General features: G+C 45.1%; 1 protein-coding gene across 1 annotated transcript; it reads left to right on the plus strand.

Moving 5' to 3' along the window:
- Positions 1 to 2988: 2988 nt before the first annotated feature.
- TXLNB (taxilin beta) lies at positions 2989 to 241277 on the plus strand. Its single transcript, XM_069725932.1, has 10 exons — positions 2989 to 3067; positions 73515 to 73933; positions 137973 to 138064; positions 178605 to 178775; positions 197795 to 197989; positions 199385 to 199504; positions 215919 to 215993; positions 220621 to 220713; positions 233655 to 233750; positions 239192 to 241277. The coding sequence occupies exons 2-10, from the start codon at positions 73522 to 73524 to the stop codon at positions 239654 to 239656; spliced, it is 1719 nt and encodes a 572-aa protein (XP_069582033.1). The 5' UTR covers positions 2989 to 3067; positions 73515 to 73521; the 3' UTR covers positions 239657 to 241277.
- The last annotated feature ends 47081 nt before the right edge of the window (positions 241278 to 288358 follow it).

Here is a 288358-nt window from a genome sequence, read left to right on the forward strand (position 1 = left end):
GTGGTTAGGGTTATGGTTGGGATTAGGCTTAGGGGTGCATTGGGGTTAGGGTTGGAGTTAGAATTGTGGGGTTTACACTTTTTAGGCACATCAGGGCTCTCCAAACGCGACATGGCGTCCGATCTAAATTCCAGCCAATTCTACGTTGAAAAAGTAAAATGGTGCTCCTTCCCTTCCGAGCTCTGCCATGCGCCCAAACAGTGGTTTACCCCTACATATGGGGTATCGCCATACTCAGGACAAATTGTACGACTTTTGTGGTCCAATTTCTCCTGTTACCCTTGGTAAAATAAAACAAATTGGATCTGAAGTAAAAATTTTGTGAAAAAAAGTTAAATGTTCAATTTTTTTTAAAATATTCCCCAAATTCCTGTGAAGTACCTGAAGGGTTAATATACTTCTTGAATGCAGTTTTGAGTATCTAGAGGGGTGCAGTTTTTAGAATGGTGTCATTTTGGGGCATTTTCTGTCATATAGGCTCCTCAAAGTCACTTCAAGTGTGAGGTAGTCCCTAAAAAAAATGGGTTTGCAAATTTTGTTGTAAAAATGAGAAATCGCTGGTCAAATTTTAACCCTTATAACTTCCTAACAAAAAAAAATTATGTTTCCAAAATTGTTCTAATGTAAAGCAGACATGTGGGTAATGTTATTTATTAACTATTTTGTATGAAATGACTCTCTAATTTAAGGGCATAAAAACAAAAAGTTTAAAAATTGCAAAATTTTCAAAATTTCTGCAAAATTTCTGTTTTTTTCACAAATAAACGCAAGTCATATCTAAGAAATGTTACCACTATCATAAAGTACAATATGTCTCGAGAAAACATTCTCAGAATCACCAGGATCCGTTGAAGCATTTCAAAGTTATGACCTCATAAAGTGACAGTAGTCAGAATTGAAGAAAATGGCCTGGTCAGGAAGTTGAAAACAGGCTTTGGGGTGAAGGGGTTAAACACAAACAATTTAATGTAAAAAAAAAAAATCAATAATGCTGAAAAATAGAATATTTGTGTAAGGCAAGAAAATAGTAAGGAAATTAAAGAAAATGTAAAGACATTCAGAACCCCAATCTTCCAGGTTAGTAAATGTGCCATGCAGTAGATTAGTGATCCCCAATCCATGGCTCGCGATCAATACGTGGCTCACAAACTCCTGGCATGTGGCTCACAGCTATCTCCTGTGAACAAGTGAAAGTTTGACTTATTTGTAAAACACAGTGAAAAAAAGAGGAGGAACCATCAAAAGGCTCTAGCAGACTGCTGATTCCGCTTCCACCTCGCTGGTGACACAGCTCTCCTCTGCGGCTGGCTCCCTTTCCTACATTGTTCCATTGCCGATGGTTCCTTCACTGTTGAATCCTGTGCCACTTCTTCTTACAATCCTGTTCTACAGTCATCACATCTTGTCAGCCTACTCCCAGCCTGGTCCAGTTAATTATAATATACATCAACCCACAATGCTCCCTGTCTCACACTTTGGTGAGCATTAAAAATGAAGTAGAACATTGTAATAGCGTACATGACATGCACATGCTGTTGTATCAGTACACAGTTCTAAAATAACAGTGTGTGCATGTCATGATTATTTTGTTGATATAATGATTGCTAATGTAACAGGTTTCCAAGATTAGGAAAAAAAAAATATTTTTCCTAGAAACAATGCCACTTTGCCACAATAACACAGGTCCACGGGTGTGTCTAGAATCGTGGCCAAAACTTTTGAGACTGACACACAGTTTGCTGCTTTGGTATTTTTAGGTCTTTTAGTCAGATATTTCTATGGCTACTGAAGTATAATTAAAGCATTTCACACAGTTTTATCGTTGAATTGACAGATCAAGTTTATGCAAAGACTCAATATTTACAGTGTTGTCCCTTATTTTCAAGACTTCTTCAATTCACCCTGGCAGCTGTATGTAGCTTCTGGACTAAATCTTGACTGATGACAGTCCATTCATTCCTAATCAGTATTTGGAATTTATCACAATTTCTGTGTTTTTGTTCACCCACTTTTTAGGATTGACCACAGGTTCTCGGTGAATTTGAAATCTGGGTAGTTTTATGGCCATGGGATGAAAAATTTCAATGTTATGGTTCACCGAGCCACTTTGTTATCACATTTGCCTTGTGACATGGCGCTTCATAAATTTTTCCTGGATCGTTGGGATAAGTTGCTCTTGGGGGATGTTTGGATGCTATTATGGCAATGATCTTTGGCAAAATTATGAGTGAGCCCATTCCATGGATGAAAAGCCACCCCACACATGAATGACCTCAAGATGTGTACTGTTGGCATGACACAGGACTCATGGTAGTGCCCACATTTTATTTTATGGTCATTCTTTCGGATGTCTCAGTCTGAAGTGGGCTGTAGCATGCACAGAGACATCCTGGGTCTAGTGGTTGATGGAATTCCCGGCCTAGAGTACATGTCATATGATTGCAGTGCACATCATAAAGTCCTGGTATATCATGAAGAGGCCAGAGGTTTCAGTGTGTGGTGGCGTAAAAAGAAGCAAAGTGAGGACCATACTTGGGTGAGTGTGCAGTGGAGGTTGCTGGTAGGTGAGTGGTGAAATTACTATTTTTTTTTACCTTTTGCCGGCCCTCTGAAATTTTTTAAAATTGTATCCAGCTATCTGCCTTGTTGTTTAACTTGCACAGAGCAATTTACAACAAATCAGAGCATGCACTTGAGAATACAGACTTTTGTAAAATGGAGTTGATTTCAATTCCACTAGAATGATTTTACAAAGATCTACTTTTGATGATTCCTAATATGCAAAAAGAGTCAATGCAGGATAACTGTTCACTGTCAAGGCCTATAGTCATGATGGGCATTCCTTCTCGCAGTTCATCCCCTCAGCTATCAGCTGTTAAATGGACCCTTCTAAATTTGGCATCTAGTGTGCTTCTGACACAGTGTCATCTGTTTTACTCGCCCCTTCCCCCTCCATAACTTTACTCCTAATGTCCAGCCTCCAGCTCCAGTTGTCTCTTGACCTCTCTCTTGTTTGGCTTTGGTCTTAACAAGTTCCATCTTTCTGTTCTCCTTGAATACTGATCTGGTAAGTCATTTTCAATTATTTTTAATAAATAATCTTTACATTTTTATTGTATTTTTGTAAATTATGTGGCATAAAATATCCTTCCTGAATAATCATTTCACTATCAGTATAAGATGATATGCAGTAATTCATTTGTGATATCTACACGTAAAGTTCAATATATCTGGTCTTTTAGGGACTGAGTACACGCAATCTAATATATGTGAACTAAATAAGATTAAAACATTGTGGCTTTCTAGAGATCATCAATGTATAAAATTATATTGAAGTTCATGTATATAAGGGTGCTTTCATGTTTCTATGGTTTCATATTTCTGGTTTAGTGTTTGTACCGTGGCTGTAACACTCAGACCTCCTGGGGTTTAACTTTACCAAATTATGATCATTCTAGGCTCTATTGGGATGCAAGTTCGGTTCAGTTGAGCTATTGAATGCAAGTGATAAGATGTATCTTTATACAACCTTAATAAACTTGTCTATGATAAAGTAATTAATATATTAGATTAGTTTTCATCCTTTTCTGTTAGAATTACTTGCTTTAGCTATTTATGCATTATTTTCTATACTACGTGCTGTATTGTAGATTGTTTTGGTGTATGATTTGCATTGTCTTGATGTTACATTTTATATCATAGAGAATATTTTATGCCTCATATTTTCTTTACTCTCTTTGAAACCTATTTTCAGTTATAATTTTAACAAATCGTGGGCACAATTTAAGTGCTGCCGAAAATAACTCCTGCCTGCACAGGTGTCATGTGTCTAAAAGGCTGCAGAGGAGAGAACATAGGAGCACACTTGCTAACATTAGCAAAGCACACAATCGCTTATGAGCCGACTATGAACACTGTTTATATTCGTGCCTGTGATATTTGCATACGGAAAAATTACACTTGTCACTTCCTAATTAGAACTCTTTACCCATCCAGCTGGCAAAATATTACAGTCTGTGGTGATAGATGTGATTGCTGGCATATGAATATATGGTTTATTTACTTCTATGAAAGGCATAATACAAAATTATTTGCTTCACTTCCCTAGTTCAAATTTTTTGTCTATTGTTGAAACCCTTGTTTATATGTAAGGTCATCGCTGATAGAGTTGGCCAGCAAACTTTGACGAGTACATGATGCAATATATCGACCATTTAAGTATTAAGGCAGCATCTGAAGGTACATGAGCAGAGAGGTCTCAGTGGCTGAAACCTACAAGGATCACTGCCCTGAAGTTAAGATTCAGGGTAAGCAAGAAAAAAAGTAAAAGAAATTGATAATTTGAAAGTGGAAATGGGCAGATCAATTTGTGTCACTTTGCTCTATCAGCCAGTTCAGTAGTCTACGGCTGCTGGATGGGAAACTTGCAAATTTTTTACCTTTTGGAATCCCAGGCGCGGATTTTGATTAGCCATGGCTAGGGCAACATCATCAATGCGGCAGGTGCCCAGATGACATTACGCCAGCTCAGCTAATCAAATGCCGTGTCAGGGATCCCTGAAGATAAGAGCATAGGCAGCATGGTGGCGCAGTGGTTAGCACTGGAGCCTTGCAGCACTGGGGTCCTGGGTTCAAATCCCACCAAGGATAACATCTGCAAGGCGTTTGTATGTTCTCCCCGTGTTTGCGTGGGTTTCCTCTGGGTTCTCCGGTTTCCTCCCACATTCCAAAGACATACTGGTAGGGAATTTAGATTGTGAGTCCCATTGAGGACAGCGATGATAATGTATCTTATTCCAGATTGCGCTATATAAGCAAAAGCATAATAAATAAGAGATACGCGGACCTTCCATCCAGCGGCCAGAGACTACTGAACTTACCAATGATCTTGAGTCTCATGAATTGATCTGCCCATCACTAGTTATAAAGTAATCTTTTTCTTTTAGACTGGAGTATAAATTGCCAATCTCAATAAATCTGCTTACTGTGTCTCAATATCCATATGCACCATTTTCAAGTTATGTTTGTTATGGGAACTTTGTTATTTGCAACCAAGGATTGAAAACCTATATAACACGCTACCACAATTAGTTCTGTACCCTGTTGCTGGTAGCAAGTAACAATTTTGAATTGGTGAAGAATTTGGGGATTTATTTCTATGTCTAAATATATCGTAATATGTAAATATAATATACGTGTAAAATTGTGGATGGTTGGCTTTAGATCTCACATTTAGAGGCGCTCGTAGGTTCAGCTATAAATATCTTTCTTTAGCAGATATGATTCCTAGCCACATGGAAAAACAACCTCACCCTTGTTTGCTTACAGTAGACGTGAAGAGGCAGGCAAGTGTTCACATAATGATGTATTCCGCCTAATTAAATATCTGACGGCTCAAAAACAAAGTCATATGTAAACATATAATAAAGTTAACTAGGTAACAGAATATATTGTGATATTTTAAGTGAGGAGTCTGCTCTAATAGGTGTCATTTACAAGATGTGAACTAAATAACATGAAAACATGAAAAAAGAGCAAACACCACTCCTTAAATTATAAAAATATTATACCTTACATGTATAATAAGCATATGAGTCAAACAATAAACAGCACAATGTATATCTAGAGTTCTAAGGACTTACCATATATGCACTATGGATTTGTAATAACTCCCAACATATTAAAAAAAAGCTATTTTCGGATTATAAAATTTGGGGGGGGAAATGGGGGTGCGTCTTACAATGCTGATATACCTTACCGGCCATGGTGGAGCAGGAGCAAGGTTGCTGCTGGAGGAGGCAAGAGTGGAGCGTTGCTGCAGTCCGCAGGCTGGGATAATGGGGTGCCCAGATGTGTGCCACTGCCGGTGTTCAGTGCTGCGGGGGGCTCTGCTGACATTTTGTGAAAACCCAGCCCCTCGCACTTACATGGTTTACTATGCGGTGGACTCTGGGAAAATGGCTGCCGGGGGCGGCACATGCACAGATGCAGCCATTTTCCTGGAGTCCACCGCACAGTAAACAATATAAGTGCGGGGGCTCTGGGATTTCACAAAATGTTGACAGAGCCCCCGCACCACCGAACACCTGCAGCGGGGCACATCCGAACACCTACTCATCCCAGCCTGTGGCTTGCAGCAACGTTCCACTCTTGCCTCCTCCGGCAGGGACCCTAGGACCCCGCTTCACCGCAGCCACCACTCCCGGTAAGCAATAAGACACATGGATTATAAGAGGCACCGCCATTTTATTAAAAAAGTTTTTTTCTCTATTTTTCTCCTCAAAATTTGGAGCGTCTTATAATCCACAAAATACAGTATAAGTATAAAATTACAAGCAAGACCTCACTAGAAGAGAAAAGACTGAAATTAACCCCACTGGAGAGACAGCATAAAAAGGTATACTAAGCCACCTGAATGGTGATTATCCACCCAAACATGTGGTTCGCTGTTGCTTCCTCAGGGGGCGGCACCTTCCTTCACCATAATGTTTTGTCATATAATAAAAATGTTGCATTCTTTTGTGGCAGACCACTACAGAATTTGAATTAGCAATGCTTATTTATATGAGCATTGATACGTAATGAAATTGTGGCTACTTTAGTAATCCAGTAATAGATTGTGACTTACACGTGTTACATTGTATACCATCATACTAGCATATGTACACAAAATCATCCAAACTGCATATTGCAATGTGTAAATGAGAGGGTTTTTTTATTATTTAATTTACATTTTAATTTAAATAGAGAGATGATCAAACCATTAGAAATTAAAACTTGCCAACTTAGCCGAATTTTCCCAAATAATTTGATTTGTGGCTAAAAAAGATACTACGAAGCCAATACTTGCCCCCAAAATAAAAGACTAATAATTACAGGTTTCCTAGGGTTATATTGAACCCCATTTGAGCTGGGGGGTTTTCAAAGCCTCATTAATGTTAAATGTCCAAGTGACCTCAACTTTTCTGGCTAGGTGAAAACAAATGAAACCTGGTGGCAAGTAAATAGTTATTTAATGACACACTACACTGTCAGGCATATTAGGCTACTTAAATTGTAGAAATGGTCCAAAAATTATCCCTTTTTGTGGGAAAACTGCATTACTGATGTTTAAAGCAGTGCAACGGAGGAAGCCATAGCTTTTTCCCACAGTGTAGTACAAAAAGTATCCATGTTTGGGGAATTCCAAGAGCTTTTTTCGTTGTTAAATAAAGAAGGGAAAGCTTTTTCACAAGGTGTTCAAAAGCTTTTCCTACATTTACAGAGGAAAAACAGATGTGATAAGCAATTTTGAAAGTCAAGAAGTATCGTATATACTCGAATATAAGCCGACCCGAGTATAAGCTGACCCCCCCAATTTTGCAACAAAAAACTGGGAAAATTTATTTATTCAAGTACAAGCCTAGGGTGGAAAATGCAGCAGTAAAAAATATAAATAGATACCAAGAAAAGTAAAATTAATTGAGACATCAGTAGGTTAAGTGTTTTTGAATATCCATATTGAATCAGGAGCCCCATATAATGCTCCATACAGTTAATTATGGCCCCATAAGATGCTCCATACAAAATACGCCCCATATAATGCTCCATGCAGTTCTTTATGGCCCCATAGATGCTCCATATAACATTGTGTCACATGTAATGCTGCTGCTGCTGCACTAAGAAAAAAATGACATTCTCACCTCTCATCGCTGCTCCTCAGTGTCCTGTCTCTCCGCACTGACTGTTCAGGCAGAGGGTGGCGCGCACACTAATACATCAATGCGCCCTCTGACCTGCACAGTCACTGCAGAGGACGGGAAGACGAGGCGGCGGTGGAACGTGAAAAGGTGAATATGAAATACTCACCTGCTCCCGGCGCTCCTGACGTGGTCCCTGCATGTCCCACGGTCTCTGGGCACGGCAGCTTTTTCCTGTAGTGAACGGTCACATGGTACCGCTCACTGCAGTAATGAATATGCGGCTCCACCCCTATGGAAGTGGAGTCCATATTCATTACTTTAATGAGCGGTACCAGTGACCGCTGAACAGGGGAAGAAGCTGCTGCGCCGAAGACCGTGGGACATGCAGGAACCGTGCCAGGAGCAGGTGAGTATTTGACAGTCGTCGCTCCCCCTCACCCGCCGACCATGACCTGAGTATTAGCTGAGAGGGGCATTTTCAGCCAATTTTTTTGGGCTGAAAATCTCGGCTTATACTCGAGTATATACGGTAATTGCTTCTCAACATGTATAGAAAAAGTCTTTTTTGGGGATCTGAAACTAGTTTGCTATTCTCAAAGCCAGTAAACAATTAAAAATACTTTTTATCAAGCCATCCAAATGCTATTCCTTTTTTTTAAGGAACAGGAATAGTCTAGCTGTTTTAAAAGAGTAGAAACAGTAGTTTTTGTCAAGAAGCCCAAGCCTTTAAAAAAATTACAAGGCTTTGTGAGCTGTTTGTGTACTTTCTAGAGAGCACATCAACAGTACAATCTATCACTAAAAACACACTGTTCAGCCAGAAGTTGTATGGCTAGTTTAGTTGTACAGCAGCAGTGGCAGCAGTAGCAGAAGTTGCACAGTGAAGCATTTTCACAGGCAGGCAATAAGATGTCTGGCAGCCAGCAATGTGAGAGCCAACAAGGGCAGTCCTGGAAGCAGCAGTACAGTCTAGCACTCTAAAACAGGTGGCAGGCAGCCAGGAGATGTGTGGCTGCCATGGCTGTGCACTGGCAGTGGCAGCATCAGAAGTCATACAGAAGAGAATTAGGACAGGCAGGCAAGGAGATGTCTGGCAGCGTAGGGCCTGCAATGACAGCCCCAGAAACAGTATTACTACAGCAAAATGACGTGATGGACAGTAGATACCCAGGTGAGCATGGGACATCAGCACTTGTGGTAGCAGAAGTTGTGTTGAAGACACAAAAAGGGCAAAGGTAGGCAGATGGTATGGTTGAATTAATTAAATTATTGGTATCGGCCATAGCTGAATGAAAATTGGTACTGATACATGCCTGATTCATTTTGAGAAATGTAAAATTTTCCACGCTTGTGGTGGATAATCTGGTCTGCTTTGGATGACAAAGCCAAGTCATGCTGAATACCATTTCTGACATTATCATGGAGGCTGTACATGACAATACGCCAATAGCAAACTGGGTAGGTTCTTTCCACTGGTCCAAACTGCAGACCCAGAAGATTATGGGATCCTGGCTCAAGGTATCTGTCTGACCCTGACCAAGGACACAGTCTGGGCACAACTGAACCTGGATATTCAGCTGGTTTTTCAGGGTGGCACAATGGTAATGAGGTCTGGTCTATCATGTCAAAGATACTGTAACTGTTGTTGCTGCTGGTGCCTCGACTACTTGTAAGTCTAAGACTGGAACAGGTGGGTGAACATTGGGTCTGTGAGGATCGAATAGAGTAGTCGTGCGGTCAGTAGAAATCCGGTCTGCTAAATTTTTGCAGAGCACATAAAACAGCTTATCCTGGTGATAAGCCAATTTGAAGTACCTGTCTGAAGCTAGAAAAATTCCCTTATTTTGCATTTATAGTTAGCGTCTAAAAGCAAATAGTCATTCCTTTGCCTGATGGTATTAATACACCTGTAATCCCACAAGCATTCCAGTTTGTCATACTGGCCAGTAGAGTTGAGCGACCTTGACCTTTTTAGAGTCGAGCCGGGTTTCGCGAAACCCGACTATCTCAAAAGTCGGGTCGAGTGAAATCGGCCGATTATGACGTAAAGTCGGGATCGACCGAAACACGAAACCCAATGCAAGTCAATGGGGCAGCATAGTCGGCAGTGAGTGGGGGCCAGGAAAACACCTAGAATGCCCATTTTAATGTCAAAACCATCCATTCTTCTTAATGAAGCTTGTCAAGCGTAATTTACCTTATAATAATTGGAAGGCATTTGAAATTGGGGGTCATTTGGCTAAAGTTGTGGTGGGTAGGGCTGGTTCAAGTAATTAGTGGGCCCAGGAAATCTGGACCACGTCACGGCAGTGGAGCAGGGAGAGGTAAGTATTTCAACTTTGCAAGTGCTGTGAACCTGAGCAAGCAGGGGGGGCCCACTCGTTGGCATTGGCACTGGCACAGGGCCCCTCAAAGTACAGCGGTGTGTTTGCACGGCGGGGGCGCCTCCCACCGGCAGCAACACTTTTGCGTACCATGAGAGGCCCTGTGCCAGTGACGTCGCCAACTAGTATTCCTCCCCCCACCTGATGAAGGAACCTGCACTTTCATCTGCACCTTCCTGTTTGTCCCCGTGTAAGGTGGTATGGTATGCGGGAAGGGGGACCTGACTTTCAGCAGGGTCACAATCTTGCAGTGTAGCGTGCACGGGAAATGTTGCGTTATGGGTCAATGTACCAGCAGACTCATCTATCACTGGCTGGGCAATGGGCAGGATGAGGAGGAAACACAGATATAGGCCCAAAGAATAAAGTGGGCTAAATGCAGTTCAAAATTGGTAACACAGGACTAATCAGGGGGCATTGCAGTGGAGGACAACTGGAATGAGAGGCTGACACAGAGAGTAGGCCCAAATCAGTAAGTAGTCGAAATGCAGTTCAAAATTGGCAACAGTAGTAAACAGGCGGCACAGCTTTGTTCAGTGGAGGAGAACAGCAAGGAGTGGCAGACACCGATAGTAGGCCCCAACCCAATTAGTAGGCCAAATGCAGTCTAACATTAACAACTACTTAACGAGCGCCTGAAAACGGAATTTCAGGACAGGAAACCAGGAGAACAGCAAGGAGCGGCAGACACCGATAGTAGGCCCCAAACCAACTAGTACGCCAAATGCAGTTGTTCCGTTTAGCCACAATTTAATGAGAGCCTGAAGATAGAAGTTCAGGAAAGGCAACCTGGAGAACACCTTGGAGTGGAACACACCATCTCTCTACACCCCATACCCAATTTGTAGGTCTAATGCAGCGTAGTTTCCAACAACTACTAAACGAGAGCATGATGATCGAAGCATTGGCGAGGAAACCTGGGGAACACCTTGGAGTGGAACACACCATCTCTCTACAGTGGAACACACCATCTCTCTACACCCCATACCCAATTTGTAGGCCTAATGCAGCGTAGTTTCCAACAACTACTAAACGAGAGCCGGAAGATCGAAGCAATGGAGAGGAAACCTGGGGAACACCTTGGAGTGTAACACACCATCTCTCTACACCCCATACCCAATTTGTAGGCCTAATGCAGCGTAGTTTCCAACAACTACTAAACGAGAGCCGGAAGATCGAAGCAATGGAGAGGAAACCTGGGGAACACCTTGGAGTGTAACACACCATCTCTCTACACCCCATACCCAATTTGTAGGCCTAATGCAGCGTAGTTTCCAACAACTACTAAACGAGAGCCGGAAGATCGAAGCAATGGAGAGGAAACCTGGGGAACACCTTGGAGTGTAACACACCATCTCTCTACACCCCATACCCAATTTGTAGGCCTAATGCAGCGTAGTTTCCAACAACTACTAAACGAGAGCCGGAAGATCGAAGCAATGGAGAGGAAACCTGGGGAACACCTTGGAGTGTAACACACCATCTCTCTACACCCCATACCCAATTTGTAGGCCTAATGCAGCGTAGTTTCCAACAACTACTAAACGAGAGCCGGAAGATCGAAGCAATGGAGAGGAAACCTGGGGAACACCTTGGAGTGTAACACCATCTCTCTACACCCCATACCCAATTTGTAGGCCTAATGCAGCGTAGTTTCCAACAACTACTAAACGAGAGCCGGAAGATCGAAGCAATGGAGAGGAAACCTGGGGAACACCTTGGAGTGTAACACACCATCTCTCTACACCCCATACCCAATTTGTAGGCCTAATGCAGCGTAGTTTCCAACAACTACTAAACGAGAGCCGGAAGATCGAAGCAATGGAGAGGAAACCTGGGGAACACCTTGGAGTGTAACACACCATCTCTCTACACCCCATACCCAATTTGTAGGCCTAATGCAGCGTAGTTTCCAACAACTACTAAACGAGAGTATGATGATCGAAGCATTGGCGAGGAAACCTGGGGAACACCTTGGAGTGGAACACACCATCTCTCTACAGTGGAACACACCATCTCTCTACACCCCATACCCAATTTGTAGGCCTAATGCAGCGTAGTTTCCAACAACTACTAAACGAGAGCCGGAAGATCGAAGCTCAGGAAAGGCAACCTGGAGAACACCTTGGAGTGGAACACACCATCTCTCTACACCCCATACCCAATTTGTAGGCCCAATGCAGCGTAGTTTCCAACAACTACTAAACGAGAGCCGGAAGATCGAAGCAATGGAGAGGAAACCTGGGGAACACCTTGGAGTGTAACACACCATCTCTCTACACCCCATACCCAATTTGTAGGCCTAATGCAGCGTAGTTTCCAACAACTACTAAACGAGAGCCGGAAGATCGAAGCAATGGAGAGGAAACCTGGGGAACACCTTGGAGTGTAACACACCATCTCTCTACACCCCATACCCAATTTGTAGGCCTAATGCAGCGTAGTTTCCAACAACTACTAAACGAGAGCCGGAAGATCGAAGCAATGGAGAGGAAACCTGGGGAACACCTTGGAGTGTAACACACCATCTCTCTACACCCCATACCCAATTTGTAGGCCTAATGCAGCGTAGTTTCCAACAACTACTAAACGAGAGCCGGAAGATCGAAGCAATGGAGAGGAAACCTGGGGAACACCTTGGAGTGTAACACACCATCTCTCTACACCCCATACCCAATTTGTAGGCCTAATGCAGCGTAGTTTCCAACAACTACTAAACGAGAGCCGGAAGATCGAAGCTCAGGAAAGGCAACCTGGGGAACACCTTGGAGTGTAACAAACCCTCTCTCTACACCACGGAAGGGCTGATTCTTAGGAAGGAAGGCTGTCGGAAAGAAGCAGGGCGCGTCCGAGGGTCATTATATTCTTATTAGGTATATACTCACCCTCGGACGCGCCCTGCTTCTTTATTTGTAATGAATGTTTATTTGTAATGTGGTTTTGACTTACTCTATTTTTTTGGTAAATAATGATTTTATTATTTTCATTGTTTTGCATCTTCTTGGCAATAATATAAAGAAGACGCGACAGGACAACACTCGGTGGATGCCATATCTGTGTTTAAAATTGAAAAAACCTTTCAGTTAACTACTTGCAGGAGAAAGTTATTGTAGCTGGTGGCCATTTTTAGTACTGTACCAGATTTTTGTTGTATGTGTTTGTTTTTAATGTTAAAATGTCTGCATTTGATATCTCTCCGGTATTTTCTTTTTTATAAGCAAAATACTTATTTTTATATTTTCTGATGTTGGTTCCAGGGGTACACGGGCAGCAGTGGTGTGGTCAGTGGAGGCCTAGTGGAAGGAGTGACCGCAGACAGGCATCGAAGGCCTAAAATAATAACACATGGCTGTAGGCAATTTTAAATTGGTTCCAGGGGTACACGGGCAGCAGTGGTGTGGTCAGTGGAGGCCTAGTGGAAGGAGTGACCGCAGACAGGCATCGAAGGCCTAAAATAATAACACATGGCTGTAGGCAATTTTAAATTGGTTCCAGGGGTACACGGGCAGCAGTGGTGTGGTCAGTGGAGGCCTAGTGGAAGGAGTGACCGCAGACAGGCATCGAAGGCCTAAAATAATAACACATGGCTGTAGGCAATTTTAAATTGGTTACAGGGGTACACGGGCAGCAGTGGTGTGGTCAGTGGAGGCCTAGTGGAAGGAGTGACCGCAGACAGGCATCGAAGGCCTAAAATAATAACACATGGCTGTAGGCAATTTTAAATTGGTTCCAGGGGTACACGGGCAGCAGTGGTGTGGTCAGTGGAGGCCTAGTGGAAGGAGTGACCGCAGACAGGCATCGAAGGCCTAAAATAATAACACATGGCTGTAGGCAATTTTAAATTGGTTACAGGGGTACACGGGCAGCAGTGGTGTGGTCAGTGGAGGCCTAGTGGAAGGAGTGACTGCAGACAGGCATCGAAGGCCTAAAATAATAACACATGGCTGTAGGCAATTTTAAATTGGTTCCAGGGGTACACGGGCAGCAGTGGTGTGGTCAGTGGAGGCCTAGTGGAAGGAGTGACCGCAGACAGGCATCGAAGGCCTAAAATAATAACACATGGCTGTAGGCAATTTTAAATTGGTTACAGGGGTACACGGGCAGCAGTGGTGTGGTCAGTGGAGGCCTAGTGGAAGGAGTGACCACAGACAGGCATCGAAGGCCTAACATAACAAAAATGTCAATACAATGGTATTGTCAGTGGCAGGCATTGAAGGATGTCAGCGCATAGACTAAACATTGGTGGAGCTGTGAGATAATTTTGCAAGTGGTAGAGCACTGTTTGAGCTGGGGTGGGGGGAAACTGTCTTGTGGCCGGCGGTACAGGCCCAGGGCCCCTCATATTACAACGGTGTGTCTGACGTTGGGTGCGCATCACCACCGCCAGAGACACTTTATTGTACTAGGAGCGACCCAGTGGCAGTGCCGTCGACCAAAAGCGGGCTCACCCACCTCTTCAGACAAACTGCACTCTCACGGGTGCTGTCGCCAAGTGTCCATACCACGGCCCCGTGTGGGGAGTTTGGCCATTTAGTGAGGTGTAAACATGTCACCTGGACAATCAGGTGCAGAAAATTACGAGATTGGAAAAGGCATTCAGAATAGTCCACAGGCAAGACCTTTTCATAGGAAAGCTAGGTGTCAGCCGGGCAAGGTGGGGCAAAAGATTTCGAAATCCAGTTGTGGTTCATTTTAATGAAGGTTAGATCATCTACATTTTGGGTAGCCAGACGAGTCCTTTTTTCTGTTAGTATTGAACCTGCAGCACTGAATACTCTTTCTGATAGGACACTAGCTGCCGGGCAAGCAAGCTCCTGCAATGCATATTCTGCCAATTCTGGCCAGGTGTCTAATTTTGATGCCCAGTAATCAAATGGGAATGACGGTTGAGGGAGAACATCGATAAGGGATGAAAAATAGTTTGTAACCATACTGGACAAATGTTGTCTCCTGTCACTTTGAATTGATGCTGCAGTACCTGTCCTGTCTGCGGTCATAGCAAAATCACTCCACAACCTGGTCAGAAAACCCCTCTGGCCAACGCCACTTCTGATTTCTGCCCCTCTAACTCCTCTGGTCTGCTGGCCCCTGCAGCTCGTGTGAGAACGATCACGGGCGCTGTGTGCAGGGAATGCCAGAAGCAAACGGTCAACAAGAGTTGATTGTTTGGTTGCTAATATTAGTTCCAAGTTCTCATGTGGCATTATATTTTGCAATTTGCCTTTATAGCGAGGATCAAGGAGGCAGGCCAACCAGTAATCGTCATCATTCATCATTTTAGTTATGCGTGTGTCCCTTTTGAGGATACGTAAGGCATAATCCGCCATGTGGGCCAAAGTTCCAGTTCTCAAATCTGCGGTTGTGCTTGGTTGAGGGGCAGTTTCAGGCAAATCCACGTCACTTGTGTCCCTCAAAAAACCAGAACCCGGCCTTGCCGCGCCACCAATTTCCAGTGGCCCCGGAAAAGCTTCCTCATTAAAAATATAATCATCCCCTTCATCCTCCTCGTCCTCCTCCTCCTCTTCGCCCGCTACCTCGTCCTGTACACTGCCCTGGCCAGACAATGGCTGACTGTCATCAAGGCTTTCCTCTTCTTCAGCTGCAGACGCCTGATCCTTTATGTGCGTCAAACTTTGCATCAGCAGACGCATTAGGGGGATGCTCATGCTTATTATGGCGTTGTCTGCACTAACCAGCCGTGTGCATTCCTCAAAACACTGAAGGACTTGGCACATGTCTTGAATCTTCGACCACTGCACACCTGTCAACTCCATGTCTGCCATCCTACTGCCTGCCCGTGTATGTGTATCCTCCCACAAAAACATAACAGCCCGCCTCTGTTCACACAGTCTCTGAAGCATGTGCAGTGTTGAGTTCCACCTTGTTGCAACGTCTATGATTAGGCGATGCTGGGGAAGGTTCAAAGAACGCTGATAGGTCTGCATACGGCTGGAGTGTACGGGCGAACGGCGGATATGTGAGCAAAGTCCACGCACTTTGAGGAGCAGGTCGGATAACCCCGGATAACTTTTCAGGAAGCACTGCACCACCAGGTTTAAGGTGTGAGCCAGGCAAGGAATGTGTTTCAGTTGGGAAAGGGAGATGGCAGCCATGAAATTCCTTCCGTTATCACTCACTACCTTGCCTGCCTCAAGATCTACAGTGCCCAGCCACGACTGCGTTTCTTTCTGCAAGAACTCGGACAGAACTTCCGCGGTGTGTCTGTTGTCGCCCAAACACTTCATAGCCAATACAGCCTGCTGACGTTTGCCAGTAGCTGCCCCATAATGGGAGACCTGGTGTGCAACAGTGGCAGCTGCGGATGGAGTGGTTGTGCGACTGCGGTCTGTGGACGAGCTCTCGCTTCTGCAGGAGGACGAAGAGGTGGAGGAGGGGGTGCGAACGGCTACAGCCAATTGTTTCCTAGACCGTGGGCTAGGCAGAACTGTCCCAAACTTGCTGTCCCCTGTGGACCCTGCATCCACCACATTTACCCAGTGTGCCGTGATGGACACGTAACGTCCCTGGCCATGCCTACTGGTCCATGCATCTGTTGTCAGGTGCACCTTTGTGCTCACAGATTGCCTGAGTGCATGGACGATGCGCTCTTTAACATGCTGGTGGAGGGCTGGGATGGCTTTTCTGGAAAAAAAGTGTCGACTGGGTAGCTCGTAGCGTGGTACAGCGTAGTCCATCAGGGCTTTGAAAGCTTCGCTTTCAACTAACCGGTAGGGCATCATCTCTAACGAGATTAGTCTAGCTATGTGTGCGTTCAAACCCTGTGTACGCGGATGCGAGGCTAAGTACTTCCTTTTTCTAACCATAGTCTCATGTAGGGTGAGCTGGACTGGAGAGCTGGAGATCGTGGAACTAGCAGGGGTGCCGGTGGACATGGCAGACTGAGAGACGGTGGGAGATGGTATTGTTGCCACCGGTGCCCTAGATGCAGTGTTTCCTACTACGAAACTGGTGATTCCCTGACCCTGACTGCTTTGGCCTGGCAAAGAAACCTGCACAGATACTGCAGGTGGTGCGGAAAATGGTGGCCCTACACTGCCGGAAGGGATGTTGCGTTGCTGACTAGCTTCATTGGCCGAGGGTGCTACAACCTTAAGGGACGTTTGGTAGTTAGTCCAGGCTTGCAAATGCATGGTGGTTAAATGTCTATGCATGCAACTTGTATTGAGACTTTTCAGATTCTGTCCTCTGCTTAAGGTAGTTGAACATTTTTGACAGATGACTTTGCGCTGATCAATTGGATGTTGTTTAAAAAAATGCCAGACTGCACTCTTTCTAGCATCGGATACCTTTTCAGGCATTGCAGATTGAGCTTTAACCGGATGGCCACGCTGTCCTCCAACAGGTTTTGGCTTTGCCACGCGTTTTGGGCAAGATACGGGCCCGGCAGATGGAACCTGTTGCGATGTTGATGCCTGCAGCGGCCCCTCCTCCTCCGCTTCAGAACTGCTGCCGCCTGCACCCTGTTCCCCCAATGGCTGCCAATCGGGGTCAAGAACTGGGTCATCTATTACCTCTTCTTGTAGCTCGTGTGCAACTTCGTCTGTGTCACCGTGTCGGTCGGTGGTATAGCGTTCGTGATGGGGCAACATAGTCTCATCAGGGTCTGATTCTTGATCAGCACCCTGCGAGGGCAATGTTGTGGTCTGAGTCAAAGGACCAGCATAGTAGTCTGGCTGTGGCTGTGCATCAGTGCACTCCATGTCAGATTCAACTTGTAATGGGCATGGACTGTTAACTGCTTCACTTTCTAAGCCAGGGACGGTATGTGTAAAGAGCTCCATGGAGTAACCCGTTGTGTCGCCTGCTGCATTCTTCTCTGTTGTTGTTTTTGCTGAAGAGGACAAGGAAGCGACTTGTCCCTGACCGTGAACATCCACTAACGACGCGCTGCTTTGACATTTACCAGTTTCACGAGAGGAGGCAAAAGAGCTAGAGGCTGAGTCAGCAAGATAAGCCAAAACTTGCTCTTGCTGCTCCGGCTTTAAAAGCGGTTTTCCTACTCCCAGAAAAGGGAGCGTTCGAGGCCTTGTGTAGCCAGACGACGAACCTGGCTCCACAGCTCCAGACTTAGGTGCAATATTTTTTTTTCCCACGACCAGCTGATGCTCCACCACTACCACTACCCTCATTACCAGCTGACAATGAACGCCCCCGGCCACGACCTCTTCCACCATACTTCCTCATTGTTTTAAAAACGTAAACAAACTAACGGTATTTGTTGCTGTCACACAAATTACACGGTGAGCTATAACTTCAGTATGATTTAGCTACCCCTTTACAGGTGAGTGAGACCACAACGAAAATCAGGCACAATGTTACACACTCTGTTGTTGGTGGCAACAAATGAGAGAGATGCCACACACGCAGCACTGTCACTGAAGCACAAATGTAAATATTAATCTCCCACTGATTTGATTTTTTTTTTTTTTTAAGGGAGACTTTAGGAAAAAAAAATAATAGAATAAAATGATTTTTTCAGGAAGAATTTAGAAACCAAATAAAATAAAATGATTTTTTCAGGGAGAATTTAGAAAACAAATAAAACAAAAAAAGGCTTTCTATGGCCCACTGAGTGAGAGATGACGCACACAGGAGTCAGGAGTGGCACACAAGCCCAGAGGCCAATATTTATCTCCCACTGATTGATGTAGTGATTTTTTCAGGTAGATTTTGGAACCCAAATCAAGCTAAAAAAAATAATAGGCTTTCTATGGCCCACAATTGGAGAGAGAGAGAGAGAGAGAGATGGCACACCCAGGAGTCAAGACTGGCACACAAGCAGAAAGGGCAATATTAATCTCCCACTGATTTGTTTTTTTTTTTTTTTTTTCAGGGAGACTTTTGAAAAAAAAAAATAGAATAAAATGATTTTTTCAGGAAGAATTTAGAAACCAAATAAAATAAAATGATTTTTTCAGGGAGAATTTAGAAAACAAATAAAACAAAAAAAGGCTTTTTATGGCCCACTGAGTGAGAGATGACGCACACAGGAGTCAGGAGTGGCACACAAGCCCAGAGGCCAATATTTATCTCCCACTGATTGATGTAGTGATTTTTTCAGGTAGATTTTGGAACCCAAATCAAGCTAAAAAAAATAATAGGCTTTCTATGGCCCACAATTGGAGAGAGAGAGAGAGAGATGGCACACCCAGGAGTTAAGACTGGCACACAAGCAGAAAGGGCCATATTAATCTCCCACTGATTTGTTTTTTTTTGTTTTTTTCAGGGAGACTTTAGGAAAGAAAAAAATTAAATAAAATGATTTTTTCAGGAAGAATTTAGAAGCCAAAGAAAATCAAATGATTTTTTCAGGGAGAATTTAGAAAAGAAATAAAACAAAAAAAGGCTTTCTATGGCCCACTGAGTGAGAGATGACGCACACAGGAGTCAGGAGTGGCACACAAGCCCAGAGGCCAATATTTATCTCCCACTGATTGATGTAGTGATTTTTTCAGGTAGATTTTGGAACCCAAATCAAGCTAAAAAAATAATAGGCTTTCTATGGCCCACAATTGGAGAGAGAGAGAGATGGCACACCCAGGAGTCAAGACTGGCACACAAGCAGAAAGGGCAATATTAATCTCCCACTGATTTTTTTTTTTTTTTTTCAGGGAGACTTTAGGAAAAAAAAAATAGAATAAAATGATTTTTTCAGGAAGAATTTAGAAACCAAATAAAATAAAATGATTTTTTCAGGGAGAATTTAGAAAACAAATAAAACAAAAAAAGGCTTTCTATGGCCCACTGAGTGAGAGATGACGCACACATGAGTCAGGAGTGGCACACAAGCCCAGAGGCCAATATTTATCTCCCACTGATTGATGTAGTGATTTTTTCAGGTAGATTTTGGAACCCAAATCAAGCTAAAAAAATAATAGGCTTTCTATGGCCCACAATTGGAGAGAGAGAGAGAGATGGCACACCCAGGAGTCAAGACTGGCACACAAGCAGAAAGGGCAATATTAATCTCCCACTGATTTGTTTTTTTTTGTTTTTTTTTCAGGGAGACTTTAGGAAAAAAAAAATAGAATAAAATGATTTTTTCAGGAAGAATTTAGAAACCAAAGAAAATAAAATGATTTTTTCAGGGAGAATTTAGAAAAGAAATAAAACAAAAAAAGGCTTTCTATGGCCCACTGAGTGAGAGATGACGCACACAGGAGTCAGGAGTGGCACACAAGCCCAGAGGCCAATATTTATCTCCCACTGATTGATGTAGTGATTTTTTCAGGTAGATTTTGGAACCCAAATCAAGCTAAAAAAATAATAGGCTTTCTATGGCCCACAATTGGAGAGAGAGAGAGAGAGAGAGAGATGGCACACCCAGGAGTCAAGACTGGCACACAAGCAGAAAGGGCAATATTAATCTCCCACTGATTTGTTTGTTTGTTTGTTTTTTTTCAGGGAGACTTTAGGAAAAAAAAAATAGAATAAAATGATTTTTTCAGGAAGAATTTAGAAACCAAAGAAAATAAAATGATTTTTTCAGGGAGAATTTAGAAAACAAATAAAACAAAAAAAGGCTTTCTATGGCCCACTGAGTGAGAGATGACGCACACAGGAGTCAGGAGTGGCACACAAGCCCAGAGGCCAATATTTATCTCCCACTTTTTTTTTTTGTTCCAGGGAAAATTTATAAACCCAATAAAAAAAATAATAAATAGGCTTTCTATGGCCCACTATCTGAGAGACAGAGAGAGATGGCACGCTTAGGACTGGCACACAAGCCCAAAGGCCAATATTAATCTCCCTTTTTTTTTAAGGGAGAATTTATAAAACCAAAAAAAAAATAAATAAATAGGCTTTCTATGGCCCACTATTTGTGAGAGAGATGGCACGCTCAGGACTGGCACACAAGCCCAGAGGCCAATATTAATCTCCCACTTTTTTTTTTTTTTTCCAGGGAAAATTTATAAACCCATTAAAAAAAAAAATAAATAAATAGGCTTTCTATGGCCCACTGAGTGAGTGATGATGCACACAGGAGTCAAGAGTGGCACACAAGCCCTGAGGCCAATATTTTTCTCCCACTGATTGATGTAGTGATTTTTTCAGGTAGATTTTATAACCCAAATCAAGCAAAAAAATAAATAGGCTTTCTATAGCCCACTGAGTGAGAGATGACACAGACAGGGATGGCACTCTAGCAGAAATGTCAATCTTAATCTCCCACAAAAAAAAAAAAAAACAGGGAGTGTCCTTCAATTACTATCTCCCTGCAGTAATCTCAGCCAGGTATGGCAGGCAGCAATAAGGAGTGGACTGATGCACAAATTAAATAAAAAGTGTGTACAAACCAAAAAGATAGCTGTGCAGAAAGGAAGGAACAAGAGGATTTGTGCTTTGAAAAAAGCAGTTGGTTTGCACAGCGGCGTACATACAGCAATGCAGCTATCAGGGAGCCTTCTAGGGCAGCCCAATGAGCTACAGCGCTGAGGGAAAAAAAAAAATAAAATGTAGCTTCCACTGTCCCTGCACACCGAAGGTGGTGTTGGGCAGTGGAAATCGCTACAGCACAAGCGGTTTGGTGGTTAATGGACCCTGCCTAACGCTTTCCCTGCTTCTGACGAAGCGGCAGCAACCTCTCCCTAAGCTCAGATCAGCAGCAGTAACATGGCGGTCGGCGGGAACGCCCCTTTATAGCCCCTGTGACGCCGCAGACAGCAAGCCAATCACTGCAATGCCCTTCTCTAAGATGGTGGGGACCAGGACCTATGTCATCACGCTGCCCACACTCTGCGTTTACCTTCATTGGCTGAGAAATGGCGCTTTTCGCGTCATTGAAACGCGACTTTGGCGCGAAAGTCACGTACCGCATGGCCGACCCCGCACAGGGGCCGGATCGGGTTTCATGAAACCCGACTTTGCCAAAAGTCGGCGACTTTTGAAAATGAACGACCCGTTTCGCTCAACCCTACTGGCCAGCACAACCGATGGGGCTCATTGATTCATTTTCAACACCAGGCAGCAACTGTTGGTCAGAATGACCAGAATGGTCATTGTCATGTTTACTCTGACTATTAACCTTGTACCATGCCTGTGTCAACTCTATTTCCCTTTCCACTGATATCTGTTGCTCATCTTCATCCTCCCAGCTCAACTCCCTCTTCTCCTCCAAATCCTACATGTAGAATGGATGTTGAGGGTCCACAACTGATACATGAACTTGTAAATGGCTGTTCTTCTTCTACGCCCTCTTGCAATCTGGTAAAATATGAAGGAGGTGACAGCGTTGATTCTATGCTTGTCCCTACTGAAAAATGTAGTCTCCTCTTTGAAGGGCTTCAGAAGAGTACATGCTTTCTTCATCAACTGTTTTGGTGGATCTCAAAATAACCTATGCTTCAGTTTTACTGCTGCTTCATGTAGTTTATCACTGCTTTATGCTGCTCATACAGACTTTCCAACATATGCAGCCTTGAATTCCAGTGGGCTGTGATGCCATCATAAGATGGTAAGAATGTTCCTGGCATTGCCATGGAACTTACATTAACGATCTTTTCCTCTGTAATTCCCTTAACCTTCTGGCTATTACAGAAACCTGGATCCAGCACTCAGACACCACCGCTGCTGCCGCTCTCTCGTTTGGTGGGCTGAAATTTTCACATACCACCAGACCTGAGAACAGACAGGGTGGAGGTGTTGGTTTGCTCCTTTCATCACAATGTGCTTTCCAGGTCATCCCCCTGGTTCCCTCACTTACATTTCCTTCCTTTGAAGTCCACGCCGTCAGACTCTTTAAGCCCTTTTACTTGCGAGTGGTGGTTGTTTATCGCCCTCCAGGCTCCTCCCGCCTGTTTCTATACCACTTTGCCACCTGGCTTACTCACTTTCTATCCTGTGACATCCCCACCCTCATCATGGGAGACTTTATCCCCATCAATGATCCCCTCTCCAAATCTGCCTCTCATCTTCTTTCTCTAACTTCTTCATTCGGCCTCTCACAGTTTACTAATTCTCCTATGCATGAGGATGGGAATACTCTGGACCTGGTTTTCTCCCGACCCAGATCGCTGCACGACTTTACTAACTCCCCTCTCCTGCTCTCGGACCACAACCTTCTTTCCTTCTCTGTCAAGAATTGTCTCCTCACCCAGGACACCCCCACTTACCACACTTATCGGAATACATGTACCATTAATACCCAGCAGCTTATGGACAATCTCCACACATCTTTAGCCCCCATCTCCCACCTCTCCTGTCCAGACTTAGCATTGTCACACTTCAATAATACACTGAAGAATGCCCTAGATGAAGCAGCACCTTCTACACGCAGAAAGACCCGACACAGACAATGGCAGCCCTGGCACACTATGCAAACACGCTTTCTTCAGCATTGCTCAAGGTGTGCAGAGCGGCAGAGGAGAAAATCTCTCTTAGCAGAAGACTTCATCCACTATAAGTTCATGCTCAAAACCTATAACTCTGCCCTTTATCTGGCCAAACAATCCTACTTCACCACCCTCATCACCTCACTATCCAACAACCCAAATCGACTTTTTGAAACCTTAAACTCTCTCCTGAAACCTAAAGTACAGGCCCCATCACCAATCTCAGTGGTGAGGATCTGGTCACTTATTTCCTAGAAAAAAATCAACCACATCCATCAGGATATCTCATCCCAATCTCCTCAGTGCCTGGATCCCCTTCCCTGTCGCACCTCAAGCTCACTAGACATCTTTGAGCCTGTTTCAGAAGAAGAAGTTTCCAAGCTCCTCACTTCTGCTCATCCTACAACCTGCAACAGTGACCCCATTCCTTCACATCTCCTGCAGTCTCTCTCACCAGTGGTCACCACTCACCTGACTAAAATATTTAACCTCTCTCTTTCTTCAGGTATCTTTCCCTCCTCATTTAAACATGCCATCATAACCCCTATACTTAAAAAGCCATCCCTGGACCAGAACTGCACTGCTAACTACAGACTTGTCTCTAACCTTTCCTTCATCTCTAAACTCCTGGAACGCTTGGTCCACTCCCGTCTAACCCGCTATCTCTCGGATCTCTTCTCAACCCCTTACAATCTGGTTTTCGCTGTTTACACTCCACTGAAACTGCCCTCACTAAAGTCTCTAATGATCTAATAACAGCTAAATCCAAAGGTCATTGCTCTCTACTGATTCTCCTGGATCTCTCTGCTGCATTTGACACAGTGGATCACCAGCTCCTTCTCATTATGCTCCGCTCCATAGGCCTCAAGGACACAGCCCTCTCCTGGTTCTCCTTCTACCTCTCTGACCGCTCCTTCACTGTATCTTTTGCCGGCTCGTCTTCTTCTCCTCGTCCCCTTACTATCGGGGTTCCGCAGGGCTCAGTCCTAGGCCCCCTCCTCTTCTCTCTATACATGGTCCCTATTGGACAAACAATCAGAAGATTTGGGTTCCAGTATCATCTCTATGCTGATGACACCCAATTATACACTTCTTCCCCTGACATCACCCCTACCCTAAGTCAAAATACCAAGGATTGTCTGTCTGCTGTCTCTAACATCATGTCCTCCCTCTATCTGAAACTAAATCTCTCCAAAGCTGAACTTCTTGTGTTTCTCCCTTCTACTAACCTCACTCTACCCAACATCGAAATTACCCTGGAGGGTTCAACCATAACTCCCAAGCAGCATGCCCGCTGTCTTGGGGTCATATTCGACCCCGAACTTTTCTTTACTCCCTATATCCGATCACTCACTCGCTCTTGTCACCTGCATCTTAAAAACATCTCCAGAATCCGACCTTTTCTCACCTTTGAAACTGCTAAGACTCTTACTGTCGCTCTTATTCATTCTCGTCTGGACTACTGCAACTCCCTTCTGATTCGTCTCCCTCTTACCAAACTTTCCCCTCTCCAATCCATCTTGAATGCAGCAGCCAGAGTCATATTTCTGTCCAGCCGCTTCACCGATGCCTTCATCTTGTGCCAGTCATTACACTGGCTACCCATTTGCTACAGGGTCCAGTATAAACTCATCTCTCTCACCCACAAAGCTCTCCACAGTTCTGCACCGCCTTATATCTCTTCTCTCATCTCTGTCTATCGCCCTACACGTGCCCTCCGTTCTACAAATGACCTAAGACTAACATCCCCCGTAATCCGAACCTCGCACCTCCGTCTCCAAGACTTCTCTCGTGCTGCACCAGCTCTCTGGAATGCACTTCCCCAGATGATCAGACTGATACCTAGCCCTGACCTATTCAAGCGCGCTTTGAAAACCCATCTCTTCAAACAAGCCTACTACATCAACTACTCAGTAAACTAACTTTGCCCTGTTCCCTCCTTCCAAATATTATTCTGAATCTGCACCCTACTATTCACCTGTCTCCACACCCTCCATGCACATGATAACTGCACTTGATGCTTGTCTATTGCACTTAAACAAACAGGCTGATGACTGGATCAAGCAGCTTTATATGAAAATCCCTATTTATTATAATTGCCAGACCTGAAATAACAAGCACTTTTCACCTATTGTGTCCCCCCATTTCCTTGTAGATTGTAAGCTTGCGAGCAGGGACCTCACCCCTAATGTCACTGTTTAAATTGTCTTAACATGTACTGAATTTATTGTCTGTACATGTCCCCGCTTAATTGTAAAGTGCTGCAGATTATGTTGGTGCTATATAAATAAAAAATTATTATTACTATTATTATTTTTAATTCCAAGCTGCAGGTGATGGAATTCCGATCAGCATGAGCGTTGCCACTTGATGTACAGAAGCAAATGTGCCACTGTACAACTTCCCTCAGCCTTTCAAGCTGTAAAACCTTTTTGACTGTGATTTACCTTGCATGAGCAAAAGAGAGGAGGTCAGTGTGATGTTAACTCTTTACCCCCTGGCTGTTGGGGATGGGGTTATGTCTTTTGAGTGGGATGGGAAGGAATTGTATGAGGAGAACGATCACCACTGCCTGGTGTTGGAAATGGTTCAAGTTCCCATTTGCGGAGGCTTCACCACCTGTCCCTTTGCAATGGTGCTTTGCTGCCACTACAAATATTCACCCAGCGGGCCATGAAACTCATGCATTGTCCCTGCCAATTTTTATTGCACCAGGTGTCAGTGTAATTTGGAGGTCAGAGACAAGTCGAGAGAACGGCTTACATTTTCTTGCATGTAAGAGCTTTCTGTGGGTATTAATGAATGATGGCTTGGTATCTGCCAGTGAGTCTGAGCACACGCCATCATTTCTCAAAAGGCAGAAACTTGACCAGGTAAGAGTGTAACTGGCAAACCACCTGACCACTGCGGGCAAATGTCTGTTTCCTAGACACACAATCAGGGATGGATATTTTCCGACGCTATGGGGAAGGAGGAGGTTGTGTACTTGGAGTATAACAAGCAGTAGTGGTGGATAAAAATGATGATGGTGATGATGACACTGACCAGACACTACATGAGGATGCAGCCTGGTTGACAAATATATGGGAGTGACAAAAAAAGGGAAGCAGGTAAACTTGAGGTTTGCTCTGCTTGCTGACTGCCTTACTTTTCTCAAATGAGCAGGGGTTGTCACTTCATGCGCTGATAGAAAGCCACGGTTCATAGTTTATATAAATCAGGATGTTCATGGCTTAGTCTCCTCTTGCAGAGTCTGCAAACTGACAAAGAATGTTCTTGTTCAGCACAGAATTGTCAACATCATCCCAGACAGTTGCCTCTCTGGGGGTAATGGAATGGGCACCTTGACACCCTTCTCCCATTTCCTGATTCCCACCTTGAGATTTGCCATGGCTTAGAGAGCTACTAAAACTTCTAGTGCACCTACCACCATTGCTCACAAACCAGCAATGTAGCTTGGCTTGGGTCCTCCATCTCCTCCATCACATTGTCTTTTGAGCACAAAGGCTAACTGTTCATGTCTTCCAATAAATCAACTGGAAGAACACGTTCTGGTGTAGTATCTTACTTAGCCCCCAAAGTGCTGTAGGTTAGGGGACTAAGGGGCAGGACAGAAACAAGTTTCATTGCCGGAATAGAAATTCCACTCCATACAACATTTCGTGTTATGATGGCAAAGGAGATGGACGAAGCAGATCACTGGCTCAAGCTGATGGTGCCGCTGTCAGAGCCTACATCATGGTGCTGTGACTGAGGTGAGCAATGTGACATATTGTCCATTACGCCCTCCACTTTCTTCCCACTGATATGCTTGCCAGAAGTAAAGTAAGCTAATTGTTACCTTCATTTTGTGACAATACTGCCAGGACTATTGCTGCCAAATCTCTGTGGTGCGACTGCTAGCAGCTCTCACATTTTTTTGTGTTATGGTTTTTTTTTTATTTCTCATGGTACCATGTCCGTTGCGAGTACCATGTTTAACTTCTTTGCCAAAATTTGTTACCAGCCACACCTAACTATCACTGGAAAATGATGGAATCAATCACAAATGCAAAAGGCAGGGTTCACATGACAGCCAAAAAGGCTAATGCAAAATCAGTCTGCCAGTAATATTGGTGCGGCCTGTAGTTCTGTAACCCAAACTTGAGAACCTGCAAAAGACAGTGTGTATGGATCTAATATTGGACTACTAAAACAAAGAAACATGCAAGGTAAACAGTTGATTTTAAATTTCTGGATTCTTAAGATTTATCATTTGTATTCAAAAATATAAATTAATTACCGGCAATTTATCTAAGTATATCCTAAATACTATATGTAGATCTGGTGTATTTAAAGGGCCACTGTCACCCCCTCCAGCCGTTATAAACTAAAAGAGCCACCTTGTGCAGCAGTAATGCTGCATTCTAACAAGGTGGCTCTTTTAGTTTTTGGTGCATGTATTCCCAAAATAAAGCATTTTATAACTTCTCCAAAATACCTGTCTTTCGCCAGGGAGGCAGGTCCTCACCCCCCTGCTTGAACCGGTACTCTGCCGTCACTGAAATCTTCAGGGGCTCCGGGCGCCGCCCCCACCGCGCTGTTTTCGCATGAAATCCGGCACCTGCTCTGGCCATCTGACGTCACAGCCAGGCTTGCAGACTGCGCCTGTGCGGCCAGTGCGGCCACCCACCTTGGTAATCCCAGCCCCGCAGTGTGTTATGCATTATGCACAGTGCGGGGCTGGGATTCCTGGGCATGCGCACTGCGTGTGTCAGCCACTCACCCAGGTCCCCCACTGACACACACAGTGCGCATACCCAGGAATCCCAGCCCCGCACTGTGCATAATGCATAACACACTGCGGGACACTGGGGTTACCAAGGTGGGTGGTCGCACAGGCGCAGTCTGCAAGCCTGGCTGGGACGTCAGATGGCCAGAGCTTACTGCGCCTGCATGAGACAGTACTACACAGCGCAGGCGCCGGATTTCATGTGAAAACAGCGTGGAGGGGGCGGTGTCCCCGGAGCCCCTGAAGATTTGAGTGATGGCAGTGTGGCGGTTCAAGCAGGGGGGTGAGGACTTGCCTACCTGGCGAAAGACATGTATTTTGGAGAAATTATAAAACGATTTATTTTGGGAATACATGCACCAAAAACTAAAAGAGCCACCTTGTTAGAATGCAGCATTACTGCTGCACAAGGTGGCTCTTTTAGTTTATAAGGGGAGGGGGTGACAGTGGCCCTTTAACCATTGCCTGTTGCTTCACTTTTGCATAGCAATCATACAAAAACCCCAAAATACTCATTAGAGTATCTTAGGACTCCCTGCTAAATAAATATAATGCTAATTTTCCTCTTAATAATCACTTTCATTTGCATATGGTATAAGAAAAGTCTATGACTATAATTATGTGGCTGCTACCTGTGCAACAAGATGACGAGAATCTGTGTAGAACATTTCTTTCCAAAGGAAATGTAATTAGCAATCAAAAAGCTGCAAATTTATCCTAAGGCTGCGCTCACACAATGCGGTGTGTTTTACATATGACAACAGCTGAAAGCATTTTCATTGATATTGGCCATGCAGTTATCCAGAGAAACAGATGTGTTAGAGCCTTAAATTATATGAGTGTTTTTTTTAGTTGCAGCAGTCCAACGTGATTTCAGACATTTTTAATTATTGATAGTTGGGTGCACATTATTCCCAGCCACAATCAAGAATAATCAAGCAAAAGTATATAGCAACCCATCGGATATCATATAGTAGTTAAACACAGTCCTCAAATAGACTTATGCAGTTCTATATCACTTTTGATGAAGGCCATAATATAAAAGCAGTGTGGGGCGGAATATACACCAAGTATCAGCCATAATTCCCCTAATATTCCACTTGCAGAAACAGAAACACATAAGCAATGAGAATGGCCATTGTTTCAAGCCACGACCAACCTCAAGAAGAATGTCCTGTAAGTGTCAGTCATAATGCTGTCTAGTTGTCAAGAATTTAGTAGTCAGCAACTACATTGAGTACTCCCTTCTTCCTGATCCCATGTACTTCTCCTTTTCTCTGAAGCTATATATTCAAAATGCTTCTGCTGGTAAAGAGATTAATGCAGGGGTGGATTAAGGGTAGCCAGGGCCCCGGGCTGTTCAGGTTCTGTGGGCCCCCCGGTAAAGTGACGGTGTCATGCGACAGGGTCATCATATACCTGAACCAGATTATTCCAGAAAAATAGTTGCTGAGTGAAATTCCACTTCTCACCTATCACACATTAACAGTTCCCATCACCAGATCACACATACAGTTAGGGCCAGAAATATTTGGACAGTGACACAATTTTCGCGAGTTGGGCTCTGCATGCCACCACATTGGATTTGAAATGAAACCTCTACAACAGAATTCAAGTGCAGATTGTAACGTTTAATTTGAAGGGTTGAACAAAAATATCTGATAGAAAATGTAGGAATTGTACACATTTCTTTACAAATACTCCACATTTTAGGAGGTCAAAAGTAATTGGACAAATAAACATAACCCAAACAAAATATTTTTATTTTCAATATTTTGTTGCAAATCCTTTGGAGGCAATCACTGCCTTAAGTCTGGAACCCATGGACATCACCAAACGCTGGGTTTCCTCCTTCTTAATGCTTTGCCAGGCCTTTACAGCCGCAGCCTTCAGGTCTTGCTTGTTTGTGGGTCTTTCCGTCTTAAGTCTGGATTTGAGCAAGTGAAATGCATGCTCAATTGGGTTTAGATCTGGAGATTGACTTGGCCATTGCAGAATGTTCCACTTTTTGGCACTCAGGAACTCCTGGGTAGCTTTGGATGTATGCTTGGGGTCATTGTCCATCTGTACTATGAAGCGCCGTCCAATCAACTTTGCAGCATTTGGCTGAATCTGGGCTGAAAGTATATCCCGGTACACTTCAGAATTCATCCGGCTACTCTTGTCTGCTCTTATGTCATCAATAAACACAAGTGACCCAGTGCCATTGAAAGCCATGCATGCCCATGCCATCACGTTGCCTCCACCATGTTTTACAGAGGATGTGGTGTGCCTTGGATCATGTGCCGTTCCCTTTCTTCTCCAAACTTTTTTCTTCCCATCATTCTGGTACAGGTTGATCTTTGTCTATAGAATACTTTTCCAGAACTGAGCTGGCTTCTTGAGGTGTTTTTCTGCAAATTTAACTCTGGCCTGTCTATTTTTGGTATTGATGAATGGTTTGCATCTAGATGTGAACCCTTTGTATTTACTGTCATGGAGTCTTCTCTTTACTGTTGACTTAGAGACAGATACACCTACTTCACTGAGAGTGTTCTGGACTTCAGTTGATGTTGTGAACGGGTTCTTCTTCACCAAATTAAGTATGCGGCGATCATCCACCACTGTTGTCATCCGTGGACGCCCAGGCCTTTTTGAGTTCCCAAGCTCACCAGTCAATTCCTTTTTTCTCAGAATGTACCCAACTGTTGATTTTGCTACTCCAAGCATGTCTGCTATCTCTCTGATGGATTTTATCTTTTTTTTCAGCCTCAGGATGTTCTGCTTTACCTCAATTGAGAGTTCCTTTGACCGCATGTTGTCTGCTCACAGCAACAGCTTCCAAATGCAAAACCACACACCTGGAATCCACCCCTGACCTTTTAACTACTTCATTGATTACAGGTTAACGAGGGAGACGCCTTCAGAGTTAATTGCAGCCCTTAGAGTCCATTGTCCAATTACTTTTGGTCCCTTGAAAAAGAGGACGCTATGCATTACAGAGCTATGATTCCTAAACCCTTTCTCCGATTTGGATGTGGAAACTATCATATTGCAGCTGGGAGTGTGCACTTTCAGCCCATATTATATATATAATTGTATTTCTGAACATGTTTTTGTAAACAGCTAAAATAACAAAACTTGTGTCACTGTCCAAATATTTCTGGCCCTAACTGTATAACCGGCAGCTTTTGTTTTGGCCAAAAGATTTTTCAAGCCGCCACCATAACACGGTGGACACTTTCGGCCGAGCCCTACTCTGCTGTAACCTATTAAATATTTGTTAAAATATGCAATACAATTTAGGTATATTTTTATTCATTTTTCAATTTTTAAAATGACCAATAATGTCACATACAAGGAACAAATACAACACCATGACCTGACCACATATTACCACCAGTGACAGAATAATATCACATACAAGGAACAAATACCCCCGCACCATGACCTGACCACATATTACCACCACATAGTGACTGAATACTACAATACTGATCAGTAATAAAAAAAGACAAAAACACAATACTATCACCATAAGTGCCATTATATACAGGAGATCTGTACTTAGTAAGCAGTGTCTGTGTAGAGGTAATACAGTGATCACAAGTGACAATATACACAAGACCTCTGTATATAGTATACAGTGCATAGTGTCAGTGTATAGGTAACACACTGACTCACCAGTGACGTCTCTAGGTGAAGTCCTTCATCTTTCATCCAGCACAGACCGCCATCACTTCTTCCAGCCAGGACTCGTCTCTGCAGGAAATAACACAGTTATCTCGAGCTCCGCTTGCAGAACATGTTACTTAATTTTCCCAACTTCTACATTACACCACATGAAGAAAAAAAGGCGACATAGTGTCACTCTGCACAGTAACAGGACCGCGCCCCCATTTAAAACAATGTCCTCAAAAAATGAAACAAATACATCACTGCAGTAATAATATCCCTTAATTAGCCCCTATGGTAATAATATCCCCCATCCTGGCCCGTGTATCCCATTCCTGGCTCCAGCCATATGTTCTCGCATATTGCCCTCATGAGTATCCATCCTTGCCCATATGATCTCCCCATCCTGCCCCATTGGTCTCCATTGTATCCATCCTGCCCCATGATCCTGCACGATCTGTCTCCAATGCTGCCCCATGTCTTTCATTCTGCCCCACGTCTCCAATCATGCCCCGCATCTACATTTTTCCCATGTCTCCAATCCTGCCCCATTTGTCTCCAGTCCTGCCCCAGTGTGTCCAGCATCTCTGCCCCCAGTGTCCAGCATCTCTGCCCCCAGTGTCCAGCATCTCTGCCCCCAGTGTCCAGCATCTCTGGCCCCAATGTGTCCAGCATCTCTGCCCCCAATGTGTCCAGCATCTCTGCCCCCAATGTGTCCAGCATCTCTGCCCCAATGTGTCCAGCATCTCTGCCCCCAGTGTCCAGCATCTCTGCCCTCAGTGTCCAGCATCTCTGCCCCCAATATCTCCAGCATCTCTGCCCCTAGTGTCCAGCATCTCTGCCCCAATGTGTCCAGCATCTCTGCCCCCAATGTGTCCAGCACCTCTGCCCCCAATGTGTCCAGCATCTCTGCCCCCAATGTGTCCAGCATCTCTGCCCCAATGTGACCAGCATCTCTGCCCCCAGTGTCCAGCATCTCTGCCCCCAGTGTCCAGCATCTCTGCCCCCAGTGTCCGGCATCTCTGCCCCCTGTGTCCGGCATCTCTGCCCCCAATGTACCTAGCATTTCTGCCCCAATGTGTCCAGAATCTCTGCCCCCAGTGTCGAGCATCCCTGCCCCAGTGTCCGGCATCTCTGCCCCCTGTGTCCAACATCTCTGCCCCCAATGTGTCCAGCATCTCTGCCCCCAGTGTCCAGTGTCCAGCATCTCTGCCCCCAGTGTCCAGCATCTCTGCCCCCAATGTGTCCAGCATCTCTGCCTCCAGTGTACAGCATCTCTGCCCCCAATGTGTCCAGCATCTCGGCCCCAATGTGTCCAGCATCTCTTCCCCCAATGTGTCCAGCATCTCTGCCCCCAATGTGTCCAGCATCTCTGTCCCAGTGTCCAGCATCTCTGCCCCTAGTGTCCAGCATCTCTGCCCCCAGTGTCCGGCATCTCAGCCCCCAATGTATCCAGCATCTCTGCCCCCAATGTGTCCAGCATCTCTGCCCCAATGTGTCCAGCATATCTGCCCCCAATGTGTCCAGCATCTCTGCCCCCAGTGTCCAGCATCTCTGCCCCCAATGTGTCCAGCATCTCTGCCCCTAGTGTCCAGCATCTCTGCCCCAGTGTCCATCATCTCTGCCCCCAGTTTCCAGCATTCTGGCCCGGGTCCCCCGGATTGCCACTCTCAATAAAAAAAAAAGAAAAGAGTTCTTCTCACCTGACCGCGCTCCTTCGGCGAAGCTCCCTTCTCGCAACTGAAGTTCGCACTCGCTGGCGACTGACAATGACATCAGATGCCGGTGACATGCACGCTGTGGCTGACGTCAGCTGCCAGCCTCCGATTGGCTGGCGGCTGTTAACTATTGACGTGCGGGCGCGGGCCTGCACGTCAATAACATTAAACTGCTGCAGCGCAGGCAGGGGCCTGGTGAGCAGATGAGACGGGGCCCGATGTGGGCCCCCTCTACCCACTGGGCCCATACGCCAGTCAGGGTAGTAATGCCCTGATGGCAGTGGTCAATCTGAGCGGTAGCCCAGGGCCCCCCCTCACCACTGGGCCCTGGGCTACCGCCCAGATTGACCTCATTATAATCCACCCCTGGATTAGTGGCATATTTTTAAAATATTCTTCTTTATTTGTCATGCTTGCTTATATAGTACCATCATACAGTATCACTGTCCCATCACTGTCCCCACTGGGGCTAACCATCCAAATTTCCTATCAGTATGTCTTTGGAATGTGGGAGGGAACCGGAGCACCTGGAGGAAATCTATGAAAATCCAGGGAGAACATACATACATACATAGTTACATAAAAATAGTAATAAATATATGAGACATTCTATTTAAATAGGACCTTTCACCAGTATGAACTGGGATATAATCTGGAGTGCATGCAGCGTGTAAACATTGATGTTGATATCAGTGTTGTTCCTAAGGTTATCAATTTAGGACTGTATCTATGAATGCTGTTCCTAGTTCCTGTAGGATTATAGCAGTAGGAAACACAATTCCTTAAAAAAAAAACCAATTAGTGGTTAATGTACTAACTACCTCTGCTATCTTAGTATGGTTCAGGACCTTTTTACTAGAGTTATAGTTGTTACTAGTGATGAGCAAGCATACTCAGTAATGCTCGGTACATGCCCGAGCATCGCTGTACCCACAGTGATCGGCGAGTGCTGAGCTTTTCCAGGATTATTTGGCAGGAGTTTGGGTCCCCAGACTGCATGTTTGGTGCTCTTTAGAGCGCTAATCAACATGCAGGGATTGTCTGCCACGCACTGTAATGCCGCAGCCATGTTGGTTGTGGCATTACAGTGATTGGCTGGCCGCACAGTGTCATCAGGTCTATATCAGACCTGGCACCGCCCTGTTCACCAGTGTACGGAGATTTGCTGCAGCAATATGGACAAAATAGGTCGTGTATCAATTACTGTGGGTATACCATAATTGAATATACAAATCCAGCTAAACCAACAGTCCTTCTAAGGACTAATTACGGGCAGGGCCGGCGTTAGGGGCAGGCAGACCAGGCAGCTGCCTGGGGCCCCCACTCCCCCAGGGGTCCCCAGCTAGCGCCAAGTCACGCAGCCGCTATGGGGCCCCTGTGAGGCAGCGCCGACTCCCCCGCCACATTGAATTATACCGGCGTCTGCTGGTACAGTTCAAAGCAATGATGGAGGAGAGAGCATCACCTGACGCTCCCTCTCCCATCATTTCCCGCTCTGCCTCTGACACAGTGGGTGCGCGCGCACTCACTGGGACCCAGGCAGTGCGGCGGCAGCCACCGACACAGGAGCAGGGAGCAGCGTGGGCTCGGGGAGAGGTAAGGAGCTTTTGTTTTTTTTTTTTGTTTTTTTTTTTACTGGACTGTGCGGCCTTTCTCGGGAGGAGAGAGGCGGGGAGGGAAGGGGGGATGTGAGCTGTGCTATATACTCCTGTATGCTCTGCTGTATATTACTGTGGGCTCTGCTGTATACTACTGTGGGCTGTGCTATATACTACTGTGGGTTCTGCTGTATACTACTGTGGGCTCTGCTGTATACTACTGTGGGCTCTGCTGTATACTACTGTGGGCAGTGGTGTATACTACTGTGTTCAGTGCTGTATACTACTGTGGGCTCTGCTGTATGCTACTGGGGGCTCTGCTGTATACTACTGTGGGCAATGCTGTATACTACTGTGGGCTGTGTTTTATACTACTGTGGGCAGTGCTGTATACTACTGTGGGCTCTGCTGTATACTACTGTGAGGGGCTGCATTATATTGTATAGGGAGGTTACATTATACTCTGTGGGGGGGCTGCATTATACTCTGTGGGGTGGCTGCATTATACTCTGTGGGGTGGTGGCTGCATTATACTATATGTGGGCTGCATTATACTGTATCGAGGACTATGGGGAATGCGTTATACTATATGAAGAACTATGTGGTGCATTATACTATGGGAAGTGAATTGTACTACATGGATGACTATGGCGGTGCATTATACTTTATGGAGCACTGTGAGGAGTGTATTATGCTATATGGAGGACTGAGGAGTATATTTTAATATATGGAGGACTATGAGGAGTGTATTGTACTATATGGAGGACTATGGGAAGTGTATAATACTATATGGAGGATTTTGAGGAGTGTATTATACATTTTACAATATGGAGGACTGTGGTGCACATTATAATATATGGAGGAGTATGGGGTGTATTATACTAAACAAGCAAAATGCTGCATATTCATTCGGTGATTGGATTGTTTATGCTGGAATAAAAATCCTTGTTCTCAGCAGCACATCGCCGGTGTAAACAGTAGATGTGCTGCTGATAACATGATCCTGTATGGTGATCTGTTAGTGATCTATTAGTGATGGTTCTGTGCCCATCATTCTTTCCCAGACGGTGGAAAGAGGCTGGGAAACAAGCGTCCAATGACTTCAGTATTGTCGATCACACTCGTTTAGCAGCCTGAGATCAGTGCATGTAAGTACAACCGAAATGCTTCTGTGTGATGTGCAATATGTCAGCATTTGGGGCCCCATTTTAAACTTTGCCTAGGGCCCCACTTTGCCTAAAATCAGCCCTGATTACGGGGTATATAGATTGCAGTGCTAGTTAGGCAGGGAGTGTACATGGGTACACAGATAACAGTAGCAGGCAGGTATTGTATGTGGCATACTTCATTGCATACATCAAGATGGTCCATTCCATTACTGTCTACTTCTTATGCCTATTATATATATATCTAGGTCCAGGTATCATTGGCCAGGAATAATTTTTTTTTGCATCTTAATCCTGTTTATTTAAATCCAGAGCTCACATTTTTTTCTCCATTTGCATGTTGGGACTGCAGAATACAGCCAGATCCTTTTCATAGTACAGCGTGAAAACCCAGCTATTTTAAACGGGTTTGTCCATCCCAGCGGTCACATCGGAGTGCGCATAAAATTCTGCCATTTCTGTTGTACTGTAACATTTTGTGGGAGTGTCTTATACAATTTCTTGACAAAATTTTTCTGCCCAAAAATATTTAGCTGCCCCCAAAAATATTTAGCTAGGGCACATATTTTACATTGGATTTGGTCCAACACACAGATTGCATATCATTGCGGTCAAAATTGTGCCATTTCAGGCCTCCATAGAATTGTTTTTGTTGTCTCTTAGCCTATTTATTGACGCAATTTTGCTGGCCAAAAAAAATACAGGCCAGATATTTTTTATTGTGTGGTATCACCGTCACATGCCTCATCTATCTGTGGGCTAAAAATTGTGGCATTTCAGGCATATATTGAACTGTTTTTGCTGTGTGCAACCCTAGTTAGTGACACCATTTTGCTGTAAAAAAAAATACAGGCCACATATTTTACAGTGTGGTATCTCCATTACATGCCTCATCTATCTGAGAGATAAAAAAAATTGTGGCATTTCAGGCCTATATTGAACTGTTTTGCTGTGTGTTACCCTAGTTCTTGAAACTATTTTCCTGTAAGAAAATAAAAATGTAGTTCACATATTTTACAGCGTAGTATCTCTGTCACAGGCCTCTGTTGGCTACAAATTGTGGCATTTGAGGCGTTCATTCAACTGTTTTTCCGGTGTCTTAGCCTAGTTACTGACACCAGTTTGCTGGGGAAAACAAAAATTGTTAGCTATAGGCCAGATATTTTAAACTGTGGTTTTCCCGCACACGAATAAAATATAAGTTTGCTCCAATTTCAGCCATTTGTAGTGAACGTGGAAAATATTATAGTGCATTTAAAATAGGCAAGGCGCGTAACAAGGGACGGGGAAGTGGACATGATGGTGATGGTGCATGCAGAGGCCAAGGCCGTGGGCAAGCTGAAATTGTGCCACAATAAACACCCACATCTTCTCGCCAATCTACCTGTCCGAGTTACTAGGGGACCGAAGAACAACACTTTTGAACCCATAACAGTGTCAAAAGGTTGTTGGTTGGATAGCGGATAATGCTTTCAGTTCATTTGCCACCACTACCAGCACCCTGTCATCCACACGGTCAAGTTTGAGTAGCCGTGAGTGTGGACCGCATATTCCTCACCCTGATTGTCCTTCCTGCCACCTTGCTATGTTCCCGAAGACAACTGATCCTACACTTGGACACTCCGAAGAGCTGTTCACTTTTCATTTATAGATTCGGGCCTCTAGCCTGGTAAACTTGAAGTGGGGCCAGATTAAATCGTATGTCGCTACAAATATTTGAGCAGCCACAGTCGGCGATGGTGGGAACGTGTCACAAGAGGTGGACGATGATGAGACACAATTTCCAGAAAGTCAGCAGGAGGACCAGGGTGTGGAAGTGGAAGACAAGGTGGTGGATGATATCGTAACTGACCCAACCTGGCAGGAGGACATGCAGAGCGAGGACAGCAGCACACAGTTGGAGGGAGGTGTAGCACCCCAATAGGCAGGATGAAGCAGTGTAGTGGCCGCAGACAGGAGGCAGGCAACCATTCCTCATAACACCAACATGACGAAAGTTGTCAGTACAACAGTTAGGTCTTCCCAAGTCTGGTTGTTTTTTAAAGACTCTGCCGATAACTCCAAACCGGCCATTTGCACCATCTGCCATGCCTGCATCAGCAGGGGTAGCAAAACTGCCAGCCTGACCACCACCAGCATGATCAGGCACATGGCAGCAAAGCACCTGACTTTGTGGGCCGAACTCCAGGGTCCAGGAATACTGTCTGTGGGTGACACCACTGCTTCTTCCTCTACTGTGCATGGAAGCCAATCCCTGTCCATGGTGCCTGTGAAGATCCCTCCTGCCCTGCACCTGTCATTGCACACACTCAACTAGCACCATCATCAAGCATGTTCCACGTCCTTGTCCCAGCGCAGAGTTCAGTTGAACATACTCCAGTCCTTGGAACGCAAGCGTAAATACGCAGCTAATGACCCACAGGCAACAGTGCTAAATTCACACATTTCTCATCTGCTTGTGCTCGAAAGGTTTCCGCAATCTGATGGTGGCGGTGGTCCCAAGGTACTCAGTCCCCAGCCGGTACTATTTCTCCTAGTGTGTGCACAAGCACGTGTCCCACAACATTAGCCGTGCCCTCAACAATGATGTTACTGGGAAAGTCCACCTAACCATGAACACGTGGTCCTTGTGGGCAGGGACGGTACATCTCGCTGATGGCACACTGGGTTAACATAGTGGATGCCAGGACCCAGTCGGAACTTGGAATGGAACACGTCCTCCCGACGCCCAGGATTGCGGGCCCTATGCCATTCAGGGTTGCCCCCACAGTCTACAGCTCCTGCACCTCCTCCTCCTCTTCAGCCTCCATCTCCAAAATGACCACATCAGTCACAAGCTAGAAGCACAGCAGCACTGCCTCAGCCAAGCAGCAACAGGCTGTGCTGAAGCTAATATGCTTAGGTGACAAATCGCACAATGCTGAAGAGTTGTGGACAGCTCTGAAAGAGCATGCAGATCTGTGGCTGACACCGTTAAACCTACAGCCAAGCATGGTCATGTGTAACAATGGCTGGAACCTGGTGGCGGCTCTGAGGTGAGCTCACACACATACCATGCCTGACCCATGTACTTAACCTCATTGTTCAACAGTTTCTTAAAAGCTACCTGGAGTTGCTTGATCTGCTTGTGAAAGTATGCCTCCTGTGTACCCATTTTAGAAAGCTACAGCTTCCACTGCCCTTTCCATGCTTCTGCAGTGTTTGCAGCTTCCGGCTCACGGACTGGTGTGTGATGTCCCCACCCATTGGAACTCTACACTGCATATGTTGGAAAGGATTTGTGAGCAAAAGAGGGCAGTTGTTGACCACCAACATCAGCAAGGCCATCGGTATTCAGTTCAGACTCAACACTTAAGACCTCAAGAGTGGACATTGATGTCAGACATATGTACCCCATCTTACAAAACTTTGAGGAGTCCACCAAGATGGTGAGCGGTGATGATGCCATAATTTGTGTCACCATCTCGCTTCTCTGTATACTGAAAAGCTCTCTGCTCCCAATGAAAGAGGATGCATTGCAGGCAGAGCATGATGAGATGGAGCAAGGAACCATACAGGGTGATTACACACAGCCCAGCCTCATGTCATCCCAACGTGGATTGGTTGATATTGAGGAAGAGGAGGAGGAAGAAGAACAGGAGCTACTTTCATGTGCTATAGACGGTACTACAAGCACAACTGTCATACTGACTGTTCAGCGTGGATGGCCTGAGGACAGGGAGGAGAAGGAGAGAATGGTCAGTCATCCTCTTGGTGAGGACACTGAAGTCTTGCCTGTTAGCAGTCTGGCACGCATGGCTGACTTTATGTTGTGCTGCCTTTCTCGTGACCCTCATATTCTCAAAATTTTGGGTGACAGTCATTACTGGTTGGTGACACTTCTAGACCCATGCTACAAGGAGAACTTTCAATCTCTTCTTCCAGAGGCAGACAGGTCTACTAAAATGGTGCAATACCAGAAGGCCATTGTTGCGGAGTTATTTAAAAAATTTCCTTCTGAAAACACTGGTGGCAGAGGTCACAGTTCATTGGACAACCAAGGAGTACAGGCGAGAGAGACTCATCTCCAGTCCAGCAGAGGCAGGGGAACACTGGCAAAGTTCTGGGAGAGTTTTCTCAGACCCTCCCATCGCACTGGCCCTGAGGCATGGTGTACTCTCACAAGGATTGCAAAGTTTTGGAAGATGAAAACAATTGAATCCGCGCTGAAAGGGCAAGACAGATGGAACAAACAGACCTATGAAACGTAAATGTGACACAATAACACGCAAATCACACCATACAAGCCCACACACCCCCACCTATAACAGAACAATCCCACCTTGAATAAACCTAAACCTAAACAAATAGCCGTACCAGCGCTACCGAACACGTGGAGGGACTCACCAGCAGGGGATGTGCCGACGTGTGTCACAGTGGGTGCAGTCCAGTCAGGAGAAAGGGATCCGGCGTGTAGAAACGCTTGCGGGAAGGTGGGCAGGCAGAGGTGATGAGCCGCAATGAAATAGGGTAGTACGGAAGCTACGTAGAGCCAGGGAAAGCCCCGGCCGGTGGCGTCCCTGGATACGAGCGGGGAGGGGAAAATAGCTGGCACGAAGCTCAGCGTGTGACGTCACAAAGTAAGTACGGGGCAGCGCAGAGACCAAAACCGACGCGTTTCGAAGGAGAGGCGTCCTTCTTCATCAGGGTTACCGGTCTCTCGATGCGCCCGGACATATAAGCCCCAAAGATGTCAATCAAAATAGCAAGCCTGCCCATTTAACCCATTGTGTTGGTGACCACTATAGTAATGACGATTGCAGAGCCACAAAAAACCGCAACACTATAAGTAGAGATGAAAGTAAGAATACTGATGTATGAAATATGTTGCACGGGCAAGTGTAAGAATATTAATAAAAAAGACTTATAAATATGTATAAAAGTATAGATGTACTATACCAATTTAAATATACCAGATTTATTAAAGTGGAAACAATACAACTAACACTATCTAAATTGACACAAACAATAAAAGCAAACCTTTAATAAATAGCGATAAAAAACAGTAAATCTGGGGTTAAAGTGCTAAAAACGTGCTAAAACGGTACTACGGGGGTACTAGAAAAAAAGGGAGGGGGGGGAAGAGATACGGGAAAAAAACCCGCCATACCATTAAAAAATGCTAAAATAAAACTAGGCCTAAATATATATGGCCTAAACTACCTGACCTGGTTCCAACTGGAATAAACATAAAAAAGAGAGAGTAGGGACCAGAAACAGGAGTAGTAACAATAGAATTAAAAAGCATATATTTCTAGCCCATGGTTGAGGCCTTTGGGGGCAAGGCTATCCAGGGTGAAAATCCACTGGGATTCAGACCTGGACATAGCTTTAATTAAGTTGCCACCTCTTGAGCTCTGTCTGATCCTTTGGATTCCCAAAAAGGTAACACACTTAATAGATTTGTTGTGCCTTTCGCTAAAGTGACGCGAAAGTGGATGACCCATGAAGCCTTTCTTAATATTCATCAAATGTTCTTTGACCCGGACCATAAGGGGCCTCTTAGTTCGGCCTACATACAGTTTGTTACACGGACATTCGATGAGATAGATAACCTTAGTGGTGGAACAGGTAATAGTATCTCTGATGCTGAATTCATTCATGGCGTCGGAATCAGTGAAGGTGGAACGGTATCTCTTCTCGAAAGATGTGTGCCGGCACCCAAAACAAATCCCACAGGGTGTAAAACCTGCCCTACTGGTACCAGAGGCACCAGCCAAAGATTTATCATAGGAGGCATGTTTGGTAGTGGGAGCTATAATATTACCCAAAGATTGGGCCTTCCTGAACACAAATCTGGGTATATCCGGCAGAAGCTCCCCTATAATCTTGTCCCTTTGGAGTGCGGACCAGTGTTTCTTAATGATAGATCTAAATTTGGTATGCCCCACATGAAATTGGGTGACAAACGGTAACTGCCGGATTTGATCATGGATTGTGTTGGATTGATTAGTAGGTTTTATTCTATGTATCAGAGAATCTCTGGGTATCTCCATCACATCCCTCTTTGCTCGTTCCAACAGGGAACTAGGGTAACCTTTGTCCAGAAACTGTTGAGTCAAAATGGACGAGTCCCTATTGTAGTCCTCCAAGGTGGTACAATTACGTCTGATTCTTGTGTACTGGCCCTTGGGAATGTTTGTCAACCAGACCGGTAGGTGACAACTGGAAATGTCAATAAAACTATTAGAATCCACCCCTTTCCTGAAGCACTTAGTTAGTAGCCGGCCATCCTTTATGTATATGCGGAGGTCCAAGAAGTTAATCTCAGACATACTTATTGTAGGTGTGAATTCAAGTCCGAAACTGTTAGTGTTAAGATTTGATATAAATAATTCCAAATCTTGTTTGGGGCCATTCCAGATGAACACCACGTCGTCAATAAAACGGCGCCACAGGACCAGACCCGTACGGAGATTACCTGAGGAAAAAATACAAGACTCCTCCCATTTGGCCACAAACAGGTTGGCATAGCTAGGGGCAAACCGTGTGCCCATAGCCGTGCCACAGGTCTGTAAAAAGAAATCTCCTTCATACCAAAAGTAGTTGTGCTGCAAGATAAATTGAATACATTCTTCAATGAATGTGACCTGGGTATCTGGATAGGTCCCCAAAGTACGTAGGTATTGGCCCGCAATCTGGCAACCCATTTTTTGGTCAATCACTGTATACAGTGATTTTATGTCCAGAGTGCCTAAAAAATAGGTGGGTTCCCATTTGACACTCTCTAGAATTTGAAGGATGTGTCCCGTATCTTTGAGGTAAGCCGGTATGAGTTGCATGTACTTCTGTAGGTGCATGTCAACATACCGGGACAAATTTGCTGTCAGGCTATAGATACCAGAAATAATAGGCCTGCCTGGAGGACAGGTGGTACTCTTGTGAATCTTGGGGATATGGTAAAAGATAGCTAGACTCGGATCTCTATTGTATACAAATTGAAACTCTTTTTTGTTCAATATACCCAGTGATTGGCCTTTGAGACACAAGATCTTCAATTTGGTAGAAAAATGGGATGTGGTGTCACTTTTCAGCTTTCTATATGTAATGGCATCACTAAGTAGGCGAACAGATTCTTCATGATACATAACTTGATCGAGAACGACAATACTACCTCCCTTGTCCGCTGGATGAATAATGATTTTGTTATTGTTCTGTATATCTTTAATTGCTTTTTTATCTGAATTATTTGAATTACAGGGTGCAAAACTGGATTTGTTGTTTTTCATTTTCCTGATGTCGTTTGTAACCAATCGGTCAAAGGTTAAAAATGCCTCCGACTGTTCATGGATGGGGTTAAAAGTGGAGGGGTTAGCTAGTGTAGTATGAATATAGGTATCAGGATTGGAATTGGTCACCCCTGTAGATGATTGGGCCTTTTTAAGGAAAAATTTCTTTAAAGATAAATTTCTCAGGTATTTTTTCATACTTATATAGAGGTTGAATGGTTTGCCCCTAGAAGTGGGTGCATACTTCAACCCTTTTTGGAGAAGTGAGATTTCGTTATTTGTAAGTTTATGCGAGCTTAAATTAAATATTTTTTGTGGATACCGAACTAATGACCTTATTTTAATTTTGGAGAGTTTCCTCCCCCTACTGCCCCTTTTGGTTTTGAGGATCTTACCCGAAAAAAATCCTGGCTCGCCGGTAAACGGGCCTTAGATTTGGTTACATGCTTAGATAATGTACTAGAACCTTTGTTACTTCTCAATACAGTGCTTTTATATCCATTTTTAAGAGTGGAACTTCTGCCAGGTCCCAAAGGTGGATTACCAATGATATTGCTACTAGGTACTATGTGTGTGCCCCTTGAATTTTTATTTTTATCTGTAGGCCTCAAATGTGTGGATGTGACCCGTTGTGAACTCTGATGAGTAGTATGTTGGTGCCTATTGACTTGCGTGTTAACGGGGTCTATATCCACTCCATCCAGGGATAGCGGAGTAAATCTGTTAGAAGTTTCAAGGGCAATGAGGCGTGGATGGTTCTCCTCCTGCGTACTGGGGTCCATATATATAGGGGTACTAGGATATATTGACACCTCTAAGGTATTGTCCTGATTACAGGTAGTGACCTCAGGTGATTTTGGTGGAACCTTGTTCCTAATTGACATTGGTGTGTACTGAGTTGAGTTAGACTCAGCATATGTGGAAAATACCAGTGAGAGGTCTTCCTCATTTTGCTCAGTTAAATTGTACTCATCTATTGTTAGTAACTCATCAGGTTTCTGTTGCATGTCAGTATTATGTATATCGCCCGAACTTATAATTGAATGTTAGTTGTTATACATTTCCTCCGGTAATTTGTCTCTTTGGAACTTTCTGATTTTCTTGTCTATAATATCTTTTTCTTTTTCCTTTAATCTATATAGGATATTAAAAGCCAAATCTTGTATGTCCTTAGTGAGGGTACAAGTATGTAGCTGTTCAAAAGTGTGTTCAATAAGCCGGCTTGTTTTATTAATATTAGACAGCCGCTTGTCAATGACAAACTGAAGTGTTTTGAGGGAAAAGCAATGGAACATATCGTCCCATTCTTGTATTATGGTGGGGTCCCCAAAATCCCCCGCTAGTGCCTTATAAATAGTAAGGCCTCTTGGGACTATGTGGGCTTGGGCATATTTCTCCAAGGAAGCCACCTCCCACATATCCCTCATTTCTGTAAAGAGTAACTTTTCCAAGGACCTAAGGAGGTCCCTGGCTCTAAAGGAGTCAGATACTGGTGGACTATTAAAAGCAAATCTCTCCTTAATGTAGACTAAACGATGGTCCCTATCCATACGTAAAGTATGGATTGCCATGGAGGAGCTGCTGAAATGTAGAGGCACCTACAATGTAATAACTGTATGTAGGCCGAACTAAGAGGCCCCTTATGGTCCGGGTCAAAGAACATTTGATGAATATTAAGAAAGGCTTCATGGGTCATCCACTTTCGCGTCACTTTAGCGAAAGGCACAACAAATCTATTAAGTGTGTTACCTTTTTGGGAATCCAAAGGATCAGACAGAGCTCAAGAGGTGGCAACTTAATTAAAGCTATGTCCAGGTCTGAATCCCAGTGGATTTTCACCCTGGATAGCCTTGCCCCCAAAGGCCTCAACCATGGGCTAGAAATATATGCTTTTTAATTCTATTGTTACTACTCCTGTTTCTGGTCCCTACTCTCTCTTTTTTATGTTTATTCCAGTTGGAACCAGGTCAGGTAGTTTAGGCCATATATATTTAGGCATAGTTTTATTTTAGCATTTTTTAATGGTACGGCGGGTTTTTTTCCCGTATCTCTTTCCCCCCCCCTTTTTTTCTAGTACCCCCGTAGTACCGTTTTAGCACGTTTTTAGCACTTTAACCCCGGATTTACTGTTTTCGTCATTACTATAGTGGTCACCAACACAATGGGTTAAATGGGCAGGCTTGCTATTTTGATTGACATCTTTGGGGCTTATATGTCCGGGCGCATCGAGAGACCGGTAACCCTGATGAAGAAGGACGCCTCTCCTTCGAAACGCGTCGGTTTTGGTCTCTGCGCTGCCCCGTACTTACTTTGTGACGTCACACGCTGAGCCTCGTGCCAGCTATTTTCCCCTCCCCGCTCGTATCCAGGGACGCCACCGGCCGGGGCTTTCCCTGGCTCTACGTAGCTTCCGTACTACCCTATTTCATTGCGGCTCATCACCTCTGCCTGCCCACCTTCCCGCAAGCGTTTCTACACGCCGGATCCCTTTCTCCTGACTGGACTGCACCCACCGTGACACACGTCGGCACATCCCCTGCTGGTGAGTCCCTCCACGCGCTGGTACGGCTATTTGTTTAGGCTCCGGTCTAGGTTTATTCAAGGTGGGATTGTTCTGTTATAGGTGGGGGTGTGTGGGCTTGTATGGTGTGATTTGCATGTTATTGTGTCACATTTACTTTTCATAGGTCTGTTTGTTCCATCTGTCTTGCCCTTTCAGCGCGGATTCAATTGTTTTCATTATTCTTGGTAGTTCTTTGACAGGGGTGGCACCTCCCTGCCTTGTTTCCTTGCAGCTGAGGGTTTTTTCTTGTTGCCTGAGGTAGCGCGTGTGTAATATCTATTTCAAGTTTTGGAAGATGCTGAGGGAGTACATTGCTGACCGTACCAACATCCTCTGTGATTCCTCTGTGCCTTTTAATTATTGGGTATCCAAGCTGGACACATGGCATGAACTGACTCTCTATGCCTCGAAGGTCCTGGCCTGCCCTGTCGCTAGTGTTTTATCAGAGTGGGTTTTTATTGCCACTGGAGGAATTATAACTGATAAGCACATCCGCCTGTCAACTGAAAATGTTGACAGGCTGACTCTTATAAAAATGAACAATGGTTTGATTGAGCTAGACTTCTCTACACCACCGAATGTTAACAGCGATGCATAACCTCAAATCCATTGTCATTTTTTGGGAGGTCTATTCCCATGCACCTCTTCATACCCACACATGTGTACACGCTTCCTGATTTTGTCAATTTGCTGTTATCCGCCTCCTTCTCCTCATTCTCATCAGCTACCACCAATAGATCACCAAGGTGACCATGGTCCATGATGCAACAGCCACGTTATTGTGTTAAAGGGTGTTTTTGATGCCCATAAAAAAAATGTTTAAACATTATGTTGAGGTGTACTCCCCAAGAGGAAATGTTTGTCAGCCCATACATTAGTGTATGGGCATTACAAGTATAGGAGACCTGCTCCTTTAAATTGGAAACATAATTTTTAGGAGGCCATCCTCCACGTCTCTTCAGACACCACCACTAGATCACCATGGTGAATGTGTTCCATGATGCAACAACCAAGTTATTGTGTTAAAGGGTGTTTTTGATGCCCATAAAAAATGTGTACACACTATGTTGAGGTGTACACCCCAGGGGGAAATGTTGGTCAGCACTAGTGTTGAGCGATACCGTCCGATACTTGAAAGTATCGGTATCGGATAGTATCGGCCGATACCCGAAAAATGTCGGATATCGCCGATACCGATATCCGATACCAATACAAGTCAATGGGACACCAAGTATCGGAAGGTATTCTGATGGTTCCCAGGGTCTGAAGGAGAGGAAACTCACCTTCAGGCCCTGGGATCCATATTAAGGTGTAAAATAAAGAATTAAAATAAAAAATATTGATATATTCACCTCTCCGGCGGCCCCTGGACATCACGCTGGTAACCGGCAGGCTTCTTTGTTTAAAATGAGCGCCTTTAGGACCTGCGAATGACGTCGCGGCTTCTGATTGGTCGCGTGCCGCTCATGTGACCGCCATGCGACCAATCAGAAGCCGCGACGTCATTCGCAGGTCCTTAATTCCTAGAATTAGGAGTTTAGTGAATGAGAATGACGTCGCGGCTTCTGATTGGTCGCGTGGCGGTCACATGAGCGGCACGCGACCAATCAGAAGCCGCGACGTCATTCGCAGGTCCTAAAGGCGCTCATTTTAAACAAAGAAGCCAGCCGGTTACCAGCGTGATGTCCAGGGGCCGCCAGAGAGGTGAATATATCAATATTTTTTATTTTAATTCTTTATTTTACACATCCCTATGGATCCGATACCGATACCCGATACCACAAAAGTATCGGATCTCGGTATCGGAATTCCGATACCGCAAGTATCGGCCGATACCCGATACTTGCGGTATCGGAATGCTCAACACTAGTCAGCACATACACATAAGTATAAGGAGCCCACTGTTTAATAATGGAAACAACAAAGCATTGCCCACTGATGGCTCTCTAAGAATAGTGAGGGCCGACTGCTAGCCCTATAAAAATAGACTTTGTGACTTTCAGAGTCCCTCCTTCATAAATGAAACAGGATGTGTCTGATGATGTGTTACACACCACATGGCCAAATAACATTTGTTTGTAAAATGTTACAATGACATTTCCCAGTAAATGCATTTGTCTTGGTTGAAAGCAATGCTAAAGTTGAAAAACACATCAAAAACACTACTTGTGAACATGGCCCAAGAGGTGGAGAAACATTTTTTCTTTTGGGATATTTATTTTGCCTTACATACATATCATTACAATGGAAAGGATGTTCCTTAACATATTTCCCAGGAAAATCCATTTTGGTCTCGTTTTTGTATGTTTTATTGTGCGCCTGTAAAAGTGGCGTAAGACTCTGACAACATTGTTCACAGCTGTGACCTGGGAGTCAGAAATATTTCCAGGGGTCTTCCCCATGATGTTCCCATGTCATTTGAGCACAGTTCCCATCGATTTCAGACATTTTTAGACCCTAAAAGGACCCCCGGGGGGAAGTCTCGGCCAAAATGCTTGGTTTTCCCATAGACTTACATTGGGCTCATTGCTCGGGTCAAGCACCCAAGCATTCCAATTTGCTCGACACGAGCAACGAGCACCCGAGCATTTTAGTGCTCACCAATCAGTCGTTGTTGCCAATGATATTAATGACAACTGACACTTAGGTTCCAGAAGAATTTAACCAGCAGGAAATCATGTTCCTCAGTAGAGTGGATGATTGTGTCATCTTTTGTCTTAGTGTGGTATAGGTTATTTAATACTGACTCTCACAATTTTGACATAAGTATCAATTCAAAATATAACAATACTCACATTAGTAATATGAATTGATTGATCAGTTTGCAGGACAGTAATAAAAAGTGGTCAATATCCTGGGTACTGAGAGATGATTTGTGACTTATGTTGTAAATAGTCTATTTTAAATTAAATATGAAAGATTATGTTTTAAATGACTTCTATTACTCCAATTGGATTAGACAGTGAATTATTAGTTATATATTTGGAGATATGATTTGATAACTAGTCCGTGAATTTTTGCATCACTTTTGCTACAGTATTCTGACTGATAAGTAAAGCTCTGCTGATCTTCATGTAGCTTTAACCTTTCTTGTGTAAAGCAATTATTTGCTTTCTCAAATCTTGTCATTTCTCTTCCATATGGTGCCATTGCTGACATTATGAAATGGGAAGAGGTTTTCTATGTTAAGTAATATCCTTTTATGGGCGACTGTCTGCTGGACACCTGTTTAATGAACAATTAGACTTACTTGTGGTTGAATTCTTGTTAATTAGGATTATTTAGTCTAAACTTTAGCTTTGCTCATAAGATATTCATTGGGTTATCCTTATTTTTGCACCATGGTTTAAATGAGTTTGTTAGGAAAAAATATAATTACTTACCGATAACTGTATTTGTCTGAGCCCATGATGGCACCACGGAGAGAGGGGATCTGCCCATCAAGGACAGGAAACCTACAGATAAAAAGGCAGTACCTCTCTCCTGCATCAGTTGTATACAGAGCATGAAGGGAGTGTTAGGTTAATAAATAAAAAAAAAAAATTAAACATTACTAAGGTTTTTAGTAGAGATACCGCATGGTTATTTCTTACATAGTAGCGTAATTTCAAACTAGTGTGCACACCCACATGTGAAGGGAGGGAATGTACGGGTGCCGTCATGGGCTCAGAGAAATACCGTTATCGGTAAGTAACTATATTTTTCTCTGTCCCCCAAGACAGTACCACAGAGAGAATTGCAGAGACTGTACATTTAGGGAGGGACCACCTCTTCCAGAACCCTTTTCCCAAAGGTAAGGTCCAAAGAAGAGACTTGGTCCAACTGATGCTTGAAGAATGTAGAGGGAGAGGACCAAGTAGCGCTCTACATATCTGATCAATTGAAGCACGAGCTCTTTCCACCCAGGAGGGTGCCACTGCTCTTGTTGAGTGAGCTATTGATGTATATGACAGGTTGATGGCGTCTCTGATCCATCTTGCTAATCTTGCTAATGTGCTTTTGGAGGCGTTTTTCCCTTTCCGGGAACCCTGAAAACATACAAAAAGAGATCTCTCCTCCCTATACTCTCTAGTGGCCTCTAGGTAATGAATCAGGCATCTTCTAATGTCTAACGTGTGTAAGATTTTTTCCTCCTCATTTTTGGGGTCAGGGCAAAAGGAGGGAATGGAAATCTCATGTGATCTATGGAAACGAGAAGCTACTTTTGTAAGGTAGGCTGGGTGTTGTGAATTCTGTTGTCGGGTTCCCTCCTGTGGTCATGAATGGTACTTTGGCTGGTTCTGTCCATGGACTTCCTCTAGTGGGTGTTTCTGAGTTTCCTTCCACAGGTGACGAGGTTAATTCGTTAGCTGCTGCTCTATTTAACTCCACTTAGATCTTTGCTCCATGCCACCTGTCAATGTTCCAGTATTGGTTTAGTTCACTCCTGGATCGTTCTTGTGACCTGTCTTCCCAGCAGAAGCTAAGTTCCAGCTTGTATTTCTTTGGTTTGCTATTTTTCTGTCCAGCTTGCAATTTTTATTGTTGTCTTGCTTGCTGGAAGCTCTGGGACGCAGAGGGAGCGCCTCCGCACCGTGAGTCGGTGCGGAGGGTTTTTTGCGCCCTGTGCGTGGTCTTTTTGTAGGTTTTTGTGCTGATCGCAAAGTAACCTTTCCTATCCTCGGTCTGTTTAGTAAGTCGGGCCTCACTTCGCTAAATCTATTTCATCTCTGTGTTTGTATTTTCATCTTACTCACAGTCATTATATGTGGGGGGCTGCCTTTTCCTTTGGGGAATTTTTCTGAGGCAAGGTAGGCTTTATTTTTCTATCTTCAGGGCTAGCTAGTTTCTTAGGCTGTGCCGAGTTGCATAGGGAGCATTAGGCGCAATCAACGGCTATTTCTAGTGTGTTTGATAGGATTAGGGATTGCGGTCAGCAGAGTTCCCACGTCCCAGAGCTCGTCCTTTATTATCAGTAACTATCAGGTCATTCCGTGTGCTCTTAACCACCAGGTCCATTATAGTCCTGACCACCAGGTCATAACAGTACAGGTGGCCCAAAGTACTAATGCATCTCAATAGAGGGATAAGAGAAGTTCTGAGACCATTTTTTTTTCTTTGTAGTGTCTTTTGTCTCTTTTTTCCCCTTTACCTCTGGGTGGTTCAGGACACTGGTGTAAACATGGACATTCAAGGTCTGTCCTCTTGGATGGATAATCTCACTACAAGGGTACAAAACATTCAAGATTTTGTGGTTCAGAATCCGATGTCTGAGCCTAGGATTCCAATTCCTGATTTGTTTTTTGGTGATAGATCTAAGTTCTTGAATTTCAAAAATAATTGTAAATTATTTCTTGCCTTGAAACCTCGCTCCTCTGGTGACCCTGTTCAACAAGTAAAGATCATTATTTCTTTGTTACGTGGTGACCCTCAAGACTGGGCATTTTCCCTTGCGCCAGGAGATCCGGCATTGCGTGATGTTGATGTCTTTTTCCTGGCGCTTGGATTGCTTTATGACGAACCTAATTCAGTGGATCAGGCAGAGAAAATCTTGCTGGCTCTGTGTCAGGGTCAGGATGAAGCGGAGATATATTGTCAGAAGTTTAGAAAGTGGTCTGTGCTCACTCAGTGGAATGAATGTGCCCTGGCAGCAATCTTCAGAAAGGGTCTCTCTGAAGCCCTTAAGGATGTCATGGTGGGGTTTCCCATGCCTGCTGGTCTGAATGAGTCTATGTCCTTGGCCATTCAGATCGATCGACGCTTGCGTGAGCGTAAAGCTGTGCACCATTTGGCGGTACTATCTGAGCATGGGCCTGAGCCTATGCAATGTGATAGGACTTTGACCAGAGCTGAACGGCAAGAACACAGACGTCGGAATGGGCTATGTTTTTACTGTGGTGATTCCACTCATGCTATCTCCGTTTGTCCTAAGCGCACTAAGCGGTTCGCTAGGTCTGCCACCATTGGTCCGGTACAGTCTAAATTTCTATTGTCTGTTACTCTGATTTGCTCTTTGTCATCCTATTCTGTTATGGCATTTGTGGATTCAGGCGCTGCCCTGAATTTGATGGACTTAGAGTATGCTAGGCGCTGTGGTTTTTTCTTGGAGCCCTTGCAGTATCCTATTCCTTTGAGAGGAATTGATGCTACGCCTTTGGCCAAGAATAAGCCTCAGTACTGGACCCAATTGACCATGTGCATGGCTCCTGCACATCAGGAGGATATCCGCTTTCTGGTGTTGCATAATCTGCATGATGTGGTCGTTTTGGGGTTGCCATGGCTACAGGTTCATAATCAAGTATTGGACTGGAAAACTATGTCTGTGTCCAGCTGGGGTTGCCAGGGGGTACATGGTGATGTTCCATTTTTGTCTATTTCGTCATCCACCCCTTCTGAAGTTCCAGAGTTTTTGTCGGATTATCGGGATGTATTTGATGAGCCCAAAGCCAGTGCCCTACCTCCTCATAGGTATTGCGATTGTGCAATTAATTTGATTCCTGGTAGTAAGTTTCCTAAGGGCCGATTGTTCAATTTCCAGAACACGCCGCTATGCGGAGTTATATAAAGGAATCCTTGGAGAAAGGCCATATTCGCCCGTCGTCATCACCGTTAGGAGCAGGGTTCTTTTTTGTGGCCAAGAAGGATGGTTTTTTGAGACCTTGTATTGATTACCGCCTTCTTAATAAAATTACAGTCAAATTTCAGTATCCTTTGCCGTTGCTATCTGATTTGTTTGCTCGTATTAAAGGGGCTAGTTGGTTCACCAAGATAGATCTTCGAGGGGCGTATAATCTTGTGCGTATTAAACAAGGCGATGAATGGAAAACAGCATTTAATACGCCCGAGGGCCATTTTGAGTACCTGGTTATGCCATTCGGGCTTTCCAATGCTCTATCAGTATTTCAGTCCTTTATGCATGACATCTTCCGAGAGTACCTGGATAGATTCATGATTGTATATTTGGATGATATTTTGGTCTTTTCAGATGATTGGGAGTCTCATGTGAAGCAGGTCAGAATGGTGTTCCAGGTCCTTCGTGCGAATTCCTTGTTTGTGAAGGGGTCAAAGTGTCTCTTTGGAGTTCAGAAGGTTTCATTTTTGGGGTTCATTTTTTCCCCTTCTACTATCGAGATGGACCCTGTTAAAGTCCTGGCCATTTACGATTGGACTCAGCCGACATCTGTGAAGAGCCTGCAGAAGTTCCTGGGCTTTGCTAATTTTTATCGGCGCTTCATCGCTAATTTTTCTACTGTTGCTAAACCGTTGACTGATTTGACCAAGAAGGGTGCTGATGTGGTCAATTGGTCTTCTGCAGCTGTAGAGGCTTTTCAGGAATTGAAGCGTCATTTTTCTTCTGCCCCTGTGTTGTGCCAGCCAGATGTTTCGCTCCCGTTTCAGGTTGAGGTTGATGCTTCTGAGATTGGAGCAGGGGCTATTTTGTCGCAAAGAAGTTCTGATGGCTCGGTGATGAAGCCATGTGCTTTCTTTTCTAGAAAGTTTTCGCCTGCTGAGCGTAACTATGATGTTGGTAATCGTGAGTTGTTGGCCATGAAGTGGGCATTCGAGGAGTGGCGTCATTGGCTGGAAGGAGCCAAGCATCGCGTGGTGGTCTTGACAGATCACAAGAATTTGACTTATCTTGAGTCTGCCAAACGGTTGAATCCGAGACAGGCTCGATGGTCGTTATTTTTCTCCCGTTTTGATTTTGTGGTTTCGTACCTTCCAGGCTCTAAGAATGTGAAGGCTGATGCCCTGTCAAGGAGTTTTGTGCCTGACTCTCCGGGTGTTCCTGAGCCGGCGGGTATTCTCAAAGAGGGGGTAATTTTGTCTGCCATCTCCCCTGATTTGCGACGGGTGCTGCAAAAATTTCAGGCTGATAGACCTGACCGTTGCCCAGCGGAGAAACTGTTTGTCCCTGATAGATGGACTAGTAGAGTTATCTCTGAGATTCATTGTTCAGTGTTGGCTGGGCATCCTAGAATCTTTGGTACCAGAGATTTGGTGGCTAGATCCTTCTGGTGGCCGTCTTTGTCACGGGATGTGCGTTCTTTTGTGCAGACCTGTGGGACTTGTGCTCGGGCTAAGCCCTGCTGTTCTCGTGCCAGTGGGTTGCTTTTGCCCTTGCCGGTCCCAAAGAGGCCCTGGACGCATATTTCTATGGATTTTATTTCGGATCTCCCCGTCTCTCAAAAGATGTCGGTCATTTGGGTGGTTTGTGATCACTTTTCTAAGATGGTCCATTTGGTACCTTTGTCTAAATTGCCTTCCTCCTCTGATTTGGTGCCATTATTTTTCCAGCATGTGGTTCGTTTACATGGTATCCCGGAGAACATCGTTTCTGACAGAGGTTCCCAGTTTGTTTCGACGTTTTGGCGATCCTTTTGTGCTAGGATGGGCATTGATTTGTCTTTTTCCTCGGCTTTCCATCCTCAGACAAATGGCCAAACCGAACGAACTAATCAAACTTTGGAAACATATCTGAGATGCTTTGTTTCTGCTGATCAGGATGATTGGGTGTCCTTTTTGCCGTTGGCTGAGTTCGCCCTTAATAATCGGGCCAGCTCGGCTACTTTGGTTTCGACGTTTTTCTGCAATTCTGGTTTCCATCCTCTTTTCTCTTCAGGGCAGGTTGAGTCTTCGGACTGTGCTGGTGTAGATACTGTGGTGGATAGGTTGCAGCAGATTTGGACTCATGTGGTGGACAATTTGACATTGTCCCAGGAGAAGGCTCAACGTTTCGCTAACCGCCGGCGCTGTGTGGGTCCCCGACTTCGTGTTGGGGATTTGGTTTGGATGTCGTCTCGTTATGTTCCTATGAAGGTTTCCTCTCCTAAGTTTAAGCCTCGTTTCATTGGTCCGTATAAGATTTCTGAGGTTATCAATCCTGTGTCATTTCGTTTGGCCCGTCCTGCTTCTTTTGCCATCCATAATGTGTTCCATAGGTCGTTATTGCGGAGATACGTGGCGCCTGTGGTTCCATCCATTGATCCTCCTGCCCCGGTGTGGGTTGAGGGGAAGTTGGAGTATGTGGTGGAGAAGATTTTGGATTCTCGTGTTTCGAGACGGAAACTCCAGTACCTGGTCAAGTGGAAGGGTTATGGTCAGGAAGATAATTCCTGGGTTTTTGCCTCTGATGTTCATGCTGCCGATCTGGTTCGTGCCTTTCATTTGGCTCATCCTGGTCGGCCTGGGGGCTCTGGTGAGGATTCGGTGACCCCTCCTCAAGGGGGGGGTACTGTTGTGAATTCTGTTGTCGGGCTCCCTCCTGTGGTCATGAATGGTACTTCGGCTGGTTCTGCCCATGGACTTCCTCTGGTGGGTGTTTCTGAGTTTCCTTCCACAGGTGACGAGGTTAATTCGCTAGCTGCTGCTCTATTTAACTCCACTTAGATCTTTGCTCCATGCCACCTGTCAATGTTCCAGTATTGGTTTAGTTCAATCCTGGATCGTTCTTGTGACCTGTCTTCCCAGCAGAAGCTAAGTTCCAGCTTGTATTTCTTTGGTTTGCTATTTTTCTGTCCAACTTGCAATTTTTATTGTTGTCTTGCTTGCTGGAAGCTCTGGGACGCAGAGGGAGCGCCTCCGCACCGTGAGTCGGTGCGGAGGGTTTTTTGCGCCCTCTGCATGGTCTTTTTGTAGGTTTTTGTGCTGATCGCAAAGTAACCTATCCTATCCTCGGTCTGTTCAGTAAGTCGGGCCTCACTTCGCTAAATCTATTTCATCTCTGTGTTTGTATTTTCATCTTACTCACAGTCATTATATGTGGGGGGCTGCCTTTTCCTTTGGGGAATTTCTCTGAGGCAAGGTAGGCTTTATTTTTCTATCTTCAGGGCTAGCTAGTTTCTTAGGCTGTGCCGAGTTGCATAGGGAGCGTTAGGCGCAATCCACGCCTATTTCTAGTGTGTTTGATAGGATTAGGGATTACGGTCAGCAGAGTTCCCACGTCCCAGAGCTCGTCCTTTATTATCAGTAACTATCAGGTCATTCCGTGTGCTCTTAACCATTATTAACCAGGTCCATTATTGTCCTGACCACCAGGTAATAACAGCTGGGTCTGTTTTGAGAATAACCCTATCATCTAAGATCTGCGTGAAAGGGGGGCTAGCTGATAAAGCCTGGATGTCACTGACCTTGGGCCCTGAAGAAAGAGCAACCAATAGGGATGTTTTGAGGGATAGGATTCTCAACGGAGCATGCGCCAAGTTTTTGAAGGGAGATTTAGTTAGGGCTGTAAAGACTAAATTTAGATCCCATTGTTTGGCATTCCGCAAGGGTAGGGGTCTAGACCTCTCTGCGGCTTTAATGAACCTGGAAACCCACCGATTCTTTGCCAGATCGTAATTGAATAAAGCCCCCAAGGCCGCGACCTGGACCTTTAGGGTATTTGTGGCCAGACCCTGTTCCAACCCCTTCTGCAGGAACTCTAATATGGCTCTAACAGGAACTCACTCATTCACCCTAGATCCTGAAGATGAAAGGATTTTTTTCCAGATTTTACCATACTGTTTGGTGGTTATTGGTTTCCTGCTTTGTAGAAGAGTTGATACCAGACCTGGCGATAACCCTTTATCCCTTAGTAGCCCCCTTTCAAATTCCAGGCTGTCATGTGTAAACTTGATATCTGTGGGTGTGCTACTGGTCCCTGGGAGAGGAGATTTGGAAGATACGGAAGTACCCAAGGGTCAGAGATGGACATCCTCCTCACCCATGAAAACCAAATCCTTTTTGGCCAGAAGGGGGCTATCAAGACTACTCAAGCTCTGTCTTCCCGTATTTTCGTCAGGACTGCTGGTATTAGCGCGATTGGGGGAAATGCATACGCTAGCCGATAGTTCCATGGAATCATGAATGCATCTAATGGGACAGGGTTCCCTAATGGAGTTATGGAGCAGAAGGTGTCCACCTTCCGGTTCAGATTGTTTGCGAACAGATCTATGTCTGGTGTCCCCCATCTTTCTGAGATTTGATTGTCTACTGACTGGTTTAATTCCCATTCTCCCTGTCTCAGGCGAGACCAGCTCAGGAAGTCTGCCCCTGTAATTGTCTAACCCTTTTATGTGAAGGGCCGTCAAGGACCCCCGATTGTCCTTGGCTAGTTGGCAGATTGATTATGCTACTTCCATTATTGACTGGGATTGGGTACCACCTTGGTGATTTAAATAGGCTACCACTACACGGTTGTCTGAGAATACCCTGACATGATGTGAGTGAAGGGAGTTCAGGAATCTTAAGAGTGCAAATTTCACTGCCAGTAGCTCTTTCATATCGGAAGATGCTGCTCTCAGGTTGTCTGACCAGACCCCCTGAGGTATAAGATCGTTCAGATGGGCTCACCAACCCCTGGGGCTTGCGTCCGTGGTCACCACCTTTGAGACCAGAACTACCCATGGGACACCTCAGGTCAAATTGCTCATCTTCACCCACCACTCGAGTGAGAGTGCTGTGTTTGATGATAAACTGAACCGACCTTCAAAATTTCCTTCTAGTGAAATTTTATCTGACAAAATCTGCCATTGAAGTTCCCTCTTGTGTAACTGAGCCCATTGAACAGCGGGGATGCATGCTATCATGGATCCCAGAAGGGACATTGCGTCTGGTAAAGATATGGAGGGGAGATCTCTTGCCCAAGACACCAACCCCACAATCTTTTGGATTTTTTCTAAGGGTAGACGACATTCCTGATGAACAGAATCTAGTGTGATGCCCAGATATTCCTGTACCTGGCTTGGTACTAATTTGGATTTTGGCAGGTTAAGAAGCCAGTTCAAGTTTTTTAAGGAACGCATGACCTTTTCTCTAACTGAGTTTTGCAATGTTGGGGGGAGTTGCCAATTACCAGGAAGTTGTCTAGCTATGGAACGATTAGGGTGTCTTGCTCTCTTAGGTGAGCCATTACCTCCGCTACCAGTTTGGTGAACACTCGAGGTGCTATTGCCACTCCAAAGGGAAGGTGTCATGATCCCAATGGCAGGGGATCACCAAAGGACAAGCACAGATACAAACAAGCTCTAGGGCGATGGAACCTGAGCTGACCGCGACCCTGAACCTAACACACAAATAAAAGTAGCCGGGGAACGTGCCTACGATGATCCTAGACATCTCGCTCCAGCCGAAGATCTAACTTCCCCTATTAGTAGAAACACAGACCTCTCTTGCCTCCAGAGAAATCCCCCACAGAAATAGCAGCCCCCCACATATAATGACGGTGAAATGAGAGGAAAGCACATACGCAGTATGAAAACAGTTTCAGCAAAATGAGGCCCGCTAAAGCTAGATAGCAGAGGATACAAAAGTGAACTGCGCGGTCAGTGAAAAACCCTTCAAAAAACCATCCTGAAATTATTTGAACTCATGTGCCAACTCATGGTACATGAGGAGCAATTTCAGCCCACTAGAGCAACCAGCAGCAAGAATCACATATCTGCAGGCTGGACTAAAAACCAAATAAAGCAAAACACCAAAACAGGAAAATCCAAACTTAGCTTGACCAGAAGGTTCTAGGAGCAGGGAGCAGAGGTAACAAGACACACTGGATACATTGATAACCGGCGAGGAAATGCCAGCAAAGCCAGGTTAAATAGGAAACTCCCATATGCTGATGGATCAGGTGGAACCCAGAAACCCAGGAAAGACAAGTCACCCAGTACCATCAGTAACCACCAGAGGGAGCCCAAAAACAGAACTCACAACAGTACCCCCCCCTTGAGGAGGGGTCACCGAACCCTCACGAGAACCACCAGGGCGACCAGGATGAGCCCTATGAAAAGCGCGAACCAAATCATCAGCATGAACATCCGAGGCAACCACCCAAGAATTATCCTCCTGACCATAACCCTTCCACTTGACCAAATACTGGAGTTTCCGTCTGGAAACACGAGAATCCAAGATCTTCTCCACAACATACTCCAATTCTCCCTCCACCAGCACTGGAGCAGGAGGCTCAAGCGAAGGAACAACAGGTACCTCATACTTCCGCAACAACGACCGATGGAACACATTATGAATAGCAAACGATGCCGGGAGATCCAAACAAAACGACACAGGGTTAAGAATTTCCAAGATCCTATAGGGACCGATGAACCGAGGCTTGAACTTAGGAGAAGAGACCTTCATAGGAACAAAACGAGAAGACAACCACACCAAGTCACCAACAAGAAGTCGAGGACCCACGCGGCGACGGCGATTAGCAAACTGCTGAGCCTTCTCCTGGGACAACTTCAAATTGTCCACCACATGACTCCAAATCCGGTGCAACCTATCCACCACCATGTCCACTCCAGGACACTCAGAAGGTTCCACTTGACCAGAGGAAAAACGAGGATGAAACCCCGAATTACAAAAGAAAGGAGAAACCAAGGTAGCAGAACTAGCCCGATTATTAAGGGCAAACTCGGCCAGCGGCAAAAAGGTAACCCAGTCATCCTGATCAGCAGAAACAAAACACCTTAAATAAGTTTCCAAGGTCTGATTAGTTCGTTCAGTCTGGCCATTCGTCTGAGGATGGAATGCAGACGAAAAGGACAAATCAATGCCCATCTTAGCACAGAACGTCCGCCAAAATCTAGACACAAACTGGGATCCCCTGTCAGAAACGATGTTCTCAGGAATCCCATGCAAACGAACCACATTCTGAAAAAACAGAGGGACCAACTCAGAGGAGGAAGGCAACTTAGGCAAGGGTACCAGTTGAACCATTTTAGAAAAGCGATCACACACAACCCAGATGACGGACATTTTTTGAGAGACAGGGAGATCCGAAATAAAGTCCATGGAAATGTGCGTCCAAGGCCTCTTCGGGATAGGCAAAGGTGACAACAATCCACTGGCCCGAGAACAGCAAGGCTTAGCCCGAGCACAAACCTCACAAGACTGCACAAAAGAACGCACATCCCTCGACAAGGAAGGCCACCAAAAAGACCTGGCCACCAAGTCTCTAGTACCAAATATTCCAGGATGACCTGCCAACGCAGAAGAATGGACCTCGGAGATGACTCTACTGGTCCAATTATCCGGAACAAACAGTCTCTCAGGCGGACAACGATCAGGTTTACCCGCCTGAAACTCCTGCAAAGCACGTCGCAAGTCTGGGGAGACAGCAGACATAATCACCCCATCCCTAAGGATACCAGAGGGCTCAGAATTTCCAAGGGAGTCAGGCACAAAACTCCTAGAAAGAGCATCCGCCTTCACATTCTTTGAACCTGGCAGGTATGAAACCACAAAATTGAAACGAGAGAAAAACAGTGACCAACGAGCCTGTCTAGGATTCAGACGCCTGGCAGACTCAAGGTAAATCAAATTTTTGTGATCAGTCAAGACCACCACACGATGTCTAGCACCCTCTAGCCAATGACGCCACTCCTCAAATGCCCACTTCATGGCCAAAAGTTCCCGATTACCAACATCATAATTCCGCTCAGCCGGCGAAAACTTTCTAGAAAAAAACGCGCATGGCTTCATCACTGAGCCATCGGAGCTTCTCTGTGACAAAACCGCCCCCGCTCCAATCTCGGAAGCATCAACCTCAACCTGAAAAGGGAGCGAAACATCTGGCTGACGCAACACAGGAGCAGAAGAAAACCGGCGCTTAAGTTCCTGAAAGGCCTCCACAGCCGCAGGAGACCAATTAGCAACATCAGCACCCTTCTTAGTCAAATCCGTCAAAGGCTTAACAACACTAGAAAAATTAGTTATAAAACGACGATAGAAATTAGCAAAGCCCAAGAACTTCTGTAGACTCTTAAGAGATGTAGGCTGCGTCCAGTCACAAATAGCCTGAACCTTGACGGGATCCATCTCAATAGTAGAAGGGGAAAAAATATACCCCAAGAAAGAAATCTTCTGGACTCCAAAGAGACACTTTGAGCCTTTTACAAACAAGGAATTGGCCCGCAGGACCTGAAACACCTTCCTGACCTGCTGAACATGAGACTCCCAGTCATCAGAAAAAACCAAAATATCATCCAAATACACAATCATAAATTTATCCAGATATTCACGGAAAATATCGTGCATAAAGGACTGGAAGACTGAAGGAGCATTAGAAAGTCCGAAAGGCATTACCAAATACTCAAAATGGCCCTCAGGCGTATTAAATGCGGTTTTCCACTCATCACCTTGCTTTATTCGTATAAGATTATACGCACCCCGAAGATCAATCTTAGTGAACCATTTAGCCCCCTTAATGCGAGCAAACAAATCAGTCAACAATGGCAAAGGATACTGATATTTTACGGTAATCTTATTCAAAAGACGATAATCTATACAAGGCCTCAAGGAACCATCTTTTTTGGCCACGAAAAAAAAACCTGCTCCCAAAGGGGACAAAGATGGACGAATATGTCCCTTTTCCAAGGACTCCTTAACATAATCCCGCATAGCAGTATGCTCTGGCACTGACAGATTGAACAAACGACCTTTAGGAAATTTACTGCCTGGAATTAAATTTATAGCACAATCGCAATCCCTGTGAGGAGGAAGCGAACTGAGCTTAGGCTCCTCAAAAACATCCCGATAGTCAGACAAAAACACAGGAATCTCAGAAGGAGTAGATGAAGCGATAGAAATCGGAGGTGCATCATCATGAACCCCCTGACAACCCCAGCTTAACACAGACATTTTTTTCCAGTCAAGGACTGGATTATGAGTTTGTAACCATGGCAGACCAAGTACTAGAACATCATGCAAATTATACAGTACCAGGAAGCGAATCACCTCCTGATGAACGGGAGTCATACGCATGGTCACTTGTGTCCAGTACTGAGGTTTATTCATAGCCAAAGGTGTAGAGTCAATTCCCTTCAAAGGAATAGGGACTTCCAGAGGCTCCAGACTAAACCCACAGCGATTGGCAAATGACCAATCCATAAGACTCAGGGCAGCGCCTGAATCCACATAGGCATCGACGGAAATGGATGATAATGAACAAATCAGAGTCACAGACAGAATGAACTTAGACTGTAAAGTACTAATGGCAACAGACTTATCAACCTTTTTTGTGCGTTTAGAGCATGCTGATATAACATGAGCTGAATCACCACAATAAAAGCACAACCCTTTTTTCCGCCTATACTTTTGCCGTTCACTTCTGGACTGAATTCTATCACATTGCATTATCTCAGGTGACGGTTCAGACGACACCGCCAAATGATGCACAGGTTTGCGCTCCCGTAAACGCCGATCAATCTGAACAGCCATAGTCATAGACTCATTCAGACCAGCAGGCGCAGGGAACCCCACCATAACATCTTTAATGGCCTCAGAAAGGCCATCTCTGAACTTTGCAGCCAGAGCGCACTCATTCCACTGAGTAAGCACCGACCACTTCCGAAATTTTTGACAATAAATTTCTGCTTCATCTTGCCCCTGAGAGAGGGCCAACAAAGCTTTTTCAGCCTAAATCTCTTGGTTAGGTTACTCATAGAGCAAACCCAATGCCAGAAAAAACGCATCCGCATTAAGCAACGCAGGGTCCCCTGGTGCCAATGCAAATGCCCAATCCTGAGGGTCACCCCGCAGGAAAGATATAATTATCTTGACTTGCTGAGCAGGGTCTCCAGAGGAGCGAGATTTCAGAGAAAGAAACAACTTGCAATTGTTCCTAAAATTCAGAAAACGAGATCTATCTCCAGAAAAAAACTCTGGGACAGGAATTCTAGGTTCAGACATAGGAGCATGTACAACAAAATCCTGTATATTTTGAACCTTAGTGGCAAGATTATTCAGGCTGGAAGCCAAACTCTGGACGTCCATGATAAACAGCTGGGATCAGAGCCATTCAAAGATTAAGAGGAGGAGGAAGTAGCCAGGCTGCAATAAGGCTAGGCAGCAAACTCTGAGGGAAAGAGAAGGAAAAAAAAAAAAAAACTTCCTCAGACTACTTATCCTCCTACTTCAGCCAATACAATTAACACTTTGTGGTCCGGTTATACTGTCATGATCCCAATGGCAGGGGATCACCAAAGGACAAGCACAGATACAAACAAGCTCTAGGGCGATGGAACCTGAGCTGACCGCGACCCTGAACCTAACACACAAATAAAAGTAGCCGGGGAACGTGCCTACGATGATCCTAGACATCTCGCTCCAGCTGAAGATCTAACTTCCCCTATTAGTAGAAACACAGACCTCTCTTGCCTCCAGAGAAATCCCCCACAGAAATAGCAGCCCCCCACATATAATGACGGTGAAATGAGAGGAAAGCACATACGCAGTATGAAAACAGTTTCAGCAAAATGAGGCCCGCTAAAGCTAGATAGCAGAGGATACAAAAGTGAACTGCGCGGTCAGCGAAAAACCCTTCAAAAAACCATCCTGAAATTACTTGAACTCATGTGCCAACTCATGGTACATGAGGAGCAATTTCAGCCCACTAGAGCAACCAGCAGCAAGAATCACATATCTGCAGGCTGGACTAAAAACCAAATAAAGCAAAAAACCAAAACAGGAAAATCCAAACTTAGCTTGACCAGAAGGTTCTAGGAGCAGGGAGCAGAGGTAACAAGACACACTGGATACATTGATAACCGGCGAGGAAATGCCAGCAAAGCCAGGTTAAATAGGAAACTCCCATATGCTGATGGATCAGGTGGAACCCAGAAACCCAGGAAAGACAAGTCACCCAGTACCATCAGTAACCACCAGAGGGAGCCCAAAAACAGAACTCACAACAGGAAGGGCTGCAAATTCGTAATGTCTTATTACACCCTTGATTGGACTGCTACCCTGAGAAATTTTTGATAGTCTCTGTGGATGGCGACGTGATAATATGCGTCCTCTAGATCTAGCACAGCCATAAAACAGAGTGGAAACAACATTTTTACTGATGTTTTTATTGTTTCCATTTTTAATGTCTGCACTTTAAGGTGTTTGTTCAGACTCTTTAAGTTTATAATTGTCCTGTAGGACCCATCTGGTTTCTTTCTGAGCAAATGGGGAGAGTAAAACCCTTTCCCTCTTTCTTGGCGTGGAACCTCCAGAAGAACTCTCTTGCCCAACAGTCCCGTAACTCCTTGTTCCAAAGCTAGTTGTTCGTCCATTGAGGATCTCCGAGATGTTATCAGGAAGGATGGTTGAGGGAGGGTGTGGAATTTGAGCTTTAGTCTCAATTTTATTATGTCCAGTATCCAGGTTATTTTCACCCAGGCTGAGAAAAAGAGGCACAACATTCCCCCCACCTGGGGCAAGAGTTCATTGGGAGGGTTTTTTATTATCAGTGGGACTTTTGCTGAACATGAACCCTTTATTCTTATTCTTTTTGTCTTCCCATCTATCTTGTGTTCTTGGTGGCTTTCTATGGATAAGCCTCTTACTCCGAAAGGGCTGCTTGTAGGATGGGTAAGAGAGGATAGGGAAGGACTTTTTCTTATCCCTTGCCTTATCCAGGATGTCATCCTGGATGGAACGAAATAGGAAGTCTCCCTCACAGGGAATAGTACATAGCTTTGACTTGGTCTGGAGATCCCGCGGCCAACATTTAAGCCAAAGAGCGCATCTAGCTGCATTAGAAAAGACTGCTGATCTGGCAGCAAGTCTGATAGAGTCTGTGGATGCATCCGCCAGGAAAGCGGCTGCCCCCCTCATTACTGGCAAAGTGTTCAACATAATGCCTTGAGATGTTTTCCACTTAAGCTGGGACTCTAATTGATGCAGCCAGAACGTTAGGGAATGGGATGTACAGGTGGTGGCTACTGCTGGTTTTAGCCCTCCCCCGGCTGCTTCCCATGAACCTTTCAGGAATGCATCTGCCTTTTTGTCCATGGGGTCTTTTAAGACTCCCATATCCGCAAAAGGGAGCGCAAATTTTTTAGATGCCTTGGCGATGGTCACGTCTAGTTTGGGAGCTTTTTCCCAAAAAGAGCATGTCGGGTCCTCAAAGGGTGTAAGTAGGGCCTTTCTTACGGGTTTTTTCCATTCCTTTTTAATGAAGGCCTGGATTTTTTCATTAAGCGGGAAGGCTCTCCTTTTCTTTTGTTCAAGACCCCGGAACATAATATCTTTAACTGATTTTTTGGGGTGAGGATCAGTTAATCCCATGGTGTTCCTAACTGCCTTAACAAGGCTATCTGTCTCCTCTAGTGGAAAACAACTGTGACCCCCAGTGGAAGATGATGTTGATGATGAATTAGAGGTATCTGAATCCCCTTCTTCACTATCCGTGTCACTACACCTGGGTTAAGGGGACATGTGTCTGGTTTTCCTTCTCTTTTTACCATCCTGAAGGGACCTAATGGTGTTCTCCACCTGGATTTTAATTAGTGATCTAAGTTCTGTTGCAAACCCCGGCAGCCCTTCACAGACTGTCTGTTCTATACATCAGCTGCAGTCTTTTTTCCCACGTGGAGGGCAAATCTTCCCTACAGAGCACACAGATCCTGTGTTTGGATTTCCCTGAACTTTTCCTCCCCTGAAGAAAACACAAAACAGAAAAAATAGGGCCCTGTTGGACGTGAACTTTCAGGAAGATCACTCACCACCTGGCGGAACAATTAGTACCGGTTGGGGATGATCCATCTCTGCTGTAGGATTTTCCCTTATGCCGGACGCTATGCTGGAGCCTTTGTTGTGCTGGGATCCTGAGCGCCCTTTCCCGGTGGTGTCATGTTGTTGGTGGTGGAAGCCTGTTTCCCTTTCACCTGGGGCTGCCGTTTATGCTGCTGCTGCTGAGGTGGTGATCTGGACTGTGGAGATTTCAACTTTGGCAGGTCCAGATTGCTCATGGTTCCTGGGTAACAGTGGCCGAGCTCCATTAGAAGCACCAGGCCAGAGCACTGTCCCCCTTAAATAGTGCTGTGACTGGATTACCCAGTCCTGCCCCATGCCAGCGTGCCATTATCCCTGCACCTGCACGCTGACCAGCGGCTATCGCGTCAGCGCGGTTGTGCTTGCGCACTGACCGGCTTCACAGAGAGGCTTTATGGTGGCGCCAACCCCAACAAAGAGACACGCCTATCTGCGCATAGTTCCCGGATCCCCAAGAGACCCAGTGACGGCAGCCTGCGGTCTGGGGGAGGCAGCTATCTGAACCTACTTCCCACCCCCCTGGAGGGACCCCCGTGGTGGCATGCTGCTGGTGACCTGTCACCATGAAGAGGATTTTTCAGGAGAGGCGGTCTCGCGGTCCTCTTCCCTGTGCCTCTCCCTGCACACCCTAGAGGCTCGCTAACCGCAGCGGTGGTGCTTCGGGTAACCACGCCAGCCGAGGCAGGGAACCCCCGCTGCTTGGATCGGTCTGACTAGTTCCGGCATCCCACGATAATTCTAGGTAAACTTGCTGCAGGTTCCCTATCAAGGACTGGAAACCAAACTGATGCGGGAGAGAGGTACTGCCTTTTTATCTGTAGGTTTCCTGTCCTTGTCTGTCTCTTTCCATGGTGCCATCATGGGGGACAGAGAAACTACCTTTTTGAGTGTGCAAAATAAATCTTGTTTAAAAATCAATGGCCCACATTTGTAGGAGTATTTTGTAGTTTGGCAACATCTATCTAGCTATAAAAATCAAAAACCTAACCGGCACCTCCATATAATGTGAACAGGTGAAACCTGCAATGACCGCATAACATGTAAAAAAAAGAATACAGAAGCAGTCTCTAAGGGCCAAGATAAAAGCAAACACGGAATACATGAGATCTGAACTGCATTTTTGCTTAATAAAATGTAATTACAAAAAATGAAGTTCCTTAGTGCATACATTGACCAATTCATGTTTTCCCATCAACCATGGCAAGGTGACCTCCCTCTGATGGGTAACTATCCCACAAAATTTGCCTCTGTTAAGCTATAAGCCTACAATTTATATGACCAGGAAGGAACCAGCACTAATGAAAAGCACCCTTGGGTTGATGGGAGAAGAAAAGAGTCAGTCACAACCTCCAATAGTAAACTGTAAAAAACAAAAAACCTTACCAGAACTTCCATATAAATGAACAGGTGCAAGCGCAATAGCTGCATAACATATAAAAATAAGAACATAGCAGCTGTTACGCCCACAGGGAGTCATGATGTATAGTGGACTCACTAGACCACTGATCGTGCAGTGGTAGCTGTATACCCGATATTCAAGAGACAGGGGAATGAACTTCATAAAACCAAAGATATTTATTAAAGGAAGTTTAACAAAAGGGAAAAGGTGCCTGAGTGGATGACCCTCTGGATCACGACACTGTACCACGTACTGGAGCACTGGTCAAGGTATACCGCTATACAGGGATTCCCCCCATCATAACACCAGGAGGCCTTAATGCTGCAAATCCCGGGACCAGAGAGATAACCCGTACCAGACCGGATAGAAGACTGTTGAATACTGGCTCTGCCAGGGGAGAGAATCCCAGAAGTTCCATGTAATCCCAGAAAGACTGATCCAGCCAGTAGTAGTATCAAGATAGATCCCAGAGGAATCCAGCATGGGGAACTGCTAGCAGAGGATTCTGGGGAGTCAGAGATATTATAATGCAAAGCAACAGACTTCCAATCGCAAAGCACAGCAGAGTGTGGCCTGTGCAGAATGCAACAATCCTAGAGAATGAACACGTTGCCCATGCATCTCCCTTAAGGGGAGGATGCCTTTTATGCACAGAGCATCGCAGCAGAGACAACCCTAATAGAGAACAGGTGCCCTGCTGCTTTAAGTATGTGCAGGGAGCGGGGCATGCCTCCTAAGAGCATTTCCAGGAGACCTGCCAAGGGGATGCAAGTTCCTAGCAGAGAAAGGAGCCGTTGATCATCTGGAGCCACGGACAGGGTGAGCAGTACCAGTGGAGCTGCGTGATAGGTGCCCACGGCTGAGGGCGTAACAGCAGCACTCTGTAAGGGTCAAGATATATAGAAACACTGAATACACAGATACATCTTTTTTTATCCATCTATCCACATTCTGCAACAGTGAAATTGCAACACCAAATAGGTAAATAATGACTAATCTGCCGCTATCATTGAGTCCAAGACAAAAGCTTGACTTACTGTTGAAGAGACTAGATGTGACGCTAGTCACTAGTGTTCAGCATTCCGATACCGCAAGTATCGGGTATCGGCCGATACTTGCGGTATCGGAATTCCGATACCGAGATCCGATACTTTTGTTGTATCGGATATCGGTATCGGATCCACATTAATGTGTAAAATAAAGAATTAAAATAAAAAATATTGATATATTCACCTCTCCGGCGGCCCCTGACATCACCGCTGGTAACCGGCAGGCTTCTTTGTTTAAAATGAGCGCGTTTAAGACCTGCGAATGACGTCGCGGCTTCTGATTGGTTGCGTGCCGCTCATGTGACCGCCACGCGACCAATCAGAAGCCGCGACGTCATTCGCAGGCACTAAACTCCTCATTCTAGGAATTTAGCGCCTGCGAATGACGTCGCGGCTTCTGATTGGTCGCGTGGCGGTCACATGAGCGGCACGCGACCAATCAGAAGCCGCGACGTCATTCGCAGGTCTTAAACACGCTCATTTTAAACAAAGAAGCCTGCCGGTTACCAGCGGTGATGTCCAGGGGCCGCCGGAGAGGTGAATATATCAATATTTTTTATTTTAATTCTTTATTTTACACATTAATATGGATCCCAGGGCCTGAAGGAGAGTTTCCTCTCCTTCAGACCCTGGGAACCATCAGGATACCTTCCGATACTTGGTGCCCCATTGACTTGTATTGGTATCGGATATCGGTATCGGCGATATCCGATACTTTTCGGGTATCGGCCGATACTATCCGATACCGATACTTTCAAGTATCGGACGGTATCGCTCAACACTACTAGTCACTTCTCACAGCTAAGCTGCCAGTCAGAGTGGTCAGGGAGTCCAAGGTCAGAAGTCAGGAGGGTACATCATAAACAGAAGGAAGAGACAAAAGCGTAGTCAGGCAACGTTCCAAGGTCAGATGCCAGTAGGGTACATCATAAACAGAAGGAAGAGACAAAGCGTAGTCAGGTAACTTTCCAAGGTCAGAAGCCAGGAGGGTAACGGATCAGAGCTGAAGAGGTTAAACAAGCGGATGGTCAGAACGAAGTCCGAAGTCAGGCAACAGATCAAGCAAACAGAACTCAAGGTACAGGGAGCACAAAGCACAAACCTCACAAGATGAATGTACGTCTGGCAGTGGTCTGGGGGAAGCTGCTCAGTTAAGTAGGCATGCAATTACCCGGGATAGTGAACACCTGAGAGAACCGACGCCTCCCAGTCACAGATTGGCTAGTTGACCTGTCAATAAACACACCAACAGCTCAGCACGCCTCTTAACCAGATTGCATGGTCATGCTGTCAATCAAAGTACTGACAACTTCAGCACGCCCCTGTACCAGATAAGACGGCCGAGCTGTCAGTAACTGCATCCCAGACATCCTGAGGGGTGGAACCCTGACAGGTGCACAGTGTACATTAATGAGAAAAACAAATGAACTTTTATTAACAAATGGCTGCAATGAGACAAAGAGTGAAAAATTTAAAGGGGTATAAATACTTTCTGTACCCACTGTATAAAAGAGCTGGTTGCTTTTTTCACTGCCAATCATAATCTAGCAATATAGAATGTATAACTGGTGGAGAAAGGTTGAATTTATTTTACTTATGTCTTTTTGCAATCTAAGTCACTATGACTCTCAAATGACCTTATAACATGTTCAGAAAAAAATGAGCGACACACAGCAAAACCTTTTGGTTGAAACGTCTAAAGTTCCTCATTATGGGAACTTTAACTTATCTGTTATTGGAGAGGCTCTCAAGAAGTGAAAAAAAAATATTTCCTGTAGTTCAGATAAAGGAAAAACATGGATATTGTCTATTTTAACTGAAAGTTTCAAATTTTTTAACCCTTCCTTTAATTATCGTACATTTTGGGTGCGTTATAAAAATATAAATAGAGCACAATCACCCCTGGATTTCCCACCACTCTTCCATCCCACACCACTCTCATCTGGTTTGGTAGGCTACTGGCCACTGTGTTACCTCTATGGCCATCGATTGAGTTATTCAGTCATAATCCCTTTTTATTATCCATAATAAACATAACCTATGCCAAAAACAAAATGAACATATACCCTGCTGTAAGTAATTAAGTAAAAGCAATAGTGCATATAAATAACATAGAGCACTTAGTAAACACTATTTTAGCATCAAGGTGTACCCAAATCGGAATTGTCCTAACCTCTAGTATTTAAAAATCTTACCATGAGTCAAAGTGTCATCAATGAGAATAAAGGTACCTTCACACTCAGCGACGCTGCAGCGATACCGACAACGATGTCGATCGCTGCAGCGTCGCTGTGTGGTCGCTGGAGAGCTGTCACACAGACAGCTCTCCAGCAACCAACGATCCCGAAGTCCCCGGGTAACCAGGGTAAACATTGGGGTACTAAGCGCAGGGCTGCGCTTAGTAACCCCATGTTTACCCTGGTTACCAGCGTAAAAGTAAAAAAAACAAACACTACATACTTACCTACCGCTGTCTGTCCCCGGCGCTCTGCTTCTCTGCACTCCTCCTGCACTGACTGTGAGCACAGCGGCCGGAAAGCAGAGCGGTGACGTCACCGCTCTGCTTTCCGGCTGACTGACGCTCACAGCCAGTGCAGGAGGAGTGCAGAGAAGCAGATCGCCGGGGACAGACAGCGGTAGGTAAGTATGTAGTGTTTGTTTTTTTTACTTTTACGCTGGTAACCAGGGTAAACATCGGGTTACTAAGCGCGGCCCTGCGCTTAGTAACCCGATGTTTACCCTGGTTACCAGTGAAGACATCGCTAGATCGGTGTCACATCGGTGATGTCTGCAGGGAGTCCAGTGACGAAATAAAGTTCTGGACTTTCCTCAGCGACCAACGATCTCCCAGCAGGGGCCTGATCGTTGGTCGCTGTCACACATAACGATTTCCTTAACGATATTGTTGCTACGTTACAAAAAGCAACGATATCGTCAACGATATCGTTATGTGTGAAGGTACCTTAACTGTCAAGCGGGACACACAGCAAATGGGAAGCTACATAAACGTAATGTCTCGCTCGAAGAAAGGGAGACCATACCTTTACCTGCACTAAGTGCAAAAATGTGAAACTAGACTAAAAAAAATTAACTGGAGTATAAATTAGTATGCATGCCGAAACAAAATGAATATATACCCTGCTGTAAATAAATAAGTAAAAGCAAAAGTGCATGTAAATAACATATGGTTTATAAGGTTATGACCATCCCGATTTAGGTGCACCTTGATGCTGGTGCACCTTGATGCTTTTTTTTAATCAAAACCGCTGTTTATTAAGTATCCTATGCTATTTGTTTGCACTATTGCTTTTACTAATTTACTTACAGCAGGATATATGTTAATTTTCCTTCTGCATTAGGTTTTGTCTGTTTAAAGGCCAGTGTGAACATCTCTTATTTTGCATGCATACCAACTTATACTCCAGTTCCTTTTTTTCGGTTTAGTACTATTATCCATAATGTATAGTCACTTTAAATGGTTATACTAGTACTTGTTTAGATGTCTTCTGAGACATGTGATAGCTCGGTGGCTCAGTGGTTAGGACTGTCACTTTAAAGCAATGGGATCTTGGGTTCCAATACCACCAAAAACAATTTCTTTAAGAAGTTTGTATGGGTTTGTATGATCTCTGTGTTTATGTGGGCTTTTTCCCACATACTGAGAGATCATTTTGATTTTAGCCTCAAATGGGACAGTGATGATGATGTCTGTAAAGCGCTGCAGAAGATGTTTGCCCTATATAAGCAAGCATAATAAATGATTAGATATATCCAATGTAGTTCATGCTGCATGGATCTTCAATCAAGTAATCTCTGAATAGTCAATTAACGATTAACTGGATAAACTGCTTAGGCTGGATGAAATAATCATATTCTGGCTCCAAGTATTCTAGTATACCACAATCTGCTATTATCAAAGGTGAAGTGGGCTTGAGATGTTATTTCCTCTTCAGGAATGCAGGAGTAGAAATAAAGCTTTACACAATATCAATGAACAGTCCGTCTACTATGCTGACTTTCTGGGTCCTCTAGACTTGGAAAACCAGCTCTCTAATCCAAATGAAGGGGATCCTGAGAATGTGACGTCCCTATATAACATCCTTATGCAAAGTGATTTGTTTAATACAAGTAAACCCTTTAACATTATTTCTCTACGAAGGGGAGCAGAACATTTCAGATTTAATTGGGTACATGCATACCCATACATGCATACCTATACATACACAGGCATACACACTGTATATCCTCACATACTGTATACCAATATAAACAGACAAATAAAGACAATAAAATAAAATGTGAGTAAATAATGAGCTGATGACACATGTGATGAAATATAGTAAAAGCATTTGAATGGATATGAACATAAGACAGATGAACACATGAAAAAATAATGTATGATGAAATGTGAAGTGTAAAAATGAATAGAAAGCCACCAAAACAGGTCAAATCATTGGTGGACAAGTGACCAGCAAAAACAAATTGAAAGGGGAAACTAAGACCTGATAAAAGAATTTTAAAACGAAGATGGAATAAAAATAAAAATTGAAAGGCGCAACAAAATTTGCTACCGTTTATATGGAAAGAACACAAAGGATACATAAATAACGCGATACGTTAAACTATAGCAAACACCAAATGTAAACTCCCAGTGATGCAAAAGACATTGACTGGATCTTGAACAATGATTATCATGGACACAAGTCCAAGGATACTACAAGGGATGTACCTGAAATATTAAAAACATATAAAATTAGTTAAAAAGAACACCAGATAGTAACATCATAAGAACTAAATCTAAACAGATAACTATGTCTATACAGGTGAGAAAATTAGGGGTGTGAATTTGCACTACTTGACTATTAAAAATAGACTAAACTTACTGATATCGATACATTCTGCTGAGGGAAGAATTAGAACTCTAATAACACTTCTTTATTCTAGAACTTTTTGTAAAGTCATTCCACAGTAGGTCGTTTGCCCCCTACATATCTCGTGCCTCTAACGCTGACTATAAGCTTAACAATCGGTATCTAAATTCAAAATTATTTTATTAACATTACCAATATTTGCTATGTCCATTGTTCTGACTGAGAAATTGCTACTATTGGTCAGATTCGTTATTGCACTATAATTTCAGTATTTTATTTATTATTATTTGTTCCCTCTTTAGTTATCTGTTTTTTTCAGAAAAATCATAATTTTGCAAACTTTTTATTGAAATAGAAAGCCTCCATTCACTTCAAACCATCTGTAAATGTCATATCTGCCAAACTATATCCCATATTTATACGTTTTACTGGACTTTTCAGCTTCTGCCTGACACTGAGTGTTCCCTATAATATCTTCTTTCAAAAAAGATATAATTTGGTGTAAACTGAATAATGTCATATATCATCTTTTTTTCTAGGTACAATATGCAGAACAACAATGACAGTGAGAATGGTCACAATAAGCCAGATAATCAGGATTCTGTAAATATCCCAGTTTCTCCTGATCAAAAGAACTTATCACCTCTTGATGAAGAGTCACAACAAGTAACCGATTTGAAACCTAGTGAAGGTGACACAAGTGGACCAGCTGAGAATGACATTTCAGATGAACTGAGCCGGCAGCTGGAAGATATAATTCAGACTTATGCCTCTTCTGATTCTGTGAGTGTTGAGAATGAGAACGCTGGTTTTCCAATCAAAGAAGAACAATTGCATGATGATGGAGATACTGAGGATGCAAATTCAGAGGAACCGAAAGAATCAGTTTCTTCATCAGCCAAAGACTCTGCATCAAATAAAGACCAAAAACAGGATAAGAAAATGTTAAAAGGCCTAGGTATGTGATTACATTTTAAACAATATTTTCATCTGCTCTAAACTAATTCAGAATTTCATAGTTTTAAGATATGTAAGGAGACCATCAAGTTCAACCTTTAACCTAATGTGTTTATCCCAGGAAATGTAAAACCCCATGAGGACAGGAATAAGATTTCTGAAGTTAGGAATGACTACAGGTCTTCATAAATTAGGCAAGCTGTGGTTTTATGCCACCATTGCACCATTGTACCACCCAAGCTCCACCCATTGAAACTGGCATGAAAATACTAACAGTCGCAAAATTTTTGCAACTTTTCAAAGTCCTTGACAGCCATAGTGTTCCAATCACTGCCTCCATTCTGCAAAAACTTAAGTTAAATCACATATGCTAATTAGAGTGCTTAGCAGGGGCGTAATGATCACTGTCACAGGGATTGAGAGGAGAGGTCCTAAGGAGGAGGGAGCCTGTCAGTGGTCAGCAATATTATCAAGTGGCTGTGCATTATTCGGAAACACATCTAGTTGAAAACTATTTTGGAGCAGAGAGACACTGGCTTACTACACCTCACTAACTATACAGCAGAAGGCCTTTCAGTGGCCCGCAATTGCAGAGAACACATGCATACCATCTGAGACAGTCCAATGACTGAACTTCATTGCACCACCTGAGTCTATAGAAAAATCAAGATCAAACCGCTCATTGTGGGCTTAGTGACAGGTAAGAGATTGGGTTGTTTTTTTGGACCAAAAAGGGGGACAACATTCATATATGGGCCACAAAGGGGGACAATATTAAGGTATCAAGGATGGCACCAGAGAGATCACACAGAATCCCAGTGCTGCCACCACATGTGATGAATCCGCACCTTGCCACCCCATCTGATGTCACTATTACATCAGAGGGATCACGCGGTACAGTTTTCACAATTGCACGAACATGACGTTCCACGTTATGCTCATGCCCAGACTGTTTAGCATGAGTGTGGATCATGGCCCCTCTGTGCTACGGGCCAGTCTTCCCCGCAGGAACGTAACTAACCTTGGTGTTCACTGGAGCCTCTAGTGGTGAGGTCAGGCTTGCGTGGCATGTAGCTGCCAGGTAACACTCCAGGACGGTGTCTGGCAGTAGCAGCTGACCCACAAGGGGTCAGGACACTGTATCGACAGGCGCAGGCAGGTACAGTAGGTGTACTGTCTGGCTCAGCTAATTCATAGACAGACAGATACCAGCAGCCATGGCTGATAAGCAGACAGGCACTGGCAGATACGGGTGATGTACAGGAAGGCGGGTACAGGCAGACACAGATGATCTAATGACAGCCAGGCAGGCACGGTTGACACACTGGCAGGCGAGCGGGCATGGCTGATACACTGGCATGCAGGCTGGCACAGCTGATATACAGGCCAGTTCAGACTGGAGGGACAGGAACAGTTTCAGGAAGGACTGGGTCACTGGCAGGTATGACTGAAATACAGGAATGGGTAGAACCCAGTTCAGACTGGATGCACAGGAAATGTTTCATAAAGGACTGGGAGACTGGCAGGTATAACTGGAATACAGGAACGAGTAGGACCCAGTTCAGACTGGACGAGTGGAAACAGGTTAAGGAAGGGCTTGCTCACTGGCAGGTATGACTGGAATACAGGAATTGGCAGGGCCTAGTTCAGACTGGGGGGACAAGGAACCGCAGATGCAACCAAGCCGTAAACCGCAGATGCGGTCAAGCAAGAAACCACAGATGCGGTCAAGCAAGAAACCGCAGATCAAGTCAAGCAGGAAACCATAGACATGGTCAGGCAGGAAACCACAGATGCGGTCAAGAGGGAAACCACAGATGTGGTCAGGCAGGAAACCACAGATGTGGTCAGGCAGGAAAGCGCAGACGCGGACAGGCAGGGAACTGCAGATAGATAGGGAACTGCAGACAGATAGGGAACCACAGATGTGGACCGGTGAGACATGACATGGTTCACATGGAATGAACAGGAACAGGTAAGAACAGGACAATTACAAGGACAAGTACACAAAGGGTAGACAGGATCAAGTTCACACAAGACCAAAATAAAGACAGGTACACACAGGACCAGATTGACAAAGGGGACTTACAATGAAGTAGCAAGTGTACACACAGATCTCTAATGTTTCACAGCGACAACAGAATAGGGATAGGTACTGGTTCAGACACTGCAGATTTTTGACATAGGTATTGGTTCAGACATTGCAAGTATTAGACATAGGTACAGGTTCAGACACTGCAGGTCTAGCAATAGGTACTGGTTCAGACACTGCAAGTTTATCAATAGGTACTGGTTCAGACACTGCAGGTTTAGGAATAGCCTACTTTGTGGTGTTACCATGGAGTCCTACTTATGGACACTTGTTTGGTAGGTCGGTGCTTTATTTAGGCTAGGCCTATTGTGGCCCTTTTTTGCATACAGCACTTTACTACGTGTGATCATTGGGGGGTTTTGTGCATGCTTCCCGTTTGGGGAGCATCATTTGTGGGTTTGGGATGGGGGTTTTTGTCAGTATTTCCTAGGCATTCATCTTGTTCTTGTTACTACGTAATGTTAGTTGCTATTGAATTTTATGTTGGATTATGAATTATTTATGGAATAAACATTTTTTGATATTATGTTCATCGATGCTCTGTTTTTTCTCCTTAAATTAAGGTTTAGGAATAGGTACAGGTACAAACTCAGCAGGTTTAGGAAAAATCCAAACTTAGAGAAAAACAGGTTCAGGGATTGATCCTAATTCAGACAATGACAGATACATGTACAGGTTCAGGGTTCAGGCCTTGGTATTGAGACCCCAGGGAGACAGAAACAGGAAAGGTTAGATGCAGGTACAGATTCAGGGTTCAGGCCTGGGTATACAGACCTAGGGAAACAAGTTCAGGCAAGATCAGAAACAGGAAAGGACCTGGCAACTAAGTAGTTACACACGTACTGAAAGAGAATGTTGCTCAGTCACCTGCCTTAAGTACCAAGTGCCTCTCAGCAACAGGCTGGGGACACATTAGAAGTGCAAGAACTGTCTCTTTAAGAATCAGGAAGTTCCCACTCATGCACCCTAAGCATGCAGCCAAGAAACATGCACAGCCAGTAGAGGACGCAGAGCTTAGAGAACACAGCAAGCAGAGGACAAAGAGCTCAGTGAACAGCCTGGGGTGGTGAGTACGTCAGTGTCCCTGCATGGTGGGGGATGGGAAGCCATATGGAGACACAGGAGGTGGTCCACCCAGCCTAGGGAGGCACGGGGAGTAGAGGATGTGGCCCATGCAGTCACTGATGTGGCACTACACTGGCTCACAGCCCTGACAGGCTGAGAGGCCCCTTTCACTAGCACCAGTGAAACAGCCCCTGGTCAACCCGGTAGGACTGCCACCAGTTCCTCATTAGATATAAGCCAGGTTGATTAATGGAATTGTGTTGGGCCAGAAACCAGCTCCAGTAGCATGAAAAGTTCAGCCGAAAATACAGACATGTAAATTTGTGGGTCGAGATAAAAGAGCAACCCAAGATTAAATTATATATTTAATCTCCTTAGGGGCACACTAGACAAAACACTATATACACAATGGTTATAAATATACAATGGTCAGATGTGCAAATAGTGGTAGTACAAATTATGTAGAAGATAAGAGTCAGTTGCCAGTCAGATGAAAGTCCTGGCTTGTGGGGAGGGGCTGCCATATGGGAGGATGGTGGTCCCTTCTGTTCCTTGACTTCTTCCCACATGATATGTTATTGTGACCGCCCCAGAAATCTATATGCCATGCCTTACACAAGTAGATGGGTAACCAGTGCAATGACAGGCACTGGGTAGAGGCATCAGTGTAATGGCTGGTGAGGAATATGATCCTGGCTGCAGCATTCAAGACAGATTGGAGAGATGAGAGTTTGGTGACCCAAAGAATACTGCTAAAGAAACATTCAAGGGGTTTAAGAGGAAACATGTAAATGTCTTGGAGTGGCCTAGTCAAAGCCTAGACCTTAGTCCAATTGAGAATCTGTAGTCAGACTTGAAGATTGCTGTTCACCAGAGGAAACCATCTAACTTGAAGGAGCTGGAGCTGTTTTGCCTTGAGGAATGGGCAATAATCCCAGTAGCAAGATGTGTAAAGCTCATAGAGACTTATTTAAAGTGACTTGCAGCTTTAATTACCACAAAAGGAGGCTCTACAAAGTACTGACTTTAGGGGGGGGGATATGTGCACTGTTGCTATGGCAGAGTATGCAAAACCATTGGGCAAAATGGTGCACTGAACCTTAATGACTACACCATCGGCACACCAAGCACTGTAATTAGCATACTTGATCAAAGTGCTATCCACCCTTATTAACACCTTTTCGACCTCTGACCAGATAGTATGTCCTATGTCAGAACTCCCCGCTTTGATGCGGGCTCTGGCGGTGAGCCCGCATCAAAGCCAAGACATGTCACCTGTTTTGTACAGCTGACATGTGCCCGCTATAGCGGCAGGTGGAATCGCGATTCACCCGCTGCTATTAACTAGTTAAATGCCACTGTCAAATGCTGACATCAGGCATTTAACTAGCGCTTCCGGCCATCGGGCCGGAAATGCGCACATCACTGACCCCTGTCACGTGATTGTGGGTCAGCGATGCGTCAGCTTGACAACCAGAGGTCTATTGAAGATCTCTATGGTTGTTGATGCCAGATTGCTGTGTGCGCCACCCTGTGGTCGTCGCTCATAGCAATGCAGTAAATCTACTACATAGGAGCGATCTGAGCCTCCAATGCAGCCTATTGAAGCATGGCAAAAGTAAAATAAAAATGTTTAAAAAAAATAAAAAAAAATCTACAAGTTTAAATCACCCCCCTTTTGTCCCATTCAAAATAAAACAATAAAAAAAAAAAACAAACCTACACATATTTGGTATCGCGCATTCAGAATCACCCGATGTATCAATAAAAAAGGATTAACCTGATCGCTAAACGGCGTAGCGAGATAAAAATTTGAAACGCCAGAATTACATTTTTTTGGTCGCCTTGACATTGCATTAAAATGCAATAACGGGCAATCAAAGGAATATATCTGCACCAAAATGGTATCATTTAAAACGTCAGCTCGGCAAGCAAAAAATAAGCCCTCACCCAACCCAAGATCACGAAAAACAGAGACGCTACTGGTATCGGAAAATTGCGCAACTTTTTTTTTTGCAAAGTTTGGAATTTTTTTTTACCACTTAGATAAAAAAATAACCTAGACATGTTTGGTGTCTATGAACTCTTAATGACCTGGAGAATCACAATGGCAGGTCAGTTTTAGCATTCAGTGAACCTAGCAAAAAAGCCAAACAAAAAACAAGTGTGGATTGCACTTTTTTGCAATTTCACCGCACTTGGAATTTTTTTTCCTGTTTTCTAGTACACGATGTGCTAAAACCAATGATGTTGTTCAAAAGTACAACTTGTCCCACAAAAAATTAGCCCTCACATGACCATTTTGACAGAAAAATTAAAAAAATTATGGCTCTGGGAAGGAGGGGAGCAAAAAACGAAAATGCAAAACCGAAAAAAGCTGAGTTCATGAAGGGGTTAAATATAACCCCCACACTGTCCTTCTTTATTAGCTGTAACTGGCACACTCTGACATTTTTAGCTGTAGCCACCACATTGTCTACCGTTATTAGTTATAACCATCACACTGTTCTCCCTTGTTAGCTATAACCGACACATTGCCACTCTTTTTAGATATAACTGCCACACTGTCATTCCCTATTAGCTATAACCACCACATTGCCATTCAACGTGGCAGAACATTCCTCAAACAACCATTAATAACCTCTTTGATGGCGTGCCAAGGCGAGTAAGTTCAATTCTGCATTTGGCACTCATACTCAATAGTGAGTAAATCAGGATATTTTGAAAATGTTGTTTCTAGTATTTTCCTCATTTGCATATCATTAACATTGTCTATCGAACCTGCGATTTCCATAATTTAATGACTTTTCCTTTTTGGTGTTGCAATTTCAATGTTTAGGAGTGTATAACATACAGTAATGTTCAAAATAATAGAAGTGTATTCAAAAAGATGAGTTAAACACAAAAACGTTATGCTAGTTTTTATTTCCATGCTTTGGGAACATTGGACACTGTTTTTAATTCAAAACATAAAGAGAAATGTATATAATTTTTAACTACTTTACAGAAAATAACAAAAATGAACATTGTTCTAAAAAATAGCAGTGTCTGCATTTGTCTTTACAACTTCACAACATGTACTTTTTTGTGTATTTAGCATTCATGTGAATCATTAACCTAATAGTTAGTTGTATACTCACAGTTTTTTAGAACTGCTTCACATCTATATTGCATAGAGTCAACCAACTTTAGTCATCTATCAGCTGTTATTCCTGCCCAGGATGCTTGGACTATATCCCACAATTGTTTTGGTATTTGTTAGCTTTACCTCAGAAATGGCATTTTTAATGTCACCCCACAAGTTTTCTATCGGATTAAGGTTCGGGAATTGGGCTGGCCACTCCAAAACCTCAATTTCCTTGGACTGGCACCTGGCGTTCATTGGGAGCCAAGCCTAGCCTCACCATCAGGGGCTGTAGTGAACAGTTTGGTGCTCACGTAATCATGCCCCTCCAGGCTCTCCGTGGTCCGTGGCACAGTGGTTCCACAAACCACGTCCGTGGCACAGTGGTTCCACAAACCACGTCCGTGACACGGTGCATACCCTTTTTTTGACAATTGGACTTTGCATGGACTTCTTGCTAAAAGACTAGCTTCACACAGGCGTCTTCACAGTACTCACAGGGAACTTGAGACTGACTTTGATCATCCTGGAGCTGATCATTGGCTGAGCCTTTGCCATTCTGGTAATGCTTCCATCCATTTGAATGGTAGTCTTCCATTTTCTTCCACATCTCTCTGATTTGACTTTCCATTTTAAAACATTGCAGATCATTTTAGCTGAACAGCCTATCGATGTCTGCACTTCTTTATAAGTTTTACCCTCTCAAATCAACTTATTAATTAAAGTACGCTCTTCTGAATAATCTCGAGCCATATTTCTCAGGCTTTCAAGGATAAATGCATGTACAACATGTCCTGGTTTTACCCTTAAATAAGGGCCACCTGATTCACATCTGTTTCTTCACTGAATGACTGACCGCACTAATTGAACTCCACACTGCTATTATTTTGAACACAACCCCTTTCAATTATTCTAATACACGTACTCAAACAACCTGCAGATCATGAATGCTGAGTCTGTTGGTTTTCTTAGAATCTAATGCACCAACTGGTAAATTGTTTGACATGCGGTGATATAATTTATACCAAAAACAGTGTTAAAGGGACACTGTCACCTGAATTTGGAGGGAACAATCTTCAGCCATGGAGGCGGGGTTTTGGGGTTTTTGATTCACCCTTTCCTTACCCGCTGGCTGCATGCTGGCTGCAATATTGGATTGAAGTTCATTCTTTGTCCTCCGTAGTACATGCCTGCACAGTCTGCAATCTTGCCTTGCACAGGTGTGTACTATGGAGGACAGATAATGAACTTCAATCCAATATTGCAGCCAGCATGCAGCCAGCGGGTAAGGAAAGGGTGAATCAAAAACCCCAAAACCCCGCCTCTATGGCTGAAGATTGTTCCCTCCAAATTCAGATGACAGTGTCCCTTTAACTCTGATTAGTCATATTGGACTGCTATTATTTTGAACACTACTGTAAAAATGTGCTTTGTGTTTTTAGTACAGAGCTGTGGAGCAATATGCTCTGTAAATCTGCCCTACTGTGATATGTCATATATAGACATAATATATATCTATATATATAATTGCCTAAGGGTTTTTCCGTCTGTCTGTCTGTCTTTCTGTCTGTCTGTCTTTCTGTCCTGGAAATCCCGGCTCTCTGATTGGTCGAGGCCGCCAGGCCTCGACCAATCAGCAACGGGCACAGCGACGATGATGTCATAAAGGACGTAGAAATCCCGCGTCTGATTGGTCGAGGCCTGGCGGCCTCGACCAATCAGCAACGGGCACAGCGACGATGATGTCATAAAGGACATAGAAATCCCGCGTCTGATTGGTCGAGGCCTGGTGGCCTCGACCAATCAGCAACGGGCACAGTGACGATGATGTCATAAAGGACGTAGAAATCCCGCGTCTGATTGGTCGAGGCCTGGCGGCCTCGACCAATCAGCAACGGGCACAGCGACGATGATGTCATAAAGGACGTAGACATCTCACGTTTCTGATTCAGCGACGGGCACAATATCGACGTAGATGTCATAATGGTTGCCATGGCGACGATGATGTCATAAAGGTTGCCTCGACCAATCAGCGACGGGCACAGTGTGCCGCGAATTCTGGAATCATCATTGTTTATATACTACAGGGACATGCATATTCTAGAATACCCGATGCGTTAGAATCGGGCCGCCATCTAGTATATATATATATATATATATATATATATATATATATATATATAGCTTCCTCTATTTTAATGATTACTAAATTATTATGCCAATCGTAGGTTCACTTATCTTGAATAAAAAGATATTTAATTATTATTAATTATATTAATTTGACTTCATTTCATTTCTAATACACGGTGTGTTAGGAAACTTAGAGAAGAACCTATTCTAACATTACCATTTCTCACGATAGCACACAGTTATTTTATCCCACTTGTTCCCTTTCCAAATTAAGTTTTCTATCAATTAGAGAAAGGAACCAACTATAATATTAAAAGCAGAAGCCTTAGTGGAATGTAGAGTTAATCTCTGTCACTGTGTTTTGTCTAGAGACCTCCTTGGATTTTTTTCTGGAATCTTTTTTTATGCTTGATAATCATAGACCATTATGAAGACTCAAGTCATAAACATTTCTTGCACATATTCAGCAGATGTGAGTCTTTTTATGCCTGCTCATTAGATTTGCAAATGAATCCATGGATTACCCAAATTCATGGTTTCCATGGGTATGGTAATAAGGCTTTTTCTTCTTTTCTTCTGTGAAGCTAAATAGTTAGAGCACTGTATTCTTCGATATGTCACAGTAAGTGGAATAATTGATTTCATTCATGCAGAACAGGAGCATGGCATAAGTGTGCATGTTTTCAAAGATGGCCATGTCCAAGTCTAACACACGTTACAAATGATTATTGATATATTATACTGAAATACAAAAGATGCATTCAATTTAACATTAATCTTTCAGTCAAATAAACATATGGGCATATCTTCTCTAAATTATTATCACCTTCAATGATGATTCTATCATGAAAATGCATGTTTTGTGAATTTTACAGTCTTTGGGTTATTTCTTGTACAACCTTTTTGTGTGATCATTTGAAATTGTATCTGTTGTTCTAATTGAAATGACTCCTCGTCGTGAACATTCAATAGGCTTTTCCCTATGTTCAGACGAATAAAATAAATTCTTTATGAGTTTATTGGTCTCCTTGTCATAGGACTTCACATTCACTGCTGTGCTACGCGATAAGCCAGACCCTCACGGACAGATGTCTATAATCTCCATGCTATGTTTCGTACCTTCCATCGGAGGTATACATAGGGAGAGAGGACTCTCCCATTCAGAAATTCCGGGAGAGTCTATAAAAATAAGGCATTTTTTTCCCATGTCCGTAAAAAAAATTGTGTCTGTGATTTTTCTAAAGCTGTAGAGACTTTTACAGATTTTTATTACTTTACTAATAACCAGTTATGAGCAAATTTGTTCAGAAAACCATCGCTAAACATAAGTTCGACATGAATAGGGCACATTCGGATTCGTGATCGGAAACACAAGCAAAATTTTATAAAATCGCAAAAAATAGGTAGCATTCGGTAAAAGTGCGGGAACATATTTGCGTTGCCACAAAAGTATTTTCAGCACTTTAGCAAAGATAATGGTGGTGTATCATGAGCGGCGGTGGCACGTGTTTGATGATGAGAGGGGGTTTGCAGAGCTTAGAGGTGTGGCATTCTTGTAAACAGTCTATTTTTTTTCCTTAACCCCTTCAAGACCCAGCCTATTTTGACCTTAAAGACCTTGCCGTTTTTTGCAATTCTGACCAGTGTCCCTTTATGAGGTAATAACTCAGGAACGCTTCAACGGATCCTAGCGGTTCTGAGATTGTTTTTTCGTGACATATTGGGCTTCATGTTAGTGGTAAATTTAGGTCAATAAATTCTGCATTTATTTGTGATAAACACGGAAATTTGGCGAAAATTTTGAAAATTTCGCAATTTTCACATTTTGAATTTTTATTCTGTTAAACCAGACAGATATGTGACACAAAATAGTTAATAAATAACATTTCCCACATGTTTACTTTACATCAGCACAATTTTGGAAACCCCCAAGTGCTTCATAGAAGTTTATAATGCAGAGCCGTGAAAATAATAAATACGTTTTCTTTCCTCAAAAATAATTATTTAGCCCAGAATTTTTTATTTTCCCAAGGGTTACAGGAGAAATTGGACCCCAAAAGTTGTTGTCCAGTTTCTCCTGAGTACGCTGATACCCCATATGTGGGGGTAAACCACTGTTTGGGCACACGTCGGGGCTCAGAAGGGAAGTAGTGACTTTTGAAATGCAGACTTTGATGGAATGTTCTGCGGGTGTCACGTTGCGTTTGCAGAGCCCCTGGTGTGCCTAAACAGTAGAAACCCCCCACAAGTGACCCCATTTTAGAAACTAGACCCCCCAAGGAACTTATCTAGATATGTGGTGAGCACTTTGAACCCCCAAGTGCTTCACAGACGTTTACAACGCAGAGCCGTGAAAATAAAAAATCATTTTTCTTTCCTCAAAAATTATGTTTTAGCAAGCATTTTTTTAGATTCACAAGGGTAACAGGAGAAATTGGACCCCAGTAATTGTTGCACAGTTTGTCCTGAGTATGCTGGTACCCCATATGTGGGGGTAAACCACTGTTTGGGCACACGTCAGGGCTCGGAAGTGAGGGAGCACCATTTGACTTTTTGAATACGAGATTGGCTGGAATCAATGGTGGCGCCATGTTGCGTTTGGAGACCCCTGATGTGCCTAAACAGTGGTAACCCCTCAATTCTAACTCCAACACTAACCCCAACACACCCCTAACTCTAATCCCAACTGTAGCCATAACCCTAATCACAACCCTAACCACTACCCTAATTCCAACCCTAACCCCAACACACCCCTAACCACAACACTAACCCCAACACACCCCTAACCCTAACCACAACCCTAATTCCAACCCTAACCCTAAGGCTATGTGCCCACGTTGCGGATTCGTGTGAGATATTTCCGCACCATTTTTGAAAAATCTGCGGGTAAAAGGCACTGTGTTTTACCTGCGGATTTTCCGCGGATTTCCAGTGTTTTTTGTGCGGATTTCACCTGCGGATTCCTATTGAGGAACAGGTGTAAAACGCTGCGGAATCCGCACAAAGAATTGACATGCTGCGGAAAATACAACGCAGCTTTCCCGCGCGGTATTTTCCGCACCATGGGCACAGCGGATTTGGTTTTTCATATGTTTACATGGTACTGTAAACCTGATGGAACACTGCTGCGAATCCGCAGCCAAATCCGCACCGTGTGCACAAAGCCTAATTCTAAAGGTATGTGCACACGCTGCGGAAAACGCTGCGGATCCGCAGCAGTTTCCCATGAGTTTACAGTTCAATGTAAACCTACGGGAAACAAAAATCGCTGTACACATGCTGCGGAAAAACTGCACGAAAACGCAGCGGTTTACATTCCGCAGCATGTCACTTCTTTGTGCGGATTCCGCAGCGGTTTTACAACTGCTCAAATAGAAAATCGCAGTTGTAAAACCGCAGTGAAATGCGCAGAAAAAAACGCGGTAAATCCGCCATAAATCCGCAGCGGTTTAGCACTGCGGATTTATCAAATCCGCAGCGGAAAAATCCGCAGAGGACCAGAATACGTGTGCACATTCCTAACCCTAACCCTAGCCCTAACCCTAGCCCTAACCCTAGCCCTAACCCTACCCCTAACCCTAACCCTACCCCTAACCCTACCCCTGACCCTAACCCTAGCCCTAGCCCTACCCCTAACCCTACCCCTAACCCTAACCCTATTCTAACATTAGTGGAAAAAAAAAATTTCTTTATTTTTTTATTGTCCCTACCTATGGGGGTGACAAAGGGGGGGGGTCATTTATTATTTTTTTTATTTTGATCACTGAGATAGATTATATCTCAGTGATCAAAATGCACTTTGGAACGAATCTGCCGGCCGGCAGAAGACGGACGGGACCACGGCTGGATCGGTAAGTATGATAGGGTGGGGGGGGACCACGGGGGGGGGGATCGGAGCACGGGGGGGGATCGGAGCACGGGGGGGTGGAACGGAGCGCGGGGGGCGTGGAACAGAGCACGGCGGGCTGGAATGGAGCACGGGGGGGTGGAACGGAGCACGGGGGGTGGATCGGAGTGCAGGGGGGGTGATTGGAGCACGGGGGGGTGATTGGAGCACGGGGGGAGCGGACACGAGCACGGGGGGGAGCGGAGCACAGGGCGGAGGGGAGCCGGAGCAGTGTACCGGCCAGATCGGGGGGGTGGGGGGGCGATCGGAGGGGTGGGGTGGGGGCACACTAGTATTTCCAGCCATGGCCGATGATATTTCAGCATCGGCCATGGCTGGATTGTAATATTTCACCCGTTATAATGGGTGAAATATTACAAATCGCTCTGATTGGCAGTTTCACTTTCAACAGCCAATCAGAGCGATCGTAGCCACGAGGGGGTGAAGCCACCCCCCCTGGGCTAAACTACCACTCCCCCTGTCCCTGCAGATCGGGTGAAATGGGAGTTAACCCTTTCACCCGATCTGCAGGGACGCGATCTTTCCATGACGCCGCATAGGCGTCATGGGTCGGAATGGCACCGACTTTCATGACGCCTACGTGGCGTCATGGGTCGGGAAGGGGTTAACTTTATGTGTGCACATTGCGGCTAGCCAGTCAGGGCACAGGAAACATCCACAATGTCCTGACACTACGGTTTGTGTAATTTGCTACAGAAATTACCATATATACTCGAGTATAAGCCGATATTTTCAGCCCATTTTTTTGGGCTGAAAGTCCCCCTCTTGGCTTACACTCGAATCATACCCAAGGGTCGGCAGGGGAGGGGGAGCGGGAGCTGTGTAATTATACTTACCTGCTCCGGCGTGGTCCCTGGACGTCCCTGCTTCTTCCAGCGCTGCATCTTCTTCCTGTATTGAGCGGTCACATGGTACCGCTCATTACAGTCATGAATATGCGGCTCCACCTCCCATAGAGGTGGAGCCGCATATTCATGACTGAAAATGAGCGGTAACTGTGACCGCTCAATACAGGAAGAAGATGCAGCACTGGAAGAAGCAGGGACTGCAGGGACCGCGCCGGAGCAGGTAAGTATACGGGGAGGGGAGCGCTGCACGATATTTACCGCTCCTTGTTCCTGTGTGGCTCCGTCTTCAGCGCCCTCTGGCAATGACGCTCAGGTCAGAGGGCGTGGTGAATTAGTCAGTGCGCGCCCTCTGCTGAGCGTTAGTGCTGGAGACGGAGCCGCACGAGGAGCAGATAAATATTGAAAGCGCCAGCGTCCTGAGCAAGAGAGGTGAGTATGTGATTTGTTTTTATTGCAGCAGCAGCAGCATTCTATATGGTACAGCTTTAAAAGGAGCATCTATGGGGCCATAATGAACGGTGCAGAGCATTATATGTGGGGTGTTGTGAATTCTGTTATCGAACTCCCTCCTGTGGTCATGAATGGTACTTCGGCGAGTTCTGTCCATGGACTCCCTCTGGTGGCTGTGAGTGGAGCTGCTGCTTCTGAGGTTCCTTCCACAGGTGACCTGGTTTATTCTTTGGCTGGCTGCTCTATTTAACTCCACTCAGATCGTTACTCCATGCCAGCTGTCAATGTTCTTGTACTGGTTCAGTTCGCTCTTGGATCTTTCTGGTGACCTGTCTACTCCAGCAGAAGCTAAGTCCCTGCTAGTTAATTATTTGTTCATTGTTTCCTTGTCCAGCTAGTTATCATGATTTTGCCTTGCTAGCTGGAAGCTCTGGGATGCAGAGTGGCACCTCCGCACCGTGAGTCGGTGCGGAGGTCTTTTTGCACACTCTGCGTGGTTTTTTTGTAGTTTTTTGTGCTGACCGCAAAGATACCTTTCCTATCCTCTGTCTGTTTAGTAAGTCTGGCCTCCCTTTGCTGAAACCTGTTTCATTTCTGTGTTTGTGACTTTCATCTTAACTCACAGTCAATATATGTGGGGGGCTGCCTTTTCCTTTGGGGAATTTCTCTGAGGCAAGGTAGGCTTTATTTTCTATCTCTAGGGCTAGTTAGCTCTTAGGCTGTGAAGAGGCGTCTAGGGAGTGTTGGGTACGCTCCACGGCTATTTCTAGTTGTGTGATAGGATTAGGGGTTGCGGTCAGCAGAGCTCCCACTTCCCAGAGCTTGTCCTTTGTTAGTGTAACCATCAGGTCGTTCCGGGTGCTCCTAACCACCAGGTCCATAACAGTTCCCATTTCCGCCGTCGTCATGGCCCTTTTCCTGATCAGTTCATGTAGTGACATGTCGGCCATATTTCTCCAGCAAACCTGCACCTTACCAGCAGCAACTGTAGGAAAGAGGGCATTCCCACCCCACAGACAATCTTATAGATAATACAGGACTCATCCACACTTAAAAAAAATGTATTTTATGTTACTAGCCATATACAGAAGGGGAGATCTCACTTTGAAATTGTTTGGATCATCTAGTCAATGTTATACAGACATAACCAACAAGCCCAAAAAAATTCTTCTGTTACTAACATCATACAGTAGGGGACATCTCACTTTGAAATTGTTTGTAGCATTTAGTCAATGTTATACAGGCCTCATCCACACCAAAAAGACAAAAATCTGTTACTAATGTCATACAGTAAGGGACATCTCACTTTGAAATTTTTTGGAGCAGATCTTCTTTGTCATACGGGTCTCCTTGACACTGAAACAATTCTTTCTGCTGTGAGTAACGTGATTAATCATGCAATATTTCACCTTCCAAGAAAACGTACAGAAGGGTGCAGAGCTCTGTTATGAAGGCAATCCAGGGACACAGTGTGCCAGCAATCAGAGCACATGCAGTGATCTGACAATAACCCAAAAACAATAGAACGAGCTCTGAGACGTGGAATCTCTGTAGACCGCAATACCTGAACCTATCCTAAACACAACTAAAGGCAGCTGTGGATTGCGCCTGTCACTACCTATGCAACTCGGCACAGCCTGAGGAGCTGACTAGCCTGAAGATAGAAAAACAAGCCTGACTTGCCTCAGAGAAATACCCCAAAGGAAAAGGCAGCCCCCCACATATAATGACAGTTAGCAAGATGAAAAGACAAACGTAGGGATGAAATAGATTCAGCAAAGTGAGGCCCGATATTCTAGATAGAGCGAGGATAGCAAAGAGAACTTTGCAGTCTACAAAAAACCCTAAAGCAAAAAACCACGCAAAGGGGGCAAAAAGACCCACCGTGCCGAACTAACGGCACGGCGGTGCACCCTTTGCGTCTCAGAGCTTCCAGCAAAAACGAATAGACAAGCTGGACAGAAAAAGTAGCAACAAAAGCAAAGAAGCACTTATCTAAGCAGAGCAGCAGGCCACAGGAAAGATCCAGAAGCTCAGGTCCAACACTGGAACATTGACAAGGAGCAAGGAAGACAGAATCAGGTGGAGTTAAATAACAAAGCAGCCAACGAGCTCACCAGAACACCTGAGGGAGGAAGCTCAGAAGCTGCAGTACCACTTGTGACCACAGGAGTGAATTCAGCCACAGAATTCACAACAGAGCTCCTTCATCTGTATCCAGTATGCATGTTTGAATTGCAACATGTCTGTTGTGCCAGGCTATGAAAAATGTCATCCTGCACCATGTCTCAGTGCTGCTGCAACATGTGCAGAGTTTAATTCCACGGTGTGGTCATATCGCATATCAACCGGATAACCGGTAATCCAAAAGATCTCCACACCATCTGAAGTGAAATGGTGGAAGTCAGCATGACAGCGGTTTCTGCTGCAGCACATCCAGGCTGGGACAGTGGAGGAGGAATTGCTGTACCAACAGGTCCAGGATGCGAGCCATGCAAGGCACGTGTGTATGGTGGCCCAGTCTAGGGCCGCCATCATGTTTGCACTGTTATCACAAACTGTCTTACCTGGCTCCAGGTTGAGTGTAGACAGCCATTACTCAAACTCAGCATGGATAGCTGTCCACAACTGTTGATCTGTATGACTGCCATCTCCAAGGCATATTATCGCAAACATTGCCTGATTACGGTGAGCCCTGGCTGCGCAATATGGAGGTGGGAGAGGGATTCTCTCTGCAGTGTTGTAACGTGTGTTTAATTAAGGCAGTGGTTGAGGGCACAGGTGGAGGCCCTAGAGGAGGTGGAAGAAGCAGAAGCACTGCTGGAACTGTTACATAGGGAGGCTTGTTCTGCAAGCCTTGAGGATTCCAAGATTTGGTGTCTAGTGACATTTTTGTATTAAGAAAAAAGGAGCGCACTCAGCTATCTTAGGTTGGTGCTGGCTGTACTTGGGAAAAACCCAACAACAAGTCCAATATAGAAAAATCAGCCGCACTCTTATGGTATATCTTTGCAAAAATGTGATGTATTTATTCACATGTGTTGAGACAAAATTTTCATATATATACACACACACAGCAGGGAGTATAAATGAAGTAGTAACGTTTCGACCCTGCCTCGGGTCTTTCTCAAACTGTAATCAAACACAAATAACAATTAGTGTTATATACATATGGGGTGCTTTACATAAAGACAAAACCAGATGAACATAAAAACAAAGACAGATGAACATAATCATTATTTACAGAAAACTATATACAATAAGGATCCCATCTGAAAAGTATCTTTATGAGAAAGTGCTGTCAAAATAGATAACCTAAACAAGGTCCATCAGGGGTGCTGTCGCTAACATAAAGTTCTATTGTAGAGACTGGGAACAAGGTCCAGTCTGACCAGTGAAGCTCAAAAAATAGGTACAAAATTAGGTACAAAATTAAGTAACGTTATACCCAGTGGTGGACATGATTGTTATGAACTGGTGATTTAGAACCACAATGGACCTGGTGGTTAAGAGCACTGAAAATGACCTGATAGTTACCAATAACATAGGACGAGCTCTGAGACGTGGGAACTCTGCTGACCGCAATCCCTAATCCTATCACACCACACTAGAGGTAGCCGTGGAGAGCTCCTGACCAGACCTAGGCGCCTCGGGCACAGCCTGAGAAACTAGCTAGCCCTGAAGATAGAAAAATAAGCCTACCTTGCCTCAGAGAAATTCCCCAAAGGAAAAGGCAGCCCCCCACATATAATGACTGTGAGTAAAGATGAAAATACAAACACAGAGATGAAATAGATTTTAGCAAAGTGAGGCCCGACTTACTGAATAGACCGAGGATAGGAAAGATAGCTTTGCGGTCAGCACAAAAACCTACAAACAACCACGCAGAGGGCGCAAAAAGACCCTCCGCACCGACTAACGGTACGGAGGTGCTCCCTCTGCGTCCCAGAGCTTCCAGCAAGCAAGACAAACCAATATAGCAAGCTAGACAGAAAAAATAGCAAACAAAAGTAACACAAGCAAAACTTAGCTTATGCAGGGCAGACAGGCCACAAGAACGATCCAGGAGAGAGCAAGACCAATACTGGAACATTGACTGGAGGCTAGGAACAAAGAACTAGGTGGAGTTAAATAGAGCAGCACCTAACGACTTAACCTCGTCACCTGAGGAAGGAAACTCAGAAGCCGCAGCCCCACACACATCCACCAGAGGAAGCTCATGGACAGAACCAGCCGAAGTACCACTCATGACCACAAGAGGGAGCTTGACCACAGAATTCACAACACATGATATAGATACAGTGCTTCTCTATATCATGTCCACCACTGGGTATAACGTTACTTAATTTTGTACCTAATTTTGTACCTATTTTTTGAGCTTCACTGGTCAGACTGGACCTTGTTCCCAGTCTCTACAATAGAACTTTATGTTAGCGACAGCACCCCTGATGGACCTTGTTTAGGTCATCTATTTTGACAGCACTATCTCATAAAGATACTTTTCAGATGGGATCCTTATTGTACATAGTTTTCTGTAAATAATGATTTTGTTCATCTGTCTTTGTTTTTATGTTCATCTGGTTTTGTCTTTATGTAAAGCACCCCATATGTATATAACACTAATTGTTATTTGTGTTTGATTACAGTTTGAGAAAGACCCGAGGCAGGGTCGAAACGTTACTACTTCGTTTATACTCCCTGCTGTGTGTGTTGTAAGACTCATGCTGGTGTGGTAGATGGAGGCAGGTATATCTCGCCCAGGTGTTTGTCCTATGTGAATTAGGCCACTCAGTATCTTCAGGGTGCTAATGGGTTAATGATTGCAGGAATAAAAGATGACCAGCTGGGTGTTTCCAGTGTCTGCCTGGGGCACACAGATTGCCTGCCTGTGTGAGACAAACGTGAGTGAAGAGCTCTGCTCAAGATCTGTATGATGTTAGCTGGGTGGGAGAAGCCCCCCCAGTTGTTGAGATAGCAACGTATTTGTTTAGTTAGTGCCGGACAGGCTAGGGTTTATTTTTATGTTTTGTTTTTTGTGTTGCTTTCACGTTAATAAATCTGACCTGAGGTCAGCCTGCTCAGAAACCTGCTGTACGCCTCAGATTCAATGCACAAACCACGTGTCCTTTGACCCCAGCAAAGGCGATCCCAGAGTGTTTTGTCACATTGTGGTGGAGAATGCGGGCATACCGTGGCACAGGCGACAGCATGGAAGACGTGGTGAAAGCCTTAGTACAGTCCACTGCCGTACAGCAGCAGGCCACTGCCGCACAGCACGAAGCTAATCGCTTGATGGCCGCACAGCTGAAGGAGTTACTGGACATGACGGTTGCAGACCGCCAACTTCTCCAACAGGTGGCGCAGCGCCTGGTGAGCATGCCTGACGCTGACCCGGAAGCAGAGTCCAGAAGGATCCATGTGAGTCGATACTGGCAAAAGCTGACTGCAGAAGATGACGTCGAGGCATATCTGACAACTTTTGAGCGGACGGCATTGAGAGAGAAGTGGCCGAAGGCACGATGGGCCGATTTGATTGCCCCGTTTCTCTCCGGCGAGGCCCAAAAAGCTTACCATGATTTGGACCCGGAGATCGCTCAGGACTTTGAGAAGCTGAAAGCTGAGATCCTGGCCCGGCTGGGTGTGACGACGGCTGTCCGTGCACAGAGGGTACATCAGTGGACATACCAGCAAGATAAACCAGCGCGGTCTCAGATGTTCGACCTGATCTACTTGACAAAGAAATGGCTGCAACCCGAGGTACTGACAATACCCGAAATAATCCAGCGGGTTGTCCTGGACAAGTACCTGAGAGTACTACCCCCAGCGCTGAAAAGGTGGGTAAGCCAAGGAAATCCCACGACAGCGGATCAACTTGTGGAGTTGGTCGAGCGTTATTCCGTGGCAGAAGGACTTCCCGACGACACCGCCAAACCCCGGACTGTGCCTCCTCCTCGTGGAACCGGTAAGACTGTTCCAGAGACCACGGGTGAAGGAAAATCGCTTAAAACTGTGGGGGAGGAGTCCGGGACTGCTCGCACTCCGAGACCAAGAGTATTGGACGGTGGTCTCAGTAGGGGACCTGTTAGGTGTTTCCGCTGCCATGAGAAGGGTCATGTTTCTGCGAACTGTCCTGTTACCGCTGAACCCATGCAGTGCGACGTTATAGACTCTAGAAAACGCATGTCTTTGGTTACACAGCTAGTGAGTGTGAATGCGGGTCAAAATGATACAGTGAAACACCTGTGTGAATTATCTGTTGATGGGAAAAATGTTGTGGCATTACTAGACTCTGGAAGTGTGGTGACTCTGGTGAAAGCTAGTCTGGTGGCACTTCCGTCTGGTCCGTCTGACAAGTTTTCTGTGACGTGTGTGCATGGTGACACCCGCTCGTACTTAACAGCGGTCATATGGATTTCTACTCCCTATGGGTCAGTGCAGCACAAAGTGGGACTCGTTCCCGCATTGTTACATGATGTAATCCTGGGCAGGGATTTTCCCTATTTCTGGCAGTTGTGGGAGAATCAGTTACTCCTTCACGGTAGCTGTACCCGTGAATCTTCTCCCATGCCATCTGGAGGTCCCGAGTCCCTAGAGGAGACCCCACAGGAAGATGTTGCTGGGGAGGTTAGTGAATCTAACCTTCAGTACCCCTTCTCCGTCATGGCGGGGGAAACAGAGGCAACTGAGGAACCTCAGCGAGAGGCGGAGGCAGACAGCCATCCGGCACCCTGCCTGCCAGATTTGGGGGTCCAGGTGGATGACTTCCACAGCGAGCAAATGAAAGATCCTACCCTGACTCCGGCTAGGAAAAATGTAAAAATGATAGATGGGGTACCCGTAGAACCTGACACTAGGCTAGCGTACCCGTATATGGTTCTTGAAAATGATTTGCTCTACCAGGTAGAAAAAAAAGGGGAAGACACAGTGCAACGGTTAGTGGTACCCAAACCTTATCGGCGGAAGGTACTGGATTTGGCCCACGGACATATAATGGGGTGACATCTGGGGGTACAGAAAACCACAGAAAGGATATTGCATTGTTTTGTGTGGCCTGGAATACATTGTGATGTGCGTAACTATTGTGAGTCCTGTCCAGAGTGCCAAATCGCGGCCCCTAAATCTCAGTTCCGTAGCCCTTTGGTACCCCTTCCTATCATCGGGGTCCCTTTTGAGAGAATTGGGATGGATTTGGTTGGGCCCCTTCCCCGATCCGCACGTGGGCACCAACATATCCTCGTCATCGTGGACTATGCCACTCGTTACCCGGAAGCCGTCCCTTTGCGTAACACAGCTACCAAGACGATCGCCAAGGAATTGGTACAAGTGTTTAGTCGGGTGGGAATTCCAAAACAGATACTCACCGACCAGGGGACTCCCTTTATGTCGAGGGTAATGAAGGAGCTCTGCAGGCTCTTACAAATAGACCCGTTGCGTACGTCTGTCTATCACCCTCAAACAGATGGCCTGGTTGAGCGCTTCAACAAAACCTTAAAACAGATGCTCCGGAAGGCGATAGACAAAGATGGGAAGAACTGGGATTACTTGTTACCCTATTTGCTGTTTGCCATTAGGGAAGTTCCCCAGTCTTCCACAGGATTTTCGCCTTTCGAACTGTTGTACGCCCGTCGTCCCCGGGGACTGCTGGACGTCGCAAAAGAAACCTGGGAAGGTCAAGTCACTCCCTTTAAAACGGTGATCGACCATGTAACACAAATGCAGGATCGTATTGCCGCTGTCATGCCCATTGTTAGGGACCATATGTTACAGGCCCAGGGAGCCCAGAGGCAAAGTTATGATAGAGGCGCTAAGGTCCGTACATTTGCACCCGGCGATAGGGTGTTGGTCCTAATCCCTACGGTGGATAGTAAATTCCTGGCGAAATGGCAGGGCCCATTTGAGGTCCGAGAAAGAGTTGGTGAAGTGAACTATAAAGTGTACCAGCCGGGTAAGAGAAAACCGGAACAGATTTATCATGTGAATCTGATAAAATCCTGGAAAGACCGCTCTGCCCTAACGGCGGATCTGCCCCGTCCGGTTTGTTCACCTACTGTACCAAAGGTGCAGGTTGCTGAGACTCTCTCAGAACGACAAAAATCTGAGGTTAAGCAATTTTTGTTACAGAACCGACAGTTTTTCTCCGAAAAACCTGGCCGGACGAAGTTGGTGAAACATGAGATTGTCACAGAGCCTGGCGTCACTGTTCATGTGAAGCCCTACCGGATTCCGGAAGCCCGCCGTGAAGCCGTCTCCCGGGAAGTGATGGCAATGTTGGACTTAGGAGTCATTGAGGAGTCACACAGCGCCTGGTCCAGTCCAATTGTGTTGATACCTAAACCGGATGGCTCCATTCGGTTTTGTAATGACTTTAGGAAACTGAATGCAGTTTCTAAATTTGATGCATACCCTATGCCCCGGGTCGATGAGTTGATCGACCGGCTTGGTAAAGCCCGATACATTACGACCCTGGATTTAACAAAGGGGTACTGGCAGATTCCTCTGGCCGAGGCGGCCAGAGAGAAGACGGCATTTGCTACACCGGAAGGTCTGTTCCAGTATGTCTATATGCCGTTTGGACTTCACGGAGCTCCCGCAACGTTCCAGAGATTGATGGATCGAGTCTTGAGGCCTCACAGACAGTACGCTTCTGCCTACCTGGATGACATCGTAATTTACAGCATGGACTGGGAAACTCATCTCCAGAAGGTACAAGCCGTGATTGATGACCTGCGAGATGCAGGTTTAACGGCAAACCCCAAGAAATGCCACATCGGGCTTGAAGAAGCCCGATACTTGGGCTACGTGATTGGCCGAGGAGTGGTTAAACCCCAGATCGACAAAATACAGGCAATTCAGGGCTGGCCACAACCAGTGAACAAGAAACAAGTGCAGGCTTTCCTGGGGATTGCCGGCTATTATCGCCGGTTCATACCCAATTTTGCAGCCATGGCTACTCCCTTGACGGATCTTACCAAGGGGAAGGGTTCCGTCATGGTAAAATGGACCTCAGCTGCTGAAGAGGCCTTCCACAGCCTGAAACGGGCTTTGTGCTCTCAGCCCGTACTAGTGACTCCTGATTTCAGCAGCGAGTTTGTGGTACAAACTGATGCCTCTGATACTGGTGTCGGAGCTGTACTTTCCCAGGTGAGGGACGGAGTCGAACACCCGGTCCTCTATCTCAGTCGGAAACTGAATGTACATGAGCAGAGGTATGCCGTGGTTGAAAAAGAGTGCCTAGCCATTAAATGGGCTCTCGACTCCCTCAAGTATTACCTGGCTGGTAGGAAGTTTAGGCTGGTCACAGACCATGCCCCTCTCAAGTGGATGCACCTCCACAAGGACCGTAATAGTCGGGTAACCAGGTGGTTCCTTGCCCTGCAGGCTTACTCTTTTACGGTGGAGCACCGACCTGGGGTGCAGATGGGGAACGCCGATGCCCTATCCCGAGTGCACTGTTTGAAAAGTGTTCTTGCTCGACCGGAGTGGTCTGAGCAAGGGGGGGGATATGCAAGACTCATGCTGGTGTGGTAGATGGAGGCAGGTATATCTCGCCCAGGTGTTTGTCCTATGTGAATTAGGCCACTCAGTATCTTCAGGGTGCTAATGGGTTAATGATTGCAGGAATAAAAGATGACCAGCTGGGTGTTTCCAGTGTCTGCCTGGGGCACACAGATTGCCTGCCTGTGTGAGACAAACGTGAGTGAAGAGCTCTGCTCAAGATCTGTATGATGTTAGCTGGGTGGGAGAAGCCCCCCCAGTTGTTGAGATAGCAACGTATTTGTTTAGTTAGTGCCGGACAGGCTAGGGTTTATTTTTATGTTTTGTTTTTTGTGTTGCTTTCACGTTAATAAATCTTGTCTCAACACATGTGAATAAATACATCACATTTTTGCAAAGATATACCATAAGAGTGCGGCTGATTTTTCTATATAGTGACATTTTTGTGTCTAGTGCTTTAGTTCTCCATCCCCTGGTGTGTACTAGTTTAGTTCTCCAACCCAAGCTGTTTAGTAGTATAGTTCTCCAACCCCTGTTGTCTATTGGTTTAGTTATCCATCGTATGGTGTGAAGTGGTTTAGTTCTACAACCCTAGCTGTTTAGTAGTTTAGTTCTCCAACCCCTGTTGTCTAGTAGTTTAGTGATCCATCTTATGGTTTGTAGTGGTTTATTTCTCCATCCCCAAGCGCCCTGCAAGCCTTGGGGATTGCACGATTTGTGTAGCAGCTCCTTTGCCGACTGCCCCTACAGCCATCAGAGTCACCTGGTACTCAGTCATCTAGATGTAACTCCCCTGTTCATGCTTGCTCATCCAGGTGTCCCTGTTGAAATGCACCCTGGCAGACATAGAATTTTTCAGCGAGCAGGTGATCTTGTCTGAGACTTGTTGCTGTAGCGCAGGCACATCTTTCTTGGAGACAAAATGGTGACTGGGCAACTGGAACAGGGGGACTGCGATGGCAATCAGCTTTCAGAAACCATCTGTATCCATAAAGCAGAAAGGCTGCATTTCCGTGGCAAACAGATTGGATTGGCCATGCAATAATCACAGGCCATGAGTCATACAGAAACAAGCACTGTGATCTTTGTAGTGAATAGCTCTCAGCTGGCCCCTGTCATCCAGACAATGACACGATTGGGTTACGAATCATGCGCGGAGGCCGCAGGCTGGTCACAATAATTAGTTCTCAGAAAAGTAATAGTGAGTGTATGGGTTATCCACATCCAGATTAGAACACATGGATATGTGTATATCCCACCATATGATCACTGCTAACTCCACAATAACCCTACACTCCTCGCTACCAAACAATAATCCTGTTTTTAACCCAATAAATAAATGCAGACCGATTGGACGCCATTCTTATTGTGAAGTTCACACCATCAGGGTGCTCCCTCCCCTCCCTCAGAGTAACAGCTCCACCTCCCCAACTGCATCCCAGCTTTAATCTCTAGCCAATTCTCGTGACCTCTCACAAATTTCAAACTCTGAGACACAAAGAAGGTAACACCCCTGATCTGGACTTTGTCCAGTTCAATTCAATCTCCTACCTAGATGACTCACCTCTGACCTTTTGTCCCCCATGAAATTAGGAGTATAACCACAACATAGACATTTTTAGGTACTCCCTAAAATCACATCTGTTTAGGGCGGCCTATCACGTTCCCTAATCGAAGTCCTTTATATATATATATATATATATATATATATATATATATATATAGCTTATTCTCTACTTCTCTAAACATAATTCGCCATCAAACTCAACCGTACCAAAAAGGCTCATGCAGCCTTTATCTATCAAACATTTCCTCAAGATGGTTGTACCATAATTGTAAATAAGCACCTGTAATTGGTGTCACCCCCCTCACCTCATTGTAGATTGTAAGTTCTGAAGAGCAAAGTCATAATTATTTTTGCTTTGTTTGATTATCTTATACTTGGTAACTTTTGACTCTTTTATATGAACTGCTGACTCGTTAAGTTATGAGCAATGTGTTTGCAATATATAAATAAATTTTATTATTAGTAGTAGATTGAAGATGGTGAAATATAAGCTGTTAACTTTGCCATGTGTAAGAGTAAAAAATCTTTTACGTGAGCACAAATGCACAAACAAGGACTGCTGCTGGACTGTGAGAGAGGTGTAGACAGAGATGTTACGGTGGATTGAGAAAGAAGGGGTGTGCTTGGTATGTAAGGCCACTTTCACACATCAGTTTTTTGCTGTCAGTCACAATCTGATGGCTTGACAGATCGGTGGATCCGTCGCAGATTGTGAAAAACTGATGCGACGGATTCGTTTTATTCGACGGATCCGAATAGCCGATCTGCCTAATTGGATCCAAAATAAATCGGAGCATGCTCAGTTTAAAAAAAACAGAATCCGTCGCTGGATTCTGTCATTTGATGGATCCGGCGCCAACAGGCTTCCATTCGAGCAAACGACGGATGGCACTGAATTCATCAGTGCCCGATTTTTCGACATACACAAAAAACGATACTTTGTCCATTGTCTCTGGCTGCTGGACAAACTATTTTTCGACTGATCCATCGAACAACGGATGAAACGTGAGGCATCCATCGCAATCCGTCGCTAAGGCTAGGTTCACAGTACGTTAGTGCAGTCCGTTCAACATATCTGTTAAACGGACTGCACTAACGCAAGTGCCGGCACTTGCACAGCGCTAGCGCAGATGGAGCTTCTGCTAGCTCCATCTGCGCTAGCAGCGAGCTAGCAGTGACGGACCCGGAAACGCTGCAGGCGGCGTCTCGAGTCCGGCACTCAATGACGGCACATCGCTAGCGCACGCCCACAATGGGCGTGCGCTAGCGATGCGCTCGCCATATCTTGTAATGGCGGCGTTAACGGACTACGTTACACCGCATTATGCCGCGGTGTAACGTAGTCCGTTAAACGGGTTCACACAACGCAGTGTGAACCCAGCCTAATACAAGTCTATGAGAAAAAACGGATCTGGCAACATCAGTCTCTGGATTCGTTTTTCTCAAAATTTGACTGATTACGACTGATAGCAACATACCAATGTGTGAAAGGGACCTAAGATCGGTCAAAAACAGCAGGCATGTCCAATTCCGTATTAGATGACAGGCTGTCAATCACCCCAACTGTAGGGGGTAATCAAGTTGAGGTTCTTTGGCCCTGTGTGAGGCCATGGTGAGTGAGGAGGAAGAATTAGAAGATGTAGTTGATGGGGTGGATGGTGGTTGGCAAGATTCACTAGTCTGCATTTTAGCACAATGACATTCCCAGATTAATGCATGTTGAAAGCGCATGTGCCAGGTCATGCATGCAGTACTGAAATTATTTCATTTTTTTACTCTACTAGGTTGTTTTTTAAAAAAGTTGACAGATAACATGATTTTTTAAGATTTTCACTGGTCTGAAGAAAAGATCCAAGATAACCAACTGCAGAACTGCAAATGCTGCTGTCTATTGCCAGAGTTGGGCCTCAAGATGCATTGGTTGTCATGGTTGCATAACTCTGTGTCTACGTAACCTCCTCATCTTCCTCCTCCTTTCTCCTCTGCTGAGCTACTCAGCTGCATGCCTCTTGGTTTACATCAAATGTGATCTACTACCTCATCGTCATTCTCTCTGTTCTCTCACTCCATGCCCAGAGAGTCATCCTCCTCCTCTTGACTCTGTGAATCTTTAGAGTACACTTCCTATGCCTATGACATGCAATATGTGAAGAGATCTGCAGACTCAACCATCTGTGGTTCCCAACTGTCAGGTGGGCGCTTGGAGAGTTGTGATGTGGGGGAAAAAAGGGTAATTGGGGTGCCACCACTGAGGACTGTTCTGTGTGTGATGTTAAGGTGGAGGAAGAGGAGCAAATGCCACTTGATGCAGCGCTTGCCATCTACTAGTTCACATGTTCCTTCTGGCCCTCATCTACAAAGCGTACCGTTGTACAGCTTCCAAAGAAAGGGAGCGGAGTTGCCCATCCAGTAAGAGAAGTTGTAAAATTGCTGCACAAATTCTTACTGCAGCAAAACAAACCAACTTCTCATTCCTTATATCATACCTGTCTCACAACCCTAAATAAGAAAAACAGACTTGAACAAAGAAGAACAAGGAAAACATACTCAGAAGGGAGGTAAGAACATTTCTAAAACAATCCACAGCAAGGAGATGGGAACAAAACAAAATCCTCTAAACTGCATGCTCGCAAACGCCAGAAGCCTGACAAACAAGATGGAAGAACTAGAAGCAGAAATATCTACAGGTAACTTTGACATAGTGGGAATAACCGAGACATGGTTAGATGAAAGCTATGACTGGGCAGTTAACTTACAGGGTTACAGTCTGTTTAGAAAGGATCGTAAAAATCGGAGAGGAGGAGGGGTTTGTCTCTATGTAAAGTCTTGTCTAAAGTCCACTTTAAGGGAGGATATTAGCGAAGGGAATGAGGATGTCGAGTCCATATGGGTCGAAATTCATGGAGGGAAAAATGGTAATAAAATTCTCATTGGGGTCTGTTACAAACCCCCAAATATAACAGAAATCATGGAAAGTCTACTTCTAAAGCAGATAGATGAAGCTGCAACCCATAATGAGGTCCTGGTAATGGGGGACTTTAACTACCCGGATATTAACTGGGAAACAGAAACCTGTGAAACCCATAAAGGCAACGGGTTTCTGCTAATAACCAAGAAAAATTATCTTTCACAATTGGTGCAGAATCCAACCAGAGGAGCACCACTTTTAGACCTAATACTATCTAATAGACCTGACAGAATAACAAATCTGCAGGTGGTCGGGCATCTAGGAAATAGCGACCACAATATTGTACAGTTTCACCTGTCTTTCACTAGGGGGACTTGTCAGGGAGTCACAAAAACACTGAACTTTAGGAAGGCAAAGTTTGACCAGCTTAGAGATGCCCTTAATCTGGTAGACTGGGACAATATCCTCAGAAATAAGAATACAGATAATAAATGGAAAATGTTTAAGAACATCCTAAATAGGCACTGTAAGCGGTTTATACCTTGTGGGAATTAAAGGACTAGAAATAGGAAAAACCCAATGTGGCTAAACAAAGAAGCAAGACAGGCAATTAACAGTAAAAAGAAAGCATTTGCACTACTAAAGCAGGATGGCACCATTGAAGCTCTAAAAAACTATAGGGAGAAAAATACTTTATCTAAAAAACTAATTAAAGCTGCCAAAAAGGAAACAGAGAAGCACATTGCTAAGGAGAGTAAAACTAATCCCAAACTGTTCTTCAACTATATCAATAGTAAAAGAATAAAAACTGAAAATGGAGGCCCCTCAAAAAATAGTGAGGAAAGAATGGTTGTAGATGACGAGGAAAAAGCTAACATATTAAACACCTTCTTCTCCACGGTATTCACGGTGGAAAATGAAATGCTAGGTGAAATCCCAAGAAACAACGAAAACCCTATATTAAGGGTCACAAATTTAACCCAAGAAGAGGTGCGAAACCGGCTAAATAAGATTAAAATAGATAAATCTCCGGGTCCGGATGGCATACACCCACGAGTACTAAGAGAACTAAGTAATGTAATAGATAAACCATTATTTGTTATTTTTAGGGACTCTATAGCGACGGGGTCTGTTCCGCAGGACTGGCGCATAGCAAATGTGGTGCCAATATTCAAAAAGGGCTCTAAAAGTGAACCTGGAAATTATAGGCCAGTAAGTCTAACCTCTATTGTTGGTAAAATATTTGAAGGGTTTCTGAAGGATGTTATTCTGGATTATCTCAATGAGAATAACTGTTTAACTCCATATCAGCATGGGTTTATGAGAAATCGCTCCAGTCAAACCAATCTAATCAGTTTTTATGAAGAGGTAAGCTATAGGCTGGACCACGGTGAGTCATTGGACGTGGTATATCTCGATTTTTCCAAAGCGTTTGATACCGTGCCGCACAAGAGGTTGGTACACAAAATGAGAATGCTTGGTCTGGGGGAAAATGTGTGTAAATGGGTTAGTAACTGGCTTAGTGATAGAAAGCAGAGGGTGGTTATAAATGGTATAGTCTCTAACTGGGTCGCTGTGACCAGTGGGGTACCGCAGGGGTCGGTATTGGGACCTGTTCTCTTCAACATATTCATTAATGATCTGGTAGAAGGTTTACACAGTAAAATATCGATATTTGCAGATGATACAAAACTATGTAAAGCAGTTAATACAAGAGAAGATAGTATTCTGCTACAGATGGATCTGGATAAGTTGGAAACTTGGGCTGAAAGGTGGCAGATGAGGTTTAACAATGATAAATGTAAGGTTATACACATGGGAAGAAGGAATCAATATCACCATTACACACTCAACGGGAAACCACTGGGTAAATCTGACAGGGAGAAGGACTTGGGGATCCTAGTTAATGATAAACTTACCTGGAGCAGCCAGTGCCAGGCAGCAGCTGCCAAGACAAACAGGATCATGGAGTGCATTAAGAGTGGTCTGGATACACATGATGAGAGCATTATACTGCCTCTGTACAAATCCCTAGTTAGACCGCACATGGAGTACTGTGTCCAGTTTTGGGCACCGGTGCTCAGGAAGGATATAATGGAACTAGAGAGAGTACAAAGGAGGACAACAAAATTAATAAAGGGGATGGGAGAACTACAATACCCAGATAGATTAGCGAAATTAGGATTATTTAGTCTAGAAAAAAGACGACTGAGGGGCGATCTAATAACCATGTATAAGTATATAAGGGGACAATACAAATATCTCGCTGAGGATCTGTTTATACCAAGGAAGGTGACGGGCACAAGGGGGCATTCTTTGCGTCTGGAGGAGAGAAGGTTTTTCCACCAACATAGAAGAGGATTCTTTACTGTTAGGGCGGTGAGAATCTGGAATTGCTTGCCTGAGGAGGTGGTGATGGCGAACTCAGTCGAGGGGTTCAAGAGAGGCCTGGATGTCTTCCTGGAGCAGAACAATATTGTATCATACAATTATTAGGTTCTGTAGAAGGACGTAGATCTGGGGATTTATTATGATGGAATATAGGCTGAACTGGATGGACAAATGTCTTTTTTCGGCCTTACTAACTATGTTACTATGTTACTATGTTACTATGTTCCTGCGTCCTCCAGTTACCCCTTCCTCTCCTCTCATCTCAGCTGAATACTTTGCCTCACCACCAGTGAACTTGACACAATAACATCCCACATCATTCCAAACTTTACCACAGTCTTCATCACAAGTCTAACCCACCTCTTCAACCTGTCACTAACAACTGGTGTCTTCTATCCTGATTGAAACCTACCTCAATCAAATCTCAAAAAGCCCACCATTGACCCATCCTCTGAGTTTACCTATTTCCCCATATAATTTCTCCCCTACGCCTCCAAACTAATGGAACAACATGTCAATTTTGAACTGTCCTCCCGCCTCTCCTGTTGCTCCCTCTTTGACCGCTTATAATCTGACTTCAGACAGCATCATTCCTCTGAAAATGCCCTGACTAAAGTCACCAACTACCTACTAACTGCCAAATGAAAGTGACACGAGTTTGTCCTCCTCCTTCTCCTGGATGTGGCATCTGTCTTTGACCCAGTGGACCATTCACTCTTACAACAGACTTTCTGATCTGTTGACAATTCAGACTTGGCCCTTTGTTGGATCTCCTCATACCTAACAGACAGGACATTCAGTGTGTCCCACTCAAACACCACCTCCTCATCTCACCCCCTATGTGTTGGTGTCTACCAAGGTTCGATTGTAGGATTCGGAACTATGCTTAGAGGGCACACGTGCACACTACCTCCCTCTTAAAAGGGACTGCTCACATCAACCTAAGGTATTCCCAACCTATATCTGGGTGACACCCTCTATTTAAGGATTCTCCTCCAATATGGAGGCACCTGAACTACATTGTTAGTTTGCCTTGCATGCTTGCTAGTTGTCAGTTTCCCCAGATCCATCTGTCTGCTTGTCTACCCTGTACCCGTCTGCTCTTACCTGTCTGTGCCCATTTGCTCATAACTGTCTCTGCTTTTCTGTCCAGATTGTCCCTGCTAGTTCCCATTTCTCTAACACCTGGTCCATCCTGCACCTGCCAGTGCGTTTCTGTTCCTCAGCCATCCTGCACCTTCCAGTGCTTTTCTGTTCCTCAGCCGGTTGGCTCTGCACCCATTGTTCCAGATTCCCTACAGTGCCTGCCTACATTTCTTTATCCCTCCTTTGTGCCATAGCAGCTTACCCGCTGTAGCCTTCTGTAGGTCAGCCATGGAGTAGCACCTGGTGCCACCTCTTAGTACCTCCTTGGGTCGCAGTTTTCACCTGCTGCCACTTGTCCTAGTAGGGATTTGATAGACCACCTATTTAAGCCCTTTCCAGGCTTTCAGAGGGATATGGAACACTGATTCCACCACCTTGCCCGTTACAGTCTCCATTTGCTGGGTTGGCTGTAGTGAAAGAGGTGTCCGTCCCCGCTATACATATTCTGCTTTATTGCAATTGATGCCACTTAGTTGGTGTCTGCCACTAATTTTTGTAAATGTGAATACTCCTGGTTGGGTCTCCTTCATGCGTGTTGCCTGTAGCAGTAGGCCTCCAAGACCGTCAGGCCTCCACTTCCTTGACTCCATGTTACTATCCTTAGATTTTTTTTACAATAGTAGTTTACAAAATGTATATGATATTTGTGCCACCTGAGTGTGGCTGAGTATGAAAGCAGGTTGAGCTGTTGCATGTGGTATCAGGGCTCCCAGCACAAGATGCCTACACCGACCCCTTACCGACCTCGTCTTACTGTGACATTCAATTGAAAGCTGTAAATGCTGTCCCATACCCGATACATCATGCCTGGCTGATTGCTGCAGTGCCATACTACATATAGTACTATGGGTAAATTGAGGCCACTTTCCTGCCCCTAATGTGATGTGTTTTGGCAGCATTTGGGGCCGTTATGAGGTGTTGTGCATGCGTTTGTTTTTGCCTCCCATTGAGCTGAATGGCAGTCAGTTATGTTCAGCTAATATTCAACAAATTAATCGGCGAATATTATAAATTTGGCGATCGTAATCTGAACCGAACATTGAAATGTTCACTCATCTCTAATAATAACCCTTTTTACAGTGTACAGTAAATGCAGCTAATTTCTTCACATTTGATTTATGGTCTGTAGACATGTGTTATGATCAGGTGACCTTGGAGCAGCATGAATAACTTTCACTGGAGTAGGTGGTAACTATACTGACCGCAAACCCTGATCTTAACACCGCAACTAGAAGTAGCCGTGGGGTGTGCCTAACAAAACCTAGACACCTCGACACAGCCGGAGGACTAAATACCCCTATAGATGGAAATAGGAAATTTCTACCTTGCCTCAGAGCAGAACCCCAAAGGATAGGCAGCCCCCCACAAATATTGACTGTGAGTAGTAGAGGAAAAGACACACGCAGGCAGGAAACAGGATTTAGCAAATGAGGCACACACTAGCTAAATAGGAAAGGATAGGACAGGATACTAAGCGGTCAGTATTAAAAATCCTTCCAAAAATATCCACAGCAGAAAATACAAAAACTCCACCATCTAACTAAAGATGTGGAGCGTATATCTGCAACTCCAGAGAATCCAACAAGACTGAGAAAACACTGACACAGTCTAAGCTGGACAAGAGAAAAACAAATGAATAGCACAGAATATAAGCACATTGCATGTGTGCCACAAAAACAAAAACCAGACACTTATCTTTGCTGAATTGGCAGCTAAGCAGGAGAAGCCAGAAAGTGATCCGACACTTCACAAGAAACATTGACAACTGACCAATGAATCTTGCACACCTAAATATCCCAGTCAGAACTGCAATCAGCAGATACACCTGGCCAGGACTGCGACTCAGAGACAACTGCATTCCCACCTACAACCACTGGAGGGAACCCAAGAGCAGAATTCATAACAGTACCCCCACTTGAGGGGTCACTGAACCCTCACCAGCAGGGCCGTATTTAGAGTTTCTGCTGCCCTAGGCACTTTTAGCGCTGCCTCCCCCTCTGGTGAGTATGACACTATCGGCAGTGACTTTGGGAAGAATCACTGATGTGAAAGTTGCCGTTTGCAGCAGATCAGGCAGTTTTTCTGCATCTGCCACGTAACGGATCACTTACGGCAACACTGCGTTTGGTTTCATTCATTCCTTATGGGATTTGCGGTACTTGATGTGATCTGGGAAATGCGGTGCCATACCTCCCAACTTTTGAAGGGAAAAAGGTCTAAAGGTTGCGGCGCACTTAGTGCGCCGCGGCAAATTTTAGGCCACGCCTCTGACCACACCCATTTCACAACTAATCACACCCATATCCAAGTCCCAACCACACCCATTTAGCACTGCTGATCACACTGTTTCATATACATTAAAACAAAAAAAAAATATGGCCACGCAGTGCTTCATACTGTACAATGGCTATGCAGTGCTCCACATACTGTATAATGGCCCTACATGATGTTCCATACTGTATAATGGCCACACAGTGCTCCATACTGTATAATGGCCACGTCTGTCCTGTGTCCTTGTGTGTACCACATTGAGAATGGAGAAAAGAAAGAAGACCAAAGAACTGTCTGAGGACTTGAGAAACCAAATTGTGAGGAAGCATGAGCAATCTCAAGGCTACAAGTCCATCTCCAAAGACCTGAATGTTCCTGTGTCTACCATGCGCAGTGTCATCAAGAAGTTTAAAGCCCATGGCACTGTGGCTAACCTCCCTAGATGTGGATGGAAAAGAAAAATTGACAAGAGATTTCAACGCAAGATTGTGCGGATGTTGGATAAAGAACCTCGACTAACATCCAAACAAGTTCTAGCTGCCCTGCAGTCCGAGGGTACAACAGTGTCAACCCGTACTATCCGTCGGCGTCTGAATGAAAAGGGACTGTATGGTAGGAGACCCAGGAAGACCCCACTTCTTACCCCGAGACATAAAAAAGCCAGGCTGGAGTTTGCCAAAACTTACCTAAAAAAGCCTAAAACGTTTTGGAAGAATGTTCTCTGGTCAGATGAGACAAAAGTAGAGCTTTTTGGGCAAAGGCATCAACATAGAGTTTACAGGAGAAAAAAAAGAGGCATTCAAAGAGAAGAACACGGTCCCTACAGTCAAACATGGCGGAAGTTCCCTGATGTTTTGGGGGTGCTTTGCTGCCTCTGGCACTGGACTGCTTGACCGTGTGCATGGCATTATGAAGTCTGAAGACTACCAACAAATTTTGCAGCAGAATGTAGGGCCCAGTGTGAGAAAGCTGGGTCTCCCTCAAAGGTCATGGGTCTTCCAGCAGGACAATGACCCAAAACACACTTCAAAAAGCACTAGAAAATGGTTTGAGAGGAAGCACTGGAGACTTCTAAGGTGGCCAGCAATGAGTCCAGACCTGAATCCCATAGGACACCTGCGGAGAGATCTAAAAATGGCAGTTTGGAGAAGGCACCCTTCAAATATCAGGGACCTGGAGCAGTTTGCCAAAGAAGAATGGTCTAAAATTCCAGCAGAGCATTGGAAGCAACTCATTGATGGTTACCGGAAGCGGTTGGTCGCAGTTATTTTGGCTAAAGGTTGTGCAACCAAGTATTAGGCTGAGGGTGCCAATACTTTTGTCTGGCCCAATTTTGGAGTTTTGTGTGAAATGATCAATGTTTTGCTTTTTGCTTCATTCTCTTTTGTGTTTCTTCATTTAAGACAAATTAAATGAAGATAATAATACCAAAGAATTTGTGTTTGCAATCATTTTCAGGAAGAAACTGAGTATTATCTGACAGAATTGCAGGGGTGTCAATACTTTTGACCATGACTGTACTGAGCCCGAGTGACGGGCGAGACACCACATGCACTGAGCCCGAGTGACGGGCGAGACACCACATGTACTGAGCCCGAGTGACGGGCGAGACACCCCATGTACTGAGCCCGGGTGACACTGTAATATGTAAGTAACATCAGACTGTATTGTGGGGACCATTCACTTCTATGGGAGGGTGTTAAAGGGAACCTGTCACCCCCAAAATCGCGGGTGAGGTAAGCCCACCGGCATCAGGGGCTTATCTACAGCATTCTGGAATGCTGTAGATAAGCCCCCGATGTAACCTAAAGGATGAGAAAAAGACGTTATATTATACTCACCCAGGGGCGTTCCCGCTGTTGGTCCGGGTCCGGCGCCTCCCATCTTCATCAGATGACGTCCTCTTCTGGTCTTCACACCGCAGCTCCGGCGCAGGCGTACTTTGCCTGCCCTGTTGAGGGCAGAGCAAAGTACAGCATTGTGCAGGCGCCGGGCCTCTCTGACCTTTCCCGGCACCTGCGCAATGCAGTACTTTACTCTGCCCTCAACAGGGCAGGCAAAGTACGCCTGCGCCGGAGCTGCGGCGTGAAGACCAGAAGAGGACGTCATCTGATGAAGATGGGAGGCGCCAGACCTGGACCAACAGCGGGACCGCCCCTGGGTGAGTATAATATAACGTCTTTTTCTCATGTTTTAGGATACATCAGAGGCTTATCTACAGCATTCCAGAATGCTGTAGATAAGCCCCTGATGCCGATGTGCCTACCTCACCCGCGATTTTGGCGGTGACAGGTTCCCTTTAAGGAGGAGGAGGAGGTGAGCTGTGACATCTCCTATTGTGACTGTTGGATCTGGTTGCCGGGGTCTACCTTCCTGTGGTTGTTACAAGTATCCTCCGCTCACCTTTCGGGGTGTTGCGCTCCTCGTCCACTTGTCTCAGGAGATTCGGTTGAACGCTCGGTCCGGCGCTGACATCCTGCAATATAATGGAAATGGCGGCTGAAGCTGCAGCACAAGGAGACACCGGAGAACGGCGGGGACAGAGCGCTCTGTAGCCGTGGACACGTGCAGTATAGCACGCGGCTGCCGGTCATGTGACGCCTGCACTCACTTTCACTAGAGGAGCGGCGCTATAGGTCAGAATATCAGAGTAGAAGCCTCGCTGTCTGATCACCGGATATTTCCGCGGGAGGACGGCGCTGATCCGCGCGGGTGACACCGGCACAAGCGACTGCGGACGCGGGATCTCCCAGTCTGGACGGGACTCCGCGGAGGATGGGGGTCGTCTGCCGTTATCTGCTCCATCTGCGCCCAACAGAGAAGACAAACATGTCCGATAACTCTACAGGACCGTGACAGCTGCAGAACATCGCCCCCCCTCCCTCCCTCCCTGCAGAGCTTCATCGCCCCCCCTTCCTCCCTCCCTGCAGAGCTTCATCGCCCCCCCTCCCTCCCTGCAGAGCTTCATCGCCCCCCCTCCCTCCCTGCAGAGCTTCATCATCGCCCCCCCTCCCTCCCTGCAGAGCTTCATCATCGCCCCCCCTCCCTCCATGCAGAGCTTCATCATCGCCCCCCCTCCCTCCCTGCAGAGCTTCATCATCGCCCCCCCTCCCTCCCTGCAGAGCTTCATCATCGCCCCCCTCCCTCCCTGCAGAGCTTCATCATCGCCCCCCCTCCCTCCCTGCAGAGCTTCATCATCGCCCCCCCTCCCTCCCTGCAGAGCTTCATCATCGCCCCCCCTCCCTCCCTGCAGAGCTTCATCATCGCCCCCCTCCCTCCCTGCAGAGCTTCATCATCGCCCCCCCTCCCTCCCTGCAGAGCTTCATCATCGCCCCCCCCCCTCCCTGCAGAGCTTCATCGCCCCCCTCCCTCCCTGCAGAGCTTCATCATCGCCCCCCCTCCCTCCCTCCCTGCAGAGCTTCATCATCGCCCCCCCTCCCTCCCTCCCTGCAGAGCTTCATCATCGCCCCCCCTCCCTCCCTGCAGAGCTTCATCATCGCCCCCCCCTCCCTCCCTCCCTGCAGAGCTTCATCATCGCCCCCCCTCCCTCCCTGCAGAGCTTCATCATCGCCCCCCCTCCCTCCCTGCAGAGCTTCATCATCGCCCCCCCTCCCTCCCTGCAGAGCTTCATCATCGCCCCCCCTCCCTCCCTGCAGAGCTTCATCATCGCCCCCCCTCCCTCCCTCCCTGCAGAGCTTCATCATCGCCCCCCCTCCCTCCCTCCCTGCAGAGCTTCATCATCGCCCCCCCTCCCTCCCTCCCTGCAGAGCTTCATCATCGCCCCCCCTCCCTCCCTCCCTGCAGAGCTTCATCATCGCCCCCCTCCCTCCCTGCAGAGCTTCATCATCGCCCCCCCTCCCTCCCTGCAGAGCTTCATCATCGCCCCCCCTCCCTCCCTGCAGAGCTTCATCATCGCCCCCCCTCCCTCCCTGCAGAGCTTCATCATCGCCCCCCCTCCCTCCCTGCAGAGCTTCATCATCGCCCCCCCTCCCTCCCTGCAGAGCTTCATCATCGTCCCCCCTCCCTCCCTGCAGAGCTTCATCGCCCCCCTCCCTCCCTGCAGAGCTTCATCATCGCCCCCCCTCCCTCCCTCCCTGCAGAGCTTCATCATCGCCCCCCCTCCCTCCCTCCCTGCAGAGCTTCATCATCGCCCCCCCTCCCTCCCTCCCTGCAGAGCTTCATCATCGCCCCCCCTCCCTCCCTCCCTGCAGAGCTTCATCATCGCCCCCCCTCCCTCCCTCCCTGCAGAGCTTCATCATCGCCCCCCCTCCCTCCCTCCCTGCAGAGCTTCATCATCGCCCCCCCTCCCTCCCTCCCTGCAGAGCTTCATCATCGCCCCCCCTCCCTCCCTCCCTGCAGAGCTTCATCATCGCCCCCCCTCCCTCCCTCCCTGCAGAGCTTCATCATCGCCCCCCTCCCTCCCTCCCTGCAGAGCTTCATCATCGCCCCCCCTCCCTCCCTCCCTGCAGAGCTTCATCATCGCCCCCCCTCCCTCACTCCCTGCAGAGCTTCATCATCGCCCCCCCTCCCTCCCTGCAGAGCTTCATCATCGCCCCCCCTCCCTCCCTGCAGAGCTTCATCATCGCCCCCCCTCCCTCCCTGCAGAGCTTCACCATCGCCCCCCCTCCCTCCCTGCAGAGCTTCATCGCCCCCCTCCCTCCCTGCAGAGCTTCATCATTGCCCCCCCTCCCTCCCTCCCTGCAGAGCTTCATCATCGCCCCCCCTCCCTCCCTCCCTGCAGAGCTTCATCATCGCCCCCCCTCCCTCCCTCCCTGCAGAGCTTCATCATCGCCCCCCCTCCCTCCCTCCCTGCAGAGCTTCATCATCGCCCCCCCTCCCTCCCTCCCTGCAGAGCTTCATCATCGCCCCCCCTCCCTCCCTGCAGAGCTTCATCATCGCCCCCCCTCCCTCCCTCCCTGCAGAGCTTCATCATCGCCCCCCCTCCCTCCCTCCCTGCAGAGCTTCATCATCGCCCCACCTCCCTCCCTGCAGAGCTTCATCATCGCCCCCCCTCCCTCCCTGCAGAGCTTCATCGCCCCCCCCCCTCCCTCCAGAGCTTCATCGCCCCCCCCCCTCCCTCCCTCCAGAGCTTCATCGCCCCCCCCTCCCTCCCTCCCTGCAGAGCTTCATCGCCCCCCCTCCCTCCCTCCCTCCCTCCCTCCCTGCAGAGCTTCATCGCCCCCCCTCCCTGCAGAACATCGCCCCCGTCCGTCCTCATACTCACCTCCTGTCACTCAGCTCAGCTGCCTGTCCCACACACTGCGTGTGCCGCAGCCGCCGACATCCCTCTGGCGCTCTGTCCTGCCGCAGCGCCTTCTTCCTGACTGAGTGAGCGGTCATGTGATACTGCTCAATAAGGTCATGAATATGCGCATATTCATGACCTTAATGACCGGTACCATGTGACCGCTCACTCAGGACGCGCTACAGACGGTGAGAACAGGCATCGCTGGAGGCTGGAGCAGGAGGTGAGTATCGTCTCTCTTCATGGAGGGTGGGTGGGATGCGGAGGCGGGGGAGCGCGGGGAGGCAGGCGGGGGGGCGGGGTTTTGCGTCGGTCGCGTTTGTGACTTAAAAAAAAAAAATCCTTGCCCAGGTGCCGCCCCCCCGCAATGTCGCCGCCCTAGGCATGTGCCCTCGAGTGCCTAGTGGCAAGTACGGCCCTGCTCACCAGGGCCCCCAGGACGATCAGGATGAGCCAGATGAAAGGCACAGACCAAATCAGCAGCATGGACATCAGAGGCAAAAACCCAAGAATTATCCTCCTGGCCATAACCCTTCCATTTGACAAGGTACTGAAACCTCCGCCTCAAAAAACGAGAATCCAAAATCTTCTCAACCACATACTCCAACTCTCCATCAACCAGCACAGGGGTCGGAGGATCAACAGAGGGAACAACGGGCACCACATATTTCCGCAATAAAGATCTATGGAAGACATTACGGATAGCAAAAGAGGCCGGAAGCGCCAAACGAACAGACACCGGATTAATAATCTCAGAAATCTTATAAGGACCAATAAACCGAGGCTTAAACGTAGGGGAAGAAACCTTCATAGGAACATGACGGTAAGACAACTAGACCAGATCCCCAACCCGAAGCCGGGAACCAACACACCGACGACGATTAGCAAAACGTTGAGCCTCCTCCTGAGACAACACCAAATTGTCCACCACATGAGCCCAAATCTGCTGCAACCTGTCAACCACAGAATCCACACCAGGACAGTCAGAAGGCTCAACCTGCCCAGAAGAAAAACGAGGATGAAAACCAAAATTACAAAAGAAAGGCGAAACCAAAGTAGCCGAACTAGCCCGATTATTAAGGGCAAACTCGGCCAATGGCAAGAAGGCCACCCAATCATCCTGATCAGCCGACACAAAGCATCTCAAATAAGTCTCCAAAGTCTGATTAGTTCGCTCGGTCTGGCCATTTGTCTGAGGATGAAATGCAGAAGAAAAAGACAAATCAATGCCCAGCCTAGCACAAAAGGCCCACCAAAACCTAGAAACAAACTGGGAACCTCTGTCGGACACAATATTCTCCGGAATACCATGCAAACGAACCACATGCTGAAAAAACAACGGAACCAAATCTGAAGAGGAAGGCAATTTAGGCAAAGGCACCAAATGAACCATCTTAGAGAACCGGTCACAAACAACCCAGATAACAGACATCTACTGGGAGACCGGAAGATCAGAAATAAAATCCATCGAAATATGCATCCAGGGCCTCTCAGGGACTGGCAATGGCAAAAGCAACCCACTAGCACGGGAACAACAAGGCTTGGCCCGCGCACAAGTCCCACAGGACTGCACAAAAAAACGCACATCACGCGACAAAGAAGGCCACCAAAAGGACCTACCAACCAAGTCTCTGGTACCAAAAATGCCAGGATGACCAGCCAACACGGAACAGTGAACCTCAGAAATCACTCTACTAGTCCATCTGTCAGGAACAAACAGTTTCCCCACAGGACAGCGGTCAGGTTTGTCAGCCTGAAATTCCTGAAGAACCCGTCGTAAATCAGGGGAAATGGCAGAAAGGACCACCCCTTCTTTCAGAATACCGACCGGTTCTAAGACCTCAGGAGAATCAGGCAAAAATCTCCTAGAGAGGGCATCAGCCTTAATATTCTTAGAACCCGGAAGGTGCGAGACCATGAAATCAAAACGGGAAAAAAACAAGGACCATCGAGCCTGTCTAGGATTCAGCCGTTTGACAGACTCGAGGTAAATCCGATTCTTATGATCGGTCAAGACTCAAGACCACAATACGGTGCTTAGCTCCCTCAAGCCAATGTCGCCACTCCTCAAACGCCCACTTCATAGCCAACAACTCTCAATTGCCGACATCTTAATTGCGTTCAGCAGGCGAAAACTTACGGGAAAAGAAGGCACACGGTTTCATCAAGGAACCAACAGGATCCCTCTGAGACAAAACAGCCCCTGCCCCAATCTCAGAAGCGTCAACCTCAACCTGAAACGGAAGAGAAACATCCAGTTGGCGCAACACCGGAGCAGAAGTAAATCGACGTTTAAGCTCCTGAAAGGCAGAGACAGCCGCAGAGGACCAATTCGCCACATCTGCGCCTTTCTTTGTCAAATCGGTCAAGGGTTTAACCACGCTGAAAAAATTAGCAATGAAACGGCGATAAAAATTTGCAAAACCCAAAAATTTCTGAAGGCTCTTCATGGATGTGGGCTGAATCCAATCATGAATGGCCTGAACCTTAACCGGATCCATCTCTATAGACGAGGGAGAAAAAATAAAGCCCAAAAAAGAAACCTTCTGCACCCCAAAGAGACACTTAGACCCTTTCACAAACAAAGCATTGTCACGAAGGATCTGAAATACCATCCTGACCTGTTGCACATGAGACTCCCAATCATCGGAAAAAATCAAAATATCGTCCAAATATACAATCAAGAATTTATCAAGATAAGTCCGGAAGATATCATGCATGAAGGACTGAAAAACAGATGGAGCATTAGAGAGTCCGAATGGCATCACAAGGTATTCAAAATGGCCTTCGGGCGTGTTAAACGCAGTTTTCCATTCATCACCCTTCTTAATACGAACAAGATTATATGCCCCCCCGAAGGTCAATCTTAGTAAACCAACTAGCTCCCTTAATACTAGCAAACAAATCGGAAAGCAAAGGTAAAGGGTATTGAAACTTGACCGTGATCTTATTCAAGAGGCGATAATCAATACAGGGTCTCAAGGAACCATCTTTTTTAGCAACAAAAAAGAACCCCGCTCCCAACGGTGAAGAAGATGGTCGAATATGCCCTTTCTCCAAAGACTCCTTAATATAGCTCCGCATGGCGGTATGTTCAGGCACAGACAGGTTGAAAAGTTGACCCTTAGGAAACTTACAGCCTGGAATTAAGTTACCGTATATACTCGAGTATAAACCGACCTGAGTATAAGCCAACCCCCCTAATTTTGCCACAAAAAACTGGGAAAACTTATTGACTCGAGTATAAGCCTAGGGTGGAAATGCAGCATTTACCGGTGAATTTCAAAAATAAAAATAGATCATTATTTCCCCATAGCTGTGCCATATAGTGCTCTGCACCGTTCATATTTCCCCATAGCTGCCATATAGTGCTCTGCACCGTTCATATTTCCCCATAGCTGCCATATAGTGCTCTGCACCGTTCATATTTCCCCATAGCTGTGCCCCATAAAGTGCTCTGCCCCATATAGTGCTCTGCACCGTTCATATTGCCCCATAGCTGTGCCATATAGTGCCTCGCACCGTTCATATTGCCCCATAGCTGTGCCCCATATAGTGCTCTGCACCGTTCATTTTGTCCCATAGCTGTGCCCCATATAGTGCTCTGCACCGTTCATTTTGTCCCATAGCTGTGCCCCATATAGTGCTCTGCACCGTTCATTTTGTCCCATAGCTGTGCCACATACTGTGCTCTGCACCGTTCATTTTGTCCCATAGCTGTGCCCCATATAGTGCTCTGCACCATTCATTTTGTCCCATAGCTGTGCCCCATATAGTGCTCTGCACCGTTCATTTTGTCCCATAGCTGTGCCCCATAGAGTGCTCTGCACCATTCATTTTGTCCCATAGCTGTGCCCCATACTGTGCTCTGCACCGTTCATTTTGTCCCATAGCTATGCACCATATATGCTCTGCACCGTTCATTTTGTCCCATAGCTGTGCCCCATATAGTGCTCTGCACCGTTCATTTTGTCCCATAGCTGTGCCCCATACTGTGCTCTGCACCGTTCACCGACACCGCTGATTAGGGAAATGAATACGCGGCTCCACCCCTATGGGAGGTGGAGTCGCCTATTCATTTTTCTAATGAGCGGTCCCACGTGACCGCTGAAGAGGGGAAGAAGCTGCAGCACAGAAGACCGTGGGACGGCAGGGGTAGCGCCAGGATCGCCGGGACTAGGTAAGTATGCCTCAGCGCCCTCTCCCCCTCACCCGCCGACCCTGCCACCCACCTTGACTAGAGTATAAGTCGAGAGGGGCACTTTCAGCCCAAAAATTTGGGCTAAAATCTCGGCTTATACTCGAGTATATACGGTAATAGCACAATTGCAGTCCCTGTGCGGTGGAGGGAAACTGGACTTGGGCTCATCGAATACATACTGAAAATCAGACAAAAACTCTGTAATTTCAGAAGAGGAAGAAGAGGGGATTGACATCAAAGGAACATCATTATGAACCCCTTGACAACCCAACTAGTCACAGACATAGACTTCCAATCCAACACAGCATTATGTACCTGCAACCACGGAAAACCCAGCACAATAGCATCATGCAAATTATGCAACACCAGAAATCGACAATCTTCCTGATGGACTGGCGCCATGCGCATGGTCACCTGTGTCCAAAACTGGGGCTTATTTTTAGCCAAGGGTGTAGCATCAATGCCCCTTAAAGGAATAGGGTTCTGCCAAGGCTGCAAGGGAAAACCACAACGCTTGGCAAACTCAAAGTCCATTAAGTTCAAGGCGGCGCCTGAATCCACAAACGCCATGACAGAAAATGATGACAATGAGCAGATCAAGGACACAGATAACAAAAATTTAGGTTGTACAGTACTGATGGTAATTGAACTGGCGATCCTCTTTGTCCGCTTAGGGCAGACAGAAATGACATGAGAAGCGTCACCACAATAATAACACAACCTATTCTGACGTCTGAAACCTTGTCGTTCCGTTCTAGACAGAATCCTATCACACTGCATTGGCTCAGGAGTCTGCTCTGAGGACAACGCCACAGCGCGCACAGTTCTGCGCTCCCGCAAGCGCCGGTCAATCTGAATGGCCAGAGACATAGAATCACTCAGACCGGAAGGCGTGGGAAACCCCACCATAACATCTTTAACGGATTCAGAAAGACCCTTTCTGAAAATTGCCGCCAAAGCATCATTATTCCATTTAGTCAACACCGACCATTTTCTGAATTTCTGACAATACAATTCTGCCGCCTCTTGACCCTGAGACAGGGCCAACAAGGTCTTCTCAGCTTGATCCACAGAATTAGGTTCATCATATAACAATCCCAAAGCCTGAAAAAAGGAGTCTACATCAAGCAAAGCCGGATTCCCAGATTCCAGGGAAAATGCCCAATCCTGCGGGTCGCCACGCAGCAGGGAGATGACAATTTTAACCCGCTGAATGGAATCACCAGAGGATCGAGGTCTCAAAGCAAAAAACAGTTTACAGTTGTTTTTAAAACTCAAAAATTTGGACCTGTCACCAAAAAAACAAATCAGGAGTAGGAATCTTCGGTTCTAAAACAGGAGTCTGAACAGTATAATCAGAAATACCCTGTACCCTAGCAGCAAGCTGGTCTACAAGAGAAGCTAATTCCTGAACATTCATGCTAGCACAAGGCTCTTCAGCCACCCAGAGATAAAGAGGGAGGAGAAGACAAAGTAGACTGAAGAAAAAAAAATGGCTCAAGACCTTTCTTCCCTTCTTCTGAGATGCATTTAACTCATTATTGGCCAGTTGTACTGTTATGATCAGGTGACCTTGGAGCAGCATGAATAACTTTCACTGGAGTAGGTGGTAACTATACTGACCGCAAACCCTGATCTTAACACCGCAACTAGAAGTAGCCGTGGGGTGTGCCTAACAAAACCTAGACACCTCGACACAGCCGGAGGACTAAATACCCCTATAGATGGAAATAGGAAATTTCTACCTTGCCTCAGAGCAGAACCCCAAAGGATAGGCAGCCCCCCACAAATATTGACTGTGAGTAGTAGAGGAAAAGACACACGCAGGCAGGAAACAGGATTTAGCAAATGAGGCACACACTAGCTAAATAGGAAAGGATAGGACAGGATACTAAGCGGTCAGTATTAAAAATCCTTCCAAAAATATCCACAGCAGAAAATACAAAAACTCCACCATCTAACTAAAGATGTGGAGCGTATATCTGCAACTCCAGAGAATCCAACAAGACTGAGAAAACACTGACACAGTCTAAGCTGGACAAGAGAAAAACAAATGAATAGCACAGAATATAAGCACACTGCATGTGTGCTACAGAAACAAAAACCAGACACTTATCTTTGCTGAATTGGCAGCTAAGCAGGAGAAGCCAGAAAGTGATCCAACACTTCACAAGAAACATTGACAACTGGCAAGGGCTAATGAATCCTGCACACCTAAATATCCCAGTCAGAACTGCAATCAGCAGATACACCTGGCCAGGACTGCGAGTCAGAGACAACTGCATTCCCACCTACAACCACTGGAGGGAACCCAAGAGCAGAATTCACAACAGACATGTATCACTTATAAGCAGAAGGATTTATTATGGTCAAAAAATAAGTTGGCTGTCCGTGATTTTTTGAGAAACTGTTCAGAAGAAAAAGTTGGCAACCCTGCTCCCCTCGTATACCTCTGATGGAAGGCTGTGACATCTGCCATAGAATGGGAATATAGTGGGATCATAGAATCATAGAAAGGTAGAATGTGTGTCCAGCCTCTGTTTGAAGACTTCCATTGAAGGAGAACTCACCACCTCTCGTGGCAGCCTGTTCCACTCATTGATCAACCTAACTGTCAAAAAGTTTTTTCTAATATCTAATCTGTCTCCTCCCATTCAGTTTCATCCCATTGCTTCTAGTCTTTATTTGTGCAAATGAGAATAAAGATGATCCCTCTACAATGTGACAGCCCTTGAGATATTTGTAGACAGCTATTAAGTCTCCTCTCAGTCTTCTTTTTTGCAAGCTAAACATTCCCAAATCCTGTAAACGTTCCTCATAGGACATGGTTTGCAGACCAGTCACCATTCTGGTCTCTCTCCTCTGAACTTGCTCCAGTTTGTTGATATATCACCTTGAAGCAGAATGGTGAGAAACACAATTCATGGGAGTATTAGCAACAGGGCCACCCCAAAGGTGATCAGCACCGAGAACAACTTTGACACCCATTTAACTCTGAATAAAAGCTATGGAACCCATCCAACCGTTCTAGTCCACAGGTCTGCAAAGCTTCAGCAGTACTTTCATGGCATTTCAGAGATGTGGACTAAAGGGATATGGGGCTTATTCAACCTCTTCTAAGTGTGACAGGTTGATATTGAAGTTTTCTAATTGGAAAATCTCAATAGACTGTCCAAATTAAAAATGTTATCATTAAAAGTAACATTTCTTTCTGGGTGTTGTTCCCTTTGCTTTACCCACCCTCTTTGTAATGGTGTCAACTCAAGACAAGGGAGGCTATCGGCTATACTTTTGGGGAGCTAAAGCTTTTTTGCAGCTCACTTAACCTCTTTTTGTAGCTATAATGCCTCCTCCTAACCTGCAATGATAGACGCTTCCGTAAGGGTATGTTTCCATGGTCAGGAACCGGCAGGGCTTTGGACGCAGCACATGTCCGCAGGTGATTCGATATGTGTTCATTGAACTGTGTGGAATCACCATGCCCAATACATTGGACGTGAAATTTATCTTGCACAGACGGAGCATCTCCGCAAGATAAATTGACATCCCTGCACGCATAGTGGAGATGGGATTTCTTGAAATCCCATCCACTATGCTGTAACATCTGTCCGATATGGGGTTGATGCTGTGGATGAATGCACCGTCAGACCCGCAGCATTTACTGACCGTGGAAACATACCCTGATCCTTTCACTGACCTCTGTATGTGATGGAGTCATATGAGTTTATATATGATGACATAGGTGGCCGTCATAGGTCTTAGGCTATTATGATCTCTAGTTTTTAACCAGACTCCACGGGATGTTATAGCATCATCTACCACCATATACTGGCTAGATGGAGTCCAAACGGACAATGCTTTGACCTCTGTTAGGCAACCAGTAGAGCTCCATGGAAATTTAGCTTGCATACTTTGAGGTTTCTTGATATACATGCTGAACAAAAAGAAAAATGTGAACAAGGACTTAGGTCTAAGGGGTATCGTTTCTCCTTATGGAGAGTGACATACCATCTCTGGCTTGTCAAGGTAAGGAGGCTTATTCGCCGTGCAATGCTCCTCTGGGCTTTTATCTTAAGTCATATTGCACGACTCGTTTAAAGGGTTGATTGTGACTTGTAGGATCACTACTTCCAACCGGTGGCGCTATAGAGTTTAAGTCCTCTTTTTCTCAGAAGAGGCAATTTGCATATTATATTTCCCAGAGGAGCATTGCATGGCGAATAAGCCTCCTTACCTTGACAAGCCAGAGATGGTATGTCACTCTCCATAAGGAGAAACGATACCCCTTAGACCCCAGTCCAGAGCCTCTCACCTAGCCAAATTAGTTTTCATGCTTCGCACTGACGTGGGCCAACAGCCCGAAACACCGTGTCTGCGAATTGAGATACTGATTTGGCTTTTATCCTAAGTCATATTGCACAACTCGTTTAAAGGGTTGATTGTGACTTGTAGGATCGCTACTTCCAACAGGTGGCGCTATAGAGTTTAAGTCCTCTTTTTCTCAGAAGAGGCAATTTGCATACGGTAATATCAAAGAAATTTTACCACTAGCATGAAGTACAATATGTCACGAGAAAGCAATGTCAAAATCACTGGGATCCGTTGAAGCGTTCCAGAGTTACAACCTCATAAAAGGACAGTGGTCAGAATTGTAAAAATTGGCCCGGTCATTAATGTGCAAACCACTCTTGGGGGTCAAGAGGTTAAGGTTTGCAACAAGCAACCTGGTAGACACACTAAACATGTGGAAGAAGGTGCTCTGGTCAGATGAAACCAAAATTGAACTTTTTGGCAATAATGCCAAACTATATGTTTGGCATAAAGGCAACACAGCTCATCATCCTGAACACACCATCCCCACTGTCAAACATGGTGGTGGCAGCATCATGGTTTGTCCCAGCAGGGACAGGGAAGATGGTTAAAATTGATGGGAAGATGGATGGAGCCAAATACAGGACAATTCTTGAAGAAAACCTGTTGGAGTCTGCAAAAGACCTGAGACTGGGACGGAGATTTGTCTTCCAACAAGACAATAATCCCAAACATAAAGCATAATCTACAATGGAATTGTTCACAAATAAACGTATCTAGGTGTTAGAATGGCCAAGTCAAAGTTCAGACCTCAATCCTATCGAGAATCTGTGGAAAGAGCTGAAAACTGCTGTTCACAAACGATCTCCATCAAACCTCACTAAGCTCGAGCTGTTTGCCAAGGAAGAATGGGCCAGAATTTCAGTCTCTCAATGTACAAAACTGATAGAGACATACCCCAAGCGACTTGCAGCTATAATCGCAGCAAAAGTTGGCGCAACAAAGTATTAAGATAAAGGGGCCAACTAACATTGTACACCCCACTTTTCAGTTTTTGAATTTCCACAAAAATTTAAAATAACCAATAAATTTCATTCAGCTTCACAATTGTGTTCCACTTGTTGTTGATTCTTCACCAAAAATTTACATTTGGTATCTTTATGTTTGAAGCATGTTATGTGGGAAAGGGTTGAAAAGTTCCAGGGAGCCGAATACTTTCACAAGGAACTGTAACTATACCTATTCTCACTACTATCCTATGCTATCCCTAATCTTATAAACAACACATATCAATTGTATACACATTACAGCAGCATTACATGAACACATTTGCATTAACAAACACTAGGCAACCGCACACATTTAATCTGAATACTGTGCGAAGAGGGGGAGGCATATAATGGCCTCTGTCACCTCCTTACACATGTACTGCACATATCGTATCTCCCAGTTTAATGTGGGCTCCCGCGGTGAGCCCACAGCTTTCCAGACACGTCAGCTGTTCAAAACTGTTTTGAACAGCTGACATGTGCCTGGAAGAGCCGGGGGTGGAATTGCAATCCACCCACAGCTATTAACCCGTTTAAAGCGCACTTCCAGCCATCGGGCCAGAAATCTGTCCACCGGTGACCCCCGTCACGTGATTGTGGGTCATCGATGGGTTAGCATGACAACCAGAGGTCTTCTACAGACCTCTATGGTTGTCATTGCCGGCTTGCTATGAGTGCCACCCGGTGGTCGGCGCTCATAGCAAGTCAGCAATTCTGCTACATACAGGTGATCTGATCATCACCTGTATGTAGCAGAGCCGATCGGGTTATGGCAGCTTCTAGTCTCCCATGGAGACTATTGAAGCATGCCAAGAAAGAAGAAAAATGTTTTTAAAAATATAAAATATATATATATATATATATATATATATATATATATAAAAGTTCAAATCATCCCCCTTTCGCCCATTTCAAAACAAAACAATTTTTAAAAAAATCAAACATACACATATTTGGTATCGCTGCGTTCTGAATCGGCCGATCTATCAATTAAAAAAAAGGATTAACCTGATTGCTAATCAGTGTATCGAGGAAAAAAAGTAAAAATGCCAGAATTACATTTTTTTGGTCGCCGCAGCATTGTATTAAAATGCAGTAATGGGCGATCAAAAGATCGTATCTGCACCTAAATGGTATCAATAAAAACGTTAGTTCGGTGAGTAAAAAATAAGCCCTCACCCAACCCGAGATAATGAAAAATGGAGACGCTATGGGTCTCGGAAAATGATGCAATTTTTTTTTTAACAAAGTTTATAATTTTTTTTCACCATTTCAATAAAAAAGAACCTAGACAGTTTTGTGTCTATGAACTCATAATGACCAGGAGAATTATAATGACAGGTCAGTTTTAGCATTTGTTGAGCATGGTAAAAAAAAATATCCAAAAACCCGTTGTGGAATTTCACAGCACTTGGAATTTTTTTCCTATTTTGAGTACACGATATAGTAAAACCAATGGTGTTGTTCAAAAGTACAACTTGTCCCATAAAAAAAACAAGCCCTCACATGGCCGTATTGACGGAAAAGTAAAAAATGTATGGCTTTGGGAAGAAGGGGAGCAAAAAAACAGAAAAGCAAAAATGAAAAAGGGCTCCTTCTTGAAGGGATTAAAAAGTGGTCTACAAGTGTAACACATGTTATGTAACAAAATTAGATTTTACTCTCTGCTGCTGTTCTGCCACGGTTATGTAAACACTAGCTATTGAACCTGTTCTACGCCCGGGTGGCGAGCATTTATATTGGTATATGGTCTCCATCCTGGTATGTGCTGCTCCATCCTGCGTCCCCATCCTGTCATGTGCTGCACCCATCCTGCGTCCCCATCCTGTCATGTGCTGCACCCATCCTGTGTCCCCAACCTGTCATGTGCTGCTCCATCCTGCGTCCCCATCCTGTCATGTGCTGCACCCATCCTGCGTCCCCATCCTGTCATGTGCTGCACCCATCCTGCGTCCCCATCCTGTCATGTGCTGCACCCATCCTGCGCCCCATCCTGTCATGTGCTGCACCCATCCTGCGTCCCCATCCTGTCATGTGCTGCACCCATCCTGCATCCCCATCCTGTCATGTGCTGCACCCATCCTGCGCCCCCATCCTGTCATGTGCTGCACCCATCCTGCTTCCCCATCCTGGTATGTGCTGCACCCATCCTGCGTCCCCATCCTACGTCCCCATCCTGTCATGTGCTGCACCCATCCTGCGTCCCCATCCTGTCATGTGCTGCACCCATCCTGCGTCTCCATCCTATCATGTGCTGCACCCATCCTGCGCCCCCATCCTGTCATATGCTGCACCCATCCTGCGTCCCCATCCTGTCATGTGCTGCACCCATCCTGCGTCCCCATCCTGTCATGTGCTGCACCCATCCTGCGCCCCCATCCTGTCATGTGCTGCACCCATCCTGCGTCCCCATCCTGGTATGTGCTGCACCCATCCTGCGTCCCCATCCTGCGTCCCCATCCTGTCATGCGCTGCACCCATCCTGCGTCCCCATCCTGTCATGTGCTGCACCCATCCTGCGTCCCCATCCTATCATGTGCTGCACCCATCCTGTGCCCCCATCCTGTCATGTGCTGCACCCATCCTGCGTCCCCATCCTGTCATGTGCTGCACCCATCCTGCGTCCCCATCCTGTCATGTGCTGCACTCATCCTGCGTCCCCATCCTGGTATGTGCTGCACCCATCCTGCATCCCCATCCTGTCATGTGCTGCACCCATCCTGCGTCCCCATCCTGGTATGTGCTGCACCCATCCTGCGTCCCCATCCTGTCATGTGCTGCACCCATCCTGCGTCCCCATCCTGTCATGTGCTGCACCCATCCTGCGTCCCCATCCTGGTATGTGCTGCACCCATCCTGCGTCCCCATCCTGGTATGTGCTGCACCCATCCTGCGTCCCCATCCTGTCATGTGCTGCACCCATCCTGCGTCCCCATCCTGGTATGTGCTGCACCCATCCTGCGTCCCCATCCTGTCATGTGCTGCACCCATCCTGCGTCCCCATCCTGGTATGTGCTGCACCCATCCTGCGTCCCCATCCTGTCATGTGCTGCACCCATCCTGCGTCCCCATGCTGTCATGTGCTGCACCCATCCTGCGTCCCCATCCTGGTATGTGCTGCACCCATCCTGCGTCCCCATCCTGGTATGTGCTGCACCCATCCTGCGTCCCCATCCTGTCATGTGCTGCACCCATCCTGCATCCCCATCCTGGTATGTGCTGCACCCATCCTGCGTCCCCATCCTGTCATGTGCTGCACCCATCCTGCGTCCCCATCCTGGTATGTGCTGCACCCATCCTGCGTCCCCATCCTGGTATGTGCTGCACCCATCCTGCGTCCCCATCCTGCGTCCCCATCCTGGTATGTGCTGCACCCATCCTGCGTCCCCATCCTGTCATGTGCTGCACCCATCCGGGGGCCGGAGCAGGCGGGGACACCGGCGCGCTGTGGAGGTCAGGTGCCGGTATCGCCACCAGCTCAGGCCCCCAGCACTTACTATACTCACCTGTCTGTCCCGTTCCACCGCTGAGCGCCGCCATCTTCCCGGTCTCCTGGCTGTGACTGTTCAGTCAGAGGGCAGCCCCGGCGCGCATTAAGCGCGTCATCGCGCCCTCTGAACTGATGGTCACAGGCCGAAGACCGGGAAGATGGCAGCGCTCAGCGGTGGAACGCAGGACAGGTGAATATGACCGATACTCACCCTCCTGCGGTCCCTGCTTCTCTGTTGGAGATCGTGGTGTGCGTTCAGTGTGAAGGCATACCGCGATCTCCCAGGAGCGTCACTCTGTGAGGCCCAGACTGCGCTGGTGCTTGCACCGGCGCAGTCTATAAAGGCTTCGGGCAGAGTGACGCTCCCAGCGTTATATTATAGATTTGAGCACAACTGAACATAAATGCAACTCACAGGCAGTCTGTCTGCATAAAAGTAAATTTCCAACTTTAAACCTTAAAGGACCAGGGAATTTTTAATTCTCATGCTTTTTGTTTTTTCACCTATTTCCAAGAACCATAATTCACAAAATTTTGTGTCAATGGAGCGCCCCCACGTTAGGGCAATGGGGCCCGTTGGTTCTCGTCAGGGATGTCACATGGCTGACCCGGTCCGTGGCCCTAGGGGAACGTCCGTTGTAAATGGGGAAAGGTCTTTAAAGGGATAGTGTTCATGACGCCACCTGTGGTATTCGGTCAGGATGACCGACGCTGCTTAGGGGTCCGCTGGGGTGATGTTATGGCTGCTAGATGGTATACCTTCCCACAGGTGAAGTATGTCCCCAGGGCTTCCCTGAGTGTAGATGATGGATGGTGTGAGGCGCAGTAAACAATGAGGACACAAGGTTGCAGTCTCTTTACCTTTACTGAAGGCTTCAGTGTCCAAAGTCCATAGCACCGGATCACACGGCAGGCAGAGTCCGGCCGGTCCAAAGGCAAATCCAGAGTTCCTCTTATCTAGGTGGAATTCAATAGCCTTCCTCTAGCACCTGTGTATTGTAGTCCCTACCTGCTGAGCTTCTCGGTGTCCTCTACATCGGCTGGTTCTGCTGGCGGCGGTGTCTGCAGTGGTGCTGGAAGCGGTTCCTGGAGCGGTGTCGGTGGTGGTGCCGGTGGGTACTCTGCAGTACTGGGCCTTGGTCTTCACCCACAGCTGCAGGAGTTGGTCAATCAGCTCTTCCATCCCGATCTGCAGAGAATCAGCTTCAGCGGTGGAGGCCTGGTTGCAGTGCCTCTCCGGGTAGCTGGGGGAGTCTTCTGATCCGACCCCACGCTCTGGCTCCATGCGGCTGGCCATGGCGTCCTCCACGTGGCTGGCTCCTTCCTAGTCCTTTTCCCGCTCTCTCCTCCGTGGGCGGTTTCTTGTTCCTGGTCTCCGCCCGCCATTGTGGATCAGGAGGCAGATCTCGGCTGCTGACGGACACGTCCTCAAGGTGCAAAGATATTTAGAATGGGCAGCCATTATTTTCGTGCTTTTCAGTTCGTTCACGCCCACGACAACACGCCCTTCTTCTTCTCCTGCGCCTCTCGTGGCGCTGTAATGGCGGCGGTTTTGGCAGGAATTTTGGCAGTAAATGGCAATACACAGTCTTTCAGCAGAAACAGTTCAAATACAATTCTGGCACAGTTCTTAGGCGCACATGACCCGATTTTCAGGTTTAAGTAGATCCTGTTCGTGACGCCAAAATTTTGGAGCACCCTCACGTTAGGGCAATGGGGTACTCGGAGCCGGGCCCTTCGGTTCTCGTCAGGGATGTTACGGTGGCTGACCCGGTCCGTGGCCCTAGGGGAACGTCTGTTGTAAATGGGGAAAGGTCTTTAAAGGGATAGTGTTCGTGATGCCACCTGTGGTATTCGGTCAGGATGACCGACGCTGCTTAGGGGTCCGCTGGGGCGATGTTATGGCAGCTAGATGGTATACCTTCCCACAGGTGAAGTATGTCCCCAGGGCTTCCCTGAGTGTAGATGATGGATGCTGTGAGGCGCAGTAAAGAACGAGGACACAAGGTTGCAGTCTCTTTACCTTTACTGAAGGCTTCAGTGTCCACAGTCCAGAGCACCGGATCACAAGGCAGGCAGAGTCCGGCCGGTCCAAAGGCAAATCCAGAGTTCCCCTTATCCAGGTGGAATTCAATAGCCTTCCTCTAGCGCCTGTGTATTGTAGTCCCTCCCTGCTGAGCTTCTCGATGAGGTCCTCACAACTATTGTAGATGTAACGTTTCTTTCTCTCTGTCCCCCTGATGGATAGGATAGGACAAACCCGTATGACTGATGGCCTGAGGCTTTTTACAGGGACCCTACGATGCCCCAGCCCCCACAAGTTGCCACCATGCCTCTTGGGTATAAGGTCGGGCAGCCAACGTGGAATTAACTATCCTGCCAGTCTCTGAAGTAAAGCATAGAGATCCTTACTCCCTCGGTTTTCTGGCTACCGGCTTCTGCGCTTCAGAAGTAAACAGCCTGCTCCTGGCTGGTCTCCCTCTGATATTCCTCTCCTTTGCTATGACTTCGTTTCTCACTCACTACAAGACAATTCCCTCCAAATGTCTCTTTCTTTGGATGCTGCCGCACGTGGGGCAGGCGCAGCTCCTTGGAACCTCATCCTCCACTGACCTCAGTCTGCATCTCGCTCCCTCTCACTCCAGCCAGCTTCAGCTTCAGTCTGCATCTGCCTAACTTTCTGTCCAGACTCCCAGTTTTACCTAATTGTGAGGTGTGCCCTAATAAATAGAAGCATGGCTCCCCCTGGTGGCCTGGAGTGTGAAGTGTGTTGTGTGGTTTGTGATACCTGGTAAGGTGATCTCCTTTATTGCCTTCAGACGTAACATCACTCCCCCTGGTGGAAGAACAACATTACTGCAACGACCAGGATTCTGGGGCGCTGCATCAACATAGACATATAAGAACTTGTTTTTTTCTACAAGTTGTCGTTTTGAAGACACTATTCATTTTACCATACAATGTACTGAAAAACGGTAAAACATTTTCAAGTGAGATGAAATGGTAAATAAATATAATTCCATCATTGTTTTTTGGTTTTACGACATTCTTTGTTCAGTAAAAGTTACCTGGAAACACAATTGCCCAGGTTATTCTCATTATGACAATACCAAACATGGATCAATTTTTTTATGAGGTGAAATAAAATGTAATAGTATAGGGAGCAGAACGGCACTAGAGCAAAATGTTTCCAAGCATGCAGGACTGTTAATGGACAGCTGTGTATTCAGGCGTCACAATCGTAAAGGGTAATGGTGCTCTGCATGAATGTGCAGAGAGTAATCGGTATGCAGTAAAAGAGAAGAAACTAATGCGGCACTCACCCCGAATTTGCTGTGAAGATTGTGATCTTTAATGGAGAAAGATGAAAATTACATCCATCAGGACATCAGGTACCTGGTCCTGTGGAAGCACCTGCGTGTGCGAAACGGCCGTCGTCCGTGCTCCTATACCGCACCCTCATATGTACCTGATGTCCTGATGGATGTAATTTTCATCTTTCTCCATTAAAGATCACAATCTTCACAGCAAATTCGGGGTGAGTGCCGCATTAGTTTCTTCTCTTTTACTGCATACCGAAATAAAATGTAATATATTGTAAAAAAATTATATTTGCTATTTTACAAAACCCATAAAATATTTATTTTTCTGCTGATGGGTCTAAATGAGGTTTTTTTTCTCAGTGAGGTGATGTTTCTATTGATACTTACTTGGGGAACATATTGCTTTTTATTAAAGCAATTTAGGAAGATTAGATGGCCAACAAAATGCAATTCTGTTTTTTTTAATTTGTTGTTCTCTTTACGGAGTTTACAGATCTTGTTAATTAATTCCATATTTTATTAGAACATACTTTTACATACATAGTGATACCAAATATGTTTTTTCCCTTCTTTATTTTTAATGGTGGAAAATGGTGGTGATTTGAATTGTATATTATAAACTGTATATACTCGTCTATAAGCCTAGTTTTTCAGCACATTGTTTTGTACTGAAAATGCCCCTTTGGCCCCCTTGTCCCAGAAAGATGGTGGGGGAGGGGGACCAGCGGCTGCAGCTAAAGTCTGTGCCCACTGCTAAAGAGAAATTAATATTCACTGTGCTGGCAGTGAATATTCTTTTCTCTTATAGCGCACAGTTACACTTGCAGCCACTGGCTTCCAGCACGCATCCTATTTACAGTACCTTCTCTGCGCACCCTCGCTGCATCTCGTTCCGGCCGGTGCCAGCAGCTCTTCTGACCGAGCGATCATATGTCCCCTGCTCATTAAGGTAATGAATATTCACATCTCTCCACTCCCATAGACATGGAGTGAATATTGATTACCTTAATGAGGGGGGACACGTGATCGCTCAGCTGGAAGAGCTGCTGGCATCGGAACGACATGCAGCGAGGGTGCACAGGGAAGTTAAGTAGAATGTGTTTTTTTTTATTGGAACCATTCATACAGGTATAGGGGATAAGGAGTCATGCATACAGGGATGGGGAGCCATGCATACAAGGATAGGGATAAGGAGCTATGCATACAAGGACAGGGATAAGGAGCCATCCATACAGGGACAGGGAGCCATGCATACAAAGATAGGGATGGGGAGCCATGCATACCAGGACAGGGATGAGGGGACAATGCATACCCAGCTTATACTTGAGTCAATAAGTTTTCCCAGTTTTTCGGTGCCTCGGCTCGTACTCGGGTCGGCTTATACTCGAGTATATACAGTATATAAAAACTTTTTATTTATTCCTTACATTATTTTTTAGTCCCCTTAAGAAACTTAAAATCTATGATCATTTGATGGCTCATAATATGTTTTGCAATGCCACACTATTGCAGCATATAGTGAAAATTTCAGTCTCCTATGGCGCTTGACCTACAAACGAGCTACATAGGAGGAACGAGAAGACAACAATGGGTGTCTCATTGTAACTAGTGATGAGCGAATATACTCGTTACTCGAAATTTCTCGAGCAAGGTCGGGGGTCCTCTGAGTATTTTTTAGTGCTTGGAGATTTAGTTTTTCTTGCCGCAGCTGAATTATTTACATCTGTTAGCCAGCATAAGTACATGTGGGGGTTGCCTGGTTGCTAGAGAATCCCCACATGTACTTAAGCTGGCTAAGGCTAGGTTTACATTGCGTTAACATCAACCCGTTCAACACATGTGTTAATGGGCTGCTGTTAACGCAAGTGCTGACATGACATCGCGCTAGAGCAGATAGAGCATCTGCTAGCTCTATCTGCGCTAGCAGTGACGGACTCGGAAACACTGCAGCCCGCGTCCCAGGGTCCGTCACTCAATGATGGCACATCGCTAGCGCACGCCCATTGTGGGCGTGCGCTAGAGATGTGTCCAACATTGAACTCAATAGCGGCATTAATGGACTGCGTTACACCGCATTATGCCGCGGTGTAACGTAGTCCGTCTAACAGACACCTAAAACGCAGTACGAACCCAGCCTTACAGATGTAAATCATTCCGCATCGGCAAGAAAAACTAAATTTCCGAGCACTAAAAAATACTTGGAGGACCCCCAAGCATGCTCGAGAAATCTTGAGTAACGAGTATATTCGCTCATCACTAATAGTAACCCATAGGTCCCTCACGATCGCAAAGCAGAGGAACCAAGGGAAGTTGGTGCACACAATCAACACAATCAAGAGTGTACGTCCATTTAAATGCTATGGTCAGAGAGTGACTGACTTTTAAATGGTTAACAGGCATGGCAGTATCTTCAAATTATTAGCAATTCTTGTAATAATCTATTGTAATGACCAATTACAAACCAAAAGAAGAATACATTACACAAGACAAAAGGCAACCTGCCTTCAGAAAATACAAGGGAGAAAATGCTCTTCTCCCTCATTGCAGATATCCTCACATACTGTAGCTGGAATACAAATGAAACCACCTTTGCTTCTTCTTGTCATCCACATAGCATTTACAGATAAGGAAAGACTGCGGATAGTTGATGTGATGCTTGCTAATTCTCAAGTGGGAATTATATTTTTCAAGCCAGAAGATATCTTTCTATACTTGTCAAAAAAGCTATTGATTGCATATAACCACATTATCTATGGACTATTAAAGAATCCATCACATCATGTCTACTTTGACTGTTTAAGTTTGCAAACATACAGTATACAGGGACCAAAAAAATGGAAGGCAGCACTCCAGGTTTTAGCAAAAATATAAGTGGACTTTATTGGGCCCACACGGTGTGGTGCAATGTTCCTGCTTCTAAAAGCCTTTCTCAAGTAGTGGACTACAAGCGCATACAAGCATATACAGTATATAGAGGTACAGATCAATAAAGTGCAATTAACATTTTAGTCAAACAATATCTTTGTATACAAAAGAAATCCTTTTCATTTTATACATTCTGTATTATCTATACAATTAAAAGTAGTGCATTAGCTTTAACCCCTTAAGCCCCAAGGGTGGTTTGCACGTTATTGACCGGGCCAATTTTTACAATTCTGACCACTGCCCTTTTATGAGGTTATAACTCTGGAATGCTTCAATGGATCCTTATGATTCTGACATTGTTTTCTTGTGAAATATTGTACTTCATGATAGTGGTAAAATTTATTCGATAAAACTTGCGTTTATTTGTGAAAAAAAAACAAAATTTGTCGAAAATTTAGAAAATATCGCAATTTTCTACATTTGAATTTTTATGCCCATAAATCACAGAGATATGTCACACAAAATACTTAATGAGTAATATTTCCCACATGTCTGCTTTACATCAGCACAATTTTGGACCAAATTTTTTTTTGTTAGGGAGTTATAAGGGTTAAAAGTTGACCAACAATTTCTCATTTTTACACCATTTTTTGGGGGACCACATCTAATTTGAAGTCATTTTGAGGGGTCTATATAATAGAAAATAGCCAAGTGTGACACCATTATAAAAACTGCACCCCTCAAGGTGCTCAAAACCACATTCAAAAAGTTTATTAACCCTTCACGTGTTTCACAGGAATTTTTGGAATGTTTAAATAAAAATGAACATTCAACTTTTTTTCACACAAAATTTACTTCAGCTTCAATTTGTTTATTTTACCAAGGGTAACAGGAGAACATGGACCCCAAAAGTTGTTGTACAATTTGTCTTGAGTACATCGATACCCCATATGTGGGGGTAAACCACTGTTTGGGCGCATGGCAGAGCTCGGAAGGGAAGGAGATCTATTTGACTTTTCAATGCAAAATTGACTGGACTTGAGATGGGATGCCATGTTGCGTTTGGAGAGCCCCTGATGTGCCTAAACATTGAAACCCCTCACAAGTGACACCATTTTGGAAAATAGACCCCCTAATGAACTTATCTAGATGTGTGGCGAGCACTTTGACCCACCAAGTGCTTCACAGAAGTATATAATAATGCAGAACCGTAAAAATAAAAAATCATTTTTTCACAAAAATGATTTTTGGCCCCCAATTTTTTATTTTCCCAAGGGTAAGAGAAGACATTGGACCCCAAAAGATGTTGTGCAATTTGTCCTGAGTATGCTGATACCCCATATGTGGGGGTAAACCACTGTTTGGGCACATGGCAGAGCTCGGAATGGAAGGAGCGCTGTTTGACTTTTCAATGCAAAATTTACTGGAATTGAGACAGGACGCCATGTTGCCTTTGGAGAGCCACTGATGTGCCTAAACATTGAAACCCAAAAAAGTGATGCAATTTTGGAAAGTTGACTCCGTAAGGAACTTATTTAGATGTGTTGTGAGAGCTTAGAACTTCCAAGTGTTTCACTACAGTTTATAACGCAGAGCCGTGAAAATAAAAATAATTTTTCGTCCCATAAAAATTATTTTTTAGCCCCCAGTTTTGTATTTTCCCAAGGGTAACAGGAGAAATTGGACCCCAAAAATTGTTGTCCAATTTGTCCTGAGTACGTTGATACCCCATATGTGGGGGGATCCACTGTTTGGGCGCATGGCAGAGCTCGGAAGGGAAGGAGCGCCATTTGGAATGCAGACTTAGATGGATTGGTCTGCAGGCATCACATTGCGTTTGCAGAGCCCCTAATTTACCTAAACAGTAGAAACCCCCCACAAGTGACCCCATATTGGAAACTAGACCCCCAAGGAACTTATCTAGATGTGTTGTGAGAACTTTGAACCCCCAAGTGTTTCACTACAGTTTATAATGCAGAGCCCTGAAAATAAAGAATAATTTTTCCCCACAAAAATGGTTTTTAAGCCCCCAAAATTTTTATTTTCTCAAGGGTAACAAGAGAAATTGGACCCCAAAAGTTGTTGTCCAATTTGTGCTGAGTATGCTGATACCCCATATGTTGGGGTAAACCCCTGTTTGGGTGCACGGGAGAGCTCGGAAGGGAAGGAGCACTTTTTCAACGCTACTTTTTCAACGCAGAATTGGCTGGAATTGAGATTGGATGCCATGTCGCATTTGGAGAGCCCCTGATGTGCCTAAACAGTGGAAGCCCCCAATTGTAACTGAAACCCTAACCCTAGTCCAACCCTAACCCTAGCCCCAACCCTAACCCTAGCTCAAGCCCAAACCCTATCCCTAACCATAGCCCTAACTCTAGCCCTAACCCTACCCCTAGCCCTAACCCTATCCCTAGCCCTAACCCTAGCCCTAACCCTAAGCCTAACCCTAATCCTAACCCTAGCCCTAGCCCTAACCCTAGCCCTAATCCTAGCCCTAGCCCTAGCCCTAACCCTAATGGGAAAATGGAAATAAATGCATTTTTTTTATTTTATTATTTTTCCCTAACTAAGGGGGTGATGACGGGGGTTTGATTTACTAGTTATAGCATATTTTTAGCAGATTTTTATGATTGGCAGCCGTCACACACTAAAAGACGCTTTTTTATTGCAAAAAATAGTTTTTGCGTCTTCACATTTTGAGAGCTATAATTTTTCCAGATTTTGGTCCACAGAGTCATGTGAGGTCTTGTTTTTTGCAGGCCGAGTTAACGTTTTTATTGGTAACATTTTCGGGCACGTGACATTTTTTGATCGCTTTTTATTCCAATTTTTGTGAGGCAGAATAACCAAAAACCAGCTATTCATGAACTTCTTTTGGGGGAGGCGTTTATACCGTTCCACGTTTGGTAAACTTGATAAAGCAGTTTTATTCTTTGGGTCAGTACGATTACAGCAATACCACATTTATATCATTTTTGTATGTTTTGGCGCTTTTACACGATAAAAACTATTTTATAGAAAAAATAATTATTTTTGCATCGTTTTATTCGGAGGGACTAGAACTTTTTAATTTTTTCGCTGATTATGTTGTATGGCTGCTCATTTTTTGCGGAACAAGATGGTGTTTTCAGCGGTATCATGGTTATTTATATCCGTTTTTTTGATCGCATGTTATTCCACTTTTTGTTCGGTGGTATGATAATAAAGCGTTGTTTTTTGCCTCTTTTTTTTTTTTTTTTACCGCGTTCACTGAAGGGGTTAACTCGCAGGACAGTTTTATAGGTGGGGTCGTTATGGACGCGGCGATACTAAATATGTGTACTTTTATTGTTTTTTTTATTATTTAGATAAAGAAATGTATTTATAAGAACAATATATATATATATTTTTCTTTATTTAGGAATTTTTTTTTTTTTTTACACATGCGAATATTTTTTTTTTTACTTTATAGCATTGCCCCAGGGGGAGTCATCATGTTATAGGGTCAGATCGCTGATCTGACACTTTGCAGAGCACTGTGTCAGATCAGCGATCTGACATGCAGGGCTGCAGGCTTACCAGCGCTTGCTCTGAGCAGGCGCTGGTAAGCCACCTCCCTGCAGGACCCAGATGTAGCCCCGTGGCCATTTTCGATCTGGGGCATGCAGGGAGGAGATGCTCGGTACAAGGTGAGCACATCACCTTGTACGAGGGTCTCAGGGAAGCACGCAGGGAGCCCCCTCCCTGCACGATGCTTCCCTGTACCGCCAGAACGCTGCGATCATGTTTGATCACAGTGTTCTGGGGGTTAAGGTGCCAGGAGCAGTCTGTGACGGCTCCTAGCACATAATGCCGGATGTCAGCTGTGATAGTCTGCTGACACCCGGCCGCGCTCCCCCCTTGAGCGCGACCGATCGCATATGACGTACTATCCCGTCGGTGGTCATATTGGCCCACCCCACCTCAACAGGATAGTATGTCATATGGGACTAAGGGGTTAAAGTGTTCAGTGACAATTAGACAGACAGTAAAAAGGCATGTATAGCTTATTAGAAATCAAGTGGTATCATGTGCATCGCATTAATGTATTATCACTCACCCAGGTGTGCATTGCAATAATCACTATTGTATTTAGCATACATGCCATAGTCAGCGTGTTTCGGGTGTAACCGCTGCTTGAGAATGGCTTTTGGAAGCCGAAACGTTGCACCACGCCATGTGGGCTCAATAAAGTCCACTTATATTTTTGTTACAACCTGGAGTGCTGCCTTCCAGTTTTGTGGTCCCTGTATACTTGGCAAGTATATGGATTAGTTGCTTGGAGGCCTGTGCACCCACATAATTGTATGTGCTGTTCCATTTTTTTCTATCTAACATGCAGTATATAAATATGCTAACACACAAACTGAGTACAACAGTGAGTATTACACAAACATGACGATGTGCAATTGTCGTGTAAAACATATAACTTCTCAAATATATTCACTTATGCCTTAAAGCCAATGGACCCATCAACTTCCATATTCCGTTTAAAGCACTGGCATCTTCTTATATGTACCATGAACAACTCATGGGAGCCACAATGTATGCTCACCTATACATATAATTGTCAGGGTGATAATTTATAGAGAACATGTCATAGGACTATTGTGAGATACTGGGATAAATTGCTATTGAATATACCACAAAGACCCAAAAACAAACAATCAAGTATCCCAATTAATGTAAAGTACAACATTTTATTGGACATAATCAAAGTATAAGGAACAAGAGGGAAAGATAAAATATGCACATACAGAAAATAGGGCGCACTGGCAAAAATAATATCTAAGTATTTATCTGATCTATCTACCATAAGTATGGTCTGAATACTATCTGGTTGAATAGGCATTGCACAATCCTATGTGGCCTAAAGAGGTCTGTATAATGTATTAACGCATACCTTATCCAGCTAAGAGTAATATACAGAGTATAAGATGGTTTACCTGGTTAATTGTAGAGGCCTGGGATGGATGTCAGGGTGCCCTCCCCGACGCGCGTTTTGGCCAGGAAGCCTCTTTATATGGCAAAGGAACTGCTAAAGGAGTTCTCTTCTGATAAAAGTCGGCCATCACTCGATGTGTCTGCAGACCTCTAAATCCTGACAGCGTGCAGTGTTACTGTCAGGATTCTCCAGTAAAGGCTGGTGACAGCGAGCGGTCATGTGACCGCGAGTATGTGATTCTCTCAGTTCACTGGTATTGAGGGAAGAGAGGCTGTGGGCGGAACTAGGCAAACTGCACACTTGTGGTCACATGACTGCCGGCTCTCACCGGCATCACCGATAGAATGCACGCTGTCAGTATTCAGCTGTCTGCAGTCCCATACAATGAGCGCAGACTTTTATCGGAAGATTCAACAAATCCTTAACAGTAATCTCAAGACCCAGTTGTAACCCCTACACATTTAGGTGATGTTCACATGTCGCGTTTTTGCAGCTTTTTTTATTCAAATTTTCAGTAGTGTTTTACAGTACCAGCAAAGTCTATGAGATTTCAGAAATCTCATGCACACAGCATCGTTATTTTCCTGACTGTTTTGTTAAAGAGCTGCATTTTTGCAAAATGCTGTATGGCACTTCTTTAAGCATTTTTTCTGTGTTTTTTCAGCATTTTTCACCCATTGAAAGCAATAGGTAGTGCAAAAAGCGCTGCAAAAAATGCAGGTATCAGGATTTACTGCGTCTTTGGGGCCAAAACCTGATGAAGTTGAATCAAATTATTTTTATATGCACTAAACTTTATGATCATGCACAGGAGACAAATGTACCCTGACAAAACCGCAGTAAAGAAAGCGAAACGAACCAAAAGCGCAGCAAAAATAGTGGCAAACACCCAGCAAAACCTGATTTTTTTTACATTGCTTCTTTATTGCCAAGAGAGTAGGTTTTGCCTGCAGAGAAAACAACGCTGAAAAAATGCAACGTGTGAACATAGCCTTAGAGCTGCACTCTTATGTCCTTATTTACTTGACTATTTAATTTGAAGCGTAGAGCAAATACCTTGATACATATTTCTATTTTGCTTTGGTTTCTTTTAATGGTATGTAATGTCTTAAGTTATTGTCAAGTTAACGTTTGCTGCATCTGTATATTGTAATCGTATTAGTCTAGATGTTTAAGAATTGTTAAATTATACTTTTAAGGTAAAGAGGCTGCTCTGCTGGCCCAAAGCCTGAACAAACTGAACACGCCTGAGGAAAAGCTGGAAGCCTTGGCAAAGAAGTATTCTGGACTGGTTGGTATTGAATGAAGAATATATTCATCATTTCGGACCTTGCATGAGTTTTCCTGTTAATTTTGACAATACAGTAATAAAGAAGCAGTTTATATGCACATGTTATGTTTGCAAATCAAAGACTGTAAATCTAAAACTGCTAATGACAGAAACATTTCCAATTGAATTTCTAAGATAAGGCAGTCTTTAGGTATTGAAAAATTATATCAGTACTTCACACTATCTAACACTGTACTGGTCAATGTTAAGTAAACTTCAAGCAGACCGCGCATATTGGTCCAAAGTCAAGTCTGACCTGCAGTGCAACATGCAACTCTTGAATTTTTCTACTTACTCTGTAATCATTGAGTTTAGCACCCAAGAACTCATTGAGAACTTTTCTCTTTAGCTTCTACTAGTTCCCCATTAAGCTTACAGTTTTAAAGAACTAGAACAAACTCTAGGTCACTTTTCTCGTGAATGGGCTGCCAATATCCCACAGGTCTCCAACTTCCTCAAAGTTGAAGTCCTACACCTCCCACTTTAACCCATAAGCTAAGGCCACCTCTCTTTGCTGTGGGCTGCGTCAAATTTTTCAATTTCCACTTCAAACTCTTATGACATCATCACTCAATGCCTTTAAGACCAATTCAGACAGCTATGTGTGTTTTCAGTATTCAGTAAGCCTTATTTCCAGTTGCCATGTGTTTTAGAGTCCCCCTCACCATTTCTGTCAGCTACCAATAATTTCTTCAGCTAAAATGTGTTTGTTTCTCAACTGTCTGCATTTCACTGCTGGCTCAGACTTTCAGTTAACCCTTCTTTTGCAATAAGCAGAAAAATCTCTTGTCTGGTGTTGTTCACACTACAAATGCTGTTGCAATAGTGTGCATCTTCTCTACCAAGTATTCAGTTTGCATATTTATCACTGCTGCCTTCATTTTTGACAAGGACCATAGGTCTTCTGATAGCAAACAACTTTTACCCTTCGATTGCTGCATATCATGGACAGACCATACATCTACAATTACCGTGTATGTTTTACAATCATGGCTTCTGTGTCTTTTGATGTTTTCTTCACTGCCTGACTACCTGCCATTCTGCATATCATGCTGTACTAGTCCTCTTTGATCCACATGCCATCTGGCAAGTCCTGTCTGCTTGTCCCTCCCCATGACCAATGGTTTAGAGAATCCACCTCAGAAGATGATCCCATACCAGGAAACTCAGACCATGGATTCCAAGGTGCAGCAGCATGAATATTATTGCAATTGGATTTGAAGGAATTACCTTGACTGGTTATGCAATTTTCTATGAGTCATTGAGAACTTGTCCAAGCTATACATGACCTCTCAGCCCTCATGGATGCACTGCCTCAAACTATTGTGGTTAAAACTCTTGCTCCTCAACACTTTCCACAGCCTAAATCTTAACCTAGGACATTTTTCTTGGGGAATATCCCCACATTTGCCTACTCCTGACCATTTTCATGGAGATCATAAGGTCTGTTGGAGCTCTGTAAACCAATGCCCAGTGCACTTTGAACTTTTTAACACACAATTTCTTTCTGCCCAGTCAATATTGGCATGTTTTCCTTTTTGAATGGAAATGCTTTGTCTTGGGTCACACGTCTGTGGGAAAAGGACTATCCTATGTTGCATTCTCTACCATCCTTTCTGTCTGCCTTCCGTAGAGTGTTTAACAAACAAGGTCTGGCTTAGACAAGGGACTTAAGGTACCGTCACACTCAGCAACTTTGCAACGAGAACGACAACAATCCGTGACGTTGCAGCGTCCTGGATAGCGAACTCGTTGTGTTTGACACGCAGCAGCGATCTGGATCCCGCTGTGCCATCGCTGGTCGGAGCTAGAAGTCCACAACTTTATTTGGCCGTCAGGTCGGCGTGTATCGTCAGGTTTGACATCAAAAGCAACGATGCCAGCAACGTTTTACATTGAGCTAACAACCAGCGAGAACAAGAAGTGAGTCACTGGATCGCTCCTGCATCGTTCTGGAGTTGCTGTGTTTGACGTCTCTACAGCGACCTAAACAGCGACGCTCCAGCGATCGGCTCGTTGTCTATATCGATGCAGCGTCGCTGAGTGTGACGGTGCCTTAACTCTGTTGGACATTCTGCCATCTGGTTACATTCCCTCTCTGCTGAATTGGCCTTGAACAATGATACACATCTGGCTTTGTTCTATGACAACCTATCCAGTCAGATCAAAGTGCACACGTTGCGGATTTGACGGCATTGTACAGTACCATGTAAACGTATGGAAAACAAAATCCGCAGTGCACTGCGGAAAAAAACGCGCGGAAACGCAGTGTTGTATTTTCCGCAGCGATTTACAAGTGCTCCTCAGTGAAGCTAATCCAGTGAATGGTTCCACAATACCTGGTGGTCATAAACAATTCTGGACAGAGAAAGGAACTTTTCAGATTGGAGTACTACATGTTGAGAACATTTTTTTTTCTTTTTTTAGTTTTGACACTTTCTGACATGTTTTTAGGACTTTCATAGGCAAGGCTGCATGCTGTGGGTATTGATTGATCATTTTACCAGATCACCAGTGGGGATCATCTTGCTTTTGAAACTGCCTCAAAGCTCCCCATCAACCACCTTCTCTGATATTCTATTCCCTCTGTTAGGCCGGCATCACACACAATGTATAAAAATACGGTTTGTTTTTTACGGCCGAGATTCGCAGAAATGTTCCCCAACACTGATCCATATGTCATCCATGTGCAATGCGAGGATGCAATTTTTTCTCATTAAAGTATCCCTGAGACATTCGTATGTAATCCGTATGGCATCCGTATGGCGAGCAAAATGGACATATACTGGATCCATGGCCTCAAATATTCATGCAAACATACATATAGTCTATATAAATATATATATATATATATATATATATATATATATATATATATTTATATATATATATATATATAGTGCCTTGTGAAAGTATTCGGCTCCATGAAACTTTTCAACCTTTCCCCACATATCATGCTTCAAACATAAAAACACCAAATGTAAATTTTTGATGAAAAATCAACAAGTGGAACAACAAGTGGAACACAAATGTGAAGTTGAACGAAATTTATTGGTTATTTTAAATTTTTGTGGAAAATCAAAAACTGAAAAGTGGGGCGTACAATATTATTCTGCCCCTTTAACTTAACTCTTTGTTGCGCCACCTTTTGCTGCGATTACCGCTGCAAGTCGCTTGGGGTATGTCTCTATCAGTTTTGTACATTGAAAGACTGAAATTCTTGCCTATTCTTCCTTGGCAAACAGCTCGAGCTCAGTGAGGTTTGATGGAGATCGTTTGTGAACAGCAGTTTTCAGTTCTTTCTGTTAGAATCTGTTTTCTTTTGACCATCCGCCATCTTGTTGTGGTTTTCTGGCTGGTGGACTTTTTCCCCTGGTGCTGCTTTGCCTTGGTCAGGTGATTATATCACCCTTTATTACCCAGCACCTGCCTCCCATTCCTTGCTGGACAACAGTGTTAATCCGCTAGAGTTCTGGCTAGGTGCTTAGACAGCTTTCTGTGTTTGATATTTGGCAGTTCTGGGATCTCTGGTTCTGCTATCTTTTGTTTCTGTTGCCAGTTTGTTTCTGCAGCCTTCTCTGTGTTTCCTATTAGGAGGTGACCTGTTTTTGTACCCAGTCCTTAGATCTTTTAGGGACCTCCTTCCCCTTATCTATAGGTCTTCGCTTAGTTTAGACTAGGATTGTCGGTGGATCTATTCGCAAGGAATGGGTCGCCCACTCCATCGTAGGGTTTCAGCCTAGTCTTAGTGCAGGATCAGCTTTCCCCTTTCTCCCCTAGTTCTGTGCTGCAGTTTCGTAACAGTTTGTCCAGCCACACATATAAAAAAAAAATTCCCGGATTTTTTCAATATGTGCAGTATCCAGGAACTTGCTAAACGGTTAAGGGTTAACTTTGGAAGTAACAACCTTCAACAGCACATGAGTAACTGCTCTGGAGCACGCCCTGAAGAACCTAAGGGAGGATTACCTGAGTTTTTTTCTGGTAAACGGCAGCAATTTTTTACGTTTAAAAATGCATGTTTACTATATTTTAGGCTTAGACCCAGATCCTCAGGGAGTGAATTACAGCGTGTGGGGATTATTATGTCTTTATTGCGAAGTGAACCCCAAATCTGGGCGTTTTCATTACATCCTGAAGATCCTCGTTTGACATCAGCAGAAGCATTTTTTTCTGCTATGGGGTTGTTATACGAGGATCACATCAGCTGAGGCAGAGCTCAGACAGCTTAAACAGGGCTCTGTGGATGCTGAGAGATATTGCACCTGATGGTCCGCAGAGGTCAGGTGGAATGACCCAGCGCTCAAGAGTCAGTTTGCAGCAGGTTTGAGTGAAAGAGTTAAAGATTTGCTCATTGCATATTCTGCACCTGATACTTTGGAAACTGCTATGCAGTTAGCTATCCATGTGGATAGGAGATTAAGAGACAGGTGAGTGAATCCTGGACCCAGTCTCTCAGGATAGCCCTGTCGACAGTGGGCAACTTGGGGCGATGTCCTCTTGTTCCCAGGAGAGGGAGAAGAGGTTCGCTGAAGGGCTATGCTTGTATTGTGGTAAGGCTGACCATTTTATTAAGCAATGTGAGGTTCACATAAGGAAAGGAAAAAAAAAGGCCAGTAGGAGTAACACTCCAGTTCGTATTGCGTTTTTACGGTCAGCAGGAGTTTTTTTTTTCTGGTAATACCACATATCATGGTCATTCCATTGATTTTCAGGTAATGTTGGATTGTGGTTCTGCACTTAATTTGATTTATCAACAATTCCTAGACAAATATAAGTTTGATTCTGAACCATTGTCATCTCCTATTCCTGTTGTGGCTATTGATAACACTCCTCTGGAACATGGGTGTATTTCTCGAAAGGATACCGGGTTCCCACTTATTGTGAATATGGAACATCAGGAGTATATAGACTTGTTTGTTATTGCTAAATTACCTTGCCCAGTCGTCCTGGGTTTACCCTGGTAAAAAATGCACAATCATTCCCTGGACTGGTCGAGTAGTACTATAAGGTCCTCGGGTCAGGTGTATTATGGTAATTGTTATAATGTTCACATTGCTGCTGTTGTGAAGAAGGAGCTACCTGAAGCCATTCACGATTTCTGGAGGGTATTTTCGGAGGTCGAGTCGCTGGCTCTACCACCCCACAGAGAATACGATTGCGCTATTGAGTTTGATCCATGTGCCACACTTCCTAAGAGCCGTTAATTTAATCTGACGATTCCCGAGAGGGAGGCCTTAAAGGAATACCTAGAGACTAGTTTAACTGCAGGTCATATAAGACCCTCTAAATCCCCTGTGGCTGTAGGATTCTTTTTTGTCAAAAAGAAGGATGGGGATCTTAGGCCGTGTCTGTATTTTCGGGAGATTAATAAGATGAGCAATCCTTACCCGTTGCCGCTGATTCCGGATTTGTTTAACCAACTAACCAAAACGAAGTGGTTCTCTAAGATTGACCTTCATGGGGCATATAATTTTCTGCGGGTGAAGAAGGGCGATGAATGGAAGACAGCCTTTAATACACCGGAAGGTAATTTTGAGTGTCTGGTGATGCCTTTGGCCTTACTAATGCGCCTGCTTTTTTTCAAAATTTAATTAATGACATTCTGAGGCCATTGATCGGTAGGAGTGTTATTGTTTATTTGGATGATATTTTGATCTATTCACCTGATCTGGAGTCGCATTGGCAGAGAGTCCGCGAAGTTCTACAGATTTTGAGTGAAAACTTACTCTTTGCTAAATTGGAGAAGTGCGAGTTTGCGGTACAGAAAATGAGTTTACTATATCTTCAGGTTACTGCTGCCTCCGTTTCTTCTGTGTCATCACCATTGCCTGTTATTTTCATTGGATATATTTTTTGTGTATTTGTCTTTTTTATACTGGATAATAAAGTTTATTACTGTTTTGCTAGTTTTTTGTATCTGATCAGTTATTTGGGGGCGTCATACTCCGTTTCTCTGTAAGTTATATACTGAAAGTAAAGGGGCCTAATATTATTGCACGCCCCACATTTCAGTTTTTGAATTTCCACAAAAATTTAAAATAACCAATAAATTTCATTCAACTTCACAATTGTGTTCCACTTGTTGTTGATTCTTCACCAAAAATTTACATTTGGTATCTTTATGTTTGAAGCATGATATGTGGGAAAAGGTTGAAAAGTTCCAGTAGCCGAATACTTTTGCAAGACACTGTGTGTGTGTGTGTATATATATATATGTATATATATGTATATATATATACTAGCTATTGAACCCGTTCTACGCCCGGGTGGCGAGCATTTATATTGGTATATGGTCTCCATCCTGTCATGTGCTGCTCCATCCTGCGTCCCCATCCTATCATGTGCTGCTCCATCCTGCGTCCCCATCCTGTCATGTGCTGCTCCATCCTGCGCCCCCATCGTGTCATGTGCTGCACCCATCCTGCGCCCCCATTCTGACAAGCGCTGCTCCCATCCTGCGCCCCCATTCTGACATGTGCTGCTCCCATCCTGCACCCCCATTCTGACATGTGCTGCACCCATCCTGCGCCTCCATTCTGACCTGTGCTTCACCCATCCTGAGCCCCCATCCTGTCATGTGCTGCTCTGTTGTGAATTCTGCTCTTGGGTTCCCTCCAGTGGTTGTAGGTGGGAATGCAGTTGTCTCTGACTCGCAGTCCTGGCCAGGTGTTTCTGCTGATTGCAGTTCTGACTGGGATATTTAGGTGTGCAGGATTAATTAGTCCTTGCCAGTTGTCAATGCTTCTTCTGAAGTGTTGGATCTCTTTCTGGCTTCTCCTGCTCAGCTGTCAATTCAGCAAAGATAAGTGTCTGGTTTTTGTTTCTGTGGCACTCATGCAGTGTGCTTATATTCTGTGCTATTCATTTGTTTTTCTCTTGTCCAGCTTAGACTGTGTCAGTGTTTTCTCAGTCTTGTTGGATTCTCTGGAGATGCAGATATACGCTCCACATCTTTAGTTAGATGGTGGAGTTTTTGTATTTTCTGCTGTGGATGTTTTGGAAGGATTTTTAATACTGACCGCTTAGTATCCTGTCCTATCCTTTCCTATTTAGCTAGTGTGTGCCTCATTTGCTAAATCCTGTTTCCTGCCTACGTGTGTCTTTTCCTCTACTACTCACAGTCAATATTTGTGGGGGGCTGCCTATCCTTTGGGGTTCTGCTCTGAGGCAAGGTAGAAATTCCTATTTCCATCTATAGGGGTATTTAGTCCTCCGGCTGTGTCGAGGTGTCTAGGTTTTGTTAGGCACACCCCAAGACTACTTATAGTTGCAATGATAAGATCAGGGTTTGCGGTCAGTACAGTTACCACCTACTCCAGTGAAAGTTTTCATGCTGCTCCAAGGTCACCTGATCATAACAGTACAACTGGCCAATAATGAGTTAAATGCATCTCAGAAGAAGGGAAGAAAGGTCTTGAGCCATTTTTTTCTTCAGTCTACTTTGTCTTCTCCTCCCTCTTAATCTCTGGGTGGCTGAAGAGCCTTGTGCTAGCATGAATGTTCAGGATTTAGCTTCTCGTGTAGACCAGCTTGCTGCTAGGGTACAGGGTATTTCTGATTATATTGTTCAGACTCCTGTTTTAGAACCGAAGATTCCTACTCCTGATTTGTTTTTTGGTGACAGGTCCAAATTTTTGAGTTTTAAAAACAACTGTAAACTGTTTTTTGCTTTGAGACCTCGATCCTCTGGTGATTCCATTCAGCGGGTAAAAATTGTCATCTCTCTGCTGCGTGGCGACCCGCAGGATTGGGCATTTTCCCTGGAATCTGGGAATCCGGCTTTGCTTGATGTAGACTCCTTTTTTCAGGCTTTGGGATTGTTATATGATGAACCTTATTCTGTGGATCAAGCTGAGAAGACCTTGTTGGCCCTGTCTCAGGGTCAAGAGGCGGCAGAATTGTATTGTCAGAAATTCAGAAAATGGTCGGTGTTGACTAAATGGAATAATGATGCTTTGGCGGCAATTTTCAGAAAGGGTCTTTCTGAATCCGTTAAAGATGTTATGGTGGGGTTTCCCACGCCTTCCGGTCTGAGTGATTCTATGTCTCTGGCCATTCAGATTGACCGGCGCTTGCGGGAGCGCAGAACTGTGCGCGCTGTTGCGTTATCCTCAGAGCAAATTCCTGAGCCTATGCAGTGTGATAGGATTCTGTCTAGAATGGAACGACAAGGTTTCAGAGGTCAGAATAGGTTGTGTTAAAATTGTGGCGACGCTTCTCATGTCATTTCTGTCTGCCCTAAGCGGACAAAGAGGATCGCCAGTTCAATTACCATCAGTACTGTACAACCTAAATTTTTATTATCTGTGTCCTTGATCTGCTCATTGTCATCATTTTCTGTCATGGCGTTTGTGGATTCAGGCGCCGCCTTGAACTTAATGGACTTTGAGTTTGCCAAGCGTTGTGGTTTTCCCTTGCAGCCTGGCTACACCCTTGGCTAAAAATAAGCCCCAGTTTTGGACACAGGTGACCATGCGCATGGCACCAGCCCATCAGGAAGATTGTCAATTTCTGGTGTTGCATAATTTGCATGATGCTATCGTGCTGGGTTTTCCGTGGTTGCAGGTACATAATCCTGTGTTGGATTGGAAGTCCATGTCTGTGACTAGCTGGGGTTGTCAGGGGGTTCATAATGATGTTCCTTTGATGTCAATCTCCTCTTCTTCCTCTTCTGAAATTCCAGAGTAGTTGTCTGATTTTCAGGATGTATTCGATGAGCCCAAGTCCAGTTTCCTTCCACCGCACAGGGACTGCGATTGTGCTATTGACTTGATTCCAGGCTGTAAGTTTCCTAAGGGTCGACTTTTCAACCTGTCTGTGCCTGAACATACCGCCATGCGGAGCTATATTAAGGAGTCTTTGGAGAAAGGGCATATTCGACCATCTTCTTCACCGTTGGGAGCGGGGTTCTTTTTTGTTGCTAAAAAGATGGTTCCTTGAGACCCTGTATTGATTCTCGCCTCTTGAATAAGATCACAGTCAAGTTTCAATACCCTTTACCTTTGCTTTCCGATTTGTTTGCTAGGATTAAGGGAGCTAGTTGGTTTACTAAGATTGACCTTCGGGGGGCATATAATCTTGTTCGTATTAAGCAGGGTGATGAATGGAAAACTGCGTTTAACACGCCTGAAGGCCATTTTGAATACCTTATGATGCCATTCGGACTCTCTAATGCTCCATCTGTTTTTCAGTCCTTCATGCATGATATCTTCCGGACTTATCTTGATAAATTCTTGACTGTATATTTGGACGATATTTTGATTTTTTCCGATGATTGGGAGTCTCATGTGCAACAGGTCAGGATGGTATTTCAGATCCTTCGTGACAATGCTCTGTTTGTGAAAGGGTCTAAGTGTCTCTTTAGGGTGCAGAAGGTTTCTTTTTTGGGCTTTATTTTTTTCTCCCTCGTCTATAGAGATGGATCCGGTTAAGGTTCAGGCCATTCATGATTGGATTCAGCCCACATCCGTGAAGAGCCTTCAGAAATTTTTGGGTTTTGCAAATTTTTATCGCCGTTTCATTGCTAATTTTTCCAGTGTGGTTAAACCCTTGACCGATTTGACGAAGAAAGGCGCTGATGTGGCGAATTGGTCCTCTGCGGCTGTCTCTGCCTTTCAGGAGCTTAAACGTCGATTTACTTCTGCTCCGGTGTTGCGCCAACCGGATGTTTCTCTTCCGTTTCAGGTTGAGGTTGACGCTTCTGAGATTGGGGCAGGGGCCGTTTTGTCTCAGAGGGATCCTGTTGGTTCCTTGATGAAACCGTGTGCCTTCTTTTCCCGTAAGTTTTCGCCTGCTGAACGCAATTATGATGTCGGCAATCGGGAGTTGTTGGCTATGAAGTGGGCGTTTGAGGAATGGTAACATTGGCTTGAGGGAGCTAAGCACCGTATTGTGGTCTTGACCGATCATAAGAATCTGATTTACCTCGAGTCTGCCAAATGGCTGAATCCTAGACAGGCTCGATGGTCCTTGTTTTTTTCCCATTTTGATTTTGTGGTCTCGTACCTTCCGGGTTCTAAGAATATTAAGATATAGAAGATGCTAAGCACAGCCTAAATAGGGGAGGTGCACAGTCATAGGTGCCCAAACCTGAATGTATACAATATAAAGTGACTAGACCACTCCAGGGTGTTGTGATGCAAAAAAGTGGGGATTTATTACATACAGTAAATCACAAACGTTTCGGTCGATGCTGAACCTTCATCAGTGTGCTAGGTATAATTGTATACTTGTATGGCCCCAAAAACAATAGAATACTCGGATTTGCATCAATCAGACATGCTGGAAAAAAAGGCAACAAGCCGGGAAGAAACAGAACCAGGCTGGTCAACTGACGGTGAGTCAGAATAATAGGTGGCGCTGAGGCTTAAAAGAGCTGTCAGTACGCCGGGACACTAGGGATAAATGCGGTATCCACCGCTAATAGAGTGATGTGCGTTTTTTTGTGCAGTCCTGTGGGACTTGTGCACGGGCCAACCCTTGTTGTTCCCGTGCTAGTGGGTTGCTTTTGACATTGCCAGTCCCTGAGAGGCCCTGGACGCATATTTCAATGGATTTTATTTCTGATCTTCCGGTTTCCCAGAAGATGACTGTTATCTGGGTTGTTTGTGACCGGTTCTCTAAGATGGTTCATTTGGTGCCTTTGCCTAAATTGCCTTCCTCTTCAGATTTGGTTCCGTTGTTTTTTCAGCATGTGGTTCATTTGCATGGTATTCCGGAGAATATTGTGTCCGACAGAGGTTCCCAGTTTGTTTCTAGGTTTTGGCGGGCCTTTTGTGCTAGGCTGGGCATTGATTTGTCTTTTTCTTCTGCATTTCATCCTTAGACAAATGGCCAGACCGAGTGAACTAATCAGACTTTGGAGACTTATTTGAGATGCTTTGTGTCTGCTGATCAGGATGATTGGGTGGCTTTCTTGCCATTGGCCGAGTTTGCCCTTAATAATCGGGCTAGTTCGGCTACTTTGGTTTTGCATTTCTTTTGTAATTTTGGTTTTCATCCTCGTTTTTCTTCTGGGCAGGTTGAGCTTTCTGACTGTCCTGGTGTGGATTCTGTGGTTGACAGGTTGCAGCAGATTTGGGCTCATGTGGTGGACAATTTGGTGTTGTCTCAGGAGGAGGCTCAACATTTTGCTAACCGTCGTCGGAGTGTTGGCTCCTGGCTTCGGGTTGGGTATCTGGTCTGGTTGTCTTCCCGTCATGTTCCTATGAAGGTTTCTTCCCATAAGTTTAAGCCTCGGTTTATTGGTCCTTATAAGATTTCTGAGATTATTAATCCGGTGTCTTTTCGTTTGGCGCTTCCGGCCTCTTTTGCTATTCATAATGTCTTCCATAGATCTTTATTGCGGAAATATGTGGTGCCCGTTGTTCCCTCTGTTGATCCTCCGGCCCCTGTGTTGGTTGATGGTGAGTTGGAATATGTGGTTGAGAAGATTTTGGATTCTCGTTTTTTGAGACGGAGGCTTCAGTACCTTGTCAAATGGAAGGGTTATGGCCAGGAGGATAATTCTTGGGTTTTGCCTCTGATGTCCATGCTGCTGATTTGGTCCGTGCCTTTCATCTGGCTCATCCTGATCGTCCTGGAGGCCCTGGTGAGGGTTCGGTGACCCCTCCTCAAGGGGGGGTACTGTTGTGAATTCTGCTCTTGGGTTCCCTCCAGTGGTTGTAGGTGGGAATGCAGTTGTCTCTGACTCGCAGTCCTGGCCAGGTATTTCTGCTGATTGCAGTTCTGACTGGGATATTTAGGTGTGCAGGATTAATTAGTCCTTGCCAGTTGTCAATGTTTCTTCTGAAGTGTTGGATCTCTTTCTGGCTTCTCCTGCTCAGCTGTCAATTCAGCAAAGATAAGTGTCTGTTTTTTGTTTCTGTGGCACACATGCAGTGTGCTTATATTCTGTGCTATTCATTTGTTTGTCTCTTGTCCAGCTTAGACTGTGTCAGTGTTTTCTCAGTCTTGTTGGATTCTCTGGAGATGCAGATATACGCTCCACATCTTTAGTTAGATGGTGGAGTTTTTGTATTTTCTGCTGTGGATGTTTTGGAAGGATTTTTAATACTGACCGCTTAGTATCCTGTCCTATCCTTTCCTATTTAGCTAGTGTGTGCCTCATTTGCTAAATCCTGTTTCCTGCCTACGTGTGTCTTTTCCTCTACTACTCACAGTCAATATTTGTGGGGGGCTGCCTATCCTTTGGGGTTCTGCTCTGAGGCAAGGTAGAAATTCCTATTTCCATCTATAGGGGTATTTAGTCCTCCGGCTGTGTCGAGGTGTCTAGGTTTTGTTAGGCACACCCCACGGCTACTTCTAGGTGCGGTGATAAGATCAGGGTTTGCGGTCAATATAGTTACCACCTACTCCAGTGAAAGTTTTCATGCTGCTCCAAGGTCACCTGATCATAACACTGCTCCCTTCCTGCGCCCCGTTCTGTCATGTGCTGCTGCCATCCTGCACCCCCGTTCTGTCATGTACTGCCCTATTCTGTCATGTGCTGCTCCCATCCTGCTCCCCCGTTCTGTCATGTGCAGCTCCCATCCTGAGCCCCCGTTCTGTCATGTGCTGCCCTATTCTGTCATGTGCTGCTCCCATCCTGCTCCCCCATTCTGTCATGTGCTGCTCCCATCCTGCGCCCCCGTTCTGTCATGTGCTGCTCCCATCCTGCGCCACCGTTCTGTAATTTGCTCCTCCCATCCATATGCCCCATACACTGTTCCATAAAGGTTTATGGCCCCCATAAGATGCTCCATAGTATATGCCCCGTACACTGCTCCATAAAGGTTTATGGCCCCCATAAGATGCTCCATAGTATATGCCCCGTACACTGCTCCATAAAGGTTGATGGCCCCCATAAGATGCTCCATAGTATATGCCCCATACACTGTTCCATAAAGGTTTATGGCCCCCATAACATGCTCCATAGTATTATATGCCCCGTATGCTGCTGCGATATAAAAAAAAAATAACATACTGACCTATCATCGCTGGGCGCCGAGTGCTGGGGGGCCTGAGCAGGCGGGGACACCGGCGCGCTGTGGGGGTCAGGTGCCGGAGTCGCCGCTAGCTCAGGCCCCCGACACTTGCTATATTCACCTGGCCCTCATCCAGCGCTGTGTGCCGCTCCGTGTTCCGGGTCCTATGGCTGTGACTGTTCAGTCAGAGGGCGGCGCGCATTAAGCGTGTCATTGCGCCCTCTGAACTGTGAACGTCACAGGCAGAGTACCCGGGAGACGGAGCCACACGCAGCGCTGGAACGGGACAGGTGAATATTATACTCACCCTCCTGGGGCGTCCCTGCCTCTCCGTTGGAGATCGCGGTGTGCGTTCAGTGTTTACGCATACCGCGATCTCCTGGGAGCGTCACTCTGTGGGGTCCAGACTGCGCCGGCGCTTGCGCTTGCGCAGTCTATAAAGGCTTCGGACAGAGTGACGCTCCCAGCCTTATATTATAGATATATATATATATATATCAGTGAACCTAAGTGATGTCAGCGGTAGTCACTGAGCATGCGCAGACTCCCCACCCGATGCGGTCAACTTGACAGCATGGGAAAATGTTTAGAGTTCATGTCTGGTCAGGCGGGAAGGCTGCGCAGGTAACTTTTCATTCATTCCTCCTTGGTTTAGAGCCCGGGCCGCTAGCATTAGCACCGCTCCGTGTTGTAAACTATTTAACCCCTTGAGATGGATTGCAGTGTGGGACTTGACTGTACGCCGGACAGGTATGGGATATTGTTGCTTTTTTATTTTGGATTTTTTTTACAGAAGAACGAGGGCTTCGCTTGGATTGAGAGGGCAATAAAGATGATAAACCTGTGTGTTTCATTATTTCATTAAAAGACTTTATTCTTAATGTGTGTGTGTATTTTTAACCCTTTCATACCAATGGATTAATAATTGATAGGTGTCTAATTGACACCTCTCCATTATTAACTAGGCTTAATGCTACCTTACAATAGCAAGGTGACATTAACTCCTTATTACCCCATATGCCAATGCCACAGGGCAGTGGGAAGAGAGAGGCTAAGTGCTGGAATAGGTGCATCTTACAGATGCGACTTTTCTGCGGTGGCTGGGGGCAGATTTTTTTAGCCGGGGGCAATAACAAAGGTCCCTCTCTAGGCTATTAATATCTGCCATCAGTCACTGGCTTTACTCTCTGGTGGAGAAAATTGCGCTGGAGCCCACGCCAGTTTTTCCATGAATTAATTCTTTAATTTAACACCTACAGCTCCAAATTTTTACACTTGCACACTACTAACATTATTAGTCAGGGACATATATAAATCTAATGGATATGCAATGGTTTACTGTATGTAAACCATGTCTCATATCCAGGGGTGAACCTAGCCACACTGCTGCCTGAGGCGAACTTCAAAACGGCGCCCCCCCAAACACATATACAGTACAGCCCCCATATAGGGCTCCCATCTCATATACAGTCCCCCCATACATTACATGAGTGATAACTATTGTACATTCTACAATAGGTCATAAATCAGACAGTATAGTCCTCCATACAGTATTCTGGGCACCACAGTGATCCATACAGAATAATGAGCCCCATATATTGCTCCATACAGTATAATGAGCCCCATATATTGCTCCATACAGTATTGTGAGCACCGCACTGCCCCCATACAGAATAACATGCCCCATATATTGCTCCATACAGTATAATGAGCCCCATATATTGCTCCATACAGTATAATGAGCCCCACATGATGCTCCATACTGTATAATGGCCACACAGTGCTCCATACTGTATAATGGCCACACATGATGCTCCATACTGTATAATGGCCACACATAATGCTCCATACTGTATAATGGTCACACATGATGCTCCATACTGTATAATGGGCCCACATGATGCTCCATACTGTATAATGGCCCCACATAATGCTCCATACTGTATAATGGGCCCACATGATGCTCCATACTGTATAATGGTCCCACATGATGCTCCATACTGTATAATGGCCACACATGATGTTCCATACTGTATAATGGCCACACAGTGCTCCATACTGTATAATGGGCCCACATGATGCTCCATACTGTATAATGGCCACACATGATGCTCCATACTGTATAATGGCCACACATAATGCTCCATACTGTATAATGGTCACACATGATGCTTCATCTACTTTATAATTGTCTAAGGGTCACTTCCGTCTGTCCTTCTATCTTTCTGTCTGTCTAGCTCAGATATTCATTGGTCGCGGCCTCTGTCTGTCATGGAAATGCAAGTCGCTGATTGGTCTCGCCAGCTGCCTGTCATGGCTGCCGCGACCAATCAGCGACGGCCACAGTCCAATTAGTCCCTTTTAATCCCCTGCAGTCAGTGCCCGGCGTCCGCGCCATACTCCTTGCAGTTAGTGCCCGTTCCATACTCCCCTCCAGTCACCGCTCACACAGGGTTAATGCCAGCGGTAACAGACCGCGTTATGCTGCGGGTAACTCACTCCGTTACCGCTGCTATTAACCCTGTGTGACCAACTTTTTACTATTGATGTTGCGTATGCAGCATCAATAGTAAAAAGATCTAATGTTACAAATAATAATAATAAAAAAAACATTATTCTCACCCTCCGACGTGCGCCCTCTCCTTGGCAGTGCGAGCGGCAGGTTCCGGTGCCAAAGATGCTATGCGAGAAGGACCTGCCATGATGTCATGGTCATGTGACCGCGACGTCATAACAGGTCCTGCACTCATACCAACCCTGGGACCGGAAGCTGCCGCGTGCGCCGCACACAAGCGCCAGGGCCCCTCGGAAGGTGAGTATATGTTTATTTTTTATTTTAAGTCATTTTTAACCTGTTACATACATGGCTGGGCAATATACTACGTGGCTGGGCAATATACTACGTGACTGGGCAGTATACTACGTGGCTCTATGCTGTATATTACGTCGCTGTGCAATATTCTACGTGGCTGGGCAATATACTACTATACTACGTGGCTGGGCAATATACTACGTGACTGGGCAATATACTATGGGCAATATACTACGTGGCTGGGCAATATACTACGTGACTGGGCAATATACTACGTGGCTGGGCAATATACTACGTGGCTGGGAAATATACTACATCACTAGGCAATATACTACGTAGCTAGACAATATAGTACGTGACTGGGCAATATAGTACGTGACTGGGCAATATACTACGTGGCTGGGCAATATACTACGTGGCTGGTCAATATACTACGTCACTGGGCAATATACTACGTAGCTGGGCAATATAGTACGTGACTGGGCAATATACTACGTGGCTGGGCAATATACTATGTGGCTGGGCAATATACTACGTGGGCTGTGCAATATACTACGTGAACATGCATATTCTAGAATACCCGATGCGTTAGAATCGGGCCACCATCTGGTACCTATAATGGGGCTACATGATGCTCCATACTGTATAATGGCCACACATGATGCTCCATACTGTATAATGGCCACACAGTGATCCATACTGTATAATATCCACACATAATGCTCCATACTGTATAATGGCCACACATGATGCTCCATACTGTATAATGGGCCCACATGATGCTCCATACTGTATAATGGCCACACATAGTTACTCCTACACACGCGGCTGCGCTCCGTACACCTTGCACACACGGCTCCATTCCGTACTCACACGGCTCCGCTCCATACACCTCGCACACACACACCCGACTCTGCTCCATACACCTCATACACACCTGGCTCCGCTCCATACACCTCATACACACCTGGCTCCACTCCATACACCTCATACACATGCAGCTCCACTCCGTACACTGAATACACACACGGCTCCGCTCCGTACACCTCTTACACACACGGCTCTGCTCCATACACCTCATACACACACGGCTCCGCTCTGTACACCTCATACACACACGGCTCTGCTCCGAACACCTCATACACACACGGCTTTGCTCCGTACATCTCATACACACACGGCTCTGCTCCGCACACCTCGTACACATTCAGCTCCACTCCACACACCTCATACACACATGGCTCCGCTCCATACACCTCATACACACACAGCTCCGCTCTGCACACCTCGTACACATTCAGCTCCGCTCCATACACATCATACACACATGGCTCCGCTCCATACACCTCATACACACCTGGCTCCGCTCCGTACACCTCATACACACACGGCTCCGCTCCATACACCTAATACACACACGGCTCTGCTCCATACACCTCATACACACACGGCTCCGCTCCATACACCTCATACACACCCGGCTCCGCTCCATACATCTCATACACACACGGCTCCACTCCGTACACCTCATACACACACGGCTCTGCTCCATACACCTCAAACACACACGGCTCCGCTTCATACACCTCATACACACACAGCTCCACTCCGTACATCTCATACACACACGGCTCCGCTCCATACACCTCATACACACACGGCTCTGCTCCATACATCTCATACACACACGGCTCCGCTCCGTACACCTCTTACACACACGGCTCTGCTCCATACACCTCTGTTGTGAATTCTGTGGCCAAGCTCCCTCCTGTGGTCGAGAGTGGTACTTCGGCTGGTTCTGTCTTTGAGCTTCCTTTGGTGGATGAGAGTGGTACTGCGGCTTCTGAGTTTCCTTCCTCAGGTGATGAGGTTAAGTCGTTAGGTGCTGCTCTATTTAACTCCACCTGGTGCTTTGATCCTGGCCTCCAGTCAATGTTCTAGTATTGGTCTTGCTTCCTCCTGGATCGTTCCTGTGGCCTGTCTATCCTGCATAAGCTAAGTTTTGCTTGTGTTGTTTTTTGTTTGCTATTTTTTCTGTCCAGCTTGCATTATTGGTTTTTCTTGCTTGCTGGAAGCTCTGAGACGCAGAGGGAGCACCTCCGTACCGTTAGTCGGTGCGGAGGGTCTTTTTGCCCCTCTGCGTGGTTGTTTGTAGGTTTTTGTGTTGACCGCAAAGCTATCTTTCCTATCCTCGGTCTATTCAGTAAGTCGGGCCTCACTTTGCTAAATCTATTTCATCTCTGTGTTTGTATTTTCATCTTACTCACAGTCATTATATGTGAGGGGCTGCCTTTTCCTTTGGGGAATTTCTCTGAGGCAAGGTAGGCTTATTTTTCTATCTTCAGGGCTAGTTAGTTTCTCAGGCTGTGCCGAGTTGCATAGGGAGCGTTAGGCGCAATCCACGGCTACCTCTAGTGTGGTGTGATAGGATTAGGGATTGCGGTCAGCAGAGTTCCCACGTCTCAGAGCTCGTCCTTTGTTTTTGGTAATTGTCAGGTCACTTTGTGTGCTCTGAACTTCAATGTCCATTGTGGTTCTGAATTACATGTTCATAACAGTACTGGAGGCCCAAAGTACTAATGCTTCTCAATAGAGGGAAAAGAGAAGTTCTGAGACCATTTTTTTTTCTTTGCACTGTGTTCTGTCTTTCTTTTCCCCTTTACATCAGGGTGGTTAGGAACACAGGTGTGGACATGGACATTCAAGGTCTGTTCTCTTTGATGGATAATCTCGCTATAAATGTACAGAATATTCAAGATTTAGTGGTTCAGAATCCTATGTTAGAACCTAAAATTCCTATTCCTGAGTTATTTTCTGGAGATAGAACTAAGTTTTTGAATTTAAAAAATAATTGTAAACTATTTCTGGCTTTGAAACCCCGCTCCTCTGGTGACCCAGTTCAACAAGTTAAGATCATTATTTCTTTATTACGTGGCAACCCTCAAGACTGGGCATTTTCCCTTGCGCCAGGAGATCCTGCATTATGTAATATTGATGCGTTTTTTCTGGCGCTCGGATTGCTGTACGATGAACCTAATTCAGTGGATCAGGCAGAGAAAAATTTGCTGGCTCTGTGTCAGGGTCAGGATGAGATAGAGATTTATTGTCAGAAGTTTAGAAAGTGGTCCGTGCTCACTCAATGGAATGAATGTGCGCTGGCAGCTATTTTCAGAAAGGGTCTCTCTGAAGCCCTTAAGGATGTCATGGTGGGATTTCCTATGCCTGCTGGTCTGAAGGAGTCTATGTCTTTGGCCATTCAGATCGGTCGACGCTTGCGCGAGCGTAAATCTGTGCACCATTTGGCGGTATTATCTGAGCATAAACCTGAGCCTATGCAGTGCGATAGGACTTTGACCAGAGCTGAAAGGCAGGAACACAGACGTCAGAATGGGCTGTGTTTCTATTGTGGTGATTCCACTCATGCTATCTCCGATTGTCCTAAGCGCACTAAGCGGTTCACTAGGTCTGCCACCATTGGTACGGTACAGTCGAAATTTCTTTTGTCCGTTACTTTGATCTGCTCTTTGTCTTCCTATTCTGTCATGGCATTTGTGGATTCAGGCGCTGCCCTGAATTTGATGGACTTGGAGTTTGCTAGGCGCTGTGGGTTTGTCTTGGAGCCCTTGCAGTGTCCTATTCCATTGAGAGGAATTGATGCTACGACTTTGGCCAAGAATAAGCCTCAGTATTGGACCCAGCTGACCATGTGCATGGCTCCTGCGCACCAGGAGGATATTCGCTTTCTGGTGTTGCATAATCTGCATGATGTGGTCGTGTTGGGGTTGCCATGGCTACAAGTCCATAATCCAGTATTAGATTGGAAATCAATGTCTGTGTCCAGCTGGGGTTGTCAGGGGGTACATGGTGATGTTCCATTTCTGTCTATCTCATCATCCACCCCTTCTGAGGTCCCAGAGTTCTTGTCTGATTACCGGGATGTATTCGATGAGCCCAAGTCCAATGCCCTACCTCCGCATAGGGATTGTGATTGTGCTATCGATTTGATTCCTGGTAGTAAGTTTCCTAAGGGTCAACTGTTTAATTTATCTGTACCTGAGCACGCCGCTATGCGGAAATACGTGAAGGAGTCTTTGGAGAAGGGTCATATTCGCCCGTCATCGTCGCCATTGGGAGCGGGGTTCTTTTTTGTGGCCAAGAAGGATGGTTCGCTGAGACCTTGTATTGATTACCGCCTTCTAAATAAAATTACGGTCAAATTTCAGTACCCCTTGCCACTGCTGTCTGATTTGTTTGCTCAGATTAAGGGGGCTAGTTGGTTCACCAAGATAGATCTTCGTGGTGCGTATAATCTTGTGCGTATTAAACGGGGCGATGAATGGAAAACAGCATTTAATATGCCCGAAGGCCATTTTGAGTACCTGGATAAATTCCTGATTGTATACTTGGATGATATTTTGGTCTTCTCGGATGATTGGGAGTCTCATGTGAAGCAGGTCAGAATGGTGTTCCAGATCATGCGTGCTAATTCTTTGTTTGTGAAGGGGTCAAAGTGTCTCTTTGGTGTTCAGAAGATTTCATTTTTGGGGTTCATTTTTTCTCCTTCTACTATCGAGATGGACCCTGTTAAAGTTCAGGCCATTTATGATTGGACTCAGCCAACATCTCTGAAGAGTCTGCAGAAGTTCCTGGGCTTTGCTAATTTTTATCGTCGCTTCATCGCTAATTTTTCTAGCGTTGCTAAACCGTTGACTGATTTAACCAAGAAGGGTGCTGATGTGGTCAATTGGTCTTCTGCTGCTGTGGAAGCTTTTCAGGAGTTGAAGCGTCGTTTTTCTTCTGCCCCTGTGTTGTGCCAACCAGATGTTTCGCTTCCGTTCCAGGTCGAGGTCGATGCTTCCGAAATTGGAGCAGGGGCTGTTTTGTCGCAGAGAAGTTCTGATTGCTCGGTGATGAAACCATGCGCCTTCTTTTCCAGGAAATTTTCGCCTGCTGAGCGAAATTATGATGTTGGCAATCGAGAGTTGCTAGCCATGAAGTGGGCATTTGAGGAGTGGCGTCATTGGCTTGAAGGAGCTAAGCATCGCGTGGTGGTCTTGACTGATCACAAAAACTTGACTTATCTCGAGTCTGCCAAACGGTTGAATCCCAGACAGGCTCGTTGGTCGCTGTTTTTCTCCCGTTTTGAGTTTGTGGTTTCGTACCTTCTGGGCTCTAAAAATGTGAAAACGGATGCCCTGTCTAGGAGTTTTGTGCCCGATTCTCCGGGTTTGCCTGAGCCGGCGGGTATTCTCAAAGAGGGGGTAATTTTGTCTGCCATCTCCCCTGATTTGCGGTGGGTGCTGCAAAAATTTCAGGCTAATAGACCTGACCGTTGCCCAGCAGAGAAACTGTTTGTCCCTGATAGGTGGACGAATAAAGTTATCTCTGAGGTTCATTGTTCGGTGTTGGCTGGTCATCCTGGAATCTTTGGTACCAGAGATTTGGTGGCTAGATCCTTTTGGTGGCCGTCTCTGTCGCGGGATGTGCGTTCTTTTGTGCAGTCCTGTGGGATTTGTGCTCGGGCTAAGCCCTGCTGTTCTCGTGCCAGTGGGTTGCTTTTGCCCTTGCCGGTCCCGAAGAGGCCTTGGACACATATCTCTATGGATTTTATTTCAGATCTCCCCGTCTCTCAAAGAATGTCGGTCATTTGGGTGGTTTGTGATCGCTTCTCTAACATGGTCCATTTGGTGCCCTTGTCTAAATTGCCTTCCTCCTCTGATTTGGTGCCGTTGTTTTTCCAGCATGTGGTTCGTTTACATGGCATTCCAGAGAACATCGTTTCTGACAGAGGTTCCCAGTTTGTTTCGAAGTTTTGGCGAGCCTTTTGTGCTAGGATGGGCATTGATTTGTCTTTTTCCTCGGCTTTCCATCCTCAGACAAATGGCCAGACTGAACGAACCAATCAGACCTTGGAAACATATCTGAGATGTTTTGTTTCTGCTGATCAGGATGATTGGGTGTCCTTTTTGCCTTAGGCTGAGTTCGCCCTTAATAATCGGGCCAGCTCGGCTACTTTGGTTTCGCCGTTTTTCTGCAATTCTGGGTTCCACCCTCGTTTCTCTTCAGGGCAGGTTGAGTCTTCGGACTGTCCTGGTGTGGATACTGTGGTGGATAGGTTGCAGCAGATTTGGACTCATGTAGTGGACAATCTGACTTTGTCCCAGGAGAAGGCTCAACTTTTCGCTAACCGCAGGCGCTGTGTGGGTCCCCGACTTCGTGTTGGGGATTTAGTTTGGTTGTCATCTCGTTATATTCCTATGAAGGTTTCCTCTCCTAAATTTAAGCCTCGTTTCATTGGTCCATATAGGATTTCTGAGGTTCTTAATCCTGTGTCTTTTCGTTTGAGTCTTCCAGCTTCTTTTTCCATCCATAACGTGTTCCATAGGTCATTGTTGCGGAGATACGTGGCACCTGTGGTTCCATCTATTGATCCTCCTGCTCCGGTTTTGGTTGAAGGGGAATTGGAGTATATTGTGGAGAAGATTTTGGATTCTCGTGTTTCGAGACGGAACCTCCAGTATCTGGTTAAGTGGAAAGGTTATGGTCAGGAAGATAATTCCTGGGTCTTTGCCTCTGATGTCCATGCTGCCGATCTGGTTCGTGCCTTTCATGTGGCTCATCCTGGTCGGCCTGGGGGCTCTGGTGAGGGTTCGGTGACCCCTCCTCAAGGGGGGGGTACTGTTGTGAATTCTGTGGCCAAGCTCCCTCCTGTGGTCGAGAGTGGTACTTCGGCTGGTTCTGTCTATGAGCTTCCGTTGGTGGATGAGAGTGGTACTGCGGCTTCTGAGTTTCCTTCCTCAGGTGATGAGGTTAAGTCGTTAGGTGCTGCTCTATTTAACTCCACCTGGTGCTTTGATCCTGGCCTCCAGTCAATGTTCTAGTATTGGTCTTGCTTCCTCCTGGATCGTTCCTGTGGCCTGTCTATCCTGCATAAGCTAAGTTTTGCTTGTGTTGTTTTTTGTTTGCTATTTTTTCTGTCCAGCTTGCGTTATTGGTTTTTCTTGCTTGCTGGAAGCTCTGAGACGCAGAGGGAGCACCTCCGTACCGTTAGTCGGTGCGGAGGGTCTTTTTGCCCCTCTGCGTGGTTGTTTGTAGGTTTTTGTGTTGACCGCAAAGCTATCTTTCCTATCCTCGGTCTATTCAGTAAGTCGGGCCTCACTTTGCTAAATCTATTTCATCTCTGTGTTTGTATTTTCATCTTACTCACAGTCATTATATGTGGGGGGCTGCCTTTTCCTTTGGGGAATTTCTCTGAGGCAAGGTAGGCTTATTTTTCTATCTTCAGGGCTAGTTAGTTTCTCAGGCTGTGCCGAGTTGCATAGGGAGCGTTAGGCGCAATCCACGGCTACCTCTAGTGTGGTGTGATAGGATTAGGGATTGCGGTCAGCAGAGTTCCCACGTCTCAGAGCTCGTCCTTTGTTTTTGGTAATTGTCAGATCACTTTGTGTGCTCTGAACTTCAATGTCCATTGTGGTTCTGAATTACATGTTCATAACACACCTCATACACACACGGCTCCGCTTCATACACCTCATACACACACAGCTCTGCTCCAAGAAGTGGAAAGTTTATAAAATCTTTGCTGAGTTGAGATAACATCTAATATTCATTACTTTCATGGCTGCCCCTTGTAATTAAACTCTTTCCTTCCACTGCTTTAAGAAATTCAGTTAATCGAGTGTCTGCATTGACACCAGGCACTTGCTCCTTGAATCTACTTCAATCTATTGGAGGGAGGCTGTGAACCCTGACAGACTTGCTGTGCAGCAGCAGCAGAGTGGGGGATTTGGGGGGTGGCGAATTATGTATTTTATAGTTACTTTACTTACTGCTGCCTGGCCCAGCAATGTGTGTGTCTGTGTCTGACTCCCAGCACAGCAGCCTGCAGGGCAGGAGACAGGGCACCGCCTCTGCACCTCAGCCCGTACATTAGCTTGTTTGTGTCTGTGACACTGTCTGCAAGTGTCACAGCAGGGATTGCAGGGAGAGTTGGCACCACGTGTGCTAACTTCTGACTGCCGCTCTGCCGCCCCCTGTCTTTAGGAATGCTCCGCCACTTGAAGCAAAGTATTCAACTTGACTCATGATAGCAGCGTCAGTGCTCATATCCTGTCAGGTTCTGCAATGATTTTGCAGAACCCGACAATTGAATTATCGGCTATTCTGCTATCTAACTCTCTATGAAATGAAAAGAAATATATATAATATATATATATATATATATACTGTATATATGTGTGTGTGTCAATGATATATATACATATTTACCTATACTATGTGTAGACATTTATTTTATCTATTCTATTGTAAGCTGTTAGTGTGATTTTACATTACACCGCACTGAATTGCCGGCTTTTCTATAGGACACCGGTGCGTATTTCGTGTAAGTCACACTGATGGTCTGTGTGGTGTGCGAGTTTTACGCGCACCCATAGACTTTCATTGGCGTATTTCAGGAGTAATACGGTGACAATCGCAGCATGCTGCGATTTCAACCACACGTATAATACGGCTGAGAAAACAACGGATGATGGGAGCTGCCCATAGATTAACATTGGTCCGAGTGCTATGCATAGCCCTCGTCCATATTTCTTGCTAGTGTGACTCCAGCCTTATGCACATGCCCCAGTCCACTTGATTTTCTGGTGCTACTTTGCATGTAGCCCAGCATGATCCATGTTCTGTATTTCCAAGGCCTATATAACGACTCTTGAGACACAGCTGTGTCTTGCTATTGCTCTTAGGCTATGTTCACATGTCCAACAGTGATCAGTTAGCACAGATCCAGCAGCAATCAATTAGCACAAAAGTTTTGCAGACACAACATTTAGTCCGTTTTTAAATAACTGATCTTCGCTGTATCCATTTTTTTCACATTGAAGTCTATGGAAAACAGATCCGTTAAACAGCCATCCATTTTTCTTTCATTTGTAAATGATCCGCTTTTTGCTTACTGCTTGCTTACAATTCTGACCAGTGTCATTTTATGAGGTAATAACTCTAGAATGCTGCAACAGATCCCAGTGATTCTGACATAGTTTTTTCGTGACATGTTATACTTCATGTTAGTGGTAAATTTTGGATAATATGATTTTCGTTTATTTATAAAAAAAAATCAAAAATTTTATAACAAATGTGAACATTTCACAATTTTGCAGACGTTGAATTTTTATGCCCTTAAACCAAATAGTTATGCCACACAAAATAGATTAAAAAAAACTTTTACTGCATAACAGTTACAATTAACAGCAGCATCATGTTTTCAAAATATTTTATTTGTTGCAAAGTTAGAAGGGTTAAACGTTAATCAGCACAATTTTTCCAACAAATTTTTTTCCAACAAAATTTACAAAACCAATCTGCCGCCCCCTCTCTTCTGCCGCCTGAGCCAAAGGGCTCAAATCGCCTAATGGAAGCAGCGTCCCTGCCCTCATCTACCACCATATCAGTCAACTTATTTTCCAGTAAGGGCGGCTGTAAGGTACTGAAAGCACTTGAGAAGTCAAAGAACATGGCGCGCACTGCAGTTCCATCATTGTCCAAGAATGAATGGACTGTATGTAGCAGAGACACTACAGCATCATCCACCCCAATCTCTGCTGGTACGCAAACTGTAGGGGGTCAGTGTAGGCCCTCACCCTCAGGCACAATAAGCAAGTACTATTCTCTCCAACGACTTCATAGCATGCGATGTTCAGGCCACTGGACGATAGTCATGTAGGGAAGTCAAGAGATCTTGGGAACTGACAGGTATATACATGACTACTGCAATGCAAATTCTCTAGGTAGATACTAAGGCCTAAGGCCTAAGGCCAACTGCTGAGAGTTCAATGTTTTGACTGCAGTGACTTTCCTTAACAGTAATATGCCGCTGATTACACCATCTGTTATTAATGTATAATATCATTTTACATATCATATCATATCATTTTACATATCATGTTGGGTCACCTTTATCCTGTGCTCTACGCTGAGCACTTACATCAAGGTTTCCATCTAAATCTCCAAATGATTTATATGAAACCTCTGAGGGATCCATTCACTATGAGGCAGCAGAGTTACTTTGTACTCCCTTTAGCCTCTGTTCAGCGCTGTCCTTCTTTCCAGGAATGCACAGAACTGTGGCTGACTGCACTTTATGCATCCTTAAAAAGAAGGACATCGCTGGAGGATAACAGACCAGACGGTGTCCACCGTGTCTCCATATGCCTCATTATCTTTTATTTATTTATTTTACTCATAAATATAGCGCCATTAATTCCACAGCACTTTACAAACATTATTTCCATTACAGGGAATCTTCCGCAGAAGGTTCCATCTGAATCACGTATTTCAGAGATTTACATGTAACCCCGGCATAGAGCGCAGGATAATGTGAATCTAGCCTTACTGTGATATTTGTGATTCAAAATAAACAAATCAACAGCAGGTAAAGAATTGGTTTTATTTATTTTTTACGCCATTCCTTGTAAGTGATTAGATACCTTTATTCTTTGGGACGGTGCAATTACAGTGACATCAGATTTATTTATTTTTTTATGTTTGGCTACTATCACACACTAAAAATGATTTTTGTACAAAAAGTTTTTGCATAATCATATTTTGAGAGCTATAATTTTTCTGACTCTCTACCGACAGTCATGTGAGGGCTTGTTTTTTTGAGACGAGTTGACATTTTTATTGGTACAATTTTTGGGCCCATAATATTTTAGATCGCTTTCTATTCCCATTTTTGGGAGAATGAACAAAAATCATCCATTCAAGAATTGTTTTTTTTTTTCTTTTTTTAATATTGTTCACAGCGTGGTAAATCAGGCATCTTTATACTTCGAATCAGTACGATTACAGCAATACCGCATTTATATAATTTTTATGTTTTGCCCCTTTTACCCAAGAAAAACTATTTTTTAGGAAAAAGAATTGTTTTTGTAAAGCTTTATTCTGAGAGCTATATGTTTTTTATTTCTCCGCTGATGAAGCTTTGTGTTGGCTTGATTTTTACAGGACAAGATGACGTTTTCAGCTACAGCAATTTTATTTATATTCATCTCCTTGATCAATTTTATTCCACTTTTTGTACTGTGGTATGATGAAAAAGCATAGTTTTTTGCCACTTTTTTTAAGGTATTCTCTGAAGGGGTTAACTAGTGTGGCCATATGATAGTTTGGGTCGTTGTGGACGTGGTTATGGCAAATATGTGTACTTTTTTTGACTATTTTTGTTTTTACATAAATATACATATTTATAGGTGTAATATACTTTCTTTTTTATCTTTGTAATTTTTTTTTTAAATTTTAAAATTTTGAAAAAGCTTCCAGTCCCTCTATAGGACTTTAACCTTTTTTTTTTTTTTAACTCTGATCGCGTGTATAATGCATTGCAATACGCCAGCACTGCAATGTATTATACCTGTCATTGCTGCATTGACAGGTCACCTATTAGACCATGCTGCTGGCATGGTCTAAACAGGCCACTGTAGCTGGCATATCCAAAGGTTGCGTTCCAGCGGCGTGCATTCCAGCGGTGGAGCGCAGTGCTGGAGCGCAGCATGGAGCCTGCATAATGTGGGTCTGCTGTGACAGGTGGGTAGGGGTGGTTCCTTATTACATCAGATGCTGGGGGGGAGGGGCCCCCTGCATGGATAGCTTATAAGGGGGCAGCGGGTGCCATTCAGAGCTGACTCACTTACTGTGACACACCATCACAGAGGATTGCTCATTTGTGGGACATCATACAGCCACTGCTGATACCCCCGATTTATGGACATTTGAGCTGATTTTTGCTCATGGACATTTGAGCTTACATCTGGGCCTTTTGGCCACTGAAAACTCCCCTGATGAATCTCCGGGATTGGAGAAGAAACGCGTAGGGAGGCGTTAACTACATTTTACATGGTGGGGGTTGTCCATAGCAGGATACACTCGGGCCTGTCCTTGTAAGGACAGGAGTCATTGCTGGGGCACGACAGGGGTCTAGGGAACAGGTCCCCGTCCCCTTTATCTCACCCTACTACTGCTGGACCCTCCCCGGGACCCTATGTTACCTCTGTGGGTACCCTTCGTCCATAATTGGTGAGACCATACCAGTTTTTTATTAGAGCACAGTTTTCGGCGAGAGCACTTTATGTTGATTTGTATTGTGTTGTATTTGTTCATTTTTTAATCTTATTAGTAAAGGTTATGTTTTAATATTATTGGGTTACACTCTTCTAGCTGTTATATACTACTTACCCTAAGAGTTGTGCAAGAGCTTGGTTAATCTGAGCTGCAGCTAATTGCAGATCCAAAGGTTGTCATTAGTGATGAGCGAATATACTCGTTGCTCGGGTTTTCCCGAGCACGCTCGGGTGGTCTCTGAGTATTTGTTAGTGTTCAGAGATTAAGTTTTCATCGCCTCAGCTCAATGATTTACAGCTACTAGCCAGGCTGAGTACATGTGGGGGCTGCCTGGTTGCGAGGGAATCCCAACATGTAATCAAGCTGGCTAATAGCTGTAAATCATTCATCTGCCGCAATGAAAACTTAATCTCCGAACACTAACAAATACTCGGAGGTCACCCGAGCAATGAGTACACTCGCTCGTCACTAGTTGTCATTTCACATCGGATTGTTATGACAACAGCAATCTCTATTAATTGCAGCATTTAGATGGTTAAAAAACCCGGGGTGGTGCAGGCAGCTGAGCTCCCGGCAGCGATCATATGGGCACTGCTCCTATGCACACACGATCACCAAGACGAATCGGTAAGTCCATTAGCAGGAACCAACTGCAAAATAAGACGTACTGGTACGTCCAGTGTCGGGAAGGGCTTAATAAAAGTTTAAGTGATGTCCTGTACAAGTTTTCCCTAGTTTATCTGGATGATATCTTAATTTTTTCAAGAAATTCAGATTTACACTGTCCTCATTTGAAAAAAAACTAAATTCTCGCAGAAAGGAGAAAAAGTTATAAAATGTCCAGTATGTTGGATACATTAAATCCCAGAGCCCACATCGCTGGCCTACATATCACAGACAGATGTGCCCCTTGTCATGACCATAGCCTTGTGCTATGAGATTTCTTCTAATAATACTTATGCACTAGAAATGATGTCTGATTGTGAGATTTATGCTATTTTGCAGAGTTTTGATGCATGAGCAAGTTCAGCTGATTTTATTAAGCAAATGAACATGTGAATCTTGATAGTGGTTTTAAGGAAAGAGCTTATTTAGTGGTTTTAGACTGTGACTAAGGACACGTGTCAGAAATGCGTAGACCAGCAATATGGGCTCTGGAATTTAAATGTATCTAAAATATTCCAGACATTTTAATTGGATTTCTCTGTGATGCTGGAATATCATATTTCCATATACAAGTTTGGTCCATCTGACTCCATTAGGAGTCTCTGGTTCACAAAGATTAAACGATGAGCTTGATTGCTTTTTTTCTCGCACCATCTTCATGTTCGCCTTGTTCTGAAGAGACTGCAATAAAAGAAACTTTAGGACAAGCTGGAGAAATGTTTCATTGAGCATCATAAACTGCCTTTCCTCAGATATATCATCTCGTCTTAAGGTTTGCATATGGTTGTAGAAAGTTTATTTTATTTTTGATTGGCCACAACCCGTTGGTCTGAAGGCCTTCCAAAGATTCCTTGGCTTGGAAATTTATTATCGCCATTTCATTAAAATTTACAGTGTGGTAATTTGTAGTAGTAGTTCTTCCCATGGCCCTGGCTCGGAAAAACTCTAATTCTCTGTACTGGGAGCATTCTGCTTTTCCAGCCTTCCAAAAACATACTGTAAATCTTATTTTTCCACTGCTCCAGTCTTACACTATGCTAATGTTGAAAGGCTGTTCTTAATTGATGTGAATGCCTCTGCTATTAGTATAGGAGCAGTTCTGTCACAAAATTCCTCTGATTCAAAAAGTAATTTCTGCAGATTTTTCTCCAAAAAACTCTCTGAGCTAAAATGCATTTTTTCTATTGGTGAATGTGAGCTCTATTGGTGAATGTGAAATCGGCCAATTATTGCGAAAAGTCGGGGGCCGACTGAAACACGAAACCCAATGCAAGTCAATGGGGAATCAAAGTCGGCAGTGAGTGGAGGACAGGAAAACACCTACAGTGCCAATTTTAATGCTAAAAACATCAATTCTTATTATTTAAGCTTGTCAATCTTAATTTACTTTATAATAATAGTTAGGTCATTTGGCTAAAGTTGTGGGGGGGTAGGGCTGGCTCAAGATTTTCATGGGCCCAGGAAATGAGGAATACGTGACGGCGGTCGAGCAGGGAGATGTAAGTATTTCAACTTTGCAAGTGCTGTGATCCTGAGCAAGCAGGGGGGGCCCATACGTTTGCGTTGGATCTGGCACAGGGCCCCTCATAGTACGGTGGTGTGTTTGATGGCGGGTGGCGCCTCCCACTGGCAGAGACACTTTTGCATACTATGAGGGGCCCTGTGCCAGTGACGTTGCCAACGAGTATGCCACCCCACCTGATGAAGGAACCTGCACTTTCATCTGCACCTTCCTCTTTGTCCCCGTGTAAGGTGGTATAGTATGTGGGAAGGGGAACCTGACTTTCAGCAGGGTCAGATTCTGGATGTGTAGAGTGCAAGGGGAATGTAGTGGTCTGGGTCAATATACCAGCAGACTCATCTAGCAGTGGCTGGGTAATGGGCAGGATGAGGAGGAAACACAGATATAGGCCCATATAATAAAGTAGGCTAAATGCAGTTCAAATGTGGTAACAGGACTAAACAGGCGGCATTTCTTTGTTCAGTGGAGGACAACTGTAATGAGTGGCAGCCAGACACAGTTAGTAGGCCCAAATAATTAAGTAGGCTAAATGCAGTTCAAAATTGGTAACAGGACTAAACAGGCGGCATTGCTTTGTTCAGTGGAGGACAACTGTAATAAGTGGCAGCCAGACACAGATAGTAGGCCCAAATAATAAAGTAGGCTAAATGCAGTTAAAAATTGGTAACAGGACTAAACAGGCAGAATTGCTTTGTTCAGTGGAGGACAACTGTATTGAGTGGCAGCCAGACACAGTTAGTAGGCCCAAATAATAAAGTAGGCTAAATGCAGTTCAAAATTGGTAACAAGAATAAAAATGCAGCATTGCTTTGTTCAGTGGTGGACAACTGTAATGAGTGGCAGCCAGACACAGTTAGTAGGCCCAAATAATAAAGTAGGCTAAATGCAGTTCAAAATTGGTAACAGGACTAAACAGGCAGCATTGCTTTGTTCAGTGGAGGACAACTGTAATGAGTGGCAGTCAGACACAGTTAGTAGGCCCAAATAATAAAGTAGGCTGAATGCAGTTCAACATTGGTAACCTGACTAAACATGTGGCATTGCTTTGTTCAGTGGAGGACAACTGTAATGAGTGGCAGCCAGACACAGTTAGTAGGCCCAAATAATAAAGTAAGCTAAATGCAGTTCAAAATTGGTAACAAGACTAAACAGGCAGCATTGCTTTGTTCAGTGGAGGACAACTGTAATGAGTGGCAGCCAGACACAGTCAGTAGGCCCAAATAATAAAGTAGGCTAAATGCAGTTCAAAATTGGTAACAGGACTAAACAGGCGGCATTGCTTTGTTCAGTGGAGGACAACTGTAATGAGTGGCAGCCAGACACAGTTAGTAGGCCCAAATAATAAAGTAGGCTAAATGCAGTTCAATATTGGTAACAGGACTAAACAGGCGGCATTGCTTTGTTCAGTGGAGGACAACTGTAATGAGTGGCAGCCAGACACAGTTAGTAGGCCCACATAATAAAGTAGGCTAAATGCAGTTCAAAATTGGTAACAGGACTAAACAGGCGGCATTGCTTTGTTCAGTGGAGGACAACTGTAATGAGTGGCAGCCAGACACAGTTAATAGGCCCAAATAATAAAGTAGGCTAAATGCAGTTCAACATTGGTAACAGGACTAAACAGGCGGCATTGCTTTGTTCAGTGGAGGACAACTGTAATGAGTGGCAGCCAGACACAGTTAGTAGGCCCAAATAATAAAGTAAGCTAAATGCAGTTAAAAATTGGTAACAGGACTAAACAGGCGTCATTGCTTTGTTCAGTGGAGGACAACTGTAATGAGTGGCAGCCAGACACATTTAGTAGGCCCAAATAAAAAAGTGGGCTAAATGTCTGCCAAAAAAATTGTTCATAAATAAATAGGTGGCATAGCTAGGTACAGGGGTGGGCTCCTCTGCTGAGTAGCAGACAGTGGTAGTAGGCGCAAATTATTAACTGGTCTAAATGGAGGCCAGGGCCCCTGTATATTTTAACTATCATCTATCATTTCAACAAATTAGTATTGGCAGTGCCATTGAAGGATTTAACAGCACAGACTACACAGTGGTGGAGCAACGAGAGGTAAGTATTGCAAGTGGTAGAGCACTGTTCGAGCTGGGGGAACACTCTCTTGTGGACGGCGGTACTGGCACAGGGCCCCTCATATTACGACGGTGTGTCTGACATTGGGTGTGCACCACCACCGTCAGAGACACTGCATTGTACTATGAGGGACCCTGTGCCAGTGCCGTCAGCCAAGAGTGGGCCCACCCACCTGTCCAGGAAAATGGCACTCGCCATGCATCTGCATATTTCCCATAAGGGATGGGGGCAGTGTTCTGGAATCACTGCGTTGAGAAACACGTGATGGTGTCTCCGCAGTGTTGGATGTTTTGGTCTCCCCGAGGCCAATCATCTGTGCCTTTATAGCCTTTTTACTAGGCACTGCTCCTAATAGCCAGATTCCTACTCCACACTGATGAGGGGCAAACACCCCGAAACAGCTGTCTGTGGATGGATACCATGCTTGGCATAGGTGGCTTTCCTTCATAGGATGCTGCCCTTCCCGTGGTTGTTCCTTCCCGGGGAAAGGCCTGGCTATTCACTGCTTGCGTCGAGAAACACGTGATGGTGTCTCCGCAGCTTCTTTACCTGCATCTGCATATTTCCCATAAGGGATGGGGGCAGTGTTCTGGAATCACTGCGTTGAGAAACACGTGATGGTGTCTCCGCAGTGTTGGATGTTTTGGTCTCCCCGAGGCCAATCATCTGTGCCTTTATAGCCTTTTTACTAGGCACTGCTCCTAATAGCCAGATTCCTACTCCACACTGATGAGGGGCAAACACCCCGAAACAGCTGTCTGTGGATGGATACCATGCTTGGCATAGGTGGCTTTCCTTCATAGGATGCTGCCCTTCCCGTGGTTGTTCCTTCCCGGGGAAAGGCCTGGCTATTCACTGCTTGCGTCGAGAAACACGTGATGGTGTCTCCGCAGCTTCTTTACCTGCATCTGCATATTTCCCATAAGGGATGGGGGCAGTGTTCTGGAATCACTGCGTTGAGAAACACGTGATGGTGTCTCCGCAGTGTTGGATGTTTTGGTCTCCCCGAGGCCAATCATCTGTGCCTTTATCGCATGGGTGCTGGCGCCAGATGGTGACCACGGCCCTGTGGGGGGAGTCAGCCCATTTAGGGAGGTATAAAAATGGCCTATGGTGGACATTCAGCAGCTGCAAATGGAGGAATTGGAGAAGTCAGTAAGAGGAGGCCAAAAGCAAGACATTTTTCAGGCAATACAGCATACGGCTGGAGTATACGGGCGATCGGCAGATATGCGAGCAAAGTCTTTGCACCTTCAGGATAATTTTTTAAGAAGCACTGCACCACTAGGTTCAAGGTGTGAGCCAGGCAAGGTATGTGTTTCAGTTCTGAAAGGGCTATTGCAGCCATAAAATTCCTTCCGTTATCACTGACTACCTTGCCTGCCTCAAGATGTACACTGCCCAGCCATGACTGAGTTTGTTGCTGCAAGTACTCTGCCAGTAATTCCACGGTGTCTGTTGTCGCCCAAACACTTCATTTGTAACACAGCCTGCTGACGCTTACCACTAGCTGTTCAATAATGGGACACCTCGTGTGCAACACTGGCAGCTGCGGATGGAGTGGTCGGGCGACTGCGCTCTGTGGATGAGCTTTCGCTTCTGGAGGAGAAGGGGTGGAGAACGCCTACAGTCAACTGTTTCCCAGACAGTGGGCTAGGCAGAACTGTCCCACTATGGCTGTCCCCTGTGGACCCTGCATCCACCACATTAACCCAGTGCGCCGTGATGGACACGTAATGTCCCTGGCCATGCCTACTGGTCCATGCATCTGTTGTGAGGTGCAACTTTCCACTGACTGATTGCCTCAGTGCATGGACAATGCCGTCTTTGACATGCTGGTGGAGGGCTGGGATGGCTTTTCTCGCAAAGAATTGCTGACTGGGTAGGTCATAGCGTGGTACTGCGCAGGCCATCAGGTCTTTGAAAGCTTCACTTTCAACCAACTGGTAGGGCATCATCTCTAATGAGATTAGTATAGCAATGTGGGCGTTCAAACCCTGTGTAAGCAGATGAGAGGATGAGTACTTTCTTTTCCTAACAAGAGTCTCTTGTAGGGTGAGCTGGACTGGTGAGCTGCATATGGTGGAACTAGCTGTATTGGTGGTAGACATGGCGGATTGAGAGAGGGTTGGTGATGGTATTCTTGATGTTGGCCTGCATACAGTGTTTCCTACCAAAAACCTTGTGATTCCCTGACTGCTTTGGTCTTGCGACGATAACTCCACATTTGCTGGTGGTGGTGTCCTAACCGGTGGGCTTACAGTGAGGGAAGCAATGAAGCGTTGCTGACTACCTTCATTCTGAGCAGGTGCACCAACGATACAGGAAGTTTGGCAGTTAGTCCAGGCTTGCAAATGCATGCTGGTTAAATGTCTAAGCATGCACGATGTATTTAAATTTTGAAGATTCTTCCCTCTGCTAAAGGTCTTTCAGCATTTCTTACAGATAACTTTTGACTAGTGTTGAGCATTCCGATACCGCAAGTATCGGGTATCGGCCGATACTTGCGGTATCGGAATTCCGATACCGAGATCCGATATTTTTGTGATATCGGGTATCGGTATCGGAAGTGTAAAATAAAGAATTAAAATAAAAAATATTGTTATATTCACCTCTCCGGCGGCCCCTGGACATCAGCGGGAGGATCCGGCGTCCGGCACGGCTTCTTTCTTCAAAATGCGCGCCTTCAGGACCTGTGGAATGACGTCCCGGCTTCTGATTGGTCGCGTGCCGCCCATGTGACCGCCACGCGACCAATCAGAAGCCGCGACGTCATTCCTCAGCTAAAGTCCTAGAATAAGCGCCTTTTAGGACCTGAGGAATGACGTCGCGGCTTCTGATTGGTCGCGTGGCGGTCACATGGGCGGCACGCGACCAATCAGAAGCCGGGACGTCATTCCACAGGTCCTGAAGGCGCGCATTTTGAAGAAAGAAGCCGTGCCGGACGCCGGATCCTCCCGCTGATGTCCAGGGGCCGCCGGAGAGGTGAATATAACAATATTTTTTATTTTAATTCTTTATTTTACACTTTAATATGGATCCCAGGGCCTGAAGGAGAGTTTCCTCTCCTTCAGACCCTGGGATCCATGAGGATACATTCCGATACTTGGTGTCCCATTGACTTGTATTGGTATCGGATATCGGTATCGGCGATATCCGATATTTTTCGGGTATCGGCCGATACTATCCGATACCGATACTTTCAAGTATCGGACGGTATCGCTCAACACTACTTTTGACTGAACATTCGGATCTTGGTTAAAAATTGCCACACTATACTCTTCCTACTATGGAATACCTTTTCAGGCATTGCAAGCTGTGCTACTTTCGCCGGTTGGCCACGCTGTCCTAAAACTGTTTTTGCTTTTGACAAACGTTTTTGGCCTGATACGGGCCTGCCAGAAGACAGCTGTTGCGATGTATATGGCTGCTGCAGATCATCCTCCTCCACTTCTGAGCTACTGGCAGCGGCACCCTATTCCCCCAATGGCTGCCAATCTGGGTCAACAACTGGGTCCTCTATCACCTACTCTTCAATGTCATGTGCACCTTCCTCTGCGTCACCGTGTAAGGGGCTATAGCGTTCGGGACGGGGCACCATAGTCTCATCAGGGTCAGATTCTGGCTCAGTACACTGCGAGGGCAATGTAGTGATCTGAGTCAATGGAACAGCATAATAATCTAGCTGTGGCTGTGCATCAGTGCACTCCATGTCCGATTCATCTTGTAATGGGCAGTTAACAATTTCCCATTCTAACCCAGGCACAGAATATGTAAAGAGCTCCATGGAGTAACCTGTAGTGTCACCTGACGCATCCTTCACTTTTGGTTTGGGTGAAGGACACAAGGAAACGTCTTGTTCCTGACCGGGAGCATCCACTGACGACTCGCTGCTTTTATATTTGGAACTTTCTGAAGAGGAAGCAAAAGAGCTAGAGGCTGAGTCAGCAAGGAAAGCCAAAACTTTTTCCTGCTGCTCCAGCTTTAAAAGCTGTTTTCCTCCTCCCAGATAAGGGAGCCTTCGAGGCCTTGTGTAGCCAGACGATGACGCTGACTCAACACCTCCAGCCTTAGGTGCTATTGTGCTTTGCCACTACCACCAGATGCACCACCACCACCATCAGTACCAGCTGGCAACCAGCGCCCAGGGGCTCTTCCACCAGACTTCCTCATTTTTTGGAAAATCTAACCAAAACAACAAACGTTATATGGTACTGTAAAACAAGGTAGAAAGTGTATATAAACTTGTTGAGAATTTAAATCTCCCTTTTTTTTGGGAGACGGAACCAAAACTCAAGCCCAGTGTATATAAGAACGCAATCTAAGTGGCAGAAAGTGGCTGGCTGACATACAAAAAACTAACAGGATTGAAGTATATCCCCTTTGTGAGAATTTGAATCTCACTTTGTTGGGGGGAGACTGAACCAAAACTCAGGCCCTTTGCATAAAACAACACAATGTAAGTGGCAGAAAGTGGCTGGCTGATATACCACAAACTAACAGGACTGAAATATATCCACCTTGTGATAATTTGAATCTCACTTTTTTGGGGGAATCTAAACCAAACCTCAGGCCCTGTGCGTAAAACAACACAATGTAAGTGGCAGAAAGTGGCTGGAAGATATATGAAAAAAACAAGGACTGTAGTACAATTTCAACCTCCCTACAATGATCTCAGGACAAGTATGGCAGCAATAAAAAGGACTGCTGCACACAAAAGTATGGACAAATAAACAAGGTAACTGTGCAGAAAGGAGCAACAGGATTTTTGCTTTTAAAAAAGCAGTTCGTTTGTTCAGTCAGCAGCGTGCAAACAGCAATGCAGCAATAAGGGAGCCTTATAAGGCAGCCTAATAAGCTACAGAGCTGATGCACAAAAATATAGCCTCCACTGTCCCTGCAAAAAAATGGTGGTGTTGGACAGTGGAAATCGCTACAGCACAAGCAATTTGGGGGTTAATCTTCCGTCCCTAACTATATCCCTTCTTCTGATGAAGCTGCAGCAACCTCTGAGATCAGCAGAAGTAAGATGGCGGTCGGCGTGCATGCCCCTTTATAGCCCCTGTGATGCCGCAGAAAGCAAGCCAATCACTGTCATGCCCTTCTCTAAGATGCTGGGGACCGAGACCTATGTCATCACGCTGCCAACACTCTGCGTCCTCCTTCATTGGCTGAAAAATGGCGCTGAACGCGTCATACGAAATGCGACTTTGGCACGAAGATCGCCGACCTCATGGCCGATCCCACACTAAGATCGGGTCGGGTTTCATGAAACCCAACTTTGCCGAAAGTCGGCGATTTTTGAATTTGTCTGATCCTTTTCGCTCAACCCTACTTAGTTGTATTGCCCCCACTGACAAAAGACAGGTTTCTCAGGCACCTCACATTGTCTCATTGCTCTCTTCACATCTGGCACCACCCACTACCGTTATATAGACACCCCTATAATAAGTGGTGTGGCCCTGTGCTTTGACCCCACAATGTACACAATGATGTCAACATCAGTGTCTTCATGGTCCAATTCTGTCACTGGCATCTCCTCCTGTAAAGAAGAAAACTATTATTATTACTACTAGCTAACTATTCTGACAAGGCAATGCGCAAGCACTACATTATCATAGCATGCCTTCTAAAAATACCACTGACTACATGATGCACAGAGGGTTTGGCACACAGATATAACTTGACTATAATATGACATTTACCCTCCTTACAAATCTCTTACTTGTGCTCTTTTGTTGAAACACTGAGTTAGCTGCTGTTTCATCCTTATCCTCATTGTCTTTCATTTACTTTGACCCCAAAATAATAACACCAGGTGCCTCTCCTCCCTCTGAAAACCCCATAGAACAAATAAAGACATTCACACAAGTTGATGGATGAAGGTCGGTCACATCTTTACTATAATATATATTTATAGAATAGCAATAAAAGAAGGCACTAAAAACTTTGAAAAACGCAAAACTAACAGCCAAATGCAATATAGCTCTTCAACAGGCAAGTCAGCCTACGTAGTCAAAACATTCCACTGCTTTCTTACTTTAAGTGAAACAGCTGCTGTGACTTCAATTTCTACAATGAAATAGCAATTGTTAAAAACACACAAGAAAAAAAAAGGAGGGAATTCATGCGAATGCGTAAATACCTTGGTGCTATATCTGTGCCCTAAAGAGGGCTTGTAGCCAGTGCTTAACTTCCTGCACCACTCATGCAACTGTTCGATAAGGGGATCAGACATTCTTTTAACCAAAAGGAAGGAGAGCAGGATGAGAGCACCTCCAGGACCCAAAAGGAAAAAAAAGAAACTGGCACCCAGGGGGCTGTTTCAACAGCAAGGAACGGGCTTTACTAGCCCCTCTGACTGTAATTAGCCACATTGAAAAGGTAACCTAACCAAACATTTATCCTTAACTGAAGAGGAGAGAGGATGTCAAATAGTACACTACCTGGTGGGGGGAAGTTGGGGAAAGATGGGGACTGCAGTCATTGGCACTTGCCTTAAACAGTGTAGAGCTATCCATTACTGTGTTATACTAAACAGATTTTTTGGTGTAAGGAAAAAATACCAGTTCCAAGATAATACTGTACCCATCTAGTTGTAGAAATACAAAAATTATAAAGATTTTAGTATTCCAAGAAAATTACCAATAATAAACATATACAATACAAAAATGTATATGGGTACAAAAGGTTTTGATCCATAGGTGCAATGAATAGGGTCCGGAGGCCTGGTCAGGACTACATAATAATAATAATAATAATAATAATACGGAACATCAATAAATTTGGTCAAACTATACAAGAGACACCAGCGTCAGTTAGCATTTTTATGTCTGACTGTCCCATTCATTACCCTATACCAGATTATGACATAGGAGCAAATCTAGTGGAAACGCTGTGATGCGGAGTCTATTTTCTAAGTGTAAAGTACGTTTCTGGTGCATGCTATATATGTAACACAATTGTAGTTAGTAAAAGGTTAATTACCCATTTGGTGAGGGTTCCTGTTTGGACTGTGTCCATGTACCCCAACGCGTGTTTTGTGTGGATGTCGCTTCCTCAGCGGGTAATTAATGGAACAATCGGACATAAGAATGCTAACAGATGCTGATGTCTCTTGTGTAGTTTGGCCAAATTTATTGGTGGTCCGCATTATTATTATTATTTGTACCCATATACATTTTTATATTGTATTTGTTTATTACTGGTAATTTTATTGGAATAATAAAATCTTCATAATTTTTGTATTTCATGACTCAGGTTCTCCTTTAAAAATAAGATTTTTATGGGGTGACTAAGGAACATTCTGAAGTTTTCTAGAGGACCTACAGTCAGGTGAATTTGAGGCAGCTGGAAAGTAGGAAGATAATAGTTGTCCAAAAGATATCAATAGTTACATCTATTCACATGTGTCATATATCCACATGACACACAGAATTTTTTTACTATTATCATTATTTATTTATATAGCACCATTGATTCCATGGTGCTGTACATGAGAAGGGGTTACATGCAACTTACAGATATCACTTACAGTAAGCAAACTAACAATGACAGACTGATAGAGAGGGGCGAGGACCCTGCCCTTGCGGGCTTACATTCTGCAGGATGGTGGGGAAGGAGATAATAGGTTGAGGGTTGCAGAGCTCTGGTGTTGGTGAGGTGGTATCTTCGGTAGTGGTGAGGCGGCAGCGGGGTCAGTGCAAGCGGTAGGCTTTCCTGAAGAGGTGGGTTTTCAGGTTCCGTCTGAAGGATCCGAATATGGTTGATAGTGGGATGTGTTGGGGCAAAGAATTCCAGAGGATGGGGGATATTCTGGAGAAGTCTTGGAGATGGTTGGGTGAGGAGCGAATAAGTGTGGAGGAGAGAAGGAGGTCTTGGGAAGACCGGAGATCACGTGAGGGAAGATATCAGGGGATTAGTTCAGAGATATATGGAGGAGATGGTTTTGTAGGTTAGTATTAGTAATTTGAACTGTATACGCTGAGGGAATGGGAGCCAGTGAAGAGATTTGCAGAGAGGGAAGCGGAGGAGTAGTGAGGAGAGAGATGAATTAGTCGGGTAGCAGAGTTAAGGATGGACTGGAAAGATGCAATGGTGTTAGCAGGGAGGCCACAGAAAAGGATGTTGCAGTAGTCAAGGCGGAAGATGATGAGGGCATGCACAAGCATTTTGGTAGATTGACGGTTGAGTTAAGATGGATTAGTAGTTCACACATCACATAAACTAGAAAAATTATACTATCTAGTTTTAAGATAGATTATATGCAAAGCTTTGGTTATCTGTCACTTACCTTCATATAAAATGTTGTTATTGGTACTTTTGTATCTATGTAGCTTGAAGAGCATCGTACAGAGCAAAAGCAGATGAAGCAAATGCAAAAACGCCAAATTCAACTTATTAAGGAAAAAGACCAGCTACAGAGTGAGCAAAATAAAGCCATCCTTGCTCGAAGCAAACTTGAGAGCCTGTGTCGGGAGCTGCAGAGACACAACAAAACACTCAAGGTAGATTATTCTATTGTCTGTTAGAGCATATACTATGGTTTACACTGATAACATTGTGAACTGCAGTTTGAATGTCTTATGTCTTGTGTATTAACGGCACATTTTCCTTTTTCTAGGAATTCAGTAAACATTTTTACTAAGCACATTATTATTCTGATAAGTTATAGCAAATAAATAGGTGGCCTCTCATCTATATATATAATTGTCTAAGGGTTTTTCCGTCTGTCTGTCTGTCTTTCTGTCTGTCTGTCTGTCTGTCCTGGAAATCCCGCGTCTCTGATTGGTCGAGGCTGCCAGGCCTCGACCAATCAGAGACCGGCACAGCATCGACGTAGAAATCCCACGTCTCTGAGCAGCAACGGGCACAGCGACGATGATGTCATAAAGGACGTAGACATCCCGCGTCTCTGATTTGTCGAGGCACAGTATCGACGTAGATGTCATAATGGTTGCCATGGTGACGATGATGTCATAAAGGTTGCCTCGACCAATCAGCGACGGGCACAGTCTGCCGCGAATTCTGGAATCATCATTGTCCATATACTACGGGGACATGCATATTCTAGAATACCCGATGCGTTAGAATCTAACGCCACAATCTAGTATTTCCATAATAGTTCTTTCCAGGACAACCATTGTAACCTGAGGACAATCTAACTAACAAAGTGCATCTTACTTGGTCAAATGTGGCCAGTTTTTGCTGTTTTTTTTATTTCTGCTTCTCCCCTGAGTATTCTTTTTTCTGTAAATCTGCCATGTGATTCAAGACATATGAGCCATTCTATGGGTCAGTTTCTTTTTGCCATTTGGACAGGCCCCAAGTGTAATAGAAAAAAAAGTACAGCACGTTGCTCTAATTCTTCCAGAAAAACTATAGAACTTGCGTCACAAAATGTAGCGTGGGGAAAAGGTTACTGCCTACTTTATTGGTCTGGAGTAGTGAATGCAGTAATGACTGCTTACCGTATGATCTAGGCAGGAATTTCATGGTTGATTCCTTCGTGATCTTCAGTTGTGGATTAGGCAATGTCTGCTTTCCTGGTGGGTTATGATAGTGAAGAACTTGATTCCTACTTTCCTGTTGGTCTATTTTAGTAGTAGAGAGCTTAAAGTATAACCGTCAATTGAATTTTTATTTCATAAATGAATAGTACACATGAAAATAAGAAACTCTGTAGGTTTGGATTTCTTTTTCCCTTAATAATAAATACCTTCATTTAAAAACTGCATTATGTGTTTACTTGTGTTATCTTTATCTTATATTTACATTTATTTGGTGATCTGAAACATTTAAGTGTGACAAACATGCAAGAGAATAGGAAATCAGGAAGGGGGAAAACACTTTTTTTCACACAACTGTATTACAAAGTTCCTATGTTCATGTGGACTATTAAATAATTAAATAAAAATTGAAACAATGGTTACTCTATAATGCCTGCTTCCCTAATTCTTTAGAGTAAAGGTAAGATTAATAATTACGGTACTTATTTAGTGGCTTAGGATAGTCGTGAGGTTAAAGGAAACCTGTCAAAATATACTTGGATCTCAAAACTAGACTCTGACTCATGCTTCCCGTAGTTTGGCCATTTAATGACAGGTTAACTTTAATGTCTGCTTCCTTTGTGGTCTAGAGTAATGAAGGACTTAACACCTGCTTTCCTGGTGATCTATAGTAGTAGGTAAATGCACGTTTTCTTGGTTGTCTGTCAAGTAGAGAAGTTAATGTGTGATTACATAATAGTTTAGCTAAGTGGTGAGGTTAATGCCTGCTTCCTTAGGCTACGTTCACATTTGCGTTGTGCGGTGCAGCGTCGGCAACGCAACGCACAACGCAAATGTAAACGCATGCACAACGCAACGTTTTGTGACGCATGCGTCCACTTTTGCATGGTTTTTGGTGCAGAAAAAACTGCATCATGCAGCGTCTTCTGCGCCCTGACGCATGCGCCACAGTGACGCATGCGTCACAAAACGCAAGTGCAACGCATGTCCATGCGCCCTCCATGTTAAATATAGGGGCGCATGACGCATGCGTCGCTGCGGCTGCGCCCGACACAACGCTAATGTGAACCACAGATACACCAAAAGTTGCTCCAATAAAATATATATGAAACAATGTAATTAATGTATAAAAATACAGATACAATAATCCAGTGCTCTGTGAAAAAAGGTGAGAACCACCAAATCAGGAAGAACAGCACAACAACCAAGCTGCATCCATCCAGATTAAGTGTTATTGCCTCCTTCTGTAATGCAGAGGCAAAGCTATACAGTGGTTTGAGAAAGTATTCACCCCCTTGGCATTCCTTTGTGTTTTTCTACCTTACAACCTTGAATTTCACAGGTTTTTTCTTAGGGTTTACATCAGTTCATGTAAAGAACATGCCCACAACTGTGAACATTTGGTTTTCTTTTTATTATGAAGCAAACAACAAATAGCACAAAATAACTGAAAACTTCAGTGTGTATAACTATTCACCCCCTAAAGTCAGTAGAGCCTCCTTTTGCGACAATTACAGCTACGTTGTTTTGGATAAATCTCTGAGGTTTACACATCTTTCCACTGAGATGTTTGCTCATTCCCCAAAGGAAAACTGCTCCAGCTCTTTCAAATTAGATGGTTTCCCCTGGTGAACAACAATCTTCAAGTCTGACCACAGATTATCATTTGGCTTAAGGTCTGGGCTTTGACTAGGCCACTCCAAAACAGTTACATATTCCCCCTTAAAACAGTCGAGTGATGCTTTAGCAGTATGCTTTGAGTCATTGTCTTGTTGGAAGATGCACCTCCATCCCAGTCTCAAATCACTGCCAGACTGAAACAGGTTAGTTGCTCAAGAATATCCCTGTATTTTGCACCATCTATCTTCCTCTTGACTCGGACCATGTTTCCTGTCCCTTCTGTTAAAAAATCCCCACAACATGATGCTGCCACCACCATGTTTTACTGTGGGGATGGTGTTCTTGGAGTGATGAGATGTGTTGGTTTGATGCTAGACCTAGCGTTTACCTTGGTGGCTAAAAACTTCAATTTTGGTCTCATCTGATCACAGCACCTTCCTCCATACATTTGGGCAGTCACCAACATGTCTTTTGACAAACGAGCTTACAATTATGGGGTGTAAGTAAAGACTATTTTTATGATCACTCTTCCATAAAGGCCACCTCTGTGAAGTGTATGATTTATTGTGGTCGAACAGACAGGTGTACCAGTCTCTGCTTGGGAACTCTGCAACTCCATCAGGTTTACCTTTGGTATCTGTGCTGCCTCTCTGATTAATGCCCTTCTTGCTCGGGCTGAGAGTTTGAGTAAGCAGCCCTCTCTTGGCAGGTTTGATATTGAACCATGTTCTTTGAATTTGATGATAATGCATTTGAAGGTGATCCAGGGGATCATCAGAAGTTGTGATTTTTTTTACAGCTCAACTCTGACTTGTACGTCACATCAACTTTGTCAATGACTTGCCTCTATTCTGAACCATCAATCATCAGGAGAGCGCTGCCCCCTGGCATACAGGATGCCAATAGGCAGGAGATCCATGAGAACCTGAAAATAGAAGCTGTGACAACTCCTTTAATGCCTGCTTCCTTAGTGGTCTAAAGTAGTTAAGGAGGTAGCATCTGCTTTCCAGGTGAATAACTTGAAGGTCCATTCCAGTGGGTTTTTTTTTTATTTCAGTACTGGATTAGTATCACTAATCCATGTTCCTTGCCCCTAGTAATATACAGTGGCATTTAAAAGTTTGGGCACCCCTGGTAAAAATCACTTGTATTGGGAACAGTTAAGCAAGTTGAAGATAAAAAGATGTCTAAAAGGCCTAAAGTAAAAGATGACAGATGTCATTTGTATTTTAAGCAAAAAAAAATTAATTTTTTTTTTCATTTTAAAAATCGCAAAAAAGAAAATTGGCTGATGCAAAAGTTTGTGCACCCTTGGAGATTTGTGTGTTCGGATAACTTTGACCAAGGTTTCAGACCTTAATTAGCCTGTTAGGGTTATAACTTATTCATTATCATGGTTAGGAAAGGCCAGGTGATGCAAATTTCCCAGCTTTATAAAAACCCAGCCTCCTCTAACCTTGTACCAAGGAAGAGCAGCCCTGTATTCTTCTAAGCAGCTGCCTAATAGTCTGAAAATGATGTAGGCCCACGAAGCAGGAGAAGGCTATAAGAAGATAGCAAAGCATTTTCAAGCTCCTCTTTCCTCAGTTTGAAATTTAACTAAGAAATGGCAGCTAACAGAAATAGTGGAGGACAAGATAAGGTCTGGAAAACCAAGCAAAACTTCAGTGAGAGCTGCTCGTAGTATTGCTAGAGAGGAAAATCAAAACTTGACTGCAAAAGGCCTTCAGAAAGATTTAGGAGACTATGGAGTTGTGGTACATTTTTCTACTTTTCAGAGACACCTGCACAAATATGGCCTTCATGGAAGAGTCATTTGAAGAAAACCTCTCCTGTGGCCTCATTATAAAATTCATCTTCAGAAGTATGCAAAAGAACATCTATAAACAAGGATGATGCATTTTGGAAACAAATCCTGTGGACGATGAGCTTAAAATAGATCTCTTTGGCCACAATGATCAAAGGTATGTGTTGAGAAAGAAGGGCACAGAATTTCAGGAAAAGAACATCAATGAAATTACAACAAATTCTTGATGCAAGAAAAAAAGCTAAAGTTGAAAAGAGGATAGCTTCTACAAATGGATAATGATCCTAAATGTTGTGAGTTCTGTTTTTGGGCTCCCTCTGGTGGTTACTGATGGTACTGGGTGACTTTTGTTCTCTGCGGTCTCTGGTGTCCACCTGTTCCATCAGGTTATGGGAGTTTCCTATTTAACCTGGCTTTCTTGTCATTTCCTCGCTGGCAATCAATGTAATCAGTGTGTCTTTTTACCTATGCTACCTGCATCTGTAATCTTCAGGACAAGCTAAGTTTTGATTTTCCTGTTCCACGTTTTGCTTAATTTTTGTCTTAGTCCAGCTTGCAGATATGCGATTCCTTGCTGCTGGTTGCTCTAGTGGGCTGAAATTACTCCTCATGTTCCATGAGTTGGCACATGAGTTCAAGTAATTTCAGGATGGTTTTTTGAAGGGTTTTTCGCTGACCGCGCAGTTCACTTTTGTATCCTCTGCTATCTAGCTTTAGCGGGCCTCATTTTTGCTGATTCTGTTTTCATAACTACGTATGTTCTTTCCTCTCATTTCACCGTTATTACATGTGGGGGGCTGCTATTTCTGTGGGGTGTTTCTCTGGAGGCAAGTGAGGTCTGTGTTTCTTCTAATAGGGGAAGTTAATCCTTCGGCTGGCGCGAGACGTCTAGGAATCATCGTAGGCACGTTCCCCGGCTACTGCTAGTTGTGTGTTTAGGTTCAGGATCGCGGTCAGCTCAGGTTCCATCACCCTAGAGCTTGTTTTGTTTTTGTGCTTGTCCTTTTGTGATCCCCTGCCATTGGGATCATGACAGTATAGCCGGCCCAAAAAAATTGGTCATCGTTTTGGCTGAAGTAGGAGGAAAAGTAGTCTGAGGAAGTTTTTTTTTTTTTTTTTTTTTTTTTTTCCCTCCTCAGTGTTTGCTGCCTAGCCTTAATTGCAGCCTGGCTGCTTCTTTCCTCCTCTTAATCCTTGAATGGCTCTGACCTCAGCTGTTTATCATGGACGTCCAGAGTTTGGCTTCCAGCCTGAATAATCTTGCTGCTAAGGTTCAAAATATACAAGATTTTGTTGTACATACTCCTATGTCTGAACCTAGAATTCCTATCCCAGAGTTTTTTTCTGGAGATAGATCTAGTTTTCTTAATTTTAGGAACAATTGCAAGTTGTTTCTTTCCTTGAAATCTCGCTCCTCTGGAGACCCTGCTCAGCAGGTCAAGATTGTTATATCTTTCCTGCGGGGTGACCCTCAGAATTGGGCATTTGCATTGGCACCAGGGGATCCTGCGTTGCTCAATGTGGATGCGTTTTTTCTGGCATTGGGTTTGCTCTATGAGGAACCTAACCTAGAGATTCAGGCTGAAAAAGCTTTATTGGCTCTCTCTCAGGGGCAAGATGAAGCAGAAATATATTGTCAGAAATTTCGGAAATGGTCGGTGCTTACTCAGTGGAATGAGTGCGCTCTGGCTGCAAAATTCAGAGATGGCCTTTCTGAGGCCATTAAAGATGTTATGGTGGGGTTCCCGGCGCCTACAGGTCTGAATGAGTCCATGACTATGGCTATTCAGATTGATCGGCGTTTACGGGAGCGCAAACCTGTGCACTATTTAGCGGTGTCTTCTGAACAGGCACCTGAGATAATGCAATGTGATAGAATTCAGTCCAGAAGTGAACGGCAAAATTATAGGCGGAAAAATGGATTGTGTTTTTATTGTGGTGATTCAGCTCATGTTATATCAGCATGCTCTAAACGCACAAAAAAGGTTGATAAGTCTGTTGCCATTGGTACTTTACAGTCTAAGTTCATTCTGTCTGTGACTCTGATTTGTTCATTATCATCTATTTCCGTCGATGCCTATGTGGATTCAGGCGCTGCCCTGAGTCTTATGGATAGGTCATTTGTCAATCGCTGTGGGTTTAGTCTGGAACCTCTGGAAGTTCCTATTCCTTTGAAAGGAATTGACTCTACACCTTTGGCTATGAATAAACCTCAGTACTGGACACAAGTGACCATGCGTATGACTCCCGTTGATCAGGAGGTGATTCGCTTCCTGGTACTGTATAATTTACATGATGTCTTAGTGCTTGGTCTGCCATGGTTACAAACTCATAACCCAGTCCTGGACTGGAAAACAATGTCTGTGTTAAGCTGGGGATGTCAGGGGGTTCATGATGATGCATCTCCGATTTCCATCGCTTCATCTACTCCTTCTGAGGTTCCGGTATTTTTGTCTGATTATCGGGAGGTTTTTGAGGAGCCTAAGCTCAGTTCGCTTCCTCCTCACAGGGATTGCGATTGTGCTATAGATTTGATTCCTGGCAGTAAATTCCCTAAAGGTCGTTTGTTCAATCTGTCAGTGCCAGAGCATACTGCTATGTGGAATTATGTTAAGGAGTCCTTGGAAAAGGGACATATCCGTCCATCTTCGTCCCTTTTGGGAGCAGGTTTTTTTTTCGTGGCCAAAAAAGATGGTTCCTTGAGGCCTTGCATAGATTATCGTCTTTTGAATAAGATTACAGTCAAATATCAGTATCCTTTGCCATTGTTGACTGATTTGTTCGCTCGCATTAAGGGGGCTAAATGGTTCACTAAGATTGATCTTCGGGGTGCGTATAATCTTGTGCGGATAAGGCAGGGTGATGAGTGGAAAACCGCATTTAATACGCCTGAGGGCCATTTCGAGTATTTGGTGATGCCTTTTGGACTTTCTAATGCTCCTTCTGTCTTCCAGTCTTTTATGCACGATATTTTCCATGAATATCTGGATAAATTTATTATCGTGTATTTGGATGATGTTTTGGTTTTTTCTGATGACTGGGAGTCTCATGTTCAGCAGGTCAGGAAGGTGTTTCAGGTCCTGCGGGCCAATTCTTTGTTTGTAAAAGGTTCTAAATGTCTCTTTGGAGTCCAGAAGATTTCTTTTTTGGGGTATATTTTTTCCCCTTCTACTATTGAGATGGATCCCGTCAAGGTTCAGGCTATTTGTGACTGGACGCAGCCTACATCTCTTAAGAGTCTACAGAAGTTCTTGGGCTTTGCTAATTTTTATCGTCGCTTCATAACTAATTTTTCTAGTGTTGTTAAGCCTTTGACGGATTTGACTAAGAAGGGTGCTGATGTTGCTGATTGGTCTCCTGCGGCTGTGGAGGCCTTTCAGGAACTTAAGCGCCGGTTTTCTTCTGCTCCTGTGTTGCGTCAGCCAGATACGTCGCTTCCTTTTCAGGTTGAGGTTGATGCTTCCGAGATCGGAGCGGGGGCGGTTTTGTCACAGAGAAGCTCCGATGGCTCAGTGATGAAGCCATGTGCGTTCTTTTCTAGAAAATTTTCGCCCGCTGAACGGAATTATGATGTTGGTAATCGGGAGCTTTTGGCCATGAAGTGGGCATTTGAGGAGTGGCGTCATTGGCTTGAGGGTGCTAGACATCGTGTGGTGGTCTTGACTGATCACAAAAATCTGATGTACCTTGAGTCTGCCAAGCGTCTGAATCCTAGACAGGCTCGTTGGTCACTGTTTTTCTCCCGTTTCAATTTTGTAGTTTCATACCTGCCAGGTTCAAAGAATGTGAAGGCGGATGCTCTTTCTAGGAGTTTTGTGCCTGACTCCCCTGGAAATTCTGAGCCCACTGGTATCCTTAGGGATGGGGTGATTTTGTCGGCTGTCTCCCCAGACTTGCGACGTGCTTTGCAGGAGTTTCAGGCGGATAAACCTGATCGTTGTCCGCCGGAAAGACTGTTTGTTCCGGATAATTGGACCAGTAGAGTCATCTCCGAGGTCCATTCTTCTGTGTTGGCAGGTCATCCTGGAATATTTGGTACTAGAGACTTGGTGGCCAGGTCTTTTTGGTGGCCTTCCTTGTCGAGGGATGTGCCTTCTTTCGTGCAGTCTTGTGGAGTTTGCGCTCGGGCTAAGCCTTGCTGTTCTCGGGCCAGTGGATTGTTGTCACCTTTGCCTATCCCGAAGAGGCCTTGGACGCACATTTCCATGGACTTTATTTCGGATCTCCCTGTCTCTCAAAAAATGTCCGTCATCTGGGTTGTGTGTGACCGCTTTTCTAAGATGGTTCATCTGGTACCCTTGCCTAAGTTACCTTCCTCCTCTGAGTTGGTCCCTCTGTTTTTTCAAAACGTGGTCCGTTTGCATGGCATTCCGGAGAACATCGTTTCTGACAGGGGATCCCAGTTTGTGTCTAGATTTTGGCGGACGTTCTGTGCTAAGATGGGCATTGATTTGTCCTTTTCGTCTGCATTCCATCCCCAGACGAATGGCCAGACGGAACGAACTAATCAGACTTTAGAAACTTATTTAAGGTGTTTTGTTTCTGCTGATCAAGATGACTGGGTTACCTTTTTGCCGCTTGCCGAGTTTGCCCTTAATAATCGGGCTAGTTCTGCTACCTTGGTTTCTCCTTTCTTTTGTAATTCGGGGTTTCATCCTCGTTTTTCCTCTGGTCAGGTGGAGCCTTCTGATTGTCCTGGAGTGGACATGGTGGTGGATAGGTTGCATCAGATTTGGAGTCATGTGGTGGACAATTTGAAGTTGTCCCAGGAGAGGGCTCAGCAGTTTGCTAATCGCCGTCGCCGCGTGGGTCCTCGACTTCTTGTTGGGGACTTGGTGTGGTTGTCTTCTCGTTTTGTTCCTATGAAGGTCTCTTCTCCTAAGTTCAAGCCTCGGTTCATCGGTCCCTATAGGATCTTGGAAATTCTTAACCCTGTGTCGTTTCGTTTGGATCTCCCGGCATCGTTTGCTATTCATAATGTGTTCCATCGGTCGTTGTTGCGGAAGTATGAGGTACCTGTTGTTCCTTCGCTTGAGCCTCCTGCTCCGGTGCTGGTGGAGGGTGAATTGGAGTATGTTGTGGAGAAGATCTTGGATTCTCGTGTTTCCAGACAGAAACTCCAGTATTTGGTCAAGTGGAAGGGTTATGGTCAGGAGGATAATTCTTGGGTGGTTGCCTCTGATGTTCATGCTGCCGATTTGGTCCGTTCATTTCATAGGGCTCATCCTGGTTGCCCTGGTGGTTCTCGTGAGGGTTCGGTGACCCCTCCTCAAGGGGGGGGTACTGTTGTGAGTTCTGTTTTTGGGCTCCCTCTGGTGGTTACTGATGGTACTGGGTGACTTTTGTTCTCTGCGGTCTCTGGTGTCCACCTGTTCCATCAGGTTATGGGAGTTTCCTATTTAACCTGGCTTTCTTGTCATTTCCTCGCCGGCTATCAATGTAATCAGTGTGTCTTTTTACCTATGCTACCTGCGTCTGTAATCTTCAGGACAAGCTAAGTTTTGATTTTCCTGTTCCACGTTTTGCTTAATTTTTGTCTTAGTCCAGCTTGCAGATATGTGATTCCTTGCTGCTGGTTGCTCTAGTGGGCTGAAATTACTCCTCATGTTCCATGAGTTGGCACATGAGTTCAAGTAATTTCAGGATGGTTTTTTGAAGGGTTTTTCGCTGACCGCGCAGTTCACTTTTGTATCCTCTGCTATCTAGCTTTAGCGGGCCTCATTTTTGCTGATTCTGTTTTCATAACTACGTATGTGCTTTCCTCTCATTTCACCGTTATTACATGTGGGGGGCTGCTATTTCTGTGGGGTGTTTCTCTGGAGGCAAGTGAGGTCTGTGTTTCTTCTAATAGGGGAAGTTAATCCTTCGGCTGGTGCGAGACGTCTAGGAATCATCGTAGGCATGTTCCCCGGCTACTGCTAGTTGTGTGTTTAGGTTCAGGATCGCGGTCAGCTCAGGTTCCATCACCCTAGAGCTTGTTTTGTTTTTGTGCTTGTCCTTTTGTGATCCCCTGCCATTGGGATCATGACACCTAAACACACATCAAAATCCACAATAGACTACCTCAAAGGGCACAAGCTGAAGGTTTTACAATGGCACAGTCCCCTGATCTGAACATCATTGAAAATCTGTGGCTGGACCTCAAAGTAGCAGTGCACGCAAGACAACCCAGGAATCTCACAGAACTAAAACAAGTTTCCAAGAAAGAATGGAAGAAAATCCCTCAAAATTGAAAGCCTGGCTGCAAAACGTTTTTACAAGTTGTTATACTGTCAAAAGGGGTGGCTACAAGGTAATAACCATGCAGGGTGCCCAAACTTTTGCAACGACCCATTTTCCTTTGTGTAATTTTTAAAATATAAAAGATGAAAATATGTATATATTTTTGCCTACAATACAAATTAAATGTGTCATCTTTAACTTTACGCTTTTTAGAGATCATTTCATCCTCAACTTTCTTAACTGTTCACAATCACAGTAACTTTCACCAGAAGTGCCCAAACTTTTACATGCCACTGTTCATTACTAGCTGCTTTTTTCAGCTGTTCCTGGTGCCGCTCTTGTCCCCTGCCATCTTCTTGTGACTGTGTGAGCAGGTTGCGGGATGCAGTAACGGACAGGAGGCAGAGCAAGGGTTAACATTAATTTTACTTGTACAGGGGAATACTCCACGCAGGGTGGGGAAAGGAGAGGCAGGGGTATGGAAGGTTATATGAGCACAATAGGGATGCTGAGGGAGATAACAAGGGCAAAAGTATAGCAACCGTTCATTAAGAGCTAACTTATCAGTCTGATGGCTTCCTGACTACAGAGTCCTCGGTGCAAACGGTGTTGCCAACTCGGTTAGCATGTGATGAATCTGGGGTCGTCCTGCAGGCATTTATGATCCGGTTCCTGGTGATGATAATGAGTCCTCGACGTCTTGCGTGGGGTCTTGGGCCCTGGAAATGGGTTGCAGAGTGAAGAGCAGTCTTCAACACTGCCGGGGCTTAACGAAGCTCAGCAGAAGGATGCGAGTGAGAGAGGGAACAGTTTTCGGTGAGTCACACGGTATTTCTTAGGCAGCACGCATACATTATTTACTGGCCCCCAGCGTTGAGTACCTTGAGCAGCGGGAGCTAGCGGGCAAAAAGCAGTTCTCCAGTCAGTCTCTGTAAGTGGCAGCAGGAATACTATAGCGCGGACCTGTGCTGTCACGGTGCTCAGAGGACCGAGGACCGAGCACTATACTTGCCCTGCTGCGTGCTGCGTTCTCCTGCCAAGTCTGTCTGCCTTTTCGCGCACTCTGTCCTTTTTAGCTGTTGAGGCAAAGGTCGGTCCGGGTTTCTAAGATTTCCCCTAGACAACAAAGGTGACAGTCGCGACAGTTCCGGACCTGGCGCAAGAAATTTACCCCCAATCCGGTCCCTCTTCTTACACTCCCCCTCTCCTTTTGCTCGCCATTCCACGGGCGAGAATTCTTGTAGTTTGCGTTGACATTCTATTAGTCCTTGAACGATTTGTTGCCAAATCAATTGGTCTCAATCATATCTGTTGGGGGGTATTCCGGCTGTGGCCCATTCGGAGCGCCTTAAGTCAGAAGGAGTAGTCGAATCAGGTTGGGTATTCGAGTCGGGTTGAACAGACGAGGGCAGAGGAGCTCAACGTTAAGAAAAGCAGCCAACAGCACATCAATAATTGGATGCACGCTCCAGTCCAACGACCTAATTGGAAACAAACAGTCTTAACTGTAATAGGAACTACATCCAGTCCAGGTGATAAAAGCATCCAGTCCAGGTGATAACAAAAATTCAATAGCTTTATTCTGCCATTATGCAATATTTTGACCCAAAGAGGTCTTTGTCAAGCATGTTTGACAAAGACCTCTGAGGGCAGAGGAGCTGTCTCTGGATGCTCAAGTTACCGAAACCTGGTCTGCACCAGGTGATGTAGTGTCTGCAGACGATGACAATGTTACCAGACCCAGGTGGACACCCCCGTTCATGGGTAGCCCTCATCTGGATTCAACTCCATTTCGGTAATCTCTCTTCCTGGCCAGCCGAACAGCAGGGTATATGGAGTGCAACCGCTGGTGCGATATACTCGGTTGTTATACACCCACACTAACTCAGCTACAAATTCAGGCCAACGGGCCTTTCGGTCTTTCTCTAGTGTCCCCAACATCTGGATAAGAGTCCGATTGAATCGCTCACAAGCTCCATTTCCCTGAGGGTGGTAAGGTGTCGTCCGATATTTTTTGATCTGGTACAGGCGATGCAGTTCTTCCATCACTTGCCCTAGGAAACAGGCACCTTGATTGGAGAGTATTCTCTTCGGGCAGTCGTACACTTGAACTCGATCTTAGTGAAGTGGTCCGTCATTACTAGACAATGCTCATTTTTTTGTAAGTTAATGCTCACATCCCTGGTGGGCAGGACCCATCGTCAGATATCTATTATCAATAATTCTAGAGGAGCAGAAGTCACGAAGGTCTGTGTGGGAGCTCTCTGCTCCGGAGGCTTAGCTCATTTGCAATTTCTACATTGCTGATAGGCCTCTTCCACCCTGGCTTTCAGGCGAGGATGGTAAACTAGCTTCTGCAGCCACTGAAAGGTCTTCTCTTGACCAAAATGAGCTCCTCTTTCGTGTGCTTCTGTAGCCACCTTAGGCCACAGGGCCTCGGGGATTACCACCTGCCAGGTGACACCCAGTTCCCATTGTAACTATATCTTTCAGTACAATAGCCCATTCTTCAGTTGGAGCCTTTCTCACTGCCGAAGGATCTGCAGAGTCCCTGGGGACAGGGCGTCTCTCTCTTTCTTTGACTGGGTAGTTGTTTCAGAGTTACCCACTGTGCCATTTGAGCGAGTTCCCCATCTTCTTGTCGCAATCGGACCCAGTCATCACAGGATTGTCCAAGTATGCATTCCCGAGTCACTGCCTGTACCTGTTCCTGCGTAGCTGCCAACATCCTGGCAGTAACCCGCAACTCAGGGACCTCTTCAGCCTCCAGCTCTTTGTCACATTGGGCCTAGGCTTTCTATGCATCACTCTGGATAAGGCATCGGCGTGAGTAGTCTCAGCTCCCCTCTTGTAGGTGATTTTATATAGAAACTTCACCATCCAAGCCACCCAGCATTGCTCCAGGCCCCAAGTTTTGTGTTTTCCAGGTGGACCAAAGGGTTACTATCGGTGCGCACCAAGAATTCAGAGCCAGACAAGTATTCCGCAAACTCCTCAGTCATGACCCACACTAATGCCAACAGCTCCAGTTTGAATGAATTGTAATTGTCTGATTCCGTTCGGAGTCGTGTAGGGACCAACTCGCGTAGGCTATTAGTCGTCTCAGATCCAAGATGGAAGAGAGCAACAATGCTCTGAGTCCATGCACGCTTCCATCAGTGTGGAGAATAAACGACTGGGAGAAGTCTGCGTAGGCTAGCACTGGCGCTTCAGACAAAGCCACCTTCAAGGCTCGAAACGCTTTCTCCTGGCGTTCTCCCCAAAGGATAGTCCTGTTCTTTGCACCAGACGGCACCCTTTTCAACATTTCTAGTAACGGGTTCACAATGCGAGTAAAGTTCTTTATGAATCACAGATAATACCTGGTGAGCCCCAGGAAGGCCCGTACATCTTTCACGGTTTTCGGGGTAGGCCAATCTTGTACTGTGGAAATTTTCTCACAAGACGGTTTCACCCCTTCTGCAGACATATCCCAAGAACTCAATCTGGGTTTGAAATAAATGACACTTCTGAGGATTTACTGTCTCTGGAGACAGCTCAACACTAGTGATGAGTGAGTATACTCGTTGCTCGGGTTTTCCCGAGCACGCTCAGGTGGTCTCCAAGTATTTGTTAGTGCTCGGAGATTTAGTTTTTCTCGCCACAGCTGCATGACTTATGGCTGCTATATAGGCTGAATGCATGTGAGGAATGTCTGTTGGTTAGGGAATTCCCACATGTATTCAGGCTGTCCAGCAGCCATAAATCATGCAGCTGAGGCGACGAAAACTAAATCTCCATGCACGAACAACTATTCGGAGATCACCCAAGCCTGCTCGGGAAAACCCGAGCAACGAGAACTCGCTCATCACTACTCAACACCTGTTCCAGTCTTTGCAGATGTTGCTCGAACATAATATCATCCAGATAGATAAGAGTGGCCTCAAAGTTCAAGTTCCCAGACACCTCTCCATAAGTCATTGGATTGTACCAGGAGCATTAGCCAGGCCAAATGGCATTCAATTGAATTTGTACAGGCCCATAGGTAGTATAAAGGCCGTCTTCGCTCGGTCATGCTCGGGCATAGGTACTTGCCAATAACCACTGGCTAGATCCAACGATGGGATGTATTTCACGCTTCCCAGTGCAGACAATGATTCCTTAATACTGAGTAGGGGATATGAATCTCATACAGTTCAGGCATTCAGTTTGCGATAGTCCACACAGAAACGTAAAATTCCATCTTTTCTTCAGCACAATGGGAGCAGCCCGGGCTCTGACTCTCTCGAATAATGCCACTCTGCAACATCTGAGTCAGCATCCCCTTCACCTCTTAGTACATTTGTGGAGGAATTTGTTGGTATCGTTCTCTTATGGTCGCAGCGTTTCCAGTTGGTATCCCTTGCCATCGTGCAGCCAAAATCACCCTTGTGGCATGCAAATATATCTTGATATCGCCCTAATAGAACTTCTACCTGCTGGACCTGCTGTGGTGTGACTTCTGTTAATTCAGCCCGCATTTGTTCCAGAATACAGTGCCCCTCTCGTAGGTGCTGAGGTTCTGGTGCCGAAGACGTGTCTACAGCCACAGTCCAAGGATCTCCCTGTTTCACTGTCAACTGTACAGCTTGTGGTGGTATCAGCTCCTCCGGCATGCCCAGAATTTGCTTAGCTTCTCTCCGGGGTAGGAGCATGAGATTATCTTCTCCCAGATTAACACATCGCACTGGAACCATCCCATTGTGCACAGTAGCTAACGTCCACACAACGAGGAGCCCTGGAGGTAATTGCTCCATACAACCTGGCTCCATCTTTATCTCGATTCCTTCCAGAGGGGTACAGGCTTGGACGGGCCGAGTAAGCATGGTCTGTCTTGGCGGTAGAACCAGGTTGGCTGCGGTTGGAACGATCACTTTCCTCAACATCTTCCCGTCACTAGAGGTTTCTTGAGCTTGGGCCGTACGGATTAACTGCTGGAACACTCTCCTCTGGGGAGTGTGAGTGCTCCACTGTTTTAGGAACACATCTGGGGACTCATTGAAGAGGAGACTTCCGAATTCCTTCAATATGTTGATCCCTAGAGTGACAGCATGTCCGTTACCTGCTTCTCTGGCAGTCAGCACTAGGGTTGAGCGACTTTTCTTTTTATAGGATCGGGTCGGGTTTCACGAAACCCGACTTTTTCAAAAGTCGGGTCGAGTGAAATCGGCCGATCCTATAGAAAAGTCGGGGTCGGCCGAAACACGAAACCCAATGCAGTGCACTGGGTTTCTAATGGTTCCCAGGGTTTGAAGGAGAGGAAACTCTCCTTCAGGCCCTGGGATACATATTTAAGTGTAAAATAAAGAATCAAAATAAAAAATATTGATATACTTACCCTCGGACACGCCCTGGTTCTCACCGGCAGACTTCCTTCCTAAGAATGAGCGCCTGAAGGACCTTCGATGACGTCGCGGCTTGTGATTGGTCGCGTGAGCGGTCACATGGGCATCACGCGACCAATCACAAGCCGCAACGTCATCTAAGGTCCTTCAGGCGCTGATTCTTAGAAAGGAAGGCTGCGGGTTAGAACAAGGGCGCGTCCGAGGGTGAGTATATACCTATTAGGAATATACTCACCCTCGGACGCGCCCTCGGACGCTTCCTTCCTAAGAATTAGCGCCTGAAGGACCTTAGATGACATCGCGGCTTGTGATTGGTCGCGTGACCGCCCATGTGACCGCTCACGCGACCAATTACAAGCCGCGACGTCATCGAAGGCCCTTCAGGCGCTCATTCTTAGGAAGGAAGGCTGCCGGTGAGAACCAGGGCGCGTCCGAGGGTAAGTATATCAATATTTTTTTTTTATTCTTTATTCTACACTTAAATATGAATTCCGATACCGATTCCCGATATCTTAAACATATCGGAACTCGGTATCGGAATTCCGATTCCAGATTCAGAAGATCGCCGACCTCATGGCCAACCCCACACAGGGGTCGGGTCGGGTTTCATGAAACCCGACTTTGCCAAAAGTCGGCAACTTCTGAATCTGGCCGACCCGTTTCGCTCAACCCTAGTCAGCACCACTCCCTTTCAGCCCAGATCTTTACCACAAATGGTGATTTGCATCCAGACCACCCCTCTCTCTGCTACTGTAGCTCTTATTCATTCTCGCCTGGGCTACTATAACTCTCTATTAATTGGTCTCCCTCTTACTAAACTCTCCCCTCTCCAATCTGTCCTGAGTGCAGCAGCCAAAATCATATTCCTCACCAACCGTTACACCAGTGCCTCTACTCTGTGCCTGTCATTGGTTACCCATTCACTCCAGAGTTCAATATAAACTTATCACTCTCACCCACAAAGCACTCCACTGTTCAGCACCACCCTGCATCTCCTCCCTCCTCTCAGTCTACCACCCTTTCTGTGCCCTGTGTTCTGCTAATGACCTAAGATTAATCAATAATCCGAACCCCCCACTCCCATTGCCAAGACTTCTCATGTGCTGCGCCAATTCTTTGGAATGCACTACTCAGGACAATTCGATTAATCCCCACCACCCACAGTTTTAAACGTGCCCTAAAACACATTTATTCAGCCTGGCCTACCTCCTCAACATATTTATCTAACTATACCTGTTTCGCCGATATAAAATTTTCTTGAAAACCAGGACCCTTGTACCATTTGTCCTCACACCCTTTATAAATTTATTAAATATACCCCAAAATTCCATGAATCAATAATACCAATAAATGACATCAAGCTTTAGAATCAGGTAGACATGTGGCAGCGGTGTCCGCAACAATTAGATCATCAATGTCGATATAGTATCATCATTTAAATATAATAACTTAACCTTGCCTGACCGCAGGGCTTGGCACCCTAAAATTAAACAATGGTGCCCCCACTCAACATTGGTTGACCCTAAGTGTCCTTTACTGCACCCTCAACTATGCACAGAATGTAACCCACAACAACCATAACAGAATGTAGTGCACCCAGACATAGGGTGAGATATAAGGCCAAGGATGTGTTCACAGTCATACATGAAAGAGGGAAGAAAAAGAAAGGAATCCAAAAAACTTTCAGTATACATGAAAACCCCCAGACTGTAAATGTAACAAAATGGGAAGGGTGTTGGGAAAGTGACCACTCAAAAAAACCGCAGGAGAAATAATGGAGAAAACCTCAGCAAGACCATCCTTGACTGGGGAGCTAGATGAGGTAGCAGAAACCTGGTGATAGATTCTCTTTAACACTGCAAAATCGAGAAATGTACATCCACCCTAACTCGCACAATTTACATAGTTGTTCATGGGATAATTAAAATATAGTGAAGCACTTTACCCAACTCTATAAACACCACCGGACTTCTAGACACTTGGAAAGGATTGCAGGAATGAATATGGTATGCCTTTTTTGTCTCATCTTTGTAATAAATAAAATAGGCTGATTTTAGCAGATTTTACACATTCACTTTTCATATGTTTGCACTCCTCCTGTGAGAGGTTTTTGGTAGGTTTTCGCCACCATTTTACTGATAAAAACATTGTGTGTCATGAGCGTCTGATTTTACTTTTCTTACTGATAATACCCTATTATCCCAAAGTTAATTTAATATTTTGTGGATCTAGGTTTGAAGAGTTTGTGATCAGAAACGGAGGGAAACCAATCTCTGTTTTTTAATATGCAAATTAGCCCCTTAGAGCATAAGTTCTACCTCCAAAATTACACATAGATATCAGTTTTTCAGACACTGTAATGCAATTTAATAGAAAGCATTACCACACCATCATACTAGATGCAGCTAGGATTTATGGTGCCTTACACATCAGGAGGAGCCTTCAATTACTTGATCCCTTTACTTCCTCCCTGCTGTTGTGCGCTGAGCTTAAGCAGCTAAAATAACCTAAATATCTTACTCAAACATGTCATTACATATTGTCTGTACATCCTAGGAGGAAGTTAATAAAGTCTCTTCACTTCATCTGTGTAACATGATAGAAAATGATAAAACCTCCAGCTTGTGAGTTAGGAAGAAGAAGTGGTCTACAGGACAAACAACTAAGCTTTGAAGGGAAAAGCTTGACAAGTCCTGCACTTAAGGTTCCATGACCACCATTAAGTTTTTATTACACAGTGTTTCTTTTTCTTGTGATTTCTAAGACATATTTGGTTCTTTGCTACATGGCGCAAGTTCACATCCCAACTCAAATAATATTATTAGTAGTATAAATACATTCACAAGTACAGATATAACAATAAGTACAAGTCGTATATGCATATTTACAAGCAAAAAAATTGGTGTATAAGGGTGAAAACTACAATTTAATGTCTAAATGTAAATATTCAGTAACGATATCCAATTAGATCTCTAAGTAACATCATTTCTAAATGTTGATTTTAGGAGGAGACCATTCAACGAGCTCGAGACGATGAAGAGAAACGGAAAGAAATCACTAACCATTTCCAGATAACTCTGGCAGAAATCCAGAGTCAGATAGAGCAGCAAAGTGAGAGAAACACTAAGCTGTGCCAGGAAAATGCCGAGCTGGCAGAGAAACTCAAGAGCATTGTTGGCCAATATGAAGTCAGAGAAGAGGTAAGGTGGAACAGCTGCCCTAAGCTGTCAATCTTCCTTTAAAACAAGCAAACCTGTAAAGGGAGACAATAAAGCGCTTTATGATCCACATGGAGTTTTATATGGATCTAGCCGGATTTATGATCACAACAGGTGCACTATACAATTATGCCAAACACTGTGAGTCGTGTAATAGAAATAAATGACTTCCATATGAAGAATATTAACTGAATGTAACTGGCTCGCCTCACACAGTCCGCTATTGATATATGACAAGATTGTTAAAGAATTGTTTATGCAAATTACCCAATGGATGTCATTACTTTTATTTATTACATTTTAGAAATATCCTTTGCATATGGAAGTAATCTAGGATTTGTCAGCCTGTGGTTTCGATAGCATATCAAATAACTGGCTGACCATGACTATAAACCCAAAGAGATTTTGATGGATTAGCATCAGCATTGGATATTGCTCGAAAATTATTTTTAGTTGTTTTTCTACTCAGTTGCTACAAAACACAATGTTACAGATGTGTCAATGTTTCAGCATTTTACATTTGAAAATGTAATATGACTGTAAATCCAAATATTTCAGACTCCAGATTTTCCGGGAAAACACATTAATGTCAATCACTTAGAATATGTCATGGCATATTAAGGGCACAGGTGCTTTCTCCTATTTGCCTAAAACAGTTCAAAATGTACTCTACATCTTGACGACTAGAAGTGATCAAAGAATAACGTGGAGTCACGGTTACTCGTGAGGAGAGAACTCTGCTCCTTCTCCTCTCTCAATAGTGATTGACAGGTAACAATGTATCATTCAATACTCAGTATCGAAGGACAGACAGGCCTCCTAAACATAGAGAATAAGAAAGTGGATGGAAAACCCCAAGGTTTTGGCTACTTTTCACTTTGTAACTGAACCTGACCCACAGCGGTCCCCTGTCTTGTAATAGGATAGCTAAATACTTTTCCCTGGAACCTTAATACTTTTCTGCACTCTAAAATGTTATGTGAGTTTTGACATAATTCTAGCTTACAGCTACACGTACAGCCCAGCATTTCCAGATTATATTCCGACTGGCAGTCTCACAGTTCTTATAAATGGTCAGTGTTCCCAAATACATGAGTAGACTGGTCTGGAATAGTTTTTGATATTTTTTTAAAAGTTTGTTTTGAACATTTTCAATGAATGATATTCTAGAAAAACTAAATGAAAATGATTAACTAGGAGAAAGCAAGACAATTCAAAAACAATCCATCCTGTGGGCTCTTGAGATGGTAATAGGTATTATAAAGGGCAGGAGAGATATCAAGTCTTATTAAAGAAGTACTGTTATGGATTTCTTGGAGAATGGGAGAATATTTCAAGTTTTCTGATATTATAACATCTTTTTTTATATTTTTGTAGCATCTGGATCAAATTTTTAAACAGAGAGAGCTCCAACAGAAGTTAGTGGATGCCAGGCTAGAGCAGGCCCAAGAGCTGATGAAAGAAGCTGAGGAAAAGCATAAGCGAGAGAAAGAATTTGTAAGTGTTGTCAATATCTTGCCTATCTAAACCTTACCCAAGAAAGCACGACACAAAAGACTTATCACTTTGCTCATCATAGCCTCATATCAAAGTTCTATCTAAAATAAAGCAATTCCCTACACATCGCACTCTCAGTATACTATAGCAATAACCCAAGGAGCCATTTAACACATAAATGGCACCTTCCTTATTATAAGGTTGACATAGATAAAGCCTAATAGCTTTTAAGAACGCTCATTTCACAATTATCTTGCAGTGTAAACAGGCTGCCGATCGCCCGATGAATGAGCAAAACGCTTGTTCATAGGGTGAAATGATGTTTCGCATGGCATAAAAATCATCATTCTCAGCGGTGCATCATTCTGTGTAAACAGGACTCTCATTGCCGAGAACCACGGCAGCCTATGAGCACTGAACGATCTACTACAGATCGCTCAGGACACATTATTTGCTTTGATCTGCCTGTGTAAACAGGTATTTAAACAACTGCCGATCGGTAAAGATTTACCATTCGGTCGTCGTATCGTAAACTTCTCCACTCGGCATGGGAGTTTATTAGAAGGGCTACAGAGGGGTGGCAAATTATTTTGACAGAATTCCTTTCATTGTGACAGATATAACAATAAACTATAGTTCAGACACTTAATTAAGACATCTTCATTATTGCTATTTGGCCTTGGGTTACAAGGTTTGGCTTAGTTTGATGCGATTAGTTCATTGCGTTTCTTGATACAAGTGATTGTTTCTTTAATATGCCCGACATCCTAAAAAGATCAGTTGTATGTCTTTTATTTCAAACTTATACATTCATGTAGTGTAGATTATACATTTGGCACTAGATGCTTGGCACACTGATGTAAACTAACAAAGCTTTAAAATAGGTCATTAGAAATGTAAATATCAAGACCAATGAATGCTGTACAAAGAAGAGAAAGGCGACTCTAAAGAAAATATCACAATGGGGACCCTTTGCGGTGCCAATGTCCTGGCATTTGTTTCCCTTTTGATCCCCTTTCCAAGACTCTTGGCCCAATTGCCTCTTTGTTTTCTAATAATCCAGTCCAAGGGCTTGTGCACATGACCATAAAAATCAGACGATTGTTCTTCGTTTTGACAGACACCACTCGTCCCCATGTTATTGTATGGGGCTGCAAACATCAGATTTTTTTCCTTGGACTCAGTTGGTCCGAGAAACAAATCACAACATGCATGCGATACATCTGTTGATCCACTTCTAAGAAAACCAATCTGATGAAACTTTGATCAAACTGTGATCAGGGTCTTATCAGGGTGTGATTAGCGCAATTGGACTGATTTTCTTGGATGAGAAAAAAAACGGTCCTGTGACCCCTGCCTGATACAGGTTACCACCACCTTGTAGAAAGGAGTCAGCATCAACTAGGGCTAGATTCTTATAGGAGTCGCATGGTTTCTCTCCATGCTATGTATGGCCTTAGAGGGGTTTTCCATTTTAATGTAAATTAATAAAATGTGATGCACTTAATCTAAAAGTATTACAGGTTCCTTTCCTATACTCATTAATGCCTTCCTCAGATCTCCTGTCCACAAAATTCCAGCTGATGAAGGAACATGTGACCAGACTTGTCCATCAGCATCCCCCAATTGCAAAGCAGCTTTCTCCTATGAAATGTTTTTTTAATTGGTAGATGTTGATGGACAGGTCTGGTCACATGACCGGCCATTAGGAGACATTTTGTGGACATCAGTTTGTGAAGAAGGCTGAACTAATAAGTGTCACAAAATTATGCCCCCAACAAACTTGGTAAAATAAACACAAATTGGCCACCCCCTTTTAAGAATGTCTAATACCGATCCTGAGGGAATGCTATGATATAACGTGTTATAGTGGTTTTGTCTTGACATTACAAGGAGAGAACAGATGAAGAGTAATACGTCGGTGGGGTCACGTTGTACCGTTCTGTTTCCCTATTCGGGGCCAATATGTTGTTGGCACTGGACGGCTGACCTACTGATGTTATTGATATGGGATACATGTACCAGCCATCCCATGATGTCTTTCACCATCCTAACAGAGTAAACCTCCATATAAATGATGATGCTGTTCTAGAATAAAACAAATGTGTTATTTCTCTTTAGTAATTGAAGGTAGCAACACTAGCAGCTCAAGATCATCATATTTTTATCCAGCTAGACACATCCCTCAGGCATTGCCATCTGTCTATACCAGCTATCCATATACTCTTCCTAAACAATTTGATTAAGGAGGCAGCTGTTCCACTTTCCTGTCTTTCTCTATTACTTGGCAGCTGCAACTTCTATTTATTATTGCTTAGTTTTACAATTCATACCCAGATGCTTATTAAAACATAATGTTCTTTTAGATCGAGTTGTTTCTCTTGACCAAAATGATAATAAATGACATAGAAAACATACGAGGAAATAAAAATATTTCTCTCTATATATTTGACTATTAATAAATATACTGATGCAAAGAAAAACATATTTTGTGATGCAGTAATTTCATAAGATTTTTTGGGGGGTTTGAGACCATAATTTGCAAAGAATACAGTGCCTATGTCTACACAAATCCATCTACTTGATTATTCTATACTTTAAATTTACCTTGCTATATATCACAGATGATCCATGTCAATACCAGTCAGGCTTGGACTGGCCTACAGGCAAACAGGTGAATCCACCGGTGGGCCCACATGCTGGCTCAAGCTGCTCTACATGAGCAATAGTTGGCACAATACACTCTGTACTGTACAGATAAAATAAGCATATAATCATTTACCAAACTAATCATATAGAAGCATATAAACATCTGTGAATGAAGGCAATGTAAAATTTGCATGAAGATAAATAATAGGCCCCCAAGGCCATTGTTACTGGTGGACCCTTGGCACCTCAGTGCAACAGTAATACCTACTAACATAATATATGTATTTCATAATCTTTAATCCTTTCTTCCACTGAGCTAACATAGCATGTTGTGAGGATCATGTAGTTCCTAAATCAGGCCATACAATTATGGCATAGCGAAGGGCCCTGCTTAAAATCTGTGATTGCGTCATTGGCTGGGGATGTCAACTATGATATACAGCTGGCAGCCTCCTGCAATAGCATGATTCAGAGATAACTTTGACTTCAGCCACTTAACTCCTCAGTTGCTACAGTCAACTCTGAATTATTGCACTTACCTCTGCAAGCCCATCAGCACATCAACAAAGCAATCTTCCATGTAATGTAGCTTATTGTTCTTTGCCTATACAAGACCTAACAAGCAGCCTGTCAGTGTTAGGCTACGTTCACATTAGCGTCGCGCCGCTGTTGCGTCGGCGACGCAGCGGCGACGCACGGAAAAACGCGCGCGTTTTGCGACGCGTGCGTCGTTTTTTGACGAAATCGGACGCACAGAAAATGCAACTTGTAGCGTTTTCTTGCGTCCGACGCTAGCGTCTAAAACGACGCACGTGTCGGAAAACGCGTGCAAAAAGACGCATGCGTCCCCTATGTTAAACATAGGGGCGCGTCGCCGCTGCGTCGCCGCTGCGTCGCCGACGCAACAGCGACGCGACGCTAATGTGAACGTAGCCTTAGATTGTCAGTCATTATGTACAGTGTGGTATTTCTTCACTCAGCGGTACACGGAGGTAGAAAACAGGAACACTGTCTCTTTAAATATTCGGTTGGTTTATTATATGGCAGCATAAACCAACAAGGAGGGGAAACTAAACACAGCCCTTCAGGCAAAAACAGGAAAACAACAAAGAAAACAAAATGCTGTAACAGGGTCCATAGGTGGGCCGGTAGCAGCCGGATCTGCAGCAACACAGGTTCAGTCTTTCCTCCTCAGGACAGAAACCACTGGAGAATCCTCTCTCCAGTCCTGCTGAGAAAAGACTTCCTCTGGAGCCCAGATATTTAAGCCCCTGACCATGTGACTCCCCCCCATATGACTGAACACATGACTGTGACATCACGCAGGTCCTGTCAGCATACGACGGTGCGGACTCTGCAGGTGGAGATAAGGTGGACATCCTCCCACCCACTCTATGGATGTCCACATAAAAACCAGTCCATTTATGCAACTTAGCTTATTCCTCCCAACACTTAACGTGCTGGAAGGAAATATTCTGGGTTTCACATCACTGACGGCATTAAGCGTAATGATACATATTTCCCATCCAGTGCTTTACCAGTGACTTTATCACAACAGCAATAAAGCACCACAATGTATTATAGAAGCAATCTAAGGATTACGGGGGCAAGTAAACTAATGGAGTAAAAAGTCTAGAAAAAAATAAAATGCTCAGAAAAATTAAACATATTCAAAACACAATTTTCCCCTCCACACTGTTTACTATCCAAAAGAATAGAAAGAATGAAAAGCTACACGTTACTGTCACAGGCAAAACAGTAAAAACCCATGCTATAAAATTAAGTAATTTGCTGGTGTCGGCAGTCACCTCAACTGCCAGGCTCGGTCAAAGTGCCGATTCCTGCGACCACAATTGGTTACACCCCTGCCACAAAAAGAATCTGTCCATGGGTTTTTACCACCTAATTTGAGTACTATTTAGAGACAGAGACCCTGATCCAGCGATGTGTTACTTACTTAACTTCTTGCTGTAGTTTTGATAAAATCACTGTCTTGTCATTAGGAGATTATCACTAGAGAGCGTGTAAACCTTCTGTCAGGTAGTCCTTCATCTTCATGAACCCCACCCCAACTTTGATTGGCAGTTTTCTGCCTATGCACAGTGTACATAGAAAGATACCAAATAGTTGTGTGAGTGGGATCATACAGAGCTCAGCAGATCTGCAACAGATAAAATTGAGATTTTATCAAAAGGACAGCAAGCAGCTCAGTTAGTGATACATCACTGGAATCAGGGTACCTGTCCCTACATCATACTGCTTCTTAGATTGGTACCAAAACCTGGTGACAGTTTCCCCTTAAAGAGTACATATCACCACTCTGGGGATGCTCTTTACTTACTAAAAGAGTGGTCAGCCCCAGATTGGTGATTTTATTAAAGGGAACCTGCATACTTTGCTGAACCTTTACCAAATGGATGCTGGGATTGCACAATCGGGGAATTTTAGGCCAAACTTTTGTAAGAAAGTCAAGCCCTTCCGGAGACAAAAGTGACACATCTGATCAATTTTGGCAATATGAGGTGTATAAACAGAAAAATCATCAGCCTTGGGCTTTCCACTCCTATAAAAGGACCTTTAGGACCTCCATAGGCCCAATGGTCCAGGTGAGACTGCAGCCCCTGCACCCACTATGGTTATGCAGTTGCATTATTAATCTTATATTACAGTTATTATGCTATAATATACACATATGCTTTTACAACCCAAAAACTGGATGCAATACTCCTGCATTTTTCCTTAATAAGACAATTCAATTCAAGCATAAGCAAATACTAAAAGTATCACTGCCAGTATCTGGCATGACATGCTAGGGTTTGTAGCCCAACAATACATCATTAAATTGAGTTAAGGTGTATTTTTTTTATTTTTTTGCTGAAATCATTTATTTTGGCATGTTTTTCTACATGTCGTTCCAAAACTATTTACTCAATTTACAAACTACAGCAATAAAACAGAAAAACATTTTGTAAGAGTATGCTCTAACCGCGTTCAATTAATATTACATTCCCAAGTTATTTATAATAAAAATTACCAATAAAATATTATTCTCTATTAAAATGAATAATGTCTTCGCAATCAGTACAGAAAGCGTTGTTTTATTACCGCAATCCAACCAGAAAACACTGCAGCAAATTGTCGAAGCACCATCATTACATTGTCAATTTACTGCTGCCACCTGGTGGTTACAATGAGGAATGTGCATCTCGACACATAAATAGTAAAAGTGCAGATGATCGGATGATTACATGTTTATAGATTGCTACATTTCTCATATAAACCCTAAATGCATAAATTCAATATTACATTTATAGCTTGTGACTATAACTGAATACATTTCTACATAACACAAGAGAACATCAGCTTGTAATATTAATGCGTATAAATGTAGATGAAACTAGAAAACATACTGGTGAATATAATAAATGGAAAACATGCTAAAGTTGGGAATCAATAAGAATATTTTTTAATTAAATCCTACTAATTAATTATATTATTAGTGTATTATTATTATAGTTTTTTTGTGTTTTTTCGCTATAAAAACGCGAAAAAAATGCTCACATTAAGCATCTTATTATTGGAATGCATTCCGCATTTTTGTGCACCTGCTGCGTTATTTTCCGCGGCGAAATCGCATTTCGGAAAAAAAACAGCATGTTCATTCTTTGTGCGGAATCGCGGGGATTCCGCACACATAAGAATGCATTGATCCGCTTACTTCCCGCATGGGACTATGCCCACCTTGCAGAAAGTAAGCAGATCATGTGCGGATGGTACCCAGGGTGGAGGAGAGGAGACTCTCCTCCAGGCCCTGGGAACCATATAATTGTTAAAAAAAAGAATTAAAATAAAAAATCATGCGTCCCCCGGCAGGCTTCCCGCTCCTCGCGACACTCCGATCCCAGTAATTTTTTTACTGCTCTACGTTATAAATGTGACGCCCAAGAGACCGGGGTACCCAGCACCGGACCAATGGGGTCTGTCTCTTGAGGGGGGTGTCACGGGTGGCTTGACCCGGTGCTGTGGCCTCAGGCAATGCACAGTGTAAAGGGTATCGTGAGGGAACAGGCACTTACTTGATCAGCAGCAGGTTCTCCCAGCGGTGATGATCCCAATCCTGGATAGATGGCTATTGTCCAAATGAAAGACTGAGGCACTGAAACGTTTAACCAGTTTACTTTAACAAAAAAGGATTTACAACCAGTCCTGTCACCGGAGTCTGTATGGGAACTCTGAGTTACTTTGACCCTGCCGGGGTCTTCGCCTCTTATTGTACGCAATATCTGTGTGGCCCTGCTGCTGTATGTGAACTGGCTGCCGGCCCAATCTGTCCCCTCCGGGTCCTGGTTCGACGGGCAACCCGAGTCCTTTTATCGGCTTACCCCCTCCAGGAGTACCGCTGAACTCTGTGTCTGTTGCTGCGTCCGACCCTAGTGAAGCTGATATCACCTCACGTTTTTCCGGTTGCTGTATTATATGTAATGAATACAGCCACGGATCCGGTATCCGTCTTTGCGCCTGTTCTGGGTAGTGATTAATGCTACCCGGTTCTCACAATGTCCTTTTTCTCTATCCCTCTTCTCCTCAGGCCGGTGATTTAGGCCTGGTAACAGTCACAGGGCTGTTAGAGATTCAACTGTATGACCTCTCACTTTCAGCTCCTTAGCCCAACTGCCATTTCTTCTCTCAGACCAGAATGGATCAAGGGGAGTCTCTGGAGCTCCCCCTTCTGGCCGGAGGTGGTAGTGCAGTCTTGCTATTTTAGTATTTGCATTTACGGTCAGTAACTATTTTTGTGGCAAATACCCCTAGGGGTGCCACATTCCCCCTTAGTTAAGAACAGTACTCCGGGACTGTGGGACAATAACATTTTGAAATAACAATTAATATGTACAGAGTCTTAAAAATGAAAAGTTACAAAAACCACTCGAGGAAACAAAAATATAGTTCTGTACAAAGTCGCTTCAAATAGCGTCCATTAATACAGTTCTATCCTTGAAGGTATTAGGAAAGGCACTGTACTTAGTGTCCAGGAATTTAGTTCCATTTTTCCAACGGAGTTATCAATATAAAGTCTAAAGAAAGTTCAAAAAGAGCGAGGAGCAAAGTTCAAAAAGCAGTCTTTCCGGAGCTTTGATTTAGTGCCTCCGGGCTGATAAAAAGTTCAAGAATATGCAAGAAGTTCATACAGACAAGTCTCTGTAGGCACTGGGCTTAAACGTTGCAGACTGATAACAATGACTATACTACATTTTCTGTTTAACTATATACGGCATAACATATATACAATTCACATTATGAGCTTTATAGTTGGTAATCTGCATACCTGGCCGGTAATTGACCCTGGGTACTACGCTGTGATCTACGTAATAGCGGTGTCTCTTCATGTGGTGTACTACTGTCTACTGCGGATGTAGTATCTGCCCGCTCTGCTAAAGATAATTCCACGACTATGGAGTTGGCAAGTCCACCGTGAATGGGATTACTCTGACCAGGAATCTGTTCTTCCTGGCCTGGAACCTCCTGTAGTACGGGGTCAGCCTCTTCCTGTCTTGGGACTTCTGGTATTGGGTTTGGTGTTGGGTAAAAGGCCACCATGGGAACCACTACTGCACCATGGTATGTTAGTAGGGTTTTGGGAAAGTCTCCTATACAGGTGTGATACACTTCCTCTTCTTTTTCCTTTACTGGTTGAACCTGTATGGGTTGAATAACTTCTGGTTCTGGCTGGACAACGTCTGGCTCATTCAATGCTTCCGGACATAATTTAAGATTGTCTCTTGACACTAGTACAGATGTTAAGCCTCCGTTTTTGCTAATGAGACACATTTTAGGATTATCCACTCTTGTTGGTAAAACTGTGCAGGGTACGGCTTCCCACTGATTGTCCAGTTTATTGGTTCGACGATTTCTCTTGAGCACTTGGTCACCTGGTCTTAATGGGGTCGCTAGAGCATTCTGGTTGAAAGTTCGCTCTTGTCTTTCTCTAGTTTGCTGAAGGCTTCTTTCCACACTCTCTTGCACTTGGCGATACTGCTTTTGCCGTATGATATCCCAATTGGAGTCTTGGACTTCTGCGTCTGGTTTCAGAATTCCCATTTCTAGATCGATTGGTAATTGGCCGGGTCTTGCACGCATAAGGTAAGCTGGGGTGCAATTGGTGGAACTCACCGGGACATGATTATACAGATCCACCAAGTCAGGCAATTTCTCTGGCCATTGATTCCTTTCTGCCTCAGGTAAAGTCTTTAGTAGTTCTATTACAATATGGTTCATCTTCTCGCATAAGCCGTTTGTTTGTGGATGATAGGCCGTCGTCCGGATCTTTTTGCAACCATACATATTACAGAATTCTCTGAAGATCTCTGATTCAAAGGCTGTACCTTGGTCGGTGAGAACCTGTTCCGGATATCCATGGGGTCTACAAAAGTACGTTTGGAACGCTTTGGCTGCTGTTTTTGCTGTCAGATCTTTTACGGGTACTACTACCAAGAAGCGTGAATAATGGTCCACGATGGTCAAGGCATAGACATAGCCAGACCGGCTTGGTGTCAACTTCACGTGGTCCATGGCTACAAGTTCAAGTGGTTGTTTGGTGATTATGGGCTGCAGTGGTGCTCTTTGGTTCTTTTGATCGTTTCTTCTGAGGTTGCACGGGCCACAATTTCTGCACCACTGTTCGATTGATTTTCTCATCCCGACCCAATAAAATCTTTCTCTTAGAAGTACTTCTAACTTTTTCCAACCGAAGTGACCAGCACCATTATGGTAAGCTTCGAGGACCATCTTGACATCTTGTTTAGGCACGATAATCTGCCAAACCAATTCATGTGTTTTCGGATTGGTGTACCTTCTACAGAGCTTCCCTTGATACAGGAACATTTTGCCTCTCTCTTTCCAGAGTTGATGCGTCTCTTCTGGGGCATCCTCATCGGGATATGCACTTTGCTCAGTTAACAGTTCCTTCACCAACTTCACAGCCGGATTGCTGTCTTGGGTGTCAGCCCATCTATGGTGTGCTAACGGATTTAAATTCACCTCTTGTTGTTTCTGATAGGTACTTGACTGATGATGTTTCGCCTTGGGATGATGGAAGGCTAGTAGTTCAATTTCTTCAAGCTCCCCCATTTCTTCTTCTACATCTCTCAAGTGTGGCATCCGGGATAGGGCATCGGCATTTCCATTCTTGCGACCTGCTCGATACTTGATATTGAAGTTGTAATTAGATAACCGGGCTATCCATCGCTGTTCTAACGCACCTAATTTGGCTGTGTCCAGGTGGGTCAACGGATTGTTGTCAGTATAGACAATAAATTCTGCAGCGGCCAGATAGTGTTTGAAACGTTCAGTCACAGCCCAAACTACTGCCAGTAGTTCCAATTTGAAGGAGCTGTAATTTTCTGAATTTCTTTCAGTAGGCCGGAGCTTTCTACTTGCAAAGGCGATGACTTTCTCCCGACCTTCTTGCTTTTGTGACAGCACCGCTCCTAGTCCCACATTACTGGCATCGGTGTAGAGGATGAAAGGTTGATGGTAATCTGGGTATGCCAGAACCTCTTCTCCGGTTAGTGCCTTCTTTAGTTGTTCAAAGGAGTCTTCCCTTTCGTCGTTCCACTGAAAAGGAGGGTTTCGGTTTGAAGGTTTCTTCGTCTGCCCTACCAAGGTGTCTTGCAAGGGTGCTGCCAACTTGGTAAATCCTTTTATAAATCTGCGATAGTAACCCACCAATCCCAGGAATTGTCTCACTTCTTCTGCGCTGGTAGGTCTTGGCCAATCCCTTATGGCGCTTATTTTCTCGGGATCTGGTGCTACTCCCTCCGAACTCACGATGTGTCCCAGGTACTGTACCTTTGGCTTGAGAAGGTGACATTTGGATGGCTTGACTTTCATGCCATACCTGGATAAGGCTTCGAACACTTCTGCCAGGTCTATTAAGTGTTGTTCGTAAGTCTTTGAGTAGACGATCACATCATCTAGGTACAGGAGGACGGTCTCGAAGTTCTTGTGTCCGAGGCAGCATTCCATCAGCCGCTGGAAGGTACCGGATGCGTTGCAGAGTCCGAACGGCATGCGATTAAATTCACATAGACCCATTGGTGTGGTGAATGCCGTCTTTTCCTTATCTCTCTCAGCCACAGGGACTTGCCAATACCCGCTTGTTAAGTCTAAGGTGGAAATATAATTAGCAGATTTCAAAGCAGTTAAGGACTCTTCTATCCTAGGCAAGGGGTAGGCGTCTTTATGGGTGATGTTATTAATCTTCCGGTAGTCTACACATATTCTCATGGTTCCGTCCTTTTTTTTGACAATCACTAGAGGGGCCGCCCAGGGGCTACAGCTGTCTCTTATTACCCCGGCCTGTTTCATCTCCCTCAGCATATCTTTTGCACATTGATAGTGAGCGGGCGGTATGGGTCTATATCTTTCTTTTATTGGGGGATGGTCACTGGTGGGGATTGTGTGTTCTACCCCTTCTATCCGTCCGAAGTCCAATGGGTGTTTACTGAAGACTTGTTCATATTCCGTCACTAGCCTATACACCCCTTGTTTTTGATGGGTAGGTGTTGAATTTATGCCCACGTGTAGCTGTTGGCACCAATCCTCCATTTCTCCATCTGAGCCATTGCCTTCCACCTGACAGGTTGGTTCTAAGGGCTCAATGGTTGTGATGGCATTGTTGTCAACAGTATATAGCTTTGCCATTGTAGCATACCTTGGCAAAGTGACCTCTTCCTCTCCACAGTTCAAAAGTCGTACCGGCACTCGTCCCCGGTGTACCTCGACTATCCCTCGTGCTGTGAGTATAGTGGGCCTGCTGTCGGTGTACACTGGTTCTATTAAGGCTTGATAATCTCGTCCCTTAGTACCAATGGCTGCTCTACACCATACCAGCATTTCTGTTTTTGGTGGGATTACAATAGATGTTGGATCACTTACCCTCACACTGCCGATTTCTCCACCTGCAACTTCTACCTGTTGCCTTAACATCAATACTTTTATTTCCCTCCGGAGAACTCTCTGCTGGCAGGATTGGGCAGTTTCAGCAATTTGCTGTAAGACAGAAATGACTTCGGAAAAGCAGTTCTCTAACACATTAATTCCTATCAATACAGTTGGTTCACAGTTCCGCCGGTCAACATCAACAACAATTGTACCCTGTTTCTTCAATTCTACTTTACCAATCTTTATGGTCATCTCCCTGAATCCTAGTTTCGGTACCAACTTACCATTACTGGCCCATATATCTAGTTCAACATCAGAGGGCCCTTTATCAATATCTGCATCAGCCCAGTACCTCTTATAAAGGATATACGGTATAGATGAAATCTGGGAACCTGTGTCCAGCAAAGCGTTGAGGGGCATTCCGTCCAGCACGATAGGGATAATGGGTCGTCCTCCGATGTACCTGTCGTGCCAGGGTGTTGGGCCTTGAAAGTTCATTCCTGCGAAGCGGCCCGCATTCCCAGGGGATTCCCGTTTAAATCACAATCTCGTGCAAAGTGGCCTGGCTGCTGGCAACGGCGGCAAATGGGCTGTCCATCCGGTTGGTAGCGGTCGCGGGGTCGTCCTCTCCATGTCGGGTATCTCCGGGGTCTCATCCATGGAACACCTTCTCTACGGTTTGACAACTCCATCTTGGGTCCTCTCATCTCCTGCATGGTTTTAGCCATTGAAGCAACAACATCAGTTAAAGAGTCAAGCTTTTGTTGAAGAGCCTCATTAGTACTGGGCCCCAGGGGCTTAGCAATGGCCCCGGACGTAGCTGATGTCACTGGTACTCCATGTTGTTGAGGAGCCTCTGCCATGAGTTGCGCAGGATCCTGATCCCGAGGTGCCTCTGCCAGCTGGAGACGTATAACGCTCTCCTTTAATTGGGCAAATGTCAATTCAGGGTTCTTAAAAACAAGCATGCTCACATGCCCCCGGTGAGAAGGGGTGTAGAGTCCCTCAATAAATTGATCTCTTAGCAGTTTATCCGCTCCGGTGTTAAAAATGGGTTCAGCCAGTGTAAGTGATTTAAGGGCTTCCTGCAGGTTTAAGGCAAAGTCTCTCACGCCCTCATTAACTTTTTGTTTGCAATTAAAGAATCGTACTTTAGCTTTGCTGCTGGCGGTGCTTTCAAATGTAGCTTTTAATCCAGCAAATATGCGTTCAACAGTGCCTTTTAGATCAGCTGCCCATGCTGTGACTTCTCGCTTAGCATGGCCACTTAACTGCATCATCAGGAGACTAACACGCTGAACTTCACCCACAGGGAACATGTCAAAATGGGCCAGCATCTTTTCTCTGAAATCGTCAAGGGTATTAGGCTCACCTTCATACATTGGAAGCCATGGGCCACCCGGGGTATATGGCATCAGCACCGGCATGATGGGCGCCACTCCTTGCACCGCTACGCTACCGGACTCTCTATCGACACTCTGTCTTTCAGCTGCATTAGCGTCGCCGGGTGCTGCGGCATCTCCGTGCTGCGACATACTGTGCCCCCTTAGTTAATCCGGACCCTTCCGGTCCTCCGCTTCCGTCGGGATAGTGTAGATTCGTTCCGCTGTGCAGCAGGATCGATTTTCCCCTTGCTCTGATGTCAGAGCGCTCAGCTTGGTGCCGCCCACAATGACACGCCCCCTGCTGCTCCCGCCCGCCACGCGCTCTGTAATGGCGGATTCTGAAGTTTTTCAGTTAGACTGGGGCTCAGGTGATGGCGTAGCTCAATTAACAGTCTCGTGCCTAACGGTTATGAAGTGATTACCTCAGGGGATGGCGGCCATCTTTACTCCATTATAACCAATGGGGAAAAGTCACTTTCAATAGTTTTCAATGGGGAATGGATTTTTGTTTAATAAAGTCAATTTTCAAGATTTTTCATCCCAGTTTTCACAGTTTTGGGCTCCAATCACGGCACACAATACCCGGTATACGGGCTGGCTATATCCTGTTCGTGACGCCAATTGTGACGCCCAAGAGACCGGGGTACCCAGCACCGGACCAATGGGGTCTGTCTCTTGAGGGGGGTGTCACGGGTGGCTTGACCCGGTGCTGTGGCCTCAGGCAATGCACAGTGTAAAGGGTATCGTGAGGGAACAGGCACTTACTTGATCAGCAGCAGGTTCTCCCAGCGGTGATGATCCCAATCCTGGATAGATGGCTATTGTCCAAATGAAAGACTGAGGCACTGAAACGTTTAACCAGTTTACTTTAACAAAAAAGGATTTACAACCAGTCCTGTCACCGGAGTCTGTATGGGAACTCTGAGTTACTTTGACCCTGCCGGGGTCTTCGCCTCTTATTGTACGCAATATCTGTGTGGCCCTGCTGCTGTATGTGAACTGGCTGCCGGCCCAATCTGTCCCCTCCGGGTCCTGGTTCGACGGGCAACCCGAGTCCTTTTATCGGCTTACCCCCTCCAGGAGTACCGCTGAACTCTGTGTCTGTTGCTGCGTCCGACCCTAGTGAAGCTGATATCACCTCACGTTTTTCCGGTTGCTGTATTATATGTAATGAATACAGCCACGGATCCGGTATCCGTCTTTGCGCCTGTTCTGGGTAGTGATTAATGCTACCCGGTTCTCACAATGTCCTTTTTCTCTATCCCTCTTCTCCTCAGGCCGGTGATTTAGGCCTGGTCACAGTCACAGGGCTGTTAGAGATTCAACTGTATGACCTCTCACTTTCAGCTCCTTAGCCCAACTGCCAGTTCTTCTCTCAGACCAGAATGGATCAAGGGGAGTCTCTGGAGCTCCCCCTTCTGGCCGGAGGTGGTAGTGCAGTCTTGCTATTTTAGTATTTGCATTTACTGTCAGTAACTATTTTTGTGGCAAATACCCCTAGGGGTGCCACATTAACTTCTGTGAAGCACTTGGGGATTCAAAGTGCTCACCACTAGTGATGAGCGAGTATACTCGTTGCACGCTCGGGTGGTCTCCGAGTGACTGTGACGGAGATTTAGTTTTGTTGACGCAGCTGCTTTGATTTACGTCTGCTAGCCAGCCTGAGTACATGTGGGGGTTGCCTGGTTGCTAGGGAATCCCCACATGTAATCAAGCTGTCTAACAGTCGCAAATCATGCAGCTGAGGCAAGGAAAACTACTGTAAATCTCCGAGCAGTCACAAATACTCGGAGATCACCCGAGCGTACACTCGCTCATCACTACTCACCACACAACTAGATAAGTTCCTAAGGGGGTCTAGTTTCCAAAATGGGGTCACTTGCCGGGGGTTTCACTGTTTAGGCACATTAAGGGCTCTGCAAACGCAACAGGGTGTCTGATCTCAATTCCAGCTAATTCTGCATTGAAAAGTCAAACGGCTCTCCTTCCCTTCCGAGCTCTGCCATGCGCCCAAACAGTAGTTTACCCCCACATATGGGGTATCAGCATACTCAGGACAAATTGTACAACAACCTTTGGGGTCCAATTTCTCCTGTTACCCTTGGAAAAATAAAAAAAATGGATCTGAATTAAATTTTGTTGCGAAAAAAGTTAAAAACAGCATGTTCATTCTTTGTGGGGTCACATAGACCCCTCAAAGTGACTTCAAATGTGATGTGGTCCCTAAAAAAAATGGTGTAAAAATGAGAAATCACTGTTTAACTTTTAACCTTGTTTAACTTTTAACATCCTAACAAAAAAAAATTTGGTTCCAAAATTGGGCTGATGTAAAGTAGACATGTGGGAAATGTTACTTATTAAGTATTTTGTGTGACATATCTCTGTGATTTAAGGGCATGAAAATTCAAAGTTGGAAAATTGGGAAATTTTCAAAATTTTTGCCAAATTTCCTTTTTTTTTTCACAAATAAACGCAAGTAATAACAAAGCAATTTTACCACTATCATGAAGTACAATATGTCACGAGAAAATAAAGTCAGAATCAGCGGGATCCATGGAAGCGTTCCAGAGTTATAACCTCATAAAGGGACAGTGGTCAGAATTGTAAAAATTGGACTGGTCATTAACGTGCAAACTACCCTCGGGGTAAAGGGGTTAAACATTTTGGGCATTATGAATCAGCTGAAAGGTTCACTTTATAGGGAATCTGTCAGCAGGTTTTTAATACCTCATCTGAAAGCAGCCTGATGTAGGCAAAAAGACTCTGAATCCAACTATGTATCACTTAGTTTACTGGGTGCCGCAGTTCCAACACAATCAGAGTTTTTAAATGTAGAATGCAGCAGAGCTGAGAAAGCTAACCCTGCCCACACTAGGCTCTGTATATACATTGTCTATTGACAGTGAGCTGTTTATCACAGGAGGGGGTGGAGCGAAGTCACAGAAATGATAGTGTCCTGGTGATGAAATCATTGTAAGTAAACAACAGCACACAGCCTGATAAGTGACACATCTTTGAATTCAATGTTTTAACCCCTATCTCATGCTGTCCTCAGATTAAATAGCAAAAGCCTGCTGACAGATTCCTCTTAAAACATACTGACTGTGTGTTGCCAAAATGATTGTGAGAACGCTCTATGTGTCGAAGCTGACACGAATGGACCCAGAGCTAGCAATAAGAGTGGAGCATCAGTCGAGATTGACAATCTAGTACATTCAGGACAAAATAGCTAAAACGTACAGACAGCCAACGTGTTTTACAGACAACCTGGAAAATCAAACAAAAACAGACACCTTTAGCTGAGGACCTCCCTCCCCCACATTTTGTTAAGGATGGACAGCCCCTTTAACTTCTCACTCTTTCCCAAATATTGGAGCTTTATTGATGAAAATGTATCAAGTGATTGTCAACTAAATCATATTATGTCTTTGTTCCAGTTGCTTACTCAGGCTGCAGAATGGAAGCTACAGACCAAAATGCTGAAAGATCAAGAAACAGTATTAAAAACACAGGTAAATACAGGAAAATAAAATGCAAGTCATTTTTTTTATACACAGGGATGTGTCATCAGAAAATGGTTTATTTTCTAAATCAGTTTTTTTGTGCTACATGTATCTTTTTAACAAAAAAAATGGCAAGGTGTTTTTATTTCACAATCTGTATTAAAAAACAAAACAAAATTAGCAATCTTGCAATTTCCACACTGGCCACTGGGGCTTTCTTAGACACAAATGTCCTGTCCTTTTAGGAACAGTTAACAAAGCGCCATGTTATCACAGACAGGATTACAATAACAGGTAACACCTCTATACACAGCTGATAATAAAGGATCCACTAATCACAATAGGGGATGCCAAAGCGGACCTTCCTCCCCTCCCTTCGCAATGACCTTTTCACATGCTGACTAGATGCTTCAGTACAAAAGATAGGGTCTGGTTCAGACCATTGTGGCTATTGTGATGCAGTAACCCTTGTTAGAGGTAGGGGGCACTGCATGGTCTATCCAGGGTACGCACGGAGGCGTATTGAGGTCGTGAGAGTGCATGGCAGTTGCATGCATAAATATGATGGTGAGACAAAGTCCAGCATTGTTGTGACTGGCCGGTATGTGTGTCGCAGTCAGCTTAAAGCAATGTTGTTGTTCTGGGACATGTAGTCACACAAGTATAGTTGTTGGTATAATTATGAAGGGAGGCTGGCAGGGCTAGTTATGAGCTATGAGCTAGCCACACACACACTCCCATCTAGGGGAGTGGTTACAACCATATAATGTGACTGAGGTCTTGTCACATGGTCTCTGAGTGTTGATCTGAATGGTCCATGAACTAAAGGTCCTGGAGAGCCTATGTGTTGGGAGTGCTAGCTCCCTAAACAGCACATGGTGGGGCTTTGGACCTGGTGGCCTGGGGTGTTGGACAAACATCCTGAATAGCACCCAGACAGGCCACATGCTTGTGTGTTGGATGGTTCCAGGTGGGATGGACGTCCTGAATAGCGCACTGTGGAAAGCTTCTGTGTTGGGAGGTCCTGGGAGTAGGACTGGATCCCTGAAGAGCACAGATTGACCGTGGTCCTGGATGGTCTGTGTTGGAAGCTCCTGTGAGTGGAGTCTTCCTGGAGCACCTGAGAGGCCGTGGACCTGAATGGTCTGTGTTGGGGAAGCTACCGTCCTTTGGTGGCTCTGGACTGACTGATGTGTGCCTGCCAGGCAAGTTGGTGAACCCCGTAAGGCAATTTCCCCAGGAGAGAGGACTGACAAGGAGTCAGCAGGAGGAGCAAGAGCTCCCGTAAGGTACCTCCACAGACTGTTGGTGCTTATGATACTATATGAACTGAGCGGGCACCCACGGCAACTGGTCAGATAAGGATCAGCGTGTTTAGTGACACAAACTAATGATGTATACGGCAGAGAAGTGTATCTGCTATATGAACAGTGCAGTCACCTGTGACTGGAGAGACACAGGCTTGAATAGTGAATGCTTTGTAAAGTCAAATCACCGGCTTACACATAGTCCATTACTGAAGTAATGGACTATGTGTAAGCCGGTGATGTGCAACCTGGCTTATGTGCGGTTTATGATGTTTTTAATAAACCGTATGGACTGTTTTAAGTAAAAAATCGTGCCCGTCTGCTTGAATCCCGTGCCAAGCGAGTATCCCCCAACACATGTGGTAAGCACAATCTTACATTATATACATGTCTATTTCCTGAAAGGCCACAAATACTTAGTCTAGAATAGTCCCAGGAGCCAGTGTAAAAATTGCCAGATTTCCCTTTGTTACTAGAGATTGTGATATGGAACCCATTTTAATTAAGCCACATAAACTTAAAAATGCTCATCTCCAAGACCGCTCCTTCAATGGGAGGATACTTATATTAATAAGAAAATCTGTCACCAAGTTTTTTCACTTAATCAAAGAGCAGTAGGGGCAGAAGATCTGATTCCTTGATGTGTCATTTAGTGAGCTATTTACTGTAATTTTGATAAAATCAGTTTTATCAGGTTATAAATATAAAACTAGTAAACCAGCGGCCTTGTATTCATGAGCTCTGTATACCCTGCCCCCACCACTGATTGGTTGCTTTCTGCATATGCACAGTGTACATAGAAAGCTGCCAATCAGTGGTGTGGGTCGGGTTATAAAACTAAGATTTCAGAGAACTTGTAGTGATTTTATCAAATCTGCAACAACCAGCCCAGTAAGGAATACATCACTAGAATAGGGGTCTCTGCCTCTACATCATTCTGCTCTCAGATGGAGAGCTGTCCAATTTTGGACTGCCAATCCCATTTTTGTCCCTGAGATAAGTTGCCAGTTGACACATCAGCTGGTGGATTTCCCATTGAAAACACAGGAGCACTCGGCAAAGTGAGCGCTCCTGTGTATGAGACTGTCGGCTGAGATGGCTGTCAGTCGAGTGAGAGCTCCTGTGTGTGGGTCTGTCGGCTGAGATGCCTGTCAGCAGAATGAGCGCTCCTTTGTATCGGATTGTCAGCTGTGATGGCTGTCAGCCAAATGAGCGATCCTGTGCATGGGACTGTCGGCTGAGATGCCTGTCAGCAGAATGAGCGCTCCTTTGTATCGGATTGTCAGCTGTGATGGCTTTCAGCCGAGTGAGAGCTCCTGTGAATGGGACTGTCAGCTGAGATGGCTGTCAACCAAGTGAACGCTCCTATGTATGGGATTGTCGGCTGAGATGGCTGTTGGCCAAGTGCACGCTCCTGTGCATGGGACTGTCGACTGAGATGGCTGTCGGCCAAGTGAGTGCTCTTGTGTATGGGACTGTCAGCTGAGATGGCTGTCAGTCGAGTGAGCGCTCTTGTGTATGGGACTGTCGGCTGAGTTGGCTGTCGGCCAAGTGAGCGCTCCTGTGTGTGGGACTGTCAGCTGAGATGGCTGTTGGCTGAGTGAGCGCTCCTGTGTGTGGGTCTGTCGGCTGAGATGGCTGTCGGCCAAGTGAGCGATCCTGTGTATGCGACTGTCGGCTGAGATGGCTGTCAGCCAAGTGAACGCTCCTGTGTATGGGACTGTCGGCTGAGATGGCTGTCAGCCAAGTGAGCGACCCTGTGTATCGGACTGTCGGCTGAGATGGCTGTCAGCCAAGTGAACGCTCCTGTGTATGCGACTATCGGCTGAGATGGCTGTCGGCCGAGTGAGCGATCCTGTGTATCGGACTGTCGGCTGAGATGGCTGTCAGCCAAGTGAACGCTCCTGTGTATGGGACTGTCAGCTGAGATGGCTGTCGGCTGAGTGAACGCTCCTGTGTATGCGACTATCGGCTGAGATGGCTGTCGGCAGAGTGAGTGCTCCTGTGTATGGGACTGTCAGCTGAGATGGCTGTCGGCCGAGTGAGCGCTCCTGTGTATGGGACTGTCAGCTGAGATGGCTGTCGGCCGAGTGAGCGCTCCTGTGTAAGGGACTGTCAGCTGAGATGGCTGTCGGCCGAGTGAGCGCTCCTGGGTATGGGACTGTCGGCTGAGATGGCTGTCGGCCGAGTGAGCGCTCCGGTGTATGGGACTGTCGGCTGAGATGGCTGTCGGCCGAGTGAGCGCTCCGGTGTATGGGACTGTCAGCTGAGATGGCTGTCAGCTGAGTGAGCGCTCCTGTGTATGGGACTGTCAGCTGAGATGGCTGTTGGCCGAGTGAGCGCTCCTGTGTATGGGACTGTCGGCTGAGATGGCTGTCGGCCGAGTGAGCGCTCCTGTGCATGGGACTGTCGGCTGAGATGGCTGTCGGCCGAGTGAGCGCTCCTGTGTATGGGACTGTCGGCTGAGATGGCTGTCAGCCGAGTGAGCGCTCCTGTGTATGGGACTGTCAGCTGAGATGGCTGTCGGCCGAGTGAGCGCTCCTGTGTATGGGACTGTCGGCTGAGATGGCTGTCGGCCGAGTGAGCGCTCCTGTGTATGGGACTGTCGGCTGAGATGGCTGTCGGCCAAGTGAGCGCTCCTGTGTATGGGACTGTCGGCTGAGATGGCTGTCGGCCAAGTGAGCGCTCCTGTGTATGGGACTGTCGGCTGAGATGGCTGTCGGCCGAGTGAGCGCTCCTGTGTATGGGACTGACGGCAGAGATGACTGTCGGCCCAACGATCGGACCAAGCATCGTTCGATTGACCGCTATCTAATGCGCATGACCAGCTTTAGAGTTACAGGGCTGTCCCCGTCTCAGGCATTTGTGCAAAATCCCAGAATGGGGTTTTCTGCCACTGTAAATGGAGATGTGGCCACATATGATCTGTTCTTTCCATTCACATGTATGGGAGTTGCAGAAGGGCTACAGTAGGTAAGCTCGCGGACAGTGACACCTTTCCATTTAGAAATTATGTTCTTAAAAGGTTTTCATCACTGCTTGGTAATGAATACTGCAGTATAATACAGCTACAAGGAATGTGAGGGAAAAGCTTCCTACATTAATACATTGGAATATCTAGTGGCACTCTTGAATGGATATGATAATTATGATTCCCAAACACCATATGTGATCATTAAAAATGCTAAATAGGGGACATTTTGACAAAAGAGTTATGAATAATGTTACATTCTTGATTTATACCATTAATGAATTAATATGAATCATTTTTCCACAAAAGTGCCGTTTGTCAAGATCCTGCTAATTATTCTCATTTTCTCTGCTGGCAGATTACGCTATACTCCGAGAGATTTGATGAGTTCCAGAGTTCATTGACGAAAAGCAATGAGGTTTTTACAACGTTCAAAAAGGAAATGGAGAAGGTAAATTTTACTTTGCATTCAGATATATAAAAGTGCTTTACTAAATTACGTTATGTCTGAATGTGACTACAGACACAACAATAAGTATGATCCAGTCATTAGCCGCCGCCGGTAACAGTAATGGTTATGCCCATACTTGAGCCTATTTTACCAGCTCTGTTCCACGATTTGACACTATCTGACCTGCTTTATGTTTCTCTTGTTGGTTAATACTTAGCTCATAATACTGATAACATCATATAATAATACAACCATTTAGCATCCAAATAACAATATAGCGCTTAAATAATACAACTGAGCAGTGCGAAAGTAATACCCTCATATACCGCGGTGCCCAATTAATTTTATGATACATAACCCAAATAATCACCAAACTTTGTCCAAATTATTCTACAATATATTGTCCACATAAAATGATCATATAGTCTGGATTATTACTCTTCAGGACAGAAAGCCTGCCATTCCAACAATAACAGCCAATATAACCCCTACTATCAGAGAAGTATATAGAACCTCATATGCGGCTGAGCAGCAAGGCAAAATTGTATGGAATTAAGGGCAAGATACATTAAAGAGTTGTTCTCAGCATAGGAGCAAATTATTTTACCGACTCCTAACTTACTTTTTGTTGAGGACGGCCAGCAGTCCGGCCAGTTCCAAAGCAACATTTGCAAGCTCAACAGCAAAGAGCTTGTAAGTACTGTGCTCCTTTTCTGGGAGATCGGGCATCACTGGTCGCTGCAAACCTTGGCAATAAACAGTCAACTATCAAATTAAAAATATCTATGTTCTTGAGAACACAGATGATTTCTTAATAACTAGGAAATTGCAAAGTTGCTTGTTTCTACAAGGACATTGCAATTTTAGCTATTTATAATGTGGAGTACAACCATTTCACGAAGTGCTGCGATTGTAGAAAAGAGCTTGGTGTGTATCTTTAAATCTGTCATTATCGTCAACCCTCCTAACACGTCTATATGGGCATGGAGGTCATAGGAAGTGGAATAAAGTGATACCTTGATATCTGTGATCTGATGTCTTATTCCAGAGAAATCCATGTTTTTCTTTTATGTAAATGAGCTGTTCAGGACTGTGGGCCAGACACTGATCTGCATGAGAATCTGCCTCCAAAGATTATTTTACATGAAGGGAGAGTTACCAGTGTGAGACATGTAATGGCCGCTCATGATCTCACTGCAGAGCTGTGTGTGATTATAACTGACACATCTGCAGGTTCCTCTGAGCTTCCATCTCACAGGCAGACAGGGTTGTAATATTGTTACAATACAGCAGAGCTGTGAGAGCTGCAGCAAATGTGTTTGGAAGGAGACAAAGTTCAGTTTTCCTGTTCTGTTACTTACATGTCTCACACTGGTAACTGCCCCTTCATGTAAAATAATCTCATGCAGATCAGTGTCCGGCCCATAGATCTTAACAGCTCATTTACATATATTAAAAACATGAATATCTCTGGAATAAGACATCAGATCACAGATATCAAAGTATTACTTTATTCAGCTTCTTATGACCCACATGCCAATAGAGAAAGCTTAGAAAGGTTGATCAGACTGACAGATTCTCTTTAATCTTCCTGGACTACTTATAGCTGAAATTAATATCAAAGCACCCTCTTACCAATTTCAGATAAATATATTTATTCTGATTAATCATACGTTGATAATAATTGAACAAAGGTAAAGATATTTATTAAATGCTGTGTTAATCTAAGTAAATATAAATAAGTTAACCCCTTAACGACCGCCGATACGCCTTTTAATGGCAGCAGTTTACGGTACTTATTCCTCAGCGCCACTTTTTAACGGCACTGAGAAATAAGGGTATAGTGCCTCGCAGCATTGGAAAATCGTTTTTTACCGTCCCCAGTGTTGTGATCACCGTTATTCACCAAATGACGGCGACCGCAAAAAAAAGTCTGATTTCCCATTTATTTCTCTCTCCCCTGATATAATCTAGCATACCAGAGGAGAGAGAAATGGGGTCCCACGAGCCCCCCGGTACCTCCAGTGTCCCAGGATAGTGCCAGCCATCGGCATCTTCTTCTGGGAAGAAAATGTTGGGCGCATGCAGCTCAAAAATTAAAAGTTTGAAAATTGCAAAATTTTCAATATTTTTGCCAAATTTCTATTTTTTCAGAAGTAAATGCAAGTCATATCAAAGATATGTTACCAATAACATGAAAACAATCTCAGAATCAGTGGGATCCATTGAGGCGTTCCAGAGCTATAATCACATAAAGTGACAGTGGTCAGAATTGTAAAAATTGGCTTGGTCATTAAATACAAAATTGGCTCGGTCACTAAGGGGTTAATATATGTCTTTGCTTACCCAGAAATGGATAGAATTGAAAAATAGCCAAGTAGATAGTATTGGCTATTTAACATCAGAAAAACGAACCTACATTGAAGTAGTTTATTTTTTCCTTTAAATGACTGTTCTGCTCCCCTGACATGTCTGCTTTAGTCAATAATCTTGTGAAATAACATTTCTGTAACATCTTATATTGGAAATCTGAGTTGTGCCATTCCTCTGTGATTCCTCCTAGAAATGTATGAAAACATTCACATCTAGGCATTTCCATGTCCCTTGTTAATCTTTACACAATCTGACATTACAATCAATGCTGATCAGACAGTGTATGAGCAAACCCAACTGACAACTAAAATGGGTTGTGCGAGAACAGCACAGAGTTCTAAGAAAAGATACTCAAGTATTGTTATTTTATGGACAATACAGCTAATAACAAGACATTTTTCAAGAAAACTGGTACATCCCCTTTAATATGTGGGAAAATTTTCTATAAATTATTCATAAAGAAGCTGGTGCCAGTAGAAGATATGCAATGTGCACAGAAGAATTGGGACTCCTACATTATTACACCCACAGGAGCTTTTAACCCCTTCATGACCTTGGGATTTTTCGTTTTTCCGTGTTCATTTTCCACTCCCCTCCTTCCCAGAGCCATAACTTTTTTATTTTTCCGTCAATTTGGCCATGTGAGGGCTTATGTTTTGCGGGACGAGTTGTACTTTTGAATGACATCATTAGTTTTAGCATGTCGTGTACTAGAAAACGGGAAAAAAATTCCAAGTGCGGTGAAATTGCAAAAAAAGTGCAATCCCACACTTGTTTTTTGTTTGGCTTTTTTGCTAGGTTCACTAAATGCTAAAACTGACCTGCCATTATGATTCTCCAGGTCAGTACGAGTTCATAGACACCTAACATGACTAGGTTATTTTTTATCTAAGTGGTGAAAAAAAATTCCAAACTTTGCTAAAAAATAAAAAAAAAATTGCGCCATTTTCTGATACTCGTGGCGTCTCCATTTTTCGTGATATGGGTCGGTTGAGGGCTTATTTTTTGCGTGCCGAGCTGGCGTTTTTAATGATAGCATTTTGGTGCAGATATGTTCTTTTGATCGCCCGTTATTGCATTTTAATGCAATGTCGCGGCGACCTAAAAAACGTAATTCTGCCGTTTTGAATTTTTTTCTCGCTACGCCGTTTAGCGATCAGGTTAATGCTTTTTTTTAATTGATAGATCGGGCGATTTTGAACACGGCGATACCAAATATGTGTAGATTTGATTTTTTTTTATTGATTTATTTTGATTGGGGCGAAAGGGGGGTGATTTAAACTTTTATATTTTTTTTTATTTTTTTCACATTTTTTTTTACTTTTTTTTTTTACTTTTGCAATGCTTCAATAGCCTCCGTGGGAGGCTAGAAGCAGGCACAACGCGATCGGCTCTGCTACATAGCAGCGATCTGCTGATCGCTGCTATGTAGCAGAAATGGAGGTGTGCTGTGAGCGCCGACCACAGGGTGGCGCTCACAGCCACTGGTCATCAGTAACCATAGAGGTCTCTAGGACCTCTATGGTCACCATCCTGACACATCGCCGACCCCCGATCATGTGACGGGGTCGGCGATGACGTCATTTCCGGCCGCCCGGCCGGAAGCGGTAGTTAAATGCTGCTGTCTGCGATTGACAGCGGCATTTAACTAGTTAATAGGTGCGGGCAGATCGCGATTCTGCCCGCGCCTATTATGGGCACATGTCAGCTGTTCAAAACAGCTGACATGTCCCGGCTTTGATGCGGGCTCACCGCGGAGCCCTGCATCAAAGCAGGGGATCTGACCTCGGACGTACTATCCCGTCCGAGGTCAGATAGGGGTTAAAGCATATGTTTCTAAATTAGTAGGTGTTAATATGAAGTTGCCCCCCGCAATCCATACACCCCCTTCTCTTTAGCTAAAACAGCTTCCACTATTCTGGAAAGGTTTAATACCAGAATTTTAAGTGTAGATGGGAGTTTTCTCCTTCGCCTCATTGGGGGACACAGACCGTGGGTGTATGCTGCTGCCAATAGGAGGCTAACACTAAGTGATACAAAGTAAGTGATCTCCTCCCCTGCAGTATACACCCTCCTGCTGGCTCTCAGCTAACCAGTTCTTGCTTAGTGTCTGTAGGAGGCACTTTGGTCTGGTTCAGACCCCGTCGTTTTTATTTTATTTTTTACTTTTCTGTAAATTTTTATTTTTTAATTAACGAAGTGAAGGGGGCAACGGATCCTTTCAAGGTTCCGATCTCCCCGAACCATCAACAGGCGAGAATGCGGAGTGTTACCTCCCCGTACCCTCTCCTGCGATGTGGGAAGCCATGCCTGAGTTCACTTTAAGGGCGACGGTTCCTTTAGATCCCGATCTCCCTACACCAGCAATGGGCGAGCACATGGATTGTCGCCCCTATGTTTCCTCTCCTGGAGCCAGGCCTATTGCCGGACAACTTGCCCAGTCCACCCGAGGGCTTGAGCTCCATGGATGTACAGAGGCTCCTTCTTTTTGGCGTCCGAGCAGTCCCCACTGTACCACCACTGTTAAAGCGGATGGCACAAGGAGGCAGACGGTTCCTCTCCACCTCCCTAACAAGGGGATGGTGGATGGAGGGTTATCGCTTTATCCCTGCACCGTCCACGCTGCAATACCTAACCTGCAGCAGAACAGCACAGTGCGCGCTTTCCTCGGCGCTGAAACCCAGTCATCCGCGGTCGGCTCCATGCCGGGATGCGATCCAATGGTGAGTGGATCCAGTCGGCGATGGGCCTCTGCAGTGGGATATTAACATGGCTTCCCTGTGGCCCACCTCCATAAGGTAACGCTCCGGCTGGCTGCAAAAAATTAGCCCCCGGCTTCGGCCGATGTGTAGGCCATATCCCGGAAGTCGCGCCCGCACTATGGCGCGCTAAGGCGGCTCCGCCCATCCTTTCTGGCATTTTCTGTCTGGCACCGGAGCATTCGCTTTTCCTGGCCCAATGCCCCTCTATTCTACCCCTGGTATTGCTCCCGCCGGCTGCAGAAGTTTAGGCCCCGGCTTGGGCCTATTCATGGAAGTCACGAGGCTCCGTCCACATCGTGTCTGTGGCTCTGCCTCCAAAATGGCTGCTCTCACTCTCTGCGAGGCTTTATCACCTTATCACTCCAGGTGGCCATCTTGGTTTTTTGCATTAAAGGGGCTCAACGACTCTGCAGCCGGGTAAGGAAGTACTGCCCTCTTCCCTCCTGTACTTACATGAATGACCCATATTAGTCCCCGTTCTTAGAGGCACATGACCAGTATTCCCTGGTCTTAGAGGCACATGACCAGTATTCCCTGGTTTTAAAGGCACATGATCAAGATTCCCTGGTCTAAAAGGCACATGACCAGCATTTCCTGGTCTTAAAGGCATTTGAGTAGCATTCCCTGGTCTTAAAGGCACATGACCAGCATTACCTGGCCTTAAAGGCACAAGACCAGTATTCCCTTGTCTTAAAGGCACATGACCAGTCCGAAGCCGGTCACCATAAATGAACTCAGGAACCCTCCGCCACCGATCCCAGCTTATCCCAGAGTACCTAGTTCCCCTGAGTGGGCTTCATCACTGCCACATCCCATGGCTTCTCTGATCAAGAGATTGAAGCCCTCCGTGAACCCTCTGTGGCTCTGTGGCAGGACCGATATATATGGTTTCTCTCCTACATGGGAGCTGTCGGCTAGCAAGGGCTGCAAGTATCCTAGAAACGTACTGGCATCTAGAAAATAGAAGCTTCATTTCCTGATCTCCCTCACCAATGATTTGCTGAGAACAAGACTCTGAATATGGATTGGATATTGCCATAGAGCTGGACTCGCCAGGGCTTCAGAAGAGGTTGGATTCATCTGTTTATATCATCAACCAATCTCTGTAGATTGATGAGGGCTATGGTCCCACGTAGTGTCCCTCAAAAGGAGACTAAATTCCCTCACAGAGCATTTGTCATTCACCCGGACAGGGAGCGTCTGGATATGCAATATGCAAACACGTGGGGTGTCCCCTCCACGTATACCACCCTACAACGTGGGATGCCATGCTTGGTCTGTTTCTTAGGGGCGACTGGTCCTTTTAAAGGGCACCAATCTCCCAACACCATCAATAGATGAGCACATGGAGTGTTGCCTCCATGTATAAACTTCTGCAGCCAAGCATAACAACGGAACCAACCCTGTCCACCTGGTGATATGAACTCTGTGGATGTACAGTGGCACCCTTTTTTGGTGTCCGAGCACCCCTCTCTGCATCTCCACTATTTAGCGGATGATGCAAGAAGGCGGACGATCCCTCTCCACTTCCCTGTTAAGAGGGTGGTGGATCAAGGGTTCATCATTTTAACTCTGCACTGTCAAAAGAGAGCGGAGGTAGAAAGAGACGGCTTTTTCCTGACATGGATGCAGCTGCATATTCTGCCACTTGGCAAATTATCCAGGTAGAATTTCCTGTGGTTTGTCTACCAGTATTCCTGCCCGATGGGTCATCAATTAAAATTACAATGGACTGTCAGATAGCAAATCTGGTTAGTTCCGTCTTGCAGCCTCGGGTTGAGTGCTCTACCCTTCCTTAGCCACTGCATGGGTTGCTAGAGCAATGGTCTCCTAGTTGGAGACCTTAACTACTTTGATTCACATCAGTAACCTTTTCCCGAAGACAGTACAGCTGGTCAATCAAATTTCTTGAGCAGGAGACTAGCTGGTTCACGCCTCTTGGATGCAGCTATTTGAGCCGCGCTGTCAGCAGCAAATGCCATTACACCCAGAAGGGCATTATAGCTCAGAGTATGGAAGCGTACTCTGCGTTCAAAAAGCCTCTGACATCACTCCCTGGGATCACATGTTTCCTATAGACCCAACCAGCAGTGGAAGAATTGTCCAGGACGGTCTAGATCTAAGGGATCTTGGTTCCAAAAGGGGGGACCGAAAAGTAAGACCGATCCTGGACCTCAAACTTTTACCAAGCTGGACCAGGTCCTCCTTCTTGAGTTCCTCCGCTCAGCCATTACTTCATCGGAAAAAGGGTGGAGTTTCTGGCATCCACCGACATTCGGGATGCTTACCTTCACATTCCTATTTTCCCCTCTTCAAAAATTCCTTCGCTTTTCCATTCGCAAACAGCATTTTCAAGTCACAACCTTGTTTTTCAGTCTTGCTACCGCACCCTAAGTGTTCGCAAGGGTCATGGCGGCCGCCATGTTCCTCTTGCACCCTAAAGGCATGGTCGTCCTTCCCTATACGGTCGACTTTCTAGCCACTCTTCCAGGACTACACTGAGTTGTCTATATCAATTGCTATACTCTCTCTCCTGGGCTGGCAGCTTCATCTAGACAGGTTTTTTTTCCTCTTTTCCAGCCCAGCAGATATCCTTTTTGAGCTTCTTCCTCATCCAGGGGAGTTCCTTCCAGTTCAATGATTATTAGTGACTACCGATGCCAGCCTTTTTCTCCCGATCTTTGTTCTGGGGATCCGAATGATACGGCTAGTCCTACAGCAGGTCCTCTGCCTTCTGGCTGGTCACCCCATCCAAATTCAATTGGATAATGCCACGGCTGTGCCATACGTCAATCATCTAGCAGGTACCCACAGTCAGGCATCATGGACGAGATATCTCTCATTCTCTGATGGGCCGAGATCTATCATTTGGTGATCTCGAGAGTACACATCCCAGGAGACGATCTCTGGGCGGTAGACTTCTTCAGCCATCAGGGTCCCGCCTCAAGTGTGTGGGAACTTCACCCGGAAGTCTTCCATGAGATCTGCCTTCACTGGGGCACTCCAGATGTAGATCGGATGGCGTCCAGACTGAACGCCAATGTACTCATGTTCATGGTTCAGCCTCAAGATCCAAAAGCCATTGAAGTGAATGCTCTGGTTCTTCCATGGTACCAGTTTCCATAACCCCACTTCCCCTACTTCCGAGAGTCGTTTGGAAGCAGGAAGGGCCCCAGTGGTCCTGGGAGATCCGCACGGACCACATTTGTTTTTTTGTTTACGGAGCTAGTACTTTTCCGTCTTATTGCAACAAAACTGCAAGTAGGGACTTTCTCGCAGGGAGTCTTCACATGTGGTCCTTCCCTTTCACATACCATTAGAACTTTGGGACCTTTTTTAACTGTAGGAGCCACCTTGTGCTGCTTTAATGCTGCACTTTGTCAAGGTGGCTCTTTTAGTTGGTTTCCCTGCCAATGCTGAAATAATCTTTTATCATATGTCCCTCATACCTCTAATTTATCAGGGGGGCATGTCTTTCCCCCCTGACACAAACACCTCCCTGCCATCACTCAGGGCCTCCGTGCGCCGCCTCCATTTCCTCCATAAATGTCCCCGGCGCCTGCGCTGTAAGTTCGAAGGGCAGCGCAAACTGCACATGCCCGAAAAAAAAAATGATCCTGGGAGTCTTACAGTTGTCTCCTTTTTGATCTGGACAGACTTTACTATCAGGGAAGGTCGCCCCTTTTTTCTCGTCATCCTGACAAGTCTTTGGAGCTAGACGCTCTGTTCTTTCAGAATTTTTTCCTTATTACCATCAAGGCAAGGTTGTCCTCAGGCCATCCCCGTCCCTTGTTACCATGGTGGTATAGTATTCCCAATGTTACAAGGGCATCGTTCTTCTGGCACCAGTCCACAAAACAGGATGGGTTCTCCATATTCTGGACGAAGTGAGTGCTCTGAGTAGGTACGTATCATGCACGACGTCCTTCCGAAGCTTGGACACCTTATTTGGACTTCCTGACGGCCAGAGGAAGGCTTCCTGATGGTTACAGGAAGGGTTTAGCCATTTAATCGGCCATGTTAGCCTGGTGGATTCGTTACACCATCCAGGAGTCGTTCTGGGTTAGACGTCAGCCTAACTCCACTCCACTTTGTTGATCGAGGTTTTCTTGGGCTCTAGGTACCAGGTGTCAATAAAGCACGCCTGAAAGCTTGCGGATTCGTCCAGTCCGCATGCAGTCTTGAAGCACTATAATTCCCAGACTTCCACAGATGTGAGTCTGGGCAGGCGGACTCTGCAGGCCGCGGTAGCGTTCTTGTAAGTAGCGGTTACACAGGGCCTGATCTGATGTTGTACCCACCCAGGGACTGTTTTGGGACGTCCCACGGTCTGTATCCCCCAATGAGGCGAAGGAAAAATAGGGATTTTTGTGTACCCACCGTAAAATCCTTTTCTCCGAGCCATTCATTGGGGAACACAGCTCCCACCCTGTTATTAGCTTGTGCTTGTTTTATAGTTTGAGGATCAGAGGTTTGCGTCTCTTCCACGCCAAACACACCCAATCATGCCTTTATGGACCTTACTTTGTGCACTGGTTCACAGTCATGGTAAACAGAAAAGGGCCTTCCCTAAACTGTCTTCAAAAAGTTGCAATCTACAATTGTCCAAAACAGGGCCGGTGTCAGCACCCGGCACAGCGGGCAAATGCCGGGGCCCTGGGGAGAGGGGGGGGGGCCCACTCATGCTGTCATAGATACAGCTGGGAGAGCAGAGCAGGAGATAACATGCTCTCTCCCCCCACAAAGTCACTGCTGGCTGCGTTCTCTTAACCCCTATGTGCCAGCTCTGACACAAGCATCTTCTCACTCAGTCAGTGCAGCCAGGCAGGCACACATAGGGGTTAAGAGAAGGCAGCCAGTGTGACATTGTGGGCGGAGAGAGCACGTTCTCTGCTCTCCCCCCTGGCTGGCTGCAGACAGTGCTGAAGTTTATCAGGCAGATTCCGGAGGAGCTCCGTCCTACTAGTGACTGAGTGCAAAGGTATCCAGCAGTGGTTGCAGTTGTGGCTCAGTCTGCTGTCTGTCTCTGCTGCCTAAAAATGTGGGTGATGTCTGGAGGAGCAGCTGGTGGGGTGCAGTCTGCAGCCTGTAGCCACCCAGCTCTCCCAGAATACATGCATGCTGCACCAAACCTGCACCAGTGGGGTAGGAAGAAGCTTAACCCCTTCCCATCTGTATGAAGGTTATTGCTAAACCTTAAAGATAACAATCCGACCCGCATAAATGGGGTTAACCAGATGCCAGGAGGAAGGGGAGCTGCTGCTATGGATAAATCTGAGCTGTGGGCTGTAGGTTGGGCCCCTGTGGCCCCAGGCTGGTGACTGGAGGGACTTTGCCCAGTGCTGGCATGTGGGTGATTTCTGCTCCAGAGTCTCAGCTTCTCTCCTCCAGGTCACACTGTGCAGTCACAGCAACATTGGTTGTCTCTGTCCAGGTCCCAGCAGCTGCCACTGCTCCCACCAAGGACATGGCATCACTTAACCCTTCCCCTGCAGCCACTGGCAACAAATCCACATTATTCCTTGATTAAATCAGGTTCCAACCCAATAGAGGAGCAGACATTTCCTGCTGCCATTAGGGTCCGGGAGGGGGTGACATTGGCTGCCCTGCTACTCTGTAGTGGGGGGTGACAAGTGTAACATGGGGTAACGATGAAGGAGAAATGCACAGGATAATAGTGAGCGCGACAGAGGGCAGTGTATGGTATGGAGCAGTCAGGGGGTGGGCTGCAGGATCCCCCCATACTGTACATGACTGCTCGGGACAGGGAGGCGTTTAATGAGCTTCTAATGACGGGGCACTAATTGGGTCATTAGGGTTTGTGGAAAGGATTCAGCATCAGGTCCCTCATTAATGCCCGAGCCGCCTGTTACTTTGTAGCACAGATCTGTTGGGGCCACAAAACCAAACAACGTTGTTTATGTAGAAAAGTCTTTGTTTCATAGAAAAACTCAAAACAGAAAAGCACCTCTCCTGTATATATACACTGCACAGCACCTTTCCTCCTGTATATATACACTGCACAGCACCTCTCCTGTATATATACACTGCACAGAGCCTTTCCTCCTGTATATATACACTGCAGAATCTACAATAGCTGTCACTCATGTAAGAAGTGAAATCTGGCATTGTACTATACATTTCTCTGCCGTATCTGTGCATCATAAATCAGGGTATGTGTTAAAGGGGGGGGGGGGCCCACTGAGACTCTTCCGCCCGGGGCCCTCGAAAACCTGGAGCCGGCCCTGGTCCAAAATGTCTTGGCATTCTGAAGCAATAACATTGCTCTTTACTGGACCTAGAGGAGATAGGCAAACCCCTGAAAAACAACCCCATATTGTTATACATTCTCCACCCAACTTTACAGGTCACACAATGAAGTTAAACTAGTAACATTTCCTGGCTTTTGCCAAGTCCAGACTTGTCAATCAAACTGCTAGATAGGGGAGCATGATTTGTCACTCCATAGAACATGTTTTTACTCCTCCAGAGTCCAGTGGTGGCATGTATTACACCATTCTATTCAACTCTTGACATTGGGACTGAAGAAAAAAAAATGAATTCAATGATTAAGGCTAAGTTCACACGTTGAGTATTTGGTCAGTATTTTACATCAGTATTTGTAAGCCAAACCAAGGAGTGGAACAAATAGAGGAAAAGTATAATAGAAACATATGCACCACTTCTGCATTTATCACCCACTCCTGGTTTTGACTTACAAATACTGATGTAATATACTGACCAAATACTGATAGAGTGAACGTGACATAAGGCTAAGTTCACACTGGGCGTTTTTTCAGTGTTTTTATGCAAATTTTCAGCTGCTTTTTACAGTACCAGCAAAGTCTATGATATTTCAGAACTCTCATGCACACAGCTTGTTTTTTTGTCATCAGTATTTTGTGCTTTGCAAGGTTTTTGGGCAATAGAGCATGTCACTTCTTTCAGCATTTTGTCAGCGTTTTTCACCCAATAACTTGAATGGATGGTGAAAAAATCTGAAAAAAATGCACCCAAAATGCAAGTATCATGTTTTTCTGCACTGTTTGTGCCAAAACCTGATACTGTGGAATATGACTATTTTTTTCAGCCCTAATCTTTATCAGCATGCCCCAGAGACACATCTAGCATGCCAATACCGCAGCAAAAAATGCAAGAAAAACCATGGAAAACATGTTTTCTTCCTTCAGCTTCTTTCCGGCCATGAGATTCAGAAATAAAAACGCCTAGTGTGAACTTACCCTAAGAAGTGAGTCCCAATGCTTTTGTCCATATATTGTACATACATAGATATTCAAAATGACTGAACAAAAGAATGTCAGAATGTGAATTGAGGACAATTCCAATTCCCATTTAAAGCGTAATCACTACAGTCCTTAAAGTTATATATTGTGGACGCTGGAAAGTATATTCTAGAAGCAATAACAAGAAATAATACACACGTTGCAATACATACAAATGTCTAATAACGGGGCCTGCAAGTGCACGATACATATAAATTCAGACCCTTAGAACAGGTGGACATTTCTTTTAGAATTTATACATCGCAAAATAAAAGTATTGTTCTTAATGCAAGATAAATCATCTCTGCTCTCAAGAACCGACAGCCTTGTAAAATATTAATGACATAATAAATTCTCTCTTTGAACAGTAGACATAAAATGTAATTACCTTTGTCAAAATACAGTGATCATTTCAGCGCCGTGACATTTTTTCTTCAACACCTTGTTCATTTTATTTCTGCAGCATCCAGCCATTTGTTTTTATGATTATGTGCTAACTGGAATTTGTGTTGTGAATCTCTAGATGACAAAGAAGATAAAGAAACTAGAAAAAGACACAAACACCTGGAAAACGAGGTTCGAAAATTGTAATAAAGCTCTGCTGGACATGATTGAAGAGGTGAGAGATTTTCTATCAAATCATCGCTGGCCAGCAGTGCTGAGGATTGCTAGATTTTTTTCTTTTCTTTTATAGTCTGACAGTTTCATTTATTTACCTCTTGTCTTCGAAAACTTTACTTGACCCTGACAAGTGCCATAGGTTTTATGATGATTATCAATCTGGAGAGAAAAAATAAAAATAAGCCTGAAAACATGGTTAAATAGGATGCATGAAATGCTGTACGATAATCATACATATTAATCATTGTGACATCTTGGATTAGAAAAAAAGAATAGTTTTTTTTTACCCCAGAAACAATGCCTGTCTAGGCCATGTATAGCACGTGTATGGTATTGAACCAGCCAAATACAATGGTTATGAGCTAAAATGTCAGAGACATCCCTTAGACAAGAGCAGAATTACTTCTGACAAAAAAAGCAGAAGCGTACTAAAATCCTGGATAAAAAGAGAACGAAAGAGGACTAGTGATGAGCGAACATCTTCGGCTCCCTCCTTATTTGGCAAACTATAGCGGTTACCAAAGAAGTTGTATTGGGAAGCCAGCTACCTGGAGCGCTCCCGATAATCAGCTGTTCGGCGCCGCAGCTGTATGTGTCTGGGCTGTGTGACAGTCACAACAAAGGCTCTCCATGCATGTGTTGTGATGGTCACACATGCAGCTGTGGTGCCGAACAGCTGATTATCGGGAGCGCTCCAGGTAGCTGGGTTCCTGATGCAGCTTCTTCGATAAGCGCTATAGCTTGCGGAATAAGGAGGGAGCAAACGATTTTCAATTATCTCTACTAGTGACAAGCGAATGTGCTCGGATGACGTCTCAGGTGTTACAGCAGCAAATCTTGCAACTACAGTGACTCAAACATGATATACGAGCACACCCAAGATCCTCGGATAACAACGAGCGTGTTTATCACTAAAGAGGACCTGTCTCCAGGGCAAAAGTGACCAGTTTTTGCTCCCATTTTATTCCCAATGCTTCCCTGTATATTCTATTTGGTTTCTTTTTAATCCATCATATGGTTGCATAGACATAGGCCTTCTTAGTGTTAATTTTTATATTTTTTACAAAGCGGTGTTGCTCACAAAAACCAATGTAGAGCAGCCTAAAGACACACTCCTAGAGAATCTGTGAGCCACTCCCAATTAGAAAAGAATTAGCACTAAAGTAAAAGGCCCATATCTCTCGATTGGTATGGAAAATTTAAGAAAAAAAAAGGAATACTATGCGGAACAGCAGAAATAAAATAAAAGCAAAACTGGTCCTTTTTAACCTGGTGAGATATGTTCTTTAAGTTTTTTAAAGAGAACTGAAGCAGGAAGGCATTGGTCCACATTTTCGGAGATTAGTGGGAACTAAGTCTTATTTGGCGATCATGCCCACTTTTGAGTCAGTTGACAGATTTGCTAAGGCTGGTTTCACACTTGCATTGGGCAGAGCTGCGGAGGGCTGCGAAGTTCCTCCGTAAAGCCCCGCCCACTGCCGCACCTCTTCCATTTAGCTATGCCAACGTCAGCATGCGTTCTGCATACCTATCTTTAACATTGGGTACGCAGGCCATGTGAATGTATGCAGATGCCTCCACATGCATCTTTTTGACACTGTGCCAAACTGTGTCAAACGCAACATGTTACATTTTGTTGCGGTCAGCGCAGCATCAGAAAGACGCATGCGGAGGCATCCGCATACATTCGCATGGCCTGCATACCCAATGTTTACAGGAAGCAATCTATTGTTGTGGGCTTGTGTGAAGAGACTGAGGAGCATGTCACGCATGTATCCGATGACCCATGCCATAAAGATGGAGTTAGCCCTATCTACCCTGGATGGAGAGGCACAACAGACGTTCATGTACAGGCAGCCAAGGGACTGTCAAACCATACATGAAGTGATTCTAATTCTAGAGGACATGCACAGAGACACCCCGGACCAAGACAACTTACGCACGCTCTTTTTCAGTTGAGTCCAAGGTGAGAGTGAGACTGTGACCCAGGACGGAAATGTTTTCCAGGAAGAGATGGCCTACATCACCAAAAAGATCCAAGATGAGGTGCTGTGGGAACATCTGGTTGGTGGACTGAGAGACTCCTATTTGAGCCAGGCCCTAAAAGAATGCCTACGCTCGAACACCAACATAAGCTTCTTGGAGGTTGAGGCAGAGGCATGAGTCCTGGAATGACAAGCCCCCTTCTCCTGACAGGTATGATACGTAGTCATGAAGTAGCCACCTCTAAGGCAGCAAAAAAGGAGCCTGACTGGGCCTGGGAGTTAGAGTTACACCAAGAGATCTGGGAAATTAGAGGCAAATTGCGTGGTATTAAGGGAACCCCCACCAATGTCACCACGCCTGGTCCTGTGGTCCAATGTAAAGAAAGGTTGGAACGCAGAAACATCTTCCCTCATGCCCCACTGCTTCGCATTGATCGCCCTTCAGAAGAACGGGTGGTGGAGTGCTATACTTACGGTGGAAGGGGATATATCTCACGGGACTGTCCAAACCAGTAAAGAAAGAGGAGGTGGTGTCCCCAGACCCCAGAAAGATTGGATAAAAACTCAGAAGATATTGTTTGCAAGAGACCCATCATCTGGACTGGGTTTAAAGAACAACGCATCTGCTGTTTGATGGACACAGGGTCCCCAGTGACCACTAAGCCCGAAGGGTACTTTCAAATTCACTTTCCAGATGTTGCCCATTCCAGAAAAGAACCAACCATTCAACTAGTGGCCACCAATCAGTTGCCTATCCCGGTGGTCATAAAGGTGTGGAGGCTTGTACAAATGTGCGGGAAAGAGCTGGACAGAAAAGGTATTGTGTTGGTAAAAGGCTGGGGGGACCCATGGTGACATTGGGAATGAAAGTCTTGAAAGAAGTAGGGCAATTCCTGGCTAAAGAAACAGTTGTACTCAAGCAACTCACTATCACACCAGTAAAAGAGAATTCCAGCAGCTCCTGCAGGTTAGCCAAATCAAGAAGTTACCAGCCAGCCACCTCCCAGTGTCTCAGCACGGTGGTGGTGCATCCAGTAGCCACTGTTAACTTTCCAGCGGGGCAGACCATACTCACCATGCCAGAATGGGCCCTTGTGCCACCAGAAGGAGTGAATGTCCAGATTGAACCTACAGAAGGGGATGAAATGACCCTAGAACTGCTGGCTGCCGGCACTCTAGACATCATACATCTAGGACGTGTAACTGAGCGCTGTATAAGGCTAGGTTCACACTTGCGTTGTGCAGTCCATTCAACAAATCCGTTAAACGGACTGCACTAACGCAAGTGCTGACTTTGGCACTGCGCTAGCGCAGATGGAGCATCTGCTAGCTCCATCTGCGCTAGCAGTGACGGACCCGGAAACGCTGCAGCCCGCGTCTTGGGTCCGTCACTCAATGACGGCACATCGCTAGCGCACGCCCATTGTGGGCGTGCACTAGCGATGCGTTCGCCATTGCCAGTATTGGTGGCGTAAACGGATTACGTTACACCGCGTTATGCCGCGGTGTAACGTAGTCCGTTAAACGGGTTCACACAACGCAGTGTAAACCCAGCCTAAATCTAAGGGGGACAAGTCTGCAGTTGAATCCTTGGAAAGAGATAGCTCAAGTATATGTGATGCCAGAGAATTTCACAAGAGCCGATACCCTAGAGTTGGGTATTAATGATTAAGACCCACACATGGGTCGAAATGCGTAAAGTTTTAATCTCATGTGGGACTAGCTTTTCCATTCTGTCTTGATCTCCAACAATGTTTTTAAGAGGATTTGAATAAAGTAAAAGTTTTTTATTATCAAGAAGATGTGCTGGATCATTTTTTTATAACTTTGATTTCTAATATCTCTGCTATAGAGAGGCAAAAGGAAAAAAAAATGTTTTCTTTCACTCTGCGGCCACTGTTACATTGTGTGTCCAGTTCAATATGAAAACGTAGGTGAAAGGTTCTCTTATGTCCCTTTCTTTCATTACACACTACAGTCGATCTGCCATCTTCCTTTCCCTTACACATCATGAGGAAATAATTCTTGAGGAGACTTTCAAGGAGTTGGGCCATGAATACAAAAAAGATGATAAATGTATGTATTATAGGGGGTCTCACTTCTTTGCCCCAAGAAAATATTGGGAACAAGGATCCTGTATCCTCTGTTTCAAAGGAAGCAATTGTCATGAGTATGGGACGTAACAATTTCAGTCCAGTAGACTTTAAATAGAGCTGTTGTATTCATTGGTGACCAGTACTTTATCCAGATGATACAGGCACCCTGTTCTAATGATAGATGGGACCAGCTTAAGTCACTGAACTTGTGTGTAGGTAATAAATTGTATTCATGTGCCAACCCCTCAAGGTTATAATCCACCTTCTACCATCATGTCAACTGTTGGCAGGCACTATGAGAAAGTGATGAAAAAGGGTTATCGAGGCAAAACATTTTGCAGGGGACTAGACATGTAAAACACAACATAATCAATTTCAGCTACCTGCACCCATCTTCTGTAGGTCCAGCGCAGGTCACTCCTTGGTCTGCATGGAGACAGGAAGCAGTGATGTCACTGTTCCACCAGTTGCTGGACTGCTACAGCGTATGGTTTGCTGCAGAAGTCTGGTGATTTGAACCATGTTTCATCAGATTTTTTATGATGACCCAGTGCTCAAGGTCATCTGAATGCTCCAGCAATCACAGGCCGCAGCGGTTAGCACTGTAGCCTTGCGTTCTGGGTTCAAATCCAACCTTGGACAACATCTACAAGGAGATTATATTTTCTCATGAGTTTCTTCCTAGACTCCAATGCATGTTGATAGGGAATTTACCGTAGATCGTGGCCCCATTGAGGACGGCAATGATGTCTGTTAAGTGCTGTGGAATTAATAGTGTTATATAAGTGAGTAACATAATAAATAAGGGGCTGGTGGAATATTGACTTCACCCTTTGAGGTCTCTGCACAGACAATGGAGCAACCTGCGTTGGATCCAGGTGGGTTCCGGTATTGTGAGTATGATTGAGTTAATGTTCTCTATATCCAGTCCCTTGGGCAAAGTGTTTTTTGCATTGACAATCCCTTTAAATGCTTTATGCATACCTTGTTGTTATGGAGCTCTATGTATAAACAACCTTCAGTTAAGCACTATGCTCCCCCTAGTAGTAGTTGTTGGCAGCAGTAATTTTATCAGTTTACTATGATCTATTCAGGGATTTGGTGTTCTGTATCAGATGAACAAAGATTTCACTGGTATAAAGATATATTTAAAAATTAATTTGAACCTGTCTACTTTAGACTCTGTTTGCATTAGCATTTCTACGGATCCCTTCACAAAATATCGCCAAGTCGGTATGACTTTTATATACAAGACATATGCATCGATATCCAGTCCTCATTAGCATTTGTTGTGTGATCTTATTATACAAAATGACACTACATTTCTACCTTCCTTTCTTGCCCTATTTTTCCCGCAGAAAACCATGAGGGCTAAAGAATATGAATGCTTTGTTGTAAAAATTGAGAGGCTGGAGAAGCTTTGCAGAGCACTACAGGAGGAAAGAATTGAACTATACAAAAGAATTAAAGATGCCAAGACAAGAGATGAGGAGGAAGAGGAGGAAGAAGAAACCGTAGCTCAGGTCCCGGATTCTGCTACGGCGGCTGCTGATGAAAGGGCTGTCGTAGAGTCTTCTGTAATAGATGAAAAAATCATCAGAGATCTGGAAAATGCTTTTATGGTGACCCACACTCTTGAGGAGCAAGCAGAAGAAAGCAGTCCGCAATGTCTACAATCAGAAGCCAGCAAATTGGCTACTTCAGGGGAAAATCCTGCACAATCGTTACACGATGCCGTCTGCTCAGATCCTACGGAGCAAAACCCTTCAAAAACAGAATTGCAACAAGTATCACCCAATAACGATATGGAAGATGTAGACTAAGCTGAACATTAAACACTATGTCAAGATTGTCACTGATTTGTGTTCGACATATGAAACTTTATGTAGTTAGTCCCTTGATCGACACGTTAAATATATGGCAAGGTTCATAAGAACGAATAACCCTTAAAAGGAGTGTTTGAGATGATAAAATATGATTATAAAAAAGTGCTACTTCTGTCCATGGGCTCTGTTCTGATCCATTCACTTTAATTAAGATGAACTACAATACCAGACACCGCCTAGGGACAAAAGTGGCGCTGTTTCTCAAGTTCTATGTTAATTGTGTCTTAACTTCAGTTCAGGCTCAATAGATCATTACTTTACTTTTTATAATAGAATGATAATGAAAACTAAATGTTGCTGTGCATCTGCCTAATTTCTGCATGCTTTGATTCTTCTGTGAGTGTCCAAACATTCAATAATAATGACAGCAGTGGGCAATAACAGTTATACACATACAGAACCACTCACAATGCTGATAGGAAGACACTACAGAGGCTGGGACAAAAGGCAATAGTGAAAATTAGGGTCAGGTATAAAAAAAAGCAAGAAATTAGCAGACAAAGTGTTGTACTATTGGAAGAAACTCCATGTTTATGTACAGTTAAATGAGTCGGGCCAAGTTTTACTCTATCCTCAGGGTGATGGATAACTTGCTGATCACTATGGGTCTCACTTCTGAGACCATGACCTCTGAGACCCCATCGGTCCCAAGAACAGGGATCTGCATTTCAATATTTGTCTATGGGACTGCTAGAGTCCAATGCTTGTCAAACTCCGACACTTCCATCAGCAATGAATTGGGTGGTGGTGTGCAAGCTAAACTGCTACTCCATTCGTTCTACTGCAGAGCAATGTTCTTGGGATCTGTATGGATTCCAGTGGTGGGTCCCCCACCAATCAACAACTTACCACCTATCCAAGTTGTACCTATCCAATCTGGTACAACTGCTTTAAAACCGTCATACACAGCTTTTTCTCCCTACGCTAGAAAAAAACTCACACTTAGCTTTACTGAGCGCGGATGTTTATTGCAATGGCGCAAAACCGCTGTGGTACACATTACACTCTTTGGAAACAAAGGAGTCGGCATTTTGAAATTTAACTTGCTGGGTCCCTCTTTCACTTGATGGCTACTGTTGGAGCCAACTAAACACATAAGATCATCGGCTGATCATGCTGTGCCCAACTTCTATCTCATTTGTATGGCCTGCTTTAGTCTTTAACCTATGTGTTTGTAATTAGCCAATTAAATCCAATATTTCAGAATAGCCACACACCCATAATCACGGCTAGCCCAATAACATGTCCACTGATGCTTTCTTTTATCAATTATAAATACTAATAATTAAGTATATATTTCACCCATTGAAGAATTCTTCCTGTGTAGAACCAATATAGCAAATAGTGAATGCTACCAATCCTACAGTATATTGACTTTTTTGACTTTCATACTGCTGTGACAGAAAACCTAGAAAAAAAATTATTGCATTGGACAACAAATAAAAATATACTTTGTTTTTGTGAATAACTTATTATTCTGAACATACTTTTTTAATTTTCCTTTTAAGATGGCATCATGTATGAAAAGGGTTACAAAAAATAAACAACTTCAGGCCTGTACAGTTGCTTTATTTTGCTATTCACACAAAATGCAGTATATACTGTGTTGAATACATTTTTTGTAGAAACAAAACTTTAATTGATCAGCATAGTTGAATATACGTTCAATACTGTTGAAAGCTAATTCAACATATACACACAATTAAACGTGTTCCAAAAAAACACTATGTCAGAATATTTTTAGCTATTGTTGACTTATGGGCAAAACAGTTTATTATGTTATAAAGTGCTTATGACTTATGACTTTTTTTTCTGCTACATATTACAAACATGATGACAAGAGATGAGTTAATCATTTGAAATAGCACAAATTGTCCCCATAATTCTAATCGTTTTACTAAAAAGCCTCTTATTGACTGGAAAATACATGTATAACACTTTGAGGTTTCCTAGGCATATATTGAACCTGTTTTGAGCTGTTTTGTATGAACGGTACAAAAATTATTGTTTTTGGAGCTAGATGCCTACCTCGCAGGTATTTATACTCAGAAGGTGCAAAAATAAGAAGCCACTGTTTTTCACACAAAGAGTGCAAAAATATTCATATTTAGGGAGTATTAAGAGCTCTGTTCTTTGCTGAATGAAGTAACAGTAACTTTTTCACAAATCATCCAAAAATTATCTGGAGCGCCCCCCACGTTAGGGCAATGGGGTACTCGGTACTGGGTCCTTCGGTTCTCGATGGGGATGTCACGGTGGCCCGACCCGGCCCTTGGCCCTTTGAGGGGAGTCCAATGAAATGAAGAGTTTCAATGAGAATAGTGTTCGTGACACCACCTGTGGTATTCGGTCAGAGTGACCGATGCTGCTTAGGGGTCCACTGGGGTGATGTTATGGCAGCTAGAGGGTATACCTTCCCACAGGTGAAGTATGTCCCCATGGCTTCCCTGAGTGTAGATGGTGGGTGGTGGATGATGTAAGGTGCAGTGAATAACGAGGACACAAGGTTGCAGTCTCTTTACCTTTACTGAAGGCTTCAGCATCCACAGTCCAGGGCACCAGATCACTGGGCAGGCAGAGTCCAGCTGGTCCAAAGGCAAATCCAGAGTTCCCCTTATCCAGGTGGAATTCAATAGCCTTCCTCTAGCACCTGTGTATTGTAGTCCCTCCCTGCTGAGCTTCTCGGTGAAGTCCTCACAATTATTGCAGATATAATGTCTCTTTCTCTCTGTCCCCCTGATGGATAGGATAGGACAAACCCATATGACTGATGTCCTGAGTCTTTTTACAGGGACTCTATCACGCCCCGGCCCCCACAAGTTGTCACCGTGCCTCCTGGGTGTAAGGTCAGGCAGCCTATGTGGAATTGACTGTCCTACCAGTCTCTGAAGTAACGCATAGAGATCCTTACTCCCTCGGTGTTCTGGCTACCCGCTTCTGCGCCTCAGAAAGGAGGCAGCCTTTTACAGGGCAGAACTCCTTCTGGTTTCCTCTCCTTTGCTATGACTTCGTTTCTCACTCACTACAAGACAATTCCCTTCTGATATCTCTTTCTTAGGATGCTGCCGCACACGTGGGGCAGGCGCAGCTCCGTGGACCCTCGTCCTCCGCAGACCTCAGTCTGCATCTGGCTCCCTCTCACTACAGCCAGCTTCTCACTCTCATCCTGTCCAGACAACCAGTTTTACCTAGTTGTGAGGAGTGCCCTAATAGATAGAAGCATGGCTCCCCCTGACAGCCTGGAGTGTGAAGTGTGTTGTGTGGTTTGTGATACCTGGTTAGGTGATCTCCTTTATTGCCTTCGGACATAACACCACTCCCCCTGGTGGAAGAATGACATTACTACAACGACCAGGGCCCTGGGGCGCTGCATATCCCTTTATTTATGAAGACAAAACAGTAATGGCTTCTCAACTAGAAATGAAAAAATATCACTTTTTTGGGGATCTGCAACTGGTCTGTTATTCAAAAAAGAATTAAGCAATTAGAAAGGCTGTAAATCAAGTCTTCAAAAAATTACAGAATAGGAACAGACTAGCTGTTTTCAAAGTAATGAAGCAAGGCTTCTCATCAAGCCTTTTCAAAATTAGCCCTATTTTGGGAGCAGTTTTATGTTTGTGTTACCTGAAGAGAGTACATTTTGCATCAATCAATGTACATCTATCAATGTAAATCACAGTGAGCAGGCAGCCAGGAGATGTGTTGCTGGCGTAGCAGTGCAGGGACAGTGGCAGAAGCCACACGGTAAAGAATTAGGATGGGTTCGGAAAGGAGATGTGTGGGAGTGTAGTGCCATCAATGGCAGACCTGGTAGCAGCAGTACAATCTAGCACTATAAAACTCAGAGGGCAGGCAGCCAGGAGATGTGTGGCTGGGGTGGCTGTGTAGTGGCACTTGCAGAAGCCACATGGTATAGGCCAAAGCCAAACAAGCACATGTCTGACAGTTTAGGACCAGGAAATTCAGCCCTGGCAGTAAGAGTATGGTCTACCACCATAAAACAAGGGAGCAAGCAGCCAGAAGTTGTGTACCTGGAGATGTTACGCAGTGATAGAGGCAGTGGCAGACGCCACACACTAAAGAGTTAGGACAGAAGAGGCTTCAATGTGTAGCAGCTTAGGGCTAGCAATGGCAGCCGTAGGCTCTACCACTAGGAAGCACAGTTGGCAGGCAGCCATGATATATGTGGTTAGCATGCCTGTGTAGCTGCAGTGTCAGAAGTCACACATTAGAGAATTAGGATGAGGGCAGGCAAGTAGATGTCTGGAAGTTTAGAGCTAGCAAAGGCAGCCTGGTCTACCTCTATAAAACACAGTGAACAGGCATCCAGGAGATGTGTGGCTAGGCAGTGGCAAGTCGCACAGCAGAGAGGAGTTAGGATGGGGCAGGTAAGTGTAAATATGTAGCACTTTATGGGCAGTTATGGCAACCCTGGTAGAAGCAGCATGGTCTGGTTTGGCTACACAATGGCTGTGGCTGTAGCAATAGCCGCATGGTAGAGAGTAAGGGCAGGGAAGGAAAGGAGATGGGTGGCAGTTTATAGCCAGCCATGGCTACCTTGGCAAAATAGAAATAATATAGTACAGATGAATCGATGGACAGGGAGTAGATAAAGAGATGAGCATGATCTATCGGCATGGGTGGTGGCAGAAAGTTGTAGAAGACAGAAAACGGACAGTAAAGCAGATAATATGGCTGACACAAAATCTACAGTAGGTACGACTGAACCTGGCTGCTTACAGGATGTTTCTATCTGCTAAAATGCGTACGTTTGCCGGAATGGCAGATAAAACACCCAGTCGTTTACATCAAATACACTGTAGCTGATGCTGCCTTGGCTATTTGTTGTAGATCTAACAGTGGAAAAGGTGTAACAAGGTGGAACGGGGTGGTAGTCATGGGCGAGTCCACTGAGGCACAGTCAGTGAGCACTCCGGCTCATTGCACATTGGAAGACAGATAAAGTCTCGGTCCTGCAGCACAGTCAGTTACCTCTATCACAGGATTGCTCTCCGTGCTGAAAACACGTCCTCAGATATACCACAGGTCACGCTTCGGTTCCAACAGTAGAAAACTTTTAATGAAGAAGAGATGAATGAGGTAACACTTCCTGCACTTTCCCTATCAAAATATGCAGCATGGTCGGCTCTCATCCGGTCTCTGAGAACCAACAGTCTTTTGGTGGGCACTTCCAAAGTTCCACTGCCCGGCAGTCCTTGGCAGTAAGTTATTCTCCTCCAGGGGTATACCCTGCTCCCAACAGTGGAGCAGGTCCTGCCTCGGGCAAGCCTGCCTGGTCTCTGCTGCAAAAACAGGAAATCTTTCTCCTGTAAGCCTGGTGGACTGGCCCCCTGTTTAATTCCTTCTGTCCCTAAGCTAACTATGTACAAATGCAGTTACATAGCATATACAGCACATTACACATTAATAACATTGTAACATAGTTAGCAAAACACATTTGTCCATCCAGTTCAGCCTATATTCCGTCAGAATAAATCCTCAGATCTACGTCCTTCTAAGTGACCTAATAACTGTAAGATACAGTCAGGGGTGAACCTAGCCTCTCTGCTGCCTGAGGCGAACGGAAAAATGGCGCCCCCCCCCACAGTCCCTGCCTCACTGCCTGTGCACACACATCCCTCCACCGGACCCGGTAATCGCCACTCGCAGTGGCATACCGGCAGAGGTGTATCTAGGGTTTCTGGCACCAGGGACAAGAATTCATTTTGGTGCCCCCCCCTCCACCAGGGACGTATGCGATTTGCACACTTAGTCATGTTCCCACGAGCTCCTCTCCCTAATGCTCTCAATGTTCAGTGAAAAACTGAGAGAAGCAGAAGAGAAGCTTGTTGTCACAGGACCATAAGTATGAAAATCGCATATGAATGAAGTGTCCATGTGATGGCTACTGGAACCTGCAGAGCTGAATCCTGACATCGCAGCTTCTGAATTCTCACAACACATGCACTGCACACTACTAGGATTCTCCCTTGCCGGTGGACGGTCATGTCAGCACAAGCATGTAATTTGTATACTTCTGACCACATTCCGCCTAGATGTGCCCAGCCTCGCTCAGTTCATTTTCAATGACGGAGGCTACACATGTCTAGTCAGCACGTGACCGCGTGTATGTAAATCGCCAGCACGAGAGAATCCTGACAGCGTGCAGTTCGCACTATGAGAAGTCAGAAGTCTGCAGTCACAAAGAATGACTGCAGACTCATTACAAACCTGGACAACCCCTTTAAAGCTCCTAACATAAATAAAAACATGAGAATTAGTTAGTATCACAAATAACATTTACATCCAGGTATCTTATAGATGACGTCGTCTCTGGAGCCGTTCTTCTTTTCTTCATCTTGTCCAGACCCCATGATGAGTTTTCTCAGCCACAGCCGTCTCTGCAGACTTCCATCTTTTCCGCTCTTTTGCAGAAAATCTCCACAAGACGCCCTTAAAGATACAAGTGTCATTATAATGCTCTGGAATAAAAAAATTGCCCCTCACTATATTGTCTGCACATAATATGACCCCCACACTGTCCCTCTTATGGTACATGCTCTTCACACTGACCTCTCCTTTCTATACTGGCCTCCTCTTCACACTGTCCTCTCACACTGTGTCCCCCTTATAGGGCCTAGTATTTATACTCCATATTTATACTCCATCCTCCCACCCTGTGTGCATGGCTCCCCCATCCTTCTCCCCTGCGTGCATGGCTCCTCTATCCTCCCACCCTGCGTGCATGGCTCCCCATCCTTCTCCCCTGCGTTCATGGCTCCCCCATCCTTCTCCCCTGCGTTCATGGCTCCTCCATCCTTCTCCCCTGCGTTCATGGCTCCCCTATCCTTCTCCCCTGCGTTCACAGCTCCCCCATCCTTCTCCCCTGCGTGCATGGGTCCCCCATCCTTCTCCCCTGCGTTCACGGCTCCCCATCCTTCTCCCCTGCATTCACAGCTCCCCCATCCTTCTCCCCTGCGTGCATGAGTCCCCCATCCTTCTCCCCTGCGTGCATGGGTCCCCCATCCTTCTCCCCTGCGTTCACGGCTCCCCATCCTTCTCCCCTGCGTACACAGCTCCCCCATCCTTCTCCCCTGCGTGCATGAGTCCCCCATCCTTCTCCCCTGCGTTCACGGCTCCCCCATCCTTCTCCCCTGCGTTCATGGCTCCCCCATCCTTCTCCCCTGCGTTACGGCTCCCCCATCTGTTGTGAATTCTGTTGTCGAACTCCCTCCTGTGGTCGTGAATGGTACTTCGGCGAGTTCTGTCTATGGGCTCCCTCTGGTGGCTATGAGTGAAGCTGCTGCTTCTGAGGTTCCTTACACAGGTGACGTAATTTATCCTTTGGTTGGCTGCTCTATTTAACTCCTCTCAGATCGTTACTCCATGCCAGCTGTCAATGTTTTTGCATTTGTTCAGTTTGCTCCTGGATCTCTCTGGTGACCTGCCTTCTCCTGCAGAAGCTAAGTTCCTGATAGTCATTATTTGTTCACTGTTTTCTTGTCCAGCTGGTTATCATGATTTTGTCTTGCTAGCTGAAAACTTTGGGATGCAGAGTGGCCCCTCCGCACCGTGAGTCGGTGCGGAGGTCCTTTTTGCACACTCTGCGTGGTCTTTTGTAGGTTTTTGTGCTGATCGCAAAGTTACCTTTTCTATCCTCTGTCTATTTAGTAAGTCTGGCCTCCATTTGCTGAAACCTGTTTCATTTCTGCGTTTGTGACTTTTCATCTTTACTCACAGTCAATATATGTGGGGGGCTTCCTTTACCTTTGGGGAATTTCTCTGAGGCAAGGTAGGCTTTATTTTCTATCTCTAGGGCTAGATAGTTCTTAGGCTGTGACGAGGCACCTAGGTCTGGTCAGGAGCACTCCACGGCTATTTCTAGTGTGTGTGATAGGATTAGGGCTTGTGGTCAGCAGAGCTCCCACATCCCAGAGCTCGTCCTGTATGAGGTTTAGCTATCAGGTCATATTTATACTCCATCCTCCCACCCTGTGTGCATGGCTCCCCCATCCTTCTCCCCTGCGTGCATGGCTCCTCTATCCTCCCACCCTGCGTGCATGGCTCCCCATCCTTCTCCCCTGCGTTCATGGCTCCCCATCCTTCTCCCCTGCGTTCATGGCTCCCCCATCCTTCTCCCCTGCGTTCATGGCTCCCCCATCCTTCTCTCCTGCGTTCATGGCTCCCAATCCTTCTCCCCTGCATTCATGGCTCCCCCATCCTTCTCCCCTGCGTTCATGGCTCCCCTATCCTTCTCCCCTGCGTTCACAGCTCCCCCATCCTTCTCTCCTGCATTCACGGCTCCCCCATCCTTCTCCCCTGAGTTCACGGCTCCTCCATCCTTCTCCCCTGCGTTCACGGCTCCCCCATCCTTCTCCCCTGAGTTCACGGCTCCCCCATCCTTCTCCCCTGCGTTCACGGCTCCCCCATCCTTCTCCGCTGCGTTCACGGCTCCCCCATCCTTCTCCCCTGCGTTCATGGCTCCCCCATCCTTCTCCCCTGAGTTCACGGCTCCCCCATCCTTCTCCCCTGCGTTCATGGCTCCCCATCCTTCTCCCCTGCATTCACGGCTCCCCCATCCTTCTCCCTTGAGTTCACGGCTCCCCATCTTTCTTCCCTGAGTTCACGGCTCCCCATCCTTCTCCCCTGCATTCGCGGCTCCCCATCCTTCTCCCCTGCGTTCACGGCTCCCCCATCCTTCTCCCCTGCATTCGCGGCTCCCCATCCTTCTCCCCTGCGTTCACGGCTCCCCCATCCTTCTCCCCTGCATTCGCGGCTCCCCATCCTTCTCCCCTGCGTTCACGGCTCCCCCATCCTTCTCCCCTGCGTTCACGGCTCCCCATCCTTCTCCCCTGCGTTCGCGGCTCCCCATCCTTTTCCCCTGCGTTCGCGGCTCCCCATCCTTCTCCCCTGCGTTCATTGCTCCCCCATCCTTCTCCCCTGCGTGCTTGGCTCCCCTATCCTCACACCCTGCGTGCATGGCTCCCCATCCTTTTTCCCTGTCATACTCACCTCTCACCACGCGGCACAGAACAGACATGGCATGGCATGGCATCTCTTCTGCAGCGTCTTCCTTCCTGTCTTCAGCGGTCACATGATAGCGCTAATTAAGGTCATGAATATGCACATATTCATGACCTTAAATGAGCGGTACCATGTGACCGCTGAAGACAGGACGCGCTGCCAGCGCTGAGACAGTTGCAGCCACCGCTGGAGGAAAGTGAGTATTACGTCTTCAGAGAGGGAGGAGGGGCGGCGGGAAGGAGGGAAGGAGGGAGGAGGGGGGGCGGGCACTTGACCCCGGAGTTTTATAAAAAAAAAAACCTAGCAGCGCAAATCCAGTTACTACGGAATCTGCTGCCCCCTCTTTTCTGCCGCCTGAGCCAAAGGGCTCAAATCGCCTAATGGAAGCAGCGTCCCTGGATACAGTACAATATTGCTATGCTCCAGGAAGACATCCAGGCCTCTCTTGAACCCCTCGATTGATTTCGCCATCACCTCCTCCTCAGGCAAAGAATTCCAGATTCTCACTGCCCTAACAGTAAAAAATCCTCTTCTATGTTGGTGGAAAAACCTTCTCTCCTCCAGACGCAGAGAATGCCCCCTTGTGACTGTCACCTTCCTTGGTATAAACAGATCCCCAGAGAGATATTTGTATAGTCCCCTTAGATACTTATACATGGTTATTAGATCACCTCTCAGTCATCTTTTTACTAGGCTAAATAATCCTAATTTTGCTAGTTTCCCCATCCCCTTTATTAATTTTGTTGCCCTCCTTTTGTACTCGCTTTAGTTCCATTATAGCCTTCCTGAGCACTGGTGCCCAAAACTGTACACAGTACTCCATGTGCGGTCTAACCAGGGATTTGTTCAGAGGCAGTATAATGCTCTCATCATGTGTATCCAGATCTCTTTTAATGCACCTCATGATCCTGTTTTGCCTTGACCACAGCACACACTGCAAACACCAGCGTTGCTCAAGGTGTGCCAAGCGGCAGTGGTGAAAATCACGTACTACGGAAGACTTAATCCACTATAAGTTTGTGACACCCCAGGTTCCTGGTTGTCACAGTGGCATTGCATTCCACATGGGGAGAGTGACATCAGGCTTGGAAGCGAGGAAGGATCTTCTTTATCAGGTAAACACAAGCATGCAACATGTTCACACTCCAGGCCAGAAGGGGGAGCTCTGACCCAGCTTGTGGGTGGCTCCCCTATATACATTCTGGTCTGGAGGAAAAGTTAGTTCTGTCAGATAGACAGAGGAGAAGGGAAAGAGGGGCCATGCAGCCATGAGGGTGCTGCAGCTCCTGAAAGGAAATAGAAGAAAATGCTGAACAAGCTGTAGAGAGCAAGGAGGGGAAGAGAAGTGCAGGAGAGCGAAGAACTAGGGGAATAGCTGCGACTGAGCTACCAAACTATTGAGCGCAGATACCGGTAGTCGGAAGACTGGAAGAACGGGGTTGTGTCATACTCCAAGTGGCACAGCAGAAACCTGAGGACACAGTAGCGTATAGAGCCCGGACTGTGATAGAGACCCTGTAAAAAGGCTCGAGCTACCTGTCATACGGGTAGTGTCCTACCAACCTGGAGGACAGAGAGAACATGTGAGGACCTCGTGAGAGGCTTAAAGCGGCAAGGGACTTCACCACAATGCTAGAAGGAAGGTTTCTAACCCCACTTGGTAAGGGGGACTCCCGAGGTTCTGGCTTGCCCTGCTGCTAGTGTATTATCGGAAAGTGTCTTTAGTGCCGCAGGTGGTGTACTAACAGACCGTCACATGCGACTATCCTCCGATAATGTTGACAGGCTTACTTTTCTGAAAATGAACAAGGCCTGGATCTTGCAGGAATTTGCCAGTCCTCTTCCAGATTAAATAATTGGTTGGCAACAGTATCCAGGTCTCCTGTTGTGTCCATGTTTCTACCACCTGAACTGTAATCCCTGGGCTCCAACACTGCCAGTTGCTGCTCAAAAGTGCTGTCTGCACAGTCAACACTTGCTCCTGTGTTATTGGGGTTCAGTAACGTCAGTTGATCCCCTGCTGTGTATCCGGCAATTTCTCCTGCTCCGTCCACACTCACACTATTACAGATATTAAACTTGCTCCAATTAGGCCTCTGGCTACACTCTGTTCCTAGCATTGACCTTGGGCTCCAACACCGCCAGTTGCTGCTCAGAAGTGCCATCTGCACAGTCAACACTTGCTCCTGTGTTATTGGGGTTCAGTAACATCAGCTGATCCCCTGCTGTGTAACCGGCAATTTCTCCTGCTCCGTCCACTCACACTACTACAGATATTAAACTTGCTCCAATTAGGCCTCTGGCTACACTCTGTTTCTCCTGTAATCCCTGGGCTCCAACACCGCCAGTTGCTGCTCAGAACTGCCGTCTGCACAGTCCACACTTGCTCCTGTGTTATTGGGGTTCAGTAACGTCAGCTGATCCCCTGCTGTGCACCTGGCAATTTCTCCAGCTCCGTCCACACTCACACTACTACAGATATTAAACTTGCTCCAATTAGGCCTCAGGCTACACTCTGTTTCTAGCATTGACCCTGGGCTCCAACACTGCCAGTTGCTGCTCCGAAGTGCCGTCTGCACAGTCCACACTTGCTCCTGTGTTATTGGGGTTCAGTAACGTCAGCTGATCCCCTGCTGTGTGTCCGGCAATTTCTCCTGCTCTGTCCACATTCACACTGCTACAGATTTTAAACTTGCTCCAATTACGCCTCTGGCTACACTCTGTTTCTAGCGTTTACCCTGGAATCCAACACCGCCAGTTGCTGCTCAGAAGTGCCGTCTGCACAGTTAACACATGCTCCAGTGTTATTGGGGTTCAGTAACATCAGCTGATCCCCTGCTGTGTATCCGGCAATTTCTCCTGCTCCGTCCACACTCACACTACTACAGATATTGAACTTGCTCCACAATTAGGCCTCTGCCTCCACTCTGTTTCTAGCATTGACCCTGAGCTCCAACACCGCCAGTTGCTGCTCCGAAGTGTCTTTGGCACGGGTACTCCCTCCTGCCCAGCCTGGTTCCAGCACGCCAGCTGTTTCCGGGTAGTGTCAATGTCACTTTGCCTCCAATACGTTGTCCTGTCGGGTTGCGGTCAGGTTAGCCGACTCTATGGTGCCTGCAGTTTAGGTGCTTCCTATGTGGGCTGCGGGATCTGGCAACGAAGGCTGGTTCCGTAGTGCCAATAGGACAAGCACCTCCTGTAGGACTGTGGGTTTCGGTAACTGTGGCGGGCTCACAGCCGTGCAACTTTTTTTCATGTGGACCATCTGCTGCCTATCTGAGTTCCAGCACCATTAGCTGGTTCTTTGGAAGTCAATCTTGAATAGGTCCCCCTGGGTTCCAATACTGTCAGCTGGTTCCAGGCAGAGCCTTTGGCTTAGGTGCCTCCTTCTCGGTATCCGAGTTCCACCAACGTCTGGTGGTCCTTGGTAGTGCTTTTTGGCACGGGTACCTCCTGCTTAGTAGCCAGGTTCCAGTACCATCAGCTGGTCCTCGGTAGTTCCATTGGCTATTGTACCTTCTGCTACCCATCCGGGTTCCAGTACCGTCAGCTGGTTCTCGGCAGTGTCTTTGGATATTGTACCTTCTGCTACCCATCCGGGTTCCAGTACCGTCAGCTGTTCTCGGCAGTGTCTTTGGCATGGGTACTCCCTCCTGCGAAGCCTGGTTCCAGCACGCCAGCTGTTTCCGGGTAGTGTCAATGTCACTTTGCCTCCAATATGTTGTCATGTCAGGTTGCGGTCAGGTTAGCCGACTCTATGGTGCCTGCAGTTTAGGTGCTTCCTATGTGGGCTGCGGGATCTAGCAATGAAGGCTGGTTCCATAGTGCCAATAGGACAAGCACCCCCTGTAGGACTGTGGGTTTCAGTAACTGCAGCTGGCTCGCGGCCTTGCAACTTTGTTTTCATGTGGACCTTCTGCTGCCTATCTGAGTTACAGCACCATTAGCTGGTTCTTTGGAAGTCAATCTTGAATAGGTCCCCCTGGGTTCCAGTACCGTCAGCTGGTTCCAGGGAGAGCCTTTGGCTTAGGTGCCTCCTTCTCGGTGTCTGAGTTCCACCAACGTCTGGTGGTCCTTGGTAGTGCTTTCTGGCACGGGTACCTCCTGCTTAGTAACCGGGTTGGGTTCCAGTACCATCAGCTGGTCCTTGTTAGTTCCATTGGCTCTTGTATCTTCTGCTACCCATCCGGGTTCCAGTACCGTCAGCTGGTTCTTGGCAGTGTCTTTGGCTCTTGTACCTTCTGCTACCCATCCGGGTTCCAGTACTGTCAGCTGGTTCTTGGCAGTTCCTCAGCCTTCTTGTACCTTCTGCTACATTTCCAAGTTCAAGATTTTTTAAATGGTTTTTGGTAATCACTCTGGATCTCCCTGATGATGACCCTAAAGACGACGACCCTGAAGACCACCCAGAAGATGACGACCCCAGAGACGACCCTGGAGTCGACGACCCTGAAGACCACTCCAAAGAAGACGATGACCCCGGAGATGACTACCCCGGAGACGACGACCCTGGAGACGACGACTCTGAAAACCTCAAAGAAGACGACGGCCCCGGAGACAACAACCCCGGAGATGACGACCCTGGAGACGACGACCCTGAAGACCACCCCGAAGAAGACCAAGAGGATGATGAAGGAGAAAGTGTGGGAGAAGTAAAAAAGAAGGTGAAGAGCATGGAAGTAGTGAAACATAAATATCTGACAAAATATAAAAAAGCTTAACATAGTCAATATCTTTGTAACTCCAAACGTCTTAAAAAAAAGTTAATTCCTGTTATTCCGTTTGATTGGGCTAAACCTCTATGCCTTTAATGTCTCCTCCACCTCCCCCAATACATTCGACATTATTCTTAGTTGTTTTCCTTCATGTAGAATTAACCTACAAGGAAAGAAAGGGTTTATTTTAATTCCGATATTTGTGTCCCATTGACTTGCATTGGTTTCCAGTATCAGAATCAGCGATATCCGATATTTTTGCGGTATTGGTCCAATCCGATCCGATATTTCCCGATATCGGAAGGTATCGCTCAACACTAAAGACAAGTTAACTTTATCGTAAATAAAATGTTCATTTTTTTATACTTTTTTATTTATTTTTTTTACACAGTATATAGCAAGGCTACATTTATAAGATTATCTCAACACAGGAACATTTTATTTAAACATATTTAATTGTGGAACTTAATATTCCAAGATCTTTTGATTAAAATTATCTTTTGATCGTAGGAAAACCCCTTTAAGCCTTCTCTTTATGATAGACTTAGATACTGAAACACTTACTGCCCGGAGAGTGTTCTTCACTTAGGTGCATTTTGTGAAGGGATTTTTCTCCACCATGGAAAGGATTCTGGGATCATCCACCATTGTTGACATCCTTGCCATTTTGAATTCCCAAGCTCACCAGCGCGCTATTTTTTTGCACACCAAACTGTTGATTTGGCCACTCCTAGCATTTCTGCTATCTCTCTGATGAATTTCTCCTTTTTTCAGCCTAATGATGGTCTGTTTTTCTTCAATTGAGAGCTCATATTATCACATGTTGTGGGTTCACAGTAGCAGCTTCCAAATACAAATATCCCACCTAAATTCTGTTTCAGATCTTTTACCTGCTTAATTGATGCTGGATTAACAAGGGAATAATCCATGAAACCTATTAAAAAGCTTTTGAGATAACTCTCCAATTACTTTTGGTCCTTTAACCCCTTTCTGACATCGGACGTACTATCCCGTCCATGTGGGGTGGGCCCCTATGACCATGGACGGGATAGTACGTCCAGCGCGATCGGCGGCGCTCACGGGGGGAGCGCCGCCGATCGCAGCCGGGTGTCAGCTGCCTATCGCAGCTGACATCCGACACTATGTGCCAGGAGCGGTCACGGACCGCCCCGGCACATTAACCCCTGGCACACCGTGATCAAAGATGATCGCGATGTGCCGGCGGTGCAGGGAAGCACCGCGCAGGGAGGGGATCGCGTTGCTGCGAGGGTCTTACCTCCCTCCCTCCCTGCTCGAGCCCCGGATCCAAGATGGCCGCGGATCCGGGTCCTGCAGGGAGGGAGGTGGCTTCACAGAGCCTGCTCAGAGCAGGCACTGTGAAGCAGCCTGCACTGCTCTCAGATTGGTGATCTGACAGAGTGCTGTGCAAACTGTCAGATCACCGATCTGTGATGTCCCCCCCTGGGACAAAGTAAAAAAGTTAAAAAAAAAATTTTCAAATGTGTAAAAAAAAAATAAAAAAAAATATTCCAAAATAATGAAAAAAAAAAAAAATATTATTCCCATAAATACATTTCTTTATCTAAATAAAAAAAAAAAAAACAATAAAAGTACACATATTTAGTATTCCCGCGTCCGTAACGGCCCGACCTATAAACCTGGCCCACTAGTTAACCCCTTCAGTAAACACCGTAAGAAAAAAAAAAAAAACGAGGGGAAAAACAACGCTTTATTATCATACCGCCGAACAAAAAGTAGAATAACACGCGATCAAAAAGACAGATATAAATAACCATGGTACCGCTGAAAACGTCATCTTGTCCCGCAAAAAACGAGCCACCATACAGCATCATCAGCAAAAAAATAAAAAAGTTATAGTCCTGAGAATAAAGCGATGCCAAAATAATTATTTTTTCTATAAAATAGTATTTATCGTATAAAAGCACCAAAACATAAAAAAATGATATAAATGAGGTGTCGCTGTAATCGTACTGACCCGAAGAATAAAACTGCTTTATCAATTTTACCAAACGCGGAACGGTATAAACGCCTCCCCCAAAAGAAATTCATGAATAGCTGGTTTTTGGTCATTCTGCCTCACAAAAATCGGAATAAAAAGCGATCAAAAAATGTCTCGTGCCCGAAAATGTTACCAATAAAAACGTCAACTCGTCCCGCAAAAAACAAGATCTCACATGACTCTGTGGACCAAAATATAGAAAAATTATAGCTCTCAAAATGTGGTAACGCAAAAAATATTTTTTGCAATAAAAAGCGTCTTTCAGTGTGTGACGGCTGCCAATCATAAAAATCCGCTAAAAAACCCGCTATAAAAGTAAATCAAACCCCCCTTCATCACCCCCTTAGTTAGGGAAAAATTAAAAAAATGTATTTATTTCCATTTTCCCATTAGGGCTAGGGTGAGAGTTAGGGCTAGGGTTAGGGCTAGGGCTAGGGTTAGGGCTAGGGCTAGGGCTAGGGTTAGGGTTAGGGCTAGGGTTAGGGCTAGGGTTAGGGCTAGGGTTAGGATTAGGGCTAGGGCTAGGGCTACAGTTTGGGTTGGGGCTAAAGTTACAGTTAGGATTTAGATTACATTTACGGTTGGGAATAGGGTTGGGATTAGGGTTAGGGGTGTGTCTGGGTTAGAGGTGTGGTTAGGGTTACTGTTGGGATTAGGGTTAGGGGTGTGTTTGGATTAGGGTTTCAGTTATAATTGTGGGGTTTCCACTGTTTAGGCACATCAGGGGCTCTCCAAACGCGACATGGCGTCCGATCTCAATTCCAGCCAATTCTGCGTTGAAAAAGTAAAACAGTGCTTCTTCCCTTCCGAGCTCTCCCGTGTGCCCAAACAGGGGTTTACCCCAACATATGGGGTATCAGCGCACTCAGGACAAATAGGACAACAACTTTTGGGGTCCAATTTCTCCTGTTACCCTTGGGAAAATACAAAACTCGGGGCTAAAACATATTTTTTGTGGGAAAAAAAAAGATTTTTTATTTTCACGGCTCTGCATTATAAACTGTAGTGAAACACTTGGGGGTTCAAAGTTCTCACAACACATCTAGATTAGTTCCCTGGGGGGGTCTAGTTTCCAATATGGGGTCACTTGTGGGGGGTTTCTACTGTTTAGGTACATTAGGGGTTCTGCAAACGCAATGTGACGTCTGCAGACCATTCCATCTAAGTCTGCATTCCAAATGGCGCTCCTTCCCTTCCGAGCTCTGCCATGCGCTCAAACGGTGGTTTCCCCCAACATACGGGGTATCAGCGTACTCAGGACAAATTGGACAACAACTTTTGGGGTAGAATTTCTCCTCTTACCCTCGGGAAAATATAAAACTGGGGGCTAAAAAATAATTTTGGGGGGAAAGATTTTTTTTTTTAATTTTCACGGCTCTGCGTTACAAACTGTAGTGAAACACTTGGGGGTTCAAAGCTATCACAACACATCTAGATGAGTTCCTTAGGGGGTCTAGTTTCCAAAATGGTGTCACTTGTGGGAGGTTTCTACTGTTTAGGTACATTAGGGGCTCTGCAAATGCAATGTGACACCTGCAGACCATTCCATCTAAGTCCTCATTCCAAATGGAGCTCCTTCCCTTCCGAGCCCTCCCATGCGCCCAAACAGTGGTTCCCCCCCCCCCCACATATGGGGTATCAGCGCACTCAGGACAAATTGGGCAACAAATTGTGGTGTCGAATTTCTCCTGTTACCCTCGGGAAAATACAAAACTGGGGGCTAAAAAATAATTTTTGTGGGAAAAAATTTTTGTTTTATTTTTACGGCTCTCCATTATAAACTTCTGTGAAGCCCTTGGTGGGTCAAAGTGCTCAGCACACATCTAGATAAGTTCCTAAGGGGGTCTACTTTCCAAAATGGTGTCACTTGTGGGGGGTTTCTACTGTTTAGGTACATTAGGGGCTCTGCAAACGCAATGTGACACCTGCAGACCATTCCATCTAAGTCTGCATTCAAATGGCACTCCTTCCCTTCTGAGCCCTCCCATGTGCCCAAACAGTGGTTCCCCCCACATATGGTGTATCATCGCACTCAGGACAAATTGCGCAACAAATTTTGGGGTCCAATTTCTCCTGTTACCCTCAGGAAAATACAAAACTGGGGGCTAAAAAAAATAATTTTTGTGGGAAAAAAATTTTGTTTTATTTTTACGGCTCTGCATTATAAACTTCTGTGAAGCACTTGGTGGGTCAAAGTGCTCACCACACCTCTAGATAAGTTCCTTAGGGGGTCTACTTTCCAAAATGGTGTCATTTGTGGGGGGTTTCAATGTTTAGGCACATCAGTGGCTCTTCAAACGCAACATGGCATTCTATCTCAATTCCTGTCAATTTTGCTTTGAAAAGTCAAACGGCGCTCCTTCTCTTCCGAGCTCTCCCATCCGCCCAAACAGTGGTTTACCCCCACATATGGGGTATCAGCGTACTCAGGACAAATTGTTCAACAACTTTTGGGGTCCAATTTCTTCTCTTACCCTTGGGAAAATAAAAAATTGGGGGCGAAAAGATAATTTTTGTGAAAAAATATGATTTTTTATTTTTACGGTTCTACATTATAAACTTCTGTGAAGCACTTGGTGGGTCAAAGTGCTCACCACACCTCTAGATAAGTTCCTTAGGGGGTCTACTTTCCAAAATGGTGTCACTTGTGGGGGGTTTCAATGTTTAGGCACATCAGTGGCTCTTCAAACGCAACATGGCGTCCCATCTCAATTCCTGTCAATTTTGCATTGAAAAGTCAAACGGCGCTCCTTCCCTTCCGAGCTCTCCCATCCGCCCAAACAGTGGTTTACCCCCACATATGGGCTATCAGCGTACTCAGGACAAATTGTACAACAACTTTTGGGGTCTAATTTCTTCTCTTACCCTTGGAAAAATAAAAAATTGGGGGCGAAAAGATAATTTTTGTGAAAAAATATGATTTTTTATTTTTACGGTTCTACATTATAAACTTCTGTGAAGCACTTGGTGGGTCAAAGTGCTCACCACACCTCTAGATAAGTTCCTTAGGGGGTCTACTTTCCAAAATGGTGTCACTTGTGGGGGGTTTCAATGTTTAGCCACATCAGGGGCTCTCCAAACGAAACATGGCGTCCCATCTCAATTCCAGTCAATTTTGCATTGAAAAGTCAAATGGCACTCCTTCGCTTCCGAGCTCTGCCATGCGCCCAAACAGTGGTTTACCCCCACATGTGGGGTATTGGCATACTCAGGACAAATTGTACAACAATGTTTGGGGTCCATTTTCTCCTGTTACCCTTGGTAAAATAAAACAAATTGGAGCTGAATTAAATTTTTTGTGAAAAAAAGTTAAATGTTCATTTTTATTTAAACATTCAAAAAATTCCTGTGAAGCACCAGAAGGGTTAATAAACTTCTTGAATATGGTTTTGAGCACCTTGAGGGGTGTAGTTTTTAGAATGGTGTCACACTTGGGTATTTTCTATCATATAGACCCCTCAAAATGACTTCAAATGAGATGTGGTCCCTAAAATAAAATGGTGTTGTAGAAATGAGAAATTGCTGGTCAACTTTTAACCCTTATAACTCCCTAACAAAAAGAAATTTTGGTTCCAAAATTGTGCTGATGTAAAGTAGACATGTGGGAAATGTTACTTATTAAGTATTTTGTGTGACATATCTCTGTGATTTAATTGCATAAAAATTCAAAGTTGGAAAATTGCGAAATTTTCATAATTTTTGCCAAATTTCTGTTTTTTTCACAAATAAACGCAGGTACTATCAAAGAATTTTTACCATTGTCATGAAGTACAATATGTCACGAGAAAACAATGTCAGAATCACCAAGATCCATTGAAGCGTTCCAGAGTTATAACCTCATAAAGGGACAGTGGTCAGAATTGTAAAAATTGGCCCGGTCATTAACGTGCAAACCACCCTTGGGGGTAAAGGGGTTAAAAAAGGCAGCTACTAGTGATGAGCGAGTATACTCGTTGCTCGGGTTTTCCCGAGCACGCTTGGGTGACCTCCGAGTATTTGTTAGTGTTCGGAGATTAAGTTTTCATCACCGCAGCTGAATGATTTACAGCTATTAGTCAGGCTGAGTACATGGGGGGGGGAGGTCGCCTGGTTGCTAGGCAATCACCACATGTAATCAAGCAGGCTAGTAGCTGTAAATCATCCAGCTGCCACAATGAAAACTTAATCTCCGAACACTAACAAATACTCGATCACCCGAGAGTGCTAGCGAAAACCCGAGCAACGAGTACACTCGCTCGTCACTAGCAGCTACATAATAAAGAGTTGTAATTCCTAAACCCTTACACCAATTAGGATGTGAATATCCTCAAATTAAGGCCTCATTCACACCTCAGTATTTTGCATCAGTGTTTGTATGCCAAAACCAGGAGTGGAGCTTACAGAGAAAAACTGTAATTGAAAGATTGACACCTGTTCTGTGTTTTGGAGACTGTTAGGGCTAGCGGAATGCACCGAGTAAATATAGATGTTTTATTGAAATTGATGCGTTCGCAGCCCGGGGTCCACCGTGCAGGAGAACCTGCTGCTAGCAAACGGCAGAACTATATGGCAGTATGAACTAACTGTTATTTCACAGAGTAGCCATGAAAGCAAAGCACTGCGCCCTGTTAGACTTCACAGATGCACAGGTTAACTACCCAACTGAGAGCAGTCAGTGGTCATGCATGCACACAAAACTCCTCGCCGGAGGTGCCAGCATTCTAGGGGTTTATTTCAGCCGGGTCCCTGAACACAAACTTACATGACCACACTGGCGCAAAGTACATAACATAGAAAGATACTAGCGCATGGCCGTGTGGCCATGCGAGCCTTAAATAGTTGCAGCACTTACAGGACCTTCCCAGAAGGACCAATGAGAGGCTGCCACAGAGCCTGAGAACCTACAGGACCTTCCTGAAGGACCAATGGCTTTAGCTGCAGTATCTGAACATGTGACCCTCGATCTCCACTGATAGATCTTACTCTGGGCATGCTCAGAACGAGAAAAGCAGGACTTAGTCCCAGAAGCGTCTGCTCGCCGCTGCCCAGCACTGACTTCAATGGCAGAAGCAGGAAAAGCAGCAGTAACTCTTTGTACAGAGTGAGACGCTGGGACTGACGTCTCCGCTGAGCAGGCTCCACTGCGGCAGAAGAATAGGAGACCGCAGCGGAGATGGCCCGAGATTCCCCCTGTGCAGAGGCGGGAACTCGACACCTAGCATTACCCCCTCCTAGGGCCCCCCCTCCTTGGGCCTCGCTACGTTCAAAGGCAGCAATGAGATGCGGAGCCCGAATGTGCTCAGCAGGCTCTCACAACCGTAACCCTTCCAGTGCACCAAATAAAATTTTTTGCCACATACCACCTTGCACCCCAAAATAGCGTTCACCTCGTAATCGTCCATAGACGAACCCGATGTCTCGGCAGATGACTCAGAAAACCGGGACATGTATATGGGCTTAAGGAGGGACACATGAAAGGTGTCGGTGATACCTAGGTGTGTAGGAAGGGCCAGACAGTAGACCACAGGATTAACCTGTTCAAGGACCTTGAAGGGACCCAAGTAGCGAGGTGCAAACTTAAACTTAGTGGACTCAACACGCAGCCTGATGTTACGGGCGGAGAGCCACACTAAGTCGCCAGGAGCAAAGGTCGGGGCAGGACACCGATGTGCATCGGCGGAGGACCTCATTCTCTCCTTGGAGGCCTGGATGGCATCCTGAGTGTGGTCCCAAATGTCCCTTGCCTCCACTGCCCAGTCTGCCACCCTGGAGTCAGCAGAGGACACTGGCATAGGCACAGGAACCCGCGGATGCTGGCCGTAATTAAGGAGGAAAGGAGTCTGACCGGTGGAGTCAGCTACAGCGTTGTTAAGGGTAAACTCTGCCCACGATAACAAGGATGCCCAGTCATCCTGCCTAGCAGAAACAAAATGTCGTAAATATGTGACCAGATTCTGATTGGCCCTCTCAACCAACCCATTCATCTCGGGGTGATAAGCCGAGGAGAGATTCAACTCAATAATGAGTAGACGACATAGCTCTCTCCAGAATCGAGATGCAAACTGGGAACCCGGTCACTGACAATCTTGTCCAGCATACCGTTAAGCAAAAGATATGCTTGATGTACAATGCTGCCAGAGCCCGTGCAGAAGGTAGCCGTGGAAGAGGCACCAAATGAACTATTTTGGAAAAATGGTCGGTGATCACCCAGATTATGGTACAGCTACGTGACTTGGGTAAGCCCACCACAAAGTCGATCCCGACCATCTCCCAGTGCCTGTCCACCACCGGCAGGGGGTAAAGCAACCCAGCTGGCCATTGCCAAGGAGACTTGTTCTTGGCACAAGAGACACACGCCCGAACATAGTCTGTGACATCACGAGCCATATGCGGCCACCAGTATGTCCTCGTCAGTAACGCAGATGTCCTTTTGAAACAAAATGTCCACCCACCCTGGACGAGTGAGCCCAAGAGAGAACCTCTGGTCGCAAACTGGATGGTACAAAAGTCTTGCCCGGAGGCACAGACTCTAGCGAAACCGGCGCCACAGTTCTCAGGCTCTCGGTGGGGACAATAAGCCGAGGCTCCTCTTCCTCCTCCACCGATGATACAACGGAGCGAGATAGAGCATCGGCACGAATGTTCTTTTCCTCAGAAAGAAAGTGGAGGGTAAAATGAAAGCAGGAGAAGAACAAGGACCATCTGGCCTGGCAAGAATTTAACCGCTGGGCTGTCTGCAGGTATACCAAATTTTTGTGATCTGTGAAGACTTGGAAGGGAAAACGAGCTCCCTCCAAGAGATGTCTCCATTCCGAGAAAGCCAACTTCATAGCTAGCAACTCCCTGTCCCTGATGGAATAATTCCTCTCTGCTGGTGTGAATGTCTTAGAGAAGAAGAAGCAAGGATGCTTCCGACCTTGAGTATCCTTTTGGAAAAGGACTGCTCCAGCACCAACAGATGAGGCATCCACCTCCATTATAAATGGCTTATCTACATCGGGGTGATGTAGGATGGCAGCGCTAGTGAAATGTGACTTAATGGAGTTAAAGGCCTTGGAGACCTCCTCAGACCACAATTTGGGATTTGCTCCCTTCTTGGTGAGGGCAACCAAGGGAGCTACCAAAGTTGAGAAGTGTGGAATGAACTGGAGATAGTAGTTAATGAACCCCATAAAGCACTGCACTGCTTTAAGAGAATGGGGTTCCTGCCAGTCCATCACAGCCTGTAGTTTGGCAGGATCCATAGCCAATCCCTGGGCAGAGATGATATAGCCCAGAAAAGGTAAGGACTCCTGCTCGAACACACACTTCTCCAACTTGGCATAGAGGGAGTTTGCCCGTAGGAGGTCGAAGACTTTGCAATCATCTCTCCGGTGGGAGTCAATATCTGGAGAGTAGATGAGAATATCATCCAGATAGACTACGACCGAGGTGGAGAGCATATCCTGGAAGATGTCGTTCACAAAGTCTTGGAAAATTCCTGGGGCATTACAGAACCCGAAGGGCATCACCAGATATTCATAGTGCCCATCCCTGGTGTTAAAAGCCATATTCCATTCGTCCCCCTCACGGATGCGAATCAGGTTGTAAGCACCCCACAGATCTAATTTAGTAAATACCCTTGCTCCCCGAAGCCTATCAAAAATATCAAAAAGCTCAGATATCAGGGGCAAAAGATGCTTATTCTTAACGGTGATGGCGTTAAGACCCCTATAATCTATGCATGGACGTATTTCCCCATTCTTCTTCTGCACGAAAATGAACCCTGCACCAGCAGGTGACACTGACTATCTGATGAACCCTCTTGCCAGATTCTCTTGAATGTTCTGAGACATTGCCTCCGTCTCCGGGAGAGATAACAGATAGACTCGACCGCAGGGAGGCTCAGCACCAGGCAAGAGATCAATAGGACATTCATAGGGGCAATGGGGCGGAAGGGTCTTCGCCGCTTTTTTGGAGAACACATCCGCATAGGACCAATATTGCTTGGGGAGAGAGGATAGATCTGTGGGTACCTCTGTAGTAGCAACCTGAACGCACTCCCTCTGACACCTACCCCCACAAGATTCAACCCATCCCAAAATTCTGCCTGAGGACCACTTGATATGAGGAGAGTGGTACCGTAGCCAAGGTATCCCCAACAGGACCTCATCAATTTCCTCAGGAATGACGAGCAGATATATAATCTCCTGATGGGATGGCAACATGGACAAAGTAAAAGGGATGGTCTGGTGTGTTATCTGTGAGGGCAGTGTCGACCCATTCACCACTCGTACCATTACTGGTTGAGCTAGCATAAACAGGGGTATTGTGTGACATTGGGCGAAGGCAGAAGACACAAAATTCCCCTCCGCCCCAGAATCCATGCAGAGCTCTACCGAGTGGGAGGATGAGCCTATAGTAATTGTCCCCTTAAAGGACAATTTGGAGGCAAACGTCGCCGTGTCTAGTGTACCTCCACCTACTACCACTAGACGCTGATGTTTCCTCGACCGCTGGGGACATCTGGTGGCAAGATGTCCTGACTGCTGGCAAACATGACACACCTTGAGTGCACAAGCGGTCTGGGACTTAGATCCCGCTTGTGACACTTCCATGGCCTCATGTGACCCAGGGACCAGGATCGGAGATTCCAGAGGTTTGGAGAAGGTGGGCGCCAGCCGAAACCTCTGCCTACACTGGGCTCGCTCTAACCTCCGCTCGTTAAAACAGAGGTCAATACAAGTGGAGACAGCTATTAACTCCTCCATTGTGGCAGGAATCTCACTAGTGGCCAGAGCGTCCTTCACGTGATCAGCCAGCCTCCTCCAAAATATGGAGATAAGGGCTTTATCCGACCACTCCAGCTCAGATGCTAAGGTACGGAAGTGGACGGCAAAATGGCTGACCAAGGACAAACCCTGAGTTAATGCCAGCAGTTGGAGCACCGTGTCATGGGTGACTCGTGGTCCTAAGAAGACCTGTTTCAGAGTGCTCATGAACAACGGAGCACTCTGCACCACATGATCGCCACGCTCCCACAGCGGCATAGCCCATTCCAACGCCCTGTCTGACAAGAGAGACACAATAAGTCCCACCTTTGCCCGCTCTGTGGGAAAACGTGCAGCCAGGAGCTCGAGGTAAATAGAGCACTGACTCTCGAATCCCCTACAAGATTTACTATCTCCAGAAAATTTTTCTGGCAGCTGGAAGCGAGATAATGTCGGAACAGGGGTGGCAGTGGACAAGGTTGCTGCAGCCACGCTAGCAGCCTGTACAGCAACTGTGGTAACATCCACAGCTGAGGTTGTGCTCTAGAGAGCCGCCAACCTACCCTCCAGCTGCTGGATATAGCGCAAGGATTGCTGAATGTCTACCATTTACTAGCCAGACCCTGGCGCAAGTATTCTGTTAGGGCTAGCGGAATGCACCGAGTAAATATAGATGTTTTATTGAAATTGATGCATTCGCAGCCCGGGGTCCACCGTGCAGGAGAACCTGCTGCTAGCAAATGGCGGAACTATATGGCGGTATGAACTAACTCTGTTATTTCACAGAGTAGCCGTGAAAGCAAAGCACTGCGCCCTGTTAGACTTCACAGAGGCACAGGTTAACTAACCAACTGAGAGCAGTCAGTGGTCATGCATGCACACAAAACTCCTTGCCGGAGGTGCCAGCATTCTAGGGGCTTATTTCAGCCTGGTCCCTGAATACATACACACACACAATCTCCTCGCCAGAGGTGCCAGCATTTTAGGGGCTTATTTCAGCCGGGTCCCTGAACACAAACTTACATGACCACACTGGCGCAAAGCACATAACATAGAAAGATACTAGCGCATGGCCGTGCGGCCATGCAAGCCTTAAATAGCTGCAGCACGTACAGGACCTTCCTAGAAGGACCAATGAGAGGCTGCCACAGAGCCTGAGCACCTACAGGACCTTCCTGAAGGACCAATGGCTTTAGCTGCAGTATCTGAATATGTGACCCTCTATCTCCACTGAGAGATCTTACTCTGGGCATGCTCAGAACGAGAAAAGCAGGACTTAGTCCCAGAAGTGTCTGCTCGCCACTGTCCAGCACTGACTTCAATGGCAGAAGCAGGAAAAGCAGTAGTAACTCTTTGTACAGAGTCAGACTGAGCGTGACACTGGGACTGACGTCTCCGCTGAGCAGGCTCCACTGTGGCAGGAGAAGAATGGGAGACCGCAGCAGAGATGGCCCAAGATTCCCCCTGTGTAGGAGGCGAGAGCTCAACACCTAACAGGAGACACTCCTGGTTAGGCCGAAGTTACACTAGAGAGGAATGCGGACGAGTGCTGTGCGAGAAAAAAATCGCATAGAGTGTGCAAAGCAGTCATCAAAGCAAAAGGTGGCTACTTTGAAGAACCTAGAATATAAGACATATTTTCAGTTGTTTCACACTTTTGTGTTAAGTATATAATTCCACATATGTTAATTCATAGTTTTGATGCCTTCAGTGTGAATGTACAATTTTCATAGTCATGAAAATACAGAAAAATCTTTAAATGAGAAGGTGTGTCCAAACTTTTTGTCTGTACTGTATATATATATTTATATTTCATAGAGGGTTAGGTAGCAGAATAGCCGATAATTCAATTGTTAGCTTCTGTACAATCTTTACAGAACCCGACAGGATATGAGACATAGTTTACATACAGTAAACATTGCATATCCGTTTTTTATATGTCCCTCACTAATAATGTTAGTAGTGTGTGTATGTAAAATTTTGGAGCTGTAGGTGTTAAAGGATTACAGAAAATCAGTGACTGAGGGCAGATATTACCAGCCTAGAGAGGGACCATGGTTATTGGCCCCCCTAGCTAAAAAATCTGTCCCCAGCCAAGGCGCATCTGTAAGATGCGCCTATTCCGGAACTTAGCCTTTCTCTTCCCATTGTCCTGTGGCATTGGCATATTGGGTAATAAGGGGTTGATGTCACCTTACTACTGTAAGGTGACATTAAGCCTGGTTAATAATTATGGATCATCTCTCACATTGGTTTTAATTATTAATTATATTGTCCTGTTGTGCGCACATTTGCTGATATTTTATCATTATTTGCCAACTATATATAATAAAGGCATTTTTATATCTTATCTCTGCCTGGAGGCTTTTCTTGGACTATTCTATATTGGCTGTGGCTGCTCTTTCCTGGTTAATAATGGAGAGGTGTCAATAAGGCACCTATCCATTATTAATCCAATAGTATGAACGGGTTAAAAATACGCACATTAAGAATAAAGTCTTTTCATGAAATAATGAAACACACAGGTTTAACATCTTTATTGCACTCTCAATCCAAGCAAAGACCTCGTTCTTCTGTAAAAAAAAAATACCAACAATATCCCATACCTGTCCGCCATACAGTCAAGTCCCACACTGCAATCCATCTCAAGGGGTTAAATAGTTTACAACCCGGAGCGGTGCTAATACAACCGGCCGGGCTGTAAACCACGGAGGAATGAATGAAAAGCTACCTGTGCAGCCTCCCCGCCTGACCGGACATGAACTCTGTAGCGTCAGAAAGCTTCTTAACATTTTCACATGCTGTCAAGTTCATGCGTCAGGTGGGGAGTCTGCGCAGCCTCAGTGACTACCGCTGACATCACTTAGGCTGCGCTGTCTCCCCGCCTAACCCACAGTGAACTGACAGCGTGGGAAAATGTCCAGAAACTTTTGCACGCTACAGAGTTCATGTCCGGTAAGGTGGGGAGGCTGCGCAGGCAGTGTTTTATTTATTCATGCCCTCAGTCACTGGCTTACCCTCTCTGGCGGAGAAAATTGTGCGGGAGCTCATGCCATTTTTTTCCGTGAATTAATCCTTTAATTTAACACCTACAGCTCCAAAATTTTACACACACACACACACTACCAACATTATTAGTGAGGTACATATAAAAATCTAACAGATATGAAATGGTACTGTATGTAAACCATGTCTCATATCCTGTCGGGTTCTGTAATGATTTAGCAAAAGCCGACAAATGAATTACCGGCTATTCTGCCATCTAGCTTTGTATGAAATATAAATATATATATATGTGTGTGTCTCACGGATATACGGGAAAATTGCATCCTCGCATTGCACACGGATGGGAACATTTGTGCGATTCTCGGCTGTGAAAAACGGACCAATTTTTTTATACGTGTGTGTGACGCCGGCCTTAGACAAATACCCATGAAATACTGATAAAAAATACTGATGTGTGAATAAAACCTAAAGCTGAGAGTGTGCACTTGAAGCCCATTTTGATTATATACCGTATTTTCCGCTTTGTAAGACGCACTTTATTTCCCCCAAATTTGGGGGGGAAATGTGGGTGCGTCTAACAAAGCGGATATACCGCTTACCATTACAGGCTGGGAGGAGGGGGTGTCCGCCGCCGCTACCGCCTGCCGCCGCTGTCGTCCGCCGCCACTGCCGGGGTTGTCCGCTGCTGCCCCGGGTGATGCTGAAGGCTCCGTTGCTGCGGGGGGCTCTGGCGACATATTGTGAAAGACCAGAGCCCCCCGGCAGTTCTTCCATGCGTTCCAGTATGACTAATTCCGGGAAAATGGCCGCCGGAATCTCGGGAGATGAGATTTCAGCGCTGAGATCTCATCTCTCGAGATTCCGGCGGCCATTTTCCCGGAGTTAGTTCCAGTATGACTGACTCCGGGAAAATGGCCGCCGGAATCTCGGGAGATGAGATTTCAGCGCTGAGATCTCATCTCTCGAGATTCCGGCGGCCATTTTCCCGGAATTAGTCATACTGGAACGCATGGAAGAACTGCCGGGGGGCTCTGGTCTTTCACAAAATGTCGCCAGAGCCCCCCGCAGCACCGGAGACAGCCCTACAGCACAGGAGCCCCCTGCAGACCCCTCATCCCAGCCTGCAGCAAAGGAGCCCCCTGCAGACCCCTCATCCCAGCCTGCAGCAAAGGAGCCCCCTGCAGACCCCTCATCCCAGCCTGCAGCACAGGAGCCCCCCTGCAGCACAGGAGCCCCCTGCAGACCCCCTCATCCCAGCCTGCAGCAATGCTCCACTCCTGCCTCCGGCAACGAGCCTGGGACCCTGATCCACCACAACCACAACCCCTGGTAAGTAATAAGACGCATGGATTATAAGACGCCCCACCAATTTATTAAAAAATAGTTTTTTCCTATTTTTCTCCTCAAAATTTGGGGTGCGTCTTATAATCCGGAGCGTCTTACAAAGCGAAAAATACGGTAACTATATCTGGATATTTTTTGGTAAACATCTAAAATGCCAAAACTTGTGTCACTATCCAAATATTTCAAGATCTCGCAACTATGAGAGTCAAAATGAGAAAAAAAATCCAGAAAATCACCTTATCTGATATGGCAAGATTTATTTTGCAAATTATGGAGGAAAATAAGTATTTGGTCATTAGCAAAAGTTCATCTCAATATTTTGTTTTATATCCTTTGTTAACAATGACAGAGGTCATTGACTCTTATAGTTGTGTTCTACCTATGATGTCATTTACAGGCCTCTCTCATCTTTTTAAGTTGGAGAGCTTGCACAATTGGTGGCTGACTAAATACTTTTTTCCCCACTGTATATAGACTGGGCAACATGGTGGCTCAGTGGTTATCACTTGTTGCCCTGGTTTCAAATCCCACCAAAGACAAAATCTGCAATGAGTTTTTATGTTCTCCCCATGTTTGTGTGGGTTTCCTCCCACACTCCAAATACATACTGATAGGGAATTGAGATTGTGAGCCCAACTGTGGACAGCGATATGTCTGTAAAGTGTTGCGGCATATGATAGCACTATTTAAGCAAAGCATAATAAATAAATAATAGACTATTTGCTATTTATCTAGAGAGGCAGTGAATTTGAAACTTCTAAATGTTTTCAATATTTGAAAAATAATAGTAATTTGGGGGATTATTTTCACTGCCAATATGAACCCTCAATCTATCATGTGTTTTTTTTAACCCCTTCAATCCCAATCCCTTCCTGACTGGGCCAAATTTTACAATTCTGACCAGTGTCACTTTATGTGGCAATAACTCTGGAACGCTTCAACATACTCCAGCGACTCTATATTTTCGTGACACATAATACTTCATGTTAATGGTAAATTTTGGTCAATATGGTTTGCTTTCATTTATGAAAATTTAAAAAATTTGACCCCACAAAATTTTATATTTTGCATTTTTATGCTCACCACACTCGGCCAAAAGTTTTCATTTTCATAATGGTAACAGGAGGAAATGGACCACATAGTGTGTTGTGTAATTTCTCCTGAGTACACCAATATCCCATTTGTGGTGGAAAACTACTGTTTGGGCACATGTCAACGCTCGGAAGGGAAGGAGCAACATTTGTCTTTTGGAACGCAAAAGTAGCTGAAATAGAAAGAGGATGCCATATCGTGTTTGCAGAGTCCCTGATGTGCCTGAACAGTGGAAACCCCCACAAGGGAGCCCATTTTGGAAACTATACCGCTCAAGGAACTTATCTAGAGGTGTGGTCAGCACCTTGAACCCACAGATCGTCACAGAATCTTATAACGTTGAGCCGTGAAAATGAAAAAATAAATTTTTCATACAAAAATGTTGTTTTAGCCTCAATTTTTTCATTTTCAAGGGGTAAGAGAAGAAATTGTACAACAAATTGTATGGTTCATCTTCTCTTGAGTACACCGATACCCAATATGTGTTTGAAAACTACTGTTTGGGCACACGGTAAGTCTTGGAAGGGAAAGAGCGCAATTAAATTCTGTAGTGTTATTTTGGTTAAAAATAGATTGTGGATGCCATGTCACATTTGAAGAGTCACTACATGCCAAAATAGTAGAAACCCTCACAAGTGATGCAATTTTGGAAGCTACACCTCTCAGAAGAATTCATCTAGGGGTGTACTGGGCTATATTTACACCAAAATGTTGCTTTGGCCCTGGTTTTTAATTTTCAATTTGTATAATAGGAAAAAATAAATGGTGCAATGTGTTGCACAATTTCTCCTGAGTATGCCAATATGCCATATGTGGTCAAAAACTAATTTGATCCACCTTGCAAATCTAGTCACATTGGCAGAACCCCTGTGGTGTCAGAACACTGGAACCCCACCCCCCCAAAATTGCCCCATTTTCCAAACTAGACCTCACAGTGAATTAATCGAAGGGTGCAGTGATCATATTGACACCACGGGTGTGTCACAAAGTTTTACATCATTGGGCAGTGAGCACAAAATAATTACATTTTATTAAAGTTTTCTTAGCCCCAGATTTTACATTTTCACAAGAGTAAATGGGTAATAATGACACCAAATTGGTCATACAATTTCTGATGATCGTGGCAATACCCCATATTTGCTTGTATAGTACTGCTTAGCCACACGGTGACACTCGGTAGGGAAAGAGCTCTATTTGACTCTTATTGAACAAATTATAGTAGAAGTTTGCTAACTTCATATACAGAGCCCTTAAGTGCCAGAAGAGAAGAATCCCCCTCAAGTAACCATATTTTGAATATTACAACCCTCTGGGAATTTATCTACAGGCGTACTGACGATTTTGACTCCTCAGGTGTTTTCGAAAAAGAAGCAGCATTGGATGTTGCCGATTGTAAATTGCAAGTTGGCAGTTGCAGTGCCCAGCATGTTGTAGTTCCCAGTACGTTGTAGTGCACATACATTGTAATGCCCGTACAGCATGCCCAGCTCATAGTTCCGGTGACATGCACCCATCTAAACGGGCTATTATCGCAACAGAAATGCCAAGCATGTGGATGCTAAATATGGTTTAGGCACACTGGGGTTCAGAAGTGAGGGGGGCATTTTGATTTGGGGGGGCAAAATTTGCTGGATTTCTTTTGGGGATGAAGAGCCATTTTGCTTTCCCTTAGCCTTTGTACAATCAGTAATGCGAATGCCCCCTATATTTCCATTGACAGATAATGGACCTGAGTGGGGACTTGCTTTTTTTCAGGATTAAAGGTTTTACTTGGATAATTTTACCTAACATTTTGGATCACATTTATCCTGTGCTCTACACTGAGCACTTAACTTACGTGTTTTTATCAAAATCTCTGAATAAAGTGATTCAGATTAATCACCTTTTATGTACACTTAAAAAGACAGACACTGCCAGCTTATAGGCCTGACAGCGTCCACTGTGTCTTCATCTGCCTTACTGTAGGGAATCTTCTGCTGGGGGTTCCGTGTGAACCATGTATTTCGGAGATTTAGACAGAAACCCCGATGCAAACACACAGTGTACAGCACATGGATAAATGTGAGCCGAACCTTACTGCAATTTTTGGGAGGCAGAATGAACAAATCAACAGCAGGTTGAGAATTGGTTTTATTTAGTTTTACATTGTTCTTCATGCAAGATAAGTGATTAGATGACTTTATTCTTCAGGTCGGTGCAATTCCAGTTTCTATGTTTGGATACTATCACATAATAAAAAAGGTTGTTTTTTTAACAACAAAATGTTTTTGCATCACCAAATGACAGGGGGATGATGGGAGAAGGAGCGCAACTGACAGATTTTCATAACTTTCCTTTAGATGACATAATTGAGCAATAGGGATTGATAGTTTCATATTTCCATTGGGAAGCAACACTGCTTTCAAACTTCTCTGGATTGAGTTAATAAACAATCGCCAATCTGCAACAAAATGCTCTTGATTCAGTTCTTCAAAGAGGCCATTCACATTGTTATAGTACACCTTTGGTCCATCAACTGTGAAAAATTGTGTTAAAGTGTTACTTCTGTTTCAGTAATAACACACTTTGAAGTCATCATGAAGAAGATTCTTCTGTTTCAACTTAGATGCAAGAAGTTCAGCTTTATCTTTTGATAATGAAAGGTCTCTGATGAGATCATTTAATTCATGTTGAGTAAAGCAATCCAGCTGCTCAGCTGCTCCATCAGGTACATACTCACTTTGACTTGAGGTGTCCATGTCTTTGCCAGTAGCTTCAGCTCCATAGTCTTAAAGGGAACCTGTCACCCTAATTTGGCGGGACCGGTTTTCGGTTATATGGGCGGAGTTTTCAGGTGTTTGATTTACCCTTTCCTTACCCGCTGGCTGCATGCTGACCGCAATATTGGATTGAAGTTCATTCTGTCCTCCGTAGTACATGCCTGCGCAAGGCAATCTTGCCTTGCGCAGGCATGTACTACGGAGGACAGAGAATGAACTTCAATCCAATATTGCGGCCAGCATGCAGCCAGCGGGTAAGGAAAGGGTGAATCAAACACCTGAAAACTCCACCCATATGACCGAAAACCGGTCCCGCCGAATTCAGGTGACAGGTTTCCTTTAATATTCTACTTCGTTTTCATCCAATTCAGACAATGGTGATACAGGAATTGGCAAAGTACCATCATGTAGAACTGGCCTAATCGCAGATGCAAGTTCAGGGTAATTAATCTTATGTTTGTTCTCTGTAGAAAGCCCTTCAGTTTGACAAAACAAAAGTAGCAGTCTTCACTAGGGTTGAGCGACCTTCACTTTTATAGGATCGGGTCGGGTTTCACGAAACCCGACTTTTGGAAAAGTCGGGTCGAGTGAAATCGGCCGATCCTATAAAAAAGTCGGGGTCGGGGTCGGCCGAAACTCGAAACCCAATGCAGTGCATTGGGTTTCCATGGTTCCCAGGGTCTGAAGGAGCGGAAACTCTCCTTCAGGCCCTGGGATCCATATTTAAGTGTAAAATATAGAATTAAAATAAAAAATATTGCAATACTTACCCTCTGACGCGCCCTGGTACTAACCGGCAGCCTTCCTCCTTCGAATCCGCGCTTCTAGGACCTTGCCGTGACGTCGCAGTGACGTCGCGGCTTGTGATTGGCCGCGCGGCCGCCCATGTGACCGCTCGCGCGGCCAATCACAAGCCGCGACGTCACCCGCGACGTCACCGAAGGTCCTGGAAGGGCTGATTCTTAGGAAGGAAGGCTGTCGGAAGGAAGCAGGGCACTTCCGAGGGTGAGTATATTCCTATTAGGTATATACTCACCCTCGGAAGCGCCCTGCTTCCTTCCGACAGCCTTCCTTCCTAAGAATCAGCCCTTCCAGGACCTTCGGTGACGTCGCGGGTGACGTCGCGGCTTGTGATTGGCCGCGCGAGCGGTCACATGGGCGGCCGCGCGGCCAATCACAAGCCGCGACGTCACCGCGACGTCACGGCAAGGTCCTAGAAGCGCGGATTCGAAGGAGGAAGGCTGCCGGTTAGTACCAGGGCCCGTCAGAGGGTAAGTATTGCAATATTTTTTATTTTAATTCTATATTTTACACTTTAATCTGAATTCCGATACCAATTCCCGATATCTTAAACATATCGGGAATCGGGATCGGAATTCCGATTCCAGATTCAAAAGATCGCCGACTTCATGGCCGACCCCCCACTGGGGTCGGGTCGGGTTTCATGAAACCCGACCTTGCCAAAAGTCGGCGACTTTTGAACAATTTCGACCCGTTTCGCTCAACCCTAGTCTTCACTATGATTTTTGAGTTCTCTCCAAATCATGGGAACAGCAAATGGCATAGCCACTTTCCTCATATTCAACCAGTCACACAGACCATTTGAACAACTTGAGCATACCACATGAAGGGCCCAGCTTTTGTCTTGATCACCAAGTGGACGCTTAAAGTACATCTGGTGCATCTTTTTAATATCATGAGTGATTGAACATACTTGGCCTTTTGGTGTAAAAGAACCACACACATAGCAGAATCTGTTTGGATGATTGATACATTGTTGGGGCATTTTTCTCCTTTAAATCAGATCAAAGAGTAGAGTAAGTTCAGCTCAATAGTGGTGACAAACTAAAAAAAAAATGTGATGAGCCGACTGACTATATGTAGATACTAGCTGAAGAGCCCGGCGTTGCCTGGGCATAGTAAATATCTGTGGTCAGTTATAGCACGTCACTTCTCTTATTTTCCCATTACGCCTCTCATTTTCCCAATCACATCTTTAATTTTCCCCCTCACATCTCTCATTTTCTCCCTCACACCTCTCATTTTCTCCCTCACTCCTCTCATTCCCGCCTAACACTTGTCATTTCGACCTCACATCTGTCATTTTCCGATCACTACACTATTTTCCCTCACTCCTCTCATTTTGCACTCACAACTTTTCATTTTCACCTCACACCTCTCATTTTCACCTCAGTATATACATGTTTGTCATCTCCATTATATATAGTATATACCTGTATGTCATCTCCCCTGTATATAGTATATACCTGCTGTGTGTCATCTCCCCTGTATATAGTATATACCTGTATGTCATCTCCTCCTATATATAGTATATACCTGTATGTCATCTCCTCCTATATATAGTATATACCTGTATGTCATCTCCTCCTATATATAGTATATACCTGTATGTCATCTCCTTCTATATATAGTATATACCTGTATGTCATCTCCTCCTGTATATAGTATATACCTGTGTGTCATCTCCCCTGTATATAGTATATATCTGTGTGTCATCTCCTCCTGTATATAGTATATACCTGTATGTCATCTTCTATATATAGCATATACTTGTATGTCATCTCCTCCTGTATATAGTATATACCTGTAGGTAATCTGCTCCTGTATATTGTATATACCTGTGTGTCATCTCCTCCTGTATCCTGTATATAGTATATACCTGTATGTCATCTCCTCCTGTATATAGTATGTACCTGTATGTCATCTCCTCCTTTATATAGTATATACCTGTGTGTCATCTCCCCTGTATATAGTATATAAATGTGTGTCATCTCCCCTGTATATAGTATATACCTGTGTGTCATCTCCCCTGTATATAGTATATATCTGTGTGTCATCTCCCCTGTATATAGTATATACCTGTGTGATCTCCTGTATTAGACCTCGTTAACACGTTATTTGCTCAGTATTTTTACCTCAGTATTTGTAAGATAGATTTGCAGCCTGATAAATCCCTAGCCAACAGGAAGCCCTCCCCCTGGCAGTATATATTAGCTCACACATACACATAATAGACAGGTCATGTGACTGACAGCTGCCGTATTTCCTATATGGTACATTTGTTGCTCTTGTAGTTTGTCTGCTTATTAATCAGAATTTTATTTTTGAAGGCTAATACCAGACTTGTGTGTGTTTTAGGGCGAGTTTCGTTTGTCAAGTTGTGTGTGTTGAGTTGTGTGTGGCGACATGCATGTAGCGACTTTTGTGAGATGAGTTTTGTGTGGCAACATGCGTGTAGCAACATTTTGTGTGTCGAGTTGCATGTGACAGGTTAGTGTAGCAAGTTGTGTGCAGCAAGTTTTGCGCATGGCGGGTTTTGCGCGTGGTGAGTTTTATGTCTGGTGCCTTTTGAGTATGTGCAAGTTTTGTGTGAGGCAACTTTTGCATGTGTTGCGAATTTTGTGCATATGGCAATTTTTCCGCATGTGCAAGTTTTGCGTGTGGCGAGTTTTCCATGAGGTGAGTTTTGCACTTGTGGCGAGTTTTGCGTGAGCCTATTTTTTGCATGTGGCGAGTTTTGCGCGTGGTGAGTTTTGAGCGGCGACTTTTGTGTTTCGACTTTTATGTGGCGAGGTTGGCGTATGTGTGGTGAAATGTGTGCTGAGGGTGGTATATGTGTTCAAGCACGTGGTAGTGTGTGGCGCATTTTGTTTGTGTGTTCATATCCCCGTGTGGTGAGTATCTCATGTCGGGGCCCCACCTTAGCAACTGATCGGTATATACTCTTCGGCGCCATCGCTCTCATTCTTTAAGTCCCATTTGTTCACATCTGGCAGCTGTCAATTTGCCTCCAACACTTTTCCTTTCACTTTTCCCCATTATGTAGATAGGGAAAAAATAGTTTGGTGAATTGGAAAGCGCGGAGTTAAAATTTCACCTCACAACATAGCCTATGACGCTCTCAGGGTCCAGACGTGTGACTGTGCAAAATTTTGTTTCTGTAGCTGTGACGCCTCCAACACTTTTCCTTTCACTTTTTTCCCCATTATGTAGATAGGAGCAAAATTGTTTGGTGAATTGGAATGCGCGGGGTTAAAATTTCACCTCACAACGTAGCCTATGATGCTCTCGGGGTCCAGACGTGTGACTGTGCAAAATTTTGTGGCTGTAGCTGCGACAGTGCAGATGCCAATCCCGGACATACACACACACACACACACACATTCAGCTTTATATAGTAGACTAGCTGAAGAGCCCGGCGTTGCCTGGGCATAGTAAATATCTGTGGTTAGTTATAGCACCTCACTTCTCTTATTTTCCCATCACGCCTCTCATTTTCCCAATCACATCTCTCATTTTCTCCCTCACACCTCTCATTTTCTCCCTCACTCCTCTCATTCCCCCCTAACACTTGTCATTTCAACCTCACATCTGTCATTTTCTGATCACTCCAGTATTTTTCCTCACTCCTCTCATTTTGCACTCACACCTTTTCATTTTCACCTCACACCTCTCATTTTCACCTCATCACCTCAGTATATACATGTTTGTCATCTCCCTTATATATAGTATACATCTGTATGTCATCTCCTGTATATAGTATATACCTGTATGTCATCTCCCCTGTATATAGTATATACCTGTATGTCATCTCCCCTATATATAGTATATACCTGAATGTCATCTCCTTCTATATATAGTACAGGTCCTTCTCAAAAAATTAGCATATAGTGTTAAATTTCATTATTTACCATAATGTAATGATTACAATTAAACTTTCATATATTATAGATTCATTATCCACCAACTGAAATTTGTCAGGTCTTTTATTGTTTTAATACTGATGATTTTGGCATACAACTCCTGATAACCCAAAAAACCTGTCTCAATAAATTAGCATATCAAGAAAAGGTTCTCTAAACGACCTATTACCCTAATCTTCTGAATCAACTAATTAACTCTAAACACATGCAAAAGATACCTGAGGCTTTTATAAACTCCCTGCCTGGTTCATTACTCAAAACCCCCATCATGGGTAAGACTAGCGACCTGACAGATGTCAAGAAGGCCATCATTGACACCCTCAAGCAAGAGGGTAAGACCCAGAAAGAAATTTCTCAACAAATAGGCTGTTCCCAGAGTGCTGTATCAAGGCACCTCAATGGTAAGTCTGTTGGAAGGAAACAATGTGGCAGAAAACGCTGTACAACGAGAAGAGGAGACCGGACCCTGAGGAAGATTGTGGAGAAGGACCGATTCCAGACCTTGGGGAACCTGAGGAAGCAGCGGACTGAGTCTGGTGTGGAAACATCCAGAGCCACCGTGCACAGGCGTGTGAAGGAAATGGGCTACAGGTGCCGCATTCCCCAGGTAAAGCCATTTTTGAGCTACAGAGAAGCAGCACTGGACTGTTGCTAAGTGGTCCCAAGTACTTTTTTCTGATGAAAGCAAATTTTGCATGTCATTCGGAAATCAAGGTGCCAGAGTCTGGAGGAAGACTGGGGAGAAGGAAATGCCAAAATGCCTGAAGTCCAGTGTCAAGTACCCACAGTCAGTGATGGTGTGGGGTGCCATGTCAGCTGCTGGTGTTGGTCCACTGTGTTTCATCAAGGGCAGGGTCAATGCAGCTAGCTATCAGGAGATTTTGGAGCACTTCATGCTTCCATCGGCTGAAATGCTTTATGGAGATGAAGATTTCATTTTTCAGCACGACCTGGCACCTGCTCACAGTGCCAAAACCACTGGTAAATGGTTTACTGACCATGGTATTACTGTGCTCAATTGGCCTGCCAACTCTCCTGACCTGAACCCCATAGAGAATCTGTGGGATATTGTGAAGAGAAAGTTGAGAGACGCAAGACCCAACACTCTGGATGAGCTTAAGGCCGCTATTGATGCATCCTGGGCCTCCATAACATCTCAGCAGTGTCACAGGCTGATTGCCTCCATGCCACGCTGCATTGAAGCAGTCATTTCTGCCAAAGGATTCCCGACCAAGTATTGAGTGCATAACTGAACATTATTATTTGTTGGTTTTTTTGTTTGTTATTAAAAAAACACTTTTATTTGATTGGATGGGTGAAATATGCTAATTTATTGAGATAGGTTTTTTGGGTTATCAGGAGTTGTATGCCAAAATCATCAGTATTAAAACAATAAAAGACCTGACAAATTTCAGTTGGTGGATAATGAATCTATAATATATGAAAGTTTAATTGTAATCATTACATTATGGTAAATAATGAAATTTAACACTATATGCTAATTTTTTGAGAAGGACCTGTATATACCTGTATGTCATCTCCTCCTGTATATAGTATATACCTGTGTGTCTTCTCCCCTGTATATAGTATATATCTGAGTGTCATCTCCTCCTGCATATAGTATATACCTGCATGTCATCTTCTATATACAGCATATACCTGTATGTCATCTCCTCCTGTATATAGTATATACCTGTGTGTCATCTCCCCTGTATATAGTATATATCTGAGTGTCATCTCCTCCTGCATATAGTATATACCTGCACGTCATCTTCTATATATAGCATATACCTGTATGTCATCTCCTCCTGTATATAGTATATACCTGTATGTCATCTCCTCCTGTATATATATGTACCTATATGTCATCTCCTCCTCTATATAGTATATACCTGTGTGTCATCTCTCCTGTATATAGTATATATCTGTGGGTCATCTCCCCTGTATATAGTATATACCAGTGTGTCATCTCCTCCTGTATTAGACCTCGTTCACACGTTATTTGCTCAGTATTTTTACCTCAGTATTTGTAAGCTAAATTGGCAGCCTGATAAATCCCTAGCCAACAGGAAGCCCTCCCCCTGGCAGTATATATTAGCTCACACATACACATAATAGACAGGTCATGTGACTGACAGCTGCCGTATTTCCTATATGGTGCAATTGTTGTAGTTTGTCTGCTTATTAATCAGATTTTTATTTTTGAAGGATAATACCAGACTTGTGTGTGTTTTAGGGCGAGTTTCGTTTGTCAAGTTGTGTGTGTTGAGTTGCGTGTGGCGACATGCATGTAGCAACTTTTGTGAGATGAGTTTTGTGTAGCAACATGCGTGTAGCAACTTTTTGTGTGTCGAGTTGCATGTGACAGGTTAGTGTAGCAAGTTGTGTGCAGCAAGTTTTGCGCATGGCGAGTTTTGCGCGTTGCGAGTATTATGTGTGGTGCCTTTTGAGTATGTGCAAGTTTTGTGTGAGGCAACTTTTGCATGTGTTGCAACTTTTGTGCATGTGGCAATTTTTCCGCGTGTGCAAGTTTTGCGTGTGGCGAGTTTTTCATGAGGAGAATATTGCACTTGTGGCGAGTTTTGCAAGAGCCTAGTTTTTGCATGTGGCGAGTTCTGCGCGTGGCGAGTTTTGAGTGGCGACTTTTGTGTTTTGACTTTTATGTGGCGAGGTTGGTGTATTTGTGGTGAAATGTGTGCTGAGGGTAATATGTGTTCAAGCACGTGGTAGTGTGTGGCGCATTTTGTGTGTGTTCATATCCCCGTGTGTGGTGAGTATCCCATGTCGAGGCCCCACCTTAGCAACTGTACGGTATATACTCTTTGGCGCCATCGCTCTCATTCTTTAAGTCCCCCTTGTTCACATCTGGCAGCTGTCAATTTGCCTCCTACACTTTTCCTTTCATTTTTTCCCATTATGTAGATAGGGGCAAAATTGTTTGGTGAATTGGAAAGCGCGGGGTTAAAATTTCACCTCACAACATAGCCTATGACGCTCTCGGGCTCCAGACGTGTGACTGTGCAAAATTTTGTTGCTGTAGCTGCGACGCTTCCAACACTTTTCCTTTCACTTTTTCCCCATTATGTAGATAGGGGCAAAATTGGTGAATTGGAACGCGCGGGGTTAAAATTTCACCTCACAACGAAGCCTATGACGCTCTCAGGGTCCCGACGTGTGACTGTGCAAAATTTTGTTTCTGTAGCTGCGACGCCTCCAACACTTTTTCTTTCACTTTTTTCCCCATTATGTAGATAGGGGCAAAATTGTTTGGTGAATTGGAAAGCGCGGGGTTAAAATTTCACCTCACAACATAGCCTATGACGCTCTCGGGGTCCAGACGTGTGACTGTGCAAAATTTTGTGGCTGTAGCTGCGACGCCTCCTACACTTTTCCTTTCATTTTTTCGCATTATGTAGATAGGAGCAAAATTGTTTGGTGAATTGGAAAGCGCGGGGTTAAAATTTCACCTCACAACATAGCCTATGACGCGCTCGGGGTCCAGACGTGTGACTGTGCAAAATTTTGTGGCTGTAGCTGCGACGCCTCCAACACTTTTCCTTTCACTTTTTTCCCATTATGTAGATAGGGGAAAAATTGTTTGGTGAATTGGAAAGCACGGGGTTAAAATTTCACCTCACAACATAGCCTATGACGCTCTCAGGGTCCAGACGTGTGACTGTGCAAAGTTTTGTAGCTGTAGCTGCGACGCCTCCAACACTTTTCCTTTCACTTTTTCCCCCATTATGTAGATAGGGGCAAAATTGTTTGGTGAATTGGAACATGCGGGGTTAAAATTTTGCCTCACAACATAGCCTATGACGCTCTCGGGGTCCAGACGTGTGACTGTGCAAAATTTTGTTTCTGTAGTTGCGACCCCTCCAACACTTTTCCTTTCACTTTTTTCCCCATTATGTAGATAGGGGCAAAATTGTTTGGTGAATTGGAAAGCGCGGGGTTAAAATTTCACCTCACAACATAGCCTATGACGCTCTCGGGGTCCAGACCTGTGACTGTGCAAAATTTTGTGGCTGTAGCTGCGACGCCTCCTACACTTTTCCTTTCATTTTTTCGCATTATGTAGATAGGAGCAAAATTGTTTGGTGAATTGGAAAGCGCGGGGTTAAAATTTCACCTCACAACATAGCTTATGACGCGCTCGGGGTCCAGACGTGTGACTGTGCAAAATTTTGTGGCTGTAGCTGCGACGCCTCCAACACTTTTCCTTTCACTTTTTTCCCATTATGTAGATAGGGGCAAAATTGTTTGGTGAATTGGAAAGCACGGGGTTAAAATTTCACCTCACAACATAGCCTATGACGCTCTCAGGGTCCAGACGTGTGACTGTGCAAAATTTTGTAGCTGTAGCTGCGATGCCTCCAACACTTTTCCTTTCACTTTTTCCCCCATTATGTAGATAGGGGCAAAATTGTTTGGTGAATTGGAACATGTGGGGTTAAAATTTTGCCTCACAACATAGCCTATGACGCTCTCGGGGTCCAGACGTGTGACTGTGCAAAATTTTGTGGCTGTAGCTGCGACGCCTCCAACACTTTTCCTTTCACTTTTTTCCCCATTATGTAGATAGGGGCAAAATTGTTTGGTGAATTGGAACGCGCGGGGTTAAAATTTCGCCTCACAACATAGCCTATGACGCTCTCGGGGTCCAGACCTGTGACTGTGCAAAATTTTGTGGCTGTAGCTGCGACGGTGCAGATGCCAATCCCGGACATACACACATACACACACACACACACACACATTCAGCTTTATATAGTAGACTAGCTGAAGAGCCCGGCGTTGCCTGGGCATAGTAAATATCTGTGGTTAGTTATAGCACCTCACTTCTCTTATTTTCCCATCACGCCTCTCATTTTCCCAATCACATCTCTCATTTTCTCCCTCACACCTCTTATTTTCTCCCTCACTCCTCTCATTCCCCCCTAACACTTGTCATTTCAACCTCACATCTGTCATTTTCTGATCACTCCACTATTTTTCCTCACTTCTCTCATTTTGCACTCACACCTTTTTATTTTCACCTCACACCTCTCATTTTCACCTCATCACCTCAGTATATACATGTTTGTCATCTCCCTTATATATAGTATACATTTGTATGTCATCTCCTGTATATAGTATATACCTGTATGTCATCTCCCCTGTATATAGTATATACCTGCTGTGTGTCATCTCCCCTATATATAGTATATACCTGAATGTCATCTCCTTCTATATATAGTATATACCTGTATGTCATCTCCTCCTGTATATAGTATATACCTGTGTGTCATCTCCCCTGTATATAGTATATATCTGAGTGTCATCTCCTCCTGCATATAGTATATACCTGCATGTCATCTTCTATATATAGCATATACCTGTATGTCACCTCCTCCTGTATATAGTATATATCTGTGTGTCATCTCCCCTGTATACAGTATATATCTGAGTGTCATCTCCTCCTGCATATAGTATATACCTGCATGTCATCTTCTATATATAGCATATACCTGTATGTCATCTCCTCCTGTATATAGTATATACCTGTATGTCATCTCCTCCTGTATATATATGTACCTATATGTCATCTCCTCCTCTATATAGTATATACCTGTGTGTCATCTCTCCTGTATATAGTATATACCGGTGTGTCATCTCCTCCTGTATTAGACCTCGTTCACACATTATTTGCTCAGTATTTTTACCTCAGTATTTGTAAGCTAAATTGGCAGCCTGATAAATCCCCAGCCAACAGGAAGCCCTCCCCCTGGCAGTATATATGAGCTCACACATACACATAATAGACAGGTCATGTGACTGACAGCTGCCGTATTTCCTATATGGTGCAATTGTTGTAGTTTGTCTGCTTATTAATCAGATTTTTATTTTTGAAGGATAATACCAGACTTGTGTGTGTTTTAGGGCGAGTTTCGTTTGTCAAGTTGTGTGTGTTGAGTTGCGTGTGGCGACATGCATGTAGCGACTTTTGTGAGATGAGTTTTGTGTAGCAACATGCGTGTAGCAACTTTTTGTGTGTCGAGTTACATGTGACAGGTTAGTGTAGCAAGTTGTGTGCAGCAAGTTTTGCGCATGGCGAGTTTTACGCGTTGCGAGTATTATGTGTGGTGCCTTTTGAGTATGTGCAAGTTTTGTGTGAGGCAACTTTTGCATGTGTTGCAACTTTTGTGCATGTGGCAATTTTTCCGCGTGTGCAAGTTTTGCGTGTGGCGAGTTTTTCATGAGGAGAATTTTGCACTTGTGGCGAGTTTTGCAAGTCTAGTTTTTGCATGTGGCGAGTTCTGCGCGTGGCGAGTTTTGAGTGGCGACTTTTGTGTTTTGACTTTTATGTGGCGAGGTTGGTGTATTTGTGGTGAAATGTGTGCTGAGGGTAATATGTGTTAAAGCACATGGTAGTGTGTGGCGCATTTTGTGTGTGTTCATATCCCCGTGTGTGGTGAGTATCCCATGTCGAGGCCCCACCTTAGCAACTGTACGGTATATACTCTTTGGCGCCATCGCTCTTATTCTTTAAGTCCCCCTTGTTCACATCTGGCAGCTGTCAATTTGCCTCCTACACTTTTCCTTTCATTTTTTCCCATTATGTAGATAGGGGCAAAATTGTTTGGTGAATTGGAAAGCGCGGGGTTAAAATTTCACCTCACAACATAGCCTATGACGCTCTCGGGGTCCAGACGTGTGACTGTGCAAAATTTTGTTGCTGTAGCTGCGACGCTTCCAACACTTTTCCTTTCACTTTTTCCCCATTATGTAGATAGGGGCAAAATTGTTTGAATTGGAACGCGCGGGGTTAAAATTTCACCTCACAACGAAGCCTATGACGCTCTTAGGGTCCTGACGTGTGACTGTGCAAAATTTTGTTTCTGTAGCTGCGACGCCTCCAACACTTTTCCTTTCACTTTTTTCCCCATTATGTAGATAGGGGCAAAATTGTTTGGTGAATTGGAAAGCGCGGGGTTAAAATTTCACCTCACAACATAGCCTATGACGCTCTCGGGGTCCAGACGTGTGACTGTGCAAAATTTTGTTGCTGTAGCTGCGACGCTTCCAACACTTTTCCTTTCACTTTTTTCCCCATTATGTAGATAGGGGCAAAATTGTTTGGTGAATTGGAACGCGCGGGGTTAAAATTTTGCCTCACAATATAGCCTATGACGCTCTCAGGGTCCAGACGTGTGACTGTGCAAAATTTTGTGGCTGTAGCTGCGACGGTGCAGATGCCAATCCCGGACATACACACACACACACACACACACACACACACACACACACACACACACACACACACACACACACACACACACACATTCAGCTTTATATAGTAGATTTCCCCAGAGATATTAGAGGCTGCTCCACTTGTATTTAGAACTGATTTTACTGGAGGTAATCTGGTAGATAATATACAGTTGTGAGGTAAATTGATCAGCCTATTCCTCACAGATGAACATTTGCAGACAGGCAGTTTCTCAGTGTGATATTGGCTGCTTTCAGGTTCTCTCTCTGTGGAGACCCTCACTCACTTACACCTCAAAGGCTGAACTGTTTTCTTCCCTCTGAGGCAACTTGCCCTCCCAGAAAAGCAGGGAAAATCCTCTCATAATGGCGGCTGTCCGATGCCTTCCCTTCTATCTCCCTGTGGCAGGGCTCAGATCCCTGTAGAGGCCTGTCTCCTGTCAGAGTCTCACATACTAGTCCTTGCTGCCATCACCATCCTTTTCTGAACACAAATCTTACCGCCTCATAACAGTTAGCTCCTCCCCATAACACATGACTTTCCGAAAAGCAGTCACTAAAGCCTTTACCGATGTTGTCCCTGTAAGAAAACTCACAATTAAAGGGAACCTGTCACCCCGTTTTTTGAGATTGAGCTATAAATACTGTTAAATAGGGCCTGCGCTGTGCGTTACTATAGTGTATGTAGTGTACCCTGATTCCCCATGTATGCTGAGAAATACATTACCAAAGTCGCCGTTTTCGCCTGTCAATCAGGCTGATCTGGTCAGGTGGGCGTGTTCACAGCGCTCTTTTCTTCCCCAGCTTTCCGTTGGTGGCGTAGTGGTGTGCGCATGTCCAGAGTTCCGACTTCCCTGCGCCCACGTGAAGACACAGCGCGCGATCTGCGCTGTAATCCCTTGCATCGGTGGGGGCGGCCATCTTCCTGGGGCCGCGCGTGCGCAGATGGAGTGCTCTGCTGCACGGGGCTTCAGGAAAATGGCCGCGGGATGCCGCGCGTGCGCATTAGAGATCGCGGCGGCCATTTTCCCAAAGCCGAGATGCAAACTCGGCTTTGGGAAAATGGCCGCCGCGATCTCTAATGCGCACGCGCGGCATCCCGCGGCCATTTTCCTGAAGCCCCGTGCAGCAGAGCACTCCATCTGCGCACGCGCGGCCCCAGGAAGATGGCCGCCCCCACCGATGCAAGGGATTACAGCGCAGATCGCGCGCTGTGTCTTCACGTGGGCGCAGGGAAGTCGGAACTCTGGACATGCGCACACCACTACGCCACCAACGGAAAGCTGGGGAAGAAAAGAGCGCTGTGAACACGCCCACCTGACCAGACCAGCCTGATTGACAGGCGAAAACGGCGACTTTGGTAATGTATTTCTCAGCATACATGGGGAATCAGGGTACACTACATACACTATAGTAACGCACAGCGCAGGCCCTATTTAACAGTATTTATAGCTCAATCTCAAAAAACGGGGGTGACATGTTCCCTTTAAGCAAAACAAGCAAAGAAATGGGAACATAGGAAAAACCACATACATTGAAAATGCAAATAACGTAATAACAAAAATAATATCTCAGAAACTTTGTGATAGAGAAAAACTAAGTATATTTTTGGAATCAGCACATCAAACAGACATATTACCTTTGCTATTTTTTTTTCGTTGACCAGTAATTTTTCTGTTTGACCAGACTTACAGTATTATCTTCAGATTCAGAATGTCGCAATGGGTTCTAAATTTTGCCCTTTCTTGACGATTCTTTTTTTGCATGGTGGGAAGATTTTATTTTTTCTGGTACGGCTATTTTATCGGATAGTCTGATTATTTGGTCTGGAAATGGAACGGCCGTGCCAGATTTCATGCAATACATGAATACAATTAATCTAGTCTTAGATTTATTAACTCTGATATTTCTAATAATTCAACAATGTCATGAAGAGGGAGTGTTCAGGTGGCTTTAAATATTCTAAAGACTATTGAAAGAAACCTTTTCCGACAAGCCTACAACCTGCAGTAACCACCGATCGACCAAACAGCTGCACAACCAGCTCTACCCTCGCCTACTGTGTCCTCACCCATCCCTTGTAGATTGTGAGCCTTCGAGGGCAGGGTCCTCTCTCCTGTACCAGTTGTGACTTGTATTGTTTAAGATTACTGTGATTGTTTTTTATTATGTATACCCCTCCTCACATGTAAAGCACCATGGAATAAATGGCGCTATAGTAATAATGATTAAGACCTCCGCTAAAACACGTCATTGTTAATGTTCCTCTGCTATAATTAATTTTTAATTCACTTATAATAATAATTTAATATTTTACAAAGTTATCCGTTTTTGATAATTTTGGAGATTCTTACCTGCTTTGACCGACAGGTTTTCTGGACTTCGGCAATTTTGGAGCTGCGGTAACCATGACATACAGCTACGTCAAATGTCATGAAGGGGTTAACTAAAAGTGGTTTTGTCTGGTATTGCACAGATCATCCCCATCAACTTGAATGGCATATTTACTATTATTTAAATGGTTAAATTCAAGATTTTTATGGCCTGTTTCAAAAACAGTCCAAGGATATCCACTCCCAGGATGGATTTCAGAAGCCATGTCACATTTGAGGTTCTGCACTCAAGAACGACTCACTATTTTTGGGACTGTTGGCAAGTATATAATAGGACTTATGCCTCATTCAGACATCTGTGTTCTATCCATACTGTTCACAGATACAACATGTATTCATTATATACTTGTCTGTTTTGTTTTCGGGCAGCGCGGATAAAAAAAATACCAATACAAGTGTATGGATACGTGAAAATCACAGACAGCCCCAGGTGGCATGAGTCTGCAGTCCGTGATTAAAACTGCAAAGCATGGGATAGGATTTGTAACTTATTTATTTATCCCTACTTGAAAAACAATGATGAAACACTGATGACACACTGACAAAACACCAACTGCCCTCTACTGGTTCTCTTCCTATCTCTCTGACCGCTCCTTCAGTGTTTTGTTCACTGGCTCCACTTCATCTCCTCTTCTCGCTGTAGGGGTACCTCAGGGCTAAGCCCTTGGCCCCCTTCTCTTCTTTCTATACGGCCGCAATTGGGCTGACCATCAGCAGATTTGGCTTTCAGTACCATTTTTATGCTGACACGCAACTATACACATCATCCCCTGACCTTAACCCCGCTTTACTACAGAACACCAGTGACTGTCTGTCTGCAGTCTCCAACATCATGTCCGCCCTCTGTCTGAAACTCAACGTCTCCAAAACTGAACTTCTTCTGCTCCGTCTACTAACATCTTTAAATCTGACATTTCCCTCTCCGTGGGTAGCACCATAATAACAACCGGGTGTGGTTTGACACCAATCTCTCCTTCACATCCCATATACAATTTCTTGTCGCTTACACCTAAAAAACATCTCTAGATACCGCCCTATTCTCACGATGGAAATAAAAAAAAAAGCCTCACTGTCGCCTTGATCCAATCCTGCCTGGACTACTGCAATGCTCTATTAATTGGCCTCCCCATTACTCGACTTTCCCCTCTCCAGTCTATCCTTAATGCAGCAGCCAGGGTTGTCCATCTAGCTATTCGGAATTCAGACGTGCTGCTCTTCGCCAGTCGTTTCACCTGCTGCTCATTTATTATAGAATCCAATTCAAAGTACTTGTTCTCACCCACAAAGCTCTCCACAGTGCAGCACCCCATACATCTCCTCCCTCATTTGTCTATTGGCCTAACCGACCACTGCGCTCTGCAAACGACTTTTGACTAACCTCTGCAGTAATCCATACCTCCCACTCCCGACTCCAAGACTTCTCCCGTGCTGCGCCAATCCTCTGGAATTCTCTACCCCAAGATATTAGGACCATCCACAATTTGCATAGTTTTAGGCGCTCCCTCAAAACACATTTGTTCAGAGCAGCCTATCATGTTCCCTAATGAAAGTCATGTGCATGTGTAGCCCATTCACTACTTCC

This window comes from Ranitomeya imitator, chromosome 5 (assembly GCF_032444005.1).
Source record: "Ranitomeya imitator isolate aRanImi1 chromosome 5, aRanImi1.pri, whole genome shotgun sequence".
Taxonomy (NCBI): domain Eukaryota; kingdom Metazoa; phylum Chordata; class Amphibia; order Anura; family Dendrobatidae; genus Ranitomeya; species Ranitomeya imitator.

Excerpts from the sequence above, each read along its gene's own strand:
- TXLNB (XM_069725932.1), top strand. The coding sequence starts at position 73,522 with ATGCAGAACAACAATGACAGTGAGAATGGTCACAATAAGCCAGATAAT. Across the intron at positions 138,065-178,604 it reads CAAAGAAGTATTCTGGACTG|CTTGAAGAGCATCGTACAGA; the intron begins GTTGGTATTGAA and ends GTATCTATGTAG. Across the intron at positions 220,714-233,654 it reads TCAAAAAGGAAATGGAGAAG|ATGACAAAGAAGATAAAGAA; the intron begins GTAAATTTTACT and ends GTGAATCTCTAG.